Raw genomic sequence first — 288,358 nt, forward strand, 5'->3', positions numbered from 1 at the left:
TTTTCTGGTTCTATCAAATATCCTCTAAGTATCCCTGAAAATGTAGGGCTAAGATGTAAGTGAAGATTCTTAGAAGCCCCAGACCAATCAGGAAAAATGTTTTCTTAGATTAGCTTAGACATTTTATCAATTGATCTCCATGTTCTGCCCATAGAAAAGTATATAGTCAAATGGCCTTAAAATGGCTCAGCTATGGTTGGTTAGATATGTAACAGGAACTCTGTGGACCATTAGCACTGACTCGACCTTTAAGAGTTTCAGATCTAGGCCTGTTGCTCTCAAACTTGAGGGATGACAGCTCAAACCCGAGCACACTATTTTCAACCTCTTGTTGGCTCAGAAATTTAATCCAACAGAATTATAATAGAGTGGAAGTTCTTGACATAATGTCACTTGGCCAACTCACTGGATTATCCTCCGTTCTCTGTCCTCCAACTGATGCTGGGAGTACAGGATGTAGCAGCCTGTACTCTTCCCACTTCAGGGTCTCCCTGGTGATTCAAGGGTTGAAATAACTTCACTGGTTCAGGACTAGCATTTATTTTCAAACATTGTAACAGCTGTTCCTTTGCTTATTTTATTAAAGGTTATATGTTGGGGTTTGGGGCCATAGCTGGCAGTGCTGCGGGCTTACTCCTTACTCTGTGTTCAGGTGCCACACTGGGCAGGGCTCTGAGGGCCATATATGGTGCCAGGGATTGAACTCATTGAACTTGCTACATGCAAGTCTTACACCCTCTATACTAGCTCTCCCATGACTAGAGTTTTTAAGATGAAATAGTACAGAACATACTGATTACATGCAAAACATCAGTTGTTTTTTTCTAAATAATATTTGTGCTTATAACATTAAACAATAAGATGACTGCAAAATGTGGTATGAAAATGACATGAAAGTGAAGTTGAGGGGCTGGAGTGATAGCACAGCGGGTAGGGCATTTGCCTTGCACGCAGCCGACCCGGGTTCGAATCCCAGCTTCCCATATGGTCCCCTGAGCACCGCCAGAAGTAATTCCTGAGTGCAGAGCCAGGAGTAACCCCTGTGCATTGCTGGGTGTGACCCAAAAAGCAAAAAAAAAAAAAAAAAAAAAAAGTGAAGTTGAGGGCCAGAGTTTGCCTTGCACGTGACCGACCCACATTTGATTTCCAGCATCCCATATGACACCCCTCCCTCCCCAGCACCATCACGAATAATTCCTGAGTGCAGAGTCAGGTGTGACCTCCCGAAAATAAAAAGAAAATAAAAGAAGTTGAGGGGCCAGGGGATATCACTAACATGCCTCAAATACATTCTTGGATTCCATCAAGGGCACATACACTAAGTAGAACTCTTTGAACATTCTAATGAAGGCAGGTCACTAAAAAATCAATAATAAAAAACTAATGTCAGATGAGTTGTGTGTGTGTCAAAAAGGTTGAGGGAAAAAAAAATGACATTAAACTCGGTTGGGCTGGAGAGCATGCTGGGCCTGAGGGCAACCACAGGTTCACTCCCTGAGCAACACCATGACTGACCCCTCGAGCAATGAGCCAGGAGCAATTCCAAGTACTACCAAGTGTGGCAAAAAAGAAAAGGAAAGAAAGAAAAGAAAAGAAAATGCAAGAACTGAAAATTCCCCACCAATACAAGTGTTTTTATTTATTTATTTATTTTTGGCTTTTTGGGTCACACCTGGCAATGATCAGGGGTTAGTTACTCCTGGCTCTATACTCAGGAATCTGAGTATACTCTATACTCCTGGCAGTTCTGGGGGACCATATGGGATGCCAGGGATCGAACTCAGGTTGGCCAAATGCCCTACCTGCTGCACTATCCCTCTAGCCCTTTACAAGTTCTCTTCCCACAATAAAAACACAAAGAGTAGGGGCCCCAGGACGTGGCCAGAGGGTCGTGCATGTGCTTTGCAAGTGTGAGGCCCTGTTAGACCCCTGGCACCTCAGGGCCCTTACTCCTCAAGCATCATTTGGTATCCCCCCATCAAATAAAAACCAAAAATTAGAATAAAACCCAAGGCTTCAAATCCTAAATGCAGAATCTATAGAGGAGATCTATTATCATAAGAACAATGTTCCCATCAGAAGACCTACAATATAAACTTAAAAATTGGGGAACAATCATAGAATATGTTTAAAGCATGTATATTTTCTAAGTCTCAAAGCCGCTAAAAGGACTAATATATTTTTAAATTTTTCCCAGTCTTTGGAATAATAATATTTGAATGTCATAAACTCATAATTCATAAACTTGTAAAAACATTATTACCTTTAGCAATCTACAAAGAAATCATAAAGCATACATTTAATACATCAGATAATTTAATCAGATGGTTAGTATATGAGACAAGATTGGAAAGATAGTACAGTGGGTAAGATGCCTTGCAGGCAGCCCACCCAGATCTGATCCCCAGTACTGCATATGGTCCCTGGCTGTGGCCAGGAGCAATCTGGGAGCATAAAGTCAGAATTAGGCCCTCACACTCCAGGGGATGGCCCCAAAATATAAACCATCAACTGAAAACATTATTAGGGAAAAGAACAGGAAAACTGGCTGGAGTGATAGCACAGCGGTAGGGCATTTGCCTTGCATGCGGCCGACCTGGGTTCGATTCTTCCACCTCTCTCGGAGAGCCCAGCAAGTTACCAAGAGTATCGCGTCCTCACAGCAGAGCCTGGCAAGCTACCTGTGGCATATTGGATATGCCAAAAACAGTAACAACAAGTCTCACAATGGAGATGTTACTGGTGTCTGCTTGAGCAAATCGATGAGCAATGGGATGACAGTGACAGTGACAATAACAAGAAAACTATCTCAGGTCAGAAAAAAATTCCTGCTTCTAAATTAAAGATTAGTAATGGGCAGAGTTAGTTTTCAGTTAACTTACAGATAATTAATTTTCTATGAAGGTTTTTCTGCTGCCTTCACTCTGTCCTCCTGCTGCCCCCCCTACCCCCATGAACTCCTTCATGTTCCATCAGCTGTTGTAAATCTGTCTATTCAGGGACAAAGGCCCTTGGAAATTTTCTACATATCACTGTTTATCTATGAGACCCCATCAACTAGACCCTAAGTTTAATTGGGTCTTGCTTAGTACCCCCAACAGCACAGGATTGGGCAAGTGGTAGGTGCTTGGTAAAATTTTATTGCATGAATGATTCTATGTACAGATAAATTAGAGTACTGTCCTGATTTTCAATTAAAATGGAAGGCAACTCAGGAGTAAATTATACATTTTGAATCTTTTAAAGAGAGTTATAATAACACAGTCAGAAGGGAACTCATGTACTTAACAAGCTGAAAACAAGCTCAAGTAACTCTTCCTTAGTGATTCCTTATCCCCACTGAAGAGCAGGGCTGCTGTCATTTGTTTCTTTGTAGGCTCCCAGGTCTTATTCCATGGTTTGAAATCAGAAGATCCAATCCAAGTGTGTTGAAGGGAAAAATATACAGCAAAAAAGTAAGGGCATGTTGGGCTGGGGAGGCAGCACAAAAAGCGAGCGGGCTTCACATGTGGGAGGACCCACTTCAAACTCTGGCTGGCACTGTGCCAGCTGTGGAAAACCCCAAAGAAAAACCAAAAGAAAATAATTGTAGAAGTCAACATTCAATAGACTGTCACAGCGGGGTTGAAATAGCCATAAATTCCTGTCAGTATACTCAAATGGATAGTTTGTGAGCCCTTCCAGACCTGGGTTCCCTGCCTCGATTGCTGATATGTCAGAGAGGCTCCTAAGCAAGAAGGAACAGGAAAGGCATAAATCCTGGGCCTGAAAAGGAAAGCCCTTCACACTCCACACCAGTTAGTTGACTTCATCACAAATCAGAAAAGATCAGCTTGTCTGGGGGAAAAAAAAAAGAAAAAGAAGGAAAGAAAGGGGCCGGAGCGATAGCACAGCGGGTAGGGCGTTTGCCTTGCACGCGGCCGACCCGGGTTCGATCCCCGGCATCCCATATGGTCCCCTGAGCACCGCCAGGAGTAATTCCTGAGTGTAAAGCCAGGAGTAACCCCTGAGCTGGGTTGTGACCCAAAAAGCAAAATAAATAAATAAATAAATAAATAAATAAATCACAGACAACTGGTTTGTTTAAAAAAAAAAAAGAAGGAAAGAAAAACCAACAGGAAAATTTTTTTTCCTGGATTTTCCTTTATTCTCTGGATTATTTTTCTCTATCTCTAAGTATCCAAAATAGAATCACTCAAATATAATTATTAAATGGTTCCTTGGTACTACCAGGAGTGAGCCCTTGAGCACAGAACCAGTAATAAACCATAGGCACAACCAGTTAATGATAACCAGCACAACCAGAGCTGTAGCTGGACCACAGTTGGGCCCTGAATGGCCAAGTAAGACCCTGGACTCAGGGCCAATTTCTGACCTGGGGCTCGGAGAAAGGGAACCTCATTTTCCGGACAGAAGACCCTGGGAGCGAGGGAGGGTAGCATATAAAGTGGCCGTAACTGCTGGTGGTCAGGGCTATTCCTGGATCTAGTGCTCAGGAATGAACCCTGTTGGTACTCAAAGGATCATTTGTGGTGCCACAGATTTGAACCAGGATTGGCAGGAGGCAAGGAAAGCACCTTAGCCACTTAACCACTTAACACTCCATCAAATTCACATTTTGAAATGTTGTTTTGGACAAAGTTTGTGATTTTAATTGTTTTTATTTAGTTTTAGTAAAATTACAAATAATTTTACTAAAATTATTTATTTTAGTGAGATACAGTTATAAAGCTTTCATGATTGAGTTTCAATCATACAATGACCAAACACCCATGCCTTCACTAGTGTCCATTTCTCACCACCAATGTCCCCAGTTTTCCTCCCGCCACTCCTCCCTTTCCCCGAGCGCCTCTGTGGCAGGCACCTTCCTTCTTGCTCTCTCTCTCTACTTTGGGCATCATAGTTTGCAGTACAGATACTGAGAGGCCTTGTCTACTTTCAGCACACATCTCCCATCCCCAGCGATCTCTCCAACCATCATTGACTTAGTGGTCCCTTCTCCATCCCAACTGCCTTCTCCCCCAGCCCTTGGGGAAGCTTCCAACTGTGGGGCAATCCCCCGGCCCCTGTCTCTACTGTCCTTGGGTGTTAGTCTCACAAGTGGCAGAGTCACTGACACCTCACTGCGGCCCCTGCCCCTAGACTCGCACCTCTTACCAGAGTTGCCCTCTTAACTCTCAGGCTAAGAAGCTGGAGACTCTTGGCACCGAGGGGACTTAAGGGGGAATGGGGGTGGTGTAGGGGGTGTCCTCCAGCGACCACCCTGGCCATGGTTCCCACGCCCTCTCCCCGCGCCAGGAGGAAGCACCCAGAGCTCGGAAGAAGCAAGTTGCCATTGACGTTTGAAACCACTGTCAGCTTCCCACCTCCCTAGGCGAGGCCAGAGGCTGGGGTGCGAGGGGGGGGGGGCGGGAAGCGGCTTTCGGCTCCCCACCACCCCAGGGACACTCGCGCCAACCCCGGGGACACTCGAGCGCGCGCGCGCGCGCGCGCACACACACACACACACACACACACAGGCGCGCGCAGAGTCCCGTACCAGGGGGACTGGGAGTGGTGAACCGCACTGCAGCCCGCCCCCATTCCCCTCAACCCCAGCTCTGGCCAGAAACACTCGCAAACACAGCGGGTGTGCAGGGTCGCTCCCTCGGGATGGAGCGAGCGAGGAGTGTCGGTGCTTGAGGCCGCGTTGCAACTCCTTGGAGAAATGATCTGGACCTCGATCAGAGCTCTCGGCGTCCCCAGGGTGGAGGTTCGGGAAGGTTTTAGGTGAAGGAGCAAAAGGCCCGGGTCTGGCAGTCTGGCCGGGGGGTCCTGGGCCTCTTCAAGCGGGGCGGAGCTCCCAGCTAGTGCCCGCCAGCCTCCAAAGGCTAGACTCCTCTTTAGCCGCACCCCCAACGGCCCTTCAAGCTTCCCTGGAGAGGAGCTGAGCCAGTATTGTCCTGGAGGAGGGGACGGGGCGTGCTGGGGGCGGGCAGGGAAGGGGGGCCGTGGGGGAGGGAGGGGCAAATACAAAGCCAAGTCATAGGAATTTTGATAAATTCATTGGATGTACAGGGAAATGACTGGATCCAGAGGTCAAGACTGACCCTCATCTTGGCATTGCCTCTGTCTACTTTGGGTCCTTGAAGGAGTCACCCAGACTGTGAGATCATTCCTTGATGTGTCAGGAAGGAGAGCAGGGCCAAAAGGTTAATGCAGGGCTTCAGGCGCGTGCCTGCATTCAAGGGCCCTGGTTGGAGGAGTCCCCCACCACTCCATCACCCCTCCAGGCACCAGACCTGGCAAAGGTCCCCAAGAGCACCATGAGCACTGCCACTAATGACACCAAACCCCCTCACAAAAGATTCAAACAGAATAGCTATTTTTTTACTTTTGGGGTGTTTGTGAGAGAGAAACAGATAATGCATACGGATGTCTAAACCATAAATGCCTTACAATGGAATGCTCTGTCATCTGAGATTTATGGCCCTGTCCAATGAGGAAAAACAGGCTAGCTAGCTTAATCCTGACTGCCGCAGGACCACTGAAGGCCGTATTTCCCAACATTGCTGTATGTTTTAGCAATACTCTGGGGAGACCCCAGGGACCTGGGGGACTGTCGTAAAATTCTTGCACAATTATTTAATCAGGATACATGCATTTCACCATCATTAAAAATGTACTAAACTAGCTTGCTGTTTAGTACATGTGAATAGAGGAAATGTTAGGAATCAATGCAGAGTGTCAAAGTAGTGAAGAAGTAAGTGATTAGGAAACTTGAGTTCAGTCAAATCAGATGGTTTTTCCCCCGATGTTCCTACAGAATCTCACCTGCCTCATTATGCATATTAAGTCTCTATAGAGGTTTCTATGAATTGGGACCTAGGGACTCTCAGTTTTGAGCAGCTGTCACCAGATCTACAACAAAGGTCTGTTCTCAAACTCCAATGTCTTCAGGGAACAGGTAAGAGGCTAAGGACACAGAGCCTGAGATACAAGGAGGGGTCTGAAAAGGGAGCCCCATTATTGAGTGGGGGGCCAGGTTACTACAGCTCCCAGGTTGGTTTTTTTTTTTTCTTTTTGGGTCACATCTGGCCATGCACAGGAGTCACTCCTGGCTCTGCACTCAGGAGTTACTCCTGACGGTGCTCAGGGAACCATATGGGATGCTGAGATTCGAACCCGGGTCAGCTGCATGCAAGGCAAACGCTCTACCCACTGTGCTATCGCTTCAGCCCCAGCTCCCAGTTTTTCAGAATTCACAAATCTGAATTTGTATGTAAAAGTCACCTTTTGTAAATTTCAGTTAATTCAGACTTTTAGAAAAACATTTGCAAGACCATCAAAATTTTGGCCTAGAGATAGTTACAGGGGCTTAGGCACTTACTTTGCACTTGGCTGACCCCGGTTTGATCCCTAGCACCACATCAAGTCTCCCAGTTCCACCAGGAGTGATCTGTGAGCACAGAGCCTGGAGTAAGCCCTGAGCATCAATGGGTGTGACCCAAAAACTAAAACAACAACAACAACAACAACAACAAAAACAAACAGACAAAAATAATCTAAACTCACACAACGTTTGTAACTTCTGATTTCAAAGACCGTATCATCAAAAACTATTCAGAATCATGACAAGGACAAAAGGAAGCCGAGAAACACTGCTTTATAAGCGGCATCATCACTATAGGAAACTGTAGTACAAACTAAATCATGTTTATTCTTCATAACTCCCAAACGATTTACTGCAGACCTCTAAGTCTTATTGTTTTGATTATAATAACCTTTGTGAATTAGTCATCAGTAATAGCAATCTCAGAGAACACGCACTAATAATGTACCTCAGTTCATCCATCAGGAAACAAAGCAGCATGACTCCACCTGGGTAGCAAAGATAAAATAAAATTCCAGGGCCTCGTAGAGAGCTCACATACTATTGCCAGAATGACCCTGGTGACTCCAGCACAACTGGCCCCAGCAACATCAAATTGTCAGGCCCCTAAAATGACCCATTAGGCCCAACTAACTGAATGGCCCCTGTACACTGACCATTATAAGGTCTCTCCAGAAAAAGTTTTCAGTGCCAGCTAACGAATAGAATTGGTGAGGGGAGGGCCAGGGAGCACAGCAGGCTGAGCACAGGCTTTGCGTACTGGGGCCCAGCTTGAATCCCCGGTACCACATGGTCCTCTGGGTACTATCAAGAGTGAGCATTGGGGCTGGAGCGATAGCACAGCGGGTAGGGCGTTTGCCTTGCATGCGGCCGACCCGGGTTCTAATCCCAGCATCCCATATGGTCCCCTGAGCACCGCCAGGGGTAATTCCTGAGTGAAGAGCCAGGAGTAACCCCTGTGCATTGCCGGGTGTGACCCAAAAACCAAAAAAAAAAGAAAAAAGAGTGAGCATGGGGCCAGGGGTAACACCTGAGCACTATAAGGTGTGCCCCCTCCAATTTTTAAAATTAAAATTGAAAAGCAATGGTGAGAGGAGTCTCCATGTTTACTGAATCTGTTCATAGTCTCAGGTTCTTTGTGTCTGGAGAGGATTCTGGTGTATAAATACATACCATATTTATATAATTACCAATTCTGGTTACTGAAAAGGGACTTGAGGACAGTCCAGCCAGTTTGGCTAAGATTTTATGTAAAAAATATGGTGCATAATTCCCAAAAGGAGAGAGAGAGAGAGAGAGAGAGAGAGAGAGAGAGAGAGAGAGAAGGATAATGCCTGCTGCCATAAAGCACAGAGGCTGGCAGAGAGAAACTGGGGACACTGGTGGTAGGAAGCATACACTGGTGGAAAGATGTATGTTGAAACATTGTATGACTGAAACCCAATCATAAACTACTTTGTAACTGTGTATCTCACTGTGATTCAATTAAAAAAATTTTAATAGAAAAGTTAAAAAAATATGGTGCATTCTTGCTGCCCACGTCAATCACAACCTGCAACACATGTTCTATGTCTCTCCCTCCCTCTCTCTTTCTTTCTCTCCCCCACCCCCATCCCCCACAATTTTCTAAAAATCAGGAAAAGGGAACCAGAGTACAGTGGGTCGGGCACATCTCTTTCATGAAGCTGACCTGCATTCAATAGTCCTCCGAGTCTGTCAGGCATGATCTCTGAACACAGAGCCAGGAGCAAGCCCTGACAACCTAGAATGCTACCCTTCCCCACCAAGAAAAGGAAAAAAGACCAAAAGAAGGTAACTGTATTATTTGATCAATAATTAAATACTTTTTATTTTCAGATAAAGGGGGAAGGCCAGTGGAAAGACAAAGAAGAACGACTTGGAGAGATAGAGAACTAACAGCCCTACTTAATGTATGTGTCTGTGAGACAGCCATGGTACCACATTCCTGGAATAGAGTACAGAGAGGCGAGAGATGGGGCTGGAGTGGTAGCACAGCGGGTAGGGCATTTGTTTTGCACTCGGCCAACCCAGGTTCAATTTCCAGCATCCCACATGGTCTCCTGAGCACCGCCAGGAGTAATTCCTGAGTGCAGATCCAGGAATAACCCCTGTGCATTGTGGGGTATGACCCAAAAAGCAAAAAAAAAAAAAAGCCCAACAACAAAGGCGGGAGATTTACCCCCTCCCTGTCTCTCACTGACAGCCCTGCTCTCAGCCTCAAAACAAAATGAGTGTCAGGCCTCTCTTTTGCCTTCTCCCTCCTGCATCACAAAGCAGAACCTTCATTGTCCCACTTCCTTGCTTCCAAGTCACACTAAACATCCTTAGCCCAGCCACACCTCCCTAGGGCTCTACATTCCATGTCTCTTTTTCAGCATTTTCCCGAAATACCCAGACAGTGCTCCAGCCCCCTTTTCCAGTGGTGTCTCTGCTCCTTCTCAGTCTCCTGGAGGGGCTCCTCCCTCTCTCTTACCAGAGTCATGCAAAGTCCAGCCCTGCCTGCCTTTGTTTTTTTCCCAGGTGAGGTTATTCAGACCTACAATCTCTATCAACCCACGCTCTAATACTCAGATTTGTTCCTTAAGCCCATCCTGGTAGCCAAGACAAAACGATGTGGTTTTGCAAACTACATTCTCTGGGATCTGCACCTGATCCCCAGACTTACTTTATGGGCTTCTCTCCTGGCTTTCTCACAAATCTTGGTGACATCCAAGTGTTCAGGACCGAGCATCTTTATCACCATCACATTTTACCCAGATAGAACCCTAGCTTCTTACAGTGCAGACCAAACTCATTTGAACACACTCTAAGGGCCACCTCCACTTCTTCACAGTGAGCTTGGGGTGGTTTGCAGAGCACCCCCCACCCCGGCCCTCCATCTACCGCCAGTCACAGACTTGACTCTTTAACCCCACTTTCCCTGCCCTCAGCCTAACTTTCGTAGCCTTCTTGCCTTTTGTCCTCTCACACAACTGTACATAAATATCTGTATCTGTCAATAGTGAAAAGATGCTTCCCTCAATGTTAGGAAAGTTCCAGTCTCATTGTCTTGCTTTGGAGAAAACGTCCTCCATGTGGAGAACCCCATTTCTCCTCTAAGTCTTGATCCCCTCTGCTGCCATTTGCAGGCCATGATTGGTTTTGCTCACAGAGGGGGGCCCCCCACCCAGCCAGGGGCTGAGTCAATAGCTACGTCTCATGAGCATCAGAGCCTGGCACCATGGAGAGCTTTGGGTAGGTGAAGGGTCAGTGGGAAGCGCATATCATTTAAAAGTGAATTTATTCGAACAATAATCCAAGGAGCCAGAGCAGAGGTACAGTAGGAAGGGTGCTTGCCTTGCATGTGACTGACCCCATTTGATCCCCAGCACCCTGTATGGTCCCTCAAGCGCACAGGGAGTGAACCCTGAGCAAAGAGTCAGGAAAAAACCCTGAACACCACTAGGGTGGCCCAAAAACCAAAACGAAATTTTAAAAAATATATTAAAACAATACTACAAATTACCTGAGAGATAGTATGGGGGTAAAAGCATTTCCCCTGCCAATGGCTGACTCTGATTTGATCCTTGGAACCACAAATGGTCATCCGGCACTGCCAGAAGTGATCCCTGAGCACAGAGCCAGGAGTAAACCCTGAGCACTGTTGGATGTGGCCCCCAAGAAAAAAAAAAGAAGAACAAATCAAAACCCCCGCCCAAAACCCCCCCCAAAACAAAAACATGAATCCTTAAAAAAAAATCCACATGGTTTGTGGACAGAACATTCATGTAGAGAGTGCCTCATACCTGAGTGTGCCACAGGCATGGGAGAAAGGAGAGGACCAGAGAAGAGTGAGACAGGGGAAGGAGGCTCTGAACACACTGACCTGAGTGGGGGGAGGGACAGTGGTTCCCTTGAGTCCTCGCACCTCCACACTCCCCTACTGTACTTGCTTAACTGTAAGAAAATCCCTCAGCATTCTTTTTTCCCTAAAAGCATATGTAGGCACAGTGACTCCCAATACTGTGACTGGTAGAATTTCAGGCACACCGTTTTCCCATACCACGACTCTCACCAGAATGTCAGTGTCCCTGCACCCCACCTCTCGTGCCCTGTCACCCCGTGCCCCAGTCCTGAGTGGACTCGGCTCGAGAGGCAGACTCTCAGGCGTTGCAATCATTGGCCGCCCTCTCTTTCTTTGCTTACGAGAGGGAAGTCCTGTAACAGTCTTGACAAGAATACTCCTCGGGCTTTCCAGCGGGAGGGGACTGCTCTTGACATGCTATCCTACAATTAAGACTGAGCAGGAATTGCCTCTGGATGTCTGACTCTGTGTTTACGAAGGAGCGGGACACAACTGTCACTCCACTGCAATAAATTGCCAATTTAATTATCTATTAATGTCCTGAACGCTGTAAGTCATTTGATATTTTTCTCTAAGAAAACATCTCCAAATTGTCAGCCATCTCCCCTGCGTCCTAATTATTGTGTCACTAACTGTGTTGGTTCCATTTCTTTTTTCCACAAAATGGGTCCCTCAGCATTGGCTGATCATAGTTATCATTTTTTAATGGCCAAATTTGATGGATTTACAAAGAGTTGCCCCCAAAGCCGCTGGCCATTTGGGCCTCGTGCATCAGTGTGAGACAAATGTGAGCTGAATGATTCCTTCTTGGCCGTTTGTCAGCACCGCAGAGGAGAAAAATGTCAGCAGCGTGTGATGGAATCAAACTGGCTACAATTGGAATTCGGCTATTCTAAGCATTGAAACTGCATGATGTTAATGCCAATTACCTTTCAACTGCATCTCTTTCTTAGAGTTATATTTTAATTCTTCTACCATAGCTCTTGGCCTACCAACCTTGAGTAGAATAACAACATCAAAGCATCCAAATACTTGGTCGACAATAATAATTCTCCAAACAATGAAGCTAATAGTTACTGTGCTAGAGAGATCACACAAAGGGCTAAGTATGCATGCACTGCATGTGGGAGGCCTGCCTTTACTCCCCAGCACCCCCTGGTCCCCCAAGCACTACCAGGAGAGACCCCTGTACAAGGCACAGGGGATAGTCCCTGAGCACCGCAAGGGATGACCCAGAAACCGAAAACCAAAACAAAACTAACATTAGCAAAGTGCTTATTAAATGCAGGACCCTGTTCTGAGTATTTAACGGGTGCTGATTCATTCGATTCAACAAAAACTATGAGATAGTTACTCTCTCCATTCTACAAACGAGAACCTGAGCCATAGTTTTATCATGGCCACACAACTAGCTGTCCTGCCTCAAGTCTATAGCTCTTCCAGCCAGTCACTCCCACTGGAAGCAGCAGTGAGTGCTTCGCATAAATTTGCCCACTTCGTTCTCATATGCAGCAGCTCAACAAGGAAGTGCCATTATTGTCTCCCATTTTACAACAGAGAACGCTGAGGCTTACAGACATCGGTATATGTTGAATCCCAAATGCTAATACGGGCAAGAGCAATGGCCCCATCAGACTCTTTTTTTTTTTTCCCTTTTTGGGCCACCATACCGGGCAATGTTTAGGGGGTTACTCCTTCCTGTCTCTGTATTCAGGAATTATTCCTGGTGGTGCTCGGGGGGCCAGATCAGCCGCATGCAAAGCAAACACCCTACATGTTGTATTATTGCTCCAGCCTCTCCATCAGACCCTTGACCACTGTGGAGCTGCCTGTAATCCACAGCCTCAGGGATGTGGCTCAGGGGGAGGGCATCTGCCCTGCAGGCATGAGGTCATGAGCTCCATCTCCCATGTTAAATTCAATCCCACGCCACTGCCATTCATGATTCCAGGCACCACAACCAAGTGTGTGTGACTCAGTGCTGGAGAGATAGCACTAGAGTGAGACACGCCTTGTCTGCAGGAGGCCCATAGTTGATTCTCTGAGCGCTGCCAGGAATGACCTCCAAGCACAGAGCCAGAGCTGGGAGTAGCTTCTGAATACCACTGGGTGTGGCTGCAAACTGCAATCCCCAACACACGACAGTCAAGTGAAGGTCTGAGCACCATGGTGAGTGTGAGGCTGTAGCCCTGGCAAAGGCCACTAGCACTAGCAACTGAAAGATATCAATCAATAAAACAAATACCTGTGGGGAGTCTGGAGAAACAGATTCTTGGGCTGGGGCAGCTAAGCCTGAACATACAAGGTGAATATTTTATTCTGACAGAAAGTAAAATAGGGGCTGAGGAGATGGCTCAATGGATGGAGCACATCCATTGCCTGCAGGAGCCCTAGGTTTGATTCCAGGCATCAAATGCTTCCCTTAGCATCACATGAGCAGCCCCCAAGAAAGAAAGAAAGAAAAAGAAAGAAAGAGAGAAAGGAAGAAAGAAAGAAAGAAAGAAAGAAAGAAAGAAAGAAAGAAAGAAAGAAAGAAAGAAAGAGAGAGAGAGAGAGAGAGAGAGAGAGAGAGAAAGAAAGAAAGAAAGAAAGAAAGAAAGAAAGAAAGAAAGAAAGAAAGAAAGGAAGGAAGGAAGGAAGGAAGGAAGGAAGAGAGAGAGAGAAAGAAAGAAAGAAAGAAAGAAAGAAAGAAAGAAAGAAAGAAAGAAAGAAAGAAAGAAAGAAAGAAAGAAAGAAAGAAGAAAGGAGAAAAAGAGAGAGAAAGGATGAGAAAGGGGGAAGGGAGAGAGGGAAAGAGAGGTAGGAAGGAAAGAAGGAAGGAAGAAAGGAAGGAAGAAAGGATAAAAGGAAGGAGGGAAGGCAGGAAGGCAGGAAGGAAGGCAGGAAGGAAGGCAGGAAGGAAGGAAGGAAGGAAGGAAGGAAGGAAGGAAGGAAGGAAGGAAGGAAGGAAGGAAGGAAGGAAGGAAGGAAGGAAGGAAGGAGGGAGACAGAGAGGGGAGGGAGCAAAGTTGGAAGGAAGAGAAAGAAAAATAGTTCCCAGACAGCTAAACGCAAAAATAATGTGGGCCTGTCTAAAGGACACGGTGATATATGTGGCTCAAGTGGTAATATATGCCTTGCCCGGACAATGTCCTAGATTTAAACCCTGGCACCAGGGAAGGGGCCCTAACCAACCCCCAGCACAAAAGGGTTGCCCTCACAATTTATTTTTTGCGTAGTGGTCACCGCTATGTAGTGCCAGAGTTCAAACCCAAGTCCAAATGCATAAAAGGCAGGAACTTCACTGCCTAGTCACATTGCCAAACCATTCCCCAAATCATTTAAAAAGAAAAACACCAAGGAATTAATGTGATGCCAGTGTCTAGAACAATCTGAGCAACTATTAACAGTGATATTCTATCATTGAAGGGAAAAGAAAATATTGGTGAGTCTGTTCTGATACAATCAATTCATGATTTGATGGATGAGAAGAGACCGACTGTGTTTCCAGGAGGATTACAGATCACTAGTGTAGACTGAATGAGAGAAGCTGGACTGGCTGGCAGTGCCAGTGACCACTGCTGTAGGCAGAGACTCAGAGGGATGAGGAAAGCATTGGGAGCCTCTGCAAGGGGAAACAGCGTCCTGAGATAATCTCAAAGTCCCCCCAAATAGTAATTAGTTACTCGGATGGTTTTAACGTACATTCAGATTATTGAATCCCCCCCTCCCCTGAGAGGCTCATTCCCTCTTCCCTGGCAGGTGGGCTGGACTTAGTGACTTTGTGACAGATTGAGTACGGGCAAGGCAAATTAACTATATCAAGCATCAGCACTTTCACCAAGCATCCAAGGTCAACACCATCTGACTCAGATTCTTCTCACTCCATGTACCCCTGACATGAGGTCCTGAGAAAGGTACTGATACTTTGGGGTTCTCCTCCCCCGAATTTATAAACCTGGTCTAATCATAAGGAAAAGCCTCAAATGTACTTATGTGGAGGGCTGTTCTATAGGACACCTGACTGATACTCTTCAGCAGAGTCTAAGCATGAAGCACAGGGAAAGCCTGAGAAACTGTCACCAAGTGAAGGAGACAAAGGAGGCAAGGCACAGCCCAGTTTCCTGCACTGGGGACAGAAAAAAAAAGATGTCGTCACTTCCTGTGAAGGAAATGCAAATGCAACCACGGTGAGCTCTCTCCCACTGGTGAGGCTGGTCTAGGTAAAAAAAGTGGGGATTCAAGGACAGTAGAGACAAGGGCCAGGAAGACTGCTCCATGGTTGGAAGTCTGCCTCATGAGTTGGGGGAGAGGGCAGCTGGGATAGAGAAGGGATCACTAAGTCAGTGATGGTTGGAGGGATTGCTCAGGATGGGAGATGTGTGCTGAAAGTTGACAAAGGACCAAACATGATGGCCTCTCAGTATCTGTATTGCAAACCATAATGTCCATAAGTAGAGAAAGAATATATGGGAAATTGACTTCCGTAGAAGCAGAGGAGGGGTGGGATGGGGGAAGAGATACTGGGGACACTGGTGGTGGAGAATGTGCACTGGTGGAGCGATGGGTGTTGGATCACTGTATGACTGAAACTCAAACATAAAAGTTTGTAACTGTAGCTAACGGTGATTCAATTTTAAAAAAGGTGGGGATTAAGTGTATGGAGAGGATGTAAACGAAAAGTAAGTCTGGGGTACCATTGTTGGGAATGCACTTAGTAGTAATAATAGTAGTAACAATGTAGTAGTAGTAGTAGTAATAGTAGTAGTAGTTATAGTAGTAGTAGCAATAATAATAATAGTAGTAGTAATCATAGTATGGTGTTATACCTGGTGGTATTGAGGAGTGACTGGCAGTATTCAGAGGGCCATGCAATGCCAGGGATCGAACCCAGGCCTCACACAAAAAGGAAATATACACTAATTGAGCCATAATCCTGGGCCCTCTTTGGTGAGGATAAAAATTGATGTAGTTTCATTGGAAAATATTATTCCTTCATTAAAAAAAATTAAAATCCTATATTATCCCAGCAATACTGCTCCCATGCATTTATTAACAGATATTAAAGCATGTTTTTGAAAAAATATTTGCACCTCTATGTTCATAGGAGCAGTTATTCAAAATAAGCAACACACAGAATCAGTCTCATGCCCAGCTGCAGCTGACCGGATAAAGAAGTTGTGGTATCTGGGATCAGGGAATACTACCTAACTGTTGGGATTAATGGATGGAGTCTGAAGGGATTATTCTCACTGAAATAAATAAGGAAGTAACACACGATGACTGAATGGCTTCACTCATATGTGCAATAGGGATAACTGGAGCAGAGGGACAGAACAACAGCAACTAACTTCTAGGGCACACGCTCAGCATCAAAACTAGTTTTGATCCTCTAGACTCGGTGAAACTATGATGGTTGCAGGAGGGAAAGGAAAAGATGTGGGAGAACGGGCAGAGGAATAACACTGGCACTTTGGTGGGGGAGCCGTGTGTATTGAACAGAGACACAGAGGAGAAGCGAAACTGCGGACATTCCATAGTATCATAGCCAATGACAAATCAATGTTTTTATAGAAGGGAAACGGAAACAAGGGATTGGGAGGTAACTTTTTTGGCAGCAAATAAGCCCATCATATGTGATTACCTGGGTACAGGCCCCTAGATCTCATGATGCACCACCATGCACCACCAAGACCAAACACCAACCTATCAGGCTCACAAAGAGCCTACAAAAGACCAGGAGTGGCCCCAGTCTGCCCCCAAACACCACCAAGTGTGGCCCCTATTAAAAAGAAGACAGAGGACTGGAGAGAGAGAATAGTGGGTATAACATTTGCCTTGCACATGACAGACTTGGGTTGATCCCTGAGCACCCACAGGAGTAATTCCTGAGTGCAGAGCCAGGAGTAAGCCCTGAGCTCAAAAAACAGAGAGAGAGAGAGAGAGAGAGAGAGAGAGAGAGAGAGAGAGAGAGAGAGAGAGAGAGAGAGAGAGAGAGGAAGGAAGGAAGGAAGGAAGGAAGGAAGGAAGGAAGGAAGGAAGGAAGGAAGGAAGGAAGGAAGGAAGGAAGGAAGGAAGGAAGGAAGGAAGGAAGGAGATGTTAGTGGGGGGAAAATAGAAAGCAACGGAAGGGATCTGAATAAAGCCTGTGGTTTAGTAATAGTTTCAAGCCAATGACAATTTTTCAGTTTTTTGTTTGTTTGGGAGCCACATTTAATGGTGCTCAGGGCTTACTCCTGGCTCTGCACTCAGAGATCATTTCTTATGGGATTTAGGAGACTATATGGGGTGCTGGGGGTCAAATCCAGGCAGCTCATGTGCAAGGCAGTTAGCCTGGCCATTGTACTATCACTCTGGTCCCCAATTTTCCATTTTGGTTGCTGTACCACGGAACATCAGATGTTAACCTTTGATGCAGCCAGATAAAGATATCAGAACATTGGCCCTGGCTTTGAAAGGAGCACCCAGAGGTGAAGCCTTGTTGGTGATTCTTGGTAACACTCTGCATTTGTAGATTAGAAAGGTGGGGTGGACCACACTCATCTGTGCTCAGGACTAATTCCTGACTCTGTGCTCAGGAAGCATCCTGGCAGTACTTAAGGGACTACATGTCTTGTTGGGGATCAAACCGGGATCAGCTGCATACAAGGCAAGCCTGACCCCCCTGTACTTAGTCTAGGACCCAAATCTTCCCTTCCAGAGGGCAAATTCCATGAGAACAGAAATTTCAGATGCCCTCTCCCATGCTGGGATGCTCAGTACACATGTTGAATGAGTGAATGTCCCCTTGGTCACATAGGAAGGTCACAGGCCTCAGGTGGCCATAGAGCACTTGAAATGTAGCTGATGCTCAGAAAGACAATTTGTCATTTTATTTGTTTTAGTAAACAGAGCCTCCGCAGCTGAAGACCTCCGAGCCCAGCCACAGCCATGCTCAAAGCCCCTCTCTACACGTTCGGATGAGCCTCACACATGAAGGAACCAGCAGAAGAACCCAAGTGTGTGGGACCCGGGGCTGAGATCTCCAAACTTGCTCTGATCAGGACTGGGCCTCTTCTGCCCAGATCCCCCCTTTTCCAGTAGCTAGGTGGTCACACCCAGGGACTGCCTCTGGTGCCATGTAATCCCACCAATGGCCAACATCCAGGGACTATAAGACCAAGCCCCTGGAAGCTTTGTGGCTGAGCGACATCTTATAGCCTAGTTCTCCCTCTCAGAGAACCTGGAAAGCTACCAAGAGTTTCCTGCCCGCATGGGAGAGCCTCGAAAACTCCCCATGGCATATTCATATGCCAAAACCAGTAACAAGCTGGGTCTCATTCCCCTGACCCTGAAAGAGCCTCCAATGTGGCACCATTGAAAAGGACAAGTAAAGAGAGGCTTCTAAAATCTCAGGGCTAAGACGAATGGAGATGTAATTGAGACCACTCGAGAAATTTGACAATCAACGGGATGATGGTGGTGATGGTGATGATTTGTTTCAGTTGTTTCTGGTTTGAGGGCCACATCCAACAGTGTTTGGGGTTACTCCCAGCTTTGTGCTCAGGGATCACCCCAAGTAGTGCTTGGGGAATGGACAGTGGGGTGCCAAGAATGAAGCCCAGACTTGTTTATGCTGCAAAGCACAAACTCGGTCCTTTGAACAGTCTCTCTTCCCTACTTTTAATTTTAGTAACCATGTGTGGCTGTGGGCTACAGGGCCCACCTAGAGCTTTCCTGAGCACAGGACAGGTTTCTAGCTCCCGGGCTACCCTCCTGGGAAGAGGGTGCCACCATAGCCTTACCTGTCTCCCTTGTCCTAAGTTAAAGCTAAGTTGGGTTTTCCTTGCTTTGTCTAAAGCTGGCAAACTGGGGGGTGGGTGCCTCGCTTTTACAGGCTCCCCTTTTCCTATGATGCAAACTTTCTGCTTCTCAGAATGCTCACCATGCGGTTTACAAAAGTGCTCTGGCGGGCAGCCAGGACTTCTCCAGCTGCTGACCCACCCTGCCTGGAAAGTCAGCTTGGGAGGGACGTTCCTGTCCTAATCCTCTTCCAAACCGCGCTAAGTAGGTTTCATCCACTGACCTGTAAAACAAAATTAGTAAAGGCGCACTTTAATTCCAGCTCGTTAGAGAGCTTCTAAAATCTTTGAAAAAGCCAACGAAGCACATGTGTGTGGAGGGGTTGCTGCTGAGAAACGTACCCCACTTTCAGAGGCAAACTGGTAGTTGAGATGATAACGAGGATTTTTCACTAGCCCTTTCTGAGACTTTCCAAGGCTCATGCCCAGGGAAAGTGGGAAGCAATTCTTTAAAAAGAACATAAACATGGTGGCCTGCTATTTGTTTTTTTGTTTTGTTTTGTTGCTCTTTGGGTCATACTTAGTGATGTTTAGGGTTTATTCCTGGCTCTGCAGGTAGGAATTACTGCTAGAGAGGCTCAGGGGACCATATGGGACGCTGGGGATCAAACCCCAGACGGTCACGTGCAAAGCAAACACCCTCCCCGCTGTACTATGGTTCCAGCTTCAGAGTGGCCTGGTGAAGTCAAGCAGTTCCCCTCACTGACGGGCCAAGCTGGGTTCCCTGACTCAAGCACCGTGAATGGTGGGGCTGCTGGGCTGCTTATTGCAAAATATCAGGAAACAGGCCCCACGAAATCCTGGCCCAGGATTACAAGTTCTGTTTTGATTTTCTGCAGCCCTTAAAAAAAAAAAAGTATGTAATAAAAAGTTGGCTCTTTTTTTTCAAATTAAAAAAGTGTGTTTTCCTTTCCCATCATGTCATCTGGAAGCAATTCCTCCTAACAGCTGGATTTGCTTTCCCAGTTGGTAAACACGTACAATGGAAGGCCGGGAAGATGGCCCGTGTCCCCACTGGGCCACCCCCACCCCTTTGGCTCACGTTCTGAGGTTTATCTTGAGGCCCTTCGTGAGCCTCATCAAAACAGACCCAGGCTTCAAGCCGGCTACCCAGCCCGCGCGCGCCCCTGCTTCAGAGGGCCGGCATGTTGGGGCGAGGGGGGAACATTCTCGAAATATCTTTGCAGATAACACTGATCAGATGCAGAGCACATTGTCAGCTCCCAAGATCCCCGCGTGGCCCCTTCCCTCTGCTCTGAAGTGCAGGTGGGGAGGCACTTACAGGACCTTCCCGACAGCGGCCACTCTGGCCAGGCACAGCTGTCCTGGCCTTGTTGGTCCACAGCCTCCCCCACAGGCTCCCTGGAGCTCCCCTTCAGCTGCTGTGGTGACTTCTGGTCCAGAGTCCAGGGCCTGGTTCAAGCTGGGATGCAGAACAAGCCCACCGAGTCAGGCTCAGGGTTGGTCGGTTTGCTTGTGTTTATTTTGGAGGGAGGCTTCCTTAGCGGTGTTGTGGGTGGGGAGGGGTGGGGGGGCAGGGACCCTCAGCCACCATGAACGCAGAATGCAAAGAGGTTTAGGCCTCAACTGGGATGCTCCCTTGTTCAGGTCTGGAGATACTAGGGGTCACCAGGGCTCTGCCAGCAGAGCTTGTATGCTGGGGGGACCATGAGGTGCCAGGGATCAAACCCGGGGCCTGCCACGTGCAAGGCCTGTGTATCCAGCCACTTGAGTTGTCTCCCCAACTCCAGAAATGTTTTTCTTTCTTTCCTTTGTTCTTTCTTTTGTTTTTTTCTTTCTTCCCTCCCTCCTCCCCTCCTCCCCACCTTTCTTCCTTCCTTCCCTCCTCTCCCCTTCCCTCCCTCCCCTTCCCTTCCTTCCTTCCTTCCTTCCTTCCTTCCTTCCTTCCTTCCTTCCTTCCTTCCTTCCTTCCTTCCTTCCTTCCTTCCTTCCTTCCTTCCTTCCTTCCTTCCTTCCTTCCTTCCTTCCTTCCTTCCTTCCTTCCTCAGCCCAGGGGAGCCATATGCAATGTCAGGGATTGAACCTAGGCTGGCTGTGTGCAAAGCAAGTACCTTCTTGGCTCTGCTCTCTCTCTCCAGCCCCAAAATGCTATCATTTCCATCAGACTGTAAAACAGGGGAGTCAGTCCCCCTTGAGGGAGCAGGGGAGTGGAGAATAACAGTTGCCCTACAAACCAACAGGTGGCTCTCCTCTGGTCCAGCTGGTTCGGGAACCTTCCCAGGGGCTGCAGGGGGCAGCAGGGAGTGAGAGGGGTTTTCCCTCTTTCTCCTCCTTCTCCTTCTTCTCTTTCTCTTCCTTCTCCTCCTTCTCCATCTTTAAATCCAATCACTGTACATTACAGAGCCACAAAGTTTCTGTCGCTATGCCCCAGGCTAGACACAAATTCCTGCAGGAGGAGAGAGTGCAGGGGGCAGCCAGGAGTGGGCAGAATGAGAGGGACTAGGCAAGGGGGCTGGGAGGATGGCATGTGGGAAGTGAAGCACTGTCCTTAGGCTCCTACAGTGAGCGCGGGCCCAGGACTCACTGTCTGTCGGGAGGGGCCATCTCTGCTGGGCTCTGCTGTCAGAGACCCTAAGCAATGATATCGCTTTGTGGGGAGGGCGTGGGTGCTTGGTTTTGGGTGCTTGGAAAGAAGCCCTTCTGCACTCATTTGGTGAGGACACTGGGGAAAAGGGCCCCTCATTCACTCCTGGTGGGAACGTCAACTGGTGCATCCAGCCGTTTTGCAAGACTATATGAGCATTCCTCAAAAACTAGGAACTGAGCTTCTATAACATCTACCCAACAGTATAGTACTCTGCGGGAAGAAAAGATGGAATCAAGCACTTTGCTGCTAAGTGGATGGATCTGGAGAGTATTGTGTGGAGTGAAATGGGTCAGAGGGCGAGGGTCAGACAAAGAATGATCTCACTCATATGCAGGATACAAAGAAATGTAGTAAGGAACCGGTTAACTAAAGCGCTGAGGCAATAGAAAAGAAGAGTAGGGAGCTTGCCACCTGGAGTCTGGGGAGAGAGTTGGGATGGGTCAGGGAAGGGACCACTATGACAATGATAGAGGGAAGCGGTCACTCTGGACTCAGACTAGGAGCTGAAAGGAGGTCAAGTGACATGCATGATACTCTCTCAATAGCAGTATAATAAACCACAGTACATAAAGGGGGTGGCTGGAGGGATAGCATAGCGGGTAGGTGTTCGCCTTACATGCAGCTGACCAGAGAGCCGGCAAGCTACCAAGAGTATCTCGCCAGCACGGCAGAGCCTGGCAAGCTACCCGTGACATATTCAATATGCCAAAAACAGTAACAAGTCTCACAATGGAGACATTACCGGTGCCCGCTGGAGCACATAGATGAGCAACGGGATGACAGTGATACAGTGATACCTAAAGGGGGAGACAAAGAAAGGAAAAAAGGAAAAGTGGGAGTGCGAGGGAAGCTGGAGACACTATGGAGGGAAGTGGACACTTCAAAATGTCCTGCTAACTAAAGGAAGGGAAGAAACAATCAGGTGCAGTGTGCATCCCGTTTAACTCCTGCGTGGGACAAACCCTCTCGTAAGATGTTTGTTTGGTGATAACAAGGAACACCTGAATATGTATTGGAGCACAGAACTTCTATGCTCCATCCCTATGAGAGGTCCCATCCCTCCAACATAAGTTACCCCAATACCTCTGGATGTGGTCCCCAGTTCAAAAAAAAGAAAAGAAGGAAGAAATTCCAGGACACTGATACTGAACAGAAAGGCTGGAGAGTTTTTTATGGTCACTTCCACCATATGGTCACTTTTATAGTCAGAAAAGGAATAGGGTCATACTTAGTATTTCATTGCTATGTGCAAAGGTTATTTTTTTTAATTAGAAAAGTTATTCATGTATGCTCCTTTCACACATCTTGTTGGTTAGGAAACAGTCTCACACGCATATCTGAAATAATGTGCTCTTACAACCCCGTTCAAGGCCAGCTGCCAAAGGCAAAACTGGCCAGAGTGCTTAGCTTATAAGATCCACATTCTGATTTTTTTAAAAATTTTTTTATTGAGTCACCATGTGGAAAGTTACAAAGTTTTCAGGTTTAAGTCTCAGTTATACAATGCTCAAACACCCATCCCTTCACCAGTGCACATATTCTACCACCAAGAATCACAGTATAGCTCCACCCCGCCCCCCCACCCCTAGCCCCCCCACACCCTTAATTCCCCCGCCTGTGTAACTGATACATTTCACTTTACTTTCACTTTACTTTGATTACATTCAATATTTCACAAAACTCACTATTATTGTTTGGAGTTTCTCCCCCCTAAAGTCGGACTTGCTGAAAAGGAAGCATTTGATAATTTGTTTTCCATTGCTGAGAATGAAGATATAATGAGGTCAAGTGACTGCACTAGCGGCCTCACGGTTTTGGGTTTCTGTATTTTAGTATTTTAGTAACTAAGTCCTGAGACATACCTGCCAGAACTTGCATAACTGCAAACTTGTACTTCTCAGTTATATCATATTCCACATATGAATGCAATCTTTCTATGTCTGTCTCTTTCTTTCTGACTCATTTCACTCAACATGATACTTTCCATGTTGATCCAGTTATATGCAAATTTCATGACTTCATGTTTTCTGACAGCTACATAGTATTCCATTGTGTATATGTACCAGAGTTTCTTTAACCAGTCATCTGTTTTGGGGCACTCTGGTTTTTTCCAGATTCTGGCTATTGTAAACAGTGCTGCAATGAACATGGAAATGCAGATGTCATCTCTACTATACCTTTTTGCCTCTCTGGGATAAATTCCCAGGAGTGGTATTGCTGAGTCAAATGGAAGCTCAATTTCTAATTTTTTGAGAATCATCCATATTGTTTTCCAAAAGGGCTGAACCAGTCAGCATTCCCACCAGGAGTGAAGAAGAGTCCCTTTCTCCCCCCACATTCTGATTTTGCATTCCTTTCAGAAAATCAAAAATATCATCTATGAAAAAAGAGGAGTTTCAAAAAAATATCACCAATTTGAAACTATGGGGCCAGGGTGATAGTACAGTAGGTAGGGCACCCCAGATGGTCCCCCGAGTCTGCCAGGAGTGACCTCTTAACACAGAACCAAAAAAGTAAGTCCTGGTCCCAAATTCCAAAACAAACTAACAAACTACACATAGACACATATGTATGTGTGTATGTAGTTATGTATGTATATGTAGATATATATGTGTGTATATATATATGTAGTTTGTTAGTTTGTGAAAATGGTTTATTTTCTCTAAGAAATTAAAAACCAAGAAGAAAACATTCTTACTGTTACTTGTTATGTCAATATAAGTAAAGCGGGAGGGAAAAACTATGATAAGTTTGTGGTTTTTTTGAAATACAGAAAACATTAGGGGCCGGAGAGATAGCACAGTGCATAGGGCATTTGCCTTGCACTTGGTTGACCTGGATTCAATCCCCGGCATCCCATATGGTCCCCCAAGCACCACCAGGAGTAATTCCTGAGTCCAGAGCCAGGAGTAACCCCTAAGCAATGCTGGGTGTGACCCAAAAAGCAAAAAAGAATAAAGAAAACATTATAAAGCAAAAAAGAAAAAAGAAAACATTATAGTCCAAGTTTTACTCTATGCCTGTCTTTGTATACATGCTTCCTTTCCTGATGCTTTTCATTTCTTGCCACCCCCACAATATCAGAGGCTTGAGACAGCCTTCAGTAACAGAAGCAAACCCATCTCCCTGGATTCCCTCCCAGAAGGTAATCTACCTCAAAAGAGATCCAGGCTGTTTCTTTTGTCACACACACATACACACACACACACACACACACACACACACACACATACACAATGGAACACAAAATTAATGAATAGAAGAAAAATAATCTAACAGTTGTTGGCTCTTTGGTACACTAGATTGGTCCAGGATTGAGAACCCTAAACTTCCCATTGCTATCAGTGGACCAGGAACGATCCCTTCTGTAGTACAGTGTCCAGTCTATCTGTAGGTCACCAAAGTAGCAGGGCTTGGGAGGAAGCTCACATGGTAGGCACATAGCCAGCAGCCGTGAGACTTGAGTTCCAGCACCACAGGAGACTCTGAGTACTGCTGTGGCCCTGGCACTCCCCAACCCCCAAGCACCTTTAAAGGCCAGAGCACCACCCTGTCAGGCCCCACAACACAGGGCAACTGTCACTGGGAGCAATCACTGAATGGAAAGAAGGAAGGTGGGTGGGAGGAAGCTCCTGGCCTCAGATGGCACCTCAGGGACCAGGGAGAGAGCTCAAGTGATGGAACATGTGCCTCACCTGTGCAAGGTCCTGAGTTTGATCCTCAACACTGTCTGGTCTCCTGCACACCTCGGAGGTAGACCTGATGTCCTCCAAGTTTTTTCAGGTTTGGCCCTAGTGTCCCCTGGGCAGATCAATGGGAGCAGCAAACACACCAAGCCTGGCATCACCGGGAGGTGCCCAGTTCCCCTGTCATCCCAACACCACTGCTTGCGCTCCCTGCTGGGACCATAATTTCAGAAGTGAAATTATTGAGTGAAATAGGAACATTTCTGTTTTTCAGTTCATATTGCTGAACCACTCCCCAGTGAGGCCTATATACACCATCACAAGTAACATGTGGGAATTCCAACTTCACAATGGTTTTAACCACACTGGCTACTATCAGTAAAAAATTATTTTTTAAATTGGAAGGGCAGTGGAGAAAAGGAGCTTAAGCATCCATCCCTATTTTTGAATGTTTACTTGTGGGGCAGGGAGCACAGCCGGTGATGTTCAGGGGTTATGCCTAGCTCTGCACTCAGGATTCACACCTGGAAATGCTCGGGAGACCATGAGGGATGCTGGGGACTAAACCTTGGTGCAGTCAAAGCAAACATCCCATCCTTCGTTTGATCCTCAGCACTGCAGACCTCACTTCCTGCCTATTAAGTAAGTATCACTGTCATTCTGTTGTTCGTCGATTTACTCCAGCGGGCACCAGTAATGTCTCTATTACATTCAGCCCTGAGATTTTAGCCACCTCTCTTTACCCGTCTTTCCCAATGATTGGAGGCTCTTACAGGGTCAGGGGAATGAGACCTATTGTTACTGTTTTTGGCATATCGAATACGCCACAGGTAGCTTGCCAGACGCTGCCGTGTGGGTGGGATACTCTCTGTAGCTTGCTGGGCTCTCCGAGAGGTATGTATATATCTGTTACTGTATTTTGTATATAATTCACCACAGGGAGCTTGGCAGGCTCTTCCAAGTGGGCAATAGATTCTCGGTAGCTTGTCAAGTTCTCTAAGAGGGAGAACTAGGGTATTAGATGCTTCCAGGAGCTTGGCTTTATAGTCTCTGGATGTTGGCTGTTGATGGAATCACCCGGCACCAGGGGCAGTCTCTGGGTGTGACTGCCTAGATACTGGAAAATGGGGAATCTGTGTGGAAAAGGCTCAGTCCTGATCCAAGAAACCTTGGAGATCTTGGTCCCGGATCTTGCACACCTGGGTTCCTCTGTTGACTCTCCCATGCGTGAGGCTTGTCCAAATGTGTGAAGAGTGGCATGAGCATGGCTGTGGCTGGCCTATTAAGTTATTTTAAAATATCACTGGTATAACTATCATCCCATTGTTCGTCGATTTATTCGAGCGGGCACTAATAACGTCTCTGTTCCTCCTAGTCCTGAGATTTTAGCAGCCTCTTCTTATTCGTATTTCTCAAAGATTGAAGGCTCTTTCAGGGTCAGGGGAATGAGACCTATCATTACTGTTTTTGTTTTTGGCATACCGAATATGCCACAGGTAGCTTGCCAGGCTTTGCTCATGTGGGCAGGATACTCTCGGTAGCTTGCTGGGGCTCTCTGAGAGGCATAAACTCCTCATGGCATATTCATATGCCAAAACCAGTAACAATGCTGGGTCTCATTCTCCTGACCCTGAAAGAGCGTCCAATGCGGCACCATTGGAAAGGACGAGTAAAGGGGAATTTCTAAAATCTCAGGGCTAGGACGAATGGAGACGTTATTGAGACCGCTCGAGAAATTTGATGATCAGCAGGATGATATATTACTCTCTATGACTTGTTGCCTCCTGTCTGAACTCCATCAAATATGGTGTGGTAATTATGGGAAAAGGGTAGGAAGTGTCTTATAATGTGTCCGGAAAGCGTTTTGGAGCATATCGGTGGTTGGGTAGTGGAGGTCAGCTGCTGGGGCTGGGTCCCTTGGGGCAGGGAGGGTTCTCACCTGCCCCCCTCTGGGGCGTCCCGAGTGAAAACAGCCTGGTGTGGAGTCCAGTGGCTTGGCTATGGGGTCCTCATTTTATACTCCCGTCTGAGAGTATAAGTTAAATTTTAATTTATTTTAAAATAATAAATTTTAAATATTAATTTTAACGATTATCGATAATTATTATGAGATAACTAATACTTATTGTATAATAATCATAAAATAATTGATAATAATAATAATTAATAATGATCTTAAGGTAATGATTTTTAAAATTGGGGAAAGGTGGTACATTTAAAATAAAGGAAGGGGGCTGGAGTGATAGCACAGCGGGTAGGGCGTTTGCCTTGCACGCGGCCGACCCGGGTTCGAATCCCAGCATCCCATATGGTCCCCTGAGCACCGCCAGGGGTGATTCCTGAGTGCATGAGCCAGGAGTGACCCCTGTGCATCGCCAGGTGTGACCCAAAAAGCAAAAAAAAAAAAAAACAAAAAAAATAAAATAAAATAAAGGAAAAGTGGTACTGCAACCATTGGCTCTAACTTCCCTGGATTCCTGGAGAAGTTAACCATTTGTCCCTGTGTTTGTCAATAGACTGTAGCTCTTTTGCAAACCGTTCTCTCAAGTTCTCCGACCAGGAAATGGTTGCTTTTTTTGAGCAACATCCTAACGCTGAGTTAGCTAACGTCAACTGCGCGGCTGACGTCCCCAGGGCGGCAGCAGCCCGTCCGTGCGCGCGGCCAGGCCCCGCCTCCTTCCGGCCTCGCTTCCTGCGAGCCAAGATGGCGCCCTCAGCCACACCTGGAGGGGAGCGTTTGGGCAGGGCAGCCGAGCCCAGTAAACCGCTGTGCTCTCGGTGTCTGCGAGAGTTACAGAAATAGGTCACGGAACCTTTCTAGAAATAGAACTGACACATTTAGGGAAAGCATTGCTTCTGCTGAAGTAACACAGGGCGCAGGATGAAAAGCGCTCTCGTGGGGAGAGGAGCGGAGACGAACGTATTCCTCACAGTAACGACTCGCAGGGAATCCAGCCTCTCGCGAGAGCGGCCCTAGCAGGCCTGACCTGGACAGTCCGCGGAGAGTGCTCCCACTCCGGTGAGGGGCGTGCTGAGGCACGAGCAGTGGCTTCCCGATCTCTGTCCCCACCCTGACTGGGCTGCTGATGGAGAGAGAAGGGCCACACCGCCAAGGGGGTCCGTATTGGTTCCCTCACCAAAGCTGAGACCTCCGGTCTCCTGGGGTTTGGTGTCCCCCACTCCGATGTTGTTACACAACCCCCCCTGTCACAGATGGAGACAGTGTCGCCCGAGTGCCGAGGTCATGCCTTCCAAGGTCGGTGGCAGCCGGGCAGACTGGCGGTAGCTGACTCACAGACTCCCCAGGCCCCAGGACGGCTCACAGACAGGTCTGTCTTCAGAGTTCTCTCTAGCCGCTGCCCTAGACTGTCCCCCGCACCTCACACACACCTGCCCTGCTGCCCTCAGAAGCCCAGCGCACCTCAGGAGCACACACTTGGGTCTTCGGAAGGGATTCTCAAGGCTACCTCCAAGGCGGGCTCCACTGAGGCGGTGAGTGGGTCTGTTGGCTGAACTCTGGGCTCCGGAGTATGGACAATTCTCAAAAAACTTGAGGTTGAGCTCCCATTTGACCCAGCAATACCGCTGCTGGGAATATATCCCAGAAAAGCCAAAAAGTATAGTCGAAGTGACATCTGCACTTATATGTTCATCGCAGCACTGTTTACAATAGCCAGAATCTGGAAAAAACCCGAGTGCCCTAGAACAGATGATTGGTTGAAGAAACTCTGGTACATATATACAATGGAATACTATGCAGCTGTTAGAAAAAATGAGGTCATGACGTTTGCATATAAGTGGTTCTACATGGAAAGTATCATGCTAAGTGAAATGAGTCAGAAAGAGAGAGACAGACATAGAAAGATTGCACTCATCTGTGGAATATAGAATAATAGACTATAAGACGAACACCCAAGAATAGTAGAAATAAGTACCAGGAGGTTGTCACCATGGCTTGGAGGCTGTTCTCTCATCCTGGGCAACTCAGAGAAGGGAACAGCAAGTAAAATGTGGTTGTTGGTCATGTGGGGGAAAGATGATGCGGGCCAAATATAGACTAGAGACTGAACGCAATGGCCACTCAACAAAAAAAAAAAAAAAAAAAAAAAAAAAAAAAAAAAAAAGAATAGCAAGGAGGGCGCCTATGCTGCCTGAGCCCATGTGCTGCTTGTGCCACGTGGCTGAGCACATGTGTCGCCTGCATCTCCCCTCTTGAGATGTGTACTTTCATGCTTTCATACTTTTGTGTCTAAAGCTCGGTTATGTGTAGGGGCTTCCTCCACCCTTGGAGAAGCCCGCGTTCTCTCTTGAGCGCGTTATTCTTACTATTCTCTTTCCCACTTATCCCTTCCTCTTTCCCTCAGAAACCTCTGAATAAAATCTATTTACTTCAAAAAAAAAATAGCAAGGAGGGGCTGGAGCAATAGCACAGTGAGTAGGGCGTTTGCCTTGCATGCAGCAGACCTGGGTTTGATTCCCAGCATCCCATATGGTCCCCTGAGCACTGCCAGGAGTAATTCCTGAGTGCAGAGCCAGGAGTAACCCCTAAGCATCGCCAGGTGTGACCCCCCCCCCAAAAAAAAAAAAGAATAACAAGGAGGACACTTGAGAGGTTTGACTGTTGCAGGGATGAATGGAACAGGGCGTGGTGGATTGTGAGCACAGGGAGGAGGCAGAGCTGGAGCAGGGATGAAGGAGAGCCAGGGGACAGTGTGAGATGTTTCTTGGAGGGAGAATATAAGATTGATGACCTTTGGACAGGAGAGGACAAGGAAAAGTTGGGGGTGCCAGGAGAGGACAAGGAAAAGTTGGGGGTGCCAGTGTAGAACTTTCTGACAAGAACTCAGCATGTTACCACTGGTGAGCCTGTGTGCAGTGCTGGATCATGTCAGAGGCTACAAACACGCTCTGTAGCTGCTCCCTAAACGGGTGGGGTGGTTGACTTGCTATTTGCTGTGTGTGGGGCCTGGGCTATACACAAATAAGCTAATACACTTATATCCTTCTATCATTGTTTACTGGTGTAGTGATGCCAGGAATGAATCCAGAGTCACACACACAAGTCAAGTGCTACTGACCCCCCAGCTCCTTCTCCCCCTTTTATTGATTGATAATTAATTTATAGTAATGATACTGATTTTTCTGGGCTTTGTTTGTTTCTTTGGATTATTTTTTCTTTGGGGGCCATACCCAGCTGTTCTCAGGGCTTACTCCTGCCTCTGTATCTTAGGATCTCTCCTGACAGTGCTCAGGGAACCATATGGGATGCCAGCAATTGAAGCCACATCAGCCACTTTCAAGGCAAGTGGCCCAACTGCTGTCTGATATCTCCATCTCCTGATTTGGCTTTGTTTCTACTCCTGACGGTACTCAAGGGTTACTCCTGCCTCTGGAAGTAGGGAGGTGGCCCCATCAGTGTCCAGGGGAGCTGGACATGTGGTATGAGGGATCAAAGCCAGGCTCTGGCATGCAAAGCATTTGTTCAGTCCATTGAATTATTTATCCAACCTCAACATTACTCCCTTTTTGTGTTTGTCTCTTGGTTGTTGTCTGAGAGGTGTGCACAAGCTGTGATGGGGTGGGGGTCACTCCCAAATCAGTGCTCGGAGGTCACCCAGAGGTGCTGGAGAACCATGTGGTGCTGGGGACTGAATTCCAGTCTCCTGCATACGAAGTATGTGCTCAGCCCTTTGAACTCATTCCCTGTCCCCAAAGCGATGCTTCCTCATGTGAGACGTGCTCTTTGGAGATCATCCTGCTGGGGCTTTATGTGGTCAGAAAGGACTGCTCTGCAGCAGCACATGTGAGCTGAAATGGGAATGATAAGAAAAGTCTATCTTAGATATCTTGTACTTCCCTAATATAACTAATATAATAATTTCCGAAGATAACCTAAAGCACTTCATTAAAAGGCTTCAAGCTGACCCTGGCTCAATCTCTGGCATCCCATATGGCCCCCGAGCACAGGGCCAGGAGTAAGCCCTAAACAACTCTAGGTGTGGCACCCAAAAATGAACAACAACAGAAGGCCCCAAAGGAATGAACTTTTTTGACCTTTGAGAAACAGAAGTGAGGCCACTGCGTGTGACAAAAGAGTTCTGCAAGATGAACTTGCTTTCTTCTGCCCCTCTGCCCTCCTCCCATCAGGCATCGGAGCCTGATTGCTGGAGTTTCTTCCTTTCGAGGGGAAAAGGGAGTGAGATGGTTCAATCATACCTGGCTGTGCTCTGGACCTACTCTGGCTGTGCACTCAGGGAGCGCTCCCGGAGGGCTCAGGAACCAAAGGGAGTACCGAGAATCAAACCCAGGTCAGCCATTCAAGGCAATCACCTGACCCATTGTCCTCTCTCCGGTCTTTGCCTGAGAGTTTTGTTGCAGGCAGATGGGCGGGGGCTGGCGGGGGGAGCTCAAAATATACTCTTAGGAAATAATAAAATTTAGAAGAGATTGCCTAACCCTGAAGTACCCCAAAGGCATAAAGATCAATGCAAATCCTGAGCTTTTTGGAGAGGAGAAACTGAGGCATCACCCAGATGCGGAAATCCTAGGCCCCATCCAGAGAAGCCTGGACTATCAGGAAAGAGGAAGCTACAGAAGATTCTTTGAGATGAAGAGACCATTAACCGTGCAAGGCTTTCCTGTGACAGTACCCAGATTAACTTCAATGTAGAGAACTCCAAGAAAAAAAAAAAACAACATTTGGAGGAATTGTATAAAAGGTCCTCCATGGGGCCCCTTGGAGGATTCTGAGTGATAGTGCAGCAGATAAGGCTCTTGCCTTGCATATGGCACAGATCCAGGTTTGATCCCCGGCAGGAGTGATTCCTGAGTACAAAGTCAGGAGTTACTGCCCCCCCAAAAATATGAAACAAAAAATCCCTCTTTAAAGAGCAAGTGGGGGCCTGCCCTTTAAGCCCATGTTCTCCCTTGAACACACATTTACTTGCTTGTTCCAGTCTCTGCTTTTTCCCCTCTGGAGAAGCCTGTGTCCAAGTGTTCTCTCTTAAATGGTGTAATCCCTCTCTTCCTCTCCTCTCACACCTAAGTATGTTTCCCTGAAAATACAAGCAAACCGCCTTGTTTTACTATATCCCCTCTTCCTGAAAGAAATGCTCTGTGAGGCAAGGTGAGCACCTTGCCTGAGGTGAGGACAGACTTTCCTTTCCTACAATTCCTCGCTCCAGCCTGAGTCCACAGCTCCCAGAGAAACCGGATGGAAGAATCATCCCTCACACTATGGACTCCAAGCTCAGCTTGATGGCTACCTGGAGGGAATGGTGGAGCGTGAGCACTCATGCCATGTTGGAGCTCTGACAGACTGAACCAGCCCTGATCCAAACTAGTCACTTCCCCAAGCATGGGTGCAGTTTCCAAGGGGCTCTAGCACTACTCTCTGTTTCTTGTTTGTTTTTCTTTTGGGGGCCCACACCTGTCAATGCTCAGGGGTTACTCCTGGCTCTGCACTCAGGAATTACTCCCGGTGGTGCTCAGGGAGACTCATTGTGGTCCTGGGAATTGAACCTGGTGGTCTACGGTGTGCAAGGCAAGTGCCCTACTCACTGTACTATCTCTCCAGCCCCTCTCCCTGCTCTGCTGGCCCCAGGGCCTGGAAACCCACTGCAAAGACAACTGGGCATGGTCCTGGCCAGCAATAGCCTCCTGGCAGAAACGAGAAAGTGAGATTTCCTTTTGCTTTTGCTCTACAGGGACAGAACCCAGGGCCTCGCAAGCATTCTAGCATTGGGCTACATCTTTGGCCCAGTGAAAGGGAAGCATTGAAGTTGAAAATAGAAGTTGAGATTGTGTGGATGGAAGGGAACTTTCCACTAGGGCTTCCTCTTGGCCAATTAAACCTAATGATTCATTTCCTTTTTCTTCTTACAACACTTCCTCCCTACAGACCCGCAAAAAAGGGAAAAAAAAAAAAGGATCTGGAGGAGCGCCATCTAGTGGTCTGGGCCGTGGTCCTGCGGCTCACTAACCCAGGGGCCAGCCCTCTGCCTCCACGCCTCTCTGGACCTGGACCTCTTACCCTTCTCCAGGATAAAGGTCCAAAGGATGAGAAATCTCACAGCAGAAGTGGAACTACACCGGCTTTAGAAAAAAAAAAAAACAGTGGCTAGAATGACAGGTGTGTGGGTGGGCAGGAGGTTTCCCTTCACTCAAGCCGCTGCCAGTCAAGCAGCTCTGCCCACCCCCCCCCCCCCCGCCCCCTCCAGCCCGGGGGGAACGTGTGGGTTGACTTAAACTAATTATGATTCAGCCTGATGTTTCCTCTTGTTTGTTCATGGTTTATTCACACGGTTTCTTTCTTTAAAAAAATTAAATACTTATTTAAACACTGTGGTTTACAAAGTTGGTCATAAATCCCAACACCAGTGTGACCCTCCCTCCACCACTGTCCCCAGTTTTCCCAACCACCCCCAAGTCTGCACCATTATCAGGCACAAAAGTATTTAACACTGCCAATATTCTACCTACTTACAACTAAATGGCAAATGGAATTGTCAAAAATACTTCAGTAAAAGAAAATTTGTGAAAACTTATATCTCACCATGGCATTGTTAAGTCCTTGTCAGAGGATTTACTAAGATGTTTGCTGCTAATTGAGCCTTCTATGTTATTGTTTTGTTTGTTGAGTTTCGTTGGCTCCTATGTTACTAATACCACGTGCTCCGACTGGGATGTCAATATTATGGGATTTGGAGGTGCAAGAGGTCTAGACACTTAAGAATCTCTAGAACTGGGCCCATGAGAGGACACGGTGACAGAGTATCTGGAATTTTCACAGCTTGGTATCTGCAGAGATAATTAGAATTCACAATTTCTTTAACTGTTAATTAAATTTTATTTTTGGCTGAACAAAGGATATATTTCCATACAGTTACTTATTCATCACAAGTAGATTATATTATCTTTGTGTTATCTTTTCTTAAGAATATTAAGGAAATTCCAAAGTCATGCTGACCTCAAAATATTGGGACATGTTACTGTCACTGTCATCCCGTTGCACATCATTTTGCTCGAGCAGGCACCAATAACATCTCCATTGTGAGACCTGATGTTACTGTTTTTGGCATATTGAATATGCCACGGGTAGCTTGCCAGGCTCTGCCGTGCAGGTGAGATACTCTCAGTAGCTTGCTGGGCTCTCCAAGAGGAATGGAGGAATCGAACCCGGGTCGGCTGCATGGAAGGCAAACACCCTACCCATTGTGCTAGCGCTCCAGCCTATTGGGACATATATATATATACACATATATATGTATGTATATATATGTGTATATATATGTGTATATATATGTATGTATATATACATATATATGTGTATATATACATACATACATATATGCGCACACACATGTATATCTTTTTTTTTTTTTTTTTTTTTTTGCTTTTTGGGTCACACCTGGCGATGCACAGGGGTTACTCCTGGCTCTGCACTCAGGAATTACCCCTGGCCATGCTCAGGGGACCATATGGGATGCTGGCATTTGAACCCGGGTCGGCCGCGTGCAAGGCAAACGCCCTACCCGCTGTGCTATCTCTCCAGCCCCACACATGCATATCTTAATTTTTTAAATGTGATTTTATGGTCATCTGCTTATCTTAACACCTAATCATTCCCTACCCTTGTTCCCCATGTTTTTGGTTTTTATTTTGGGATTTGGGGAGGGGATTACACCTGACAGTGCTCAGGGCTTATTTCTGGCTCTGTGCTCAGCCTGGTGGGTTTGGGGAATCACATGGGTTGCCAAAGAGTGAACCTGAGTTGTCCTCATGCAAGGCAAGTGCCCTACTCACTGTACTATCTTTCTGACCCATGAATCATGTTAATATTTTATATGGTGAAAAATTCAGGGATGAGGAGTGGCTCAACGCACAGAGAGCATAGTTTCTTGAGCACCACTAGGAAAAATTGGGGGCAAGAAAACTAAAAATTCCATATCAATATAAACAAACCTAATCAATAGAGCCACACACACAGTTAATTCTAGTGACTTGTTAGTATCGCATCCTAGCCATGCACCCTTGTGGAATACAGTCTAAGAGCCAACAGAACTGTAAAGATATATGAATTTTTCTTAGAAAGCTTCTATTTGGAAATTGCATTAGAGTAGCAAGTATGAAACTTTGCAAGGGAGTGTTGCAGGACAGGGCAAATGACTAGTAGATGTGGGGGGAGTGTGGGGAAAGAAGGTGCTGGGTGAAGTGTAAGAGTTCTGGGGGACTGGATTTAAGAAGTAGGAAATTTCTTTTCTAAATTGTTCTTTACAAAATGCATTTCCCAAATCTGCTCATGAAAAGAGCCCCAAAGCAACACTATCCCAACTGGAATGAGGGACTCTAGTGGCCCTATCCCAGGTTAAGCACCATCTCTGCGAATGGACAGAGGGTTGGTTTCTGCAGTAGGTGGGAAAGGAAATACAAAGTGAGCTAGGAAGCAGGAAAGTGCTCAGGGGGTCAGAAAGAGAGTACAGGGGGGTAGGGCACTGGCCTTGCACACAACTACTGCCTGGGTTTTATCAAAAGAAAAGAGAAAGAAAGAAGAGAAAGAAAAAAGAAAGAAAAGAAAGAAAGAAAGAAAGAAAGAAAGAAAGAAAGAAAGAAAGAAAGAAAGAAAGAAAGAAAGAAAGAAAGAAAGAAAGAAAGAAAGAAAAAAGGGAGGGGAAGGAAAGGAAGGAAGGAAGGAAGGAAGGAAGGAAGGAAGGAAGGAAGGAAGGAAGGAAGGAAGGAAGGAAGGAAGGAAGGAAGGAAGGAAGGAAGGAAGAGTGAGTGCCCAAAATGGGGCGGGAAATATTGCACAGCTTGGACACATTTGCTTTCTATGGGTTCTCTCCTCTACACTCTTTATGGTTCCCTGAGCCCTGGCAGGAGGGATCTCAGAGCACAGAGTCAGCCCTGGGCAAAAAAAAAAAAAAGAAGAAGAAGAAGAAGAAGAAAAGAAAAAAGAAAGTACCCAAAGCAAAGATGCATGGGAACATACCAGAAGGATATAGACTTCCCCTCCTGGTAACTTCTACTAGCCAAATTCAGGCCAACTTGCCAATCAAAACCAAATGGCAAGATTTGGGGAAGGGGGGGAGGGAGTGGGGAACTGGGGACATTGGTTCAGGGAAATTACACTGGTGGAGAGATGGGTATTGGAGCATTGTTTGAATGAAACCCAACCGTGAGCAGCTTTGTAATACTTTGTCTTTGCTTCAAAAAAAAAAAAAACCCAAATGATTGGGACTAGAGAGATAATACAACAGATAGGGTGCTTGCCTTGCATGTGGCCATCAAGGTTCAGTCCCCAGCACCACATAAGGTCCTCTGAGCTTTCCCAGGAGCCATCCCTGAGCACACCAGGAATAAGCCCTGAGCATGGCTGGGTGGAGTCCCCAGACAACAACAGACAAAAACAAAACCGGAATGACTGTGGCCCCTTACAGTTTCCTCAGGAGGCTGCAGGCCCTACAGCGTCACAGCCAGCTGTGCTGAGCCCTCTCTCAAAGGTCACCTACCACAGTGCAGCTGGCTTCCCCAGGGCACCAGGCAAACAGATGGAGGGCTCTGGGGCACCAACAGCCTTTTTATAACCCCATATCAAAAGTGAGACTCTCGGGGGCCGGAGTGATGGTGCAGTTGGTAAGGTGTTTGCCTTGCACATGGCCAACCTGGGTTTGATTACTGGCATCCCACAGGGTCCCCCGTGCCAGGAGTAATTCCTGAGGGCAGAGCCAGGAATAACCCAGAGCACCGCAAGGTGTGGCTGCTACCTGCCCCCGCAAACCCTTAAAAAATATTTAATTAAAAAAAAAGAAGTGATACTCTACATCTTCTGTCATAGTCTGTTCTTTAGAAATGAGTCATTAAGCCCAGCTTGAATTTACAAGGAGGCAAAACACCAAAGACTCTCAGGAGGCTGACACACACCGCACCAGCAACCACACATACCAGCATCACGGAAAAGGGACCAAAGCGGCATGATATGCCACCCGAGATGACAAAGGAGAACAACGCAATATCACCTACCTATGTGGGATCCCTAGAGAAAAACATGAGGGATTAGACAAATCCAGAAAACGAGGCATTCTACTGGAAACCTAGACTGGACTCTTGAAAATGTTAGGGGGGGTGCAGGGGAGGAGGCAGGGGTGAGCTTGATGGTAGATACTGGCAGTAGGTACAAGGTCTTGAGTTGGGTCCCTGGCCCCAGCCCACATGCTGCGCAGAATGCTGGAGGCATTGCCCTTGTGGGTCCCAGCACCACAACCAAGAGTTCCACCCAGAGCACATTCTCTGTGCTGAAACAACAGAGGAAGGAGTGGGCATATCATTGGGAAGATTACAAAAATGCAAACAACTATTCCAGGTTCAGAGGAATAGAGAGAGCAGATAACTCAATGAAACTTCTGATCCTTAACTGGAATGATCCTGGATCAAAATATAAAAACTACAAAAACAGAGTATCATGCTGATACTATCATCCATTTCTAAACAACAGAGAGGATTTAAATATAGGCCAGGGGCTGGAGCGATAGCACAGTGGGTAGGGCATTTGCCTTGCCCTACCCACTGTGGCCAACCTGGGTTCGATTCCCAGCATCCCATATGGTCCCCCGAGCACCGCCAGGAGTAATTCCTGAGTGCAGAGTCAGGAGTAACTCCTGAGCATCACTGAGTGTGACCCAAAAAGCAATGAATAAATAAATAAATAAATGAAAATGTAAAAATAAATAAATAAATATAGGCCACTAGTTATTAGGTGTATATTAATTTGTTGGGGGAGCAGAGTGAAACAGTGCTTCAGGAAGAGTGCCCTCATTGGAAGCATCACAAATACACAGGCCACTGCTGTGCGGGCTACAATAATTTCCCAGTAGTTTCTTTTCTTTCCTTTTTCCTTTCCTTTCCTTTCCTTTCCTTTCCTTTCCTTTCCTTTCCTTTCCTTTCCTTTCCTTTCCTTTCCTTTCCTTTCCTTTCCTTTCCTTTCCTTTCCTTTCCTTTCCTTTCCTTTCCTTTCCTTTCCTTTCCTTTCCTTTCCTTTCCTTTCCTTTCCTTTCCTTTCCTTTCCTTTCCTTTCCTTTCCTTTCCTTTCCTTTCCTTTCCTTTCTTCTTTTCTTTTTTCTTTTCTTTTCTTTTCTTTTCTTTTCTTTTCTTTTCTTTTCTTTTTTCTTTTCTTTCTTTTCCTTTTCTTTTTTCTTTTCTTTTCCTTTCCTTTTCTTTTCTTTTTTCTTTTCTTTTCTTCTCTTTTCTTTTAAGATTTTCTTTAATTGAATCATTGTGAGATAGATTCTTACAAAGTTGTTCATGATTGGATTTACAGTCATACACTATTCCAACACCCATCCCTTCACCAGTGTACATTGCCCAGCACCAGTATCCCCATATTCCTTCCCATCACCCCCATCCCCCAACCTAGCCTGCCTCTATGGCAGGCGCTTTTCTTCTATCTCTCTCTCTCTTTCTCTCTCTTTCACTCTCTCTCTCCCTCTCTCTCCCCTTTGGGCACTGTGGTTTGCAATATGGATACTGAAAGGTTATTAAGAATATTCCTTCACCTACTTTAAACACGCAGTTCTTGTCCAGCGTGATCATTCCTAGCTATTATTGTCATACTGGTTTCTTCTCTATCTTACCTACCCTCTGCCCCACACAAACTTGTGGTTGATTCCAACTACTGATCAATCCTCCTAGCCTCTGTTTTCCCTGGCCATGGATATTAGTCTTTTACTCTATATTTTTTATATACCACAAATGAATGCAGTCATTCTATATCTGTCCCTCTCCTTCCGACGCAATTCACTCAGCATGATGCTCTTCACGTCCATCCATTTATAGGCAAATTTCATGGCTTCATTTTTCCTAACAGCTGCATAGTATTCCATTGTATAGATGTGCTGTAGTTTCTTTATTCAGTCATCTGTTCCCAGGCACATGGGTTGTTTCTAGATTCTGGCTATTGTGACTAGAGCTGAAGTGAACACAAGAGTGCAGATGGTGTTTCTGCTGTGTGTTTTTGGGCCTCCTTTTTTTCTTTCCTTTTCCTTTTTTCCTTTTCTTCTTTTCTCTTCTCTTCTTTTCTTTCTTTCTTTTTTCTTTTCTTTCTTTTTTACTTTTGATGCTCAGGGGTGACTCCTGGCTCTGTGTATAGGAATTACTTGGTGGTGCTCAGGGGACCATATGAGATGCCGGATATTGAATTCAGGTTAGTCACATGGTGCAAGGCAAACCCCCCTACCCGCTGTACTAAGCCCACTGATAGTTTATTTTCCAAAAAATTCAAGTCCATAGATACACCTAAATTCCTAAATAGCAATATACATGTGCAAGTATTTCAGTTTGCCAACATGAAGGGTATCTTTGTGTTCATTGGCCACTAATTAGTCTTTCAACTTTCTTCTTTAGGTTTAAAGTTTTGCAAATAAAAGGTTATTGAGGTGGGGGAGGTCTGCCGGGATCTTGGGGCCAATCCCTGCAACATTCCGCAAAGAAGGTACTTGCTGTGCTGAGACTCACAAGTGCCATAGCTGATTTCTTGGGGTGCCCAGTGTAGGAGTTGGGGATTTTCTGGGTTGGTTCTCACCCAACTCAGAAGGGTAAAATGATGGCATGGAGGGGGCTGGACAAACAGCTCAAAGGGCTGAGCACATGCTCTGCGTGCAGGAGGACCAGGTTCAACTCAGGCAACTCACGGTCCCACGAGTACCTCTGGGAGCAACCTGCAGACACAGTGTTGAGAGTGAGCCCTGAGAACTGCCATGTGCGGCTCAGCAAACAGACAATAAGAACAACAAAAAGACAGGGGCTTGGAGAGATAGGTAGAGATTAAGGCTCTTACCTAGTATGCAGCCAACCCTGGTTCTATTGCTGGAACCGCATATGGTTTTCTGAGCACCCTCATGAGTCACTTCCCCTGAGCACTGAGCCAGGAGTAAAGCTCTAAAACAGCCTGGTGTGGTTCAGTCTCCCTCTCCAGCTCCATAAAAAGAAAGCAGGTGAGGGCCCAGAGAGATAGTTCAATGAGTGGGACACATACACTGTATGTAGGAGGCCCAAGCTTGATGCCTGGCACAGAACTAGGAATAACCTCAAGAGGGAGGGAGGGAGGGAGGAGAGAGGGAGGGAGGGAGGAAGGGAGGAAGGGAGGAAGGGAGGAAGGAATCCACTTACCACTGTCTCCCCACACAGCCTCTGCTCCTTCACCCTCAAGACTTTGGGGATTTCTCCTTTCTAAAACTTCCCACGTTTCCATCATGCATTAATTCCCACCCTGGCTGGGGGAGGCCGGAAGCCCCCACCGTGTGCAGTGGCCCCGGGCTAAGGACTGTGCTCCACGGCCCCGGGCATGACACCACGTTCCCGCCCCGGGGCGCACCAGCAGGAGGGAGTGCTCGCCTCATTCCAAATCATTTTTCTAAGAACAAAAACTATGTACAAATGAATATTTCCATCTTTATTTCAAATTCTAGGTTTCAACTGCAATATTAATGCTACTCCACAGTGTAATTTACTTGTAATAATATATCATTATTTCCATTTTACAGTTCTCTTCTTAAAGTAGTAAAGCAAATGTTTAAAGCAGCCCCAATCCGCAGCCCCACAATTCCCCATTCAGGCTCGGAATTTGTGCTCTCCTTTCAGAATTGCACATAATTGAAAACAATGAAAGCCCCCGATGTGCTAAATGCACTCATCATTAAAGCATTTTTAATTTTTTTTTTAACGTTGAGATAAAAGAGCCGTTCTTGCGGTGGTGGGGCTTTATTTATTTATTTATTTATTTATTTTTAGAAGTCCCAAACAAGCTGCTTCTGTTCCCAGACTGACACCTGCTGGGAGGTCAGGTTGACCAGCTTGGGGCAGGCTGAGGCCTGCTGCCTCTCGAACCCGGGCCCCACAGTGGCCTGTGCCATGACAGGCCTTGGGACCTGCCTGGGACATGTCTGTGTTTTGCCCTGTTGCTTCCTTGGCAATTTGGATGTGCTCTGGGGTTCAGGTGGCCCGGCCCTATCCTATAGGGAGGGTCTCTTGCCAGGAACACCCCAGAACACCAGGCCTGGGCTTCCTTTCCACCCAGAAGATAGGAAGTCATGGTCTCCCGGCCTCCTTGGCATCTCCCTAAGGGCACAGACTTGGGATCTGGGGGGTCTGAAGGTGTCTCAGGGAGTCAAGTATCAGCTGTGCTTCTCTCCTTCTCCACTGGCGGCGGCAGGAGAGGGGCCTCCAAACCCAGGCTAGTTTGAGCTCTGGTTCCCCTGGGGCCGTTTTTAGTAAGATGTCCCTGAACCCCTCAAAACCAGCGTCCTCCCCTGCCAGCTCCCCAGAGGGACCTTCCCACAGATCCAGGCCGGGATTTGGGGGATCCAACCCTCCCCTCCGGCTACGTCAGTTAGAAAGCCACCGAGCTGCCCTCCCGACCCAGCCACTTGGGCTCATCACACTTGCCTTTAGATAAAATTCTCAAAGCTACCCCCCAAACCACTCAAACACCCTTTTTTTGGGGGGAGGGGGAGGCTGTGTGATTGTGTTGCATTTGGCAGTGGTTAGGGGTGCTCCTGGTTCTGTGTTCAAGGGACCACAGAGCAGTGGGCAAATCAAACCCAGGTTGGCCACATGCAAGGCAAGTACCTCACCCCCTGCGCTATCTCTGGGGTCCATTATGCATCTCTCTCGAAGCCTCTGTAGACCCAAGAGAGCCTGACCCACAGGGGCTCAGGGCTTCCAAAGCCCAGGAGTTTGCTCTGGGGCGGGTGGGGGTCCTCTGCGTATTTCAGCTCCTAACACCCTCCTGCTGGTGTTGTCTGAGTGAGCTGCTGACAGGGGTTCTGCTGCCTGCCCCAGGGCTGGGGCCCAGGGCTCACACTGCAGGACCACGTGCACCTCCTGGAGCCACAGCAACTAGCTCTGCGGGGTGGTTTTAGGCGGGAGAAGGAAGAGACATTATAAAATGAAAATTACTGAATATGAAAGTCATTCTTTTTTAATTTAATATTATTTTATAAGTTGTTCACAATAATTTATTACATTCCATAGTCCAACGCCAATCCCACCACCATTACATCTTACCCACCACCATTATTTCGAATTTTCCCAACCACCGCCCAAGTCTGCCCCAATAGCAGGCCCTAAATAACTTATTTTGTATTGCATGAATGATTCTCTATGATAGTCACTCTATAAAAGTTTTTTATACTCTCCGTTTTCAAGGTCTATGAGGAACTGGGGCAACTTGCTATTATTGCTATTTGTTTTGTTTGGGGGCCACACCCAGCAGTGCTCAGGGCTCTGTCGTGGGTCTGCAGTCAGGGGTCAGTCCTGGCAGGCTCAGGGGACCATCTGGGGTACCTGCTACATTATCACTTCAGCCTCTATTATTATTCTTTTAAGACGAGTTTTAAGTTTTAGAATATGTTTAGATTTATAGAAAAACTGTAAGAATATCCTAGCATTTCTTTACACTTTCCAGCCTGCTTTCCACCGCTGCTGCTACTATGGCCAGGAAGCCATGGTCACTCTGTCTGGGAATTTCCCAGTAACCAGAGCCCTTCGTGGACACAGTAGGGAGGCTGAGCTCGATCCCTTTGCTTCCTTTGCTATTAATATATTTTCTGTTATTTTATCTTTCCGGTTTCTACTATTTCTACTATTCTACCATTCCTTTTTTTTTTGGTTTTTGGGTCACACCCGGCGATGCACAGGGGTCACTCCTAGCTCTGCACTCAGGAATCACCCCTGGCGGGTCGGCCGTGTGCAAGGCAAACGCCCTACCCGCTGTGCTATTCCTCCAGCCCCTATTCTACTATTCTACTTCGTGCAAATTCATTTTATCTTTCCGGTAAGTGACACTACTCATTCAAAGAGCCAAAAGTCTCTGGAAAAAAATGGAAGAAATTGTTGTTACTTTGGAGCCAAAGCTGATTTGAGACTAGATTGATAGATATTGGTATATTACTCAAAGTCAATATTCATACATTTTTCTGCAGAAATAATCCCCGATTCTTTCATTCTCCGGGGGTGTTAACCACTGTTGGATATATGTACCATATCAGCTTTTTCAGTCACAAAAAAAAAAAAAAAAAAACCTTCAAAACTAAAAAAAAAAAAATCTGAGTCTGAGCTTCCCATGTCTGATTGTGAGATCAGTTTTCTTTAAAAAAAAAAAAAAATTTTTTTTTTTCAAATAAAAAGAGCAAGTCATTCCAAACATGATGACCTCTCAGTGTCTGTTTTGCTAGCCATAATGCCCAAAAGTAGAGAGAGAGTATGGGGAATATTGTCTGCCATGGAGGCAGGGGGAGGGTGGGAAAGGGCGGGTATATCGGGGATATTGGTGGTGGGGAATGTGCATTGGTGGAAGGATGGGTGTTTGATCATTGTGAGATTGTAACCCAAACATGAAAGCTTGTAACTATCTCATGTGATTCAATAAAATTAAAAAAAAAAAAGAGCAAGTCATTGAAGGGAAAACATTAAGTAAATGATAAGAACAGCTATTTTAAAGTTTCTTTCTGTGTCCCCTTCCCCCCCCCACTATTCACAGACACGCATAACTAACATCAAAAACAAAACAAAGACTCTGCAAGGCCTTCATAGATCAATCCAGACTCCTCTGCTTATGTTCATCTGTGCCCCTGGCCCTAGTCACATTCTCACTCTCCAGAACTACCTCCCTCTGCCACCCCAGGCTTGCTCGTACCTGTGGGCCATCACACAATCTGCTTCATCTCTTTGAGGTGCCTTACCCACCCTCTTTAACTGGTTAACCACTGGCCTCCTTCCAAACTCAGATCAAAGGCCACCTTCTATGGGAAGCCTTCCTGGGTTTCCACCCTTCCCCCATCCTGACTTATTAGCCGTTTTGTGTTGCCCCATAGTACAGAACACGCAGCATTGGGGGTAAAGAGTTTGGCTCCCTAACTCCCCTCTTGCACTCTGGTGTTGTTCTGCAGGACACACCAGGGCCACCACCCAGTGGAGCTACCCTTTTTAGTCAAATGATTCAATCACTTAATTATATTTACTAAACCTTTTCTTTTGGGGGGCCATGTGGAGGGGACAGGGTGTCATTTGGGCCATTCCCAGCAGTACTCAGAGGCTCTTCCTGACTCAGTACTCAGGAGTGAATCCTGCTGGTGCTGAGTCAGCGGTACTCGAGGCAAGCACCTTACTTCCTGACTCTTTCTGACCCTGTATTCAAGCTTAACCAGTGGCCACTAAGGAAAGCGACTCACGCGCTTTCCAAGAGCGCTTTTCACACTTTTTTCTCACATTCCTTAGAGGGAGACATTTGCTCTCCCTCTAACACAGGAAGAAACCAAGGCCCGGAGGCCAGTGGGCAGTGCCACCCGACTTCTTCCTCCATCCGTCTGTGCATGGCCTCCTCCAGCTTCCTCAGAGCAGCTGAGGGGGTGCAAGGGAATAAAGGGAGCCCAGTCACTCATGCACTTAGCTCCAGCCACTCCTCCAACATCTTCCCCCATTCTCCTCTTTCCCTCTACCATCCCTCCTCCTCTTCCCTCTCCTCCTCCTCCTTCCTCTCCCCTTTTCCTCCCCTTCCTTCTCCTCCTCCCTCCTCCTCTGCTCCCCTTCTTCCTCCTTTTCCTCCCCACCCTCCTCCAGCCATCGCCCTTTACCGCATGCAACATCTGTCACACCCATCCTCCTCTGTCTCAGCAGGCATAGAATTCAGCAGAGGCGCCTGCAACCCCCTGCACCCTCCTTACTTTCTCCTCTCCTCACTGGCATCCCCCTGCCTCACTCACAGCTTCCTACCCTATCTGTGGCCTCTCCCTCAGAGCTCCGCAGGAAGAAATATGCCCATTTTGCCTACCCCACGTTTGTCTTTCATCAGGACTGATCTGAAAGCGTTGATAAACATGAGAAGAATGAACCAAGCGCATAGATGGATCGATGAAAGGAATAACCAGGAATGGATTATTTTTGTCTTAGAATTTCTTTTTCTTTCTTTTTTTTCTTTGGCTTTTTGGGTCACACCTGGCGATGCTCAGGGGTTACTCCAGGCTTTGCACTCAGAAATTATTCTGGCGTTCCTCAGGGGACCATATGGGATGCCAGGGATTGAACCTGGTCCGGCCGTGTGCAAGGCAAACGCCTTACCCACTGTACTACTGCTTTGGTGACCCAAGTTCTTAGCATTTCTAATGCATTTAGCATACCATGACAAAAACAGAGCAAAATTAAAATAAAATAGCATGATCCTGCCCCCGTGCCAGGCTGTCTTCACCAGGACATCTTGGAGGGGGGCTGACTGAGTCTCCCTCTCCGCCCCAAGCAGAACCCCAGCAGCCGAAAACCTCCAGAACCCAACCACCGCCATGCCCAAGGCCACTCTCCACACATTTGGACAAGCCTCATGCATGAAGGAACCTGCAGAGGAACCCAGGTATGTGGGAGAGATCTCCGAGCCTGCTCGGATCGGAACTGGGCCTCCTCCACCCAGATCCCCCGTTTTCCAGTAGCTTGGCAGTCACACCCACAAACTGCCCCTAGCACCATGTAATCTCATCAATGGCCAAGATCCAGAGACTAAAAAACAAAGCTCCCAGAAAAGAGCAATGCAGAATCAAACACAGGAGAGCCTGGCAAGCTACCCGTGGAGTGTTCGATATGCCAGAAACAGTAACAATAATGGGCTTCATTCCCCTGACTCTGGACGTGACAGGGATGAATGGAGACATTACTGGTGCCCACTCCAGCAATTCGATGAGCAATGGGACGATAGTAACAGTGACAGCGTGATCCAGGTAATAAACACTGGAGGAAAAAGGATGGAAACAACATTACACTCTGCACAGCACCTGAGCCGGCATTTCCCACCAAGTGAGGAGGACTTGCTCTACCTGTTCTGCCCTCCCAGTGCTCCATGTACTGGGATGCTGAGCAGGGAATAACTGGCCTAGATGGATGTGGATATGTCCCACTGAATCAGTGTGAAGGTTTAATGACTCCCAGGAATTGAGTTCAGTTCCCAGATGTCAGCACACAACAGCAGTTTGTAAGCAGGGTAAAAGGTGTCCAGGTCATATGGCCCCCAGAGGGTGACCGGGAAGGGACCCTAGGCCCTGGGGAGGTGATTCCTTCAGAAAAAATAGCACCAACAACCTACTGTGATCCAAGATAAACAGCCTACATTTCAGTGATGGCAAAGGATAAAATGTCATTGAAATTCAGTTTATTATCTGCTGTCCCCCTTATCTTCTTTCTTCTCCCTTCTCACTTGGCAGTGGGAGGATCACATAGTCATTAACCAGCCCAGATTTTACAGGTAAAAGTGTCTAATTAGGGGATAAGAGGAAATTATTTTGCTGGAGAATGAGAGCGGCCGGCACCCTCAGGCACCGCTGTTTAATTTATAAGCTATTTATCTCCTCACTTACACCTGGCAGAAACAATTAGCACTTGGTAATTTGTTGATGGTATCGAGGCCCAAGGATTTGCTACTGTAGTTGCCACCAATATAAATGCAGCCACTTGAAATAAATACTCTAGAAGCGGCTGCTGTTAAATCCTGCCAGGTGACTGGAGTGGGATTCATTGGAGTCTGGTGGAGACTTTGCATTCGGGGGTCACTTCTACATTGATATAGTAAAAGTTCCAAGGGACTGTGGGCTCATGGTGAATGACCCAAACCCTTTCCAGAAGTGTCTGTAGCAGGTCAGAAAGCCTCTTTGGGGAAGGCCAGGGAAGAGGAAGACGTGACTGTCATAAGAAAATTCACCAACGCCCACAGGCTTCCAGGTCAGCTGGTGCTCCCGTGACTCCTTCCCCTTTGCACCCACTTTGTATGTGTTTAGAGCCTCACACAGCAATGCTCTGGGGTTACTCCTCTCTCTGCACTCAGGAATTACTCCTGGCGGTGCTCAGGGGATGATATGGGATGCTGGGGACCAACCTGGGTCACCATGTGGAAGGCAAATGTCCTACCCACTCCACTAGCACTCTGGCCCCGCACCCACTTCTTTTCTCTTTCCTTTCCTTTCCTTTCCTTTCCTTTCCTTTCCTTTCCTTTCCTTTCCTTTCCTTTCCTTTCCTTTCCTTTCCTTTCCTTTCCTTTCCTTTCCTTTCCTTTCCTTCCCTTCCCTTCCCTTCCCTTTCCTTTCCTTTCCTTTCCTTTCCTTTCCTTTCCTTTCCTTTCCTTTTTTTCCTTTTCTTTTTTTTCCTTTTTTCTTTTCTTCTCTTTTATTTTCCCCCCTTCCCTTCCCTTCCCTTCCCTCCCCTCCCCTCCCCTCCCCTCCCCTCCCCTCCCCTCCCTTCCCTTCCCTTCCCTTCCCTTCCCTTCCCTTCCCTTCCCTTCCCTTCCCTTCCCTTCCCTTCCCTTCCCTTCTCTTCTTTTTTCTTTTTTCTTTTCTTTTCTTTTCTTTTTTTTTCTGTTTTGGGCCACACCTGGCGGTGCTCAGGGCTTTTTCCTGGCGCTGTACTCAGGGCTCACATGTGGTGCCAGGGATCAAACCCAGGTTAGCCGCTGCAAGGCCAGGACTCTCCCCTGTCCATTCGCGTGGACCCTGCTCCCACCTTACAGCCTCAATGCTGCAGTGGAAGCGCTTCCTTGTCAGCAAAGTGCACCAGACTGAGCTCTGAGGCCACGGAGTATGTGGGAGGTGGTCTTCCCTGGTGCCTGCAGGGGCTGGGGGTGGAGTCACATTTCCCTGAATGATGTGGGGAGCCCCCTACCTACCAATATCCTGTGTGATGTTTGATGCAAAGAGATGTTTCTCAGGAGGAGAGTCCCCATTGCTCCCACCATCCCCATATAGGGACGAGGGGATACAATGCTCCACACCTCCACCCTCCAGTTGGGGTCAAAAACAGAGGCACCCTGCCTAAGCAGAGCCCCGGCAGCCACTTGCTCCCACAACCCAAAATCTCTGCCATACCCTTGGCCTGACTCCACTGTCTCAGGACAGACCTCATTGAGACACAATCTGCTGAAAATTCGGGTATGCGGGTTTTGTGACTGAAATCTCCCGGCTTTCTAGGGGTCAGGATGGGCTACCACTGCCCCGCACCCCAACACACCCCTGTACTTCTGGAAGCCTCGGAAGTCACATCCATATCCTAAAGCTGCCACCAAGTTAAAAAGCTACTCCAGCTTTTCTGTCCTGATAAAAATACTGAATGCCCTGAACAAACACCAAGACCTCTTAGCAGCTGTATTGAAAGCTATAATGTATAAAAGGAAAAGGAGAGAGTGCAAGAAAGAAAGTGTCTCCCATAGAGGAAGGCTGCGGGGTGGGGGGTGTGGATGTTGGGGGATGGTGGGAGGGACATTGGTGGTGGGAAATGTACACTGGTGGAGGGATGGGTGCTCGATCATTGTATGGCTGAAACCCAATTATGAACAGCTGTGTATCTCATGGATATTTTTTTTGCTTTTTGGGTCACACTCGGTGATGCACAGGGGTTACTCCTGGTTCTGCACTCAGGAATTATCCCTGGAGGTGCTCAGGAGACCATAGGGGATGGTGGGATTCGAACCCGGGTTGGCCGCGTGCAAAGCAAACACCCTACCCGCTGTGCTATTGTTCCAGCCCCTCAATTAAAAAATTTTTTTAAAGTAATGTGGAGTTCATGACCACTTCAATTAGCTTAATCAATGGTTGAATAGATAGTCGAAGACCACCAGAACCTAGCTACAGCCATGCTCGAGGCCCCTCTCCACATGTTTGGACAAGCCTCACACATGAAGTTACCGGCAGAGGAACCCAGGTGTATGTAATCCCATCAACAGCCAACATCCAGATACTTAAAAGCAAGCTCCCAGAAGCACGCAGCCGCTTTGCGGCCATGCGACATCTTGTAGCCTACTTCTCCCTCAGAGAAATTGGCGAGCTTCTGAGAGTTTTCTGCCCACACGGGACAGCCTTGCAAGTTTCCCATGGTGTATTCATATGCTAAATCCAGTAACAAGCTGGATCTCATTCCCCTGACCCTGAAAGAGCCTCCAGTGAGACATCATTGTTGGGAGGGCCGAGTCGAGAGAGACTTCTAAGATCTCAGGAAAAGGACGAATGGAGAGGTTACTGAGCCCACTCGAGAAATCGATGATTAATGGGATTTCGTGATCGTGATTGTGACTCCTACTTAAAAAAACAAAACAAAACAGAGGCACCCACCTCTTGATTGTGGTTATTTAAAACTGAAGTTCTTGGGGGAATCCGGTAGATTTGAGGCAAAGATGGAATGAATGGGAGGAATATAGCCCAATTCCAAAGTCAGGAGTTGGGGATCAGGGGAGTGAGGGTCAGCAGACTCTGAAGGTTCCAAAGGGAGCTACCAGGTCACCTGGTCCCAGGATCGCAGCTCGGAGGGTGCGGCAGAGGGGCCAACAGAAATAGGGTGGACAGGAGACGTCCTCTTGCAGGACAGGGTTTCTGCACCCCAGAGTCTCACAGAGCCGGCAGGGGCTCCTGGACTGATGAACAGGACACAGTCCACACCACAGAGCACCAAGAGTGGGGCAGGGCAGCTGAGAGTGCCAGAAAGAGGAGCCTGTGTCCCCATGGGTCTGCGGGGAAGGGATTCCGAACCAGAAATTCAGTAGCTCCTTATTTGGCAGTGTTCAGGGATCGGCCTCAGCTCTCCTGCTTGCAAAACCCGTGCTCAGCTCACTGAGCTCTCTCCGGCTGCTTACGTGGCTCCTTGCATACGTGAGTCTGTTCATCAGAGACCTGGGAAATGCTCAGTTCACAAAGTTAAACCTGTTTTCTTATTGTAGGAGTTTGTGGAACATTGAATATACAACAACAACAACAACAAAATGCATTCTGGATCTCGAAGAAAGGATTCAACAGACCATTTGTGTGTTGATAAACGATCATGCTCAAGGGCTGGAGAGATAAGGGGCACTTGCCTTCCATGTGACTAACTCATGTTCAAGCCCTTACACCACATCCCCTGAGCCTTGCCAGGAATGATCCCTGAGCACAGTGCCAGGAATAAGTCTTGAGCACAGCCAGGTATGGGCCCCCCAAGTCCAAAACAAAACTAAAAAGTGGTCATGCACAGACTCAGGGATCCATTCAGGATCTGACACCCACCACCTGCTGCTGTACCTGCTGTTGCTGTTCCCGTGGTGTGAACCCTGCGGAAGCTGGTCCTCCCAGCTCTGCATCTGCACCAGGGCTACCCCAGAGACCAGCCTATCTCCTCCTCCACCTCTGGCTGATGAACTGACGTTGGACTGAGAACCCGCCACAGGGGAGATGGAGACAGCTGGGCAGCCTGGACTAAGGCTTGTCCATCTGCACATGCCAGCGAAGTGGGGTGGACAGGACAGGGACTTGGGATAATGGGAGCGGGATCCTGGCACTCTATGGTGGGCATGGCATGTCAACCCTGAACAATGAAACAATCATACCATATATTTGTATTTAAAAAGTCTATTTATTTATTTATTTATTTAAAAGAAAGCAACCAGTTGTGGGACCAGGTAGCCCAGAGGGTAGGGTGCTTGCCTGGCACACAGCCCACCTGGGTTCAATCCCCAGCACCCATATGGTCCTCTGAGCACTGCCAGAACTGTGTGCAGAGCCAGGAGTAATCCCTGAGCACCGCCAAGTATTACAAAAAAAAAAACAAAAGAAAGGAAGCAGTTTCTCCATTCATTACAGGATTTCTGCATTACATTCTAGGTAATCCATTCCAAGATCCAGGTTTTGAAAATCATTCATATAGTGATATTTTTCAATTTATCTGTCTCCAATTTCCTTCTGAGCTTCCATGTAAGTAGCTAGTGGTTAACTTGCTATCTACTCAAGATTGGTTCTAATTTTCTGGATCACACAGGGCAGTGCTCAGGACTCACTCCTGGAAGTGCCTGGAGAGCCATATGTGGTGCTAGGGAATAGGAATCGGCCCAATGCAAGGCACCGTGACCCCAGATATAGGACAACTACACCTGCCCACAGCCCACTTGGTCCTCTCAAGTTTTAAACTGCATCTGGAACCTACACTTGAGACATCTGATATTTGTTTTTTTTGCCACACCTGGTAGTGCTTGGCAGTTGCTCCCAGCTGCTTTTGGGGACCAGGCTGTGCTAGAGACCAAGTTAGGGTCAGTGCCTGCAAGATGACTTAACTTCTGTAATGTCTCTATGACCTCTCAACACATTTTTTTAACTGAGTAATTTGAGTAATCATCGTTCTGTGTTAAGTATCCCCTCTCGCATGCTTAAGGCCTTGAGTTCAATACCTGGCACCACAAAAGCATGACAACAGAAGGAAAGGAGAAATAGTTTTCTTAGTGAGTTTTACAATCCCTTTGTATTTTGTAGTAGTTCTTTGTGTCAGATGTCTTTTGCAGATCTTTCTTCAGTCTGCAATTAGTCTTAATCTCTTAAGTGTTTTGCAGTTTTACACTTTAAACTTAATTAAAACAGTGGTTTACAAAGTTGTTCATGATACAGTTGCTTCAGGCATTCAGTGTTCCAACACCCAATCCCACCACCAGTGTGACCTTCCCTCCAGCGTTCCCAGTTTTCCACCCACCTCAGCCTGACCCCTTGGCAGGTGCAAAATAATTTATCTTGTTACAACAAAATGGTAAGTGGAATTATTAAAAAATAGTTCAGTAAAAGAAAAATTGTGAAAATTATTAGATCTCACAATGGTGTTATTAAAATAATTGAGAATTTACTGAGCTGTTTGGTGCTAGCTGATCCTCCTGTGTTAGTTTTTGCTCCTGGAGCTCTGTGGGCTTCTGTGCTACTCTCCCGTCTAACCGGCTGTACTCCTACTGGGCTGTTAGTACTGTGGAATTTGGAAGTGTCACGCAGCTGCATCTGTGGTCATTGTGCTCCAGGTGCTCTAAGATCTGTGGAACTTCTGGCAGAAGCTGGGGAGGCTGCCTTCCCTCACACCGAGAAAGCCCCAATGTTTTCAGCCCGGAGACTGATGTACCTGGGAATTTCATTGTCTTGGCGTCTCTGCAGAGCTTAGTTGTAAAACAGTGACTGGGTGTACGGCAGCAACTGTGGGGCGTGGGTGCGTCTGTTGGGGCTTTAGCCAAGCCGGGATTTGGCTTGACCCCCTCCCACGGGAGCCCCAGAGTTTTCAGCTAAAACCGGGATACCTGTGAGTTTCATCTGCATGGTTTGGCATCTCTTCTGAGATCACTCATGAGGCTATGAAGATGGACTGTTTACAGGGCGAAGGCTGTGGGAAGTGGGTGTGACTGCTGGGGCTTCCAGCAGTACAGAGCAAGTGGGACCTTTCCCTTTTTACCTGCAATGAGCACCTTGTGGTGCTCAAGGTTTACTCCTGACTCTGTGCTCAGAGATCTCTCCTGGCAGGCTTGGGGGACCAAATGGGGTTCAGGGTATTCAACCTGGGTCAGCTGCATGCAAGGTAAGCATCCTACTTGCTGTGCTATGTATGGCTCAGGCCTGAATTTTTAACTTTAATTAAGACGTATTCTTTTAAGGATTTTACCTTTTTTTGCAGGGCAGGGAGATACACCTGGCGGTACTCACGGGTTACTTCTGGCTTGGCTCTGCATTCAGGAACTACCCCTGGTGGACTCAAGAGGACCATATGAGAGGCTGTGTGAAAGGCAAGCACCTTACTCACTGTACTGTCACTCCAGCCCCAATGGATTGCATCTTTGGTGTTGTATTTAGTCTGTCTAAAGGCCACCTGAAGTTTTACCTATATGATCTAGTAATTTGACAGTTTTTTTTTCACATTAAGGCCTGTGATCCATCTTGAGTTATTATTATTATTATTATTATTATTATTATTATTTTGGCTTTTTGGATCACACCCGGCAATGCTCAATGGTTACAGCTGGTTCTACACTTGAACTAACTTCTGGTGGTGCTCTGGGAACCATATGGGATGCTGGAGATCAAACCCAGGTCGGCCACGTACAAGACAAACGCCCTATCCACAGTACTATCACTCTGGCCCCATTTTGAGTTATTTTATGAAGAATGTAAGATTCATTTCTTTTTGGCTTTGACTGCCACACCTGGCATGCATGGGACCACTCCCTTCTCTGCTTGAGGGTCACTCCCGGTGGTGCTAGGGGGTGGAACTCAGGTCTCTTCTGTGCAAATCATATGCTTTGCTTATTGAGCTCTCTCTCCAATGAGATTTATTTTCTTTTTTGCACATGGATGTGCTGTTATTCCAGTACCACTTGTTGAAAGACCTGTTTTGATGGCTAGACCTATCTCACTCTAATCTTGGTTTAAAGGAAAACGTGGAAGTTCCCATGTATGATGTCATTCCAGATGCACTTTTGCATTGGCTTCAAATCTGATTCCATTATTCATGTGAAAAATTGCCTAAGTGTACTATCACATTCATGTAAAAATATACAGAGATGCACACATAGATGTGAACGCAACACTGCCCATTTGGAAGAATATGCACCTAACCACTCACTGGTGTTACCTCTGGGGTAATACTTAAACATACTGTTCTGCAACTTGCTTGCTTTTCACAAAGCAGAGTTAAGTAAGCTGTTTTTTTTTTTGTTTTTTTTTTTTTTTTTTTTGCTTTTTGGGTCACACCCGGCAATGCACAGGGCCTATTCCTGGCTCTGCACTCAGGAATTACTCCTGGCGGTGCTCGAGGAACCATATGGGCTGCTGGGAATCGAACCCGGGTTGGTCACGTGCAAGGCAAATGGCCTACTCGCTGTACTATCGCTTCAGCTCCGAGTTAAGTAAACTTTCAGGGTAGATGTTCTTTATTTCTTTTAATGGCTGAAAGTATTCTTTTGTATGGATGTATTAAAATTCCTCTCACCATTTTCCTATATTGATGGATATTTAAATTGTTTCCAATTGTTTTTGCTATTACAATTGAATCTCATTACAGCTGATGGGGGTTTCAATTCTTTGGATCATAGAAAATAATTTACCATCTCATCTAAGAGAACCAGTATTTTATCATAGTTTCTGAAATAATATATCCTCTTCAGTTGTGAAATGCAGCTATCTAAAACATTAATTTTTGTATGCAGTTCATGTAAGTTTTGATATAAACTCACCATCTTAAACATTTTAAGTATGTAAACACTTTATGAAGATTCAATACTGCTAGCAATGCTCTGTACATAAGGACTGCACCAACTAACCATTAATGGAGACATACATCTCTTGTAAGTGGAGGTACAACATACAAAGCACATATATTTTAGTGTTTAAGCTTGATGAAAGTTATTTATGTACAAACAGAGCAACTGTTTCCTAGATAAAATTATAGAGCATCCCCACCATGTTAGCAGGGCAAAACAGTCCATTTTTAGAGATTTATTTTGGGAGTGGGGCTGGCCACATCTAGCAGTGCTCAGTAGTGACTCCTGGAGGTGTTTGGGGAACCGTATGTGGTGTGGGGAATTGAACCAGGGTCAGCCACATGCAAGGCAAACACCTTACCTCTACTATTTCTCTGTTAGATATCTTGGGCTCCAAAGATACTTTTTGCTCTCCTAGAGCTGCTGGGTCCGGGTCCTCCATCTGTCAGGCAAATGGCCCACTGCTTTGATGCCATCCCAACCCTGAGTAGGATACTTTTGAAGCTATTTTGTCCTTCAGATGCTCACATTTCTCATTTCTTAAGCAGAATCCTTTGTTATTCTTATGGTAATGATTTGGAGAAGAGGGCAAGGTTAAGGAACAAGGGAATAGGAGGGTCTGTTGAACATTTTCTCATTTCTAGTCATCCATAAACTTTATTTTTAGAAACTGCTCTTGTTTGGATAGCCTCTGCTGGATTAATGGAAAAATCCTGATTGCTGAACCCTTTCAAGTTTATATGATCCAGGCTGATAGGACTTTCTAACTCCCCCAAACTAGCTTCTTTTCTGTAAAGCAAGAGGGGTGATTCAGTCAGTGCAAATAATTCGGTGATGTACTGGGTTTGAAATGATGAACAATCACTTATTTAGCTTGTTCAGGGGATTGAACCTATGACTTGACACATGCTCATTAATTTTTTTTTTGACAAAGGAAATAAGGATCTGTTAAACTTTAAAACTTTAATCACTTAATTTGTATCTTTACAAGAAAAGGAATGAGGTAAAACTGGAAATATAATAGCAGAGATAAATAATGGGAGAAGTGGAAGTAGGCTGTAGCCAGATGTTAAGCTGACAAGCCTCCCTTTTCTCCTGTTCAAGACTCTTACAACATTTCAACTCTATGAGTTTTTTGTGTTCGGGGGCCACACCCAACAATGCTCAAGGATCACTCCTGGTGGGATTCAGGGGACCATACGTAGTGCCAGGGATTGAATGCAGGTTTGGCCACATGCAAGGTAAGCACCCTCCCTACCCATTGTACTATCTCTCAGTTTTACTAATATTAACTAGGATTTTCTGGAACTGTAGTAACAATTTTCAGGAGAAAAGTTAATTCCAACTTAAAGCTGATTTATGCACTAATAGATGTTTGTGACATTCTGGTTAGCATTAATCTTTCTGTTCATTCCTAACTTGATTTTGAGAATAGAGGAGCTAAGCAACAGACTGAAATAAGCTTCACTTCAAAAACTCAATTCTAGGGCAGGTCAGAACAGTTAAGGCATGGCTGACCCTGGTACCATCCTTGGTACTGCATATGGTCTTCGGGCCACCAAGAATGATCCCTGAGCACAGAGCCTCAAGGAATCCTGGCAACAGCTGCGGATGGCCCCCCACACCAAAAAAACACCTCCCCAACCCCCACCTTGTTATATACATGACGTCCTGGCATGTTATTAGCAAAAAGTCAGAACTTACTAGTCAATTTTTTTTCAGGACTTGTGTGTGTGCTCAGGCCTCTGTGTCCCCACTGAGGATGGGCGGGGGGTGGGGGGGGCTATGTGACTGAACTAGCAGTGCCAGGAGCAAAGTAAGGTGTGTGCCTTACCCCTATATTACTGCTCCAGATCCCAGAAATTCTTTAGCAATATTAAATATTAGTATTTTTTCAGTCCCATTAATAAGTATGCCACAGGTCCCTCTTACTTGTGCCTACTACATAAGGAAAGTGTCTGTGGACACAGCCCTTCCTTTTAGTGAAGTTAAAGGACCATGCAGAGACTTGATGTGCTCAGTAGGCAGCTTGCGTCTAGAACTCTTGTTCATGCATACCAGGCCTTCTAATTTCTGAGTGATCTTCATCACACAAAGCGAGCATCAACAGGGACCAGAGAAATAGCACAGCAGGAAGGGTGCTTGCCTTGCATTCTGCTGACCTGGGTTTGATCACTGGCATCCCATGTGGTCCCCTGAGCACCGTCAGGAGTGATTTCTGAGCGTAGAGGCAGGAGTAACTCATAAATACTGCCAGGTATGGCCCAAAAATAAACAAGCAAAAAAGAAAGCATCTTGTACAAGGTGCCATTTGAGTGCTGCTTTTGTTTTTTGCTTCGGGGCCACACCTGGCAATGCTCAGGGGTCACTCCTGGCTCTGTGCTTGGCGATCATTCCTGGCACTGCTCAGGAAACCATATGGGATGCTGGAGATCAAACCTGGGTGGGCTGCATGCAAGGCAAGAGGCCCACCAGCTGTATTATCTCTGAGGCCCCAAATGTTGTTTGTTTCTTGGGGGAGGGGCCACACCCAGCTGTGCTCAGGGATCATTCCTGGTGGTGCTTGAGAACCATATGTGGTGGCGGGGATCAAAGTGGGGTCAGCCGCGGGGCTGGAGAGATAGCACAGCGGGTAGGGCGTTTGCCTTGCACGCGGCCGACCCGGGTTCAAATCCCAGCATCCCATATGGTCCCCTGAGCACGGCCAGGGGTAATTCCTGAGTGCAGAGCCAGGAGTAACCCCTGTGCATCGCCAGGTGTGACCCAAAAAGCAAAAAAAAAAAAACAAAAAAAAAAAAAAAAAAAAGTGGGGTCAGCCGCACACAAAGCTAATGCTTTAACCCCTGTACTATCTCTCAGTACCTGTATGTGGCCTCGAACCCAGCATTTTCCACCTTAAGCAGTTGTGTTCAAAATACAAAACAGGTGAGTGCTCCAAATCGGGTATGATGGAAGACATATAGAAAACATCCCTTTAGTATAGTAGAAATGACAATTGCATTTGTATGTTCATTGCAGTACTGTTTACAATAGCCAAAATCTGGAAAAAAACGGAGTGCCCAAAAACAGATGACTGGTTAAAGAAACTTTGGTACATCTACACATGGAATACTATGCAGCTGTTAGAAAAGATGAAGTCATGAAATTTGTATATAAGTGGATCAACATGGAAAATATCATGTTAAGTGAAAGGAGTCTGAAAGAGACATAGAAAGATTGCACTCATCTGTGGAATATAAAATAACAGAGTGGGAGACTAACACCTAAGAGTAGTAGAGATAAGGACCAGGAGGTCTGCCCCACAGCCTGGAAACTGGCCTCACATGCTGAGGGGAAAGGCAGCTCAGATAGATAAGTACTTGAACACCAAGTAGAGGATGTTGGGAGGACCCATTTGGTCTACTGAAAGTAGACTATAAACTGAACATGAAGGCCACTCAATACCTCTATTGCAAACTATAGCACCCAAAAGGAGAGAGAGCAAGAGGGAATGCCCTGCCACGGAGGCAGGGTGGGGTGGTGGGGTATGGGGTGGGGGTGGTGGGAGGGATACTGGGATACATGGAGGTGAATGGGCACTGGTGGAGGGATGGATAAACGATCACTGTATGAGTGAAATGCAAACACAAAAGTTCTTAATTTTGTAACTGTACATCACAGTGATTCTCTAATAAAAAATTAAAAAACAAAAAAACAACAAAAAAGAAAACATCCCTTTAGTGGGAGAGCCCGGTTGCTGTAACAGGGCAGCTCCAAACTCTGGAGCTCTTTCCTGCGCCAGTCCATGGGGTCCTGCATGCTTACTGCTCCCCAGTCCTGCCGCATGGGGCTCCTGCCCTCTTGAGGCTCAGCTGTTCCTGAGGCTGCAGTCCAGTGCTCCACGGATGACAGCTCCCCAAAGGGAGCCGAGCCCACAAGCACAGGCCTGGGTGTGGACTCAGTGTCTGTCCCCACCCCCATGGGCCAGAGCTTCGGTTCCTGGAGCTGCACCTGCCTCAGTGGGAGGCCGGCCGACAGCAGGCTGTCCTCACTGAGAGTCTGAGAATGCTTGTGAGGACCGAGGATATAGCTTGGCTGCAGAGTACTTATTTTGCACGTGTGGGACCCCGGGTACCATGTTCGTAGGGACTGGTGAGAAAGTACAGCAAGAGGCGTGCTTGCCTTGCACACGGCTGAACTGGGTTCAATCCCAGCATTCTATATGGTGCCCGGAGTCCCTCCATGAGTGATCCCTGAGTGCAGAGCCAGGAAGGAGCTCTGAGCTCTGCCAAGAGTGGCTCCAAATCAAACAGAAAGTTTTTAGATAGGGCACCCAAAGAGAAATAAACCTAAAATGGATCACTGGCAAATAACCCCTAGGATCCTGGAAGCAGTGTTTTAGGAAGCTGTACCAGGAAGGCTGTACTGTAGCACTGTCGTCCCGTTGTTCATCGATTTGCTCGAGCGGGTACCAGTAACGTCTCCATTGTGAGACTTGTTACTGTTTTTGGCATATTGAATACACCACGGATAGCTTGCTAGGCTCTGCTGTGTGGGGATACTCCCAGTAGCTTGCCGGGCTCTCCGAGAGGGACGGAGGAATCAAACCTGGGTTGGTCATGTGCAGGGCAAACGCCCTACCCTCTGTGCTCTCGCTCCAACCCAGGAAGACTAGGAAAATAGAAATGTAGTGAAAGGAAGATGTAACCCATGACAAAAAGGCAGCCAAAAGTGCTTATTTTGCCAGAATAAAATGCGAGGTCTGAATAGTATTGACTTCATCAGCTGGGCTCAGAGCAGAGACAGAAAGGATCCTCTTACAGGGCATGAGCAATCCTGGGTTCTCAGGAACACAGACTGAGCGAAGAGAGACCCTGGGACTTGAGAATCCCGATTCATACACCTGAGCTGCTTCCCTGCTTTGTCCTAAGGGATGGAGGTACAGCATCCCACGTGGGGAGGGCGGTCGGCCCATGGGCACACCCCTCATTTCTCTCCCTTCTTAGGTATCACGAGAGGGAACAGCGATGGTGCATGCCCGCATCTCCACGGAGGCCTCCTACAGGCAGGACTAATAGATCAAGTTGGCAAAAGTATCCACAGCTGGGGACATCCATTCCAACCAAGTCCTGGGAGTGACCTTCTGAAGGGCACTTGTATTTCTCTCTAAAGAAACCTAGAGTGTGGTCAGAGAACCATGCGGCACTGCCCACAGGCTCCCCCATCTTCCCATTTCTGAACCCAACAGGCGGTCTGTGGAGACCTGGCTGACAAGGCACGCCCTTGTCAGAACGCCCGTTTTTATATGGGTTCTAGCTGGGAGACCACGTCACTCAAAAGTCAAACTAGGGCTGTAGAGATAGCATGTATATATTTTACAAGTATGAAATATCTTTCTTTTTTGCGGTGTCAGGGATCAAGCAGGATCTCACACATGACAACCAACGTATCTTGAAGTCTCTGGCAAACGAAACACATTAAGCATCTTTGAGAATATAGGGAGCCAGTCAGACTGGACAGCAGGTAAGGGGGCTTGCCTTGCATGCTGCTAAGCCTGGTTCAATCCCTGTCACTGCAATTGGTTGGAATCCTGAGCACTGTCAGGAATGATTCCCGAGCATAGAGCCAGAATGGCTGCTGAGCACTGCTCGATGCAACCACACTCCCAACAAAAATCCAACAAATCTTTTGAATATAAAATACTGAGAAACTGTGTCTGTGTTGCAAGCCATAATGCCCAAAAATAGAGAGAATGGGGAATATTGTCTGCCATAGAGGTAGGGGGAGGGTGGGAAAGGGGGGAGGTATACCTGGGATATTGGTGGTGGGGAATGTGCACTGGTGGAGGGATGGGTGTTTGATCATTGTGAGAATGTAACCCAAACATGAAAGCTTGTAACTATCTCACGCTGATTCAATAAAATTTAAATAAATAAATAAATAAATAAATGGTAAATAAAAAATACTGAGAAACTACTGGAGATCGATGTGGATTTTAACAAAGGAAAGCTGATTAACCATGAATGAACCCTCCCACAAAGAACTGGAAAAATCTAAGTGAATAGATTTAGTTGCAATTACATTAATGATAAAATAGATTTGTTTTGTTTAGGGGGCCTCCCCAGTGCTGCTGGTAGTGAGCAGGGCTGTCTGTGGTGGTGGTGGTGGGGGGGGGGCTCTAGGGAGGCCATGCAGTGCCAGAGCTGGATCCTGGGCCCTGTGTGTGCAAGACACGCACTCTAGCCTTGCAGCATGTGCCTACGTAGCAGAAGCAACCTTGGTTCAAATTCTGGACACCACATATGGTCCCCTAAGCATTGCCAGGGGTCACTCCTGAACACAGAACCAGTAATTGGTCCCTATGCACTGCTGGATGTGACTCACACATGCCCGCAACAAAAAAAATTTGTTATATTCTTTTATTGAATATATGTGTGAGATCAGTGGATTGTTAGGGATATGAACAGGATACGTCAAATCTCTTGCCCTGCACCTCTTTTTTTCTGATGGAAGCCATGTCAAAAGCACAAATTACAAAGGTTAATGCGATAAAAACCAATCTAAAGGCTATTACAGCTTCTTTTATATCTCGGGTACAAATATACTTTGTTCTGGTTTGTTCTAGAATTACACCTGCTCAAGTGTTACTTCTGGCTCTGCTCTCGGGATCACTCCTGACAGTGCTCAGGACTCCCACGGGACCATGTGGGATTCTGGGATTGAGTTTGAGTCAGCTGTATGCAAAGCAAGTGCCCTACCCACTGTACAGTTTCTCCAACCCCTACAAATAAAATCTTTTTTTTTTTTGCTTTTTGGGTCACACCTGGCAATGCACAGGGGTTACTCCTGGCTCTGCACTCAGGAATTACCCCTGGCCGTGCTCAGGGGACCATATGGGATGCTGGGATTTGAACCCGGGTCGGCTGCGTGCAAGGCAAACGCCCTACCCGCTGTGCTATCTCTCCAGCCCCATAAAATCTCTTTTAACTGAAAATCTTATTAAGATGGATCTACAGAGGTGAAAAGAAAATCACTTGCAATCTTAACACATTAAAGGAGGGGAAAAAAAGGTCAAAATATCGGAATATATGTAATTACATGCAAAAGTTCTTAGAATTCTCAACTTCTGTAGAAAATAAATTTTATATGTGTACATAAATGTAGAACACCAAACGTTTTTAGCATCTGATATCAGTACCTAACGAATGCAGTTACCTCAAAAATAAAAAAAACCTTCTCTTATTACAGGTTCTGCTTTGCAGTGTGCAATTATCAAACAGAGGTCACAAAAATTATTCAATCTCATTTTCTTTAGTGAAGCAGAACAATAAATTTTTAGTGAAGCAGAGTAAGTTTTTTTTACTGAACAAAATTTAGAGAAATGTGTGTGCGTGTAAGAGACAGGGAGGGAGGGAGGGAGGGAGGGAGGGAGGGAGGGAGGGAGAGAGAGAGAGAGAGAGAGAGAGAGAGAGAGAGAGAGAGAGAGAGAGAGAGAGAGAGAACACCAAGGTTGCAACCACCACAGGCAAAAAGAAACCCAGAATGTCACTATATTTTATTCTTATTACAGCTGCAGTTCAGTGATTTTTGTCAGTAAAAGAATTCCGCATGTGATTCTCCAAAAGAATACACTCACTAAAGGAATTAATAAATCATATTCATTACTCAACAGAATCCTCCCAAAAAGGAAGCAGGAATCCTTCTTCCAACTGGTCTTCATAACTGCAGATCCCACACCATGTAATGCAGTGGCTGAGTGGGGACAGACACACTCCAAGGATTTTGGTATCAGGAGTGCGTCCTGGAACCAAACCCCATGACACCAAGGGACACTGTGTACACACACACACACACACACACACACACACACACACACACACACACACACACACACACACACACACACACACACACACACACACACACACACACACACACACACACACACACACACACACACACACACACACACACAGAGATAGCTTTTTGAAAGTACTTCTTGAAGAGAGTACAGCAGGTAGAGTGCTTACTTTGCAGACAGCCAACCCAGATTTGATCCTTGGCATCCGGAGTCTGCCAGCAGTGATCCCTGAGTGCAGAGGCAGGTGTAAGCCCTGAGCACCATTGGATGTAGGCCAAAAAAAAAACCAAAAAGTACCTCTTGCAAAGATGACAAAGATAGCTGGAAATGACCACTCTGCATAGGAACTGTGTGCTAAAAATAGGTAAAGGAACAAACATGATTACCTCTCAGTACCTGTATTACAACCCCCAAAAGGGGAAAGATTGAGAAAGAGAGGGAGGGAGGGAGAGATTCTATGGCTGAAACCCAACCATGAATGGCTTTGAAACTGTATATCTCACGGTGATTCAAGTAAATAAATAAAATTTTTTAAAAAAGCATCTCTTGCATATGAGAGTACAGGGTCAAGGCACTTGTCTCGCATGTGGCTGGCCCCATGGGGTTCTCCCAAGCATTACTGGAAAAAACAGAGGGATAGGAATACACTCCAGCACAGCTGAGCATGGTCCCAAATCCCCAAATACATGATTTATGAAGTACCTCTTTTCTTGCCTTTCACACTGTGCTACATAACTTTTGGTATTACGTTCATGTGTGTTTTAATACTAGGCAAAGGCTAGGCTGGCCACCCTGAGAAAGTACATTCTGCTGGGACGGTCTGTGGTACCAGAGAGGACAGGAGGGCAGTCAGGGAGGTGGGGGTGACGAGGCACTTAGTCAGGAGGGTCACTGGGAGAGACAGGAGGCTCGGGATGAGAGTACTTTAAGACTGTCATCACAGAGGAGATGGCGAAGTGGCAAATAGTTTTCAAATAACTAATTTGTCACCACTTCATTTCTGAATTTCTGTTAGTGCATAAGTTGTACATATAAAAATTTCGGCTAGTAAAAAATATTTTAATAGCATAGATAAAAAGCTCAAAAAGAAGCCAGAGATAAAACAGTGGATAGTGGATAGGGTGTTTGTGCCCGACCTGAGTTTGACTCCCCCACACCCTAGTGGTCCCCTGAGCTCCATCAGGGGTGGCCCCTGTGTGCAGAGCCAGGAGTAACGCCCAAGCACTGCTGGGTATGGCCCAAATCCCCTCCCCACAAAAATAAAAACTTCAAAAATGTTAAAGATAAAATACTTTTAGTAATCAGTATATGAATTTGGTTTGGGGGCATACCCTGACAGTGCTCAGGGGCTATTTCTGGCGCTAGACTCACGAGGGATTCCCCATGGTGCTCAGGGGACCATCTATAGCTGGGGTGGCAGCATGCAAAACATGCACTTTACCCATGGCACTATCTCCAGCCCAATGTATGAAGCTTTTATACTTACTACTGAATTCCAACAAAAACAAAGGTGGTTCGGGAGGAAGTGTAACTGTAGAGGACTTGCCTACATGTGCGAGGTACTGGGTTTGATCCCTGGCAATATGAAGAAATTACACATACACATAAATCTAGGTTAAAAAAATATATATATAACCCACTGGTCAGAATAATTTCCATAAAAATTTCATAATTTCAAACACTGCTTTCAACAGGGTCAGAAACACACACACACACACCCCTTATTTTTTGAAGCAATTTTTTTTTTTCTAGCACTATTTTCCTTTTTGCTCACAGTCACCTATGCTCTATCCTTTGAAACCACAGGGCCATCATCCCTCACTAAATGTCTGTCTACAAATTAATTTTCTTGAGACAAACCCCTGGCATACCATTCTCCTGATTCCCACGAAAGACTCACTTTTAAGATACAATTGCAGCTGCCCCCCACTGCCAGTTACTGTGTCATCCACGCGCCTTAAAATTCTGTAATCAGCAGCCGCCAGGTGCCGTATCGCATTCAGCACACCCCAGCCAGTCAATACAGACATCCCCAAACACACCCAGGCTGGTTTTGTCGAATGTTTTATTGAGTGTCGACATCTGGAGTACTGTAAAACATGCATTATCTGTAGATTCAAAAAGGAGCAAGCCACATTGTCCTCACTGTCAAATGTGTCAGGCTTGGCATACATGATGGAGATTAATGAAGTATCATGAGAGTAATATGGTTCCTGAAAAGCGCCTACAATTTGGAGTAGGGTTTTAATCATGTGAAAAGCAAAGCTGTTCACATTTAGCAAACTTGCATTTCATCGGAGGTACACAGTATCTTAATTTTAAAACAAAAATAATCTGTTTGTAGAAGATCCACCTTCCCCACAACTTTATTTGTCCCTTCACTTTTCAGAAATTTTAATTAAAAAAAATCATATGCCTTTTGAAGGTTACACTTTTTATCTGAACAATAAGTACAATTTATTTCTTCTTCGGTTGCTGAGGTGTATTAAATTTGAAGAAGATGATATCTCCATCTTCAACAATATAATTTCTGCCTTGTTGTCTGTACTTTCCAGCAGCCTGCAAATAGAAAATGAGTTATTATTAAAAAAAATAAATAAATAAACATAAGGTCAACAGTAAGAGCAGATACAAAAAGTATTGTTTCCTGGGTCACATTTAAAAAAAAAAAAACACCCCAAAGTATAGGAAAGTATACAAGTTCAAAACTAGTCTCAGAGAGAAGAAAAGTATTTCTGATTTGGGCAGAACTAGATTTTCCATATATACATAATCATAATGTATTCTCCACTAAATTGTTGGTATATAAATGTAATTATACCAATATCATTAAGTTTCATTACATGCTGTTTATGGTACATTCTGATGTGTCTGCAAACATCTAGCAAGTCACTGTAACAAAACAGATCAAACCATGCAGGGGGGAAAAAAAAAGACTACAGAACTAGTCTAAAGCTGTTTTATTTGCTTACTGGTAACACTGGTTATGTACCCCCACCACCATAAAAAAAGAGTCTACTGCAAAGAAAACTATTATTAACTGTAATGTACATGTTTAAAATTATTTCCTTTTCATTTAAAAATAAATTCTGAAGAATAATTAAAGATAGAGGCGTCAAGAATCCATCATATAGTTTATAGACTAATGGCCCTAGTAATGAGCAGACTCCAACAGGTTGGGGCTGCAAAGACATTTTTTTCACTTGTAAATTAAGTCAGCAAAGCAACTGATTCCACCTGCTGGTATGTAGCTAGAGATGTGCAATGCACCAGTAATCCCAAAGCAAACACACAGGGATTCCAGGGATGCAGGCTCAGCCTGGTGCATCGTAAACACACCTCCCCCAGGACACAATGGGCTCTGTGTACACATCTATGCATACTCCACATGCAAGTGCCATGCTGCCTCAGGCCCAACAATCCCACAGTGAGAACTTAATCTTTTTGCATTTCCAAAACTGCACTTCCAAAAGACCTGTTAGAAATGTTTCTAGAACACAAAACCTTGCCTAACAAAGTGAGTCCTTCCTTTTGAATACATTAATAAGAATAATCAAAAATGAAATCCTACTAATCAGAAACCAACAGTAATGAAGATCATATATCTGAGGTTAAAGTGAACAAACCAGATCACAGAGCCCAAATGAACATATTTTCAATAATACATACAAAAACTTTTACCTATAAGCAATATGTGCTATTAAAATAAAGTCAATTTTTAAAAAGCCAAAATAGAAGCTGGAGCAGTAGTACAAGGTTCTTCTGGTCTTGCATGTGGCCAACCCAGCATGCCTTATGGTCCCCTGACCCCACCAGAAATGATCCCTGAGCCAGGAGTAAGCCCTAAGGACCATTAGGTGCAGCCCCCAAAAATAAAAACAAAAGCCACAATACGCTACCCTAACATTTTAAAAGGCACATGCACACTTAGATGATTTTTGTAAAGATGTGTGATGTACTGAAGGGTATTTGCTACTTTTTCCCCCAAGAATCTAAAGCCCAAGGTTATAAAACTATACAGACAACACATATCTGATGCACACTGAGGTGACATATTAATGTAAGTTTATATACTTGGTTACCACTCAAGTTTACTATTAATTAAAGATGACAGTGTTCCTTTAAATTCTCCAGAGACCATTTAATCCATTTTCACTGCTATCAGAGACACTGGTTGGAGAAAAAAATCAATACCCATTTGTGAATCTTGAGTATGTATTAAACAAGACACGTCTAACCAGTTCATTTGCACTTGAAAGCAGCCATCTGTAGAAGCCAGCTTTGCCTAAGCAGATATGATTGCTAATAATGTGATATCCCTGTAGACTACAAAGCCCACACAGAGCTATTCAGTATAGTTCACAGCACTGGCATTAAATTAGTTATGCTGCAATGGCGTCGAAACACACACACATACACATATACACAATCTTGCTCTAAACCTAAACCTACTTGAAAATATGCAAGTAAATATTTGGTGAATAAGACAGCATAAAGCAACTGATAAATGCCTTATTTTTACTTGGGAGTTCAAAATTGGAAATACTAGTCTTGGAGATTAAAAACCACATAAAATACTAAATGGGGTTCTAGGCTGAAAACTCAGAAGTTGATCTTTTCCAGCTCACAGTATTAAAGCTCCCAATTAGTGGTGAGCATTTCAATAGCAGGAAATACTATCTTACTCCATACTGTAAAGTACCACTATTGTGCTTAAGAAAGCTACAATTTGTATATCTTTTAAGTTTATTATAACATAGACACCTATTATGGATTGGTAAAATGATCTTATATGAGAATATAAAAAAAAGCATTTGCTGAATGCTAATGGAAAAATATTTATATATTTTTGTTGGCTTTTTGGGCCTGCACCTGGCTGAACTCAGGGCTTACTCCTGGCTTTGCACTCAGAGGTCACTCCTGGCAGGCTTTGGGGAACTATATGGGGTGTCAAGGATCAAACCCGGATAAGCTATGTGCAAATAAGAGCTCTACCTGATGTACTACTGCTTGGCCCTGGAAAAATGTTCTTATTTTTAATCACTTTTATGAAAAAATATACACAATATGATGTTGAAAATAATCAGATTTTAAGTCTAATTAGTACTTAATTATTAATATTTGCATACCTATCAATATAGATGATGCCACTGAAATTACTTTGTTTAGTTGTAAACTTTTCCACTATTTAAAAAGAATAAGGTTCTCTCTCACTCCATTGGACTAACTATATACGGAGGTTCCCCCCTCCTTGGATTCCAAGAGTTCTATTAAAATCTTACTGTTCAGAACGATCATTTCAAAGATAACAATATGAATAAACTAAATATAAAACACACTTTTTGGCCTTTATTTCAAATTATGATAAAGTAGACATGAGAGACCTCTTTAAATTCTCCAGTATATTCTGTGATAGTCTTCAAATATTAAAAGACAATGAAGTATTCCCATAGTATGTCTGCTTAAACACTTGACCCAGTGATTAGAGAAGATATTCTGCCTAGATTTCATTAAAATCCAACAGCCAAGTGAAATTAAAAATCATTTATCACTCATGTATAACACTGCTTCACTATTAGTGCCTGCAAATCAAATCACACTTATTAGCTAAAATAAAGCACAACTTTGGACCTGCCCTCTAGTGTTGAGAAAGCAAATCAAATTCCCAAAGAACTTAAAAAATATAATCAGAAAGTTTCAGAACAAGTTTTTATTTAACTAAAATTCCTGTGTCCATCCTTGAATTAATCATAAGGTTATAGATGCTACTTTATGTATACTTTCCAATATTCAGTTGCAAGAAGGATAATTTTCACTGACCATCAGTGAACAGATTCAAATAAATTATGTAATTTATAAATAGTTAAAAACTAGTTTGTTTTTATTTAGGTTTAGTAAGACACAAAATTACACAAACACATTTTAAAACAATTTAAAATCATATAGACATTCACAGCAAAGACCCCAAGCCCTAATGACATCATTATTTTATTTTGGACCACATGATTTAAATGATAGCTGTTGTTCATCTGATCATGAGTCTCTCCTCATCAGTAAAAATGGTAAGAGATGAAAACTAGAAAATACAATTACCTTGACCGCATTTTCAGAACCTTCTTCTTTAAAATCTTCGTATTTCATTACTTCAGCCATAATGAATCCTTTTTCAAAATCCGTGTGAATCTTTCCTGCAGCTTGAGGAGCCTTCGTCCCTTTCTTTGAGAAGAAAGACCAGAGAAAACTAATTGCATTTAAAATGACTGATTGTAAGCGTGGAGTTTCCTTTCTCTGATCTGCAGTTGGGCTCGACCTAAACTCAGTTCGACATCAGTTACGATGTCAGGTGTACAATTAGCACATTTTCAGTCCTGGGCACTACCTGGGCAGCAGATTCAGCACAGACAGATCAGGAGATATTAAAGAAGCACAGCTTTGTTTTTCCTAACAGTCATCCAGCTTTATTGATTTAGACATAGTGCTCAGGTTTGGGTGTAGATTTCATTTCGATTTTCTATTCTTTAGAGCGGAAGAAAAAAAAGGATTTTAAAGTAACTTTCAAGTTAAATTATCAAAGGTTTTTGAAAAAAGATAAAAAGGCCTTTTAAAAATCCAGCTTATCAAAAGAACATAAAAATCAATACATAAAATGACATTTTAAGGCATTTCCAACAAATCATTTAATGCATGCTCAACAAATAATTTTTAAATTCTGATAAAATTTTAATACTTTTTTTTGAAAGGTGGTAGTACATTGACACATTTAGGATGACTAGTATATCCTGCCTTAAGTGCCATGAAGGAAAATTCAAACTGATATCGGATGAGAAATGTCTTATAATTACCCTGGATGTTAAATTACCAGGACATACATCCAGACACATATAAGCATGGAAAGAAATCTGAGAAATAATGGTAACCTAACGGCTGCTTAATAAAGCATGTTAAAGTGATAAGGAGTCTGACACTACACAGCACAGTTTTTACAATAAAAGATGTATTGGGTTAATATGGCTACTCACTGATGCTTACCTGACTAAATATCGTAGCACATTAAATCATGGATACTTACAATCAGTCTTAAGATAAACCAGCTTTCACATTTTCAAGCCCAGAATATGTTTACTTTTCTGCTGCACATACTTAAGTTTAAGAGTTTTGCCTTATAAAATTAGGCAAAATAAATTGTGGCAATTTGTTTACCAACTCAAATTTGCTTTGACATTATGTTGTAAGTCTATATAAAAGGACCTTGGCTAGAAGTCAATCAAACATATTTTTACAAAGGAGAGAGGCGATAAAAGAAAAGTGAATCTCACATTCACACAAAGCATTTAACATTATGTTGAACTGCCTCCAGGTTCCTACCCATATTAAATAAAAATAAATGTAAAAATAAATTATAGTAGTCAGTGAAAATAGAAATCATAGCAACACTAACATTTATCATATAGCAGATATAAAAAAATAGTAAGAGACCAAATAAGAGAATAAAAGCATTTCTAAAAGTTCTGACATGATTTTTATTACTCAGTAACACTATTTGGAACCACATTTATTTCAAAAATTTTCAATGGTACTTTATTACAATATATTTACATTTAAAAGCAAGCCATTACAGTTCACTTTCTATTGTCCTCTGGGAATAAATTAATCATTCTTTCTGGTCATAATCAGTATCCATTAATATTTAAAATACATATCACATTTTAAAAGTAAGATTGAATATTTTTCATTGCATAAAAATAAACACTACATCTATGAATTCAAATAAAAAAAGGACATGAATTATTACATACTGAGTTTAGCTCTTTGAACCCAACTGTGTATCTATGAAGAGCATAATGATGTCATATTGCTTTTATTGCTGAAAATGTAATCTGAGAAAAGCAAAGGAGTAAAGAACCACCCGCAACCCAAACAAACTTAGCGAATACAAAATGAAAAGCAACATCAATTTCACTGCAGACAAACCCAGTCACACAGATTAAGCAAGCACAATACTGGTGCGTCTTATCTCTGACCACAGGAGGAGGGTAGACAGATTCTACAGGATGAAGAAATTCAGACTATGTAATAGGCAGAATCAATTGTTACCTGCCTCAATCAATGCCGCTCCACTTTCACTGTTCAGCAGCTCACAAATAATTAAAGTTATCCTGGACAAAAACCTCATCTGTAATGACTAGCTAACCGCCACCATGACAAACTTCAAAGTCAGTGATATCAATCTGAATTCAATAGTGTGGAACTGGATATAGCTGATGAATAAGTATGAATCTTACCCTGATGGTCCATGCACGCACTTCATCTGGGCCTGCAGTGAAAAAGTATTCTAGTTGGAGTGCTGCAAACCCAGCCTTAATGATCTTTGGCAAAGCGCTGAAATAAAATGAAACACATTCACTCAGCATATAAGTTGACTGTGCTAGAGATCAGTATAGAGCTAAAATTATTCATTTCAAGCAGAAACTGTTCAAGAACGATAGTAGTAAATGACCTTTCATCTCTCATAATACCTTGAAGTCAGAGAGCAAATAGCGATTGCTCAAAAGTCCTCTCTAAAACTGGCTTTAATTGTGTTCATTTGAACAGATAGATCACTTTAAATTGTTAATATTAAAAAGGAGAAGAAAAACTAGATCTACTCATTCTGTTTTGTCCAAGATTGTTTCCAGGAACACAGGTCATGGAAGCAAAATCATTTGAATGAAATCCACAGCTTAAACAATATATTACTGTTACTCTGAAAAAAATTAAGGCAACTGATTCATCCCTTCCCCACCCCCACTGAACATGACGAAAGAGTTTTGGCGATCATTCCTTCTCAAAAATATACATAACTAATACCTATGTTATAATTAAAACACTGTACGGAGATGACAGATGACAGTTAAAAACTTAATTTAAAATAAATCTTTTCACTCTGTCTCATGGTAAAGAAAGGAGAAGATTCCCTCTTTATAATGGTAATTACTCTGTCATTTATTATTCTATCAGCGCAAGCAATTAAATTACTGCAAGGAAATAGTTGATAATAAAGTGTAGGGAAAATGAATGCTAATTAACCTTTGTGTCATGTTCGCTTCCAGATACTTCTGTCTCTCCTCAGCACTCAATTCTTGCAACTTGAGTTCCAAGGCCCCACTAAAAGGAATGACCAAGGCACCTGGGTCATACTTGTCCACCCACTCTTTAATTTTTATCAACCTGTAGACAAAAAAGGGCACAACATTATCTTGTAGTGCATGCATGACTGTACCACATTCATTATTATCAAGTAGCACATACATATTCATAAGAATTGCACGGTTTTATGATGCCATCTTTTTGTGTATAGCTTTCCAAGGTCAAGGCATTAACAGGCAGCAATTGCTTCAGGTATACGCCATAATATTTTACTGTAATCTAGTTTTACTTTAACATATCAGGTATAGGAACTATAAGACAAATATTTTAGAAGTTTTTAAAGTTATATCAAATTGTTCAGTATTAACACCTGTGCCCTTGAATAAATCTCAATCCAGTGATTATTTTGATTTACAAAGTAAAATTTTAAAGAGCAAAAATATAAAGTTCTATTTGTACTGTACAGTAGTAGTTATACTTAACAGTGCCAGCCAATTTTGAAAGCTCTGTGGCAAATAGATAACTGCCTCATCTAGAACTTATAATTCTTGCTAGTTTTAATGGGGGATTTAGCAAATCAAAATAAACATTCCTAGAAACACAGATATATAAACCTGATGGTCAATGTAGAATCATGATTAATAGAACCACAGAGGAAATAAATTAATTGCAAAAGCGATTAGAAAGCTAAGTTGGTTAGGAAACTGACACCAAAGTGACTTTTCCCCTCTCTCAAAGCAATGGAGTATTTTGGCAAAGCACAGGTTAGAACATATATGAAATAAACGAATGAACACACTAATCAACTTTGATCGTAACAGTCTGCTAATTTTTCAGTCCTTGGAAGCTTTACTGAAACACAATCTCAGTTTCTACATCTGTAAAAATGAAAGTAATATGGAGTCGGAGTGACAGTACAGTGGATAAGGCATTAACCTTACGCACCTTGCATGTGGCTGACCTGGGTTCTATCCTCCGCACCCCATATGGTCCCCTAAGCCCATCAGAAGTGATCTCTGAGTGTAGTCAGGAACAAGCCCTGAACACAGCTGGGTGTGATTTCCCCTCCCCAGTCCTACTCCCTAAAGATAAAGGCACATATAGAATCTTAAAACAGTAGTGCCTGGCTAAACAAATAATTACTAGCAGCTACTCCCATCAATTTTTGCTCTCAGATAATCAGCACATATGTTTCTGGCTCAGAATCAGGTTTAGAGCAGGCTCAGAACAGAGTTCACAAACATATTAAAAACTCTACGTATACCTTATTCTTACAATACAGTTCTACTGGCAAAATAAAAATAAAAACAAAAGCACTTCCTCCCTCCAAAAAACCCGACAGAAATCCTTTAAATATCAACATAGATGTCTCTTTTGGGAAAAATAAACCTAACAAAACCGAAAATTCATCAACACCTATCTAAATAAATGATGAAGGGGGATCAGAGTTATTAGAAAATCAAGAATATGGCCTACTGAGTAGAATTTAGGACGGGATAAAGGAATGAAAAAGCCACACAATAGTTTGCACATGTTTATTACGCATGGTTAATCTATAATTTTCTTATTTAATACTTTGGCAGTGGTTTTTGATCTTCAATTTTTTTTTCTCCTTTTGATCACATCCTAAAAACTCCTAATATTTTGTTTAGAATAAAGTATGTGTTCTTTAAAGTATAAAATCCAAAGGGGACAATTCAGTTTTACCCAATTGTTTTTTTCTGTGTGTCCTCGTGCCCTGAGGTTAGGAGCCATGTAACAATGCAAGATGTCATACACCTCACTCGTTTGGGCTGTTTCCCCAGTTCCCAATACAGGTATTTTCTTATCAGGTTATGAAGGACGGTTGAGGGAAAAAAGGAAAATTTTAACTTGACAACTTGTGTCTAGAAATAACAGTACAAGATTTAGTGTTCTTCATAGACTTACAGTATTCAAATAAAACAGAGTTTTAAAAATGTAATCATTAATGATTTAGTTGTACATTATACAACTCAGAACCACATTTGTGATTTTAAAAAAAATCACAAATACAGATTCAAACAGGCTCATGTGAAAAGATAATATGAGAATACATATACATTTTATTTCATAAATAGGGTCAATAGTAATAAAACTAGTACTGTAATCAAACAACAAGATAAGAAATAATTACCTTGGCTAAAACATCAATTCTGAACAATAGTTCTACCCTGGCATTTGAACAGCCTTTCCTGCAGGGTCTTCAGAGGGATTATTTGCATTCCTCAGGTGTTCTATTGTACAATTCAGATGAATAAAGACTTACAAATCATTCCTCTACCGCCAATGTGAGACTTTGATCTGGTGAATACACTATTGTACCTTAACTATAATTGGCAAAAAACCTGACAGTGTAGAGCATCACAAGCTTAATAACAAAGGAGAATATCTCAAAGTGTTGACAGATGATCTTCATAATGCAGAAGCGGAGCTGGTACATTTTGCAATAAATGAGCACTAAGGTCTAAAGGTCTCTAAAGTGACTGACATCAGACCTGCTACAGCCTCACGAAAAGAAAAAGGTACGAGAGCCCTCTCCGTCAAGTGAGTTAGGCTCTCTGCCTGCAAGCTTCACTTCTGTGACTTTCACTGTCACAGAAAACACAGGAAGATGAAAAGTGAGGTAGGTTCTTTGGTTGTCTGCTTCACTTTTGTGACTTTTACTATCAAACAAAAGTGAGAGATGTCCCAAGCGATTTTTAATTACATAGCTGAAACAAGACCCAGGGTAATTGGGGAGGGTGGGGGGATAGGGGGGAGGGGAAAGACATTCAAAATTATAAACTGGAAAGCATACAGTAGGTCTGAGAGTTACAAAAGTGAGATAATGAGGCCAACATCACAAGTTTGAGTCCCACTGGAGCCAGTTACCTTTTGCGAAAAAGTCCATCTATTCTACTGCTACAAACTCTACATACCCCAAACTATAGCTGGTCATGGGTACTACTCTAGAAGACATTGGAGGTGGGTGGCTGACACACTGGTGGTGGGTGTGGTGCAGAGACACTGAATTCCTGAAACACTGCTATTAATAGTATTCTAAAACATAGTGCCTAATTTTTAAAAAATGTGCTATTAATATATAAGGGATATAGAAAATTTAAGTTGAGCGTGGCACTAATATGAGGAAAACAATTTCAAGTACAGGGGTTCCCTAGATCGATAGGGACTCCTAAGATGTTAAGAGGGGGAGTGCGAAAGGCAGGAGTGGAGAAGAACAGGAAGTGGGTGGCCCTCCAACACTCTTACTTTGTATTCAGAGCTACACCATTCGTTTAGGAGGGGCCACACCTGGCAGGAAAGGCTCTTACAGTGGGTAAGGTTGATTGCCTTGCAAGTGGCCCACCCAGGTTTGAGTCCTGGCACCACATATAACCCTTAGCCCCGCCAGGAGTGGTCTCTGAACACAGACCTATGAGTAAGCCCTGAGCACTGCTAACTGTGCTATGCATCCCCTCACAACAAAAAACAGATCCCCCCCCCCAAAAAAAAGTATTTCCAAGAATGCTGTCAAATAGTAATCCCCAATATGTTAACAAATGTCTGAAGAAAACTACCCAGGTATTAATGATTAAGATAACAATGTTACAGAATATCAAATTATATGATGAAATAATAACAGATTCCCCAAAAAGTCAAAATACAAAGATTTTCTTAGTATTCATCTTAAAATTTTAGATGAACAGATTTTATCTTGATAAGGGGCTAGGGCCATAATTCGATGAGTGAGAATGAAGAGTAACTGCCACTGATTGTATTTTTTCCTCCTAATAATGATTCCTAGCAAGAAGGGAAAGCAGACAGTTTTAAAACTTAAAAAGATGAGGCCTTGAGAGAGACTGGGAGGCTGTGATCAGTCACATTCTTTAAAATTCCATTTAAAAGATCTATCTGTTCTTTTTGGGTAACATAATTTTTTGGGGGGAGGGGGAACGGGGAGCCATATCTGGTGGCACTCAGAACTTACTCCTGGCTCTCTGCTCAGGGATCACTTCTGGTGGTGCTAGAATAGAACCTCCGTTGGCCACATGCAACGGCTCACATGCTGTACTATCTCTCCAACATTTGTAACACTTTCACTATCTATCACTATCACTGTCATCCCATTGCTCATCGATTTGCTCAATCGGGCACCAGTAACCTCTCCACTGTGAGACTTGTTACTGTTTTTGGCATATCGAATACACCAGGGGTAGCTTGCCAGGCTCTGCTGTGTGGGCGAGATATTTTTGATAGCTTGCTGGACTGAATTCGTAGTCCCTTTTAAGTACTTTAAAGCAATTAATTAGAAGCCCTTTCATCTTGCTTGAGTTAGTTCTAGTTTCTTGGTTCTAGCTCTTCCCTGTTCATCTGTTATCTGCCAACAGTCACACAATGGCTGACACCTATGCATGTACTGTGCAGTTATGTCTGTGATCATTTGGCTGCAAGAGTTATACTCCAAAGGAGCCATGATCCTCAATGAGCTGTATCTAAGGAGTTGATCAGTGGCCATTTCTTTTATGGAGAGATCCACGGCATGCCTTGGGCTTTGTATCATTTTAAATTTTAAGTCTTGATTCCCCTGACACCCCCACCCCACCCAACCCTGCCACCACCCCAGTAGATTTCTGATGAAACAATATACAGTTTCCTCTCCTCACCAGTAAACGTAAGGAAAATGTGTTCTTAAGTTCCTGCAGTGTTAAAAATATTTCAGATTCACAGTGAAAATAATCAACTAGTTAAGACGGTATCATAACAGTTTCTTACTCTGTAAGATATAATTATGCCTTTTAATTTTTTTAATTTAAAATTTAAATTTAAATTAAAAAAATTAAATTAAAAAATGCCTTTTAAATTTTACTAAGCCTCAAATATGTAAGGACCTCCCACCTAGTGATGCTCAGGGCTTACTCCTGGCTCTGCATTCAAGAATCACTCCTGGCAGAGTGCACAGGGGACCATATGGGATGCCGGGGATCAAACCTGGGTTGGCAACATAAAAGGCAAATGCTCTATGTGCTGTACTATCTTTCCAGCCTCACTACTCCAAATGTTTCCTAAACGAACAACAAGTGAGTAAATTCTTAGTGCATAAGCTGTGATTACAGGTGCTGCTGATTAAGGTCTCCTTAGCTTTATTGTGCTCATCTGCAAACTAGTCTAGGTCAGTAGTTTTCAACCTATTCTGGGTTCCCTAGATCAATAGGGACTCCTAAGATGTTAGGAGGGAGAGTGTGAAAGGCAGAAGTGGAGAAGAACAGGAAGTGAGTGGGCCTCCAACACTCATTTTATTTAGAGCTACACCATTCTTTTAGGAGGGACCACACCTGGCAGAACTCAGGGCTTACTCCTGGCTCTGCACTCAGTGATCACTTCTGGTAGGGCCTGAGGAATCATATGGAGTGTTGGGAGGTTGAACCCAAGTCAGCCATGTGCAAAGCAAATACCCTACCCACTGTAGTAAGGCTCCAGCCCAGTGAAAAGGAACTTAGAAGTTATGGACACTGATGTATTTTCAGCACCACTTACATAGTTCTGTATAAGCAGATGCTCAGAAAATGCTAGCTGGATCAAGGAATAGAAATGAATTAAATTGAAATTTAATCTACAAAACACTAGGTGAACATTCAAATGTGATTCTTACAGAGGTCAGTTACCACTCTCTATCAGAATCCATCTTTATACAGGAGTGAGCCAGAGATGACTTGAATGTGGATATTAGCTAGTATGACGATGAAGAATCATACCAACAGAACCTGGGGGAACCATACTGAAATTAGGTAAAACTGTGCAACAAAAGTCCTTACTACAGTGGGGTTTTCATTCCCAAGTTAAATCTGTGGCTTGGACTAAAGAATTTCATGTCTGTAATTAACACCACGCTACTACTAACCACCTCAAAATGGCGACACAGATGGTACATTGTGAATGCACCAAGAAAAGCACCTCAAAGCTTTCCCCAAACCTTCAAAGTTACTATTATAATCTGTGTTCACACTGAGTGGGCCCGAGTAGAGTAAGTGGATAGTTTTTTTTTTTCCTAATACACTAGAGCAGTGTTTCTCAAAATAAGTTTCTATGAATCCAAGACTACAAGAAAACTTAAATCTGCTACGCTAACAGTAGGATTTACAATAAATTTACACATTTTATACTTTAAGAGCCACTGTTTTTCTTTTGTTTTGGGGCCACACACCCAGCTGTGCTCAGGGGACCCTACAGAATGCCAGGAATAGAACTGGACCATTTGCATGCAAGGCAAGCGCCCCACCTGCTATACTCTCTCTTTAGTCCCTATTTTCCAAATTTAATTTTATTTAATTCTTTAAAATAAGGGCTACTCGGGCTGCAGTGATAGTACAATGGGGAGGGTGTTTGCCTTGCATGTGGCTGACCCGGGTTTGATTCCCGGTATCCCATATGGTCCCCCGAGCACCGCCAGGAATAATACCTGAGTGCAGAGCTAGGAGTAACTGCTAACCTAATCGCCAGGTATGACCCAAAAAGCCAAACAAAAACAAAAACAACCCCCCCCCCAAAAAAAAAATTAAAATAAGGGCTAATCCTGGTGGTGCTTGGTTCAGCAAGGTAGACCTGATGGTTTAGAATTGAACAGGGGGCAGAGTTGCGTGCAATTCTGGCAGGAACTGAACTCAAGGATTTGGCACATACTAGGCACATATGTCTGTCATCACTGGAGCCATCTCTCTGGTACTGAGCCACTGCTTTTGAATCTCTTCCCTTTCTTTGCAACTCCTTATGCTAGATTTAGAAATACTTTGTAATTAGAATTGTTATGAGGTATGAAACCAATACTTGCAGCTTGAAACTACCAAAACATAAATTCAGAGCTAGAGCCACAAGCCTTGATTTAACTATTAAGGTTGAAAAATGTTGAATGTGGGGCCAGAGAAATAGTACAGATGTTATGGGCATGTCCTGAATGTGGCCAATCCTAGTGTGATTCCTGGTACCCCATGGTCCATCAAACACCACCGAGGAACACTAAAAGGGGCCTCCAGGCCTCTTGAGTACTACATGGAAGTTGCCCAACCCAATAAAAAATAACAAATAAGATAAAATGTGTTGATAAAATGTGAACAGTAATTAGACAAGAGACTTACATTCAGACTGCTTAAGAGGAGGCAGAAAGTTAGAAGTCTACCTTTGAGGGATAGAGGGTAACAGAGAGATTGCCTTGCACACAGCCAACATAGGATCAATCTCCACCATCACAGAGGGTCCCAGAACCCTGTCAGGAGTGATCCCTGAGCCCAGAGCCAGGAATAAGCCTTGAGCACTGCTGGATGTGCATCCCTCACCCCCGCACCAACAATCAACATAAAATAAAGATTATCTTTGATACTTTGGGAGAATTGAAGATGCTTGTGAATGAGTATGCATGGGGTTGGCACTGAAATTCATGTTACATGCGTAAGTGCCACAGAAACATAGCACCATAAAGATGACAAACACTGCAGCACCAACTTTTCCTTTTCATCTTTTTCTTGAGATTGGTCTAGTTTGAGAAAGGCCTATAAACAATAAAAACTAACCTGATAGAAGGAATACATTCAACAAAATAAGTGCACTATGCAAAATCTAGAAAGAAAGATGAATTGACCTCCAAATTCACTGCAATCCTTATCAACACTTCAGCTTTTTATTTCTTCTGTGCAGAAATGAAAAGCCCATCCTAAAGTACATGGGGAAAACTGTTGACAGGTAGGACAATTAGAAAAAAGAACAAAACCAGAAGATGCCCCCTATTTCAAAACATATCATAAAACTACAAAACAGTAACCAAGCCTATGTGGCAGTGGCATTAAGGTTAGACACATAGACCAACGGAATACAACTGAGAGTTCACATTATCTATGACAACTGCTTAAACATTTTAGAGTAAAACCACACAACATAAAATTGATCATTCTAGGGGCTGAAGAGAAAGTACAGTGGCTAGGATGCTTGCCTTGCACACAGCCAACTCAGGTTTGATTCCCAGCACCCCAAGGGGTTCCCTGAGCTCCGCCAGGAGTGATCCCTGAGTGCAGTCGAGAGTAAGCCCTGAGCACCACCGTGCATGGACCCCCAAAAACCAAGAAAAAGACAATTTTACTTCATAATGTACAGTTTGACAATGTTAACTATATTCAAACTCTTGTAAAATTCTTGTAGAATTTCCACAATTTCATCTTGTAAGACTGAAATGTTCTACCCATTGAATATCACCTTCCTGTCTCTGTCCCAAACTCAGGCAACTATCACTCTGTTTCCTTTTTCTATAAACCTAACTACTTAAAACAAAACAAATTTTTTCTTAAAGGGCTGGAGTAATAGTATATGTAAGTGGGGTGCTTGCCTTGCACGCAGCCAGTCCAGGTTCGATTTATATATAAGTGGGGTGCTTGCTGTAGGATAACACTGGGTTTGTCCTTTCAGCCTTGCTGCAGGGAACTTAGGTTTATTGGGTTACACCCATCACAGTGCTCCCAGTCACTCCCATTCCTTTGTTTATCTGTAAACTCTTCTCTGCACCCTCCTTCCCAATCAATTAATCACCTTTTCCCCTAATTAGATTCTGTTAACTTGTAAGATCAGATCCTTCTAAAGACTCTGAACTTGTATTGTAAATCAATGTCTTTTGCATAGTTTACCTTAAAGCAATGTCCTTTCTGTATGGACACGGGAAGACAGTTAATGTTATGCTCTTGTAACTTGGTAGTAGTTGGTTGACTCCGAATAATATTTACTCCTGGGCATCTGCTTTCTCGACTCATTTGCCCTTAGTTCCTAGCACCCCAAAAGCAGGGTCCCGATGAGGGACGGAATGGAACCAGGGCAAGCTGTGAGCTACCTTGCATCGAAGTGCGCCAGGCCAAAGCACCACAATACTCAACTATAAGTTGAGAGCATGGTCATAGACAAATGCTGTCATGATCCAAAAGTAACAATGAGACTAGGACCCTGCTGGTGTTAGGAAAACTAACCTGGCCTGAGGACTGTGGTCTGGAATATATAGTGAATGTCCTCAGGAAGAACCAAACGTTAAGTCTGATACATCTCTTACTGTGCTCATACAGAACGACATTGCTAGAAATATCTGAAGTAGATTTACTACAACAATTTAAGTGGATTACTAGCTGAGGAAAGAAGAAAGCAACACACTCTTGTTTGGATCCCACCCTTGAGTGGATCCCCTCCTACTAATCTGGAGTAATCTCCTTAGATGAGATTTTGTTAATCTCCTGGAGGAGTGGTCTTACCCCTCTTTGTTGATTTGTTAATGTTCAACCCACCTTTGTGTCACCACCTTATGTGATTGCTATATAAACTAAGATTGTAGGAGAAGTAGGGGAGAAGGCACAGAAGCAGAGCACAAGGCGAAAGAGAATCAGGGAGTCATCGGAGTCAGAAGCAGGGGAAAGAAAGAGCATAAAGCGAGTGAGAGTGAGTGAGAGTGAGAGTAAGAAGTAAGAGTCAGAGTCAGAAGTGAGAGCGAGAAGGGCTGGAGAAAGAGAAGAAGAAAGGGAATGAAGATTGGAATAAACTGCAATTGATACCAACCAGCTTGGCCCTCGTTCCTTCCTTTGACTACCTATCGCCATTGACCTCCCCGGGGTGGGGGAAGTGGTGTGAGACTACCAAACTCGGGCAGTGGGAGAGACAGAGCGCTGCTGCCCTTCTGTGAATACACAGCTTGCCTTGCACACAGCCAGCCCAGGTTCGATTCCTGGCACTCCATATGGTTCCCTGAGCCTGCCAGGGTGATTCCTGAGTGTTAGAATCATGAGTAATCCCCGAGTACCACCAGGTATGCCCCTAAAGCAAAACCAAATAAAATTTAATTATAGTTTCGATAATGTAGTCACAACACTACAATACCATAAACATGTTTAAGTTTATGGTAGTGATATGTAAAGTCACTGCACCTCACCTGAACTTAACTACTGTACTATAATCTTTTAACTAGAACTTGAGTTTTGTCTTCTTATAATTATTTCACTTGGTATGAGGTTCTGGAGAGTTTTTTCCTGTTTAGGATTACAGATAGTAACTGTCCTTCTTTTTATTTATCCCCCCACCTCCAGGAGGTAGGGTGGTGCTGGTGGTGGTGGTGGTGGTGGTGGTAAGGGGCTTTGGTGATACTCAGGGATCACTCCTGATGGTGCTTAGAGGAACCATACCTGGTGATGACAGGGATCAAGTTAGGAATGGCAGCATAGAAGGAAAGTGTCCTGGCCCCTCACCTTTATTTTCCAATTTATTATATTATTTTTATTATTGGTCTTGAGAGCATACCTGGCAGTGCTTAGAGGACAATGCAGTGCTAGAGATCAAACCTGGGCCTCTGCATGCAAAGCCTGTACTCAGTCCCTTGAGCTATCTTGTTGACCCAGATTTTTCCTCCTTTTAAAGCTGAATAACAGGTCTAGAGGAACTGCACAGTTTAGAGCATCTGCCTCAAAGGCATATGGTCACGAGTTCAAATCCAGGTGTCCCACATGCACCATATTCCTCCAGGTAGCTTTCTTGTCTGTGACCTCCCTACAACTGCGAGTGATTTATGGCCACTTCACAGCCAGGTGTGTACAAGCACCATTAAAAATAAAGGGGTGGAGGGGGGGACCACCTGAGTGGGCACTGGAATTGGAAAAAAAATTGTGGAGTGCCTTATCCACAAAGTGTAACTTCTGATGAGCATGTGCACAAGAACTACAGCAACACAGGATGTCTGGGTTTCAATTATAAGTGCTCCAGCCAGGGAGTGCATGTTCAAGTGAACAAAAGCACGTGTACAAAAGAAAAGGAGTGCAAGACTCAGGGGGTGCCACTGCTCATGGACGGTCCCAGGGTGCACTACCTGCAATTAAGCCCCACTCATACAGCAGCAACATGGAAGGGAAGTGCGAGAGAGGATCTAAAACGAAATCCACAAAAACCGAGTGAGTAATATGTTACTGTCTGCCTGCCACACACTACTTTACACCTTTAATTACGAATAAGCATGTGGCTGCTTCCCACGTGACAGCTGTGAGCAGTGTAGCACAGACCTGGGGTCGGAGTGTCTCTCTCCCTTTTTATTTTATTTTTTGGCCTTTTTGGGTCACACCTGGCGATGCTCAGGGGTTACTCCTTGCTCTGCACTCAGGAATTACTCCTGGCGGTGCTAGGGGGACCATAAGGAATGTGGGGGTTAGAACCATGGTTGGGCACATGCAAGGGAAATGTCCTTCCAGATGTACTATCACTCCAGCCCACAGTCTGAGTGTCTCTTGCTGGCAATTTTTTTCCATGTGCACCCTGAAGTGGGATTTCTGGACTCAAAGCTAATCCTGCCGAGATTTCTGAGAATCTGCATAACGCTTTCCATGGTGGCTCTATTAGATACATCTCCTCCAGCAAGGCACTGAGGGCACATTTCTTCATATTCTCACTAGCATTTTTGGCTGTTGTTGTCTGAGTGATTTTTTTTTTATAGGGGTCATCCAATCAGGTATGAGATGGCTGACACTCTACTACCATTTTGATCTGCATTTGATTTTCAGTATTTGCATAAGCCTGTTGGCTACTTTGGAGAAAGGTTTGTTCAAGCCCTCTGCCAATTTTTCAACTGGGTTATTTGCTGAAACTGTGCTTGTATCATGGTTAACTGATTGTTTTTTAAAAAGTTGGGGGTAGGGTCGGAGAGACAGGATAGCAGGTAGGGTGTTTGCTTCACAACACCAACCCAGCTTCGATCCCTGGCATCCCATATGGTTCCCCTGCTAGGAGTAATTCCTGAGTGCAGAGCCAGGAGTAATCCCTGAGTATCACCAGGTGTGACCCAAATGGAAAAAAAAATTGAGGAGGGTGGATTTGGGCCATACCTGGCAGTGATCAGGGGCCCATATGTGGTGCCAGGGATCAAACCAGTATCAGTTGCATACAAGGCAAGAGCCTTAATCCTGTACTATCTTTCTAGCCCGGTCAATTAATTTTTGTCAAGGGTAATAAAACACTTAAATGGGAAAAAAGGTAAGATAAAAATGAATATTATTAAGTTGGCTAGTCACAAAGAAAATTGAAAGGCACCAAAGATTTTACTGAAGAGTCAAAACTATAAAATTCTTACAAGGTAACATGAGGAAAGCATCACGATCTTGGGAAAAAACAAAACAAAAAACTAGTTTCTTTGATGTGACAGCTAGAGCACAAACAACCAAATAAAAAGTAGTTTGGACTTGGTCAAAATAAAAACCGGGACACCGAAAAGGCAAAATCAAGAAAACAAAATGATAATCTGCAGAATGGGGGAAAATTGGAAATCTTATTTCTAATAGGACCTACTAGCTAGAATATATATGTACATAAGCTTATATAAACACAAAATGATATGCAAATATATTTTTTAAAAAAACCTCCTCTAACCTCATTAATAAAAGAAAACCAATTTTTTTTAAAAGGTAGGAGTATTGCTATTTATTCAGCCATTGATTAAGCTGACTGAATTGAAGAAACCCAATTATAAGACAAGCAAAGGATGTGTACAGACACATCTCTTGGGAAGTCATCCAAACAGCCAACAAACATATAAAGATATGCCATAAAAAAGAAGCAAATCCTCTCCCCGCCCCGAAGAAAACCTAAGTTGCCGCTCCTGAATGGCCATGATCCCAGAGGCACACAAACCAATCTCAGAATCCAGTGGCTTTTGGCAGAAATACATCTAGACTGAGCATTAAACTATGGCGCTGTGCCACCCCAGGTGGGGAAAGGTGTTTGTCCCTTCCGCCATTTCTCCCCTGTGGCTTGGTGGCTGCCACCTTTTCAGAGCCTATTGGACAGCCAGGTATGAGACTGCAGCCACGTGACACGTGGGGCTTCACGGGATAGGGAGTGGAACCGGCCCCTCTCCCCGCCCCAACTAGGCCCTGAGTCACCATCCACAAAGGGCTCCTGGCTCCTGAATGGCCATGATCCCAGGGGCACACAAAACAATCTCGGAATCCAGAGGCTTTTGGCAGAAATCCCTCCAGACTTATTACTAAAATATCAGAAATCCAAAATGCTCTTCATATCAGCAGTAGAAAGCAAATTATCTAATGATGCCTTTTTTGGCAGGTCTGAATGTTGGGGAAAATTCCAAATAACGATGGTGGATCTTTTGTTGAAACACTGAATGTGATCAAAGTGGAGAGAGAGTAAGGTGGAAATCATCTGCCACATAGGCAGGGTGAGGGTTGGATGGGGGGTATACCGGGGTTCTTGGTGGTGGAGGGTGTGCACTGGTAAGGGGATGGGTGTTTGATCATTGTATGACCGAGACTGAGACTGGAAAGCTTTGTAACTGCTCTCACAGAAGCAAATGATTGATAAAATCACAATATGGACGAACCCTGAAAATATTATGCTAAGTAAAATAAGCCATTTACAAAGGGCCCCGGTATTCATATAATAATTCAATTTACATGAAATATGCTCATCAATCAATTCAGAGGCAGAGCTGAATGGTTGTAAAAGGTGAGGTAGAAGACGCAGTTTGAGGATGACTATAAGAAGGCAAAGGGTTTCTTTTAGGAGTGATGGAAATGTTCTAGAATTCATGGGTGAAAATACTAAAAGTCACTTAAGAATTTAAAATCAAAATTTTAAATGCCCATTAATTAATTTTATTATCTGGTAGGAGGCAGGGGTTGGCCACATCTGATGGTGCTCAAGGGGACTATATGCAGTGTCAGAGACCAAACTGGGATCAGCTGCATGTAAGGCAAGGGTCTAACCTGTATGATCTCTCTGGCCCCACCAATTTAACTATCAGTGAGTGAGGTGAGACTGACATATTTATAGAGTGAGATTATATTCCTGAGACTTTATAATATGGTAAATCAATAAAGATTTTCACATTTTGATCTAGTAACGTCTGACCTTCTCTCAGAGACAGTAAGAAGAATTCATCCCCAAAAAGCAGAGATTTGGAGGCAAGGGAGGTAGTTCAATGGACTGATCACATGAGCTATATGCAGAAGGCACAGGTGTGATGCCTAGCTTTGGTCCCGAAGCACTGCCAGGAGCGAACCCTGAACATGAAGCCAAGAGGAGTCCCTGAACACTGCCAGTGTGGTCCAAAAACAAAACCAGAAAAACTAACAAAACGAGAAAGAGAGAGGTAGAAGTAAGGCAATATCAGTTTAAATTTCAGTTTAGTCACATACTAGCTATAAGATCCTGAGAACATCATTAAAAAACAAAAACAAAAACTGAGTCACTGTGAGATACACAGCTACAAAGCTGTTCCTGATTGTTTTTTTTCCCCCAGTCATATAATGTTCCAACACCCATCCTTCCACCAGTGTACATTTCCCACTACCAATGTCCCCATTTCCCTCCCGCCACCCCCAACCCAGCCAGCCTCTATGGCAGGTATCTCTCTCTCTCCCCTCACCCCTTCTGACATTATGGTTTGCACTACAAGTATTGAAAGGTTAATCATGTTTGTCTCTTTACCTACTTTCAGCACTCAGTTCTTGTCCAGAATGATCGTTTCCACCTATCATTGTCATCATGGTCCCGACTCTATCCTAACTGCCATTCCTGAGAACATCATTTTAAGTTTCCTGTACGTCAATTACCTGTTATACAAGCATTAGTACTCATTCTCATGTGTCAACCAGCTGACATCAGGATCACTGTGTTCAGAACATAGAAGTCCTTCAAACAGTAGTACCAGATCTTAGCTCTCTTGTACAAGCAAGTGGAGTCATTCATTCTCAATTAAAAAAAAAAAAAATCAAGTGTTGGGTGAGGGAGATAGTTCTAAGGGCTAGAGCACATGTTCTGCATGCAGGAAGTTTGAGTTTGATCCCTGGGACAATATGGTCCCATAGCAAAACCAAAATCAACAATAAATTAGATCTGTATTTCTGAGAAAGAAGTTTTGCTTACCCAGATCTTTCAGTTACGGAGGAAACTCAAAAGGGATAGAGTCAAACAACTGAACACAGTGGTCAAAGGTTTGTGCCTAGCGAGCACTTAAGCTGGGTTTGATTCTAGCATTACGGGGGGGGGGGGGGGGAGGGAGTGATTTATTTATTTTAATGAATGACACATTACAATTAAATGCATACATTTCAGTGTTATCTCTTAAGAATTCTGCTCTTTGTACAGTTATGAGTTCAAATCCTGAGTGTTCTCTCTGTTCTCTGCCAACCCCGGTACCTAAAAAGATTTTTGGTGAATCCACAACCAGATATGTATTTAAACAGTGGAGTTGGGGGGGGGGAGGTGTGTGACCCCAGCAAGCTCCATAACCGAAGAGATGTGCAAACGCCAAGGCCAGGAAGTTCAGCTCTAGTGGGCACGTGTGTAACCATCACAGAGGCGGCGCAGCTGGATGTATGATCCCAGCAAGCAACACAGCCAGGCGTCTGTGAATCCCTTGCCATTTCAACCTCTGTCTCATCATCATGGCTATCAACATCAACAAGAGGGGGAAGAGGGAGGGAGAGAAATAAGTTAAGGGACAAAAGAAGATACCTGCTCTGAGGGCCAGAGGAGTGGCTAGGCAGCTGAGTATATGCCTTGCATGTGTGAAGTGATTACCTATTTTTCAGCACAGGGCAATTTATTTTCTTTATGGTCTGTTTTGATGAACACCACAGAAAACAACTTTGTTTTAGGAGGAAGATATTCATTCTAATAAAGTCCATTTTGTTTCTTTCATGGTTACCATGGCTGGTGTGTGACATCGAAGAGAGCTATGCTGCCTGCTGCAAGCTGTGAAGACACTCTCCTATGCTACTCTGAGGCAGCATGCACCGAGGATGCGGCAGAGTGAACACGTGTATAGCAGGTCAGAATTCCCCACAGACAAAGAGAGTGACCATGTCAAGGTATTAATAATAGGCTATGAGGCTGTTACCTATCTCAAACATGGAGTGAGGAGGTTTAGTCTTGGTTGATAAGCAGTGTAACTGAAGAGGAAGGGATAAATAATGGGCCACATTTAGAAGGGAAAAAGATAGAACTTGGTGAGTAATCGAATGTGGTTCAGAAGAAGATAGGGTACAATGATTTGAAGAACTTCCTATGATTCAAGTGTGCTAGTTATATGCCATGAGTGCATTAAAGAGCAAAAACAAGAGGATTAGTATCACATACATATATATGGATATTTTAGAAAAGATATCTTTTTTTTATTATTATTTTTGTCTTTGGGGCCATACAGGGCAATACTCAGGAGTTACTCCTGCCTCTGCACTCAGAAATTACTCCTGGCAGTGCTTGGGGGGCCATATGGGATGCCGGGGATTAAACCCTGGTCAGTCACATGCAAGGCAAGTGCCCTACCCACTGTGCTATCACTTTAATTCCAACTCTTTTCTTTGTTATTTTATTACTTTAAATTTAATTAATTTATTCCAACACCCATCCCTCCACCAGGTATCACATATATATACATATATATATTAATAAACAGCATGGGGACAGAATAGCTAATGGAACATTTTTTATTGGTAGTCAGGAATCGATGATTTGAAAAGGGCTAAGAAAACTAAAGCCATAAAATTATGACTCATTTACAGAGAAAAGTGCTTTCAAAGTAACATCCATGTAACCAGTATCACTTGGAAATTTACTGAACATCGATTTTTAGGCCTCACTCCTTGCCTGCTGGAGCAGACTCTGGAGATATGCCAGCAAATGGTGTTATGATGGTGTTAAAACTCCTACAGGTGAGTCTGATGCAAGCTCGAGTTTGAGTACCCCTAGCATAATGGCTAGTTGAGGTCATGGACACAGAAGTGGGTAAAGTGAAGTCATTCAACTACTGACGCCTTAAAAAGAGGAAAATCTGGGATATCCATGTTCCCAACACCACCTTCATCCCCACTCCCCAGCCTTTCTGCTCTGCAAAAGGGAAAGAACTGCTGTTAAGCAGGCAAATGGAGCCATAAAAACACACACACAAGGAGAGGCTGTCTCTGGCTAAATGCATAAGGAGAAGTAAGCAAGTTACTGTATGCTTTTATCTGGCCCCCAAGCAGGGAATGGTCTTTACATTTCAAAGTGAGTTAAAACATTACTGTATGACTGAAATGATCTTAAATCCAATCTTAGTGCCCATAAGTTAGAAAGTTACTGGCACATGCCTCCCTGGCTGCTGCGCCTGACTGCAATACTGCTGACTTCAAGACTGCTCTCATCGAGGAGCAGCAGCAAAGGTGAGCAGCTGTCCCCCAAGCTGAAAACGCCGAATGTCTGTACCATCATGGAGGACATTTGTGGACATCTGTCCACCGATGCACTACACCTTAGGCATATCCACCCAGAAAAGGCAGATATCAGATGATACACACCAGTGTTTTTCTCAGCCTGGGTGGCACACCCCCGGAGGATGCAAGGATAATTCAGGATGTGGTAGCAATGGTTGCTACTGAGGATGCATTTTTTTTTTTTTTTTTTTTTTTGAGGATGCATTTTTTTCATTAGGCTTAAAGGAAGATTTCCAGTGAGGCACTGAGTGTCTCCTCCCCACCCCCACCCTCACCCCCCCCCCCAAACCACTGAAAAGGGCACAGTACGCCAACTCACTTTGGGAAGCTCTGACCTAGCTATTTTTTATTTAGACTAAAAGTCAGTTGGAGACATAGGGAAAAACTAAATAGATTTTATTCAGCTTGCCACTCAATCAACAATACTGAGTACAGTGCCTATAGTGAAGATATACAGTGAACAAAACAACAGTGGTCTTCATTCTCATGAGACTTAAAATTCTTCTTTTTTCTTTTTTGGGTCACACCCAGTGATACACAGGGGTTACTCCTGGCTTTGCAGTCAGGAATTACCCCTGGTGGTGCTTGGGGATCATACGGGATGCTGGGAATTGAACCTGGGTCAGCTGTGTGCAAGGCAAATGCCCTACCCGCTGTGCTATCGCTCCAGCCCCAGAGACTTAAAATTCTTTTTTAAAATTCTTTTTCTATTTTTGTTCACTTGCGAGTCACACCTGGCAGTATTGGGGTGATCAAGTCATCAGGGGACCCAGTTGAAGTCAAGGATTGCTTCCAGGGCTCCTGCATGCAAAGCATGTGCTTCAGCCCTCAAGGTCATCTCCTGGTTCAAGACTGAAGTTGAGAGACCAAAAGACAGACAACTATGCAGGATTATAGTGTGTGGTAAGTGTTCCAAAGCCAATACACCTGATGCTATGAGGAGAAAATGGTCTGGGACATTACTCTAGGCAGGTTAGTCCAGGAAGCTGTGTCTGAAAGGACAACCACAATGGGCAAAAAGGGCCTGGTGACCCCTGAGATAGGGTGGTGGGCATAGACTATAAAATGCTTTTAGATTTCCACAGACACAGAACCTCAAGGGAAAGAAATGAATGTGCTGTGAGTAGCACATGCTTGGAACACTTTCCCTAATAAATTTTCCAATGGTATTCTTGACTATAAAGTATACACAGTATAATTATATAATGGGTTTCAAATGGTTTGGGAACAAAATACAAATTAAAAAAAAAATCCCAACACTGTATAATTACTTAATTACCCGAGAGATAGGAATGGCTCAGGAACGCCATTTCTGCTTATCAGGTATATACAGTAACAGTCTTTTTCTTTAATGGGGGAGAAGCATTCTACACAATGTAAGTTTTACAGGATACTGGCAAATGCAAACATGCCAAAGAAAGTATAAATGGTAGACAATTTTTAGTTGATCAAAACAAAATCAAAGCTTTCCCTAGTTTAGTTTATGAACAAAGTGCAGCAAATATAAAAATGACCATGAAATAATAAACAATACCAGAAACCAGAGAACGGTCTTCGGCTGTAATTTATACACTGCTAATGCATCATAACAGACCATAGAGATAAATAATAAGCTATGAACTTCGGAGAAGAGTTAATGCCAGATTAGGTTCTTAATTCTATATGTGGTACATGGGATACAGCAACACAGCTATTTTGTGGGTTGGCTGTGCAGTTTAATCCATGTTAAACTAATTCATTTATGATCTTGTTTTCTGAGACCAACTTTCTTAAAAATTAAACAAGTTTAAGGAATACAAAGTAAAATGTTCAGTAATCTTTTAGACATTTTGTCTAGTTGATTTCTTATGAAAATGATAAAACATGATCTCAACCATGTGAATAGGCAGACACAGGTCTATCTAAACGTAAGGTACATTTAATGTAATGATTCATACTGTCTCTAATAGAAAGATTCAGCAGTTCTCAATCGAGACCTTTATTTCTTCTCTGAATAAATGATGCCTGAAATTTTTATTCTTGTTCTAATGGAATTTCAATGGCCTTCACTGCAAATCTACTGGAAATTTTTGCATATTAAGTGGAAAAAATTAAATGATGTTAACCACATTTTAATGTGATTAAGGCTGACAGGGTCATTATTTCTGCTAATCACTCAGTTTAAAAAGCTCAAACAAAACTTTGAAACAGACAAGGTTTTTAATTTTCTGTATATCGTGTTGAAAAATTTTTTTAAACTCTAGAAGAAAAAGGAAGAAAAAAATCATACAAGAATCCTAGACAAAAATCAATGAGTTGTTCTTACAATTTGCAGATGGGTTTCATTATACTTAATCTGGTGATGTGAAAAAAAAATGCAAAACAATCTTACAGTGCACATGCTCCTTTGGTTTCTTTCCTTTTAAACACGAAGAGGGTAAGAAAATGTGCTTTGAGAATTTTGAGTTCTGTGTTTCCTATTTGCTGCTAAATGGAAACAAATATAGTTTTTTCTTTAGATCTTATAGCAAACTAAAAACAGAATTAATGTATAATACTGTCTCAAACAATTCTTCAGTGTCCTATTTTCCAGATTAATTTATGTCACAAAGCTATGAATATTTCAACTACATCAGCATAAATAAAAAATATTCGATAATAAAATTTTCCAAAAAGAGTGTCACTAATTGCTATCGGAAAAATAATAGAAACTCTAATAGCTAGCAGTACCAATAATTTTTTTCCCTTTCCAATTTTTGCTGGGAAATTTGCTTTGTTCATTGATCATTCTATACTAGAAACAGTATTTTAAGTTAATTACTTAAAATTGCAGATGGACTTCATGTAATTTTTGTTTCACTTGGAAAGAAATTTTTAAAAGATTGTAATAATCTTCTTCCTGTTTTTTTTTGTCTTTGGGCCACACTTGGCAGTGCTCAGGGAGGCTACTTCTGACTTGGTACTTGGTAGGGGTCAGTCCAGCAGTTCTGGAGAGATCAAAGATCAATCAAATGCAGTGCTGGGGCTCAAACCTGGGCCTCCCACATGCAAAGCACGCACACAGTCTGTGAAGGAATCTCTCAAGCCCAACATAGTATTTTGAAAGCAAAAATGAGTGGAAACCTAGTCAAAAAGTCTTAGACTGAGCATTTTGAAAGCAAAAATGAGTGGAAACCTAGTCAAAAAGTCTTAGACTGAGCATTTTTCCATAAAGACTAACTATTGAGCTAGGCACAAAATCCATGCAACTACTTAAGGATGAACCAAATTCTTCACTCCACTTTTTGTTGGCTAACACTGCTTAACCAATGTTTGTTACTGAAAAACATCTTTATTATTCAGCAACAAAAATGGTAATTTCTAAAAATGACTTGAGGACTATAATTCATTTTGACATATGAAGATAATATGACTATTTCTAATTCAGTAGTTATAGTTTTTACAGAAACAAAATTAATTAGCTTTTGGAAAGATATGACAAGCAAATCATTTTTGAAAAGAAACACACACCTGAAGTTCAGGCAGTCTAATTCATATCGATTCACCCCAATCTAGTAAACTTAAAACCAAATTCAATGACTAAAAACATTTATACATAGAAAAGATTAAGTAAATATATTTTGCATTGTAGTTTTCTAAAGCTGTATGAAACTATGATCAGTGTAAATAATAGTCAAACTAACAATTATAAAACTTAAGCTACAGGTGCAGTACCTTTATCCAAACAAAACGTTCATCTTTTTCATGGTAAATTACTCAATTGCATGCAAATAGATAAATGAGTTTACCTCACTGATCACAATCTAAGCAGCTAACAAAAGCAGAGCACCTGGCCATAAACAAGTCCTTTGAAATACGATTTAGTACAAAAGTTTGAGAAATTGCTGTTCTGCCTGCATATTAAAAATCACAACTAAATTCTTTTCAGCAAGAAATACAGCCTTTCCTGAAGAGATAAAGATGTATAGCAGCTTGTTATAAACATCGAGAAGTGAAAATATTAATGCTGCACTGTAGCCTCAATCTTTGATGTTCACAGAAAGAATTAATATTGTTGAACTTAAAAAAAATTTTTTAGTGTGATGCTATGCACTGTTGCATCAACTAATAACTCTCCAGGATTTCTGTGCTCATCTAAAAAGAGTCCCTGCTGAATGTTCTAATGCATCTTATTGTGAATCTTCAGCAAATAAAACTTCATGTATGAGCTCATGATGTGCTTTGCTGCTGGAAAGTCACAGACTCTGTGGGAAGCTCTTTATCTTCGCAGCAGTCAGTTCTCTGAGAACATCAGTGCAGCTACTGTAGTTACCTGTAGATTACTTGTATTTTCTCACATCTGTGTCCAGCAATCTAAACCATGATGATAAAGGGTCATTAGGTTTTGAGTGAGGAAGGGGATGGACTAGACAATTTGCTCTGATAAGCTCCTTGTTGGGAGTGCTAGTTTAGAATGTGAAATGTTGGATATGTACAGTCTTACACTAAGAGGAAAAAAAAAACCAACAACTTCACTTATCTGCACTAACAATTAAAAATTATGCTGCTTAATGTCTCACTAACAGCCTATTGACTCAAATTTTATTGGAGGATTTATAATTAAAAGTATTTAAGAGAAATAATTTTCTGTTTGTAAAATGGACGTCTATGCTCTATTAGCCACAAAGAATTCAGGTACAATTACTAAGATAACTGCTGTTTGGAGCACAGTAAAGCAATTTCCCGCAGTGGGACTTACAGTTCAATTTACCAGTTGGGCAAATATTTTGTGCTCTGTAGTGGCCTAGAGAGTTAAAAGCTATAGGTAACATTTGAGCAGTGTTATACCTGGAGAAAAGTTTCTTTAATCCAAATGGATGATTTAGATTTCAAAGAGTAGCCTAAGAACATTCCCCACAATTAAAATTATACAATTTAAAAAATCAACACAGGATACAGCTGCCACAGGAATACTGACAGACCTCCTGCCCCCTCAAAAAAGGGTTAATACTTTAGAACTCAACATTGCATTCTATTTCCATATTTGTGCTACTAAATCATTGCTACCTAACTATATTTTCCTAGCAAGCATAATGTCCTATCTTACTAAATAAAAGATGAAAATACTAGTGACTTAATTTCAAATGGATTAAAAATATTTGTGTCTGGAAATACTAAACTAAAATTGTGGGTCAGCCTCCAGATATTAAGTGGCATATCATATGCACAGGACTGAAAAAAAGTGCCTTTATTTAGTGAAAGACTTAACAATGCTTGGTAAATCTGTATACATGACCGACCTCTTTATTTTAGATATGCTTATTTTAGTATAATATTATATCTTTCCAAAACACCTAGCCATCTTTCTCCACAAGGAAATTTTAAGATAAAAATGACAGGCAATATCCTGCCTCAAAGAACTATATTAATGGTACAAAAAGCATATAAATAAGAGCATACAATACTTTAAAACATAACATCAAGTCACGACTTGATCTTTTTTGAAAAGTTTTAAAATGGTATTCATTGGAATCTTGTGAAGGCTTTCCAATGCTGTATAAAAAGAAAATCGTTTATTCTTAAAAGTGCTTTACACAAGCGAGCAATATTTTCCAACAGATTAAAGACAGACTAAGCGTTAACTCCTATTCTTCCTTTCAAATATGTGCATCCTTTTATGAAAGACCTTAAGATCGAATATGTGTCACTAATCCAGAGATATTTCTTAAAATAAAAATCATAATAAAATACATTTTGGTAGCAAATATTAATATCCTAAGGCAATACGAGAATATAAATCCATAATAATTATTCACACGCCAAACCACTGTAAACCTAAATCATTTCTGAAGACCTGAATGTGTCAGGAACTTTGACAATTATGACTGGAGCCAGGAAACTGTAGCAGTGCAGAATTTCTTATGAATTTCTCCAGTTACTTTTTATAAACGCTGTCTTGGATGACAGCTTAATGTGTACCACATGCAATATTTATTCTTCTTCAGTGTCAGACTGTCTAGCCATCCAAGGGAATACAAAGAATGTCACTTATTAGGATAAAAGCACAAGGAAGGTAATCAAGGACATATGTAACATCAGCCAATCATGCCCTATTTCAACATCCTATTCCATTCATAACAGTTCAACAATTATTTGCTTACTGATAACTTGCTTTCAGGCTGTTTGTGTTCACCATAATGGTGGTTTGCATTTATTTTGCTCTTTAGAATTGGACACTTGCTGTGTTGCATGTGTTTGTCAAAACTTTATATCTTCTGTCAGAAATGGCTTAGCATATCAAATAATTTCTATTTGTCGGGAACCACTAATACAACAATCAGTAACCTTGATGTCAATAGGGCACTGGAATAACTAAAAAATAGCAAATGTGTATCTATTAAATATGTCACAGGGAAAAATTTCTTTAAGTGATACACAGTAAGAGTTGTTCTTAGCTAAGCCATACTCACATATCTTCCCTGTATATGGTTAAGAATGAGTAATAGTCACTGCTTGCTCTTTTGTTTGTTTTCCAAGGCTGTGAAGCTGATAGAAATTCCCAATCTAAGCTGCAGGTTTTAAAATTATACATCACAAGTACTAGAACATGCACTTGGTCACCCATCCTAATTTTACCTAAATAAATTAAAACGATGTCCCATCACACATTGTAATCATGAAATATAAAAGTGCAGAAGCATAATTAATCATCCCCCATCAGAAAACTTTAATAAGATATTGCTTTAACCATGTAGTCCAGTAACATGTAAAAGCTTTAAATATTACTAATTTCAAGAATGCTAGTTATTTATTTAGGGATAGGGAAAGAAACCAAAGGTTAATCTAGTTTTCACATCTCCTTGGCCTGGTTGATTCCCCCTCTTCTGTCTCTTATCAGTTTTGTCTTGAATTAACGTTCTATGGTAAATAAAGAATATTCCATACAAACTATTCTATACATTATCAGAAAAGATTAAAAATACCCCAACTTTTAATAATGGTAAAAACATTATTAGATTGCTCTTTTCCAGTCTATATCTAAAAACTCTTATTTTCAGAAAATCAATAAAAAACCACCAATGTTCTTAATTTACAGAAGGCATTATAAAATAGCTGTTTTTTTTTAAATAAATTTTAAAATTTGGGGTCACACCGGCAATGGTCAGGGGGGTCACTCTTGGCTCTACACTCAGGGGACAGTATAGGGTGTTGGGGATTGAATCCTCGTCAAGTGCATGCAAGAAAAGTACCTTACCTGCCGTACTATTACTCCAGCCCCATAGCTGCTAACTTTAAAAGTAAGCATAGCTGGCTAGAATATAGCTATTGAGTGCTGGAAAGGCGTATGGGTTATACTCAATTTGACTGTTTTGGGGATGCACCCAACAGTACTTGAGGGTCAGTCTTGGCTCAGTACTTAAGTAGCGGGGGTTGTTCCATATGGAGCTCAGGGGACAATACAGTGCTAAGGAATCAAACCCAGACTCATGTTAGGGATCAAAAGTGGGTGGGACTACATGCAAGACAAGGGCCAGATCTGCTTGGTCCCAAGAGTATGTATTTTTTTAAATATAAAAACACATAAGCATACGTGTGTATATATACATGGCACACACACACGGGACGGAACCCGGGGCCTCCACAGATGAGCCAGGCATTCTACCTCCAAGCTACAGCTCTGGTCTCCTTATACTATTTTACTTGTTGTCCCTACAAAGGGTAATTAAATTGGTGTTTGGAAAAGTAACTTTCAGAACTAAGTCCATGAAATTAAGTGGGTTTAGATATCACTTTTTTATGTCTCCTCTGATAAGGTCATAGTGAATTTTCGCTCTGAAACCTCATAGTCTATGAACGATGCAATGACCACTCTTTACATGAAATCTGAAGGCTGGAGCGATAGTACAGTGGGTCAGGCATTTGCCTTGTACACGGCTATCTTGGGTTCGAATCCTGGCCATCCCATATAGTCCAAGCACCTCCAGGAGTGATTACTGAGTGCAGAGCAGGAAGTAACCCTTGAGCATCACCAGAAAACAAACCCAAGAAGTGTGTAGTGAAAGTTGCATGTCCTTCTCTCCCGGAAAGGAGCATAACATGACACTTGCCATAACCATGCTGCCGGACCCCGCAACAGGCTGTTTCATTTGGTGTGCCTCGGGGGGGGGGGGGGCAAGTGAGACCCCTCCCGCCCCAAGGGACCCAGCTCCAGCAGCTGAAAACCTCCCGAACTCAACTTCTGCCACACTCACGGCCACTCTCCACACACTCGGGCTGAGCCTCACCCATGAGTGAACCTATTCCTGGACCGCGCAGCCATGACACTCCATACCACACACCTTACTCATACTCCAAGAGTACCGCAGCACAGTTGATGGGGTTCAAAGTAGGAGGTAACCAATCTTAGAGAGAAATATTTTTTTACAGATATATATGTGTATGTGTATATGTATATGGGCTGGAGTGATAGCACAGTGGTAGGGCATTCACCTTTCATGCAGCCGACCCGTGTTCGATCCTCCGCCCCTCTCGGAGAGCCTGGCAAGTTACCGAGAGTATCGGGCCTGCACAGCAGAGCCTGGCAAGCTACCTGTGCGTATTGGATATGCCAAAAACAGTAACAGTAAGTCTCATAATGAAAGAAGTTACTGCTGCCCGCTCGAACAAATCGATGAGCAATGGGATGACAGTGACCAGTATATGTATATATACACATATGTATATATTTATATAAAAGCACACAAGGCTCAACCTTTAACAACATGTTAGTGATCTCTTATAGAAGGGCTTAATGGCCCCGTGGTGAAATACAACAATCTTCACACTCCTCTAAGGAAACTTTTTTGGAGCATTTTCAGTGTTTTTTCATAACAAGCAACACAAAATATATTATTTCGGTTTTGCTTTGGGGCAGGGGTTGTGGTTCGGGATGGAAACATCCAAAGTGGTGGTGGGAAGGTATAACGGGTGGTTGGGTTGGTATTTGACTATTAAATGCAATCAAATATTGTAAGCTACTACACAAAACTTTAAAATTAAATAAAAATGAAAGTCTGTAGTGATAGGAAATCTGGCAAACACAGCAATGACCTGTTTCTCAGGCCTTGTCTTCCTCCCTTGCTTGTACCAATACCCCAATGCTCACTATGGCACAGCAGTAAAGAACATGATTCTGAAGACAAATGCTTAAGTCTGAATCTTGGCACCAGCGACTGTCTATGTAACTTTGACTACTTCCTTCAAATCCTTTTTATTTGTTTTGGGGTCACAACAGTGGTGCTCAGGGCTTGTTCCTGGCTCTGTGCTCAGGAATCACACCTGGTGGTGCTTGAAATTGAACTGGGCCAGTTGATGCAAGGCATGTATGTGCCTTACCCCTCTACTATCTCTCCAGCCCAAACTTTCTCAAATCTTTATTTTAAGTAAGGCAAACTGGTTTGCCTTATTTAAAATAATAATGGTACCTGCTTCATAATAACAATAAGTCTCTCAATGAGAGACGTTACTGGTGCCTGCTCGAACAAATCAAGCTTCATAAAGGATGCGGGCAGTCTTAAACATCTAGATAAGTATTTAGTTACTGTTCACTATATGTTGACTGATAATGTCCACTAACACAATTTAAGAATATCAATAACCTGCTGTTTGTTTAATTGGAGAGGTTCAAGTCAGACCCAGTACAGGGACTAATCCCAGTTCAATGCCTAGGGTCTGCTCCTGCTGAGTTTGCAAGATCAAACTCAGGTATCCGGCTCATGCAAAACAAACCATGAACTCAGGTCTTCAGGTTACTTCTCTGACCTATCTGCCACTGCTCTATTTCATATTCCCTTATCATTTATATATAAACCCCTTTCCCCACAGCAGTGAAGAATTATTCATTTGTTTGCTTTGGGGGCACATTTGGTGGTACTTCAGGGGCTATTCCTGGGACAGTGTTAAGGAGTTGCAGTTCTGAGGTATAATATGTGGTATTATAGGTCAACCATGGGTTTCTTCAGTCAAATCACGTGCTCAGCAAATCGATGAACAACAGGATGACAGTGACAGTGATATAGTGATATTTAATTTATTTTAATATATTCACACACATATACATACATTACATATAATATGTAAAAATCTATCTGTGGCCATAGTTGTTTTCCAGGTCCTAGTCTAAATAGTATTTTCGACTGGAAAATCATGCAATTTTAAATTTTGGTTTAGTAAGACTCAATGTATTTTTCTACCCGCTTCTAAAATGGCATACACTTAAAAATGGTTCCTAAAATATTGCTGTTGCCCCACAAGCCAAGGCAAAGACACCAGCAGTTGTTTTTACCCTAAGTTACATCTTGAGAACTATTTTCCTAATTAAAGCAAATTTTAAAAAACATTTCTAGGGGCCGGAGCAATAGCATAGCGGGTAGGGCGTTTGCCTTGCACGCGGCCGACCCGGGTTCGATCCCCGGCATCCCATATGGTTCCCCAAGCACTGCCAGGAGTAATTCCTGAGTGCAAAGCCAGGAGTAACCCCTGAGCATCGCTGGGTGTGACCCAAAAAGCAAAAAAAAAAAAAAAAATTTCTAAAGATTTATACCTTGTACAGGAACAAATATTCAAGTTATATGGATCTATTTCTACCACTTGATATAAGAATTTGGGCACATTCTATAATCTCTCTTATTGCCTTATGGGTACAATATTGATGCTTAATAAACATTCATAAAATTATTATATCTGTCATTCTTCAATAATATCTCATCATTTCCTTTTCTTTCCACTTTTTTCAGTTAAAGCACTGTGATTTACAAAATTATCCAGCTGATTTTTAGACATACAATACCATAGCACCATTCCCACAGCTGGTGTCAACTTCCCTCACCCATGCCCTCAGGTTCCCTTCCATATCCTATCTGTTCCCCCAGCACCTCCTAAGCTCAAAGCCACACTACCAGGAACTCAATAGTAAATGGTAATTTGTTATATGTCTTTTGAATTTCCCATAGGAAAAGCTAAGTCAGTGCAATTTAAAAGAAGGGTGGGAACAGGACAGACAAAAGAAAAATGGCACAATTTAAAAGGTGATGGGCTAGACAGATAATATAGCTGGTAGGGTGTTTGCCTTGCATGCAACTGATGTGGGTTTGGGTTTGATCCCCTATGACCCATAAAATTCCCCAGGGCACTGCCAAAAGTTAATGTCTGAGTGCAAATCCAGGAGTTAACCTCTGAACGTCACTGGGTGTAGGCCCCAAACAAACAAAAATCAGTGCAGGTGGAGAGAGAGCCAAAGGGCTGGAACTCATGCCTTCTCAATAGTTTAATCTTCATAAGGAATATCATTTTACAATTTCTACACTTTACAATTTTAAATTAAGTTATAAATATAATTTATCTTCTTAAACATTAAAGTCCATTCATGTAAAGCCCTAAAATTTTTAAATATTTGTGTTAGAAGTAACCAGTTCTTTAGTAATCGTTACTGTCTTGCTTCTAACACAAATACTTAAAAAATAGGAAAAGTTAGGTAAAGGACAATACAACGGAGATGCTTGATAAAGTTTTATAAAGAATAAACCTGTGGGGTCTGTGGATGTTTCAGCAGCAAAGGTATGCCTTGCAACTAAGCATGAGGCTGGGAGTTAGGTTTCCACATGTGCTCTAGAGACTGCGATGTTTGGAACAATCCCACTCTCCAACAGTGTGTGACTTCTGCCATAGAGCTAGCAGCAATGTGTAAGCAGCACAAGTGAGCTGACAAGCACCAAAGCCAAGCATGCAAGGACCAAAACCAAGTGTGTGTGTGTGATATCCGATCCTAACAGCAACTATAGCAGAAAAGAGAGAAGGAGGAATGGGGAATTTTAAAAAATAAAGGAGGGCCAAGGAGATGGCTCAAAGGATTGGAGTCCATTAAAGCATGCAGAAGTCCAGATTTGATTCCTGGCACCACATGGTCCCTTGAGCACTGCCAGGCATGGGCTAAAAACATTTGGAAAAAATGGGAAAAAATTAATATTTTAAAAATTATGTTACTGTAAGTAATACTTAAAGATGTTCTCTAATGGAGTTGAAAGAATGACAATAAAATCCTTCTAAACTCTAAAAGGTGAAGCCACAGGGCTTCGTCTGTGAAAGGGGATAAGGTAAAAGGAAGGGGCATGCCACTCCAACTACCCCAAAATAGAGGGCGCAAGTTGCCTGCCTTCGTTTTGGAGAAAAACTGTTTCAGTTACACGCACACACACACACACACACACACACACACACACACACACAAGCACACACACAAAATATATTACACTACATATAATTTATATACTAGTACAGTGTGCTTATTATATAATATACAAGGGAAATATGCAGAAGGTGAACTTAGAAAAGTACATAAATCACACTTTTATTATTATATTTATTTGAGTATGATAATTAAGCTTGGGAAATATGCTTTATATAATAAATTCTATTTTATTTTGGTTTAGTGTGATACCCAGCTGAGCTCAGAGCTTACTTCTGGCTCTGTACTCCGGGATTACTCCTGGCGGTACTCGGGGACCATATGGTACGACCACCATAGGTTAGGGCAAACACTTTAAGCTCTGCACTATCTCTTGAGCCTCTAGAAGGCTCATTTAAAATGAGTTTTAGAAACCAATACACATTAATTTGCATGTAGCCAGCCCACCCCCTCACCTCCCAAATAAAGATTCTGATGAACTGTCTTCTGCTACACAAACAGCTAAGTATTTTCTACCTGAGGTAGTTAGCAAATAAAGATATTAACACTAGCATTTTGAATTCTACAGTACTAAAATTCTTTTTTAAAATTCTGATAATATGTACTCTCTAAAAGAATAAATAGATGGCACCCACAGTTTCTTAGAATTCATTTTCTTAGTAGGACCAATGTAATTTCAAGTGTCCCTTGGCATTTTGGTCCAAACTTCAAAAGCTGTTATGATATAGGCTGAACTACCACATTCACTCTACAGGTAAATCCTATGAATGGGGAACATGAGAAAGCAAGGGAGAGCAGAGTGAAGAATAATATTCGCCAGGTCTATCGTGCATAAGCAGGAAGCATTAGGCAAAATCCTGAAATTGCTCCCAAACGGGTCTTCTTATTCCCTCTCCTTCTCAATAGCCTTCTCCCAGGGGGGAAAAATATTACTCAGACCCTGCATATTGCATTAAGGTTCCACTTTAAACACATCATAAGAGACGCTGATGAGAAAGTACAGCAAGTGAACTGCACATATCTCTCCCGGATTCAATGCCCAGTACTCCACATGGTGCCCTAAGCTCCACCTAAGTGATCACTGAGTGCAGAGCCAGGGTTAAGCTCTGAGCACAGTCAGTATGCCCCCTAGTCAATCCCCCCAATAATCAAAATAAACCCTTCACAAGAGAAATTCTTGTACTGTCTAACTCCAATGATCCTAAAATTTATGGGCTTCAAAATTTACTCCATCTCTACAATACTAGTCATAATTTCCATTATATGAGTATTGTAGCACTGTCATCTGTTATTCATTGATTTGCTGGAGTGGGCAGCAGTAATGTCTCCATTGTGAGACTTGTTGTTACTGTTTTTGGCATAGTGGATACACCACGAGTAGCTTGCCAGGCTCTGCCATGTGGGCGGGATACTCTTGGTAGCTTGCCGGGCTCTCTGAGAGGGATGAAAGAATTGAACCTGAGGTGGCTGTGTGCAAGGCAAATGCCCTACCTGAAGTGCTATATCGCTCCAGCTGCTAACATTGGGACTTATATGTATATAACTCATCTCAGTTCAGTTTTAGAAATAAAACTTGACTCAAAGATCACTAAATCTCTTGAGCACAGATTTTTTAAAAAAATCTAACAGCTCTTCAATGATTTACCAGAGTGACTGGGGTAGAAAGGCAGGGACATTTCTCTGTGTAGATGGAATACTTTAGCTAAAAGTCAAATGGTGCTGTTTAAGTCCTAGCTTGCTTATGTATATACATATATGGAGAATATGTTTAATTTCTCAATAAAACCCAGGAGAACAACTGCTTTTTAAAGAAAAGCTTTACTATCTTGAATTTATTTTTGTGAAATTTTTATTATTTAAAAAATTATTATTATTATTATTATTATTTTACTTTTTGGGTCACACCCGGCACTGCACAGGGGTTACTCCTGGTTTTGCACTCAGGAATTACTCCTGGCGGTGCTCCGGGGATCATATGGGATGCTGGGAATCGAACCTGGGTCAGCCATGTGCAAGGCAAATGCCCTACCCGCTGTGCTATTATACAGAGCAAAATTCTTTAACTATCTTTACAAAGATAGTCTTGAAATACTTGGTAAATTATATCATCAAAAACAAGACAGGGGCCGGAGCGATAGCACAGCGGGTAGGGTGTTTGCCTTGCACTCGGCCGACCTGGGTTCAATTCCCGGCATCCCATATGGTCCCCCAAGCACTGCCAGGAGAAACTCCTGAGTGCAAAGCCAGGAGTAACTCCTGAGCATCGCTGGGTGTGACCCAAAAACCAAAAAAAAAAACCAAGTAAGACAACAGATGGTACAAATGGAGATAACAATGGATCATTCTCAAAGCACTGCTCTGTCAAATTCAGTGAAACTTCCTGCAAATGGAAATTCCAAATATAAACAATGTGGTAGTTCATAACATTCTGTTCATATAAAAATGTGATTAATTCTATAATAATAATTATTATTTTTCAAAATAGAGCCACAAATATGATTTAGTTTGAAGATGAGTAAGTCATTAAGACACTCATACTTCTAGATAAGAATATTAATTGTGGGGGCTGTTGCAACAGCACAGTGCGTTTGCTTTGCACGCAGCCAACCCGGGTTCAATTCCCAGCATTCCATGTGGTCCCCGAGCACCGCCAGGAGTGATTTCTGAGTGCACAACCAGGAGTAAACCCTATGCATCGCCAGGTGTAACCCAAAAAGCAATATAATATATATATATAAAATATATATATATCACACATACACACACACGTATATAAATTGTGGGGCCAGATCAATAGTACAGTGAATAGGTCACTTGCCTTCTACAGGGCTGACTCAGATTTTATCCCAGCATCTCAAATGATTCCCTGAGCACCAACAGGAGTAATTCCTGAGTGCAGAGCCAGGGAGCTAACTCCTGAGCACTGCAGAGAGGGTGGCCTCTAAACAAACAAAACAAAACTTTAAAAATAAAGGATATAGGGTCTGGAGCAATAGCACATTGGGTAGGGCATTTGCCTTGCATATGGCTGACCCAGGTTCAAATTCCAGCATCCCATATGGTCCCCCGAGCACCGCCAGGAGTAATTCCTGAGTGCAGAGCCAGGAGTATGACCTCTGTGCATCACCGGGTGTGACCCCCCCAAAAGAAAATAAAGAATACAAATGGCTAAAAGAATATCCAAGCCATTTAATGAAAACTATAAATTCACAAATATTATAATATGTACATACATACACAGTGACACTCGAAAGTATATTCCAAATGAAAAGATGCCTGACTGAGGGTAGATCTTTTCCCATCCAACTTCTTTCACCTCTCCATCTCCTGTGATTGTCTTTTTAATCTCTTTAAGTAAATTCTTTAACTCTCAAGATCCTGATCAGAGGATAGAAATAAGAAACTGTATCCACAAAACATACTAACCAGAAATTACATGGTTTAACAGTTCATAGTGCTGTCTATATCTATTTCAAATATTTCTTTTGTTTTGGGCCACACTTGAAGGGACTCAGGGGTTAATCCTGGCCTCCTGGCTCTGTGCTCAAGGATGAACCCTGTTGGTGTCTGGAACTGAACCTGGGTTGGTTGGCTGTGTGAAAGGTAAGCACCCTACCTGTTCTATATTATCTCTCTTGCCCTATTCCCAAGTTTTACTGCACAAATTAAAATTCAAGTAATTGAGCATCATCCAGTAACAGAAACAAAGCAACAGTAAGAGACGGAATATTAAGGAAACAGTTTCTTTTTTTTTTTTTTTTTTTGCTTTTTGGGTCACACCCAGCGATGCTCAGGAATTACTCCTGGCGTGCTTGGGGGACCATACGGGATGCCGGGGATCGAATCTGGGTCGGCCGCGTGCAAGGCAAACGCCCTACCCGCTGTGCTATCGCTCTGGCCCCAACAGTTTCTTTTTAGATTCATGTTTATTCCTTCAGTTTCTGTATATGAACTAACAAAAAAAAAATCTTACCTATTAAAGAAACCAACCATATCATTTAGAGTTTCAAAATACTCTGGATACTCTTTATCTGGCAAAGCATCAAATAAACACTAGTCCTCACAAAGTTATCAACAGTAAAAAAATATTTTATTTATGAAAAGGACCACAAATTTCAGTCTGTAAAATTTAATTCAGCTAAAAAACTCCTCACATATTAAAATAACCAACTAATAGTATCTTGTCGTTTTTCTTTTTAAAAATTTTTTAAAATTTTATTGAATCACCGTGAGATAGTTAATATCTTGTCATTTCAAGATGGTAGGAATTAACTGAGAAAAAAATGTGTTCTCATGGCCATCTTGTTAGGTACTTCAAATGAAGCTGACACAACACAATGCTCCCCAAGACTGCATGCGCCACATGTAACAAAAATAAACTTCAATCCCAAAGAAACACAGCAAAGGTATTTCAGGGTGTGACTCTACCAGACTAACAAAATAAGATGTAGTTTTTAAAAAAAGTATTCATGTGAATTTTGCTTTCTCTAAAAAAGGTATGTTCTCGAAAACTACATAGATTGAATCTAATTTTAAATCTACTTGAGAAATCCTCTTCCACACGGAATCGAATAATTAAAAAATACTCATTCCGGGGCTGGAGAGATAGCACAGCGGGTAGGGCGTTTGCCTTGCACGCGGCCGACCCGGGTTCAAATCCCAGCATCCCATATGGTCCCCTGAGCACGGCCAGGGGTAACGGGTAATTCCTGAGTGCAGAGCCAGGAGTATCCCCTGTGCATCGCCAGGTGTGACCCAAAAAGCAAAAAAAAAAAAAAAAAAAAAAAAAAAACTCATTCCTACCTTGTTTCAAGTAAATCCAATGTTCTATGCTGGATTTTTCCCAAAGTGGCATATGTGTTAAAATTTTAGCTTCAATGAATCTTGTTAGGTATCAATGACTTCCAGCTGTATGTTTCAGAAAGTTTTATATTTGGAACTCTATGTAGACATAGGTAATTTTGCCAAAAATGAACACATTTAAGACAGGAGAGATGGCTCCATGGGCTAAAGCACAGGATTTGTGCACATGGGGGACCTAGGTTCGCTCCCTGGCACTGCCAGGTCTCTGGAGGACCAAGCTGGGGTAGCTCTTAAGTACTGCCAGGAATGCTCCTCCTACTCCCAAAAATCTACACTTCCACCTTCATATATACTTGCTCAAATATAGCACATGTAATTCTATACACGGTTCAAGAGACAAAAACATACTGGATTTATTCCCCCTGTCTTCTTCTAATCAAGCAAGCAATACAGAGTATCCCCAAACTATTTTTAGTTGTTGCATACAAATTATGGATAAAAAAGAGAAAGATGGGGAAAAGGTGATAAATTAAGTTGCAAGTTTAAAAATATTTGTCTATTTAAAAATTCATTTAGTGAACTTGACCCATTGCCCTTGATTATACAGTAATTTGAAGACACTGTAAATATGTCTGTCTTGAATCAATTCCACCACTTAGATTAACTGACTCATGGTAACCAAAGGGTAATGTTTAATGACCACAAGCCCACTAGGGCATATGCATTATGTGCTATATACCATACACATTTATGCACAATCTGGATGTGATACATTTTAGTCCTTTAGACAACATCCACCATCATTTTCTAGTTGATTATGAATATACAGTATAATGAATACAACATAATTACCCTCTAACAATAGTTTTGAGACAGACGATGGCAAGAAAACACAAAAATGAAACATAATTGGGAGTTATGTAGGTATAGAAAATATCTAAACTAGATTTCCTGAGTTCATAACTGGATAGCATGCATTACTAACAGAGCAAAGGTGCAGAAAATGAAATGTAAATCTCTAATTTACCAATGGTTGGACAGTTGCAATGTCCTGTACCTGCTTGTCATCTTAAAATAGCAGGTGATCTCAAATGAAAATTAATATCACATACAGGATAATCTTATAATCAAGTAATTATAGATCACTGTCACTATCACTGTTATCCCGTTGCTCATCGATTTGTTCGAGCGGGCACCAGTAACGTCTCTCATTGAGAGACTTATTGTTACTGTTTTTGGAATAGCCAATACGCACGGGTAGCTTGCCAGGCTCTGCCGTGCGGGCTCCATACTCTCGGTAGCTTGCCAGGCTCTCCGAGAGGGGTGGAGGAATCGAACACGGGTTGGCCGCATGAAAAGCGAAAGCCCAACCGCTGTGCTCCAGCCCATAATAGATCAATTTTTTAAAAATGTTCAAAAATCATGGGACCCACCCCAAACTACAAAGGCACAATTATTGCACAGTTTATACTTTTGCTCACTTGGAGAATAGCAATTCGTAAAAGGATGAAAGATTTCTGTGGGTTCCGCTTACTGCATCTTGAATACTGTCACATGATATACTAAAACTGTAACCAAGCTGCCATGTCAGTTTCTCTTCAGGAGTTCCTTTTTTTTTTTTTCTAGTTTCACTTATGGGATAAAACCAGCATTACTCAGGGGCTATTCCTGGATCTGTGCTTGGGAGTGATCTCTGGAGGTGCTCAGGAGACCATAATGTGGTACAAGGGACTCAAACCCAGGTCAGTCACATGCAAGGCAAACACCCTACCTCCTACGTGATTTCTCTAGCCTCAGGCATTTTTATCTTAATCATATATCAATGAAATAAGATTATTTCAACATTGTTAAATACAGTGAGCATATTTGGGGGAACCTTCCAGTTTTTACATCTTTCCAAAGGCCAATACACCTACTCAGTAACACACAGACTTATCTTTCAAAAAGCTTCTTTCTTTTCTAGAACTGAAAAATAAAATGTAACCATTTAAATTTAAAAGTGAACTTTAAAAAGCAATTAAATTACCGATTACTTCTAAAAAGGTGACCCACAAAAATAGTTTCTTTAGTCTTCTTGTAGCCCCAATTACAAAACCCTCCTCTTCTCAACTTTCCTACTTAAAATAATTTTTATAGACCTAAAAGGCCCATGAAAGCATTTATTACTTCATCTTTAAGTCAGTCCTAATTGCTACAGTAACCCTACATATCAACTTAAAAATATATACACCTTTTTCTTTCGCTAAACTGGCAGTTAATGCAAATGAAACATTACTCAAGATGCTAAGACAAATTAAGAGGATTTAGTAGTTAAAATCTATTATTTTAACTATTGACATCTGCTGGTTGTATTACATGATGAAAACCTAATTTTTATATCCTTAATGATAAAAATTCATCCTGTACTTTTTAATACAAAGGCTATGTTGTATAAACAGAGGATTTAAAGCTGTACAGAATGAATGACTGAAAGGAAAATGGCAATCTTTCTGACTCCAGTAGATGCTGTTCCCTGTCACACAATGTTTCCCACTCATAAATACATGACAAATACTTCCTCAATCATTTTTTACGAGCAGGGATGCACAGGGGGTAGTCAATGGCTAGCTTGAGGGAAAATAGGAACAGCAGGCGGCAGAAACTGTACAGAAAATGGCTATGTGGTAAATTCTCTTCTGGAACATCACTCAGTTACCTAGTCTTTGATCTTTCGGCTACAATTACACTAACTTCCACAAGATCTGATCGCTCCTCCGCCTCCCAACACATTCACACACATACACACATACACATACACACACATACACGTTACATATAAAAATCTAAAATTTGGTTTTAAAATGGTATCAACCATACCTCCACACTTTCATAAATTAAAACTTCCAATTTAAGCAAGAGTACTTTCCATCGGCTATAACCATATCATCATCAACTAGTCTCACAAAAAACATGGGGTGTCTGGCGACAGCTAAATCACAGACTGGCGTCTCCCAAGCAGTCTGTCTACCATTAGGGTCTGGGAAATGGTATTTACTATACAATTAGAGTCAGGGAGTTCTACCTGTAATCATCCAAATACAGGTGTGAGAAGCCCCTTTGGGCAAGGAAACTGACTCATCCCTTTTCATGTAAACTTTGATGTCTGTATTGTTTCATGGAGCCTCGGGAAACCTTACCATTCATACAACAATGAGAAGATTTATTAACGAAGGTCACGTAATAAATTTAAGAATTCCTTCCCAAAGGTAACCATTTTTAACACATTAATCATAAAATTTACAAGAATTTGAAACAAGACAGAACTGGTTATTTTAAAGTTCATTATCTACTGGAAGAACTTAGCAGTCAGAAGTGAATTTTCATGTTAAGTTTATGCTTTCTAGAACATTACCATTCAAGAGGCTAAATTCAGTTTCCTATCAGGAACACAGAATGTCTTATAGTAATATCAACAGGGCATTTTTAGTTGCAGTAATTTCACAGAATTTATTCTAATGATTTATTGGAGTTAACCATCTGACATTAATTATTGTTTTGGCTTCCAGTCTATGAATGTTTATTTTTCAGTTTAAAGCTTCTCACTCTTTGATATCATATGGAAATGAGAAATTTTAATGGAAAATTGAAACCATGTGCATCTAAGTACTTAATGAAGTACAGGGAGAAACCAGCAATATATTTTTAGAGAATTCAGATATTTTGCTTTGGATAGTTACAATTTGTTTGTATGACTTAATAGTATAAAATACTGAGTGTCTAGTGAAGCAAATCAAAGTGAATACGGTGCCAAATGTGTACAGGCCAACATGTTACATGAATGTATGATTTTTTTAAAGTTATTAGTGAGGAAAAAAAATAAACCTTATACATCTTTTATTACACAGTCAAAAATGACAATATATATAAATGTATTCTTTACTTTGCATACTTCAAAAGTATTTAAAAGAGATAACTGGGTCTTCTCCCCAGTTTTTCCCCACAGCTCTATTAATTAAAAACAACTTTAAAGCATTCAATCTTGATTTAAAATACCTAACTATAATCCCAAATAAAGATTTTAAAGCTATGATATCAACATATTTTTTTTTTTACTTTTTGGGTCACACCTAGCGATGCACAGGGGTTACTCCTGGCTCTGCACTCAGGAATTACTTCTGGCAATGCTCAGGGGACCATATGGGATGCTAGGAATCAAACCTGGGTCAGCTGCATGCAAGGCAAACACCTTACCCTCTGTGTTATCACTCCAGCCCCCAACATATCAAATTTCTAAAGCTATCATATCTACATAGCTAACAGATCCTAATACATTTATTCTCATTTTTGCAAAAGAAACAAATAATACCTAATAAATTCAAGTCTGGTAAGTAACAAATATGATTCACTATTACCTTATTTAGAGACTCATCTTGAGATATAAACACTGGGGTATGCTCTTATCAATGTTAAACTTAATTATGAGGAAGGAAATATTAAAATCAAAATGCAGTAAGGAAGTTGAACCCCTTTAATTTCAAAATATTTCAAACCAATGATAAATCAATGAAATAGTTAACATTAACATAGTAATAAGTATATAGGGGAGTAGATGTATATGAAATGTATACTTTTATGTACATAAAATGCATATATACTGATATGTATATATTTACATATCTGAAAGTTTGAGTGTGTACAGATAGGTTTGGAAATGTTTGGAGAGAGATAACTTACCATTTATTTTTCTTTCTAATGTAGTCTTTTTCAGAAAGATTAACCAAATAGACCATTGGTTTTGAAGTCAGAAATAAGTATTTATTCAACACTTCAATCTAAAATGGGAGATAAAGAATGAAAGTTGAGAAAATAGTCACTGACTAATTGTAAATCATTTTTTTGGTAAATCATTTTAATAAGCAGTTATTTTTACTTGCAGAACTGTTTCCAAAAGACTGAGATGAAATATCAGTAGTCAGGAAAAATGAGAAAGGCAACTTGGGAACAAGCTTAATTCTTGAAAGGAAGCTGCACGTCAGAGAGAGACCTCAAGGGGCTAGAGCACCTGCTCCTGCATCCCGGGCTCCATCTCTAGCACCATATGGCTCCCCAAACACATCAGGAGCAAACAGAGCAGTGCCAGGTGTGGCTCCAAAGCAAAACAAACAGAAGAAATAAAAAGAAAGGAACCTGAACTAGAGAATATCGATGTAATGTAAAGAAAACTCTAGAAGCTGGAAAGTGGCGCAATGGCCCGAGCGTCTGCTTTGTATCCGGGAAGCTTGGTGTCAATCCTTGGTACCACATGGTTCCCTGTGCACCGCCCAGAGCAACACCTAAGTATGGCAGAGGGGAGCTCTAAAAGTAAAGAAAATAAAAACTAAAGACAACTCTAATTTGTTCTCTAAAAATCAAAGCAAAGGCAGTAACAGGGTGTGCTATTTATAACTCACCTCTTTGTCATTCCAATCATGATAGAATCGAACAGGTTTCTTCTGATCTATAACCCAGGATTTAACTTTGCACATTATGTCCTATACACAAGTGAAAAAAAGTAAACACAACATGAACATTCAGCTTTCAGACACTAAAACTAAAACGCTCAGATCCTAAGATAAAGTCAATATTTTAAATGAAAAGAGTAAGTCACACAATCATTATTTACAATACCCCTTAAAAAACCAAATTCCAATAAAACACTGATGAGCTATTAAACTTTTATCATAATGAAAGTGAAATATTAGAGTAAAATTATTAACAACCTGTCATTAAAAGGTCAGACATTTCAAATACACCAAGGACTATAGTAATTAATGATATTTTAACGTTACCTAGGGATGCAACTTGTGAGACAAAAATGTTATTCAGGAAATGAGGGAGGAAGTTATTGTAGAGATTGAATTATAATATTTTCCTCAAAAGAGGAAAACAAAATCGTTTGAAATTGAACCTATTATTGATGATTTACCCTCCAATACAAGAAATCAACTGACCAAAACCCTTTTTATTTTGAATTAATTTTGCCAACACCTTTTCCCTGCCCACTTCTCCCATTCCGCTCCAACAACGCCTCCGCCCCCCAAACCTGCCAAAGCCTCCATTACACAATGGCAAGAGCCCTGCACTGGTGACCTCCAACCAGCTGCATTCACTTTCAGAACATCTCTCTCAGCTGGAAATCTAAAGGCCTTTTAGTTAGCAAGCTAGTGTGCATTCAGAAGGAGTAACTGCAGGAAGAGCCCAATGTGCTTTGTTTCTCTGGCCTTTCTTCACAGAAAGATTAATCATCTGTGAAATGGAAACGGCAAACAGCAAGTGACACAAACTGAACCCTTCAAGCCTTTCCTCATCAGTTTTGTGGTTCTGAATCTAAAAGCTGCGTGTGGCAAGGTTCTCCTTACAGGCAGGTGTTAATAAAAGGCTCTTGGGTCTGAAAGGTCAAACTTGGCTCTTCCAGAAGAAGTGCATTTGAGAGTCATCTGGGCTTTTCTTTTTTTCCTGGTTTTTGTTTTTGTTTTTTTTCTGTTTAAGAAAATTTGAGTATTTTTAAAATATTATTTCTCAAATTTTATTGTTAATACACAATCAGTATAGATTTATTGGATTTTCATTGATGTATTTTCTTTAGTATATATCAATTAGCCTATAAATAGCCACTTGTATAAATTACCTCAATATTTAGTATACCTTCTTTCCTAATTTTGCATTACCAATAGGAAAAAATAAAGGAAAATCCTATGTCCTTAGATCCTGATTTGAAACCCTCCAGGAAAAGGACTTCCCACCGATTTTAACAAGGAAGGGGCAAGCTAAAAACTTTTAATGAAATCTAACATGTTCTGCTTAAGAATAATCACTTTTACTCTTCTATAACTGAATTTCACTCATAAATGTTTAAAAGTGGCTAATGTAACACCATTTCCTACAAGGAGAAGATCAAAGTGCTATATTACAAATGCATTATGATTAAAAAAGCCCTGTGCAGCCTTGCTATTAACTGTTCTTTAAACCCTAAAAGGCTTCCCATAGATCTCACTTGGCACTGCATATACAACCTTTGACAAGTAATGTAGACCATTTTTATTCATTGCCTAAAATTGTAGGCAATTATGTGCGTCACACTGGCCACCTGCAAATTCTGAATGCCTGCTCCAGTTGTCAGTGCAAAAAACTAATGTCGGAGGGGATTAATCTAGGGGGAGAGCGTCCTCTTTAATGGCTCCAGCAGGTGAAATGGCCCAGCTGGTTACTATGATGAGTGGCCAGAACAGCTTATGTAGAGACATGCAACAAGATTATACAAAAGAAGAAGAAAACAGTGGCACCATCTTATATTTGGTTCCATTAGTTTTTTCAATTAAATAAAGAAAAGGGATGAAAATGGACAAAAGCCAAACTAAAAATAAGGAAATAAAATTCTAATTATATGAAAAAATGTAAAACCAAAGGACCTCAATAAATGCTGATCTCTAGTGAAGGAATTTCAGTATTTCTCTTTCATTTTAAATTAACTACAGCATCAATTTAGACATAGAAATCTCATCACAAAAGCTTTGTGGCATTATCTGTATCTGAAACCAATATACTGCATTACAAATTAGGAATAAATTCTAATCAGAGAACTAAATCCTAAGTTTTCAAACTTCTTGACTTCTAACATTCAAGCATTTTTTAAAAAATCATAAACTATAACCAAGTTTTTGAACATTTAAAAGTAAAAGCACCATGAAATTTTAAGTAATTTATGTCATACTCAGTACTTTCTCAATTATCTCCAGAAAAGAATACTAAAGAAAAGATACCATTGATTACTAAAAGATGTCAGTTTTACTTAAGACATGAAAAAAACCAGATTTTCAGTAATATTATCCTTTTGGTTTTGGGGCCACATCTAGCAGATACTTGGTTTCACTCCTGGATGTGCTCAGGGGACCATGTGCTGCCAGGGAGAGAACCATGGTTGGTTATATGCAAAGCAAGTGCCTTTGTACTATCTCTCAGACCTAGATAAGGATGATAACAATCATTAAAAGGCATAGTTGCAATGTGTAATTTTTGTTAGCATGCTGTGCTGCTGTCATCACTTTGCTCATCGATTGGTTCAAGCGGGCACCAGTAACATCTCTCATTGTGAGACTTATTGTTACTGTTTTTGGCATATCCAATACGCCACGAGTAGCTTGCCAGGCTCTGCCATGCGGGCACGATACTCTCGGTAGCTTGACGGGCCCTCTGAGAGGGGCAGAGGAATCGAATGCGGGTCAGCCGCATGAAAGGCGAACACCCTACTGCTCTGCTATCGCTCCAGCCCTTTGTTAGCATAAAATTTAATTTTAATTTTAGCAAAATATTAAAAGACATTGGGGCCTGAGAGATAGTACAGGAGGTAAAGCACTCCTATGCAGCTGTGGAAGGTGATTTGAGTACCCAGCACCCATATGGTTGCCCAAATACCACCAGGGGTCACTGCTGAGTCAGAGCCAGAAATAGCCCAAGCCAGGTGTGATCCAACCCCACCCTCTCCTCCCCAACCCTTTCAATAAGATGATATACTACTTACTGAATGAAAAAAAAATTTTTAAACTGGTATTATTTGTATATAACACTTAATAAACTACATTTCCCCATATGATTGTATATATACAGTCATAATTACAGTTGTAACAGTAAAAAGCACACCAACTGAATTTAACTGAAAAATATCTAATCCTTATTTTAGCTACTTTAATTTTGGGGTAATTTTGATACTTTTTTCACTTAAAAAATCAGAGTACAATAAAAAAATACTAATGCTTTATGCATAATGAGTTACTTTATGTTTTATTAGTGCCATCATATAGAAATATACAGGATTATTTTTGACAGAAGCTTGTCAGTCACAGACACAAACTGCCCCCCGGTGCCATGTAATCCCATCAACGGCCAAGATCCAGAGACTATATAAAACAAAACTCCTGGAAGCGCGTGGCCCCAAAGCTGCAGAGTGGCCTCTGATAGTCTAGCCTACTGATATACCTAAAGCAGCACACACGTGTTTGGTTTTAACATACTTGCTTGTATTCTGATATATTTTCCGTCCCTCATGGAGAGCCCAGCAAGCTACTGAAAGTATCCCACCTGCACAGAAGAGCCCAGCAAGCTCCCAGTGGAGTATTCGATATGCCAAATACAGTAACAATAACAGGTCTCATTCCCTTGGCCCTGAAAGAGCCTCCAATTGTTGGGAAAGACGAGTAAGGAGAGGCTGCTAAAATCTCAGGGCTGGACGAATGGAGATGTTACTGGTGCCTGCTCGAGCAAATCAATGAACAATGGGATGACAGTGATAGTGATTTTTGACAACTTTAATAAATTCCTCATTATGAAAATTAATTCTTTACATGACTGACATAAATAAACTAATACAAGAAGTAACAGCTTAATGCTTAAGTGTGGGAATAAATACTAAATTTACCAACCTGGTCAGTGAACTACTACCTCCCTGATAAAAAGCAGGTGATATTAATTACCTCCTGAAGTTGTTGTGAAGATCAAAAAAGATAATGTCCAGGTATAGAAAATAGTTTTTGTTAACTTATTCCCTTTATTTATTTTTTTAGTAGTCCACACCAACTGTGCTCAGAGCTTACTCCTGGCTCTGCACTCAGGCTTGGGGATTTCTCAGGGGACCACTGCACTCTATCTGGGTATTCTTCAGTTGCCATAGCAGAAAAGATTACTAAGTGACGTAGAAAAGAATTGCAAGCATTCCCTAACATGAAACTGTACGTCAAGTTCTATTTTATGTTCCTTAAATGGATGCTTTCTGTTTTGGGGTCACAACCCAATGGAGCTCTGTGACTGAGGAGCTCCTGGTCTGTGATTGAAGGTTGCTACTGGTGGTGCTCTGAGACCACAAAGTGTGGGAATCGAACCTGGGTATTGTACATAGAAAGGAAGCTAGGCCATCTCAAAGCCAGCAGAGCTCTCTCTCCGTCCCTACAAATGCTTTAACTTTATTAATTTTTTGGATTTTGATTCACATCCAGCAGCACTCAGTACTTTCCCATGGCAGTGTTCATAGGACCATAAGTGAAAAAAGGGATCAAATGTGGGCCGGCCCCGTGTAAGACAAATGCTTTAACCCCTTACAACCTCTCTAGCACCAGCAAATATTTCTTAAAGGGACTCATGACTCAGAGATCTAAGAACTATGACTTTAAGTGATGTTGTTACAATCCAATTAGTGCTGAAAAGCCAAAGCCAATTAAATAAATGTCCTAGGTCCATGGACTTCCAGATCAGAGTTCCAGACATTAATCTAAACACTGCTAAAAGTCTGCACCTTAAATGTGCTCATACTGATCAATTCTGTGCCAATAAAAATTCTATCCAAATTCTATCAAACACAATTCCAGTTTTATCAGAATAGGAATGTTGAAGAACATTATAAAGTGGAAAACACTATTCTACAAGACTCTGTACAACACACAACAGATTTTATCCGAAAGAGAGATGGATAGCTACTTGCACAGGAAAATCTCCAAAGTATACTGTTAAGTGGAAAGAGCAGGCTAGTTCTTTGGAGTAACTTTGAAACTGTGGATTTGCAGAATATACCTGGGCTTAAGTCCTGACTTGACACTTTCTGGTTGTGTAACTCTGGGCAGTTATTTAACCTACCCATGCTCATTTTTAGCACAGCCGTTGGGCTTTCAACTTTCACTTGGCCAACCCGTGTTCGATTCCTCCGTCCCTCTCGGAGAGCCCGGCAAGCTACTGAGAGTATGGAGCCCGCATACAGAGCCTGGCATATTGGATATGCCAAAAACAGTAACAATAAGTCTCTCAATGAAAGATGTTACTGGTGCCCGCTTGAACAAATCAATGAGCAACAGGATGACGCTCATTTTTAAGAAACTGTTTAACAAATCCAATTCAATGTAAGGTGACCATCATGAGAATTAAATGAGAAAAATAAATCTGCAAACAGCTATAGTTCCAGGCACACAGTAAGTACTCAATAGATATTATGCATGATTATTTATGGCACAATGCATAAAATAATCCATTTGCAGTTCTGAAACTGTATATAAACAGTCTCAAACGGAGATGGACAAATGTCATGTCAAACTGTTACTAACAGAAATTTCTGTAAGTTTGGATTTCAGGGAGATTCCTTTTCTACCTTCTCTTCTAACAATATAAATCTCTTACAATTTATTTTTAACCAATAAACATCATCTTTACTGGGAAGATCTGGTACCAACAAATATTAAAAGGGAAAAAAGTAAAGGTATATTCACAAGGTGAGGGAAGGGAGGGCTTCATCTCTTCTCTGCCCATCATCTGTAATCCTAAAATGTGATGGCTAAGAGGACAGATTTGGCAGTTTATCAAGGTGACTCACTCATTCTATAATAATTATAGTTCCCAAGCCTGATACTTCCCTCTACCCAATCCTACCCTAATACCTGATGCTGACACCCAGAAAAGCTGACCTATGCTTGTTGGGTCGCTTTAACACATGCCAAAAACGCTCTTAGACCAAAAGAATGAGGGCAAGGATTTCAGCTCAAATAGTTTACTAATACAGCTTCTTTCATTCTCAACCCAGAGTATCCCTTTTAAATATCCCAGACAAGGAAGATCAACCTGGATTTTTCTCTCACCAAAGAGAGATCGTTCAAATTTGAGATCTGCTTAGATCTGCATCCAAACCTGATACTTTAGATTTGCCTTTAGTCCGAACAGCAAATATTCATTGCTCCGCTTAAATGGCTGTTTCTCTTTGTGAGAGGCTGAAATACTGGAACCTATCTGCTTTCTAGATAGTTCTGGGGCTGAAACTAAAAAAAAAAAAAGGGGGGGAGGGAGCAGGGAATTAAGGAGAGAACCAAGACCACTGGTAATAACATCCTGCATGGTACATGTGTATGCATAGCAGGTGTTCCCTGAAAACTGGTCAGTTCTAAAAATGACCTGGGTAGAACATGTGCTGGCAGCGGTAGGTTTTAAAAAGTTATGTGATTTTTCTAAAGTGGCTGGTGAGGACTGAACATGTAGCTTTTCCTTGCTCCGTATGGTCTAAAAACTGCCTAGAATGGACAATTCATTTTTGAGAGAATTCAGTCACTTCCAAGAAGGAAAACTGCCCCTATGATTCTATTAAAAGAACTTTCATGTTCAAGGGAGGACAAAAGGAGAAAAAGCCCATAAAGTCAATTTTAATAAAAAGGATACCAAAGAAAAAGAGACATAAAGGGAAAAGGAAAACGACAAGAAAAATTCTTAATTACTTGGAAAAATAAAAAATTTTTTAAAAAGAGGGGTGTGCATGATCCCTATTTCCAAATGGTCCCCCAAACCATGCCAAGCATAAGCCCTCAGAAACAATAGGTATAGCCCCAAAATGGTAAGTAAACAAATAAAACATTATGTATGTGCAAGACCCAGGGTTAAATCCCCAGCACTGATGGCCCCCAAGCACACCCCAGTCCACATCAATGTGCGCGCGCACACACACACGCAGGAAAAAAAATAACCACTGCTCCTTACCACACCCCATGTTCTAGTGTCTTCATTTTGTCAAACTCACCCACCTACCCATTGTTCTTACTCTCTTGCCCCTCTCACAACCATTCTTCAGAATCTGAGAGTTATTTTTCTGTGTTTGTTTTACTTATTAATATACACATAAGAAATAATTGAGTAATTGAAGATTTAGTATTAGGGCTAGTCTGACCTCACTACAACCTAAGTTTTCCTCTTTTTCTACTCAGAGGAGAAAGGACTAGGGCAGCCCTGCATATATGTGAGGCCCAAGTTCCATGATCCCAGGTACTGCATGTGCCTCGGCACTATCTGGTGCAGTTCTAGTGGCCTCCACTGCTGCTTGGCACACAGAACTAGCCTGAGCACCAGACTCGCAGAGTCTGACTGAGAATACTTTGGACTGTGAGCAATCCCCTGGGCATTTCTTGGAGTTCCAGAAGGAAAAAACAAAATAATAAAATTAATGTTTACATGAAGTCATCAGGGTAATTTGTCTTCATAATAAGGTCTTATTATGAAAAGGATAAAATATTATAATTAACTTTTATATAATTTATTATTAAATATCATATAAATATTAAAATGTAATATTATCCTATATAAGAGGATATATACACACCTCTCGGAGAGCCCAGCAAGGTACTGAGAATATCCCCCCCGCACGGCAGGGCCTGACAAGCTACCTGTAGCATATTCGATATGCCAAAAACAGTAACGATAGGTCTCATTCCCCTGACCTTGAAAGAGCCTCCAACCATTGGGAAAGATGAGTAAGGAGAGGCTGCTAAAATCTCAGGGCTGAGTGTAATAGAGACGTTATTGGTGCCTGCTCGAGTAAATCGACAAACAACGGGATGACAGTGATACAGTGATATCGTGAATAAGGTCTTAAATTCAATTCCTTGAGTAGATACAGACTTTTACTATTGTTTACGCTGGTTTTACTGCCATTGTTTTAAGAAATTTGTCTAGGTTTCAAATCACTGTCACTAGTTTTCAACATTTCTTACAACTGCAGACCAGCAGCAGTCAACATACTGGAGACTAAAAAACCAGTGCTTTATGATATCCTCTTACTATTAATGTCTACAGGAGCTGCAGTAATACTACTTTTTCATTTCTGATTATGGCTTTGCGGTTTCTTTGCTCTTCCTCTTTCACCAGTCTAGCAAATCATTTATCAATTTTATTAGTGCTTTTCAAAGAACGAACTTTGGTCCTTTCTACTAGACATTTCTTTATTTTTTTCCACAATTGTCTGCTCTTATTGTTTCCACCTACTTTCTCTGGGCTCTTTTAACAATCCTGGTTATTTTGAAATCATTGATTTCACCCTTTCTTGTTTCAGATGTATATACTTAAGGTTATGAATTTATAGAATTTAAGTGCATGTGAAAGGTTGTTTTCTGAACTTTGCATATGAAGGTCAGAAAGCAAAGATGTCTCTGAAAGAAATCGTTTTTTCTGGGTGTGTGTGGGGGGGAGGGGTTTCCTAGTGATACCCAGGAAGCCCAGAGATCCTACTTGGAATTCTCGGCCTCCTGGACTAGTGGTTCAACATCCAGGTCCAAGGATGTGGTGCTAGAGATTACCTGGGTCACCCCAGACGTAGTGGGGTGGGGCTGGGGCTGCACCTGGGGATGCTTGGGGAAACATGTGGTATTGCAGACTGAACCTAGGTGAATGCTACATATGCGCTTTAACTGCTATAGTATCTTCTGGCCTCTAACACAAGAATAAACACTAAGGAATAGACAGGTAAATCCAGTGAACACAATGACATACCCAGCATCCTCATAACTTTCCGGTAGATCTTTTATAACCTTGAATCTATAGTCAATTAAAGTTCCAGATTCTAGTAATCAAGATTACAAACATAAACCCAAGTAAAAAAATTAATCATATTATCTTTATAACTTTAGGCCATTTGTTCAAGAATATAAACTTAATAAAAAAACTCCCCTTCAAGACCTTGATGAGAACAAATCACCCAAGGATTATGGGCGTGTGATGGAGCAAGATAAAAATACAAAACACCATCGTAATATTTTGATCCTAAAGAAAACAACAAAAGCATAAATAACAGCCTGATTGGGACAAAACAAGTAAATACAGACTAGGAGAAGAACATCTAGGGAGACTGCTGATGCCCTGCCATCTGCCCTCAAAGGCACACTACAGCTCCCATCGGTGAGCAGTGGTAATTGCCTAAATGCTGTGCTCAGACATCAGTACCTTGGGGGTGAACACTCAAAGAAGGACCTGTAACCTATAACCAGTGACAGATGGAAAGAGGTGACAGTTATTCCGGTCTCTATAACCTTTCAGTAACCCCCCCCCCCCCACCACCACCACCAAAAAACCAAAACAATTCCTCAAAAATAACACAAAACCCTACAACATACTTACTACACAGGCCAGGACTGAGCCCAACTGCTCAAGGTTACCACCTACTTGTTTAGATACTTAGGGCTGGTTTCCTTCCCTTCCTCATCTGAACTCTCCACTCCCTGCTAGGAACCTCCAGAGAGAGCTCCCAAGGAATCCAATCTCAGACAAGTATAACTAAAACTAAAAAGCAGAGAGCCTCATGTAAGAGATTCAAAATGGCAGCCTGAGTGCACTCGTCAAGCGGCTTCTTAAATCTTGACTCACAAAAACAACACCACGTATAGTGTTTCGGGCTAGTAATGCTGGACTTAAGTCTCAAGAGTATGGCTTCTCATGCACTCACCTCTCCCAACTTCACATCTATCATATTTTTGTCCAAGTTCACACAAACTTCAAAATCCTTTTGTCAGCACAAGTTAGTTAGATGAATGCAGGTCAGAAATGACCAAAGACAATGGGTATACACCTGAGTCTTTGGGTGGTCCCCTAAAGGAGATTCCCTTGGACCCTTTTTAGAAAACATAATAATAATATTAATAATAATAATAATAATAGTAATATAGTGCCATAAAAAAGTCAAATAACAAATGTCAAGAGTAAATAGCCAAAATGCTCCAAAGAACTGCTTCCATTCACTTCCCCTTTCAAAGACCTTACTGTTAAATGTTTGCAGTCTAAATGTCTATTAGTACAGAGTCTTACTTCTTTCAATACATTAAGGAAAACATAGCTATCTTTTTTTTTTTGTATCTATACTGGTGTGAGCTACCTGTCTTGGCACACTTCTCTTAAAGTAATAAATAGTTGGGGCTGGAGCAATAGCATAGCAGGTAGGGTATTTGCCTTGCACTCGGCTGACCTGGGTTCGAATCCCAGCATCCCATATGGTACCCTGAGCACCGCCAGGAGTAATTCCTGAGTGCAGAGCCATGAGTAACCCCTGTGCATCACCGGGTGTGACCCAAAAAGAAAAAAAAAGTAATAAATAGCTATAAGGCTAAAAATATTCACAAAACAATTACTCATCTAATTCACCCTCAAACACCTTTCCCTGGTTAATGCTTGTCTCTAATTTTGTCATCACTGTTACATTATGGTAGCCAGATGACTGTTGATAAAATTATATCCAGGAGACCCCGTTTTCAATAATAAAGAAGAGAGTGACCCATTATCACATTCAGCAAGAGGCTGGGAGTGAGAAGGGCTAAACCACGTCCATTCTGAAGGGGGCTCAGGAACTGGCTGTTTCAGGGGTATTGCACCATAGCTGGAAGACTGCTTCATGAATGGAGGGGGGAAGGCAGATGGAATAGAGAAGAGATCACTAAGAAAATGATGGCTAAAGGAACCAGCTGGGATAGGAGATGCATGCCGAAAGTAAATAATGGACCCAACATGATGACCTCTCAGTGTCTGTGTTGCAAGCTATAATGCCAAAAAGTAGAGAGAGAGTATGGGGAATATTGTCAGCCTTAGAGGCAGGGGGACGGTGGAAAGGGGGGGGGGGGGGGGTAATACCCGGGATATTGGTGGTGGGGGATTGCACTGGTGGAGGGATGGGTGTTTGATCATTGTGAGATTGTAACCCAAACATGAAAGCTTGTAACTATCTCACGGTGATTCAATAAAATTTTAAAAATTAAAAAAAAAAAAAGAGTCTAAAAAAAAAAAAAAGGAACTGGCTGTTCAACAGCCCTCTTATTTTATTTATTTGTTGGTTTTGGGGCCACACCTGGCTGTACTCAGGGCTTACCCCTGACCCTGGGCTTAGGAATCCCTCCCGGAGGGACTTGTGAAGGCAAACATCCTCTCAGCTGTTATTTCTTTGGTCTTTCAAAAATTTTTTTGTGGATTCTTTCCAGGGGCAAACCTGGAGGTGCTAAGGGGTGGGGTGGGCGAGGCTATTCCCAGTTCTGAGCTTGGTGGTGGCTCCAGTATTAATAGGGGGACCAAGCAGTGGATATTGTACACAGGCCTCCTGCATGCAAAGCTTGGCCTACTGCACCATCTTTCCCACTTGTGACCCTCAAATTCTGACTTGGATTTGCTGGAGGATAATCTACAGCAGGTATTCTTAAGAGGAATGGCAAAAAACAAGGTTCTTGGGGGTGAAAAAAGCAAATGATGTTAAAATGGCTCATGACCCTCCTAAACTGAACCCTATCCTAATGCTTACTCCTTAGCATTTTTCTGCTTTGAGAGGAGTTTAATTAATTAATATTAAATTTTAATTATTTTTCCCCTTTAGGGATGGTGATAATGAAGGGGAAAAAAAGGTTTATTCAACCTGATCTATAATTTATTCTGAAGCAGTTGAATCTAATATGAGGAACAAAAATGATGAAATAATGAGTCTTTAGAAATGAGGAGATTAGTCTATAAAGCTTTTAATTTACACAGAAGAGCTGGATGGGCAACAGAAAAATGAATGGGAAGGTGTTTCCATTTTTTCTGTAAACATAAAATTCTAAGCTGTGCTCTCAAATCTTATACAAAAGTTTTTTTTTTTTTTTAATGTTTAGAAATGAGAAGAAAACATTACAAGGAGTAACAGTATTCAACATTTGGGATTTTTTTTTTTTTTTTTGCAGAATAGCCAGGAAACAGCAGCCAAGGAATGTCAGAAGAACCTAATGCCCCTTTCTTCTACTGAAGCCAAAGCAAGAGTATTAAAATGTTTCTGAAAGACATATGGATATCAGTACATTTTAATGAGCTGAGGGATGACTGGGTAAGAATTTATTCTCATCAGAAATCATGCTGTTTGGAGCAAATGGACAGCTTCTAGTCACACATCATTCCCCCCTTTTTTAGAGTATTTTCCACACCCATACTTGATAATCCCCCCATTCTGCATAAGTCTTAGATCTAAGCTGTAAAAGTTGTGCAGCTAATCGCTTTCCTTTCTCCATTCTATCTGAATAGGAAATAACCAAAATAACTATGATGTTAGAAATAAAATGAGTCAGGCTTGTTTCAGACTATCAAGCAAATCAGCTGCATGCCAGGGCTCCCTGTTCAAGGAAATGTTTAAAAAAAAAAAGTTATGGTTTAAAGATGCTTGAGGGTGCTTTCAACCATACCCAGTGACAGCGTGCAAGCCCCAAGCCAACCTGGGTTTTCCAAACATATTAAAAATATTAAGGATGGTATGAAGGTGAAATAATAACTTTCCTAACATGAGATACATTAAGAAAACTTGAAAACAAACAAATCCTTCTCTGTAAGCTTGGGAGACAGCTCAAAGAGCTTTGCATCCTGGAGCCTTTGATCCCCAGCACTTATAAGGAGGTCTGAGAAACCAGCAAAACAAATAAAGCCCTATGGTGACAAAGCTGCGTGCGTGCGTGCACACACACACACACACACACACACACACACACACACACACACACACGAAGAATTTATGAAAATATTAACAAATGAGAAAATGCACTTTTAAGGCACTGCTTTTTTACTCTAAAAGAAACTCATTCACATTTAACCTAGACAGTTTAAAACTAATTGTGAAACATTACAAAATTACAATGTGCTGGAAAACATTTGAATGTAAAGACATGCTTTCATTTCATGAAAGATTAAAGTCAGGCCAGAGCCATAGTACATATCAAGAAGGGCATTTGCCTTAACCACGACCAACCTGGGCTCTATCCCAAGCATGTGATATGGTCCTTGGAGAACCACCAAGAGTGATTCTGAGCACAAAGCCAGGAGTAAGCCCTGAGGTCTGCCAGGTGTGGAAAATAACTAACTAACTAAATAAATAAATAAATAAAATTTTGATTATCTGTTGAATTTAAAGGTGCATTTATCCGGTAAACCTCTGTGGAAGACCAATTCCTTGAATAAATCAGTTCTTCAAATCAACAACATTCCTATATTTAGTCATTATATTGAGTACGAAATCTCATCCCATGACCATACTTCTGCAGCAGGAAAACTGGAGGACATGCATAGCATCCAACGAACATATATTATTACTGATAACCACGGCCCGAGACAACACTCTCAACAGTCCATCACCATGATGCTTCATCGCTGAAAGGAAATGCAGCCTCGCAGTAACATTTGTAATGTTATTGATTTGGGGATTTTAAAATTCCATGACAATGCTGGAATGCTAATGCATCATATTTAAAATCTTTTACTGAAAAATAAACAAACCCAACTCAAAAAACTGCAAAATTTTTACTTACATACTCAGGCTTTAGCTTCTTATCTCCTCCTCTCACAGCCACCTTCTCTAGTTTATCTATAATAGGCCCAATCATTTCCTCATCTTTAAGCTGGAGTTCTTCGTGTATTATTTCTATGTCTCGAACAGGATCTACACTTCCTTCAACATGCGTGATATCATCATCTTCAAAAGCACCTAAAACGAATTAAAAGCAAACAATTAAGCAAGCAATACAGAGGTTCCTTATTACAGTAAAAATTTCTAGAAGGCTAAAAAGAAATTCTAGTTAAATCACTCTGAATTCTTCCCAGTAAGATATCTTTTTCTTTTCCTATTTAGTAACATTTAGGGCACTAGAACACAACAGTAAAGGGCCACAACATTTCAAAAACCTAATAGTAATAAATAAAATAGTAGACTCCCCAGGAGAAGAAATTTTCGAACAGAACTACTGACATTTTCAGGTTTGGCACATTAAATTAAAATGAATTATAGGCATGAAAGCTGAAAGTTCTGAACTACATTATTAAGGGTTTCCAAGAGAAACCATATTTGGGCAGTGTGTGTGTGTGTGTGTGTGTGTGTGTGTGTGTGTGTGTGTTGTGTTTGGGGGCACATTGTGTGTGTGTGTGAGAGAGAGAGAGAGAGGGAAGAGAGAGAAAGAGTGAGAGAGAGGGAGGGAGAGAGAGAAAGAGAGAGAGAGAGAGAAAGAGAGAAATCATCTGGCAGACCTCTTCTCTGCTTCAATCTACTTTATCACTGTGGTTCTGACGGTGATTAGATAATGAACCACTCAGACACACAATTTACACAGCAGCTAATTTCATCGGCCTGATTTGAGGGTATGGTTTTTAGGGGGCTATCAAAGAAGCAGATGAAGGTACATTTGTCATATATGAGTGACAACCATTCACAGTATCTGAACAAAATGGTGCTGGCCCTTATTAGAAACACATGCTATTATCACATATTTAAAGTGCAGTTGAAGCCATAATTTCAAATTGCCAACTGGAAACATAAGAGTAAAACAACCAGATATTACTGAAGCATGTGTACTGACTTTATGCCCTTTTGAAGACATAATGTGGCAACATAATTCAACTGGAATTTACTCAAATTACCAGATAAAGAACACTATCACATACAAAAATGAACAAATACCAGGAAATATTATAAACAGAAATGATATACCCAACAAAACAATAAACACATCCTTAAAAATGAGTTAATTTAATCAAAATTACAAACTGAATTATGCTCCCCAAATGAGATGTTTTCAAACACAAAGTATCAATTATTTTAGAAAGAGGTATCACAGTAATCACGAAAGATAGCTTGACTAAATCTGGTAAGAATATACTATACAGCTCATTTTCTTCTGGGTGTGTGTTGGGTGTGTGTGGGGGATGCTCCTAAGTAGCATTCAGGAGGCCTCCGTGCAATTCACAGCCAATCCCGCCAGCTGTTCAATACACAGTTCTGAGGATAAGACACTGCATGCTGGGGATTACTTGGGACCTCCTGACAGTGTTTGGGAGTTTCCAGGGCTACAGCAGGTAATGCAGGAATGCTCAGAAGACCAGATGGTGTCAGGACTGAACCATGGTGGGCCGCATGTAAGGCAGGCACCTTAATCCCTGCATGCTTTTTCTGACCCCTCATTCTTATATGCCAAAGGTAAAAAATTCTTATTTATGAAAAGTTGTAAAATACAATTTACCAGAATTAAAAAAGTCAAGCTATCTATATTTCCATGTGAATAATAATTATAATAAAGATACAAATATATTACTGCAATTATAGTATAAGTATTTAGCAAAGCACAGGGGCAACCCTATGTAGAGAACATTCCCAAGGCTGACTACCCCCCCACCCCAGGTGACCTGGGCAGCACTCTGGTGTGTGATCCCCAAAGCCACAATCAAAGAGTTTGTGATGGCCAGCACACTGAAGCCAAATGTGCACCCACACAACTGAAGCATGTGACCCTCAGGGAGCCTCATCTCAAACAAGCACAGAACCAAGTGACAATGCAGAGTCATCAAAACAACAATGGAGAAAAAGTACAGGAAAATACATTCTTAAAATAGTAAGTACTCTAAGTATATAACTGATATTGTAATATTTAATGCTGAATACATATGAACAAGATGAGCAAGACATGCCTCAGATCTGACTACAGACCGGACCAGACAGTGGTTTTTGCAGAGGTTACACTTGGCGGTGCTGGAGGTGGGGGAAGCAGAGAGTAGCAGGAACAGACTCTGGGCCTATGCATGCTGGGCATGTAGTCTACCACTGAGAAAAGTCCCTGGCGCCTAAATAATTGTTTTTAATACTCAAGAGATCTAAAAGCAGTCTCCCTGAAAGCACAGTATTATTTACCTGTTACGATTATTTGAGTCATCTTACACAAATGGTATATATAATAAAGTAGAAAAATACTAACAAAAGTTAATTAACTATGTGGCTGTTAAAGCAACATGGAAATCTGGTCAGTTAGAAAAATAACTAAACTTTTCATGGCATTTAAAATAAAGGTATATTTTTAAAAGTTATTTGGGGTTTTACTTTGGCCAATGAGCAATAACGTCCACAAGATCAATCTCTAGTAAATGGAGGGACAAGTTTTAAATGGCAATTTCTTAACTATAACCTCTGGTTTTAACAATCAGCAGGTAACAGAAATTTAGTAAACTCTGTTCTTCCAGAAGCAAAGAAAATGAAGCTCTGTAATGATCTGAACTAATCCAGTGAGAAAGGTGGAAAGCCACTGACTGCCTTATAACTTTCACTTCACTTCAGCTTTTACCTTGCCTGGAGCTTGCCAAGAGGCAGGCGAGGAGTCAGAATTGGATATCACCAACCTGCTGCCCCTACAACAGGAATAAAACCAGACCTCAGGCTATAGATTTCATTTTTGTTCCAAAACATCAAAGTCAGTAGCACTTCTGCATTAATCTGAAAAAAGGTGACAACAAACTATGGAACTTATATTTACTTTTTATAACAAATATTGCCAAAATTGAAGATAAAAATTGAAGAAAGGGAGCAACAGCTTCATGATAAAATGAAGCCAAATTCAACTGCAAATTCTAGCTTTCAGAAAACTTACAGCCATTGGGGGATTACCTTCCCGCCCTTTTTTTGCACAAAGAAGGGGACCTCCCAAGAATTGCTAAAGAAAGCAGAGGGCCACTCCTCAGAGGACCAATACACAATAATACCCAAGGGCCTGGAGACTTGAGGATACAGTGCTGCTGGAGATGCTCAAGGGACTTGGTAGTGCTGGGAGAGAACCAGAATTGGGTGCATGTTAGACACATGTCGTCATTCCTATCTTATCTCCCAGCCAGTGCTCAGGACTAACACAGGACTCTGCACTCAGGGATCACTCCTGGTGGGGCTCGGGAACCAGGTGTGGTGCTGGGGATCAAATGTGGGTCAGCCACAAGTAAGGCAAGCATCCTGCCTGTTCCTCTTGCTCCAGCCCCCGGCCCCATTTTTCATACAAGTAAAAAACTAGATGCTACTTTCCAAACACTTGCTCCTTTGTCAACAGATACCACCACATTATATCATTCTTTCCAGCACAAGACCTCACCTTGTTAGCACAAGGTTAAGCTGTTAAAAACTAGGTATTGGAAGTCAAACATGTTTTCTGGTCATAAAATTAGCCTAGGTCAGGGTCAGACAATAGTACAGTAAGTAGGGCACTTGGGTTCAATCCCTGTATCTCATATGATCCTCTGAGCACGGTCAGGAGTAATTCCCGTGTGCAGAGCCAAGGTAGCCTCTGAGCAGCACTGGGTGTGGCACAATAATAAAAACAAAAATCTTAGGCTGCAGGTTCTCTATGGATCTCCATTTTGCAGCTTTAATATAAAGCTGTTTTTACATCTCAGAGGTATGGTTAGGATTAAAACAGGTAACAAATGCAAAATGCTTACACAGACTCCAACACGCATGACTCTTCCAATAACTGAGACAGACAGTATATTTTTATTACAGATATATTCACACTTCACAATAAATTCTATAGTTATACACTCAAAACACTAACTTTGAATATAGTTTCCTGTTCCTGAGTATGAATTGGAAAAGCTCATAATAACCTTTGGAATTTATAGGGTATTTCCCCAACACCAACACTTACTAGCTGACCAGCAGCACGTTTTTACCCTACTCTACAGCCCCAGTTTCCATTTTAACTTTGAATTAACTAAAAAATAAAAATCATGACAATTTCCATTGTTTTATTTTGGGGCCACATCTGGGGGTCCATATGGGATGCTGGGAACCAAACCTGGGGTGCCACATACAAGGCAAGTACCTTATCTATCCACTGTACTATCACTCCGAACTCCATGACAATAATTTTTTAGGATTATATCCACGTTGTGGGGAATCTTTGGACTAGTAAAGGAGATGGCTTTAGGGACAGGATAAGTATTCGGGCACATGTCTTTTTAGAAGCAAGGCCCTAAGTTACATCCCCGACCACACACCCCCTCCAATCATCTCTGTATATAGTCCTAGCAACAAAACAGATGACAAGGACTAGGGAGAGGGCTCACAGAGCTATGGCACATGCTTTGCTTGTGGGAGCCCCAGGTTTGACCCCTGGCACTGAGTGGTTTCCTCAAACACCCACAGGAGAGCCTCAAAGCAAGGCTGCAATTCTCCACCCCCTTTCTATGGTAAAGAGAAAATCTTAGCTGGATACTGATAGTCTTCAATGACTAATACTCATAAATGTGCAATTATTTGCTGAACTTGTTGTAGTATCTTCAGTCTTGGCAAGTGATATTACTAATTTTACTCATATGTTAGTAAAGTCATTTTGTTTTTTTAAAAATTAGGCAGGCACCAGTAACGTCTCCATTAGTCCCTGTCGTGTGCTAGTATACCCTGATGGCATATTGGGGACTCTTTCAGGGTCAGGGGAATGAGGGCTGTAATTGTTACTGTTTTTGGCATATTGAGTACGTCACGGGGAGTTTGCCAGGCTCTGCCGTGCAAGTGGGATACTCTCAGTAGCTTGCTAGACTCTCCTAGAGGGACGGAGGCTTTTGGGGTGGCCTCTAATCGCCTATTACAGGTGTTCCTAGTCAGGCATATATGTATATTTCCCTCTATGATTTGTTGCCTACTGTCTGAACCCCATCAAATATGGCGTGATAATTAAGGAAAATGAGTAGGGAGTGTCTTATGATGTGTCCAGGACTCTGTTCACTCATATGGGAGGCTCGGCCTGAGCATGTGGAAAGTGAGCTGGAGTGTAGTGGCAGTTGGGTTGTGGAGGTCGGCTGCTGCGGCTGGGTCCCTTGGGGTGCCCATAAGCCTCTAAGCCACCTCTTGCCGGCACCAGATAATCTCATCAGCCACCGTCTAGAACTCACGGCTGTTTCTCCCAGAAGGGAGCATAAAATGAGGTCCCCATGTGTCACCGGACTCCTCATCAGGCTGTTTTCACTCGGGCGCTCCCCCCAAATAAATAGAAAATTCAAAACAAACCAAAAGTGGAATAAGGGTAAAAAAGCCATGGTTTCATCAGCCCCTCAGAGCAGCGGCTAAGAATAATGTGATCGTACATATTCAAAATTCTAAATGAAAAAGAGATCTCCAATGAAGAATACCCTCTTGAAGTTGAAGAATGGTAAGGAAGGTGTATAGACAAAAAACAACTTAAAAGAATTTATCTCAAACTGACAAGGAATACTAAACTGACTTCCACAGAATGAAAAGAAACACCACCTTATAAGATGAAGGGGAGGAAAAAAGTAATAATCAGAACTCTCAGAATGAGACTGAGAGGAAAATTGCTTTCAATTTCAAATAGTCTCTAAGCTTAGAACCTTATGTGTAAGTCTCCAGGTGTAATCTCGGAAGAAAAATATCTGGAAGAAATAAATAAGAAAAGGAAAACAGAACCCAAAATGCGCTCAAAGAAACCACATAGCAAAATAGTTATAATTTTATTTCAACAATCCCCTGTCAATGGCCTCAACCAACCAAAAGGCACAGTATGATATGAAAGTGTCCAACCTTCTGCCATCTACAGGGAACACACTTGAGATCACAAGGAGGCTTAGAATGAAGGGGAAAAAAAAAATCTATAAACAAAAGTAACCTTTGAAAGGCAGGTTTGTGCCTTAGTGGGGGGGGGGGGGAACTTTAAGCAAAAAAACGAGGTTATTTTATAACGACCTATAATGATCAGTTCACAAATTAGACTTATTAGTACTCACTAACGTTTGTGCATGAAATGAAGGAGCATCTATCCATATATAAAACAAGCAAAGTGCATCCTGAAGAATGGCACCAGAAGAGTAAGAGGGGACTTCAAAACCCCACTCTCATCAATGGGCAGCTCAACAGACAGAAAATCAGTAACAGTCCTAAATAAGCAATTGGGGACCAGGTGGGCTTGAGAGATACATAAAGGCCACTCACCTACCCCCAAAACTGGGTACAGATTTTCAAGGACACATGGAATATCAGCATCCAAGCTACAAGACTGCAACCGCTGGCAAATGAATGTACAAGCACCACAAACTGAGGGACAGCCCCAGTGAGCACCACAAACTAGCACATGTGCGACCTCCAGTCAAGGCTAAAAGAGGAAAGGAGAAAATAGAAACACTAACCAGACATAATGATGACTACAGCTAAAATATTTATAAATCCAAAAGACCAACACAAAACATCGATAAAACCAAGAATTAGGTTATCAAGTTTTTTAAATCAAAAAAGTTGTAGTGATGCTATTTAAAAAAAAGAGAATTCTTAATTAGAAATTCTTAATAGAAATCAAAAACAAAGAATTGGCAACAATGATACAAAAGAAACACATGGGATCAGGACAAACTGTTAGGAACAAATATTTCAATAGCTATAAAGTCCAAATTCTTATAACCATACATCTTCTCAAGACTGAATACTGAGAAATGAAACCTGAATAGACTAGTTACAAGTAAGGAAACCAAAACAGTAATAAAAGTCTCCCCTAAAACAAAAGTTCACGACCAGGTAGTCCCACTAATAAGTCTATAAAATCACAAAAAATGATGGAATATCTATTCTTCTCAAACTTCAAAAAAATTGGAGGGCATGCTTACCTTGATACCAAAAGCGGACAAGAACATCACACACAAAAACTATAAACTATAGATCAATATCCCTGATAAAAAAAAAATTCTCAACAAAATTGTAAACCAAATTCAACAACTTGCTTTTTTAAAAAATAATAATGGTGAGCTGGCTGGATTTAATGCAGAAATATAAAGGTGCAACCCACAAATCAATAAATATAATTAATACAGCACATAAACCAAAGGTAGAAACCATATGATCATCTCAATAAACATCTCAATAAAAATAATCAGAGAAAGCATCTATCTGGCAAGATTCAACATCTACCTGTGAAAAAACAATGAATAATATCAGGAGAGAAGGAATATTCCTAAACATAATAAAGGTCATCCATAACAAAGTCTCAACTAACATCATACTCAACCGACAAAAAAGACTGTGGGTTAAAGAGATAGTAGAACAGGTAGGGCCTTGCCCAGGTTCAATCCCTGGCACCCTATGTGGTTCCCTGAGCCCTACCTGGAGTGAACCCTGAGCACAGAACCAGGAGTAAGCCCTGAGCACCGCCAGGTATGCTTCCCCACCTAGCTCCCCAAAACATACAAATCAAAAGCAGGAATGACTGAAAGCCTTTAGGTATAAGACCAAGATGTCCATCCTCACCACTATTACTTAACATAGTACTGGAAATCCTAGTTAGAGAAATCAGGCAAGAAAAAGAAATATGAGGAAATCTAAAGTGGGAAAAAATGCAAAATTGTCACTATTTGCAGATGGTATACTATACATAGAAAACCCTCCAAGACTGCAATAAAAAACTTCTATAAACAAGAAACAGTGCAGTAAAGTGAGAGGCTACAAAACCAGCATGCAAACACCTCTTGTGGTTCCATAAGCAAACAATGAAACAGAAAAATAAAATTTAAAAACTATCCTATCCCACTTACAATTACTTCAAAGAGAATTTAGTTCCAAGGAATAAACTCAACAAATGAGATGACATACAACAAAAACTGTAAGATGAAATAAATAAGAGAAGAAAAGTTAAATAAAGAAAATGTTAAATAAAAGAAGAAAAAAAAGCAAGATACTACATATATATTGACTAGAAGAATCAAGAAAACTAAAATAATCATCCTACCAGAGTAATTTATAAATTCTGTATAGACCCTATCAAAATTCCAACAGCATTATTCAAAGAAGTAGAACAGTACTGAAATTTATATGAAACCACAAAAGATCTCAAATAGCCAGAGCAATACTGAGACCCAAGATTATGGCATCATGTTTCCTTGTCTCACGCTAGGGTGACAGCAATCAAAATAGTATGCTACTGGAACAAAGTAGACACACCGATGAACTGAACAGAACTGAGAGTCCAGGAATAAACCCATGAATGTAAGGGCAGTTCATTTATGAATGGCATAACCAAGTTCACAATTTTTAATTACTATAAACTAATCCGTTTACTCACTCATTCATGTAGTCCAAGCTTATGATTTCATAAATGTGGAAGGAAAATACTTCTTAGGATGCTAAATCTAAATGTGAAGGATTTCAGAAATAAAAATGTGCTTTGGAGATTTCAGGACTTGAATAAACTGTTTTGCTATATTTCTACCGAAAATGGAGCTGTACTCAGTTTTCAGATGCAAAAAATCCATACTTGGATGTAGAAACAGATTTTAAAACACAGGCTATATTTAAGTGTACAGACTTTACAGCAATAGTTTATAAATTCGCTGTCATGGAAACTTTGATGTTGCAAACAGGATACATGCAGTTTTCTTGGGAATAAGAGGGCATATAGATAAGATGGGCACATTTGATTTAAGTCTTCCCAAATTTGACCACTATACTCGGCAGATAACTAATTCCCTGGTATATAATAAACCGATGTTAAACTGCTATTCCCATATGCCAGCCACTAACCACTATATACCTCGTTAATCATAAGTTCTCCATTTTCAGGGAGCAACAATTAGCATTTGGAGGTCAGGAAACAATGTGGTGCTGGGAACTGAACCAGGAGAGAGGGAAGACCTCCCCCACACAAAGCAACAAGTTCTCCATTTGAAGAAAGTTGCTTTTATATCTAATAAAATGCTATGTCTTAAATGAAAAAAACAAAAATAACAGGACCCTGATTTCAATAACTGGGCAATCTGGTTGGGAAACACATCAAATTTTAAAAGGGAGTAATACTAGCAAAGATTATAGACATAAATGATCATCAAGACATATACAGAAAAATTAAAGTAAAAACATTCAAAACAAAGCCATGTAAAAAGGTTTAGAGAGGGAAAATAATTTTAAAATCTGATGTAAATATATCTTATTGGAGATCTGACCATAGTGAAAACGCATAGTAGAGGATAAAACTTATCTCTGTTAGTAGGGTCAGGGGAAAAACAGGCGAACTCAAGTATCACATAAGCCTGAATCGAATCTGCTAGTCAGGAGCAAACACTGGTTTTTGTGTTAGGAACAAATAGAAAGCAGCATTTTAGAATTACTAGTGAGGGCCAAAAAAATAGTATAATGAGTAACGCAGCTGACTCAAGTTTGATCCCCAGCACCCCATATGGATCCCCAAGTTCCACCAGGTGTGATCCCTAAGCACAGAACCAGGGGTAAGCCCTGAGCACTGCTGGGTGTGATCTGATACCAAACAAATAAAATAGGAAGACTAATCAGAAGCAGGTAAAAAGAACTACTGTACTTCCAATAGAAAGCATACACTAGGATATAGAATGGAGAGACTAGAAAGGATGAAGAGTAAAACTTACTGAAGAAAACACTGGCAGGGCCAAAAAAAAGTACAATGGGTAAGGTCCTGGCCTTGTATGTGACAAACCTGGGTGCAACACCCAACAGTGCATCTGATTCTCTGAGTCCCACTAGGAATGATCCCTGAACATAGAGCCAGGATTAAACCTGAAGCACAGTTGGGGCTGGAGTGATAGTACAATGGGTAGGGTGCCTGCCCCGCATGCAGCCTACCCAGTTCAATCCCCAACACCTCAGATGGTCCTCAAGCCCTGCTGGGAATGATCCCTGAGCACAGAGCCAGGAAAGTCCTAAGTACTGCTGGTGTGACTGCAAAACCTAAAACAAACAAAAACAAAAGCAAAACTGACCACAGCTAGGTTTGGTTCCCCAAACCAAAAAGTTGGAAGGAAAGAAAGAGAGGTGGGGGAGGGGGAAGGAAAAGAGAAATAGGGAAAGAGATAAAGAGGAAAGAAAGACAGACAGAAAGAAAGAAAGAGAGAAAGAAAGAAAGAAAGAAAGAAAGAAAGAAAGAAAGAAAGAAAGAAAGAAAGAGAGAAAGAAAGAAAGAAAGAAAGAAAGAAAGAAAGAAAGAGAGAGAAAGAGAGAGAGAGAGAAAGAGAGAGAGAAAGAGAGAGAGAAAGAGAGAAGGAAGGAAAGGAGAGAGGAAGGAAGAGAAAGAGAAAGAGGGAGGGAGAGAGGGAGAGGAGGGCGGAAGGAAAGGAAGTGTAGGGAAGAAACCAGAAGAAAAGAGGAAGGTGGGAGGAGGAGAGGGAGGAAGGGAGGAAGATACTATTAACTAGACACAAGCAGAGAGATTGTAACAAAGATTTCAAGACAAAGTGTCTTGATATGAATCTCAAGTAGTAGCAATATGTATACAAGTCAGAGTCCAAATCACACATGAAACCAAAGATAAATAACCATAGAACAATCTGTAGGGAATAAAAAGAGAAATAAAGGTCAGAGAGATAGTTTAGGAAATAAGGTGCATGCCTTCCACACAGCAAACCCTGGTAATTCCCAGAATCTAGTGGTCCCTTAAGTTCCTATCGGCGGTACCCCTGAAGTACAGAGCTGGAAGAAACCCCTGAGCACTGCAGAGTGTGGGTTCCAAACACAGGAACAAACAGAAGGAGGAAAGGAAGAAAAGGACACTGCTACCATCTTTCTTACTTCAAAAAACAACATCTTTTTTTTTTCTTTTTGGGTCACACCCAACGATGCCCAGGATGCTCAGGCTCTGCACTCAGGAATTATTCCTGACAGTGCTTAAGGGACCATATGGGATGCCGGGGATTGAACCCAGGTCAGCTGCTTGCAAGATAAACATCTTACCTGCTGTACTATCACTCCAACCCTGCAATGTCTTCTTAAGGATATCAGAGAACACGGTGAAATGCAATGTACTGAAAGAATAAATCTCTCAGATAACACACTTTGGCTAAAATATTCCCTCCCCTCCCTTCGTTTCTGGGTCTCAGCAGTGCTCAGCAGCCCGTATGTAATGATGAGGACTAACCTGGTTGGCTGTTGCAAGGCTACTGCCCTACCCCTTTTATTATACCCACAGCCCAAAACTAGTACTCTGCTGCATTTTAGTTTTGGTGGTTGTGGGCTTGGAATCCAGAATGACATACATGAAAAACATCATCCACCACTGAGCTGCATCCCCAGGCCCTAAAAGAGACCAAGTTTAAATCTTCATGTCTTCACAATCTGAGGCCAATGAAAGGGGCTCTCTCTCTCTTCCTCCCTCCTTCCCTCCCTCCCCCTCTCTCTCCCCACCTCTCAGCCGTGCACGCGTGCACATGTGCACATGTGCACGTGTGTACGTGTGTGTGTGTGTGTGTGTGTGTGTCTGGGGAAGTCGATGTGCAGTGCCAGGAGTCAAACTCTGGGCCTCACACATGCAAGGCAGGTCCTTGCGTGTAAGGCTGAACCACAAAAAAGGGTTGTATCAATCATACTTTAATTACTTTAAATTAATATTTAGACCCCTGGAAAAATATTTTATAAACATATAAATGGAAATAATTAGTAACATAAACTGATAATTATTTGGTACAATATCATAAATAAAATAGCTTAACTACATTTGGTGAATTGCACATATCTATAACAATCAAGCAATCACAAATAGCCTCTTAAAGCCTTTAATCTTCATTTTCCAGGGAAAAACTTATTATATGGCAAGGCCCTGAAATAATCCAGTCTATGCTACAGGCAAGCTAATTTTCTAAGGCTGGAATAAGAAGAACTTGGGGTAGTCAAAATAACTTGCTTTTTCTTTGCTTTCCTATCTTCTTCACTACCCTCATCCTCTCATAGGAAATAATTCAAACCTAAATTGTGGCCAAGAGGGAAAAAACTACCATTCAAGGGCCAGGTAGCTGGCCCAGAAGGCTGGAACACAGACTCTGCATATGGAGGGGGGGGGGGTCCTGGTTCCACCCCAACACAATAGGGTTCCTCAAGCACCACCATATATAGCCCTCACACCAAAAGTCAATATTTTTTTTAAAATGACCATCCCTTTGACATATTGAAAACTGACCATGGTTTTCAAGTTTAATAAAACAAAATGTGTATGTGGCTGATTTTGAGGGATCAAATTAAAAGAAAGTATGAGTGAAGGACTTTTCTCTTTTTTTACTTCCTGGGTCACACCTGGCGGATGCTCAGGGATTACACCTGGCTCTGCACTCAGGAATTACTCCTGAAGGTGCCCAGGGGACCATTTGGGATACTGGGATTGAACCCAGGTCCACCACATGCAAGATAAATGCTCTACCTACTGTACTATTGTTCTGGCCCCCCATAAAGAACTTTTACACAAAGTAGCTACAGAGATTTGCTCAGGCGGGCACCAGTCACGTCTCCATTGTGAGGCTTGTTGTTACTGTTTTTGGCATGTTGAGTATGCCACGGGAAGCTTGCCAGGCTCTCAGAGTGGGGCAGCAGAATCGAACCCGGGTCGGCCGAGTGCAAGGCAAACGCCCTACCCTCTGTGCTATCGTTCCAGTCCATAGAGACATAAGGAATGCTAGAAATAAAACATCAGTTGCACTCTTAATATCAACAGAAAAACAGAAGAGGATATTAAAAATACATTAAAAATAACCAGGTTCTGAGAAACTAACCTTAAAATTTATTATTTTTCAATGCAAGAGCTTATGCAAATTAAAAGTAATATAGTTGAAGCAATGACTCAAAAACAAAATCTTAAGTAGGAAGAATGAGAACAACAAAGAGAATGACAAATATAAAACCATGAAAAAAAAATCTTTAAACTGGTGTTTGTATTAGTAACTACTACTAATACAAACAGTAAAGTCCTTTTGGTCATTACTGAAACCAATGAACTTACTAGAAACAACACATGACAATATTATACATTATAATTCTTTCTTCTTTTTTGTTTTAAATTCCCTGTCCCTTCCATTGTTAAGAGAACTGGGTCACTCACATTCAGAAAGGCTCACTGGGGTCAACTCTTCAGCCGTATTCTGGCTCTGTGATTTCCAGGGTGTAAATATCACACCCAACTGCTGGGCTCCCCAAAAGTAGTTTGTGCTGTGGTGCTAGCAGACCCAGTATTCAGTGGTCCAGGGGTGGGGGTGGGGGGGGTCCTTCACCACCAAGCCAGCTCTGGGTTCCAGCATTCTTTGTACTGTAAGTAACACTAAAAAAGTCTGTCTAGTAATTCCTGGTATTGTACTTACGTTGTGGCTAATTAGACATCTTCACCATTAAGGAATTCTTAAAGTCACTTAAAAGTTATGACATATCACCCAGAGTCAACACCTGTACTTAATTATATCCAATTGCTCAAGGGTTTTACATTTTTAGTTGCTGCAACATATCAACTCTTTCCAAAGAAGTAGGCAGAAAAGAAGTGCCTTAATGAGAATATTTAACTCTCAACAAGATTTTCACTTCCTATTCTATATAAGACACTTTAAATGTATAAAAAGCAAATTTAATCAATGATATTTTGAATTAATAGTTATTGAGATTTTTCTCTATTTCCAACGTTGAGCCAGCTGTTTTTTTTGCTGTGTATATATGAGCCTTCCCAGGAATCATCTCCCTAGCATGCTCATTTTGAACATATTCTTTCTTCAGTCTTCTATCAAAGCAGGGTTGGGGGTGAGCCCTTGATAAACTGGCCATGACCCCATCGTTCTTTTACTCCCCACAATCAGCTCAAGCCAAATGCACGAAGGACTCATAAGACAAGACTTCATGCTCAGATGGTTTCTGGCTCCCTCTCTTCCTGAGGGTGATCAGGGGGCCCGGGGGTGACACCCTGCGATTCACAGCTGAATGTGGGGGAAGTGCCAGAGCTATGCCTGCCTGCGGGGGCTAGAGGACAGATGGAGGGGAGCAGTGCCTGCCAAGATCCCTCCCAGACAAGTGCTTCTGTTCTCTGTGCTCTCTCGGAGGCCTGAGTCTTCCTGTTCCTTGTAAGTCTGGCTGTCCCTAAATGCAGAGCTTTCTTCCCTGTCTGTTACAAGGCAAGCCTAAAGATCTTCACCAGCGCTAAGTACCTAACAGGAGATGTAGAGACTTGCTGAAGCATGGTAAAAGTTGAAGGTTTTAATATCACCCTAAGAAATTCCTCTTCATGCCTTTTTAAGGAGCAATGTTGTAAAAAGGTGGTGGGGGGGGCGGGGGAGGGAGCAAGGACTGGATGGAAATGCAAAGAGGACAGAAGTGCAAAGAGAAATGAACGAAAGTCAAAATTTACTACTAGCACTGTAAGTAGGAATAAAGAAATCATGTGAACTCTGCCATTCAAGAAATAAACTAAATGGCAAATCAGAGCTTTAATTTTTCTAATGTTGGTATTGATTAAATCTCACCTTATAATCAACTCAATCACTTTCTGTGCTCTTCTTTATTTTATTTTTATTTTTCGCAGGGCAGCCCTACCTGGGAGAACAAGAAGCACTGGGACCAAACCCCGCATGTGCTCAGTCCTTTGAGCATTGATCAGGTGCTGATTTCATTTTTTAAATATTGTTACTCACTCACACTCCTACACTCTGCTATTTGAAAAAAAGTTACAAATTTTTCATGGCCCTTACCAAACTCCACTTTAGTGATTTCTATACAATGATACTTTCTCTAGCCTTTATCTGAACTGCTATCAATAATCTTCCCAGTTTATTTATATGAGCTATGGCCTCTTTCCAGTATTATACCTGGCACTAGCACATTATCAGCATATATCTTACCTCCTTAGTTAAACTTGGAATTCTATCTAGCAGGCATTTCTAGTTTCCTCTAGCACTTTGTTTAGTGCTGATATGTAGTAAGACAAAAGGTGAATAATTAAAAAGAATAAATAAATAAGCTTTCAAAGGCCAGAGAAACAGTATAGCAGGCAGGAGGCTTGCCCTGCCATGGCCAACCTTCGCCCAAACCCTGGCACCCCATGTGCTCCCCAGGAGTAATCCCTGAGCATCACTGGGCATGGCACTCAAACAAAACAAAACAAACAAACAAACAATTTCACAGTACATTTGCTACAATAACCAGCAAATAATTTAAATAAATCAGGGCTGGAAAGATAGTACAGCAGTTAAGGCACTTGCCTTGCAATCCTGGTGTCACCCCCCAGTACGGTATATGGCCCCCCCAAACACCACCATGAATGATCCCTAAGCACATAGCTAGGAGTAAGTCCTAAACACTTCTAGGTGTGATCCAAACACCCCCTGTACCTCCAGCAAAAGGAAAGGCTTGAATGGAGATGACTTTCAAGGACAAATAATAGCAAAGGGAAGATGTCAAGAGTATGACAGGCATGATGGAAGTACAAATATAGCAGAAGTGAGGGATAGTACAGCAGGTAGGGTGCTTGTTTGCACACAGCCAACCTAGGTTCAATCCTGGACATCTGATATAGCCCTCCAAGGCTGCCAGAGATGATTCCTGAATGCAGAGCCAGGAGTTATTCCTGACTAATTGCCAGGTATGGCCCAAAAACAAAAACCAAAAAAAAGTAAATAAATACAGCAGAAGTAATAATGGGCACAGACTCTAGTAACAGACTGGATTCAAGCCTGGGTTTCAGACTACTTGGTTATTTAGTTAGTTAGTCATATGATTCTCTTTATCTTCATTTCCTTGTCTGTAAAATATAGATAATCCCCAAGATTATCCTGAAGATTAAAGGTGATAGTACAGAAAAAGACCTTAGGATGGTGCCTGACACATATAAGAACTCAAATGTTAGCTACATCTATCAATGAAAAGCCACACACAAAGTTTAAACCAGCAGTTGTCAACTTTGGCAGCACTGACATTTGAACTGATAATCCTGAGTTGGGTATGATGTGCTTTGCAGAATGTCAGGAGATGCCAGTGACACACTGTATCACAGACATACACACACAGGTGCACATATAACAACCAAAAACTGTCTCAGGTACTGCAAAACCAAAGTTGAGAACCACCATCTTCAGAATCGAGAAAGACAAAGGCTATATACTATGGAGCAATCCGATTTGCAAACAGATTCAAATGTGGGGGTCTGAGTTGTTGATGGAAAGGTCCTTTAGAGGTGTTCTTGTGATCCTGCTCCTGCTTACACTTTCTTTAAGTGCTTCTCTAAGGTTCTACACAGTCTGATGGTCATAAAGTAGTTGACTAGTTACGAAATTAGCAAAGTATTGGACCAAATCTAAAAAAATAATTCTAAAAACTGTTACAAAGATTTGCTCAGGGAGTCGAAAAAAACTGAAAAGAAATATGGCAAATCATAATACTGGAGGCGAGAATTAATTTAAGTCACACATTTTTTGCTGTGGTGTTTTAGGGCCACTCTTGGCTCACTGTTCCAGGACCATGTGGAGCTTCGGGCCAATGGTGGGCCTAATAAATGCAAAGTATGAGCTCAGCCTATTGAGCTCTCTCTCTGGCCTAAAGAAATATACTTTTTTTTTTGCTTTTTGCTTTTTGGGTCACTCCTGGCGATGCTCAGGGGTTACTCCTGGCTCTGCACTCAGGAATTTCTCCTGGCGTTGCTCAGGAGACTATATGGGATGTTGGGAATCGAACCCGGTTCGGCTGCGTGCAAGGCAAATGCCCTACCCACTGTGCTATCGCTCTAGCCCCCCCAAAGAAATACACTTTAAGAGACCTTTAAATAAATATCTGCTGCACGTTAATCACAAAAAAGAATGGTACCAGGATCCAGAAGGCAATTTCAGAGACAAGAGAAAGTAGAATAAGATTAGTTTCTGCCTTGAAAGATGTTTACAATCTGGAGCCAGGGATGTAGCTCAATGCTAAAGAGCAAGGTTGGACTGGATGAGGCCTTTTATTTGCTGGAGGGAACCCCTGCAAAAGGAAAAGGAAAAAAAGAAGAGAGGGCGGAGCAATAGTACAGAGGGTAGGGGGCTGGCTTGCACGTGGTTCAATCATCCCACCACCTCTACCACCAGGAGTGATCCCTGAGCACAGAACCAGGAGTAAACTCTGAGCATTGTGGGGTGTGGCCCAAAAACAAAGACAACACCACCACTACCAACAACAAAAACAAACCCCCAAAACACAAATCAAACAAAAACCCATGATAAAAAGTTATTTATACTCTCTAGGAAACCAATCAGCACATAAATGCAAGGGAGTAAACCTGAGGTGAAATGGTAGAGTGAAGGGGGGAGGTCACTGGCATTTGGCACACTCAAAAAGACAACCTCAAGATTTCAAGCTGGAACACTGGTGTTACATAGAGTCCATTTAAAATTTAAATTAAGATTCATGGTGCTGGTTGAAATATGTTATTTTTTAACCCAATACTTAAGTATACTGATGCTGTGATAATACTGTCACTGCCAGAGCATGAAACTGATGTCTAAATGCTTAAAAAATCTAAATGTGACAGGTATTAATCAAGCAAATGGCTGGCTACTCATTTATAAAATAGCTATTTTATCATTTCATCCATAATATCAATGAATTATGATTTTTATCTGGTTTTTCTAAGATACGGGGGATAAAAGGAATGGGAAAGGGGAAGTCACCAAGTTAGAAAAATGGTGGTTTGGCTAAATTCCCATTACAAACTAGGGACTATACTCTCAGATCTGAATTAGATGCTTTTTTGAAGGTAGATGTCTTAAAACCAGATAACATAGTACCTCACAAAATAATTACACTTTTAATCAATACAGTAATCTATACCTGTAAAATGAGGACAGAAACATGAAAGGAAAGTCAGTTTAGAGAATTTAAGGACCAGCAAGCAACCACCTTAGGAGCAGAATGTGAAGGGTCGGTCACTGCATCTCTGGTTTCCCAACTTTATCCACCTTTAAATGGCTCAACAAAATGGTACCAGTACCTGAGAGATACTAGAATTCTACTGCTAATGCCCTAAGGATCTTGACATCACCATCACCAGTTAAGACAGAGCAAATGATCACCACCAGGTGGTGCCAAATCAAAGCCAGTACCAGAGTGGACTTGGCTGGGCCTGCACCCTGCCACTCCCTCCCTCACCCCCTACAGCCAGCTTGTGCGGGTTCACCCCAATCATTTCATCCACCTAGTCATGACTTGACCTCATGCTCCATGCAATGGAAACTCTGGTGCCTACATAAGCACATTAGAGCAGAGATGGGCTGCTAACTACTACATTCTTTCATGGTGGGGGATGGGAAGGGATGACAACTTGGACTAATGGAGGACAAGGAAAAAAATATGAAGAAAAGTGTTTCTGCTTTATGTCACACTTCACTAATATAAATGATACAGTTTCAAAATTAATCAGGAAATCATAAATAAGAATGTAGTGTACAAAAAAGTTATGACTAATCAAGGTCTGAAGGCTTTTACACAAGACTCTACTAATGAACCAGGATCTCCAACAAGTGAAAGGCTATAATATTGCTAATCCCCCTTAAAAAAGTTAAATGATTGCACACAGCTCTTTTGTCTTCAGATCAGAAAACATGGGAACTATAAAGCAACAAAGACAAATCTCCCCAACCCCTCCTCTTTGTGGAAAAAAATAAAAAGGAATAAGTTTCTTCTAAATATTTTTTAAGAATTTCCTTGAATTTTTCAGAAAATACTTCAAGGCAAACTTATTCCCTTCCATTTCCATCCCATCTCCAACACCACCAGATTTGAGCACTGCTTCTATGTTATACCTGTCAAGATCTGATGACTGTATGTTATGTATTCATCTGAACAGAACCACTACACTTAGTTACAGGCTATCATCAACCAATTCATTCTCTTGCTAAAATCAAGTCATCCAATTACTCCTTGACTAATCAAGGCTGTTTTGGCTTTTTCTTTTTTCAAAAGGTACTCAACAGCATAAACAGTTCACTTACAAGAAATGGAAAGGGGCTAATCAGCAGAATTATTGTTTTGCTGCTACAATTTGCAGTATTTAAATTTAGTTGCTGATTGGACTGAAAGTTTTATGATATAGCATATGAAACTAGTTTAATACAACTGTAAAGCTGTGTATAGTTGTATTGTCTTGCCTTGACTATAATGGTTATCTACTTTGTAGAACAATTGATTAATTTCTTTAAAATAAAGGGTTTTTTTTTATAACTGCACTATACTACTTTCCCATACAAGTTGGTTTTATATGAAATGAAAACAAGTTACTAATTTCTGAGCACTCTTTTTAAGTTAGCAATTGTGAAAACACAAGTTCATTTGTTACATGTATATGAAAACCACAGTTGCTTGGGTTTTAAATACATGCATTTTCGTTTCTAAGGTAACAATTTTAACCAAAGAGACATTATTTAGCTTTTCTTTAAAAAAAAAAAAAAACTGAAGGTAGGGGTGTTTTTAAGATACATCCTATCATGCTCAGAGCTTACTCATGGCTCTGTGCTCAGGAGACTATATATGGTACTGGAAATTGAACCAGGGTCTGCCAAGTGCAAGGTAAGTGCCTTAACCCTCATAATATTTCTTCAGTTCTATTTAGTTATTAGTAAATAAAGGATTATCTAAAATAAGTTTTAAATACATACCCGTTACCTCTCATATGATCCAACAATAGATACTACATTTCTAAAATGGGGATTATTTCAATTACAAAAATAATGCTGGATACATAGAAACTCATTAGTATTATGAACTTACCTACGAGGAAATTTCAAGAGTATTTAAGAGAACAACTGAAAGCTAAATTCTAAAAGCTAAACCATACTGTTTTTTAAATAAAAGATTAATGTCAAAGCTTTTACTGAAAATTTGAAAAGATCATTTTAAACTCATATTTACTTAAATATGGAAGATACATTAACAAAACTGATAAACATTTTCTAATACATGTTTTTGTATTAAAGTTTGACCTTTATAAAACTGTGAGGTAACCAAATTCTTTAATACATTAAAATAATATTGCATATAACATAGAAAGAACTTATAAAAAGAAAAATACACTTAAATAGGATAAAACAATTGCTGAATATTTTATGTATGTACATACACACTGCATAAGTATTCTCTACAGATATAATTTGTATGCTAAGACCCATCAGAAATGAAATTCTATAAAAAATTGTAAAGTTATACTTCCATCAAAATATCTGGCAGCCTATTTAACATGTACATAAAAATTTCAAAAGTCTTATATTCACAAGATGTATGAATGCTAGTATATTTCAAACCAACTCTGCTTAATTTCCCGCAAAATGCTATCATTTTGACAATTTTAAAATTCAGTTTGTTTATGATTAAATTCAAGGAAGCAAATAAATTAAAGACTGGAGTACATTAACAACAGAACTAAAAATATTTAAAAATGAATATTTTCCAGTCAGCACACCTGCCAATATATTAAAAATAAGTAAAATTAACTATAAAAGTGATAAACCAAATGCCATGGTAGACTTGACTTCTGGAGACAGCATTTTCAGCCGTCTTTTGTGGCTTTGTTTGGCGCCATAGTCCTTTAAGTTTTGTCTTCATAAAGCCCTAACTAGTTGTAATCATTTGCAGCCTAATTGTGGACATTTATCTGCTTTTCTTATGCATAGAACATAGCTATTAAAGCTGAATGGTGATGGTGTGAAGTATAGGTTAAATTGGGTGAAATTAAAGCAAATTACTCCGGGATGTGGAAATCTGAAAATAGAAACCACCAATGATTTGCAACCCTCTTGATGATCAGCTTCACAGAACCCTAAACGACAAGAAAACTTACATATTTTAAAGTTAACTAGGTTTTTTAAAATAATATGTATAAATGTATTTTTAACTACATGCTCTTCTTAGAAATGGTGCAAAGATTATTTGTTTAACTCAGCTGCTGTGTTAAAAAGATCTCAGGTTTCTATTTTAAATAGTACAGTTCATTTCTTAAATAAGATTTCTTTCTGTCATATAAATTTTTACTCACAAGAATTGACCCAACTATATCAAACACAAAACACAATAGCCTATATATTGTCATGTGTTATTTTACCATTTTTAACCCTGAATGAAAGTATCAGTAATACTAGGATTGTGTTCTATTTCTGTATAGTAGTAAAAGCAAATTATAAACATGATATATATCTATATGCTTAATTACACATACACCACATGTAAATGTGCATGTAACTTGTGTATATAAAAAAGGCTTAGCAATAAATGTGAAAGAATATGAAAATTAAATTTTTATTTACCTGAAGAGTCGATTTGACCCATAGATTTGGATAAATAAGATTAAAATACACACAGGGTGCATAACCATTTGCACCCTGTAAATTCTCTTAGGCAGCAAGGGAAATAATATAACTAGACCATAATTTAGATCAACCTACAGTAAACCTGGATTATTTCCAGCAGAAAAAATGACATCTTTTACTGACCATGTAAGAAGGCACACATAGGGGTATGAAAGAAGAACCTGTATGACATAGCCCATACCTCCAAGAAGCAAGAGTCCAGCTAGAGACACAGGACTAGCACATGTAACTAAGTCATGAAAAATGGCAACTACATTAAAAAATTTCTGGTTGCAGAGAAAGGTAAAAGCATAAGCAAGGGTATGAGAGCAAGGACACAGGAAAGATTAGAGGTGCTGAACTTCTTTGCCCTACTACCCCTATTTTTTGTTTGGTTGGTTGCTTTGGAGGCTATATCTGGAGATGCTCAGGGCTTACTCCTGGTGGTGTTCAGGGTGACCACAAGGGATGCTGGGGATCAAATTTGGGTTGGCTGCCTGCAAGACAAATGCCCTCCTCTCTGTACTATAGCTAGCGCCCTTACCTTATTAAGAAACTAAATTACTGAGCGCCACCCCTCCTAAGGAAATCTACCTAACTACACTGAACACACAAGAAACAGCCCACTCTCAACTGAATATGAAGCACCTACCACCACCACTGTTCCAGTCCCCTCAACAGAGAGGCAGAATTGTCCACTTTTGAAAACACTGATAGAGAGCTTAAGAGAAGGAAACTGAGGCTAAAGGTACAGCAAACACAAAGACGAACTACGAAGTGTATTCAAAGCACATTCTTCCAAGAAAAATTGAGAACAGAAGTTGCGGGGCATCTGTCAAGCACTCTAGAGGCCCCAATTTGGATCCCTGGCACCACATGACTGCCCTCAGCACCAGTGGATGTGGTTCCTGGGGGAGAGGGGAGGCAGAAGGAAGAACAGTAAAAAATCATAATAATTTTAAAAATTAAAAATAAAAAAATCCTAATGCTTGAGTAGTAGGCAGAAAATAGGATTCCCAGAAAGGCATGAATGTTTCTCAAATGGCAGAACAATTAGCAAACGCAATGACGTGGTACATATAATTTTTCTTTCTTCCATTGTCTCTCTCTCTCTATATATATATATATATCACATATATGCATATATATCAAGTATGCAAATGTTTGCATTTAGAGGTATCACAAATACTTCTATCGTCAAAATACCTCTACCACAGTTCATCCCCTATCCTCCCTAGCTAACCTCAATTCTAACATCAGAGTTAAAGGGTTTGTTTTTGATAGGTATTATCTAGTTTATGTCTTTGTTTTTAAGGCTATTAATAATGTACTTAGATGTGCCATGCCAAAGAGATGGTCCTCTGAGAAATATCAGCAATACCATTAAACCCCAAGCATTTTCCTTTTCCAAACTCATACCTGGCTAAGAAGATGCTTATTACTGAGTAACTGCATCGTCTTGCATGTATTACCTTTGTGTCTTAAAGTTAGCACAATAGAAAACAATTATTCACTGTAATATTCAGCTTCTGACAGACTTTTGGTGTATATTTTAAAGCTATAACAGTAATAAATACTTCTAAATGTTACTGCAATGTTAATAAAACTTAAGTCATAAATTTAACAAAATATAAACGATTATTTTCTGCTTTATGAGAAAAATAGGAATTCTTGTTCCCTCCATAGTATGGGACCCAAAAATAGTTAAGAGTAAAGCCAGGAGGCAGTACAGTGGTTGGGTGCATACCGAGCACACACCTCACTTGGGTTCAATACTCTCAGCCATAGGAACCCCCAGGCATGGCTGAGTAAAGCCCTATAGGTCCCAGTACCACCAGGGTAATCTGGGTCTCCCCAGCAATGTAGGACCCAAGCAGCATCACATCCAAAGAAAGGCTCTGTCACTGAACTGTAAACAGGTGGGCTGAAAATTGCCAGTGGAGCCTGAAGACCTCCTGAACATCAGGCCAGCCCCTCACCCAACCAAGCCAAATCATCGCCCCCCCCCCCCCCCATTAAAGAAAAAGAATTTTAAAAATGATTGAGTCACTAGTCCTAAAGGAAAAAATGGGAGGAAGGAAGGACTAGAATAGTAATTTGGGCAGGGAGGTGGAGAGAGAGGTTGTTTTTTTTTGCTACACCCAGTGGTGCCAAGGGCTTAATCCTGGCTCTGGGCTCAGGGATCACTCCTGGCAAAATCAGGGGACATATGGGGGTACTGTGAATCAAACTCAATTTGTTATGCAAGGCAAGTGTGTTACCAGCTACACTGTCACTCTAGCCCCTAGAATAGTTATTTGTTTTAAAAGTCTTCTCGGGTAACAGGCTAGTCCTCTTCTTGATTCTGGATCATCAGAATATGTACTAGTTAGGATTCTGCATTTTAAACAAAGCAAACACTGGTGGTTCCTGGGTTACAGGATCACTGAGTTCAACCATAATGAATAACAGCTAGATCTGGTATAGTAATGAAAATAGAGAAGCACTTCCAGGAAAGTAGATAAAATATAATTATGGTAATAATATCAAGTGAATCCTTATTATCTCTCCATATAGAGATATACTCAGTAAGAGTGCTAAATAGAAAGTTGATCAAAAATTTAATCCTGGAAGTTGGAAATGTAGCTCATATATGAGGCCCTGGGTTAGATCCCAGCACTGCACTCATAAAATAAGGTATACCTAGATATACAAGACAGCAGTAGAACTGTATAATAAAAAAGCCTCCAACCCCATCAAAAAATGGGGAGAAGAAATGAACAGAAGTTTCCTTAAAAAAGAAACACAAATGGCCAAAAGGCACATGAAAAAATGCTCCACATCGCTAGTTATCAGGGAGATGCAAATCAAAACAACAATGAGATATCATCTCACACCACAGAGACTGGCACACATTCAAAAGAGCAAAAGCAACCAGTGCTGGCATGGATGTGGAGAAAAAGGGGCACTCCTTCACTGTTGGTGGGAATGCCGACTGGTCCAGTCTTTCTGGAAAACAATATGGACAGTCCTTCAAAAACTAGAAATTGAGCTTCCAATTGAGTGGTATGACCCCGCAATACCACTTCTGGGAACATATTCCAAGGATGCAAAAAAGCACAGTACAAATAACATCCGTACCTATATGTTCATTGCAGCACTGTTCACAATAGCTGAAATATGGGAACAATCCAAGTGCCCTAAGACAGATGACTGGTTAAAGACACTTTGGTACATCTACACAATGGAATACTATGCAGGTGTTGAGGAGAGATGAAGTCATGAAATTTGCTTATAAATGGATAGACATGGAGAGTATCATGTTAAGTGAAATGAGTCAGAAAGCGAGGAACAGGCATAGAAGGACTGCACTCATTTGTGGAGTATAGAATAACATCACATGAGGATGACACCCAAGGACAGTAGATACAAAGGCCAGGAGGATTGCCCCATAGCTGAAAGACTGCTTCATGAGCGGAGGGGAGAAGGCAGATGGAATAGAGAAGGAATCACTAAGATAACAATGGCTGGAGGAATCAGTTGGGATGGGAGATGCGTGCCAAAAGTAGATAATGGACCAAACATGATGACCTCTCAGTGTGTTGCAAGCTATAATGCCCAAAAGTAGAGAGAGAGTATGGGGAATATTGTCTGCCATGGAGGCAGGGGGAGGGCGGGAAAGTGGGGCTATACCGGGGATATTGGTGGTGGGGAATGTGCACTGGTGGAGGGATGGGTGTTTGATCATTCTGTGATTGTAACCCAACCATGAAAGCTTGTAACTACCTCACAGTGATTCAATAAAAATTTTAAAATGATTTAAAAAATTAAAAATTAAAAAAAAATTTTAAATAAGGTATATCTAGAAACCAGAAGACTTTGGAAAAGATGAGAAAGAAAGGTTTACACATGAAGAACAGAACTCCTTTGTTTAACCAAAACAAAGACTCTGAAAATAAAAAGAAATTAAACATTTACAGCATGAGATTTAACAAAACTCTCAATTTATACCCAGCCTTTCACATAGACAAGATTAAAAATTACATCAGCCAATACAGAGCCCTCATTTCACTCTGCTTTGTTTGGTAACCCCACAAAGTAAAACATAAGTTTCATTTCCATGAACAATAAACTTCTCCACATATTTAATGAAGAGGAAACATTTTTATTACAACTGTAGTAATGAAATTTCATCTGAATTATAATGCTTTAACTCATAATAATAGGATACTTTAAACCAGTATTACGAGGTATTGCCATAAAAAGGGAGACAATATTGTCAGTGAAGAATTTTTAAAAGGCCAGGGAGGGAGCCCAGTAACATGTCTGAGACCCTGGGTTACTCTTTGGGGTGTACAAATGTGCACACACACACACACACACAAACACACAAGCACACGCACACACACACAGAGTTTTTATTTTTTGTTTTGTACCAAACCTGCCAAAGCTCAGGGGATACTCCTGGCTCTGCACTCTGTAATCACTCCTGGCAGTGCACAAGGAACCATATGGGGACAGAACCCAGGTTGGCCGTATGTAAAATAAGAACTTTACTTCCTAGATCTCTGGCCCCAATTGTTTCTGCTATTTTATTTTCGGTTTTTTTGGATCACACCAGGCAGTGCTCAGGGGGTTATTCCTGGTGCTACTCAGTTGGACCATATATAGGATGCTGAGAGTGAACTCAGGTTGGCTCAGGTTGGCCATGTGCAAGGCAAACACCAATATCTCAGCCACTGAGCACAGAGCCATCGTGTCTGCACAGCTGAGCTGAGAGAGAGGAAGAGAGAGAGAGAGAGAGAGAGAGAGAGAGAGAGAGAGAGAGAGAGAGAATATTCCCACCAGAAAAAAGGGAAAGAGGAGAAATAGAGGGAGGATGGATTTGTCTGTTTGTTTTGGGGCTATGCCCAGTGGTGCTCAGGGATCACTCCTGGCAGGGTTCAGGGATAATATGGGATGCCAGAGATCAAACCAGGGGCAACTGCGTGCGAGGCAAGTACCCTCCCCACTATACTATTGTTCCAGCCCCAGGAAGGAAAGAATTCGAGCAGATACACAGTAGCTTAGAGAGAAGTGGTGATGCTGGGGACATGCATAGAAGAGAGCAGTACACGCCTGGTATGTGTGAGGCCCTAAATGGGAACACCAGTACTACTTAACCCCTGAGCACTACCAGGTTCATCTCTGGTGGTCCCCGCACCACTGGGCACCAAGTACCTGCTGGACCAGACCTGCGTCACCCAACTGTGCAGTACTTGGGAGTAGCCCCAAGCACCAGTGGAGGTAACCTCTGGTAGAAAAGCAAAGCAAAAACAAACTTGTATGAATATGACAGTCAAACTGAGATTATGAAGTTCATTTTTCGACAAGTTAATATAAACTCGCCTCAAGAACTGAGAAAACGAAGACTGAGCAAACATGAACAAGGTCTTAAGGACCTACTGTAGCACTGTTGACCCATTGCTCATCGATTTGCTCGAGCAGGCACCAGTAACGTCTCCATTGTGGGACTTGTTACTGTTTTTGGCATATCGAATACAACACAGGTAGCTTGCCAGGCTCTACCGTGCGGGCGAGATACTCTCAGTAGCTTGCTGGGCTCTCCAAGAGGGACGGAAGAATCGAACTCACTTTGGCCGCATGCAAGATAAACGTCCTACCCGCTGTGCTATTGCTCCAATCCAAGAAACTGCTAGGTGATATTAAATAGGACTGAAAATATAGTACAGCAGATAAGGTGCCTGTCTTGCACACAGCCAACCCTGATTCACATCCCCAGCACTGCATATGATACCCGAGCACCTCCAAGAGCAGAGGAGAGTTGGGCCACATCTGGAGCTTTCTTGAAGCAACATTTGCAGTGGCAAGAATTGAACCAAGCTCAACTACATGTAAGAACCTTAACCCTTATACTAATTCTATGGTTCAGGACCCTGGTTCTAATCACAGCAATATATTACACTCCCCCTACCACCTCCCCCACCCCAGCACCAACTTGGTGATCCCTGAGCACCACCAGGTGTAGATACATCTAAAAAATAAAATAGGATACAACTACAAGTTGTGAAAAAGAGATCCATTTTAAATATAAAAATATTAAGAGGTTGAGAGTAAATGCTTGGAAGACAAGCCTGAAAAGCTATAGTGACTATACTATGTAAAATTAATTTCAAAAGAAAAAATATTATCAGGAAAAGAGTAAACTGCTTTAAATGAGACATAAATGAATTCCCCCGTAAGTCAAGATACTCATACATATGTGCATGTGCTTTAAAACAGAGCTTCAAGGAAAACTAAGACTGATGGAATTAACAAGAGTGTTCCAGAGAGCAAAGGACGAAATTTTGACACCTTTTTTATAGTATTCTTGATCAAACTGGACAAAAAAAAAAAACCAGCAGACATGGAGGATAGGAAAATATTATCAATCATCTCAATTTAAAGATTTTTAGAGAATATTATATACATGTACGAACACATACACTATTTTCAAAAGCAATAGTTCATTTGGCTCAAAATATAAACTTAACATCAAAAACCAAGGCTTGATACATTTAAAAAGTCTGAACGCATAGAGAACATGTTCCTAAAGTGAAAAGCATTAAAGTAGAAACCAGTAACAGTAAACTAGGAGCTGGCTCAGGGATGTGGCTTGGAAGCAGAGTTCCAGAATTACAAACATGAGACTGTGTTTAATGCCTGGCAGCCACCCCACATGCTGAGTGCAATTCCAACAGCACTATCTAGTGATATGCCACAGGACACGCAGAGCATGTGATCCCACTACACTACAACCAATGAGTGTGACCCCCAGGAAAAACTGAGACAACACTGAGATAAGTGTGCAAGCAACAACAAACTGGCAGTAGCTTTGAGTTCAAGGATTATGACTAACTAGCAGTGCTCCAGGGGACCACATATGGTGTCAGATTTCAAACCAGAGTCAGATATGTGTAAGGCAAGCACCTGACCCCTTGTACTAACTCTCCAGCCCCACACAAACTTCTTAAGACTCAGTCAATGGTCATAGACTGAGTAATCTCCCTGAAGAATTCAACTCTCGACACAAGTCCCCCCACCCCCAAACACCACTAGCACCACAAAGCTGAAGCAGCTCTATATTCTCAGGCCCTACCTAGCATTGAACTGGCAGGCTTGATTGGTCACCAGAAATGGCTCCAAGTCTCCTGAGTACTGCTTAGGTTAGAAGCAATAGATCAAAAAAATCAGAAAAGAAGAAAATGTTTTTCAGTGATGATAAAAACACATCATATCAAAACAGATGAGCTGAAGCTAAAGCAGTTTCTGGAAGGACATTTGATTGATTAAAGAGATAACTCCAGACCCAGCACCAGGCTGAGTCTCATATCCAGGGCACCCAAAGAGGGTGGGAGGTAGTGGGTGAGCCCTTCACCCACCCAAACGGAGATCCAGCAGCTGAAAACCTCCAGAATCCAATCATTGCCATGCTCATGGACAGACTCCACAGGCCCAGACAAGCCTCATCCAGGAATGAGTCTTCTAAATAACTCAGGTGTGCAGGTTTTGTAAAAGAAATTTCCAGACTCTCACAGAGTCGGAGATATGTGACCTACCCCCATCTCCCTGTTTTCCAGAAGCCTGGCACACCCATGAACTGCCACTGGCACCTTGTGAGCTTATTAACTGGCCATGATCCAGACACTCATAAATGAATCTTGAAAGAGATCAGTAAGCTGTAGAGATGTTTCTGGTCCCCAAAGTCACAATCCAGTTAAAAATTTAACTCCAGCTTTATCACCCCATCAAAATTTTAGAAGTTCTGAAGTAACAACCATACTCAACACCACTCATATACCAGGGGTAGCATAGCACATTGGATGGGATTTAAAGTAGAAGACAACCAATCTTGATTAAGAAAATATTAAAAAGGCTTAACCTGCAATAACATATTAGTAAACTCTTACCCAAGCGCTTAATGGCTCCAGGTTGAGATACAACAATTTTCATACACTTTCTTCTAAGGAAATCCTTTTGGCCATTTTTAGCCAATTACTCCTAATGAGCAATATAAAATAAATCATTTAGGGCTGCTACTGGGGTAGGCTTGGGTTGTGGTTGGGAAAACTGAAAATAATGGTGGTGAGAAGCTGTTATGGTGGTGGGATTGGTGTTGGAATATTGACTTTTTTTTTTTTTTTTTTGCTTTTTTGGGTCACACCCGGCGATGCACAGGGGTTATTCCTGGCTCTGCACTCAGGAATTAACCCCTGGAGCTGCTCAGGGGACCATATGGGATGCTGGGAATCGAACCTGGGTCGGCCGCGTGCAAGGCAAACGCCCTACCCGCTGTGCTATTGCTCCAGCCCCTGGAATATTGACTTTAATAAATCATTACGAACAACTTTATAAAAAATTTTAAAAAGAAATATACTCTAAAATTAAAATCAATTACCTGAGTTTGTACCTTAAAAAATGGGGGGTTGAAGGGAGGTATAGTAGAGAGCAAATTAAAAAGAACAGACAGAAAAAAGAAAATATATGACTACACATCAATAAATCTCATGGGTTTTTTTTTGCCTTTTTTTTTTATTTTTTATTTATTTTTTTTTTTATTGAGTCACCATGTGGAAAGTTACAATGTTTTCAGGTTTAAATCTCAGTTATACAATGCTCGAATACCCATCCCTTCACCAGTGCTCACATTCCACCACCAAGAATCCCAGTATAGCTCCACCCCACCCCCTCACACCCCAAACCCCCCCACGCCCCTAGCCCCCCCACCCTAAGCCCCCCCCCGCCTGTGTAACTAATAAATTTCACTTTACTTTCATTTTAATTGCATACAATATTTCAACAAAACTCACTATTATTGTTTGGAGAGTCTCTCCCCTAAAGTCAGACCTGCTGAAAAGGAAGCATTAGATAATTTGTTTTCCATTGCTGAGGATGAAGAGGTATGAGGTCGAGTGACCACACTTAGCGGCCTCTCTGTTCCAAATGAAATACTCAACATGCTAAGAAGATATAAATTACCAAACTAAACCAAGGAGAAATAAAAAATATGAAGAGCCACATAACAACTGAAGAAATTAAAACTGGAAATTAAACAACTTTCTTCCCACAAAGAAAACTCTACAGTCAGATAACTTTTCTGGCAAAAAAATTTTGAGATCAAATTCAATATGTTTTTTTAAAAAGTCTGTTCATTATGACAAAGTGTGTTTGTCCTGGAAATAGTAGTGACTTTGTCTTCAAAATAAGTCCATCTAATTCACTGTATTAATAAATAACAACATGACCATTTGAATTAATAAAGAATTACAGTTGAAAAATTTCAGGGGCCGGAGCAATAGTGGGTTTGATCCCTGGCATCCCTTATGATTCTCTGAGCACCTCCAGGAGTAATTCCTGAGTACAGAGCCAGGGGTACCCCTGAGCAGTGCCGAGTGTGACCCAAAAAGCCAAGAAAAATTAATTAATAGAAGAGGAAAATTTCAATTACCCAATCTAAATAATAGCAAACTAAGAACAGAACTTATTCTACCTGAGTGAAGGCATGTATGAAAATAACATACAAGATAATTTACAAGAACAAAAAATAAAGAAGAAAAAACCAATTTAGGATAAATTAGCAACATAGGTACAAGATCAGAACAAGATCACCTCAAAATAATGTTGATATTAAGACTTACATACATGGAAAGATTTACTGTGTTGAGGGGCTAGCAGTTTTCATGAGAAGTTTCAATACAAAGTCAAAAGTCAGTAAAATACAAGGACTAGGAAGATAATCCACAGAACCAGAGGATGAGTAATGAATAAAGGAACCCTGCATTTAACCACAGCATCAAGCCAGGAGTAGCCCCAGAACACTATAAAGAGATGTACCCACCCCCAAAACAAACAAACAAAATCAATAAAACTCTAGGTCTTTTCCAATTCATAAAAATTCACAAATTAATTCTAAAACCTATCCAGAAAACCTAAAGAAGTCTTGGAAAAGAAAAGTAATCAAGACAAGATGGTACTGGTAGAAGAGCAGACAATTAAATCAATGGAACAGAACAGAAATCTAGAAATGGGGTGACCATATATTTGACCATATATTTTAGCATTTCCACATGGAGGTGTTTTCCCAAAAGAAATAGAAACATAAGTCCACACCTTGTATACAAATACTTGTAACAGTAATATTGGAAACTTGAAATGGAAAAGTCCATAAACTAATAAATGGAAATGCAAATTGTGATATTAAAGACCACAGCAGTAAGAAAGTACAAATTATTAATGACCACAATAAGGATGAATCAAAGACATTGTTAGGTTACACACATGCCACGCACGCACACACACACACCAACACCCACAAACACACATACAACTACAATACTGTATACTATATACATAAAACTTGAGAGAGAAAACTATAACAGAGTGAAGGTTAGGTGATGCTAGACAGTAAGGGTTGGTTTGAAGAGTTATATGCAAATAAATAGAAAAAAAACACTCTTGAAAATACTGTGATAGTAGGTACGAAAGTATAATAAAATTTAAACTGTACACTTAAAATGGGTGATACGAGACCTGTTCATCACAGGTAGGAGAAATGGATCTGTTCTCATGACATAATTGTCACCAATGGGTTGAGTACATGTTTCTGTTTGGTTTTGCGGCTATGAAACAAAAAGAAACTTTGCATCTTAGTCTCTTTCCAGTACCTTACCTTGGCGAAATGTTTAACTTTTGCTATCAAAAGCTCACTCTGTGCTCAGGGATCATTTCTGACAGGGGACTATATAGGATACGAAGAAGTGAACCTGGGAAAGCTGCAGGCAAAGCAAGCTTCTTACCCACTGTCTTCAGCCCAAGTACACATTTCGATTACCAGAGGCTTTGATTTGATCCCTGGCATATGGTCCTCCAAGCACCCCCAAGAATAAGTTCTGAGTACAAAACCAGGAGAGCTCCCAAGCACTACCAGATGTAACCCAAAAACAAAAAATAAATATCAAAAAAGAATCTCAAAAAGTGATTTTAGTGTATGTAAATTATACCTCAACAATACTGGAGTAAAAATTCCATATCTAGAAAAGTTATATAAACTATTTTTGTCATTGATTACTGTAATTGATTATTATAATTGATTATTTGACTACTGAAATCCAGAGCTTGGCAAGCTACCCATGACGATATGCCAAAAACAGTAGTAACAAGTCTCACAATGGAGACATTACTGGTGCTTGCTTGAGCAAATCTATGAACAACGGGAAGACAGTGCTACAATGCTACTTGAAATCCAACATTATTAAAAAAATCTTAACATGGAAGAATAACAGTTTATAGTGGTTTGTCATCACATGAAGCTCAGAAAAACTCCAGATTTCTAGAAAAGAGAGTAAAAGTGATTTTAAAAATCAACATAAAAAGTTAGTAAAAACAGAAGAAAAATGGGGAAAACATCCATTTAAAATACATCACAAAAGTAAATAATGAGAAACAATTAGAATGACAATCAGCTATAGGGGGATTCATTATATTCTCATTTGTAAAGATTTATGGACTTTCCTAGGCTCATACTCATTCACTGAGGGGCTTCTAAACTCATTCTCATGTGAGCCTAAGGCTATGCAAGGAAGCTTTGGAAATGGAACTTAGGATAGCAAAAGCTAAACATTTCACCAAGGTAAGGCCCTGGAAAGAGACTAAGATAAAGAGATTCTTATCACAAATTGGGGAGAAGGGAGGATTAAAACAGAAATCAAAGCACATTTAAAAAAAATTATTTTAAAACTGGGGGGAGTCAAACTCAACAATGCAAGAATTTTGTTTTCACAAGGTTTCCTCAATGTAGCAGTTCATTTTTGTGCTGTTTAGCTGACTGCATTTTTACAAGCACCAGGCTGAGCAAACTATGCTTGAGAGAAGCCATCTTATGCACATTGCTGTTGTCCCACATCATACAGAACAAACCTTTTTAGATCGTTAACTACCACTGGAGTGCTGATTACACAGGCACCAGCAATTTCCTAACCAATGACCACCTGAACAATGATGTGTTCAGCTTCTCAGACCCTGCAGCCTTTCAAAGGTGAATCATTTCACAGTTTGGAACTAGATCTCCATAGCAACTTCCCTTTGAGGGTTTTAGAATCACCATCCAGTAATTCTATGATCATCAAGCTCAACCATTCCCAATGGTTCTTTTCACAGCAGATGGAAAAGGAAGCCTTGAAATTTTACAGTCTATTTCAAGCAATTCATCTGGCAGCCTATTAGAATTCAAAATATTTCGACCTTCAATCACAAAGCATGTTATCTGAAGCTGTGGTGATCTCAAGTCAAGACAAGCAGACGTTTTAGTCTAATCATCCATGATGAGAAGAGACTGACAAAAACTCTTAATTCAACCCCCATCAAAATGCTTATTTTAACTGCATGAAAGTCTTTCAACAGGCAATGAAAACACACCATGTACCATTTTATCACAACCTTCTGTTCAAGGAAAATATGAATTCTGAATATTGACATGGATCTCTGCACTTCTTAGACTGCTTGGAACAAATATGTTTCTTAAAAGTCAGCATAAATCCAATTTAAGAGCACCATTATTCTCTGTAAAAGCCTGAAACTGTAAGCAAATGGCAGCTGACGTTTTATTTTTTATAAAGTCAGTACGTTTAAATAAAATCAAGTAATATCTAGATAACTTAAAATTTTTTCAGGAAAGCCCCTAACACAATCAGAAAATATCAATTCCTCAGAAAATTATTACCAATTAAGAGAGAAAGGCAAATCTTACAGGAAAACACATTAAATTATAAAAAGCTATACACATTTCCCCAAATTCAGTAACCTCTTTATTGATTTCATAATATATAATTTCATAATACCCTATCCTTAAGATATTAATTTTAATCACCTGGAAGAAAAGTATTTTTAAACTGCTGATAAATTTATCTATCAAGTTTTCATCCAACACTAATAAATATGTGAAAATTCAACTATAAAATAATTCCAATTTCAGAATTTCTACATATGTAAGCCAAATATATGTTTATATGTTTATATATTACAAAGTTTACATGAAACTTTAGGGAATATTAGAAATTTATACAAAAGTTTTAAACGCATATTTTCTAGTTACCAATTAAATTAAAACATACTTCCCTATGAAATATTACTTTTAAGAATAAATCATTTACTAAGCAAGGTAACTATAATCACAATGATTCAATCAATTTAAACATATAACTTTAATATATTAGAACATAAATAATTATTTTGTATAATATTAAATGTGAAATAGAACACAGAAAAGTCAAGTTTTCAAAATGGCCATCTAGAATCTTCATGTAATTAATGACTATGAACTAAGTCAATTTTATGAACCCACCTTCTTTCATAATGTTTCAAAGATTAGTGCTAAATTATTTCAAGAGCAAGAAAAATTTAAATGCTTATTCTACTCTATTTTATTTTTGTATTATAGGTGCCATAGTTAGAATGGTGCTAGCATTTATGGTGCTGATGTACAAGGGGGTACCTCAATGCCACCAAGTCCCTCCACCACTGTCCCTATGTCACCTCAAACCTCATCATCATCCCACTCCCTCCAGTCCCTATCCCCATCCCCCCACTTATAAATCAATTTTGTAATCTAAGGTCAAGGGTTTGTTATTGCTGATACTTTCTACTACCTTGTCTTAACATTTATTCTTTCTTCGAACAAGCACAGTGACACACATTTCATAAAATCAAACTGTTACAAGTTTCTACACAAATTGTACCAAAGTACTTAAATTAGCCTCATCTAAACTAAGTATATTTGGTGCTGGAGCGATAGCACAGCGGGCAGGACGTTTGCCTTGCCCTCAGCCGACCCGGGTTCAATTCCCAGCATCCCATATATGTGGTCCCCCGAAGCACCGTCAGGAATAATTCCTGAGTGCAGAGTCACTGGGTGTGACCCAAAAAGCAAAATAAATAAACAAAATATATTTCAAATAAAAATTATACATTGTTTCATTATTATTTTATGCTTAATATCCCTTTCATTGAGGGGAGGGAGTGTTCAGCTACACCTGGCTGTGCTCAGGGCTTACTCCTAGCTCTGTGCTCAGGATCACTGGATCACTCCTAGTCAGGTTTGGAGGACAATATGGGATGAAGGGATCAAAGCCAGGTTGGCCACGTGCAAGGGAATCAATCTAGTTCTCCCTCCAACCCCCCACCTTGTGCTTAGTATCTTTAGCCTAAGCTCTAGACCCTATTCAAATGTCTAGTCACAGAAAAAGAACAGCAAAATTTATCTTACGGTGTAGATTTATTCGCCCAAACTCCTACAAACTAGACAAACACCTGACTTCTGAAATCTGTCCAGTTTTCTGAGGTCCCCTCCCTCCCCTCTTCTTTGCTGCTACTGCAGGAGAGGAGGTGAAAACACCAGGCTGTGAGACCGCTACCAGCCCATCAACGGTACTCGCTGCCAGCCATAGTGCAGGCAGTGGTGCACCACACCCAGTGCCAAGCTTGCCCAGGCTCATCCTCCTCAGTTTGGTGCTGGCACATCCCTTCATGCTAGACTTGCCAAGAGTTCACACAAGCCTGACAGCAACACTAAACTCCTCTTGTAAAGAGTATTCCTTCCCATACTCACATTCTCCACTGCACCCCAGAAATACAGAAGACAGTAAAGCCTGGAATATTCTGTCTTATTTGTCTTGGCTGGGATGGATTCTGTTTGCTATCTGAGCTATATAGATTAAACTTAAACCAAGCATGGTGCTTGTATTTAAAAGATAATAAGCAGAAAATTACAAACACGTGTTCACGCATTTTTTTTAAGCTGTACTCATATGGGGGAGGGGAAACACAATGAAGGGAATCACAATAAAGACCTCAGTATGGAATTTTCAGAATACAACTGAATGGTTACACACCTCTGACAGCAATGCTGGCTATCCATATGACATCAAATAAACAAATTTCTCAAAGGAGTTATTTATGAACTTTTAAAATAATATCTGAATTACTGTATCACTGTCATCCCGTTGCTCATCGATTTGCTCAAGTGGGCACCAGTAATGTCTCCATTGTAAGACTTGTTACTATTTTTGACATATCGAATATGCCATGGATAGCTTGCCAGGCTCTGCCATGAGGGTGAGATACTCTTGGTAGTTTGCCAGGCTCTCCGAGAGGGGCAGAGGAGTCGAACCCGGGTTGGCAGCATGCAAGGCAAACACCTTACCCACTGTGCTATTGCTCCAGCCCAATATCTGAATAAAATTTATTAATAGTATTAAAATACTTTAAACTTTAGGGGATACTGGGGCTGTCCCAGCCGGGGCCGGTGCTCGGCTCCGGCCGAGTTTCGGCCCGGGTGCCCATGCCTCTGCACAGCCGGTGGATGTGGAACAAGCGGGAACCAGAGACAGCTTTAGGATTTGGGGTTCCAGCAAGTGCTTGCAACCAGGTATGGAGACTGTGAACTAAGCTTTTTGCTACATGCTGTTCCAGGAAGGGAAATGATTCATTTTCCAACTTAAATCTCCGCGGACTTAATTATTATAATACAGAAATTGTACAAACCGCGCGGCCGCTACTGCGGCTGCGCGACATTTTATCTCTTCATTCTCATCAGTGGAAAACTTATTATCAAATATTTCCTTGTCAACAGAGCTGTATTCTTGGGGGATAAATTCCAACAAAAATAGTGAGTCTGTTTTGAAACTCTAACAACAATAGTGAGTTGTGTGTTGAAATCTGGAATGTAATCAAGGTAAAGAGAAAAGGAAGTGAAATTATCACTCGCGCACGGGGGAGGGGTGGGGGGTGAGGGGTGGGATGTATACTTTTTTTTTGTTTTTGTTTTGTTTTTGTTTTTATTGATGGTGGAATATGGGCACTGGTGAAGGGATGGGTGTTTGAGCACTGTATAACTGAGATATAAGCCTGAGAACTTTGTAACTTTCCACTTGGTGATTCAATAAAATAAATTTAAAAAATAAAATAAAATACTTTAAACTTTATGTCTACATACTTGGTACACAAACACAGAATTTAAACACCTGGAACTACATATATGAATATTTGTTATGTAAAGGGCTCTTCTATGTGTACCCTTTCTTAGGCACAGTTTAAAAATTCTTTACTGTCAGTAATTTCAGAACCCATTCAAATCCAAGGCTTGTCCTGCATGATCCCTGTCATAGTACAGGGTCTCAGCACCACCAGGAGTGATCCCGAAGCACAGAATCAGGCTAAACTCTGAGCAATGCCCAATGTGGTGCACCACACAACCCCCACACCAAAAATAATAAAAGGAAAAGAAATGCTTCACTATCAGTAATTTCAAAACCAATAAATATTTTTATACAATTACCAGTAACAGAGCTTTATGCAAGATGGTCAGAATGACAAAGTTACTCAGACAATTCTACCAGTAGTGGTGACATTATGATGAACTTTAAAAAATGGCACACCTCTTAGGATATAAAGCAGATTCATTTATTTACTGATTCTGAGTTACTATAAATTCCATTATGAGTCTTAATTCTCCCATGGCTACGAGCTTTTAAAACAGATATATCAGGCATTTTAGTAATCTGGCCTTAGGGCTTTAGATTTGACACTCTAAGTACTTAACATTGGCTATCAATTATTAGATATTAGTGGTGGTAATAATTCAGAGATCTCATGCTCCTAAAACATTCTGAATTAGTAACTAAATTTTTTACTTGCCAGTTAAGCAATGACTTCCAGAAACAAACAAAAAACCATTAACATACTCAGAATGTGTGGGAGAAAATAAAGATTTTTTTAAAAAACTTTCATCTTTTCCTTCACCCCCCCAATTTATAAAAAAACTCACTGACAATAAGCTAACATACAAAAACTGACTTTAGCAGCCGAGGGTAACCTTAAGTTTATTTTATAACATATAATCAAGCAACATACTATAATTGAAGCATCGAAAATAGCAGTTACTACCTAATTAACAATAGCAGAAACATTTCTCTCAACAAAGATGTAAAGATTCCATATCAAAAAGTTTATCATAAGCATAATATTATCTATGTGAAAAATTATTTTTCATGCACTGTAATATAAAAACAATTACAAAACAAATGTATGTTTTTATTCTGATAGGCAATAATGACTACTTTTTATAAAGAGAAATTACTGTGATAATGTAATACCAAAATACTCAAACTACTTGGCTTTAACTCCAGCATCAGAAATCCAGCCCCATAATCAGACATATTTGGTATGGGTGGGTCTGTACGAGCAAGTGTGCATGTGCAAGCACGCACACATGCGCATGCACACACACAGTATATATTAAAGCTATGTGTTTTATTAATATAGCAGAAGTATGGTTACCATCATACCTGACTTCTGACTGGAGCTGCAATCTAAAGGAAAATACCTCTAGCAAACGTTTTATTCCTCACATAGGAGAGCAGAATTCAATATAATAGCTAAAACATCTTTCCTGAAAATAGTCACACTACTTCAATGACATGCTAACTCCCAACACTCTGTGGACACAAAACTTCAGGGGAACCCTTATCTGTTAGGCTAGTCCTGGCAGAATTTTTAAAGTATGAAATTGTAAGTTACACTGGAATTCTGTGATACATAATTTGGTCCTGGTAATTTGGGAAAAGATACCAGTCTAATAAAAGAGAAATACTTAAAAGGTGTTTATAATAAGTGCCAAAAGAAATACTTAAAAGGTGTTTATAATAAGTGACAAAACCTTAAAATTAAGCAAATAAGTGGCCTGAGAGAAAATACGATAGGGCATCTCACCTTGCAGGCAGCTGACCTAGGTTCAGTCCCTGGCACCACATAGGGACCCCTGAGCACCACCAGGAATGATCCCTGAGCACAGAGTCAGAAGTAAGCCCTAAGAACTGAAACCCCAAACTCCTCAATCTTTTTTTTTTTTTTTTGCTTTTGCTTTTTGGGTCAAACCCAGTGATGCTCAGGGGTTACTTCTGGCTCTGCACTCAGGAATTACCCCTGGTGGTGCTCAGGGGACCATATGGGATGCTGAAAATTGAACCTGAGTCAGCTGCGTGCAACGGAAACTCCCCACCAGCTGTGCTACCGCTCCATCCCCCCCAAAAATTTTTTTAAGAAACAAATACTAGGGGCTGGAGCGGGTAGGGCGTTTGCCTTGCATGCGGCCTGACCCAGGTTCGATCCCCAGCATCCCATATGGTCCCCCTGAGCACCGCCAGGAGTAATTCCTGATGTGCAACGCCGGGTCTGACCCAAAAAGCAAAAAAAAAGGAACAAATACAAACCGTATATTTTGGTTAAGGAAAAATATAAACAGTAAAAAGCCCTTTAAAGTGCATACATCTCAGTAAATTCCACTTTTAGGAATTACACAAAGGGGGGAAAAAACTCAGAAAACTAGGCCATAGTTTTATATAAAGTATATGTAAGAAGATTGACAGTATCATTCAGCAAATACTGAAGAGCACCAGCATAGTGACTGTGGAACTTACATCACAGCAGGAATAAATCTAATACACAAGTAACAGATGACTGGCTAATATTTAAACAGAAAGAATGATAGAAAAAGACTCTTATCAATAGGGAGATAATTGAACACAAGGGTCATTTTTGTTGGTCTGTTTGTGATGCACCAGTGAGGATCACACTCAAAGAGCTAGGGGTCACAGTTAGTGGTGATGTGGAACAATGCCAGGAGTGATGCTCCAGGCCTTACCCATGAAGGTGCTTTACTACTGAGCCACATGGGGGCAGACCAGACAATGCGCTTTGAGGGAGCATATTAACCTAATTGGTGGAGGGTAATATGAAGAAACATGAAGAAACAGGAACTTTGTGAAACAAGCTTTTTCCAGTTTCATTGTAAAGGAGGTTATGGAAGTGAGCAGTGGCTGGGAGGGCTCATTATACTTTATTTGGTGCTCATGAGCATAGAGAGGAAGAGAAACATAATACACAAAGTAGGACATCCAGGTTCTCAATGAGACCGTGGGAAACAATTTGATGTCCAAGTGATCTCGGCAGAAAGACAATTCACCTATTATACCAAGAGAAAAGGTACAATATACAGGGGTATGTGGTTAGACAATTCAAAAACACCAGGTTCCAGTTTTTAGGGGGTGGGATGGGAAGAACAATGGAAAAACAACTCCCACAAATTGGGCAAGTAGCAAGAACAGGCAATTGATAAAAAAAAAAAAAATAAAAACTACTATCAAACATCTAAGATGCTCAAAATTATGAAAACGAGAAAATCAAAACACAAAAATCTAAGTCATACTCTGCTGGTAGAGTTGTTTTTTCATTTGTTTTTGTCTGGAGACCCACCATATGGGGTGCTGGGAATCAAACCTGGACTGGTCCCATGCAAGGCAAGTGCCCTATCCACTTGCATCACTCCAGTCCTCACTGGTAGAGTTTTTGAGAAGTACTCTCAGCACAATTCCTAGAAAGGAAATCTTGCAGTAGCTCCTTTAATAACCAATGCTTTTTTCCTTTAATGCAACAATCCCATTCCAGGAAATTTATGTCCCATAAATTTACACAGGTATGAGATGACACACAAATTAGATTAGTGATAATGATATGGAGATGACACGCAAATTAGATTAGTGATAATGATATGTTACAATGAAAGCAAAGAAAGTACAAACAACCCAAGTGTCCAACTGATTTCAACAAATGAGTCACACCACACAATGTAACACAATGTATCTGTGAAGAAAAATGAAAATAATCTCTTTCTACAGATATGGTGAGTTCTTCAGGATTACTTTCTGTAGCACTGTCGTCCTGTTGTTCATCGATTTGCTCAAGCGGGTACCAGTAACATCTCCATTGTGAGACTTATTGTTACCATTTTTGGCATCTCAAATATGCCATGGGTAGCTTGCCAGGCTCTGCCATGCAGGCGGAATACTCTCAGTAGCTTGCCGGGCTCTCTGAGAGGGGCGGAGGAATTGAACCCTGGTTGGCTGCTTGCAAGGCACATGCCCTACCTGCTGTGCTATCGCTCCAGTTTACCAAGGACCAACACAGAGCCTACACAGGTAGATACTTCGGTTAAAAAAAAAAGGAAGAAAACTTGATAGATTTGTATTTCAAAAGCATAAAAAAGAAAAAACAAGTAAAAGCAAATGCTAGGGATGGGAGAGAGGGCATGCAAAGACAAGGAGAAACAGAGAGACTTCCTAGTGTGTAACTTCAGATAATACTCTTACTTTTGAGCCAAACAAAGAATTACATATTCAGGACAATTACTCTGGGTCTTGGATTTCTATATTTTTCAGTATCTAGTGACTCATATACATGGTCTCATTTCAACTTTGCTATGATGAGCCTATAAACCAGATATGAAAATAATTTCCATCTCACTGGAGGAGTTTGTTACTGCCTGCACAAAACTCATTAGCAAGTAACAAAGCTGGAACAGAAAACCACAAATCTCTTTCCAAATACTGGGTCACTTCTCTAGTGAATATGTGAAATTCTATCTTCAAAGGCATTAAGTACTGCTTCAAATTATTTACATGAAACTTACCAACACAATATTAAGCCCAGATTTTGATGTATTACATATTAGTATTTATCAAAGAGCAATGTGGAAGCATTTCTACTGTAGTATGCTCAGCAGTATTTCAAAGGGAATATAATTAGCCTTTAAAAAGGATGTGTATTAATGTGTACTAATGTGTATAATCTATTAATAGATTGTACTTTCCAAATGAATTCTGAAAACTTCCTATATTGAAAAAATAACTTCTGTAGCCATAGTATAGCAGGTAGGGCATTTGCCTTGCATGCAGCCAACTCAGGTTCAATTTCAACAAGACCATATGATCCCCTTGGCCCACCAGGAGTGATCCTGAGTGTAGAGCCAGGAGTAAGACCTGAGGACCGCTGGGTGCAACCCAAAACCAAAACCAAAACAAACAAAACATTAAAATTACTTCTGGGGCGAGTAATGTGGCCAGATCCAAAGTTACCTATAGAATTCTATCAAAGAGCTAAATTCTCTGTCCAGTTACCAGGGGAAAGTCGTACAAATGGCCCATTCCCTTTCTGAGTTTTAGTCCATACACAACAATGCCAAAAGACTACTTCTGGTTCTGTGCTTGAGGGCCCATGTGGTGCAGGGATGAAACCTGGGTCACTACATGCAGAACATGAGGTCCTGCCTGCTCCACCCTCTCTACCCCATAATCTGCCCTTTAATTTCTACTCTTATCTACTTCCCCGCTAACATGAATATCATTCATTGTGAATTACCATTAAACTGATGAGTATATGTAGCTGCAAAATATCAGAGTTCCTTCTCATAAATGTCATCTAAATTCCACATGCCCTGAGGACCAGAAACCCTCTTGATCACAACATACACATGCAAACAAGCTAAACCATAGTTCATAGTTTGTAGTTCATAGTTCGGAGAACCTTGCCAGTCCCTAACGTCTATCATTTACATGGAATGTAACTACTGTTCTTACTGAATAGACAAAATAAAAACAGCTGCCATCACGCACTGTTTGTTTTTTTTTTTATTCCATCTCTTTAGTTTCTTTCTTCCTCTTTCTCTCGTACTGAGTATTTTTATTATCTTATTTTATTGCTTCTGTAATTTACTGTTCACTCCCCTATTACAAAAATTTTAGTGACTGTCCAAAGGTCTGAAAAACACTTTGAGGAGTCTTGGGGGCTACACCCTGCAGTGCCTGGGAGGTCATGCTTGTGGGGATCAAACCTGGGGCTCTGTGCACAGCAGGAATGCACTTTAGGACCCTCGGCCCTCTCCAGAGCCCTGAAATATGCATCCTTTAATCTGAGACCACCTTCAAATAACATTATACCAATTTATGTCTAGTGTTACAATTCTGTAACTATTATGGTGCCCGCTTGAGTAAATTGATGAACAATGGGATGACAGTGATACAGTGACAGTGATTTTTAAAGTTATATATTCATAATTCCCTCCATTATTTATTCTTATTGTCCTAATCTTTTCTAACTGCTATAAACATATAATACAGCGGTACTGTTTTACTTCAGACTATCTTTTAGAGAAAGGTGGGCCAAATTCAATCCATCACTTGTTCCAAGAAAAAAAAATTTACTGGAACAGAAACATTGGTTGTTCACTTTAAGTAAGTAAATGCAAAAGACTATATGTATGGTTCTCAAAGTCTAAATTATTATGTATTCTTTCATATAAAAGGTTGTTGGCCTTTGTTTCAGCACTGTAGCACTGTCGCACTATTGTCCCATTGTTCATTGACTTGCTTGAGTGGTCACCAGTAAGGTCACTGTGAGACTTGTTTTTACTATTTTTGGCATATCAAATACACCTCGGGTAGCTGCCAGGCCATGCAGGTGGGATACTCTCGGGAGCTTGCCTGGCTCTCCAAGAAAGATGGAGGAATTGAATCCGGGTCGGCCACATGCAAGGCAAACACCCGATCTGCTGTGATATTGCTCCAGTCCTTTGTTTCAGATAAGTAAAAAATATTTCCAGCTGTGTTTTATTCTTAATTTCCAATGGTGCTTGTGTTAAGTTTTTGTCAACCATATTCTTTCTGCTAAAGAACAGACTTTTTAATTTCTCTTAGAGATTAAGTCTGCTGACAGTCAAATCTAGTTTTTGTCTAAGAAAAGCTATTTCTCCATTTTTGAAAGACATTTCACTTAGTGCGTATTTCTAGACTAAAAGGCTTTATTCCCCCTCCCCCACTTTTTATTCAGTACTTTTAAAATGCCACTTTACCATCTTATGACTCCCACAGTCAAAAGATAGAGTCTATGCAAAGACCAATTTTTTTCTTTAGCCTTTGAGCTTTTCTTTGACTTTTTCTTTTAAGTAATCTGAATATGATTTATGTGTTTATGTTTGTTATATATCTAAACTGTTATTCTCTGAGCTTCTTTCTGGGTTCTGTGGTTTTGTTTTTTCATTTAATTTAGGGAAATTCTTGATGATCATTTCTTTAAAATACATCTTTTACCCCATCCTCTATTTACCTTCTAGTATTTCAATTATATCCAAACGAGACTTTACCTTGCTTTCCAGCAGCCCAAGGACAGTCCCTTCCAGCTCCTAAATATTCATCTCTTCTCTCCAACCCTCTTTGCATTTCAATGTTATTATTTTTTATTAACCTACCTTAAACTTCATTCCTCAGTCAGGTGAGATCTACTAGAGACTATCCAACTGCTTCCTTTGATCAGAAACTTCTTGGATTGGTGATAGGAATGTCTGTGGAAAGGACAGCCCTGCTGTTGAGTAAGCCTCAGCCTCAGTTCTGGGTTTCAGGAACTTGAGGGTGAAGCATTCTCTGCCATCCAGATCTAACTTCACAGTTGTGGGCTCAGCACATTCCTGAGAAATGTGCCTTCCCCAGCTGCAAAGAATTTCATCACTGCCCTACGGCAGAGGTGCTAGCTGTCTCTCTCTCCACCCCACCCACTGTCCAGAGGAGGGTTTTTGCTATATAGTGGGAAGAGGGCTGGAAAGATTTATCTAAAGACTCTTTCCTTCCCTCCAAAGTCCTGGGGCTAATACCCCACCTACAGCAGTCAGAAGAAAATGAAACACAAAAAGACATCAACTTCTCCATCCCAACGTTCTTGGGGTGTGTCTGTTCCTGCCAGCCTGTACTTGCCTGTCACTAATCTGTCCTCAATTCTATCTGGAAAGCCTTCTCTCTGGTATACAGCAATCTGCCTTTCCTTCTCTGCAGACACTGTCAGTCCTTAGGTTCTGAAGTTCCACCTTTTCTCAGGAGGACTCTTGGCTCTTATACCAAATCAGAATTCAAAGGTCCTGACAATATTTTTCCTTTTTTTAAACCCCTATTGATGGGGCATTCCTGGCAGTGCTGGAGAGTTGCCTCTGGTGGTGCTCAGAAGACCAGCAGTGTTGGGATGGAACCCTGGCCTGTACACGCGTAGTCTGCACTCCAGTCCTTTTAGCTACCTCCTTGAGCCCTGATAAATTCTTTTAAGCCCTCTTTAGAATATAAATATTTTCTGATTACTGTTTCCGTTCCCTGGATTTTACAATTCCAATGGGCGGGCTAGGGATATAGTTCTGTTGCACAGTGTCTGCCTTGCAAATATGAGGTGCTGGATTCAGACTCTAGTAACTCCCTCCAACCAAAAGTAAATAAATAAATAAAATCTAAGGTACAATAATTTCATTATTTTAATACAGAATCCATTTTTTTCTTCCTGTTTCAGTGGTTTTTTTCTATTTGTTTAGCTTATTAGTGAATCACCATGAAGTACAATTACAGGCTTACAAACTTTTGTGCTTGCGTTTCAGTCATACAATGATCGAGTACCCATCCCTCCACCAGTGCCCATTTTCCACCACCAATGGTCCCAGCATCCCTCCCACCACCCCCACCCCACCCCCTCCACCCCACCCTGCCTCTGTGGCAGGGCATTCCCTTTTGCTTGATCTCTCTCTTTTTTGGGTGTTGTGGTTTGCAATAGAGATATTAAGTGGCCCTAATGTTTGGTCTATGGTCTACTTTCAGCCCGCATCTCCCAACCCGAGCGGGTCCTCCTAGCACCCTTTATTTGGTGGGCCCTTTTCTTGGTGGTCCTTTCTGAGCTGCCTTTTCCCCCAGGATGTGAGGCCGCCTTCTAAGATGTGGAGTGATTCTTCTGGTACTTATCTCTACTATTCCTGGGTGTTAAGTTTCCCATTCTGTTACTTTATATTCCACAAATGAGTTAATACATAATCTGTTTTAAATATAATGTATTTAAATTCTTAAATATATTTAAATAACTATATAATTTCACTATATTAACATATACCTAACTCTTTCATCAAAAACCCTTAAACCCTTGCTCTGGTTACACTCATGTTTGGGTTTTTTTTTTTCTGTTTAAAAAATAATAATAATTAATTGAGAGCCAGAGAAATAGTTCAAAGGGCTTAGCACAAGCATTACATGACAGAGGTCAAATCTGGTCCCTGGTGCCACATGGTCCCCTAAAAACATGAACCACCACTTTCCCAATACAAAAGCACACAAAAAAACAACCCCCCAAAAGGTTAGGTGATGGGGCCAGATATGACCCAAAAAGGAAAGAAAGAAAAAGATTAGGGGAGTGGCTAAGTACATTTTCTAAGGAGAAAGAGGCAAATTTCTTTCCCCTGGGATGGGATGCCAGGGATTGAATGTGGTTTAACCATGTACAAGGTAAAGGCCCTACCCACTGTACCCAGCCTCCAAGTGGCAAATTTCTTATACTTTACATTGCAAATGTTTTGTTAATGGAAACTAAAACGGGTTGTAAGACCATGTCTTCTGTAGTTTGCTAGTTATTAAGAATAAAACACATATTTGTACCACAGTTTTCTGTTTCATTATCATCATCATATTCTGCAACGTACTTACAACTTTAGAATTTTTACCTTCTGTAAACATAAATATGTGTATACTACTCCTTCCTTTTCCTTTTCCTCCCTCCCTTCCTTTCTTCTCCCTCTAACACACACACACACACACACACACACACACCTCTCTATGGTGGCAATTTTAAAACTATAGAAATGTTCCAGCTCACAAGGATCCAAAATACAGGCTTCTGTTTTAGTTAAATATCCTACCTGAATCCTGCTGTGCTTCAGACTCCATCTGGATTTCTCTCCTGTTGTAACATCAGTATTTGCAAGAAAATTTCCTCTAATAAGCATCTATGGGGTCAGCAATGCAAAATCCTACCATAAATAACCATTTTAAGGCATATGAAAGCTTATTTATGACTATCCCTTAACTATTACTACCCTCCAAAAGAATTGCTATTTCTTTATTCATATATCACAGGCACAAATTTTTTAGTTGCATACGTAAAAAATTAATATGCTGTCTTCATATAGTCACTAATCCAAAATAGAAAACTATCCTTGCACCAAGTAAAGTCTCAGGGACAGATGCACTGATTACAGCCTTCAACAACATGGTTTAGACTGTCTGACAGACCCTCAGAGACAGATGTTCCAGCTTATGACTCATGTCATCATTTACTTATAGACCAATGTCCACTACACTGCTCATAGCAGAACAGCCAAGCAATGAAAAAGAAACTCCAAATTTTGTTCCTTCAAATACAAAGTTCCTAAATAAATTCAGATTATTTCCAAGAAGAACAAAAACAAGAGAGTCTTAACTCTAAGTACTTTTCTGATTTTTAATCAATGAATTAATGTACTGCTTCTATATGCAAATGAGTGACAAAGTGTAGTAAGTCAATTGTATTATAGAGCTATACCACTGCCTACCTGGGAAAATGTTCTTTACCTTTTATTAAAATTAAATAATAATAATACCTATTATTAAAATTAAAATAGAACAGCAGCATTCCTAAGGCTTTTTTTCATAAAATACAAAATAAGTATGATTTAAGTAATTTTATTCCATTAGTTCCAAAATTTGCTCACTGAAAAAAAATTATCTAAAAAAAAATCATGTCGATATAATAATTTAAATAAATATAATGAGAACTATTTAATAAGACTTCAAAAAGAAAAAATTTCAAATCACTTAGATCCAGTGGTAAAGTTCTCTAGCACCCAGATTGCTGTGTGGAGTTAATGTTACTGTAAGTATGAAAGAAGTTATCTAACAGTCTAAATATTTATTCTAGTATCAATCTCCAGTCTTAATGAAACAGTTATACTTTGTTCCTTTTTAACAGAAGAAAATGAATAAAAATGACTACAAAATGCTTGCAAATAAGAATTTTAAAATTAGAACAATAACTCTGAAGGTGGTCACAAATGTATCATATTAGGGGTATTAAACTTTAAATATAATTGCATAACTGAAGAATTTTCCACACACGTGAGATTTTCTGTATTTTTCTCTCAATCTAATACTGAACAGCAACAAAGGCAATCTTAAAATTGAGACAAACCTTTAATAATATAATCACCTTCATATTTACTACCAAAACAAGTGGGCAATTCTTAGGAAATTGTCATGTTAAATAGTATTCAATAGCTGCATACAATCAGTAAACAAATTCAGTTTCAGACAAGAACTACATCACCATTTAGTGATTACAATTTAGATTATTCTAGCGTGTAATACTTTAATTGTGTAAAACAAAGCTGATGTCACAAATACAAAAGAACTTCTTGTAAAGCAAGTACCACAAGTAATTTCCATGCTGTGAGATGGCTGACAAGTGATGAGTACTTTGTTCGAATGAGTATGTGCTACTTAAGACAACAGGTGGTTTATAAAAAGAAAATACAGAAGAGATGCTCTTCAGTTTTTCATAACCAACTCTTTTATATGTCCTGCCAGAGTATCTACTTTGATCTTGGAATAAGTAAAAATTTTCTTTATAAGGGAATATAGTATTGTCAACAGAAAAAGAAAAGGAGGCGCTAGCTGAACCAAACCTGGATTAATACTAGTTTAAAATATTTATGAAATGATCTACCTGCCAATGTGCTGTTATATCATTAATGTATTCCACAGTTTACTATTTTACGTTAGGATATTTAAATATACATCCTAAAATATATTTTTTAAAGTCTATTCTTATTAATTTACATCTGGATATTGTTACTTGATATTGGAGAAAATCATCCCACAAAAGCAAACACACACCCAATCTCTTGATTCTAGTTAGCGAGTGGTGTTGAGGTATTTTCTCAATGATGAGGAAAAGCTGAAAGGATGGCATTGCCCTCAATTCCTGCTCTTCAGCCTCCGGTTCTGATCTGCAGAAATTTCTTCGCGGCCCATGAGAAAATTTTCCCCAGTCATGCATCAGCTAAGCAGTTGCAGATGTCACATGAAAACTTCTAATTTATAACACTGAAATTAAAAAATAAAAATCACTATCTAGGGAACCAGGGAGATAATATAGCGGATAGGGCTCTTGCCTTGCACATGAACAAACTAGATTCAATTTTAGCACCCCACAGGTCCCCTGAGCCCACCAGATATGATCCCTTACTGTAGAGCCAGGAGTAAGTACTGAGCACCATTGGGTGGGTCCCCAAAATTAAAAAAAAAAAACAAAAAAAAACACTACCTACCTCAGATTTTGTTTCTTGGCCATCAGCTGGTATATGTAGTATTTCTTCTATTTTCCCTGGTACAAAGGTATAAAAAGGTAGAAGAACACTGCCTTGAAAGACCAGTGTTCTCCATCCCATGCCTCACCCAAGGTTCAAAACACTGAATAATAAAATACTGAAATCTGTTGTTTCTTATACTGCTTTTGTGAAAAGACAAGTGAGAGGCTGGGAAGACAAGCTCAGCTGGCTAGAACACATGTGTGCTTTGCATGCAGGAGACCCAAGACTCGTCTTGAGGACCAGTTTTGCATTGTATCCTGAGAAACAACAGGATTGACCCTCACTACTGAAGTAGGAGTACCCCCTGGGCAATTCTGAGTGAGTGTTGCTCAGAAACAAACCAAAATTTTTTAATTTAAAAAAGAGGGAGATGGGGCTGGAGCGATAGCACAGCAGGTAGAGCGTTTGCCTTGCACACAGCCGACCCGGGTTCCAATCCCAGCATCCCATATGGTCCCTGAGCACTGCCAGGGGTAATTCCTGAGTGCAGAGCCAGGAGTAACCCCTGTGCAACGCCATGTATGACCCAAAAAGAAAAAAAAATGAATAAAAACATAATTTATTAAAAATAAAATAAATAAATAAGAGAGAGACACAAAGAGGGGTCAGAGAGTACAAGGGTTAAGGCCTTGCACCAGCAGTCCCTAGCACAATATGCAGTCCCCTGAACACTACTAGGAGTGACCTGAGAGTAAGACCTAAGCACTGCCCCGTCAGGTCCAAACCACCACTCACCCCAAAGACAGCAATGAAAAGTCAGAATGAAACATACAAAAATGAGACAGGTCTCACTACTTATCCCCAACCCCAAAACCAAATCAAAAGGAAAAAATTTTAGAAACAGATTATAATTAAAGGATTCTAAACCATTCCCTCAACTCAAAAATACTCCTAAGCACGAAGGACACCTATTTGTCTTAACTGATTTTAGCTGTTCTAGTTTAAATGCCAACTGGGGATAAAGATGGGCAGACAGAAGTCACTGAAAAAATAAAAGGGGGAGTGGGGAATGGCAAATGAATATGACCTACAATTTCTCTCACAGGGGAAAAATAGGAAAGAACTGAACACAGACTATGGCCTGGGACCCTGCTGAGAAGGCACACTAGAGAGACCAGTGGCCAACTCCAGTAGATTCTATACCAACTGAACAAAGTCTTACAAATCATCAACAGTCTAAAATGTTTATGGCTGCCAAACCAGCTTTGTAAGCAGTACTAAGTGGTCTTCTATAAAAGGCAAAATGACCCTCTGAGGAAAGAAGTCAGATACTTAAGACACAAAATGCAGGAAAAGAGGAGAGTAATAAAGGAGTCCTGTATAATGAATTATACAGGCTCACTTGCTTTAAACTTGAGAGAGACTTCAGAGGTAAACAAACAGATAAACAGACTTAGGAGACACAAACCAGAGGAGACCACTGGAACCTGACCACTACATAAAAGACACATGAAAATATGGGGAGAAAATAAAAGGCCATAGAGACAAAAGACCTATTGCACAAACATCAAAATCCACATAAAAATATGGCAATAAGTCCCTTTATTTTTATTATTTCATTTAATATCAAGGCCCTGAACTAAATGAATCAAAGGGCACAGAGTGGCTAGATGGATGAGAAACCAGACCCTAAACATCTGCTGCTTACTAGGGACATGCCTGAACTGTCGTGATACCATTCAAAGTGAAAGATTGAAAAACAATCATATAGGGACCTTAAGAAAGGCGATTTCAAGTTTGTTTGTTTGTTTGTTTGTTTGTTTGTGGGATTTATCTCAGAGATGCAAGGAGAGATCAATATATACAAGTCAATTAACATGATATACCACATCAATAAAAGATAAAAACCATATCATCAGTAGATGCAAAAAAATTATTGGGTAATTTCAAATATTCATTTATAATAAAAACTCAACAAAATGAGGATACAAGGAATTTAACTCAGTAAAGGTCTTTTACCACAAATCCACAGATAACAGACATCATACTCAATGTCAAGAGGATGTCTGCTCTCACCACTATTATTTAACATAGAATTAGAAGTACTATTCACAGCAATTAGGCAGAAAAGAGAAATTAAAGAAATTCAAATTGCGAAAGAAGTCAAACTATCACTTTTCACAAATGACATGGAAGTTGTCTATACACAGAAAAATTTAAGTATCTGAAGCCCCCCAAAATAAAAAGTCCACAAACAATAAGCCTATATAATGAAGCAGCAAGCTACAAAAAATCCACATGTAGAGATTTGTAGCTTTTTTGTTTGCTTGCTTTTGGGGCACACCAGGTGATGCTCAGGGGCTACTCCTGTCTCTGCACTCAGGAATGACTCCTGGCCGTGCTCAGGGAACCATACGGAATACGGGGATTAAACCTGGGCGACCTGTGTATAAGGCAAAACGCCTTAACCCGCTGTACTATCCGGGACCTAATTCGTGATATCATTTTATGTAAACCATGATGTGCACAACTCCCAACAGATATGCTATATCCCTGGTCCCTCCAATCAGCATTTACGGAACTTTTATTCTGCCAAGCTCAAAGAATAGCCACAATTATTTTAAAAGGTTAATAAAATACTTTTTCTTTTTCAACCACATTTCTGTCTGAGAACAGATTTTCAAAGAAACATTATCACAGAAGATTAAATACAGAAGCAAATATGATCCATTATACCAGAAAGTAATAGGTTTGCAAAATATAAACAAATTCTCCCCACTTCCCATTAATAGCACCAAAGAAATAGTACAAGGAGTGTACTATTTGCATGTGGCTTGGAACCATATCAATGATGGCAGAAAAACCAGATTTCAGGAACTTGGGGCCATCTCCCAGCTTTCTCCCAAAATGACAATCAATCTCCTTCAACTCAGCAAACTTACAAGCAGTGTGAGCTGTATGACAGTCCAGCACAGGTGCAGAACCAACACTGATTTGGCCTGGATGGTTCAAATTAATCACCGAGCTATGACACCAGCTGCATCCACAGGGAGATCATTCTTGCTGTCAACAGCCACATGGCCATAACACACGGAAGTTCACACTGTCCCCAAGAAGTACTTCGCTGTACATTTCATCAGACTTCACTTCAGTTGTAACAATGACTGGAGGGAATGCGGCCACCACACCAGGTCTGAGAGCACCAGCCTTAACTCGGCTCCCATGGATGGCACCAATACTGCCAAAGTTAGAACGTGTTCTGGAGGGGCAGGTGGCAGGATTCATTAGCTGCTCGAGCTCCTGACAGGATGCAGTCCAAAGCGTCAGGTAGCATGGCTGGTTGTACTGGCTTAACTATCTTCTGGTTTTGAGGGTTTTTGCTCGGGGTTTACACCAAGCTCTGCATTCAAGATATTGCCTAGAGGATATGGGGGTGACTGAAGTCAGGTCAGTCTCACACATGTGACAAATGCTTAAGCCCATGAATTTCTAATCAAAAAAGTACAATTATTTACATTTAGAGGATGACAATGCACACCAAATTAGATGGGAAAGTAACATAGAAGTCAACTAAACTCAACAAACAAAAACAGTAACACAGAAAGCTCTGCAAGCAACAACAGTTTAGTAAATCCTTAGACAAGGACTTAATGACCCCATGATGAGATATAAAACAATTTTCACAAATTTTCTTTTACTGAAGTACTTTTTGATAATTCGCCATTTAAGACAAATTATATTGTAACTGCTAAGGGGACAGGCTTGGGAGGTGGTTGAAAATAAGTGGGGACAACAGTGGAGGAAAACTCACACTTCCTCCAGTGATGGGATTGGTGTTAAAATACTGAATGCCTGTAACAAATGCAACATAAACAACTTTATAAACTTAAATAAAGGAGGAAAAGATTACAATGTGAAAAAAAAAAAGAAATTTTCACCCATAACAAAGCATTTCAATGGAATCCAAACTTGGTTAAACAAGCTCCTATAACCTTCTGTAATTGCAATTTCTTAAGTCATATATTTTATATGTCATATTTTTAGATAAATTGCAGTAAAAATTGCTTTCTTTTATTGTGGAGAAAGGGGTTAGGGTTTTTGGGCCATACCTGGTGATGGTCAGGGACTACGCCTGGTTTTGTGCTCAGAAGATCACATGTGGTGATGCTGGGGACTGAAAGGAGGTAAAGCACCCTAATACCCTTCTCTCTCTGGTTGAAGATCTACTTTCTTAAGTAAACTCTATTTCCTACATAAATAGCCTTCAAAGAAACTTCCAGAAACCAACTGTCTTTAAGAACCAAATAAAATCACTTTTCTGACTAAACATGATAATTACTTTCCTTCTGAACTCCATCCCTAGAAGGCACTGAGAGCATCTAAATAATTACCATGAGGACTTCAGGTTCAAAAAAGAATGAGCTCTAACAGAAAGGAGACTTAAAAACACTGGACCATGAAAGTTCCAATCAATTAACTGAAAGTTACACAACATATATGACAGACAGTGACTAAAAGAAAGGGCTTTAGATCAAAGAAACAGCCCAAAATCAGGGCTCAAGTCTGCCAGGAGTTACTTGAGTGAATTAAAATGAGAGTGGTCGTGCCTATTTCATGTGACTCTTAGGCAAGATTACTGAGGTTAATAGACATAAGCCTTTAGTATGCCTATAACATGTTAGTCCTCAATAAATAAAGCTTAAGTGCTCATGATTATTCATTCGTGTTTTGTAAAGCAAAAGGAAGAGGAAGATGGGAAATGTTGAGGTAAAACAGTTCCCTTCACCACCTTCAGTCCTGTGAAGTTGTGTTACCACTCTCCCTGTAGCTGGGAGAAGCAGGTATCAAAGTATTATAGAAATACAACACATGCACATATTTTCACAGTCATATCTGAAACAATATTAACTTCATTTCCCTTACCAGATCTCACTACAAAATATCACCTAATACATCCATGAATAAAAAAAAACAGCAATGTTTATCTGCAGCATAATAATCCTTCCATGTAGCACTACACTGTAGCACTATCTTCCTGTTCATCGATTTGCTCTAGGGGTCACCAGTAACATCTCCATTGTGAGACTTGTTACTGTTTTTGGCATATCAAATATGCCACGAGGAGCTTGCCAGGCTCTGCTGTGCGGGCGGGATACTCTCGGCAGCTTGCCATGCTCTCTGAGGGACGGAGGAGTCAAACCCGGGTCGGCCTCGTGCAAGGCAAACGCCCTACCCGCTATGTTATTGCTCCACTCCTACTATGTATCCAATATAAACCTTTCATATTTGCAAGCAAAATAAACCAGTATCCTAATGCCTATATATCCTATATATCCTAATAAACCAGAATCCTCAATTCAAATGAAGCAAAGTTTCAAATTCTCATTTATGAGTTATAATATTAATGAAGACTGAAAAAATTAAAGAGAAAGAAATTTTAAAAGGATTAAAACTCAAATGATAGCCTGGTCTTATTTACATCAGATTTAATTCAGAGATTAACTATAAAAGTACAGCGAATCAGATACAAACCATCACCCTAATAAATTCCAGGGCATTTATTAGGGCATTCAGGACACTCCATTCTTTCCCAACAACTATCTAGTTATTGGCTTTAGGGACAGACCCAGCTTGGAGCTTTATTCAGCTGTCTCCTTAGGAAAGGAAAGCTAGTTCTATCCCTCTACTCTTCCCTAGGTTAAATAGTTCCTATGTAATTTTGTCCACTGGTTTATGTTCCCTATGTAGAAGGTACAATTTACATCACAATAGTTTAAGTGGGGCATACTGATTTTCTTCTTGAAAATCAACAAGGCAATGTCCAGCAAGAGCCACTAAGAAGTATATCTGTATCCTGTAATTCATTTATTTCTCCCCAATTCTTTTCTTTCCTTTTTTTAAAAAAACAAATTTAATGCTGCACTCAAACCCAGAACATCATACAAGCAAAGCATATACTCTACCACTCCACCCCCAACCCCACCAACAAATAAATATTTTAGGAAATTGGAATAAAGTCACTCACAAAGGAGTTAGTTATTAGAACTGGAGAGACAGTTTTACTGGCTAAAGCACATGCACTGTATGTGAGAGGTCCAGGTTCAAACCCTAGCATCACATTATCCCCCCTTCCCCAGTGAGCTAGTGGTGGCCCCTGAGCACTGCTGGGATTGACACCCTCCCCCCAAAAAATTAAAACTCATCTACCATAGCAAAATAACTGAAATCCAATTAGGGGCTAATAAGTTGTCAGTCACTGGCATAATGAAATCGCCTTTAACTAAAATTATATTATTATGTGTGTATTCAAAAATATGCATCGGCTCTCTCACTGTGTGTGCATTTGGTGGTCAGGCTGCTTCTACGGTCAATGGCGATGGACGAAAGAAGGAGGAAACGGGGTGGGCCCCCCACCACCCCACAAGCTGGTTGGTGATCAATTACCACTTTACCACTTATTCTAATCTAGTCTTCCTCTGTCTCCTTCTAGTCTCACTCACTGCCCCAGCCCATACTCACAGCCAGAGAACAATCAGAGAACAGTAGAGAACAATCAACAAGGGATGGGGGTAGCAATTACACATAGGTGAGGTAGCAGAATTTCATCTAAGGGTGTAACTCTCTTTTCCTTAGTCTGTAAACATTTAAACAGTCACCTTAAATTTACTTCTTAATAATCTTCTAGTCATTTTGTATGGATACAGTAAGAGATATATTAAGCTTAAAGTGTGACATCTCACTATAGATCTCAGACTACAATCCTCAGGCCAGATTAGTCCTTCCTAACGCTAGCAGGGTCCTTGTCCAGTCACTTCTCTTTGGATCATGACAGAATTTGTCCACAACCGTGCTCTTAACTTACAAGTTTTATGGCACTTGGCCGGTCCCATTTCAATGCCAGAGTCCATCCAGTCCCTTTGTCGGGACCCTGCTTTTGGGATGCTAGGAACTAAGGGCAACTGAGGCTTAAGTCAAGTAAATATGACAGATGCTTAAGAGTAAATATTATTTGGAGTCAATTAACTACCTAAGTTATGAAAGCATAGCAATAACTGTATTCCTGTGTCTATACAAAAAATAACATTACTCTAAAGTAAACTGCAAAGGACATAAAGGGAAGAGAAAAGCAATAGTTCACTTATAAATACAAATCCAGAGATCTCTGAAAAACTTGACTTTATAAGTCACAGGTTCTAGTTAGGGGAAATGAGTAATTAACAGATAGGGGAAGCAGAGAACAAAGGGGAAGTTAAAGATGGGAGTGGGAGTACTTTGGGAGCACTGTAATGTGTACTACTCAGTATGGCGGAGGAGAAAGGACAAACTAGTATTAAACCAAAAATGTTTAGAATTATGTAGTCTATTCTAAGGTAAGAAAAACTTTACAATAGTAATGGGAGTAAAATATTAGCAATAATAAAAGTATGAGTTTTGTTTAAATCATAACTAACCCACTCAGTAGCTCAGTGATTTTTGACGTTATTTAAGTGCTCTAAACTCAATTTCCTCCTATCTAAAGTTGGGCAGTAAGATTTGACTTAGAGATTCCTAAAATAACCAACTGAGACTACTATACAATGCCTGGCCCCCTAACTCGATTTTCCTTCCCTATCACACAATATAAACATCAGATTATATCTAAAAAGGCGCTTAATACAAGACTGTGATTCTATAATAATAATAATTATTGTAAGAAATTTCCTTAACATTTCTTCTATTTTTCTTAGTTCCTTAAAGGTAAGACATTGATCCTGGGTCTGACTATAAACCCTAATACAACACTATTTCAATTGTTTTTAAAACTCATATTTAAAATCATCTTAATCACAGTTTTTCTCCAAACACTGCACAAATCATTGTCAATCTGCACATGCAAGTATTAGGGGAAAAAAAAAGTTAGGAAAATGGATATGAGTCTATGCAATCTCCTACATTTTTCTCACGAATGTTTAAAATTAGAACAGTAAACTTAATTTGGCGTGAGGAAAACATTACTCCGCTAAAGCTCTAATAGTTTCAGTGACAGGCTGGCATGTGAGAGAAGTTTCAAAAAAACTTCATCCAAAAGAGATATGAACAGAAGACAGACAGCATAATCCCTTCCATCACAGGTACCAGGGAAGAAAAACAGAAATGCCTTCCTCTGACCTAACATGTTACCTATACAAAGTGCAAAATAATGGACTGGCAGTGCAGCTTTCCAGTCTTGTCAGTCTAGTCCAGGACAGTCAAGCAATGCTCCTTCTTCCTCCCACAGAGGGTACCTGAACAGAGTGGGGATTGGGAGGAACAGAGGGACCAGAGAGGAAACAAGTTTTACATCACTGCTGCAGAAAAAAGTCACATACAATAGGTGGTTTAAAAGTACTGATGTAAATTTTGCAAAAGGACAAGATGCAAGGACTGAAAACATTTTAATAAAATCAAATGCTCATCCTATTTCAACATTAACAATGAATGCGTTGACTTTCAAAAACAAACCAGAGGGGCAAGAGAGTTACGACAGAGGTTTGGGACTTGCCTTGCATGGACCCGATCTGGTTCCATCCCTGGTAAGACATATGGCCTGCTCAGGACTAAGTCCCAAGCACTGTGCCCGGAGTAGGACCTGAGCACCTCTGGGTGTGGCTCAAAAACAACAACAAAAAGTACATTTAAAATACCAAATCAGTCTCACTGTACTGAAAAAAAGAAAAAAAAACTTACATCTCGATGCGTAAACATCAGGAGTTTAATTCTCCAGGTCTTTAAAAGTTGCCCTCACATCCCTGAATAATTTCAACTCATTAATGATATGAGAGGTTTTAAAATAACCCAAATAGCTGTCTATTTTAAAAAGAGAGGACAAGAAATAAGACCCTAAAACAGGTCAAAAGAGAAGTCCAGGGAAAAATTGAGACTGCCTCGAGCACCTAAAGTAGATATAAGACCACCATGAACATGAGGCTAAGCTAAAGCAATTAAACTGTAAATAGTAGATTAAATAGCTTACAATGCAAAGTAGAAGGAAATGTCTCCTTCTGCTGCAATATTTTCCACAGTAAGCAGAAGTTGGTTATTAGGATGCATTGTATATGTAGATGAGAACCACTGCATAATTACTTAACCCATTGAATTTGTACAGAAGAACAAGGAAAACATATGTTTTTTGGTCAGATTGTTTACTGCAATCCAATACTAGATTAATTTAATAAATACTGCTGAAAAAGAAAATTACAGGACCCAAAGAAAAAGAACTCCATTATTTTAGGAAAGACAGCTTTATATTGGCAATTTGTGTCTAGGCAAAAATGTGTGACTCATTTTAAACTTTTAAATAACGTGCTTATGGGGAATCTGAGGGGAGGGGGCCTTGAAAACAGTAATTTATGTTCATAGTAATTAAAGGTGATTTGCAAAACATATAAACACCTAACTGAACCTAAAAGGGGGGGCAAATGAAGGCATTTTTACCTTCTCATTTAGCAGTTCAATAAAGTTGTAGTGCCTTGGGGGGTTACAATTCCAATAAACCAAAAGACAACTTAAAATGTATTTCTTCCATCAGAGCTACCTTTGTGTTCGCTTTAGCAAATGCACGTAGCAAAAATAAAGGAGCACTCTGGAACTTTACTGTTAAAGCTCTAACTAATTTAGACATAAGAAATTCAAAGATACAGAGGGACAGTAATATAAAACAGAATAAAGACACATCTGTCATTAATAACAAAGGAGAAAGGATAAGGGCAGTTATTTTAGGGGCCAAAAATTCTAACCATCTGCACAGAAATCATCTACATAGATTAATCTAAGTTCCAAGTTCTATCTTTGCAAGAACTTGTCTTACTAGTTTAAAAGAAGTGACGGTTAAGAGAAATCAGCCAGGGGTCTAAAATTATATAGGGGAGAGATAAAGAAGTATATTCCAGAAGGCCAAAGGGAAAGCATAGTGGGTAAGGCACTTGCCTTACACACAGCTGACACACGGTCAATCCCCAGAACTCTATACAGAGTCTCCCAAGCCAGAGCACAGCCAGGTGTAACCCCCAAAACAAAATCAAAAGTATATTCTGAGATTTACTAAACTACATAGAGGTTCAAAAATGACATCAGATAATGCAAGTAGCAGTTATTCCAAATTCTGAAATGTTCTACTTACTAAATTCCATTTTAAGGAAAATAAATATTGAAAAGTAAAGCAAATTAAGATAGAAAGTAAACTGACCAAAAAGATTTAAGCGTAATGTTATATATAAATATCACAGAAAGAAAGTTATGCATTCTACATTCTAAAATTATCACGCTTTAGATTTGCAAAGAACATGAAGAATCATAAACACAGTTAATACCTGCCATTTACTCTCTGTCTCTCTCTCCCCCCCTACTCTCCCGCCCCCACTCTGTCCCCCTCTCTCTCCCCACCTGTCTCTCATATACAACAAAATCAGGTATTATTGAATGATATCAGGTATTACTGAATGGGGGATAAAGACAATAAAATGATCGACTCTGATCACAACTTATCAGGTTCTCACCCCTACTAAACCCTACTGTTTTTTTTTCAAATCAATGGGATGACAAAATCACAAATAAACAGCATGCCCTATATACTCGAGGATTATCTGGAAGTAGTTCAAACCATTAGTATTAAATTAATTCCACAAGATTAAAGGCTTCTATGATATTTATAAAGAGTAGAAAGAGAAACATATCTTCCTGGTTTCCAAAGCTCTGAAAAAGGTACTTCTCTAAGGGCAGGACAATAGCATAGCACTCTGTTACTTAGGATTCTTCCTCCCACCTCAAAAGCAAACAGGCTGGTTGTAAGGAAGTTTCAAAACTGACTACAGGGCTGCATTGTATTTGAACTTCATGCCTTGAATTTGTGAGGCCGCAGATTCAATCCATGGCACTCCATGCCACCTCTCCCACGCCACTAAAGTCCCAGTCCCCACCCAACCAGGGAGCCCTAAAAAAAGGAAGGGGGGAAGACTATTGCTGACATCATCATGGGTAATTTTGTGAAAGCCATACCAGGAATGAAACAAAAAAAGAAACAGACAAGTCAATTTGAAAGGCAAAGAGCAAGTTACAAATTTATTTCACTCTTTTTGTGCAAAGCTCTCCGAGCAAACCTTTGGACTGCCAAGTTTCACTATCAGTGTAACACCTGCTCTATTTAATTCTGCTGCAACACTAATCCTCTACCATCCCTACACACACACCTTACCTCTGCTTAGCTAGGTTCTTTGTGGAGACTTTGGCATAGTAAATAACCTCACTGTCTCATGACCACATAAATGAGCAAAACACAAAAACTGGTAAAACAGGTAAAATTTCTACCATCAACTCTATGATCAAGTCAAAATCATGGAAACCTGGGGTGGAGACAGTACATTAGGTAAAGGCATTTGCCTTGCACATGTTCAACCCAGATTCAATCCCCCGCATTACAGTCCCCTGAGCCCTGCCAGGTATGATCCCTGAGCAAGAAGCAAGAAGTATGCCCTGAGCACTACCGAGTGAGAACCCTGCCTCCGGAAAAAAAAAAAATCATTTAAGCCTTTCCCTTCCTTTCCAATCTGGGTCCTCTAACCTGGACTGTTAAAACATTTTAAATGATCACCTAGTTTAGTGTGTTAGCTTCCCCCGCACATTTACGTTACCTGAAAAGCTTTAAATATATCCCACTACTTATAAAAATAAGAATTGGAGGTGGGAAGCCATCCAAAGCACTGTGCAGGAGGCCTAGGGACCACACCTGGTGATATCAAATGCTGGACCAACTCGGCTAGAATGTTTCATGCTCCAGCCTGGCACTGTGACTCCAGGGGTGCCCAGGCACCATGCAGTCTTTTACTTGCATTTGTACAGAAAACAGCCTAAATTTTAAGCTACTCATCAAGATTTTTAAATTCTGCAGGGGCATGATGCCATCAGCAGATCAACCTGTACCTGCTGGGTGAGTAAATCAGCAGCCTAATGGTAGTTTCAGAATTCCTGATACCCCAAATTTGCTGCTGTGCCTTTGGCCGGATGCCAACAACTTGGGACCAACTTTACCAAGAAATTAAATGGCCAAAAGTTAGGTATGTGGGAGTCACGTCCACAAACCACCTCCAGTTCAGCTATACAAGGTCATTTATTGACCTTATTTCAGAAACCCAGAAGTTAATCTCAAAAGAGATAAAAAAAAAAAAACGCAATTAATCTCGAACCTGTGCATAGCTGAATAGATCAGGGTAAATCGAAAGGGAGCAGGTCAGCCTGGCGCCCATCCAAGCAGAGCCCCCAGCAACCACTTGCTTTCACAATCCAAAATTGTCACCAGACCCCTGGCTCCACCATCTGTGGACGGACCTCACCAAGACATAGTCTGCGGAAAATTTGGGTATGCGGGTTTGTGATTGAAATCTCCAGGCTTTCCTGGAGTTGGGATGGGCTATCTCCCCCACTTCCCAATACCCTGAAGCACTGGCATTCACCCCCACGAATCACTCCAGTGCCACCACATAAGCTCTACTACCGGCCTTGCTTCAGACACCCATAAATGCATCTTGAAAGAGATCAAAAGCCACAGTTAATCTCGGAACCACGCATGGCTGAACAGACCAGGGTAAATCAGAGGGAGACAGGTCAGCCTAGTGCCTGCCCAAGCAGAGCCCCCGCAGTCGCTTGCTTTCACAATCCAAAATCATCGCCATACCCTTGGCCTGACTCCACCATCTCAGGAAGGACCTCACCAAGATATAATCTGCTGAAAATTCGGGTATGAGGGGGTTTGTGACTGAGATCTCCAGGCTTTCTTGGGGTCAGTATAGGCTACCTCCCCCCACCTTCCTGTACTTCCAGAAGCCTCAGCAGTCACATCCACACCCCAAAGCTGCCACCCAGTTAAAAAACTGTTCCAGCCTTACTATCCCGATAAAAATACTGGATGTTAGAAAATGAAGTGAAATTCATCAATTATACAGTTGGGGTGGGGGGCGGGGGGATACCGGGGATTTTGGTGGTGGAATATGGGCACTGGTGAAGGGATGGTGTTTGAATACGGTATAACTGAGACATAAACCTGAGAACTTTGTAACTTTCCACATGGTGATAAAATTAAAAAAAAAAAAAAATACTGGATGTCCTGAACAAACACCATGACCTCTTAATACCTGTATTACAAACCATAATGCACAAAAGGAAAAGGAGAGAGAGCAAGAAGGAAAGTGCCTCCCATAGAGGGAGGTGGGGGGGTGGGGGGGCTTGGGAATGGAGTAAGGGAAATAGGGGACATTGGTCATGGGAAATGTACACTGGTGGAGGGATGGGTGCTGGATCATTATATGACTGAAACCTAATTATGAACAGCTTTGTAATGGACTATCTTACAGAAATTCAATTAAAAAAGAAAAAACTAATAATGTGGAATTATGCCCAATTCAATCAGCTTAATCAATGGCTGAATAAATAGCAGCATTCCTACATTTAAAAAATTATTTTTTAAATTCTGTTGTCCATTCAACTTATTTTTGTAATTTCTGTCCATCCTTTGATGTCTCTATCACAAATTTTAGATACCTTTCCTTCAATACTTAGCATCTGTTTTTCATTTCCTGGGTCTACGTAATTTCAAATTTCCTTTCCAAGGAGATGAAAGGGCCCAAGGATCCAAACAGGCCAGGATTCCTAGAAACACACTGTGTATGGGCCGGCGAGCTGCCAAATTCAAGGACAACAAGAAACATCTAAAGGAACAAGAGATTTAACACTCAATCTAAAGTAGAAGTGGACAACATAGAATAAGAAAAACAGTTTTTCTACCAAAACTGCATATCACAACAACCAAAAAGGGGGTGGGGGCAGGGTAGTACACCTGATGATGCTCAGGGGCCACATCTAGCAATAGTGGGAATCAAACCTGGAGTCCCTGCAGGAAAAGCATGTTCTCTAACACACTGAGTTATCGATCTTTCCAACCCTGTAGTGTAAAGAGTAAAACAAATAGCATGAAAACTTAAAATTGCTGAAAATCTACTTAAAAGACTATGTTGCTTTCCCTATCATCACTCTGACTCTAGGGTGGGAAGGAGGTTGTGGAGAGCAGGGGGAAACCAGATGAAAGGGAATACTAAATTCTCAATGATATTCCCTCTATCTTTTCATCTTTCAAAGCCCAAGTTAAGTTAGGTGGCCAACTCCTGGTTTTACCTAGCAAGATCAAAGACAGACTTCCTGGGAAATACAGGGGAAGCAGGATAATACCCCTCCAAGAATACATAGGATGGGGAAGCAATAATTATACACAAAGAAATGTGTCTGATATTGGGCCACAGAGATTTATGGGGAAGTTCTGTTGTCTTCTCCATAGTCATACACTCGTCCCCAAGAAACACACATACTACAGAACACTTAAAACACACATCTCAGAGACAAAGAACATGAGAACAGGTATTCAGTAGGAAACATGCCACTTGGGGATGGGAGATAGGACAGGGAGGGGGCAATGCCTAAGATAGAGGGAAGCATTCAACTGAGAGGAGGAGGTGATCCTAAAATATATTTTTTTTAAAAAAAGAAATGCAAGCATCACTTTAAAGCAGAACAGAGTAAACAAACACAATGCTATGGAAGCAATCAAAGTAACTTCTTTAGAAAAATAAACCACTACCTTTTTATTACTACTATTTTTTTTTTTTTGGTTTTGGGGCTATACCCTGTGATACTCAGACATAAACTATCTTCTAAGTAATCCACCTAACTATACTATATTACAGTTGTGTAACCTCAGAGAAACTGCCCAACCTCTGAGAATTAAATGAAAATCATCACATAAGGTAACAACAGCATCTAATACACAGTAAGTGCTCAAGGGCCAGAGGCAGCTAGGTGTGGTCCAAAAATCAAAACAAAATTAATTGCCTTTAAACAAACTAAAAGAAAATACCATAAGCAGGACAATTCCTCTTGAGAATCATCTCTGTTTAGAACTAGGCAACAACACTGCTGCTAATGTACACCAGACAGATACACTTGAAATCAGATAATCCCCAATTTTTTCTTTCCCTTGGCTGCCACAATACTCAAGTGTTAAGATTTATTCGCTCCTTCAGTATTCACTTAGTTTCCTGACTACCCACCAACCCAAACATGCCAAATAAATCTGCTTGATTTCTCCCTTTTTGTTAATGGGCTTTTGCTGCTTTCACTGTTTTATTGTCCCCTGCTGTTTTCCACTATAAAACAGTGAAAAGCTCCTTTTAGAACACAGAAGACCTAAACAGTACATGTAACTGAAGTCCAACCCCCCAAAAAAAATTTAAAAAAATTTCAAATAAAGGCAGGAAATTTTCACTTAACAGGCACCTATAAAGAACAGGGCACTTTCTCCTCCTCCACCCAGTACAGAAGCATTCACAAGCAGGCACATCGGCAAGCAGTTCAACTGAAAACAAACTGTAGGACATTTTGTTTCCTAGAACTATAAGTGGTTGGTTATGCACGGTGCAATGGACAGCTCTGTAAATTTTAACTAGCCATATTTTTCTAAGTTGAGAGAAAAGTGTCTCATAGCTCAGAAAGCAAAACTCTTCTTTCTAGCCTCCAAGGTCTTACACCTCCAAGTCCTTCTTGAGAAACTTGAACAAGCTTCATCTATAAATAGCTTGACAGGAGGAAATAGCTTGACAGAAGTAGGGAGGCTGCGAAAGGTGCTGCTGGTCAGATAACATACAGAGGCCCCACTTCCTGCTGAAAGAGCACTTCAAAACTTGTAATGCGGCTTCAAAAAGTGAGGCTTCAGTGAAATCAATAGTTTTGTTAGGTTCAGAGCTTTAAAATTTTAACAATAGGAAGTTATATTGCTTCTAAAAATTGATTTTTGTAAAAAAAAAAAAGAAGAGTCACAGTGGTTCACTAATGCCTAGGGAAATTTTGTTTTTCTAAATAAATGCCTGTTTATTATGAGAGGTATGACAGGCTTGAATTTTAAAAGAATCTGCTGCTCATAACATGGTTGCTATTTCCCTATTATACTGTATTAATTCTCTGGCAAACGGTTTCATTTGAAGACAATTCTGGTTTTTTGGAGATGTGAGAAAAGCCTGTCTGTCATTAGGTCCTAACCCTTCTCTGCAAAGTCTCTCAAATTTGCTTCTCCCCTCAATAGCCAAGGACAGTTTTCCGAGATACAGTCCTCATTACTCTCTCCATGAAATACTACAAAAAAAAAAAATTCTTGGCTGCTCTTTTGGCCCCAAACTTCCTTTGACTCCAATCCATTCAATGTGTTGATATGCAGCTGCTAAAGTTAACAACTTTGTTAGCTAAGTGACATAACCCACCACATCAACCTCAACATGGATAAAATCCAAATTTGTAACTTACAACTACAAATTCTCAAGAATGATACGCACAATAGGGATGGAGTTCACAGACATTACATTAAAAGGAAGCAGGCACTAAAGAATATGGAAAACATGGGCTGGAGGGACAGTACAATGGGTAGAGTGCCTGCCTTGCACAAGGCCAAACTGGGTTCAATCCCTGACATCCCATATATATATGGTTCCTGTGCACTGCAGGAGTGATTCCTGAGCACAGAGCCAGGAGTAAGCCCTATGTGAAGTTCAAGAAAAAACTAGTCAATGATGCTTTGTCAGAATGGTAATTACTCCTGAGTAGGAGACTTAACTTCTCAAAGGGAAAATGGGAAGGAAAGAAGGGACAGGGACCAAGCTAAGCTAACTGTATGGGTGTGTGTGTGGAGGGGGGAGGGTCAGGGAGAAAGCTGTATCTGCACTTTCCTGGTGGTTGAGCATGATACAGTACATGTTTATGGAGCTGTAATCCAACATTCCTTCAATTACATATGTATATAAATAATTAATCTGTTAAATGTGGACATAGGCTGGGAGACGCTCTAAGGGCAAATGCTTGGCATCCTGGGCTCAATCCCTGGGACTTCAAGAAAACCACTGGGAGTGGACCCTGAGCACTAGAACAGGTTCAACTAAACAGATTCCCAATACACAAAAAAAAGACATTAGTTTTAAAAAAAATTCTAAGGAAACCAACTTGGTATTCAACTTTTGAAAACATATTTATAACAATAAAGTCTCTCAGGGACCAAAGCGATAGCACAGTGGGGGAGGGCATTTGACCTACATGTGGCTGACCCAGGTTTGATCCCTTATGCAACCGCAAGCACCGCCAGGAGTAATTCCTGAGTGCAGAGCCAGGAGTAACCCCTGAGTATCACCAGGTGTGGACCAAAAACGAAAGAAGTTTTTTATAAATGATATATATTTAGTTTCAAAAGCAATTAATCTAACAAACAGTTGATAATATTATTTTCTAGTTTTAATTTTTATTTTATAGTATTTATAATATTTTCTAGTTTAGTTAGGGGTTTTGTTTTGGGGTGTTTTTTTCTGGGGGTTGTGTTGTTTGATTTGGGGGCCACACCTGGCAATGCTCAGGGGTTACTCCTGATCTGTGTTCAGGGGTTACTCCTGGTAGTGCTCAGGAGACCATATGGGGTGACAGGGATCAAGTCCAGTTGATCAGAAAAGCTTAACTGGCCAAATTTCTAGTTTTCTAAATTTCTTTGGCCACAATTTCTAGTTTTTAATACACACCAGAAAGTTGTTTTTCTTTTATAGTAGCATGATCCAGGAAGAAAAGCCATGGAAAATAAAAAAAATCTGCACAGATTAACGATTTTTGTTCTATAATCAAATTAAGATAATTATCAACTTATTCCTATAAGGAATTATAATTATAGGAATAATTATGACTGACCAGAATTATCAATGTGGACAATATTTATGTCAAAATATAAAATACAATATTTTATCAATTTGTTCTTATGCATACAGTATATTATATATAATAGTATTATGGTTCCATACAAATTTTAGAAGTGTTTGTTTCTATGACCTTGAAGTTCAAGAAAAAACTATGGATGGAATTTTGATAGGGACTGACTGCACTGAATGTGCATACTGCTTTGGGTACGATAATCATTTAATTGGTGTTAATTCTTCCAAGCCATGATCATGGAATTTTTTTCCATTTCCTGTGTCCTCTTCTATTTCTCTCAATAGTGGCAATGTTTTCAATGTATAAATTTTCTACCACCCTTATTAAGTTGATCCCTAAGTACTTTCTCTTTCTGGACACAATTGCAAATGGGTTGATTTACCCAGATTTCTTCTAGTTTGGTGTTTGCCGACAGAAATGCATTTTTATGTTGATTTTCATGTTGATTCAGTAGCCTATTATTTGCTGTATTGGTTTATTGTATCTAAGCTTTTTGGCAGAAGCTACTATGTACCTGTATTTCAACCAATCATCACACCCAATTTTTTCAGTCCAAAATTGGTTTATAAACCTTTTATTGTGTAACTATAGCACTTTAGTAATAAATGATTTGTAAGTAATACTGGGATACAAGTTTTGCATAATGGCACTTCTTTTAAAAATTTTTGCATAAAATCTGTGATAAGTATTGGTAAATATGGGTATATTATCTCATCTGCAAATTGATGGTTGGACTTCTTTCCAATTTAAATTTTTGGGAACTTCTTTTTTCTTGCCTAACTGATATAACTAGGTCAATACAATGTTGAATAGTAATGTAAAAGTGGATACCCTTGTGCCTACTTTAGAGAAAAGGCTTTCAGTTTTTTGCCACCAAGAATGAAGTTAGTTAGCTATGGGTTTGCTATATATGGCCTTTACTACAATGAAGTTGAAATTTACTTCTAACCCTACCCAACCCACCTCCATCCAGTGGCTAAGTTTTTATCATGAATAGATGCTGACAATTGTCAAAAGCTTTCTCTGAACTTATTGATATGATCATTATCTGTCCTTTTGTTCATGTGGTATATTCACATTAAGTGATCCACATATATTTAACCATATACGCACCCCCAAACGAATCATGGTGAGTCTTTTGATGCATTGTTAAAATCAGTTCAGTGAGACTTTCTTTACTATATCTGCATCTTTGTTCATCATGGGTACTGGTCTGTAATTTTCATCTTTACTACTCTCCTTATTTATTAGGAATCAAGTCCAGGGCCTCATACATGCAGGGCAATTGCTCTACCAGAGAGTAACAATCTCCAGACCTCTGTTTTTGGTATTAGACTAATGCTGGCCTCACAAAAAGTTAATAGGAACATCTCCTTAGGTGGTGTGATGTTTACGTTTTTGGGGTGTTTTTCCCCCCCTGTTTTCTGGAAGAATTTCAGGAGGATAGCTAATAAGCATCAGTAAAGATTCAACAGAACTCACTAGGAAATTCCTGTGGAACTGATCTTTTGTTCTGTGAGAGATTTTGAAATTACTGTTTCACATTCCTTACTAGTAATTGTTAGGTTCAGGTCTGCTATTTCATACCTGATTCAGTCTTGGGAGAGTGTAGGATTTAAAATAATTCGTCTGCTTCTTTAAGGTTCTCCAATTTAGTGGCAGAAGTTAATCACACTAATCTCTTAGAATCTTGTACATCTATGAAATCTGTTATAACTTCTGTTTTGTTTTGGATTTGATTTATTGTAACTTTCTTTTTTTTTAATTTGTTGGGTCTAGGTGTCAGTCTTGTTTATTCTTTCAAAATACCACTATTATCAGGAGCTTACTATCACACTAAATTGCTCTAAACTTACTAAAAATCTGGAGTATCCCGTTCTAACCTCACATCTGCCTTTCCCCAGCACCTGGTGTTGAATCTCATGGGGAACCACCATATCCATGTACATTCCACTTTCAATCCTCTCCTGTCACTATACTACTCTCTTTGAGCACCACCCTTCAATTCCACCACCCTCACACCCAAGCCTTCAGTTCTCTCACCCTCATCCACCCATCAGTCAATTTGCCCCATCAGTCCTACCTACTCATATAGACTCCCTTCCATCTGTTTGAATCAGGTACACAGTTTTAAAACTGTCCCAAAATAAATTCATCAACTCTTTCCCAAAACCTACTGCTTTCTATATTATCAGCCCTTAGTAAATGGCATAAAGGTTCATTCAACTAGCCTAGCTTAAAAGCCCAGGAATCATTATTTAATTCTCTCTACCTCTTGAAACCTCTATATGAGCCTCCCCAGAATATGTGCATGTAGGTGATGTGGGGGACAACCCACAGGACAGTCAGTAACAAAGCAGCAATCACCTAACCAACATTTTCCCATAACTGTATTTTCACTTGATAACCACAATCCTTTCCAGCATCGCAAACTCTTAAATACCTTTTATAAAATACCTCAAAAAAAATTACTAGGTAAACAGATTTTGACAGATTTTGAACCATATATATATATACATATATATATTTTTTTCAAACTAGTACCATTTTTTTGGATTAGATTTAAGTATTCAAGTAACAAAAAAATTTGCTGGATTAAATTAGGTAACATTTTCTAAATTCTCATTCTCAGTAACTATAGCTATTTAGTCAAAGACCAGTAACAAAAAAAAAAAAAAAAAAACACTTGGACCACAGCAGGGTTCCACTCCTAGCTCAGGTTCCTTACTTTTGCATTAATCTGATTATAGTACTATTATCACAAAGTATGGATTTAATCTGAGTCTTACCCTATACCTTTCCATTCAGTCAAACATTTACTCTATTCAGGGCTCACTTTTGTACTCAAAGGAACAAAAACCAATACACAATTACACCTGTTTTCTCACTATCCTTTATATCCCTTTTTCAACCAAGAGCTAGCTGATCTAGAGTCTGCTTAAATCTTTACCTCTCTAATAAATAACCACGTTGCCATTCTTTCTGAAATAATGGAATCCTCTCTTCTATGAATTCTGCCTTCTCAGCTCAGTACACAGAAAAGCAAGAAAGCAGTAAAGTTCCACAAGTAAAATTTCAAAATGCCTTTACAAAATCTACATTGCTACCGTATAGAAAACTTCTCAAAGAACCTAATCCAGAACCAGGGATAAACTCAATTAGAATAATATCAGCACAACATGTACTTGCTATGAAATATCCTCAACATATGGAGATGATACTAAATAACATTCAAGTCACAATTAACAGATGCAATTCAAATTCATCTTGTGAAGCAAAACAAGCCTTCTATTAATCAGTCATTTGCAACTTTATTGGGCATAATAGAAAGAAAACACTGATCATAATAAAAACCAATCATTCAAGCTGTACTTACGGGTTAGATGAAAGATTCCATCACAGGCACTAATATGAGATAAAAAGGCATTTCCCAGGCCTTGTCCACTGTGAGCGCCTTTCACAAGCCCAGCAATATCCACCACATTTAGAAAGGCAGGAATTTTGCTAAAAAACAAAGCATGATTTTATTATAAAATAGCACTAAGAGCCTGCTTATTGGCCAAATAAATTTCCATAACCATACAAGTCTCACAATGGGGACGTTACTGGTGCCCACTCAAGCTAATTGATGAACAACGGGACAACAGTGAAACAGTTGCTACAGTGCAACCATCTACATGCATGATTTTCTTTCCAGAATGGTATTTAGCAGATTATCATTACAGATTTGATCAACAAATATCAAAAAGCTAAATAAGAAATCACCTGGCTAGGCAAGTAGTTCAGTAGTGCAATGCATGTATAAGTCCTGCACTTGATCCCCAGTTATTCCACACATATACACACACAAAAAAAGTTTTAACACATCAAGACTTTTTTTCAGTTTGGGGACCACACCCAGCAGTGCTCAGGAACTACTCCTGGCTCTGCACTCAGGATTAGTCCTGGAGGTGCTTGGGGAACCTTATGGGGTGCCTGGTGTCAAACCTGGGGTGGCCACCTGTGAGGCAAACACCCCACCCACTGTGCTGTGATTCCAGACCTGCATAGGACTTTCTTACCTAAGGAAATGAAGGGATAAAATGTTAAACCAAATAGATGTTTTTATTGTGTCTCAAGATTAAAATTCATATTATGAAAACCCAATTTTCTATACTATCTTGTTAGTACACACACAAACACACACACACACATTAAAGGAGTATCACTGTTACTGTCATCCCATTGCTCATCAATTTGTTCGAGAGGGCACCAGTAACGTCTCTCATTGTGAGACTTATTTGTTACTTTTTTTGGCATATCCAATACGCAACGGGTAGCTTGCCAGGCTCTGCCGTGCGGGCACGATACTCTCAGTAGCTTGCCGGGCTCTCCCAGTTGGCCGCGTGAAAGGTGAATGCCCTACCAACCAAATAAAGCAAGGGAAATATCAGGGAATGAGTCAACTTTTTTTTTCAACTTATTTTTTGTACACTCCCTAAGTGTTTTACACATTGTACTATTTCAAAGTTCAAATCAAAAGTGAGTGTTATTAAACCCACTTTACAGGTGAAGAAACTGAGTGTTAGAAAAGTTAAGAAATCTACTGGCCTGAGCACTGCCTTTAAAGTCACCTGAAGTGGTGCCCAAGGTCCTGAGCAGAACTGGGGAGTTGCACCACCGTCACCAAGTAATAAATCTACAGGGTAACTCAACTAACAGTGATTAAACTGGAATCAAAACATTATATATGTGGATTTGTGTTTAATGACCATGCATGTTATGTAGTCACAAAATGCATGTGATGATGAGAAACAGTAATCAGTAACATAATTAAATGTATATACAAACCAGTCTTCACTTAGCTTAAAGGCACAGTCACAGAAGTTAGAAACCCCATTACAAAGACCAGTAGGTCATATAGAAATGGACACTTAAATGCATGCATAAATAAAGCTACTTTGAATAGCATATGACAGAAATATATAAAGATATGTGTGTACATATATATACACACGTATATGTGTATAAATGAAAACACTAACTGGAAAAGACACATGAAGGTAGCTCATAGCTACAGAAATTAAGACTGGTGGCTGAGACTGGGGCACTACTACAGCTATAGTGTTTGTTTGCCTTGCATGTGGCCAACCTGGATTGAATGAATCCCTGATGTTCTATAAGGTGCCAAGCACACCCAGGAGTAATTCCTGAATGCAGAGCCAGAAATAACCACTGAGCATTGCCAGGTGTAGACCATCCTCCCACCACAAAAAATTAAAAAAAAAAAAATGGCAGTTGGCAATGGTAGAGGAGATAAAGGAATCTGGCCATGTTTGAGACAGGGAGAAGATTCAGTAGTTGTATCTATCTTCAGTCATAAAATAAGGCAGTCCAGATGTACTGCTCAGCAACTACAGTCATTAATATTGTTACATATTTGAAAGTTAGAGAGCAAACCTTCAAAATTCTCATCTCAAGAATTCTTTAACTGTATGGTAATGGATGTTACTATACTTATGATGGTAATCATCTCACAATGAACACAAATACCAAATCATTATGATGTACACCTGAAGCCAATTATCATGTGTATTTCAATTATATTACACTAAAAAAGAAATACAAGCTGATATGATTTTTTCCCTTTAATTTCAACTTGAATGACTTTCCTACTGTCTGTATGGAAAGTGACTACTGTATAAAAATACTGAAACAGATAAAAGTACTTGATAACTATTACCAAATCTACAGAAAGCATACACAAAATCTGAATATTGTTTTGGCATAAATTGGCATTCTTTGCCCCTTGCTTTTTTGGTGGCTATATAGACATTCATTTAAGCAGCAATACCTCCCCAGTGTTGCCTGGGGCTCTGGGGAAGATAGTTCTACTCACTCTATAAAAGGGTACAAAGTCTGGGCCTATTCCATCCCCTTTAATCTCACCCCCTAAGCAAAATTCATCACTCGAGGACCTTCACACTTCACCTGTCTGCCTAGACTGTCTTAAGGGGAAGATTGTTGAAAGGAGCTTAGAGGGATTCCTGATCAGAAGGGCAAGTCATAGAAGCAAGCCCCTCTTCCTTTACTCTGAACATGGATGAGCAAGTACAGTTCTTAGCACTGAGAGATTGTCCATGACCATAAAGGGAAGGCAAGCTTCTGACTGGGCTCAGAAAGAGGAAGAAGCAGGCCACAGAGGTGACCACTAAGCTGCTGAGACAATACTAAACACCTAACTCTTGGTTCCAAACTCAAATCAGTGTTTTAAGTTAACACATCCAAGGCAGCCAAACTCAGCCTCAATGGTATCATTTCTAAAAACTGGAAGCATCCACCAGATAAAACATGAACTGTAGAACCAAGGCGAGGAGTGAAAAGGCACAGAACTTTGAAGTGAGAGCCTTAGGTTCTGTTCTTGGTTGACATCATACACCTGGTTACCTTCAGCCAATCATTCCACCTTTATCAGTTATAGTTCCCTTTTATTAGGAAATCAGACCGGACCATCTATAGTTGTAACATTTTTTAATTAAATTTATGTTTTTAGTGTGTGTTGGGGGGAGCAATCATAGTTGGCAGTGCTCAGGGAACCAAACGTGGTGCCAGTGACTAAACCTGGGTCTGCTACATGCAAGACAGGTTACATTAGGACTGTCCTTATCTATCCAGCCCCCAATATAATACTCTTTCACGTGTGTTGGAGGAGAGGGAACATGGTAAACCATGCCCCAGCAATGCTCAGGGCTTATTCCTAGCTCTACACTCAAGGGATCACTCCCGGTGGGAATAGGAGACCAAGTATATGGGGTGCCAGGCACTGAGGCCAGACCAGTCACTTTTAAGACAAATACCATATCCACTGTACTACCTCTCGAATCCAAAAATAATATTCTTCCTTTCTAATATTTCAATTGAATCACAGTGAGATGCAGTCACAAAGTTGTTCATGACTGGGCTTCAGTCATAAAATTATATTCTTACTCCTGATTCTTAAATTAAGGCCAAGATAAAAGAACAATTTTGAAAGCCATTTTGAAAAAATAAAAACCTGAACGTTAAGTCTATGATTTTCTGTCACTATATCAATCATTTTAAGATATTATGAGTAAAATAATGTATTGAGATCATAGGAAACTTTTTTCAGACCAAAATAAGTTTAAAAGGTTTTCTTACACGACTATAGTATTGTGTTAAAAAGAAAAAAATGGCTCTCTGCCCAGATGTGACCCAAGCAGTCGCACCCGAGCGCCCCTCTGTTGCTGAACACCCATGATCCTGGAGGTCAACTAACTACTTTCGGCACCAGCAGCTTCTTGCAGAAATGTCTCTAGACTGTGAACTAAGCTATGGCCCCATGCCGCCCCAGGATGGAAAAGGTTTTTCTCTCTCGACTTTTTCTTTCCCTGGTGGCGGCGTGGCGACCGCCATCTTATAAGGCCCATTAAACAGAGGTACAAGCTTGCAATGATGCGATTTCTGGCAGAAATTTCTCTGGACTTAGTTACTAAAATACCAGAAATCTAAAACCGTGTGGACACGACCTCATATGCTCTTCATTCTCAGCAATGGAAAACAAAATATCAAATGCTGCCTTTTCAGCAGGTCTGATTGTTGGGGGAAAATTCCGAATAATAGTGAGTTTCCTGTTGAAATATTGAATGTAATCAAAGTGAAGAGGGGGTAAAGTGAAAATCATCAGCCCCACGGGCAGGGGGTGGGGGTGGGATGGGTATGCTGGGGTTCTTGGTGGTGGAGCATGTTCTTGGTGGTGGAGCACTGGTGAAGGGATGGGTGTTCGATCATGGTATGACTGAGACTTAAGCCTGAAAGCTTTGTGGCTTTTCACATGGTGATTCAATAAAGAAAAAAAAAAAAGAAGAAAACATATATTTTTCTTCACTAGAAACAGACTAAGATGATAAGCAAGATTTTTTTATTATTAAAGTAAAAATGAGGAGCTGGAGAGGATAACTGCATGTACCCAGCATGCATCTGAGTTTCCACTGTCCCACACCACATGGACCCCTGGCACTGCTGGTGTAGCCCCAGTGGCCCCCAATTCCCTATGCCTGAGTAGCACCACACCTCCAGACCCAGCTCAAACCATCTAGCTGTGCAGATGGACTGCGTATCACAGCAAGTGGTCCCCAGGGACCAGAGCATATATGGGATCCTCACTCCCCAAAAATAAATTGAGGTTCATATATATATATATATATATACATATATATATATATACACTTCAGTAATAAAGCTTTGCATGATGAGACCCACAGTTCAATCCATAGCACAATACATGTTTTAAAGTAAGCAATTTAGAACTTACATGATAACAAAGTCTGCAGGGAAGGAGGGAGAAAAATGTAAGTTGTCTTTTTTATTATTATTTACTAAGCCACGGAGACAAAAATTACAAAAAAATTAAGAGTCCTATTCATCTTTTTATTGTCATAAAGGCATTTATTTATTCAATGATCTGTAGTAACTAAAAGCAAAGATGTTTTGAGAATTTAATTCCTTACTGCTTAATATGTCAACAGAGCTGAAGCCCAAGTTCTTTATTGTTGGCTAGGGATGGGGTTCAATGGCAGGACCCATACCTTGCACACGTGAGGCCCGGTCATCAATCCCCTACACCACCAAAAAGAAAGTTCTTTGTTAGCTACTGAACAAAGCAAAACTTTGCTGAACGCCCATGATCCCGGAGGCCAAATAACTACTTTCAGCACCAGCAACTTCTTGCAGAAATGTCTCTAGACCGTGAACTAAGCTATGGCCCCTGCCGCCCCAGGAGGGAAAAGGTTTTTCTCTTGGCTTTTCCTTTCCCTGGAGGCGGCGTGGCAATTGCCATCTTATACGGCCCACTAAACAGAGGTACGAGCTTGCAATGATGCGATTTCTGGCAGAAATTTCTCTGAACTTAGTTACTAAAATACCAGAAATCCAAAACCTATTGCTGATGTTCTCTTCAAATGTCTAAGACTAAACGTTCAACAGTGTGACCTGTCTGTGCAGTGCGGTGACCAGAGTCAGGAGAGCAGACACACAGCAGCGATTGGGACTGGAATGTCAGGGGTGCTGCTAGGTAGGAGAGCAGCCCAAGCCAACAAGGGAGTCAAAAGAATCATAAGCCTACCTACAAAAGGACAAAGCAAACCAGTTATGCTGAGGGTAAGAGAAGCTAGCCTTATAAAAGTTAGAGAAGAAATGAACAAACAGAAAAAGTGAGGTAGGAAAGATATCCTATAATGGACTGAAATTTGAAGTGAATTCGTGGTATTTATGTAGATACAGAAATTTTAAAAGTGCATGTATACAGGTGTGTGTATATACATACAGTGCACCTATATGCATTTGTGTTCTAAGAACAGCACTATACTGAGAAGGCATAGGCCAAGCAACATACCAGCAGACAGTAGCATTATTATACTCAGATATTTTATTCCTACAGATTACTTATTCTCCTTTAAAAGGAAGAGAACTCAGGGAATTAAATAATTCCAAGGCTAACAGGAGAAATATAAAAAGAACCTGAAGAACGCTGTTATACCATAAAGCAAGGAAGTGCTCTATGAAAAAAGCAGAAACCAGTCTGACAATAAATAATACTATTAATACCTTGCAACTCTAGGGTCAGGGAGATGGCTCATGGGGCTGCAGGAACCCCAGCTTCAATTTCTGGTACCATATGGACACCCAAGCACCACTAGATGTGACCCCAAAACAAGCAAAAAAAGTAACTGTAAGTAAAAGTAAAATCATTTATCTATACTAACAAAAAAAAAAGTATAAATGTCAAATATTAGAATGGTAATTAATAAAGCCATAAATAATGATGGAATAAGTAAATCATTATCTTTATTCAGAAAAGAATGACAATGTAATGATAATCTACAAGGAAAAGGATACATAACATTAATTAGCAAACAAACAAAATTAATCTTATAGCAGAGAAATCCAGCAAGATATCACTAACAAATAATATTATTTTATCCAATAACACTGCAAAAAATTCAGCATCACATCCATGAGATGGCAAAGGTGCATAAATCAGAAGAAAGTATTAGACAAAACTAAACTGTGGGACAATCAACAGTTTACTAGTTTACAGTCTTAAAAAATGAAAACTACGAAAGATAGACTAAGAAGATAATTTCAGATTAAAGATGACTAATGGGATTAAACAACTGAATAAACATATTATCTCACTTTGAATCTCAGGCCTTTTAAAAAGCATATTACTATGACAATTAGGGAAATCTAAACGGAATCTATGATAAAGATGGCAATACCGGGTAGATGCTAGTGCCCTAATTTTGATTATTTATTGTGTTATTATGCAAGTATATGTCTATATTTAGTCAATATAAACTGGAGAATTAAGGTCTGGTGCAACAAAATGTCTTCAACTTAAACTCAAAGATACAGAGAAATCAGGGTAAAGGGTACACAAGTATTCTATGTGTCATTTTGCAGCTTTTACATAAACTTGAAGTAATCATATAATTAACTTATTTTTGGTTTTGTTTTTTTGCTGGTTTTTCTGTTGGTTTTGTTTGGGAGCCACACCTGGCAATGCTTAGGGCTAGGCTAACACCTGACTCTGTGTGTAGCGATCACTACTGGTGGGTTCAGGGATTATATGGGGTGCCAGAGATTGAACCCGAATGAGCCACCTGCAAGGCAAATGCCTTACCCTCATTACTATTGCCCTGGCACTAATTATTTTTAAAGACCATGAAATTCAGCTGTAGGAAATCATTAAATCAATTTGAGGGATATCACTTGAGCTACATCAAATGACTATACCAGGTTATAACCAACTGAATAACACTAATATGAATAAATATATAAATAGATAAATGAAGATGAAAAATCACTTTCTTATAATAGAACATCAATAAATGAAGATGGAATCACACAATCATTATGTGATAATATTTAGAGTAATAATTAATCCACTAGATACTCAATGGATGCTAAAACCAAGGGATAAAGTTGAAGAAATGAATGAACATGTATGTTACAAGACTGATAGAATTGCTAGATTTGGGGATGCAGGGATAAGGAGAGAGAGAAATCAAAGCTAATGTTGGTCTTTATAAAACAGTGTTTACAAGCAACTTGTAAGACAGTGTTTGTTACTATGAAGTCTTGAGAAAAAACCAATTTGGCATAAGATAGGGTGAGGTGAAAATCCAATCTAGGTATCCAGTCAATGTCAACAGGGATTTGGATATGTCTGGGGTCGGCAGAACTCAGACAGAAAATAAAAACTTGAGACTTATCATCATATTCAAAATAGTGAATCAAAAAAGATACATAATATTAATCAACTATCAATTATGGATATTTGTAAACTATCCCATTTAAAATTAAATTAGTTAAATTTTTATCTATAGAGCATTAATAATACCTCAAGTTTAAAAACCTGCAACTCTAAGTAAATGTGCAGAAAGAAGTATGGAAGATCTACCCCAAAGTATTTATATATAAGTTGTTTCAAAGTAAAGGAAGTATAGGTGACCTTAATCCTTAATACATTTTCGTACTGTCGGAACTTTCTATAATAACTACCTTCTCTTTCTTCCTACTTAAAAAGCTTTACTTATTTTTTTTTTCTTTTTGGGTCACACCTGGCGGTGCACAGGGGTTTCTCCTGGCTCTGCACTCAGAAATTACCCCTGGCAGTGCTCAGGGGACCATATGGGATGCTGGGAATCGAACCCGGGTCAGCCGCGTGCAAGGCAAACGCCCTACCCACTGTGCTATCGCTCCAGCCCCTTTACTTATCTTTTTTTTTTTTTTTTTGCTTTTTGGGTCACACCCAGCGATGCTCAGGGGTTACTCCTGGCTCTGCACTCAGGAATTACTCCTGGCGGTGCTCGGGGGACCATATGGGATGCCGGGGATCGAACCTGGGTCGGCCGCGTGCAAGGCAAACGCCCTACCCGCTGTGCTATCGCTCCGGCCCCATAGCCCCTTTACTTATTTTTTCTAAAGATAAAATTTATACATGGTTGACATAAAAAGTTCAAGCATTGAAAAGAAAAAGGAATAAAATCACCTGAAACCGGAAAATCACATTATTCAGATAACCAGTTTGTGATTTTTCATTTCATGCATTTTATGAATGTACTCACATATAGTCTCTGGATCTTGGCTATTGATGAGATTACATGGCACCAAGGGCAGTTTGTGGGTGTGACTGCCAAGCTACTGGAAAACGGGGGATCTGGGTGGAGGAGGCCCAGTCCCAATCCGAGCAGGCATGGAGATTTCAGTCACGGGTCCCACATACCTGAGTTCCTCTGTCAGTTCCTTCATGTGTGAGGCTTGTCGGAGCATGTGGTGAGTGTCCTTGAGCTTGGCTGTGGCTGGGTTCTGGAGGTTTCGGCTGCCTGGGCTCTGCTTGGGGCGGGGAGAGAAACTCAACCTGCCCCCCTCCAAGGGGGCCACCGGTGAAAACAGCCTGACGTGGGGGCAGGAGAAACAAAGCTCCCAGAAGAGAGTGAGGCAGAATCTCCTGCCCCCGCACCAGGCTGTCTTCATCAGGGCCCACTTGGAGGGGCACAGGTTGAGTTTTCTCCCCGCCCCAAGTAGAGCCCTGGCAGCCGAAAACCTCCAGAATCCAGCCACAGCCATGCTCAAGGACACTCTCCACACGCTCAGACGAGCCTCACCCTGAAGGAACCGACTGAGGAATCCAGGTATGTGGGACCCGTGGCTGAGATCTCCAAGCCTGCTCAGATAGGGACTGGGCCTCCTCCACCCAGATACCCCATTTTCCAGTAGCTTGGCAGTCACACCCACAAACTGCCCCCGGCGCCATGTAATCTCATCAATGGCCAAGATCCAGAGACTATAAAACAAAGCTCCCAGAAGAGAGCAATGCAGAATCTCCAACGGCAGAGCCTGGCAAGCTACCCATGGCATATTCAATATGCCAAAAACAGTAACAATAATGTTTGGTTTTTTTTAACATTCTTTTTTAAAAAAAAAAATCTTTCATTTTTAGGGGCTGGAGTGATAGCACAGCGGGGAGAGCATTTGCCTTGCATGCGGCCCACCCGGGTTCGATTCCCAGCATCCCAAATGGTCCCCTGAGCACCACCAGGAGTAATTCCTGAGTGCATGAACCAGGTAACCCCTGTGCATCGCCAGGTGTGACCCAAAAAAGCAAAAAGCAAAAAAAAATTAATTAAAAAAAAACTTTCGTTTTTAACATTCCCCTGACCCTCAGTAACAGGGTGAATAGAGATGTTACTGGTGCCTGCTAGAGCAAATCGATGAGCAACAAGACAACAGTGATACAGTGATACAAAGATACATATAATTTACATGAATGGGCAAGACTCATGCAAAGTATTTCTTCTACTTCATTGCCCAGGTAGAAATATTAAATACAATAAAATTATTGGCTATATTCTTCCTCATTCATTTTTCTCCCTCCCACTGGGCAGGCAGTATCAGGGTTTGAACCACTGGCCTCCACAAGTATTTTAAGTCCACTAAACCATTTTATATTACTTTTATAATCAGCCCAAACAAAATCATACATTAACCAGGGTGGGAGGGATGAACTCTACATGATTTAATATATATCATTTACATAAATTTACTCCATCTACATAGGAGAACAAAAAATGACATACAGATTTTCTTACCTTGCTGGTTTGTGGTACTGGCAAAGAAAGTCAAACCTCTCGTCTGGCACAGGTACTCTGCTCTCATTGGGATCAATAGTGCAGAATGGGAAGTTTTCTGCTGCAGCCTGACTATTGGTTAATACATTGAAGAAAGTAGATTTTCTAAAATGAATAAAAACAACTTCAATCAATTTTTAGGTTAACACTGAGATGGAATTATCTTATTGTAGTTTCAATGCTCAAATAAGATCCATAAAGATTTTTTAAAAAAACATCTACAGGGGCTGGAGCAAGAGCACAGCAGGTACGGCATTTGCCTTGCACACAACCGACACGGGTTCGATTCCCAGCATTCCATATGGTCCCCTGAGCACTGCCAAGGGTAATTCCTGAGTACAGAGCCAGGTGTGACCCAAAAAGGAAAAAAAAAAATCTAGAATGGAGAATGCTTTCTTTTTTAACATAAATGTATAAAGTTTATAATAATGCAGCTCACTACTTGTAATCAGATTACGTTTCTATCTCTATGTGGAACCTGAAAGGCATTTTCCCAGGAATCTTTGTTACAAGTGATAACTAAAGTTTTCACATCATAACAACCCATATTTCATTCCTGGTAGTGCCTGTATGACTTCACCTAAATCTAGTAATAAGCAATCTGGCTTTAATGCAGAGAAGTGTATTACTTAATGTCAGTCACCTTGCAAGCATTCTGCACTGGCAAACGGACACTAATTCTCTAATAGGTAACTGAGGCTGGAACTCACACAACCTTCTAATTTTTAATATATATGTATTATTGGTAAAGTCAAGAACTGTCAAACTGAAAAAAGTATTTCTTAATGCATAAATTCCATTTTTAAAAATCACTAATGATGAATAAAATAGTTGCTGATTTTCCAATTATCTTAATTTTATCAGGGAATACATGCACAGAAAATTCCAATTCATTAATAGCAGTTTTTAAAATAATTAGAGTGCCAAAACTCAGATCTAAAAAAATGCATATTTTTTTCAAGAATAAATTAATGAAGTAGCTATGGAGTATGCATAAACTGAGCGGCTGGTACTTCCTACCTGTGGAAAATGTTTACAATGAGGGAAATTTTTTTTGGTGGGGGCAAAAAGGATAGAGTGGATGGCACTAGGAGCTACTCCCAGTGGTGCTGCTGGGAGCAAGCAGTGCCAGGAATCTGGCCCGCAAAGCATGTGCTAGTTCTCTGCGCTATTTCCCTGGCTCATCAGGAGCAAATCTGATAACCGAAGACACTCAATAAGTTCAAAGTCTATGTTAGGATGGCAGGATTTATAAATGAATACTAGTCTCTCTTTTCTAAACTTTTTGTTTTTTAGAATAAAAATGTCTACAAAGATGAGACCCAAGGCTAGAGAGAAAGCTCAGAGAGCTGAACACACACACCCAGGCAGCCTGGGTTTGATTCCCCCACACCAGGAATGCTCCCTTCAGCACCCAAGGACAGAGCCAGGTATATCCCTGGCTGGAGATGACCCAAAATCTACAATAACAAGAAAGAATAGATCTAAGAGCTGGGGGCTGTAAGCACTCCATGGTAAAGCCAAGCTTTGAGGGCATGTAAAGTCCTTGGGTGGATCCCCAGCACCAAAGAAACAACAACGTAGAACAAACCAAATTTTAAACTCATCAGAAGAATTAATACTTACTCCAGTTAGCTTATCTGACTGAACATTTAAGCAAATGAAACAAAATAAACATTCTGTTTGTTTGGGGGCCACATCCAGATGTGTAGGTAAAGGGTACTCCTGACTCCATCCTCTTGGATCACTCCTGGCAGTGCCTGGGGGACCGTATACAGTGCTTTGGGATCAAACCCATGCCTCTGACATGCAAAGCCCTTTGCTCTATATGTCAAGCCGCTGCCCCCACTCCCCTTACAAACACCAAGGGCATTACAATAGAATAATGAGCAAATCAAGTTGATCTATATAATTACTGGTGAGCAATGAAGACACTTTATTCTATTTGGCTAGAGGGCTTTAAACATCGCTCAGGCTGGGATAAGGCTCCGTGGACTATTAACAAGCAAGCAGATTCCATTCGGGGCAGGGATAGAGTACAGGGTTAAGGCATTTGTCCTGCACGCAATCAAACCTGGTCCCTGGAGCACTGCCAGGGACCACTCCTGAGCACAGAGCCAGTAATAGCCCCTGAGCACTGCTGGCTATGGCCCAAAATTCAAACAGAAAATAAAGAATCTATGTTGCTTCACCTCTCATTCCCCACTGGCACTCAACATGTCTCTTGAGAGAGAGAGAGAGAGAGAGAGAGAGAGAGAGAGAGAGAGAGAGTGCTTTTGTGTTTCACACCCAGAAACGTGTAGGGATTACACCTGGCTCTGCACTCAGGAATTACTCCTGGCCGGGTACATGATACCATATTGGATGCTGGAAATCAAACCCAGGTCGGCTGCATGCAAGGCAAAGGCCCTACCCACCATACTATTGTTCTAGTCCTTTGTCTCTTGAGTTTTAAGAGATGTTCTGATGCATTGATTGTTTAATGTTAAACCAGGCCCAGTTATGGATAAAGGGGGAAGGGGCAAACAATAGGCCTTGGGAAGATTCTTGAAGATTATACAGGCCCTGGAAACAGACGATACTTAAACAATTTATCTCAAAGTTTTATAAGAACAGACCATTGTCTCCAAGGGCTCATTAACAGCTGACACTTGTCCAGACTGCCTTAAGACAGGACTCTCTCCCCTCCATGCCCAACCATAAATGTATTCTAATTTATTTTCCCAACCAGCCCTATACAAACCCCTATCCCTAACTTGAGGGAAAGATGGGGCTGGGGGACAAGAAGTCAACCATGTTCTCAGACTGTTCGCACCCAAATAAAACCTTTTCTGTGACAACTCTTGTCTCTTGAGTAACTGAGCTCTGAGCTTGGGTTTGGCAATAATAGAGCACATGCTTTGAGATGTTTGAGGCAGGGAGGGAAGAGGAAGGCAGGAGACAGAAAAGACAGGGGAAAGGGAGGAGGGGGAAGAGAGAAGAGGTCTTAGGAGATACAACTATGTTTTGGAATCAGCTAACTAGATTCAGGCACAGCGTTAAAAAAAAGAAAGAACAAAAGAAAAAACACTGTTAAATTCATACTGGTTAATTATAAAAGTCTGGTAACAATCCCAGAATTTTAAGAATGACAATCAAGAAATCACTGTTTATTATAGTTAATTTTTAATCTCAGTCCTATTGAAATACCTATAAAGTTGTAGTCTACTTGCAACAAAACCCAAACTTTAAACTAATTTTTAAGTAACACATATTATAGTATCATTTTTTAAAAATGTAACACACATTTGGACTATGAGTTTTGATTGTAGTGTCCATTAAAAATAGCCAAAGGAACCAAGGAGTCCCATATGGTCCCAGCATGACCAGGGAGTCTCTGGAGGTCTTTAGAACCACCAGGTCCAATGCTGCATTAAACACAGTAAGTGAGGGCCCCTGAAAAAAAAAAAAAAAAACCAAGACTTCTTTTTTTTTCCCCCAAATTTTATTGAATCACTGTGAGATAGTTACAAGCTTTCATGTTTGGGTTACAATCTCACAATGACCAAACACCCATCCCTTCACCAGTGTACATTCCCCACCACCAATATCCCAGGTATACCCCCCCTTTCCCACCCTTCCCCTGCCTCTATGGCAGACAATATTTCCCATGCTCTCTCTCTACTTTGAGGCATTATAGCTTGCAACACAGACACTGAGAGGTCATCATGTTTGGTCCATTATCTACTTTCAGCATGCATCTCCCATTCCCAACTGGTTCCTCCAGCCATCATTTTCTTAGTGATCCTGACTCTATTCCATCTGCCTTCTCCCCTCCGCTCATGAAGCAAGCTTCCAGCTATGGGAAAATCCCCCTGGCCCTTGTATCTACTGTCCTTGGGTGTCAGCCTAATGTGATGTTATTTTATACTACACAAATGAATGCAGTCCCTCTATGTCTGTCCCTCTTCTGACTCATTTCACTTAGCATGATACTCTCCATGTCTATCCATTTATAAGCAAATTTCATGACTTCATCTCTCCTAACAGCTGCATAGTATTCCACTGTGTAGATGTACCAAAGTTTCTTTAACCAGTCATCTGTTTTAGGGCACTCAGGTTGTTTCTATATTTTGGCTATTGTGAACAGTGCTGCAATGAATTTTCTACTGTGCTTTTTTGCATCCTCAGAATATGTTCCCAGAAGTGGTATTGCGGGGTCATATGGAAGCTCAATTTCTAGTTTTTGGAGGACTATCCATATTAAAAAAACAAGACTTCTTGACAAACGGTTAGTTCCAGGTCTGGAATGAGAAATATGCAAAACAAGTCCCAAATACTTTTCCCACGAGAAAACAAGAAAGCTTTTATAAAAAAACATAGACTCTTATCAAAATCATTCTGAAGTCTTAAAGTTAAGCCCAGTGTCCAAAGATACGTCAATCTGAATATCAACAAGAACAGTTACGAGGGTTGTAACAAATCAATCAACTTCATATCCATGAACTGTCAGTAATGCTCAGCAGAAAACATCTCTGGCCACCATTTACATGGACCAAGTGATTCTTTGAAGATTCTTACTGTGTCCCTGTTATTTGTACTACAATTTTACAGAGGAAATTTTAAAAATTGATGGATTATTTTGTAGACATAATACAGTCAAAGAAGAGAAAGAATGAAAAACTTAGAATAGCATCATTATTTTTAAAAAATTGAATCTCAAGACACACAAACGAATCTCAGACCTGAGCAACTTGCTGCAGAGATGGCCTTGGACTTTGCAATAAGCCATTTCCACTGGGCTACTCCAGACGGGGGTAGGTGCCGTCCCTCTGCCTGCCCTCTAAGAGTCCTGGTGGCTGCCATTTTCTAGAAGTCAGCGACAAGCTCCAGGTGCGAGTGGCGGTGGCAACAAACACCAGGCCTCACAGTACAGGGGAGAAGTGGGCCCTTCTCCTTCCCCCTCTCGCCATGGGACTCTGAGATGACGCCACATCCAGCCACCATCTACTTAAGCTCCCACATGGCCATGATCCAGAGACTCACAAACAAATCTCAGACCCGAGGGGGCCGGAGTGATAGCACAGCGGGTAGGGCGTTTGCCTTGCACGCGGCAGACCCGGGTTCGATCCCGGGCATCCCATATGGTCCCCCAAGCACCGCCTAGAGTAATTCCTGAGTGCAAAGCCAGGAGTAACCCCTGAGCATCGCTGGGTGTGACCCAAAAAAGCAAAAAAAAAAAAAAAAACAAATCTCAGACCCGAGAAACTTACTACAACGATCTCTTCAGATCCTATTAAAATTTTAGAATTCCTAGAGCGCAAGAGCAGCTGCACGACATTATATTGTATCCATAACAAGCAATACAAAACACACTGTCTAGCATTGCCTTTTTGGCAGGTATAAACAGTGATGGGACTGGTCTCAAAATATCGAAGGTAACTAAAGTAGAGAAAAAGAGTATTGTACAATTTGTCACACAGGCAGGGAGAGGTGTGGAATGGGGTGGAGGGGGATACTGGGGATTTTGGTGGTGGAAAACCTGCACTGGTGAAGGGATGGGTGTCTGATGACTGTATGATCAAAGCTCAAACTTGAAAGTTTTGTTACTGTACCTCATGGTGAATCAATTAAAAAAAAATTGAATCTCTGTGAAATACATTGTTACTCATGATTGGATTTCAGTCAATGTCCGAACATCCAACCCCTTCACCAGTGTACATTCCCCACCACCAATATCCCTAGTTTCCCTCTCACATCTCCACCCACCCAGCCTACCTCACCTCTATAGCAGACACTTTCTCCTCACCCCCACCCTCCCACCCCACCCCCTGTCTTCTCTTAGACACTGTTGCATTTAAGGCACTGTGGTTTGCAATACAGGTACTAAAAGGTTATCATGTGTATCACTTTACTCCTTTCAGCACTAGGTTCTTGACCAGAGTCATCATTTCCAACTATCACTGTCAGAGTGGTCCCTTCTCTGTCCTAACTGCACTCCCCCACAACTTGTGGCAAGCTTCCTACCACTGATCAGTCCTCCTGGCCCTTGTTTCTGTCTTTGGATAGATATTATCTCCTAGTATTACTATTTTATATCCTATAAATGTGAGAATAGCACCATTTTTTAACCTCTGATGGACCCATGATCACCTCTGTTGACTTGGGAGTTGTACTCTGGGGTGCTCAGGAGGCATTCCCAGCAGTGCTAGGGGACCACGAGATGATAAGGATAGAACACAGGCTTCCAACACACAAAGTATGCACTCCAGCTCTTTAAGCTATCTCCCCGGCTCTTTTCCGAGTTTTCTTTTTTGGAGGAGGAGATGCTTGGGTCACACCTGGCAGTGCTCAGGGAATGCTACTAAACCCAGACTTCCTGCATAAAAGCATGTACTCAGCCCTTTCAGCAATCTCACCCACCCCTCTTCTAAGTATTCTTGATATCAAAATGATCCAGTCATTTGCCTGTATGAGGCTCTGGGTTCAATATGCCATACAAAGACAAAAACTATCTGGTCAAACATTATTCAATATTAATGTGATCAAATCCTAACATATGACTGTTACTTTAACCATAAAGAACAGAGGAAAATACTAAATGGAACCACATGTATGCAATCAACAGAGTTCAGATTTTAGAAAATTTTGTAAAGCAAACAGATTTCTCCAAGTCAATTTGGGAAGGAAAAACATTCTACTTCTGGGCAAGATGCAAAAGTTAACACAGAGGCGGGGAGGGGAGGGCAAAGGGGTGGTGGGAACATTGGTGATGGAGAATGGGCACTGGTGAAGGGATGGATACTCAATCATCATATGACTGAAATGTAATCAAGAAAGTCTGTAAGTATCTCACAGTGATTCATTAAAAAAAAAAAAAAAAAGAGCTAACAGCCAACTAGAGCTCTTGCCCAGAGCATGAAAAGCCACATCAATGCAGATAAGTAGGAGCTAGGAATCTGTAAAAGCAGGAGTGAGGGTAAACCTCCAAGAAGTGATCAAGCATCTATAACTACATGCCCATCCTGGACAAAGGAGGTCAGGCATCGAGGCTTCATGCACATGAAAAGCTGATGTTGGAAGGAAATATCCAAGGGGCTGGAAGATATACATAACAGTGGGGGGGAGGGGCGGGACTTGAAATCCAATCATTAATAACTCTGTAATGGAGAGAGAGGGGAAGAGGAAGAATAAAGAAAAAAAGGAGGGGGAAGAGAAGAAGGGAGGAGAAGAGAGGGGGAGGAGGAAGGAGAAGGAAGAGAAGGAGAGAGGAAGAGAAGGAGGGGGGAGCAAATGGAGGGCATTTTTCTCCAAAGGGAAAAAAAATGCACATCTTGTCCACAATAAACTGTCCCACTGTCCAGACTTAAATCCTTCACCACAAAAATACAACTTAAAAGGTTGGAGCAGGACTTCTGGGCAGAGTGCCTGACTACCTAGAGTGCACAGACCCTAGCTTGATCCAGGACACCAACCACAGCACAGTGCTGCACCAAAACCCATAAGAAAGAAAGCACCACAGGGGCAAGGGCAAGAGTACCTCAGGAGTGCAGAGCCAGGAATAATCTACCCATTCCTTGGTATTCCTTCTGCCAACTGAGCTAATTCTCTTCCCAATGAATGTAGGCCTACTTCATGAGTTGCTTCTAAAGAAATTAGAAAGGAAAAAGGGACAGTTTCTAAATGGGAAAATCTGGCAGAGAACATCTTAACTGAATGACTAAGGTTAACATCACAACTAATATATCACACTAGTATCACATTCCCTTAGCATGAAGGGGGTATTCAAAAAGCCCATAGCGTAATTCCTGACAACCAAAACATATTACAAAGATACAGTAATCAAAACGGTGTGGAACTGGCATAAAGACAAGAATGAATAGAACTGAGAGCCCAGAAATAAACCTTCTTGGTGCTGGAATGATAGTACAGTGGGTAGGACACTTGCCTCGCACATAGCTGACCCAGGTTCCATCCCTGGCATCACATATGGTCCCCTAAGCCCCACCAGGAGTGATCACTGAGCAGAGAGCCAGAGTATGCGCTGAGTACTGCCAAGTGTGGCTCTGAAAGAGTAAATAAAATAAACCTTCTTCTATACAATGGTCAAATATCTTCCACAATAGTGCCAAAACCACACAATGAGGAACAGTTTCATCAACAAATGATGTTGGGGTAAGTGGAGAGCCACAAGCAAAGAAGAGATGCTGAGACTCCTACCTTACACTACACACAAAAATCAACTCAAGCCCAGAAATATCACCAAGAAGGTGGTAGCAGTTTCTTGCTTCAATCTTAAAATGAACAACTACAATTACTCATGAAGATAATATACTGAGAAATCCACAGTTCGGGGTGAGACTGACCCCAGCAATACAAGACTGACTGAAGAAGCTGGAAGGGGAGCCCCCCTGTTTTGGAGAGCAGGTCTGCCATGTCAGTCAGGGGCTCTGGGAAGAGAGCAGGTACCAGAAATCACACCCTGATCTAGGCAAACTCGACTGTGATGTAATCTTGCTGGTCAAAGCTCCAGCAAGAACAGAAAGGCTGCACTGGACGAGAGTGCCTCAACCACAGGAGAAAATTCACATGAACGTGGGCCACAGCATAGGGCTCAGGGCTAACCAGCAGGATGGGGGGAGGGGGTCACAGAAAGGAAAGAAGATGAGAAAAAGGTCAAGTTAATACACATCTGGGACCAAGCTTCTTAAACTGTGGTTGCAAGCCCAAATGAGTAACTAGATAGGGGGGTAGGGGGATGTCACTGAAGAAATTGGCAACAGTAAAGGTCTGAACATGCCAACAATCAAAAGTGAATTCATGGGCCAGGAAACTACAGGAGGTAAGGGCTGTACCCTAACCCAGCTTCATTCCTGGCACCACCTGGGCTCACTGGGAAAGCCCTGGGAGCCCTCATGATTTGCCAGGTGTGGTCCTGAAGGATCCAGGACACAGCCTGGGTAACCCAGACAACCCTGGCACTGCCAGGTCAGAGTAGCACCACATTCTTGGGCCCCAGAATCGAACTTCTGGATGGTTAGCCAAGTATCACTGGTAATGGCTGGCATCCCCCAAGCACCACTTAGGAAACACTCTTCCCCCCCAAAAAAGAAGGAATTCAAAATCAACCACTTAATGAATGCATGATATTTCTGCCATGCTCACCTACTTTACATTTCTTGAGCAAAAATGGGTCACAAGTGGGAAAAGTTCAAAAAGCCCTCCTCTAAAACAGTGTTTCTCTACCTTTTTCCAACTGTGGCCCCCTGCCGACCTTGTTACCTTCATGTGGCCCTTCTGTCTTCATGTGGCCCTTCTGTCCTACTGATTAGTCCCAGGCATTACGTCATGGCCTCAATTTATAAGATTTTTGCCTGTGGGCTTCTTAGAATGTCTTAGAGGCCCATGAAGGACCACAGGGTCCCCTGAGGAACATTTGTTCTCTCTAGACTGCTTCTCCCAAGCCCACCCTATGGAACTGGCACTTACCTCTTGAAGCACCAGAACAGTAAAGAGATTGGTAAGCCTCAAATCTGGGCCACCAAGAAAGGAGGGATATCAGCGATGTCACGAACATGTGTGAATCAGCCCCAGACCCCAGCCCCACCACAGCTCCTGCACAGGCAGCCTCGATACCTGGGAATGCCAAGCCGGCAGAAACCCAAAATCAAGCCAGACCAAATCAAGCCACAGCCCCACCTGCTGGAAAAAATTCAAACCTCTAATCCAGACCTTAAAGGGGGGAAGGGAAGTGCTTAATTGGCTATGAAGTGGTAAGCAGACAAAACATAGAACACATGGCAAATTCAGACCTCAAGAGAATATGACGTCATAAGAGAAGAACTCTCCAGAATCAAACTTCAAAGACATTTTCCCCGACAAACGGAGTTCAAGATGACTGTGGCAGGGTTGGGGAAGTGGCCCAAGGGGTACAGCACACAAAACCCTGGGTCCAGTCCTGGCTGCTGAGTACTGCTGCTGCTGAGTACTGCTGGGTCTGGTCTTCTCCAAGCACTTCCTGGTGGAACCCTAATCACTGCTGGATGTGGTCCCACAATTAAGTAAAATAAATCATTGCTATAATAATCTCAACAGAGACAGGATACTCTGAAAGGCAAGTCAAAGTGACAAAAGAAAAATCAGAAGAGCTAACTATAGGGGCTGGAGCAGTAGTACAGCAGGTAGGGCGTTTGCCTTGCATGCGGCTGACCCGGGTTCAAATCCCAGCATCCCATACGGTCCCCTGTGCACTGCCAGGGGTGATTCCTGAGTGCATGAGCCAGGAGTGACCCCTGTGTATTGCTGGGTGTGACCAAAAAAGCAAAAATAATAATAATAATAATCAATGATAAAAACTGCCAGCAAAGGGGGCTGGAGTGATAGCACTGCGGGTAGGGAACTTGCCTTGCATGTGGCCAACCCGGGTTCGAGTCTCAGCATCCCATATGATTCCCTAAGCACCGCCAGGAGTGATTCTGAGTTCAGAGCCAGGAGTAACCCCTGAGCATTGCCAGGTGTGACCCAAAAAGGAAAAAAAAAACCTGCCAGCAAGATGATCCTACCTAGCACTGGAGCAACAGTACAGCAGGTAAGGCCTTGCACACAGCTGACACGGATTCCATCCCCATTACCCTATATGGTCCTCCCTCCTCCCTCAGTCTCACTAGGAATGACCCAAGCACTGTTAGGAATAAGCCCTGAGCACCACTGGGTATAGTTTCCCCCCCCCCAAAAAAATATGCTGTCTACAAGACTTTTAGATTATGAAGATGAAGGCCTTCACAGACATATGCTGAACAAATCTGCCAACTGTAGACCACCCCTACAAGAAACATACCTAATAATTTTTAAAAATCCACCAAAAAATTGGTGAACCAGAAAATTAAACACAAAAACATCAGGAAGCCTCCTATATGAATAATTACCCTGAATGTAAATCAGAGGTTCCCAATCCCCTTTTCAGAACAACAATCTGACTCAGTGCTTCTGTGAAAATCTACCTGCTTTAAGCAAACAGAAAGGGTTTCCCAACTGCACCTCCTGAGCTACATATTGCTACCCAGTATGGCTCTAGGGTCCCCTAGGGGTGGCATCACCCACTTTGGAAAACCAGTATAGAAACCCCAGATTTGCGAGGTGTCAAGATTCCAGACACGTGCTAAATGACAATGCTATAGTTACCACTGCTGCATTAAATCCCAAGAAAGACTCAAGAAGGGCTGCTGATAACTGCTTAGTAATGGAACACAGGTCTTGTAGCAGAAGACAAAGAATTCACTCCATGTCGCCAACCCTCACTGCTACATGCTAGGGCTGGAATCCAGGGTGCAAGCACTGCAACCAAGGGGGCAACCCCCACCCTCATCCCAGACACACTTCAATGATGAAAACAGCAATGGAAAGGCAAAATGGAACAAAATGGCCACAACATGAGAAATCAAATTTGATTTGAGAGTTGAATCTGATCAGTACTCATCCAAAGTAAATAAAATTTAAGGAGTTGGAGAGACCTCAATAAGCAGAGCACATGCTTTGCACGGGGGAGGCTCCAGTTTTACCCCAGCACTACAGTCCCTTGTGCACCACTAGGAATGACTCCATTGGAGCCAAAGTTCCCAAGCATTGCTGGGCATGCAACAAACAGTTTTTAAATAATTCTTAACCTTCAAAGATCTACGAGTAATAAAAAAAAAAAAATTAATGGAGCTGTGAGAGTACAGCAGGTAAGGAACTTGCCTCACATATAGCCAACATAAGTTCAATCCCCTATGGTCATCCCATATCTGCCAGGAGTGATCCCTGAGCGTAAAGCCAGGAGTTAAGGCCTGAGCACGGCTGGTGTGCACCCTGCCTCTCCAAAAAGAAAAAAAATAGTTTCAGGGACTTAAAAGACAAAAGAAAAACTATGGGGGCTGTAGCAATAGCACAACAGGTAGGACATTTGCCTTACATGCAGTCAACCAGGGTGTGATTCCCAGCATCCCATATGGCCCCGGAAGCACTGCCAGGAATAATTCCTGAGTACATGAGCCAGGAGTAATGAGCCAGGAGTAACCCCTGTGCAAAGCCGAGTGTGACCCAAAAAGAAGAAAACAAAATAAAAAAGAAGAAAAACTAAGAAAATTGTTCCATATAAACAGACTATGGAGACAAAACACTTCTACGGAAACAAAACAATTAAATGTAACATATAACCCTGGATTAGAACCTGATCTAGAAAAAAGGAATTAATAGGACTAATAAATCAATGTTAACTTCTTGGGCTATAGAAGATGCTAACATTTGGGAAGTAAAGCTGAGTTCTTTTTGTTGTTTTTTTTTTCTTGTTTTTTTTTGTTTGTTTGTTTTTGGGTCATACCTGGCAATGCACAGGGGTTATTCCTGGCTCTTCACTCAGGAACTACCCCTGGCGGTGCTCAGGGGACCATATGGGATGCTGGGAATCGAACCCGGGTCGGGCGAGTGCAAAGCAAATGCCTTACCTGCTGTGCTATTGCTCCAGCCCCTTGGTTTTTGTTTTAAGGTGACACTCAGTAGTGCTTGGGGGACCATACGGTGCCATGGATCAAACCCAGGGCTCTGTATATGCAAAGCCTGCGCTCCAGACCTCTAAGTTCTCTCCTCAGACCCAGGAAGTCAGGGATAAAACTTGGGCTGGCCACATGCAATGAAAATAACTTATCCACTTTACTATCAGTCAGGCCCTATGTAGGAATTTCTACGAACTTTTTTTTTTTTGCTTTTTGGGTCACACTCAGCGATGCACAGGGGTTACTCCTGGCTCTGCACTCAGGAATTACCCCTGCAGTTGCTCAGGGGACCATACGGGATGCTGGGAATCGAACCCAGGTCAGCCACGTGCAAGGCAAACGCCCTACCCGCTGTGCTATCACTCCAGCCCCCTGCCAGCTAATTTCACAAGTGTGAAATACTTTTAAGTATAAAATCACTTCAAAAACAAATTAATGTAATGCTAAGGAAAAGTCCAGCAGCATGGGAAGAGGTTTTTGTTTTTAAAAACAAACAACACTATTAGTAAGAATAACCACCTTGAAACATCATGTGGTAGAATTTACTAAAGCTATTTAACTTGCCACCCCTCCCAGCAAGCTAAATTCACTCTACTCCATCTCTAGGCTGGTGCCTTCATTTGCTTTAGCTAAAAGAATTAAGTGGAAGTGTGATATTGACTGTCACGGTTTCACTCACTTGGAATCTAACCACACCACGCTATAGAGAAGCATGAGATTAAGACCACTTAGAGGAAAAGGACAGGGGGGAAAAGCACAAGCTGCCTCTGATTTTCAGCCAACCCTGACTAAGCCCCAGACCTGACTGACCCAGATCGACTGACTATAGCCACAGAAGAAGCCCAAGAGAGACCAGCAGACTCACCCAGTGAACCTAAAGAAATCAAGAGACTTACTAAATTGCTAATGTTTTGAACCAGGAAATTTTAGAGTACTTTGCTACACAAAAAAAGAACCAAAACACTGAACAGAATTATCCTGCTTTGGTTTTTGGTTTTTGTTTGATTTTAAGCATTTCCTATGCTTCCACTAAGCAACAATAAATACTTTTTAAAGAATGCAGTCGGTCTCTGCCAAATTGCGAAAAGGCAAATTGCCTTGTAAAAGCCACCAAGGACCATTCCCAGAAGCATTCACCAAGTAAGACAAATGCAACCCTGGGGCAGCGTAAGAGCAGACACAGTTATCTGCCAATATCCATTCCCTCCTTTCAGGATAACAAAAACTGAATATACTGGCCATCAAAAATACAGACAATATGCCTTTACTGCAAATAAACTAAATAAAGTCTTGCAACTACATCTGGAGAGTGATATATGAGCAGAAAAATATGGTGTGGCAGCTTGCAAGGAAAAGTCCCTGAGAGACCACAGACCAAAGTAGTCTGGTCCTTTGAGCCTTTGGAGAACCAGCTGCCAGGAATTACAACACACAGAACCCTAAGGGTAAAGGCTACACCAGTGGGATTGCCAAGCAGTGAGAAGCCTGAAGACTTCATAAAACCATCAACAGGCTAGTCTAGAACAGCAAAATTCACACTTATATCAGGGGAGGGGAAAAAAAAAAAGAAAGGCACCTTCTGGAGGACAGGAGATAGGGCAAAGGGCTGGAGCATTCACTCCTGTATTTGAGCATGGCAGCTCACTGGGCAGGGTCCTGATAGTCCCCAGGCACTGTAAGATGTAGGACTGGTGCCCAGTACCACAGGACCCAAACAGCACCACATCCTCAGCCTATGCATTGTCTTATCTGTGCAACTGAACCAAGTATTGCCAACAGTGGTGGCCATACTCTGGAGCACTGCTGAAGTACAAAAATAAAGGCTAAGAGGCAGAGCCAACTAAGCTGACCGTGCTCTCTGCCCCACGAGGTCGATGTGCAACAGCTATAAATAGCAAGCAGCCTCTTCATTAGTGGACGCATTCTGTGGTTTATATAGACTGTTCTAAAAGATCCTGGAGACAGTCCTTTTGCAGTGGACGCTCAAATATACTCTCACGCTGGTTCCAATTTCAGGCTCCAAATAGGTATGCAGAATGCCTTTGGAAAGCCCCAGCGCATATTGGTCAGCATTCACGATGGTCAAGTCAAGTCATCATGTCCATCCTCATCCACACCAAACTGCAGAATAAGGCGCATGTGATTAAGGCTCTGCTCCAGACCAAGTTCAAGTTTCCTGGCTGCCAGAAGACCAACATCTTCAAGAAGTGAGACTTGATCTGAGTTTAATGCACAGGAGTCTGAAAATATGGTGGCTGAAAAGCAGCTCATCCCAGTTGGCTATGGGGACAAATATATCCCTAATGCTGGGTCTCAGGAGAAACGGTGGGCATTGCACTCCTGACTGTCTCAGAGCTGCCCCCTGCCAAGTCCCTGCTCCCCACCCTATCCCTCATCACCCCAATACACTCCATCACAATAAACCGCACTAAACCAAAAACAAAACCCAAAAGCTCTGTCTGGGGCCAGAGCAACAGGACAGCACATAGGGCACTTGCCTTGCATACAGTCAACCCAGGTTCAATTCTCAACATCCCACATAGTCAGCTGAGTACTGCCATGAGTGACCCTGGAGTGCAGAACCAGAAGTAAGCCCTAAACACCACTGGGTGTGGCCCAAAAACAAAACAAAACAACAACCCTCTGTTAAGCAAAGCTATCTGAGGTTCTCTGGCTCTTTCAATTTAACATAATCCCATCTCTCACAATGGCAGTCCCATGACAGGTTAAGAAATACAGGATATGAATGGAGAGATGAAACAGAGATTAAGGCACTATCTCCAATGCATGCAGCAGACCCTGTTTTAATCCCCAGAACTGCAAGGTCCAGTCTTGGTGCTTGAGTTTAAGCTGGGATTGGCCATGTTCAAGCATTAGCCCTTGTACTGTCTCTCCTGCTCCTAAGCATTGCCGGGAGTGACCACTGAGAACCACCACATGTGGCCCAAATACCTCCCCCTCATCCCCCCCAAAAAAAGTTAGGGATATCAAAATATCATTTCCTAAAGACAACAAAGCAAAGATGGTGCTTTCAATAAATGCTGCTGCAACAACTAAACACCCTACACACCAAAAAATAAAATACAATCTAGATACAGAATGTACACCCTTAGAAAAATTACATCAAAGTGAATCACAGGGTCAGGAATAAAACATAGTTTGGCAGTGGCATACTTGCCTTGCATGTGTGGATGTGCAAGGCCCTGCATACATCTAGATAACTTAGATGACCTTAGGTATGATGATGACAGGAGTAAAAATGAACAGAAAAGGGGAAGAAATTAAAAAATGAAATTTTGAATGTAATAATAATAAATTTGGGGTTTAAAAGTTAGTACAATGGGTTACCTTGCACACAGCCGATCCCGGTTCGATCCCTGGCACCACATATGTCTCCTGAGATCACCAGGAAAGATTCCTGGGCACAGAGCCAGGAATAAGCCCTGAGCACAACTGGGTATGACCCAAAAAACAAAATAATAAAAATAATAATAAATCTGCGCATGAATGTTCATGGCAGTTTTATTCACAACTGCCAAAATCTGGTGAGCAACAGATTTATCATTCACTCAATGAAGAAACAAAGGTACATCCAAAGCACTGAAATATTGCCACTGAAGAGAAATCCACTCTTGAAGCCATAAACAAAATTAAGTGCATGTCACTAAGTGCAACAGGCCAATCCCGTGCGGTTCTAATTATACAACATTCTTAAATAAACAGAACTATTGAGACACTGAAAAAAAAGAGATGATTTGAAGGTGAGGGTTTAGGTACAGCATAGAGAATTTTTAGGGTAGTGAAAATATTCCCAATGATATTATGACATATAAATGATGTTACATATTTGCCCAAAACTATGAAACACAAAACACGAAGAGTGAATGATTCCTGATGCAAGTCACAGACTCTGGGTGATAATGAATGATGCTCAAATGTTTGCTCATGAGTGACAGGTATACCACACTGGCAGGGAGTGATGATGTGTCAATACAGAGGGTATCGCTGTGTGAGGACAGGGAGTATATGGGAAATTTCCACCCTTTGCCTTTAATTCTGCTCTTAAATAAAGTAGAGGCAACGTATGTGTCTCAAGTCCTGGGTTCACTGTGCTCAGTCCTGGGTTCAATCCCTATGGATTGGTCTCCACTTATGCTCCCTTTGGACCTTTGTTGCTACCCTGCCGTGTATCTTTAAGTCCCATATATTAAAAGACTGAAAGTGTGGGGCAATGGGGTCCTTATGGAAGGGAGGGAGGTACAATGGTGATGGGTGTGGAGTTGGAAGAATTATGTGTGTGGGAAACAGTATTATAATCATAAAAATCCCCATTGTTTTAAGTTTTGATAAATTAGATTATTTTGGGGGGTTGTAACTGGGGAGTGAGGACTCCCAAGGGGTGCACAGAAGGCCTGGGGCCAAATGCTACTAACACTCTGCAGTACCTGGGGGATTGCAAAGGCCACCCTAGCAGTGCACAGTTCCCTAGGACTGCCTGGCGATGCTCAGGGAACCATATAAGTGCTGGGTTCGATGCAGGCTCAGTCACATGCAAGGCAAGCACCTTAACCTCTGTACTGTCTCTCTGGTCCCTCAAAAGGTTCTTCAGATGCTGTCTGTACTAAACGTTCTATCTACTCTTTGAAGAACTACCCTCTGTCCCCAATCTATTGTGGATGCTTCCAGAGGTAAGCAAGTCCAGTTGGATTTGCTTTTGTGCAGAAATCTGAATCACTGCAGAGACAGCAGCAGAAGACTAATACCCAGAAGTTCAGCACACATGGCTGAGCTCCAGATCGACCTACCCACTCCTGCCAACTCCGTCCTAGCTCCACTCCTCCCTGAGGCCCAGCCGTAGAGCTTGTTCCTGTCACCTCCCAGACAGAATTTGTACTGCTTATGAAGAACCCTACTTGGCACAGTGAGGTAACACAAGATCATTCTGCAAAAACAGTATTTGCAAACACAACTGCCAAAATTCACCAGAGGGTACATCACAAGATACGAATCTGTTTGTAAAGTAGACCTCAAAAAACTGGGATAGAGAGACAGGATTATCGAATATGAAAGCATAAACCACACCTTTAGATTGCACAATAAAATGATTTAGAGATTATTTTCCTATACATTAATTTACTAGGCTTCATGACTAAAAACATATATAGGAAAATAGTCCAGAGAGATCAGACAGCTGGGTTTGAGATCTGATACCAACACAGGGCCCCCGAGCCCCTATCAGGAGTGATCCCTGAACAGAGACCCAGGAATAAGCCCTCAACACCACCTGGCATGGCCCCAAAAACCAAAAGAATAAAAATCAAAGTATAAGGCCATAGAAATAGTACATAGGTTAAGGCACTGACTTGCATTGAGAATGAACAAAGTTTAATCCCTGACACCATATGGTCCCCCAAGCGCCACAAGGAGCTACTCCCAAGCAAAGTCAGGTATGGCCAAGTGTGGTGCAAAAACTTTTCTTGCCACCCCCCACTCCCCAAAAAATAATAATAAGCCATACTGTCCAAAGGAACAGAGGAGAAGGGAGCAAGGCACCGGTCCTGAAAGCATGAGGTCGCAAAGTCAATTCCCTAGTGTCCCACAGGGTGATCTGGTATCAGCCTGCCAGTACCACAAGCAATTCCTGACCTTACTGAGGCCAGATATGTAGGAACAACTCAAACTAAACAGTGCAACCCTCAGAGAGCATGGGTCAGAACTAAAGAAACGTGACTCCCAATAACTAGAACTAAAGAAACGTGACCTAAATAAGTATAGCAACCATACATGCAAGATCTTAACCAGGTATGTGAGCTCCACTGAACACCACAACCAGGTGTGTACACTTCAATCAAACGTACACACACCTCCATCACTGCACGTCAAAACCAGAGGGAAATGGAGGAGAGGAAATTTTGTTACTTTTAAAAAATAAACTCAAATTACAAGTACTACAGAGATTTCTAGAATAAGAGCAGTTAATATCCAAAAGAGATGCCTTGCATATGAGTTCACAAAGCTGACAACATACATAATGATCATATCTTGCTTTCAAGTTTACTGACAGCACCCTACAGTACTTTGCTTAATTATTTGTTTTGCTTATATTTTCCACTCTCTATTTAGTCTTACTTTGCAGGCAGCCTATATCACAGCAGGAAACCCCTTCAAAATGCAAACCTCTCCAGCTCCAGGAAAGATTGAAATTAGGACAGCCATACTTGTTCATGTTTTACATTACAAGAATTTGAGAACTGCCTACTTGGTCATACCAGGCTACATTCAATAAGCAATCTCTAAGACGGGAAGCTCCAAGTAACACATAGGGTGCTAGAGTAATAGTACAGTGGGTAGTAAGCAGCCTTACTTGCAAGCAGCCAACTAAATTCCATCCCCAGAATCCCATATGGTTCCCTGAAGCCCACCAGCTGTGATCCCTGAGTGATGGGCCAGGATTAAGTCCTGAGCACCACTGGGTGTGAACCCTCCAAAAGTGTTAACATAAAGAATAGGGCTGTACTACTTAAACCATCTAAAAGTCTAAAGTTCATGCCCAACATACCTTCATAATCTTCACAAGTTCACATCGGATCTGTTTCCCATTAATAAACCCTAGTCACTTTTTAAATATTTCAAAATTTTACTACTTGTAAAAAGATATTGAAATAGGACAATAAGGAAAAAAGTGTACAGTGAACATATAACTTGCACGTGTATGGGTTTATGATAAAGCTCACATAATTTCTTAATCTTATTTGCAAATAGACTGTTTTTTTTGTTTGTTTTTTTGTGGGTTTTTTTTGCTTTTTTGGGTCACACCTGGCAATGCACAGGAATTGCTCCTGGCTCTGCACTCAGGAATTACTCCTGGCGGTCCTCAGGGGACCATATGGGATGCTGGGAATCGAACCCGGGTCGGCCGTGTGCAAGGCAAACGCCCTACCTGCTGTGCTATCACTCCAGCCCCTGGACTATAATTTTAAACATCCAAAACATTAAATTTTTGCTCACAAAAATTTTATATTTAGCCTTCATAACATAACTTTATACAGAACACTTCCAATATTAAATTTATAATCTTCCCTCCTTTGCTATCAGATCCCTTATCTCCCAAGATCTAATCTAATCTATATCTGGGCTTTAAAAACTATTTCTTTAAGTATCTACTATAGGACATCCAAAAGCCAGCATAAGAAAGCACCAGGAATGGTCAGTACCAGAGTCATTTTGGGTGGTTGAGGTGTTAAGCCATACTTGGAAGGTGGAGGACACCCCACCATCCCCATTGGTTCAAAGCCCAAGTATATTATGTTGCCTGAGTCTTGCAGTCCTGGGACACCAGAATAACCCCAACAGTGATGGGGACCTCCAGTCCTGTACCAGGTAATGTTCAAGGGACTGTGTGGTGCTGGGAATTAAATTAGATTGGGCATACACTAGGCATGCTGCCTAAGGAATACCCTATCTTCTGGTCCACCCAAAGAATTTCCTTTTAAATTTTTAAATTTTTTTTTTTAAGCATTACAAAGACATTCATGATTGAATTTCAGTCACACAGTATTCCAACATCCATCCCTACAACCAGTGTACATTTCCCTGCACCAGTATCCCCAGGATCCCTCCCACCACCCCCCACCCCGCACCCCTTGCCTGCCTCTAGGCAGTCAGTCTGTCTCTGTCTCTGTCTCTCTGTCTCTCTCTGTGTCTCTGTCTGTCTCTGTCTGTCTCTGTCTCTGTCTCTCTCTCTCTCTCTCTCTCTCTCTCTCTTTCTCTCTCCATCTCTCCCCAACCCACCATCCTCTTTCCCTCCCTCCTTTTGGGCATTGTGGTTTGCAATATTGATACTGGAAGTCAAACCAATTTTAAAGTGCTCCAATTCCTGGGCTGGGAGAGTTAGTACAGCAGGTACTGCACATTTCCCTTGTGTGCAGCTGACCAGGGTTCAACCCCAGACATCCATATGGCCCCCCAAGCACCACCAGGAGTAATTCCTGAGTGTAGAGCCGAGAGTAACCTCTGAGTACCACCAAAAATAATAAGTAAAATAAAATTTTAAAAATTAAGTACTCCAATTCCAGTTCAATTGTCTCCCAACAGGGTTTCAAGCAATCATCACTGATCGTGGCATATTTAATATGCCAAAAACAGTAACAAGTCTCACAATGGAGACGTTACTGATGCCCGCTTGAGCAAATAGATGAACAACAGGATGACAGTGCTACAGTGCTATCACTGATCTACATTCCATCTCTCATTGCTTCTTCCTGAATTTAGTAAAACAGATACAGTAACTCAAGTTTCAACACAGAATATGCTAAAAAATCAAAAAATGAAACAAAATCTAAAGTAAAACCCAATTCTGCAACATGTTAATATTCTAACTTCCTGAAGTCTTTCCTTCAATTTACCTTGAGTTATCATTTCTACAAAAAATATTTACAAGTACGAGAAAAATCTACCTACCCAACATTTGGTAATCCAACAATACCAATCTTCAATGAAGTCCCAAATCTTCCAATGATTGGGGGTGGTTTAATCCCATCACCTCCCTTTTTGGGGGGCATCTGAAATGCCAAAATAAAAAGTATATAAATACATATTTTTAAAAACCATATTACTATCACCATCGACCAAAAACACATTTTACACCTAAAACATATTACTGGCCATTAAGAATTAAAATACACCACAAAAGTCCAAAACTGACAAGCATCTAACTCCACTTTACTTCCCAGCTAAAATAAAAAACGAAAAAGTTCTGTAAACAGATCCGATTCTGTCCTCAGAAAGCCTGCAAAGATTGATCTAAAAATATGTGACACCAGAATTAAAAAAAAAAAAAATTTAAAAAAACTTAGCCGCCACTTGTCTATCTGGAGAGGTCACAAAACACCATTTCACTTGACATATGGCAATACAAATAAAACCAAGGAAAAGAGTCCCTCACCAAAAAATAAGGTACAATCCATTCCATAATCACGAGTTGTAGAAGTCACTTCGCACCAAATCCACTCGTCTTCTCGCTTTCCCACGGTCCCCACCCGCACCATCTCTTCCCAGGGGGATGGACTCAGACGGTGACGGTGACCGCCGGGTGTCAGGGTGATCCTGATCCGATCCCGCCTCCACTCCTCTGGAGCACTCACTCCTCAGCGCTGAGGAGCGCCTCAGGAACCGGCACTGGCTGACATCCTGTCGACCAGAGGGATCCCCCGATCCCCGACTCAAATACATCGAAACTTCGTCGGTCCCTGCTAATCGGGCTCCAAACAACTCCGTGCAAAAAAAAAAATTCCCATCTAACCGACTGCACGCTGAACTCCAGGAGGAATTTAATTTAAAAAAAAAAAAAAACTTCGCACGCGGGTTACCTGACTGCCTCCACGTCAGCCTCCTGAGGCCCTGCAGAGAGCCGGCTCAAGAAGTGAGGCAAGAGCCCGAGGAGCTCCCTTCTCGGGGTTCACCTGCTGCCGCACGCGCAAAGCCAGCCCAAGTTCGAGGGGCGGCCACAGCGGGGGTCAGCTGGCGGCGGGGGAAACACCTCAGGGACCCAAGGGAGCCCCGGGACCGGCCTCTCCGCCCTCTCCCTCGTGTAGACGGACAGTCCGGACCCAGGGAGGCAGAGCCCGGGCCGTGCCAGCGCGAGGCGTGGGCCGCTCCTGGGACCCGCGGCCTAGTCCAGGGCCACCTCATTCATCCATGCGCGCCCGCCCTCACCACGCCGCCGCCCGCTGCCCTCACCGCGTCCGGGCCGCCCTCGCCCCGGCCAGCCGCCGGCCACACAGCAGGAGCCCGGAGCCGCCCCAAATCCCGGCCGGGAGTGCGCCCGCGGGCCTCACCGTGCTCGGCTTGTGCGATGACAAGGTGTGTGTGGGGTGGGGGGGAACCAGTGGCTGCGGGAGTCGCGCTCCGCCGGCAGCGAGAGGTGGGGAGGAAGGAGGAGAGAGAGCGCGCGCAGGCCCGGCCCCTCCGCCAAGCAGCACGCACGACGGTGGCGGTGGCGGCGGAACGGGCGGGCCGGGCGCCGGGCGGCACCTGCGCGCAGGGTGCGCGCCTCGCCCCGCCCCGAAGGCCCGGACCGGCCCCGCCCATTGGCCCAGCCGGCCTTGGGAGGCGGGAGCAAGGGTGGGAGGAGCCCGACGGCGCCGCAGGCGGCGGGAGTCCGCGTTGCTGCGCCCGCCCCTCTCTCTCTCTCGCGCGCGCGCGCACACGCTATCCGGGAAGCTGGCAGCTGGCTCCGCCTCTGCACGTGGGCCTCCCGGGCCTCTGCTCTGTGCGGGCGCCGCTGGTTGAGCCCCCAATCCTGCGCACGTGCTCCCGGGGTCTGCAGTTCCCTGGAAGCGCCCGGCGCCTTGACCGACCCCAGTCGGGTTGCTGAGATCCAGCTCACGGCCGCACCCGCCCTTAAATACCGGGCAAAGACCGGCCTTTGGGGTCCTTGGAGATCTTGACCCCCGAACTGCTGCCGTCCTTTTCCTGTTAACTCTCAGAAATCGGTCCAGAAGGTGTAAAGCTGTAAAACACCCTTTTTATTTTTGTTTTTTAATTTATTTTATTTTTATTTTTATTTTTATTTATTTTATTTTATATTCGTTTATTTTATATTTTATATTTGTTTATTTGTTTTTTATTTTATATTTATTTGTTTTTTAATTTATTTTATTTTATTTATTTTATTTTATTTTTATAGATTAATTAACAATAATTAATAATGTGATAATTTATTACATTCACTGTTCCCAGCCCCAATCCCCCCACCATGACACCTTCCCCCCACCATTATTTCGAATTTTACCACCACCCCAGCCTACCCCAAAGACAGATGCTAAATAATTTATTTTGTCTTGCTTGTTATAAATAACCCCACTAAAATATAATCCCTAAAAGTTTCCCTGAGAGGAAACTGTGAAGACTCTATCTCACTAGAGACATTAAGCTCCAGACATTAAGTTAGAGATTACTAACAGGTTTACAGGTTGAGCCTTGTGCAAATACCTTTTATAAAGGACCCAAGAGTCCTTGAGCACCACCCGGTGTACCACAGAAAATAAAAGGAAAAAATAGATTAGAAGGTGCTTATGATAATTAAAATATATAACAGGGAAGCTTGTGATCTAACAATTTCTTTGTCTCCTTATCATGGAGACTTTTTGACCCTAGAAACTAACTGCTAATAAAGGCAAGACTGTGGGTTGCTATCCCCATTTTGCAGATGAGGGAACAATATCTGAAAGGTTATGAAATCTGAATGAAGCCACACAAATAGCAAGAAGCAGAAATAGATTTGAGGGGAATAATCTGTTTGCTCAGCCAAATCTCTTTCCAGTTGGGGGCCTCCTCATAAACAGCAACTGAGACATTAGTTATAAAACTGCATTAAGATTCTCTTGCCCTTTGAGAGGGATCTACCAAGATCATTTTTTTTTCTGTAAACTTAGTAATTTATCTAAAGGAGATAGGCATTCTGATTTGGGTTATAATTTATATTCTTTTAAACATCCCAAACTATGTACTATTCATGTTTGACTCCAGCAGCTTTGTTATCATCATATATTTATTTGCGGGTTGAAGAGGGAGGGAGAGGGCATTGGGCCACACCCAGCAGTGCCCAAGGCTCACTCCAGACTCTGCTGAGGGACTATATGCTGTGCCAATAGTCCAGGGAGTCCAGGGTGCACAAGGCAATGATCTTAACCCCTGTAGTATCTTCATGACCCCCAACTCCTGTTTATTTCAACAGGTGTTTACATGCTAGCAGCACTGTAGCACTGTTGTCCCGTTGTTCATCAATTTGCTCGAACGGGCACCAGTAACATCTCCATTTTGAGACTTGTTACTGTTTTTGGTATATCAAATCTACCACGGGTAGCTTGCCAGGCTCTGCCTGCAGGCAGGATACTTTTGAGAGCTTGCCGGGCTCTCCGAGAGGAACAGAGGAATCAAACCCGGGTCAGCCACGTGCAAGGCAAACGCCCTACCAGCTGTGCTATCGCTTCAGCCCTTGCATGCTAGTAAAATAGTAAATATCAACTAGAATTTTTTCTTTTTGGGGGGAGGAGGGTGCATGTGGTTGGCAACACTCAGCATTGCTCTAAACTTATGGAGTGCCAAGTATCCAACCTGTGTCAACTGCATGCTCTCTGCCCATTGTACTATCTCTCCAGCCCAAGAATTGTTTTTTGGTTTTGTTTTTTGGGTTTTTTTTTTTTAGTCCAAAGTAGTATTATTGCAATGATATATGTTTGAACCATGTTAAAGTATTTTAAAATAATATACGACATTAATACTTAAATAAAGTTATTTTTCACAGTTGATTCCTTGATCAAATTTAAATTCCAAAAAGCCAAAATAGAAATATAGATATGAAATTATGACTTAGCTCTCCTCTTTCTCAAAAAAAATTTTTTTTTCTTGGGGCTGGAGCGATAGCATAGCGGGTAGGGCATTTGCCTTGCACGCGGCCAACCCAGGTTCGAATCCCAGCATCCCATATGGTCCCCTGAGCATCGTCAGGAGTAATTCCTGAGTGTAGAACCAGGAGTAACCCCTGTGCATCGCCGGGTGTGACCCAAAAAGCAAAAAAAAAAAAAAAAAAAAAAAATTTTTTCTTTTAAGGTCACTCCCAGCAATGTTCAGTTGTTATTTCTGCACTCAGAAATTACTCCTAGTGGGTGGGAGGGATGCTGGGGGATCACCAGTGGAGAACGGGCATTTGTGGAGGGATGGGTACACAAGCAGTGCATGACTGAAACACAAACACGAAAATATGTAAATCTGTATCTGTACTCTCATAGTGATTCATTAATAAAAAAAAATAAACTAATTAAATAAAAGTTTATTTTCTTATTAACTCAATTCTCACTTGCAAAAAAAGTCTAAAAATCACATTATAATCTCATTAATATAACCCAGAAACAGTAGGTTGACAAAATTTTGTAACTTTTTTTAATTGTGCCATTTAAGATATTTTAAAATTCCTATCTATTTATGGTGTTTTGTTAAAATTAAAATGACTCATATATGTATGGAAGAGCCAAATTTTTTCTGCAAGAATAAAATTATAAGGTTATTTTACACCTCCCAAAAAAAAATTACTCCTGGCGGTGCTCAGGAATTTTATGGGATGTCAGGGATCAAACCTGGGTCGTCCATGTGCAAGGCAAATTGCCCTACCCACTGTACTATGGCTCCAGCCCTTTTTATTAATGGTTTTGGTTTGGGTTTGGGGGGAGCATTATTTGAATGGGGGTGGGGGTGGGGTTTTATTTTGGTTCGGGGCTTTGAGGTTTCCTTTGTTGTTGTTATTCTTGTTTTTAGGGCACACCCAGTGGTACTCAGGGCTTACTCCTGACTTTGTGCTCAGGGAGCATTCCTAGAAAAGCTCTGGGGACCATATGTGATACCAGGATCAAACCCAAGTCGGCTGCATACAAGACAAGTGCACCCTACCCAGTCTTTTATCTCTCTAGCCCTGACTGTTCTCTAGGGTTTCGAGACGAGCTTACTTCATTAGTACAGAAAGTCATTCATAGTGATATTTCTGCTCTGTGGCTTTCACTCCTCTGCAGAGTGAGCTAAATCTGTACCTACCATCTCTATAAACTCATGAATAGTCCTAACCAAATGATTCCTATGCCATTTACTGCTATTTAAGTAGTAGAGTTCTGTAGTTGGTGTTCACACTGCTGCTTGTAGAAGCAGAAAGAACCATTACTTAAAGAGCTCAAGAATATCAGAAAGGGGCTGGATCAACAGTATGGCAAGTAGGGTGTTTGCCTTGCACACATCCAACCCAGAGAGAGAGAAAGAGAGAGAGGGAGAGAGAGAGAGAGGGAGGGAGAGAGAGAGAGAGAGAGAGAGAGAGAGAGAGAGAGAGAGAGAGAGAGAGAGAGAGAGAATTCGATTGACTTGATTTAGGTTAGGTTCTATCAAGAGGACGATCTGCCTTTGTCAGGTGAATTGGGATAGCATATTAATGAGGTATGCAAATCTCAGAAGACCCTAGGTTCAGGGAGATAGCTCTAAGAGCTGGGGCACATGACTGGCATATAAAGGCTCTAAAACCAATCTTCAGCATCATTGCTTGGTCAGCATCATTGTTTGGTTCCCCAAGCAACTGTGGGTATACTGGTGGCATCTGATGCAAGCATTGAATCTTCTGCTACATAACTGGGCTAGAATCTCTGGAAGTGGCCCAAGACCTTACCACTACCACCCACCTCACCAAATCCCATTGTTCTACATGACTAATAAAAACTGGGTGAGACATATTATGAGCTAATACTCACATCATGCCTTATAATGATTTTGAATATAGGAGAATTTGTCCTTCAACCTTTTGCACAAAAGAAAGTCTAGTACCTGTTGGGTTCTTTGACTAAGTGAAGCCTAAAGAAAAGAATCCAATGTGGTCTAGAATGGAAATTGAGCAAAAGATTTCTTTCAAAGAGGAAATGAAAATAGACATAGGGTCAGCTCAACATATGGTTGCTACTGAGTAAAGATCAGCAGGATGGGGAAAAATGAGCCAGAGATCATTGTCTGCTATTATTATTAGCCTTTCAGAATGTTTTTCCCAGACCAGCCAATGACTAGGGATCAAGTGAGTTGATGACCAGAGTCACAGGTTTGGTGTCAGTAATTTATTCCCCAATACATTGTAGCTTAGCTGGAAATCCAGAGATTTACCATCAAGCACAGAGACCTAAGGACAAGAGACAGGAGGAGTATCCAGAGAGGATCAGAGGAAAGGAGAACAATGGGATTAGTGATAGGTCCACTTTGGGTTTGTGGGGCTTGACTCTTCCTGCTGGTCAGCTTCATTCACATTCTTTACGGGCAGAACAGGTCATAAAATAATTGTAATAACTACTACGCCAAAAGGGAAACAGAGTCCTGACAATTTACAGAAAAAGAGAATAGCGGTAAATTCCGGGGACCAATGCACAGTATGATTATTTTTTACTGTGAATGGATTAGCTAGGATGCATTTAGCAGCAAGTAACAGAAGTTCTGAGTCAATGGAAATGAACCCTGCAATAAAATGAATCTGGTAATAAAAATTGCACAAGAGAACTTCAGAATTGGTAGATTCAATAGCATAATACTACTCTCAAAGACTGTGATCTTTTCAGATAAAGCCCTGCCTTCTCAAGTCTTGCCCTGGTTTCCCCCCGGGCTAAGAGCGAGACTCCTGGAGCTGTTACAGGCAACACACACAAAGCAACAGCATCTGGCCCCGGAGAGATAAAACTGCAGGTAGGCCACTAGGTTCAATTCCCGACACCCAGTATGGTCTCTCAAGCACTGCCAGGAGTAACCCCTGAGTACTTCTGGGTGTGATTCAAAAACAAAACAAAAAACAACATTTGGGGCAGGAAGGGAGGTGAAAGCATCTCTTCTTATATCTCTCTCATAGAAAAAATTAAACAGATTAGAGCAGAGAGCTAGTACAGAGGGTAAAGTGCTTGCCTTGCACACAGCTGACCTAGGTTCAATCCCCCCAGCACCACATATGCACCACGAGGAGTGATCACTGAGCACAGAGCCAGGAATAATCCCTGAGCACTCTGGGCAAAATTTGACAGAGAAAATGGGTTCCTCTTAGATTACTTAGCTCATCCTTGGGGCTGAAGGAGACATCAGCTTCCTTTGAAGCATATGACTAGAAATATGAACAATATCAGGTTCTACAAGGACAGTCATCCCGCTATGTTCACTATACTTTCTAAACCAATTTTTCAAGACACAGTTTGAGAACACTGTTAATTCTAAAGGAAGTCCGTGGCATGGTGGTCATCAGATGTAATGTACAGAAGTGTAATACCTATTGACACATGTAGTTCCTTGAAAAAGCAAGAAACAGATCCGCCTCCAATTGTACTGAATAGTGAGACCAGAGTGATAGTACAGCAGTAGGGCCCTTGTTTTACTTGTTTTGCAAGTCTATCCCTGGCTTCCCAAATGGTCCCCTGAACCCTTCCAGGAGTGATCCCTGAGCAGAGTCAGGAGTAAGCATTGAACACAGCTGTGTGTGACAAAAAAATAAAATAAAATAAAAATTCTGAATGGTGTTATAAAATTGAAAACATAATAAAATATCCTTTTAACCTTATGCTATAATTAAAACCCCAGTCCTGTAAAGGGCAGATTACTTACTGAAACATCTCCCAAATGTCCTAAACACTTGAACTGGAAATTGGTGCAATATGCAAATAGGCCTACAGACCCACAACCCCTCAGATTACCATCAACTCATTCACAGTTCATTTTCCTTATAGTTCTGAGCCCATGTTGTTTGTTTCTTTTTCTTTCCTTTTGGGTTTTGGGGTAACACCCAACAGTGTTCAGGGGCTTTTGCTGCCTATGCTTTAGGGGTTACTCTCAGCTGTGCTGGGGGACCATCTGGTGCTGGGGAATTAACCCTGGCCTCCTGCCTGCAAGGCATGTGGTAGGTCCATTGAGCTCTCTCTCTGACCCTGTGCTCTTTATTTCAAAAAATAAGTGTACATGTCAGGACAAGCTAGATTATAATACAATAACAGACAAGTCCAAACTACCAGGGAATTAATGGAATTAAATCACTTCTCTTGGTGTCAGAGAGATAGTACAGCCAGTAAGGCCTTGCACATAGCTGACCTCGATTTGATTCCCAGCATCACATACAGTCCCCCTCAGTAGTCCCAGGAGTGATTCCTGAACACAGAGCCAGGAGTAAGCCCTGAAGCCCTGAGCACCATTGAATGTGACCCCTGAACAAACAAATACACACAAAAAATCTCCTGGACCAGAAAGGTAGCTCAGAAGACTGAGCACAAGCTTTGCATGTAGGACATCCAGCTCCAATCCCTGGCACTTCATAGTTTCCAAGTATCCTGGAAGCAATGTCCCAATAAAAGAGCAAGGAGCAGCTCCCAAATAATGCTAGATGTGGCCCCAGACACCAAAACAAAGTACTTCTCTTACATTGCATCCACTGAAGAGTCACCAAGCAGCTTCCTGAGAGTTGACTTTGCATGTTCAGGCTACTCCAGTCTCAAAATTTTCCCATATGATGTCAAGGAACCGATCACAAAGTTATAGTGTTTGACTCACTATCTTATACTATATGGCCACGTCAAATTTCAAAGATCAAGGAAACCTTTTACTCATAAAAGAGGATAATTAGATAAGGATAAATAGTATAGTATCTAATATGATATTCAAAAATGTGTTCTGTAAAGGATATTCTAAATAAATTTATTTATCAATATGTAAAATACTACAATTATCACTGTTCTTCTTCTTAAGATTTTTTTTTGTCATGCCTGGGATCAAACCCACATAAGCCAGCCATGTGGAGGCATGCACTCTACACTGAGTCACATCCCTAGCTTCTTAAGATGATGTTTTTAGAGAAGTTAAGATTTCACAGGGATGTGGCTCACATGGTAGAGCACATAACTTGCATGTGCAAGACCCTAAGTTTGATTCCTGGCATCAAATGGCCCCCTTACAACCACTGGAAGTGGTTCCTATTTTTAAATGTATTTAAATTCATGATTAATGTTATGTTACTGGTGCCTACCCAACTGTTGGCCCCTTCATTCCAAGAAAGATCCATTCCCCACACTCTGCTGAAAGTATATGATGCCTAAATCTGTTTAAGTTTTTGAAATGCTCACTCTGTCTGCACTCCCCTCTGCTAGTTAAAAAAATGCTGACTTTCATAAGCTCCCTGGAGCCTTGCCCATATGACGCCATGATGTAAGCATGCCTCAGCTCCCCTAGATGATATATGAACATGAATCAGAATGATGACTTTGCAGGACTGCCCTATAAAAGTAGGCTTTTGGATCCCTCTGAGCTTTGCCCAAAGTTTTAGATACTTTGCCCCACATAGACCAACCAGTCTGATCAACTGATGTAATAAAGACCTCCTTCTTGTCCTACCATGAGACTTTGTCTAGGTGTGCTTGATTAAAGGAACTCCTGTTACAACAATATAAAATAAACAGTTATTGAAGCTTACAGGAGATCATAGAATCAGGGATATACCAGACACTTTTTTTTAATACCAGACATTTTCTTAACAGAGAACTTTAAGAAAAAAAAATAAGAAAGAACAGGCAATTAGGAAAAGGGGGAGATAATTGACCACCTTGCCCTACAATCATGATGAGCTGCAACTTCCTGATTTCAGTCTAGTGCTCCTAAAGGTCGATCTAGTTTCTGATCATGGACTCTGTGAGATAACCTTGTGGCCAACCAAGAACTTCTATTTTCTCTTGAAGTTGGTTTGCAACAAATTTCTATCTGTACAGCCAAGCAATAGTTGCAGTAGCCAAAGCAAGGAAGTTTTTACACTGTCCTGAGAACCATTCATGCATGTTAGAGGAACATTGATCCCTTGTTTTTCTCACCTGTTTAAATTATAAACATTATTCCCTAGAGTGTGTCCTGTAAAACAGTGACACACACACTCCTTCCCTGATGCTCCTATAGAGAGGAGGAAAGGCTGATTAAAATCAGATGCATTGAGGAAGTGCTGTGCTGTAGCCCCCTGAGGGAGATTGACAAGCATATTCAGTGTATAGAAGGTCCAAGGAGCTGTGATAGACCTGTTAAGTCTCCCTATCCCAGCATCACAAAAGTAAAGAAACTTTTCACATAATACCCATAAAAATCTCTTGGAACATGTAGAACAACTCCTTGAAAATTGCTACTAGGAGTTAATTTTGTTGAAGTAAAAATCTACTGAAAAGTACTCTCTTTCCCTCCTTTTTTCTTAACAACTCTCAAATAGCAGCAGCAATGATCTAACAAGAAAGAAAAAGGAGTCCCAACACAAGGAACTCCCACCAGATGTCTCACTACCAAGATGAAACTTGGAGTTGGAATTTAGAGTCTCATACCTCATTTTTCTCTAGAAAAGAAAATGCTCCTTCAAAAAAGAAATGAAGGGGGGCTGGAGAAATAGCACAGCAGATAAGGTGTTTGCCTTGCACATAGCCGACCCGGGTTCGATTCTCAGCATCCCATATGGTTCCCTGAGCACCACCAGGGGGTAATTCCTGAGTGCAGAGCCATGAGTAACCCCTGTGCATCGCCAGGTGTGACCCAAAAAGAAAAAAAAAAAGAGAAAGAGAGAGAGAGACGAAGGAAGGGAGGGAAGGAGGGACCAAAGAAGGAAAGAAAGAAAGAGAGGGAAGGATAGAGAAAGAAAGAAAGAAAGAAAGAAAGAAAGAAAGAAAGAAAGAAAGAAAGAAAGAAAGAAAGAAAGAAAGAAAGAAAGAAAGAAAGAAAGAAAGAAAGAAAGGAAGGAAGGAAGGAAGGAAGGAAGGAAGGAAGAAAGGAAGGAAGAAAGAAGGGAGGGAGGGAGGGAGGGAGGGAGGGAGAAAGAGAAAGGAAGGAGGGAAGGAAGGAAGGAAGGAAGGAAGGAAGGAAGGAAGGAAGGAAGGAAGGAAGGAAGGAAGGAAGGAAGGAAGGAAGGAAGGAAGGAAGGAAGGAAGGAAGGAAGGAAGGAAGGAAGGAAGGAAGGAAGTGCTTGTTCAAGTGCATTGAAGAACACTTTCAAAGCATAGGCTGCAACTTGTAGCTGTTTTTGAGTGACCCCAGGGGAAAGCTATTGTGGAGTCTCTCTAGAAACAGACTTTGGGCTCTTCTGCCCGATCACTGATACAGACCATGATTAGGATAATTACTTTTTTACATTACCTCTGTGCCTCATAAATTAACAAGATGACAAAGGCTGCTAAGGCTTTGACTTTCTGGCCAATGGGAACAATAAGCATTCAAGTTGTCCTTTAAAACTATAATGAATTGTACTAAAAGACCCAAAAATCAAACAAGATTGATTCAGAGCATTGGACTGATTCAGAGTCATCTTCAAGACTAGGTGGGACAGGGGCCGGAGTGACAGTGGAGCATGTAAGTGCTTGCTTTGCACATGGCAGACCCTTTCCATCTTTGGCACCCCATATTGTCCCCTGAGCCCTGCCATTAGTGATCGCTGGGCACAGAGTCAGGAATAAGTCCTATGCACTTCTGAGTATACCCCTCCTGAAAAAAAAAAGGCTAAATGAGACCAAAGAGACAGTACAGGACTTAAGGTGCTTTCCTTGCACATGGCAAACCCCAGTTCAAATCCCTAGCACCACATATGGTCCCTGAGCACCGCCAGGAATTATCACTACCTCAAAGCCAGGAGCAAAACCTAAACTACACATAGGTGTGTTCCCCAAGCCAAAATAAAACAAAATAATGGGTTTGTGGGAGGTGGAGGGGGAAGGGGTGTTATTCTTCTTCTTTTTTGGTATACCTGGAAATTCTTAGGGGCTAATCCTGGCTCCGAGCTCAGGAATTACTCCTGGCAGTGCTTGGGGGACTATATGGGATGTCAGAGATCGAACCCGGGCCAGCCACATGCAAGGCAAACACCCTAACCACTGTACTACTCTGACCCCAAAACAAAATAATGTTTATAAAATAAGAAGTACTGCCTGCCATAGTGCTAAGACATCATGTCAGGACATGACCACACAAGGAGATTTTTAAAAAATTCTATTGTGGTAACTACTCCTGGCAGTGCTTGGGCCCAGAGATGGTGGGGGGGAGGGCACGTGGTACCAGGGATAGAACCCAGAACCTTGCATATGCCAGGCACATGCTTTACACATGAACCATATCCCTAGCCTTGAAGTTATTGTAAGTGCTTTTAGAACACCTCATTTTATTGCACTTTGCTTTGTTGCACTATGCAAATTGTGACTCTTACAAATTGAAGGTTTTTGGCTTCTCTGCATCAAGCAAGTCTAGCAGGCACCATTTTCCACAGCTCACTCACTTTGTTGTGTCTCCATCAATTGAGATATGGTGTGCTTTCTAAAAAGTGCATAATGCTGTTGCACACTTGATACTATAGTGTAAACATAACATATGTACTGAGAAACAAAAGCCCTCCCATAACTCCCCAAATTACAGTATTGCTTTATGGTGGTGGTCTATATGGAACCCATGATGTCCCCAAGGTATGCCTGTATAGACTCCTAGAAATATGTATTCTGAGGATACAGCAAAGAGTATTTTAAATTGCATTTAGTAGTTTAATTAAATTAATTAGTAAAAATAATATTATTAATAATATTATTGTTAATCATATTAATAATATTAAATTAAATAATAAAATAAAATTATCCTTTTGAAATTGTTGATATTATAGCACAAATTATTGTTATTGAGTTAGAATCTGAAACTATTTGTGGGAGATGAAACATACAAATGAAAAACAAGGGGATGGAAAGATGTAAAGGGGTTAGATGCTTGCTTTGTATGAACCAACCCTGGTTCTATTCCTCGCATTGCATATAGTTCCCCAAGTACTATCTCATGAGTGATCCCTGATCAGTGCCAGGGATGGTCCAAGGAAAAAGAAGGAAAGGGTTGGGGGTATAACTGAGTGGTAGTGCACTTGCTTTGAGTATGAAACCCTGGGTTTAATCCCTGGCACTGAAAAAATAAAAAGCAAAGAAAGAGAAGTTCTATAATTTATAATTCCTGAAAATACTTTGCTTGACATCTCAGCACAGAGCTAGGAGGAAGCCCTGAGCACTGTCAGATGTGTCCCCCACTCCACAGACCCCCAAATGGAAAGCTTATTCTTTAGTTTTCAAAAAAAAGAGAAAACTAAAATTCTTTAGTTTTCTTCAAAGGTGTCCTTTTAACACACCTTTGGGGACGGGGGTCACTCCAGGTGACACTTAGGGAACCACACAGTGCCAGGATTGAACCCAGGGCTCCTAGACATGAAGACATGAAGCATGCTATCTAGCTTTGAACTATCTCCTTGGTCCACTAAGACTTAATATTTTAAGAGACAGACAGACTTTCTGGTTATTCTCTTCTTTAACAGGCAGTTATGGAACCTAATGTGGGTGCTCTGCTCCACAACTGGAAGATTAAGCTGGATAAAATGGCATTCCTTAAAAAAAAAAAAACAGTGGAAGAGAAAGTATACTACTTAAAAAAGAAATCCCAGTTCCAGAGCACATAGGGGATAGAGATCAGGAATCACAATGTGAGAAATGAGAGCTCCTCTGAGGGTTACTGAACACATGGTAATGTCAAGACTGATCATAAATGGGGGTTTCCTAGAGGTGTGGGTGCGGGGGTGGTGGGAGAGGGGCACCAGGACTGACTTGCAAACACCAAGTAGAGATTAAATGAGATGGGAAGAAAGTCACAAAGAATTGTAAGAAGCATCTCAGTTAGTCATCCAGGGCAGGAGAGAGAGTACAAGGGATAAGGTGCTTGCTTTGCTTTCATTGCAGCTAACCCATGTTTAATCCCTGGCACCACATATGACCCTGACCAGGAGTCACTCATCAGGACAAAGTCAGGAATAGCCCATGAGCACTTTTTTGTGTTGCCCAGCACATTCTCTTAGGAGAGCCAGTCAAGAAATGGAGCAATAGTGCCTTGCATATGACAAACCCAGGTTCAATCCCCGGCATCCAATATGGTCCCCTAAGCACCACCAGGAGAATTCCTGAGTGCGGCTCCATGAGTAACCCCTGAACATTGCCAGGTGTGGAGCAAAAACAAAACAAAGAACCAATCAATCTGCTGGGATATAGGCTAAAACAGAGCAGGGTTTCACAGTGGCTGTGGGTAGAGACAAGAGCCCAAAGGAATCTGCTAGTATCTCCCCACAGTATTTGTCTCTATCACTATTTCAATTAATTAACACAACGTAAGTGTGAAGTCCATACTAAGTAAGAAAATCATCATAAAAAGAAATGGGTCATGAAATTGTGAAAGTCAAAAGCAAGCAAATAAAAGGAATGATTTGTCCTAAAACCATTGTTCACAATTATATACAGCTATACTGCTAAGGAGAACATTAAGAGACCCCTTGGTATAGAGTTGTTTAGCTAAATATAAGTACACAATCATTTGTAACTAAATTGAAATACCTTGGGAAGTATCAGAAATGTCACTATTCTTTCACTTCAGATTCCAACTTAGATATGAAGCTTTGAAATAAGTATTTCATGCTATGTTTAATGTTCCTGTTCTAATCCTCCTTGTTTTTAAGTCAGTCGCAGCAATGGCCTATTTATCAAAAGCGACTGTCTTCCTTACACTTTGTATCTGGGCTACAAACATTAACTTCAAGAAGTATATTGTAAAATAGATTTTGCCCATTTTTTTGTCAACAGAATAATTCCATCAGCAAAAGAACAAAAGATTTTTTTCATGAAAGTTTCTTATCAAAAAAAGCAACAGGCATATAAATTCCCATTATTCTATGATATGTCCTTCCTAAGAAAAAAAAATCAGTTCAGTTAAAGTCTACTAATCGAGACTATGATAAAAAGAGAAATTGACTATACATTAGTTTTGTATTAAAATATATTGTGAGGAACCGGAGTGATAGTACAGTGGGTAGAACACTTGCCCTGCATGCGACTGACGCAGGTTCAATCCCTGGCATCCCATGGTTCCCTGAGCACACCAGGAGTAACCCCTGAACTGTGCCAGGTCTGCCTCCAATACCAAAAATTAGGGAATAAGTAAATTATTCACTAATTATTTAATTAATTTATTTATTAAACACATATTTAATTAATTTATTCCACACCAAGCTGTTTTCACTTGTGGTGCCCCAGAGGGGGGTAGGTGAGAACCCTCCGCGACCCAAGGGACCCAGCCCCAGCAGCCGACCTCCACTACCCAACCACTGCCACCCTCCAGGGTGCTTTCCAGACACATTATAAGACACTTCCTACCCATTTTCCATAATTACCACACCATATTTAATGGAGTTCAGACAGTAGGCAACAAATCATAGAGTAATACACACACACACACACACACACACACACACACACACCTCTCCGAGAGTATCCCGCCGCACAGACAGAGCCTGGCAAGCTACCTGTGGCATATTCAATATGCCAAAAACAGTAATGATAGGTCTCATTCCCCTGACCCTGAAACAGCCTCCAATAGTTGGGAGAGAATAAGTAAGGAGAGACTGCTAAAATCTCAGGGCTGGGAGGAATAGAGACGTTACTGGTGCCTGCTCGAGTAAATCGACGAACAACGGGGTGACAGTGATACAGCGATTTATTTTATTATAGTTATTTATGATATATATCACTTGTATCACTTGTAGTCCTGTTGATCTTCGATTTGCTCGAGCAGGCGCCAGTAACGTCTCCATTTGTCCCTGTCACGTGCTAGTGCAGCCCAATGATATCTGCTTGCTCAGGAACAGGAAGAGCCTCAAGTCGTTCATTCAGGGATTTGATGAAGAAATCTGACCATCTAGTTGGTGGGCGGCCACGAGGTTTTCTGACGTCCCGTGGAATCCAGTCGGTAACAGCTCTAGTCCAGCGGTTGTCTCTGAATCACATTACGTGACCGGCCCATCTGATTTTTGATGCCTTGGCAAACAAGACAGCCTCCCTCAGTTTTGACCTTCGACGGAGGTCAGAACTCCAGATTCCTTCTCTCAGTTGATTGAGACATGATATTCCTAGCATAGCTCTTTCGATTCCTCTTTGGGATACCCTAATAGTATTCTCATCCTGTTTGCGTAGGGCCCAGGTCTCTGAGGCATATGTTAGTGGAGGAAGAATGGTGGAATCGAAATGATGTGCCCTGAGTCGAAGGTTCTTCGTTCTCTTAACCACCTCTTTGATGCTCTTGAATGCATTCCACGCTGCTCTCTTCCTCCTGCGCAGTTCTGGTACCAAGTCCTTCCTCATGTTGATTTCTGGACCCAGGTACACATAGCTGCTGCATTTAGAGATGTTCATTCCATTGAGAGCAAATGGAGCTTCGCTTCAGGGACCAGTTCGTTTTTCATGAACATCGTCTTGTTGAGATCCAGCTGCAATATGACCTTTCCACACTCGTGGTCGAAGTCGGCCAGCATTTGCGCCGCTTGACTAATGTTTGGTGTTATGAGAACGATGTCATCAGCGAAGCGGAGGTGGTGTAATTGCCGACCGTCTATCTTCACTCCCATTCCTTCCCATTCCATTCGTCGCATGATGTTCTCAAGGGCGGCACTGAAGAGTTTCGGTGAAATGGTATCACCCTGCCGCACCCCTCTCTTTATATCAATGATCACTTCCTTGTAGAATGGTGAGATCCTGGTGGCCCCACAATACAGCTCACGGAGGATTTTGATATACTGAGTTTGAACACCCTGTTTGGCCAGGGCTTCGATAACCGCCTCAGTCTCAACAGAATCGAAGGCCTTCTTTAAGTCGATGAACGTTAGACAGAGGCATCTTGAACTCTCTCGAAACTTCAGTGAGTTTGGTCACTGTGTGGATATGGTCGATCGTGCTGAATCCCCTTCAGAACCCGGCTTGCTCACTTGGTTGTCCTTCGTCTAGTGTTCTGCCTATTCTATTCAGGATGACACGAGTGAACAACTTGCAGATGACAGACAGCAGGTAGATTGGGCAATAGTTGCCGATGTCGTGGATGTCTCCCTTCTTGTACAACAGAACGGTTCTACTGGTTTTCCACTGGGACGGAACCTTGCATTCAGACAGGTAGCATGTGAAGAGTCGGGCCAGTGTATTGATGAGTACTGGCGGCAGATTCTTCAGGTGTTCGGGTCTGACTTTGTCCAGACCAGGTGCTGTATGAGTCTTTACCAGCAAAATGGCATGTAGGATTTCAGAAGGGAGAACATTGGGAACGACATATCCATCTTGTGGAATTTGGTATGTGGCAGGTGGACATGGCTGTCAAAGAGATCGAGTAGAAGTCATGAATAATTTTCTCCATTGCCTTTCTGGAGGATGTGATAGATCCATCGGGATGTCGGAGGGCAGTCATCTTGGTCTTGTAGTTGGCGAAGGACAGGCGGGCATTCCACAATGAAATTGACCACATCATATTCAATTGAAGGTTTTGCCTGACCGATGTCTCTGTTGTCCCAAATTCCAAACGGGATCAGACCACCGTCTCCTTCGTGCGAAATTCTACTTCACAGGGCGGGGAGAAAAGTCTGCAAAATTTAAGTCTAAGAAGGCAACTCCCAGAATGACCACCAACTGGGAGCTCTTTGGCACTATTGCAACAACGTGGGAAGATGCCGTCCTTGACAACATCGACAAGGAATACGATCGACTGGTTCAGCACCTCCATGTCTGTGTGAAGAATGCCAAGAGTGAGAAAGCCACAAACAGACGCCTGTCTTCGGAAACTCTCGAACTCATTCGTCAACGTGGTTTGGCACGAGCCTCAGGCAACCACAAGCTAACGTCCGAGCTCGCAACGCTGTGCAGAGATGCGATAAAGGAAGACTTCAAAGAGAGAAGAGCAGCAGTGTTGGCCAGTGCAGAAGAAGCCGGGAAAAAGTATGATATCTATAATAATATATAATAGCACCAATTATTTATTTAATTATGGAATCAAAATATGTCAGCATTTCATGTAAATAAGTCTTTTGTAGTAGTGCGATTTTGTTTTTGTCTTGGGGTCACACTCAGCGGTATTCAGGGGTAACTGTGTGTCTGGTTCTGTGCTTGGTGGTAGCTTCTGGAAGTGCTGAGAGGATCCTCTGGTACTAGGGATGGAATCTGGGCCTACTGCATGCAGAGCTATGCTCAGCCCATTGAGTGCTCTCTCTGACCTCAACAGTGCTCTTTAAAATGTAGGTCATGATACCAGAGACACACATCAGAGGACTGAAGTGCAGGCCTCATGTTGGGTGGCCAGCATTACAGGATTGGCCCCAGTGGCACTGAGTACTGAAATGTCAGCCCTCTCGGCTGGGCATGGTATCACTGAGAGTGGCCCTGAGCCCTGCATGGGAGTCCCTCCCCAAATAGAACCACAAATCATGTTTCATCTGTATTACATTTGCAGTTTTCTACTGATTATTAAATATTTGTGAGTGTCATCATATACTAAAAATAATTCGGAGGAGAGGGCCTGGAGTGATAGCACAGTGGGTAGGGCGTGGTCGACCTGGGTTCGATTCCCAGCATCCCATATTGTCTCCTGAGCACCACCAGGAGTAATTCCTGAATGCAGAGCCAGGAGTAACCCCTGTGCATCGCCAGGTGTGACCCAAAAAGAAAAAAAATATTTGGAGGAGAGAGAGAAGGAAAGAAGGAAAGTGTCTGCCATAGAGGTGATTGGGGGATACTGGCGGTGGGAAATACACACTGGTGAAGGGACAGCTGTTGGAATGTTATATGCCTGAAACCAAATCATAGGCAACTTTGTAACTGTGTATCTCGCTGGGACTCAGTTAAACAAATAAATAATAATGTGGGCAGAACCAAAGAGGTGGTGAAGATGCTAAGGCACTAAGAGGTGTCTAGGTCTTGGGGGAACATATGTGGAGTCTACTCCTGGATGCTCTCTGGCCACAGCTCACAACCAGCATTTCTCAGGGCCTTGAAGTCTCATGGCATCAAGTCAAAGTCCAGGAACCCATCAGCAAAATAAGATCCAAGAGCAGTTGATGACCAGCTGGAGAGACAGGACAGAGCTAACCACCTGGATTGCATGCCACCAACCCCGGTTCAATCCCTGGCACCATCTATGGTCTTTAGAGTGCCACCAGGAAGGAGCCCTGAGTGTAGCTGGGTGTGGCCCAAAGCACAATATAAATTACTAAAAGAGGTGATATTCTTTAAGTGTGGCCTCTCAGGTAAAGAGATTTGGTAGCAAAGACAGGTAAATAAATAAATAAGTAAATAAGTAAGTAAGTAAATAAATAAATAAATGTGATTTCTCTGACCCTCATGTATTCACAAATATGGTGGTAGAAGAGAGTTAGAACAAGGACCAGAGATTCTGCCTTCCAAAAGGGTAGCAGTGGAGGCATGCCTAAACCACCGCACTTCTGAAATTCGCAAGTGTTGTCATTTCCTACCACTCTGATTTCGAGTGTTCTTTGATGAGGATCCAGTGCTGTTTGCTGAGGGTAGTTTCCAAATTCTCCAGACACTGGGCTCTGCCCTGAATTTTTTCTTTCTCTTTCTTTTCTTTTCTTTCTTTCTTTCTTTCTTTCTTTCTTTCTTTTTTTTTTTTTTTTTTTTTTTTTTTTAGAAATATTTTATTGAACCACCGTGAAAACAAAAAAAATACAAAGCTTTCAGGTTTAAGTCACAGTCAAATACTGATTAAACCACCATCCCTTCACCAGTGCACCCGTTCCACCACCAAGAACCCCAATAAACCCCCCTCCCACCCCACCCCCCATCTAAGTAGCTGATGATATTCCCATTATTCTCTCTATATATTGAGTACATTTCATATTTCTATACAGAACTCACTACTGTTGATTGGAAATTTTCCCCAACATCAGGCCTGCTGAATAAGCATCATCTAATAAATTCTCTTCCTTGGTAAAGGTGAAGACTTTGAGTCCGCGCGGCCGCGATAGCGGCCGCGCGGTTTTGGGTTTCTAATATTTTACTCAGTTCGCAGTCAAAATGGATGGCTGCAAGAATCTGCTCTGGTGCCAAAATGGGTTAGGAGACCTCAGGATCACAGTCAGTAGGCGGGAGGCTCTGCTTCTCGTGCCGCGGCTCTTGGTTCATCTCAGGGCGGAAGGCGCGCCGGGAACACCTCCCCTCCCAGGATCACCAACAGGCTACGTCACTAAAGAAAGTCCTACCTCCTGGTGTAGGGGTCTTAGAGGGTGGCTCTCACCGCGTGGTTGCTGCCGCTGCCGCCATTTTCGCTCAGAAAAATGGGGTGGAGAGGGAAAAAAATCCCTCCCCGGGCTGCACGAGGTTGTAGTTCAGTTCGCAGTCAAAGTGCATGGCTGCAAGAATCTGCTCTGGTGCCAAAATGGGTTAGGAGACCTCAGGATCACAGTCAGTAGGCGGGAGGCTCTGCTTCTCGTGCCGCGGCTCTTGGTTCATCTCAGGGCGGAAGGCGCGCCGGGAACACCTCCCCTCCCAGGATCACCAACAGGCTACGTCACTAAAGAAAGTCCTACCTCCTGGTGTAGGGGTCTTAGAGGGTGGCTCTCACCGCGTGGTTGCTGCCGCTGCCGCCATTTTCGCTCAGAAAAATGGGGTGGAGAGGGAAAAAAATCCCTCCCCGGGCTGCACGAGGTTGTAGTTCAGTTCGCAGTCAAAGTGCATGGCTGCAAGAATCTGCTCTGGTGCCAAAATGGGTTAGGAGACCTCAGGATCACAGTCAGTAGGCGGGAGGCTCTGCTTCTCGTGCCGCGGCTCTTGGTTCATCTCAGGGCGGAAGGCGCGCCGGGAACACCTCCCCTCCCAGGATCACCAACAGGCTACGTCACTAAAGAAAGTCCTACCTCCTGGTGTAGGGGTCTTAGAGGGTGGCTCTCACCGCGTGGTTGCTGCCGCTGCCGCCATTTTCGCTCAGAAAAATGGGGTGGAGAGGGAAAAAAATCCCTCCCCGGGCTGCACGAGGTTGTAGTTCAGTTCGCAGTCAAAGTGCATGGCTGCAAGAATCTGCTCTGGTGCCAAAATGGGTTAGGAGACCTCAGGATCACAGTCAGTAGGCGGGAGGCTCTGCTTCTCGTGCCGCGGCTCTTGGTTCATCTCAGGGCGGAAGGCGCGCCGGGAACACCTCCCCTCCCAGGATCACCAACAGGCTACGTCACTAAAGAAAGTCCTACCTCCTGGTGTAGGGGTCTTAGAGGGTGGCTCTCACCGCGTGGTTGCTGCCGCTGCCGCCATTTTCGCTCAGAAAAATGGGGTGGAGAGGGAAAAAAATCCCTCCCCGGGCTGCACGAGGTTGTAGTTCAGTTCGCAGTCAAAGTGCATGGCTGCAAGAATCTGCTCTGGTGCCAAAATGGGTTAGGAGACCTCAGGATCACAGTCAGTAGGCGGGAGGCTCTGCTTCTCGTGCCGCGGCTCTTGGTTCATCTCAGGGCGGAAGGCGCGCCGGGAACACCTCCCCTCCCAGGATCACCAACAGGCTACGTCACTAAAGAAAGTCCTACCTCCTGGTGTAGGGGTCTTAGAGGGTGGCTCTCACCGCGTGGTTGCTGCCGCTGCCGCCATTTTCGCTCAGAAAAATGGGGTGGAGAGGGAAAAAAATCCCTCCCCGGGCTGCACGAGGTTGTAGTTCAGTTCGCAGTCAAAGTGCATGGCTGCAAGAATCTGCTCTGGTGCCAAAATGGGTTAGGAGACCTCAGGATCACAGTCAGTAGGCGGGAGGCTCTGCTTCTCGTGCCGCGGCTCTTGGTTCATCTCAGGGCGGAAGGCGCGCCGGGAACACCTCCCCTCCCAGGATCACCTACAGGCTACGTCACTAAAGAAAGTCCTACCTCCTGGTGTAGGGGTCTTAGAGGGTGGCTCTCACCGCGTGGTTGCTGCCGCTGCCGCCATTTTCGCTCAGAAAAATGGGGTGGAGAGGGAAAAAAATCCCTCCCCGGGCTGCACGAGGTTGTAGTTCAGTTCGCAGTCAAAGTGCATGGCTGCAAGAATCTGCTCTGGTGCCAAAATGGGTTAGGAGACCTCAGGATCACAGTCAGTAGGCGGGAGGCTCTGCTTCTCGTGCCGCGGCTCTTGGTTCATCTCAGGGCGGAAGGCGCGCCGGGAACACCTCCCCTCCCAGGATCACCTACAGGCTACGTCACTAAAGAAAGTCCTACCTCCTGGTGTAGGGGTCTTAGAGGGTGGCTCTCACCGCGTGGTTGCTGCCGCTGCCGCCATTTTCGCTCAGAAAAATGGGGTGGAGAGGGAAAAAAATCCCTCCCCGGGCTGCACGAGGTTGTAGTTCAGTTCGCAGTCAAAGTGCATGGCTGCAAGAATCTGCTCTGGTGCCAAAATGGGTTAGGAGACCTCAGGATCACAGTCAGTAGGCGGGAGGCTCTGCTTCTCGTGCCGCGGCTCTTGGTTCATCTCAGGGCGGAAGGCGCGCCGGGAACACCTCCCCTCCCAGGATCACCTACAGGCTACGTCACTAAAGAAAGTCCTACCTCCTGGTGTAGGGGTCTTAGAGGGTGGCTCTCACCGCGTGGTTGCTGCCGCTGCCGCCATTTTCGCTCAGAAAAATGGGGTGGAGAGGGAAAAAAATCCCTCCCCGGGCTGCACGAGGTTGTAGTTCAGTTCGCAGTCAAAGTGCATGGCTGCAAGAATCTGCTCTGGTGCCAAAATGGGTTAGGAGACCTCAGGATCACAGTCAGTAGGCGGGAGGCTCTGCTTCTCGTGCCGCGGCTCTTGGTTCATCTCAGGGCGGAAGGCGCGCCGGGAACACCTCCCCTCCCAGGATCACCTACAGGCTACGTCACTAAAGAAAGTCCTACCTCCTGGTGTAGGGGTCTTAGAGGGTGGCTCTCACCGCGTGGTTGCTGCCGCTGCCGCCATTTTCGCTCAGAAAAATGGGGTGGAGAGGGAAAAAAATCCCTCCCCGGGCTGCACGAGGTTGTAGTTCAGTTCGCAGTCAAAGTGCATGGCTGCAAGAATCTGCTCTGGTGCCAAAATGGGTTAGGAGACCTCAGGATCACAGTCAGTAGGCGGGAGGCTCTGCTTCTCGTGCCGCGGCTCTTGGTTCATCTCTGGGCGGAAGGCGCGCCGGGAACACCTCCCCTCCCAGGATCACCTACAGGCTACGTCACTAAAGAAAGTCCTACCTCCTGGTGTAGGGGTCTTAGAGGGTGGCTCTCACCGCGTGGTTGCTGCCGCTGCCGCCATTTAAGCTCAGAAAAATGGGGTGGAGAGGGAAAAAAATCCCTCCCCGGGCTGCACGAGGTTGTAGTTCAGTTCGCAGTCAAAGTGCATGGCTGCAAGAATCTGCTCTGGTGCCAAAATGGGTTAGGAGACCTCAGGATCACAGTCAGTAGGCGGGAGGCTCTGCTTCTCGTGCCGCGGCTCTTGGTTCATCTCTGGGCGGAAGGCGCGCCGGGAACACCTCCCCTCCCAGGATCACCTACAGGCTACGTCACTAAAGAAAGTCCTACCTCCTGGTGTAGGGGTCTTAGAGGGTGGCTCTCACCGCGTGGTTGCTGCCGCTGCCGCCATTTTCGCTCAGAAAAATGGGGTGGAGAGGGAAAAAAATCCCTCCCCGGGCTGCACGAGGTTGTAGTTCAGTTCGCAGTCAAAGTGCATGGCTGCAAGAATCTGCTCTGGTGCCAAAATGGGTTAGGAGACCTCAGGATCACAGTCAGTAGGCGGGAGGCTCTGCTTCTCGTGCCGCGGCTCTTGGTTCATCTCTGGGCGGAAGGCGCGCCGGGAACACCTCCCCTCCCAGGATCACCTACAGGCTACGTCACTAAAGAAAGTCCTACCTCCTGGTGTAGGGGTCTTAGAGGGTGGCTCTCACCGCGTAGTTGCTGCCGCTGCCGCCATTTAAGCTCAGAAAAATGGGGTGGAGAGGGAAAAAAATCCCTCCCCGGGCTGCACGAGGTTGTAGTTCAGTTCGCAGTCAAAGTGCATGGCTGCAAGAATCTGCTCTGGTGCCAAAATGGGTTAGGAGATCTCAGGATCACAGTCAGTAGGCGGGAGGCTCTGCTTCTCGTGCCGCGGCTCTTGGTTCATCTCTGGGCGGAAGGCGCGCCGGGAACACCTCCCCTCCCAGGATCACCTACAGGCTACGTCACTAAAGAAAGTCCTACCTCCTGGTGTAGGGGTCTTAGAGGGTGGCTCTCACCGCGTGGTTGCTGCCGCTGCCGCCATTTTCGCTCAGAAAAATGGGGTGGAGAGGGAAAAAAATCCCTCCCCGGGCTGCACGAGGTTGTAGTTCAGTTCGCAGTCAAAGTGCATGGCTGCAAGAATCTGCTCTGGTGCCAAAATGGGTTAGGAGACCTCAGGATCACAGTCAGTAGGCGGGAGGCTCTGCTTCTCGTGCCGCGGCTCTTGGTTCATCTCAGGGCGGAAGGCGCGCCGGGAACACCTCCCCTCCCAGGATCACCTACAGGCTACGTCACTAAAGAAAGTCCTACCTCCTGGTGTAGGGGTCTTAGAGGGTGGCTCTCACCGCGTGGTTGCTGCCGCTGCCGCCATTTTCGCTCAGAAAAATGGGGTGGAGAGGGAAAAAAATCCCTCCCCGGGCTGCACGAGGTTGTAGTTCAGTTCGCAGTCAAAGTGCATGGCTGCAAGAATCTGCTCTGGTGCCAAAATGGGTTAGGAGACCTCAGGATCACAGTCAGTAGGCGGGAGGCTCTGCTTCTCGTGCCGCGGCTCTTGGTTCATCTCTGGGCGGAAGGCGCGCCGGGAACACCTCCCCTCCCAGGATCACCTACAGGCTACGTCACTAAAGAAAGTCCTACCTCCTGGTGTAGGGGTCTTAGAGGGTGGCTCTCACCGCGTGGTTGCTGCCGCTGCCGCCATTTTCGCTCAGAAAAATGGGGTGGAGAGGGAAAAAAATCCCTCCCCGGGCTGCACGAGGTTGTAGTTCAGTTCGCAGTCAAAGTGCATGGCTGCAAGAATCTGCTCTGGTGCCAAAATGGGTTAGGAGATCTCAGGATCACAGTCAGTAGGCGGGAGGCTCTGCTTCTCGTGCCGCGGCTCTTGGTTCATCTCTGGGCGGAAGGCGCGCCGGGAACACCTCCCCTCCCAGGATCACCTACAGGCTACGTCACTAAAGAAAGTCCTACCTCCTGGTGTAGGGGTCTTAGAGGGTGGCTCTCACCGCGTGGTTGCTGCCGCTGCCGCCATTTTCGCTCAGAAAAATGGGGTGGAGAGGGAAAAAAATCCCTCCCCGGGCTGCACGAGGTTGTAGTTCAGTTCGCAGTCAAAGTGCATGGCTGCAAGAATCTGCTCTGGTGCCAAAATGGGTTAGGAGACCTCAGGATCACAGTCAGTAGGCGGGAGGCTCTGCTTCTCGTGCCGCGGCTCTTGGTTCATCTCTGGGCGGAAGGCGCGCCGGGAACACCTCCCCTCCCAGGATCACCTACAGGCTACGTCACTAAAGAAAGTCCTACCTCCTGGTGTAGGGGTCTTAGAGGGTGGCTCTCACCGCGTGGTTGCTGCCGCTGCCGCCATTTTCGCTCAGAAAAATGGGGTGGAGAGGGAAAAAAATCCCTCCCCGGGCTGCACGAGGTTGTAGTTCAGTTCGCAGTCAAAGTGCATGGCTGCAAGAATCTGCTCTGGTGCCAAAATGGGTTAGGAGACCTCAGGATCACAGTCAGTAGGCGGGAGGCTCTGCTTCTCGTGCCGCGGCTCTTGGTTCATCTCAGGGCGGAAGGCGCGCCGGGAACACCTCCCCTCCCAGGATCACCTACAGGCTACGTCACTAAAGAAAGTCCTACCTCCTGGTGTAGGGGTCTTAGAGGGTGGCTCTCACCGCGTGGTTGCTGCCGCTGCCGCCATTTTCGCTCAGAAAAATGGGGTGGAGAGGGAAAAAAATCCCTCCCCGGGCTGCACGAGGTTGTAGTTCAGTTCGCAGTCAAAGTGCATGGCTGCAAGAATCTGCTCTGGTGCCAAAATGGGTTAGGAGACCTCAGGATCACAGTCAGTAGGCGGGAGGCTCTGCTTCTCGTGCCGCGGCTCTTGGTTCATCTCAGGGCGGAAGGCGCGCCGGGAACACCTCCCCTCCCAGGATCACCTACAGGCTACGTCACTAAAGAAAGTCCTACCTCCTGGTGTAGGGGTCTTAGAGGGTGGCTCTCACCGCGTGGTTGCTGCCGCTGCCGCCATTTTCGCTCAGAAAAATGGGGTGGAGAGGGAAAAAAATCCCTCCCCGGGCTGCACGAGGTTGTAGTTCAGTTCGCAGTCAAAGTGCATGGCTGCAAGAATCTGCTCTGGTGCCAAAATGGGTTAGGAGACCTCAGGATCACAGTCAGTAGGCGGGAGGCTCTGCTTCTCGTGCCGCGGCTCTTGGTTCATCTCTGGGCGGAAGGCGCGCCGGGAACACCTCCCCTCCCAGGATCACCTACAGGCTACGTCACTAAAGAAAGTCCTACCTCCTGGTGTAGGGGTCTTAGAGGGTGGCTCTCACCGCGTGGTTGCTGCCGCTGCCGCCATTTAAGCTCAGAAAAATGGGGTGGAGAGGGAAAAAAATCCCTCCCCGGGCTGCACGAGGTTGTAGTTCAGTTCGCAGTCAAAGTGCATGGCTGCAAGAATCTGCTCTGGTGCCAAAATGGGTTAGGAGACCTCAGGATCACAGTCAGTAGGCGGGAGGCTCTGCTTCTCGTGCCGCGGCTCTTGGTTCATCTCTGGGCGGAAGGCGCGCCGGGAACACCTCCCCTCCCAGGATCACCTACAGGCTACGTCACTAAAGAAAGTCCTACCTCCTGGTGTAGGGGTCTTAGAGGGTGGCTCTCACCGCGTGGTTGCTGCCGCTGCCGCCATTTTCGCTCAGAAAAATGGGGTGGAGAGGGAAAAAAATCCCTCCCCGGGCTGCACGAGGTTGTAGTTCAGTTCGCAGTCAAAGTGCATGGCTGCAAGAATCTGCTCTGGTGCCAAAATGGGTTAGGAGACCTCAGGATCACAGTCAGTAGGCGGGAGGCTCTGCTTCTCGTGCCGCGGCTCTTGGTTCATCTCTGGGCGGAAGGCGCGCCGGGAACACCTCCCCTCCCAGGATCACCTACAGGCTACGTCACTAAAGAAAGTCCTACCTCCTGGTGTAGGGGTCTTAGAGGGTGGCTCTCACCGCGTGGTTGCTGCCGCTGCCGCCATTTTCGCTCAGAAAAATGGGGTGGAGAGGGAAAAAAATCCCTCCCCGGGCTGCACGAGGTTGTAGTTCAGTTCGCAGTCAAAGTGCATGGCTGCAAGAATCTGCTCTGGTGCCAAAATGGGTTAGGAGACCTCAGGATCACAGTCAGTAGGCGGGAGGCTCTGCTTCTCGTGCCGCGGCTCTTGGTTCATCTCTGGGCGGAAGGCGCGCCGGGAACACCTCCCCTCCCAGGATCACCTACAGGCTACGTCACTAAAGAAAGTCCTACCTCCTGGTGTAGGGGTCTTAGAGGGTGGCTCTCACCGCGTGGTTGCTGCCGCTGCCGCCATTTAAGCTCAGAAAAATGGGGTGGAGAGGGAAAAAAATCCCTCCCCGGGCTGCACGAGGTTGTAGTTCAGTTCGCAGTCAAAGTGCATGGCTGCAAGAATCTGCTCTGGTGCCAAAATGGGTTAGGAGATCTCAGGATCACAGTCAGTAGGCGGGAGGCTCTGCTTCTCGTGCCGCGGCTCTTGGTTCATCTCTGGGCGGAAGGCGCGCCGGGAACACCTCCCCTCCCAGGATCACCTACAGGCTACGTCACTAAAGAAAGTCCTACCTCCTGGTGTAGGGGTCTTAGAGGGTGGCTCTCACCGCGTGGTTGCTGCCGCTGCCGCCATTTTCGCTCAGAAAAATGGGGTGGAGAGGGAAAAAAATCCCTCCCCGGGCTGCACGAGGTTGTAGTTCAGTTCGCAGTCAAAGTGCATGGCTGCAAGAATCTGCTCTGGTGCCAAAATGGGTTAGGAGACCTCAGGATCACAGTCAGTAGGCGGGAGGCTCTGCTTCTCGTGCCGCGGCTCTTGGTTCATCTCAGGGCGGAAGGCGCGCCGGGAACACCTCCCCTCCCAGGATCACCTACAGGCTACGTCACTAAAGAAAGTCCTACCTCCTGGTGTAGGGGTCTTAGAGGGTGGCTCTCACCGCGTGGTTGCTGCCGCTGCCGCCATTTTCGCTCAGAAAAATGGGGTGGAGAGGGAAAAAAATCCCTCCCCGGGCTGCACGAGGTTGTAGTTCAGTTCGCAGTCAAAGTGCATGGCTGCAAGAATCTGCTCTGGTGCCAAAATGGGTTAGGAGACCTCAGGATCACAGTCAGTAGGCGGGAGGCTCTGCTTCTCGTGCCGCGGCTCTTGGTTCATCTCTGGGCGGAAGGCGCGCCGGGAACACCTCCCCTCCCAGGATCACCTACAGGCTACGTCACTAAAGAAAGTCCTACCTCCTGGTGTAGGGGTCTTAGAGGGTGGCTCTCACCGCGTGGTTGCTGCCGCTGCCGCCATTTTCGCTCAGAAAAATGGGGTGGAGAGGGAAAAAAATCCCTCCCCGGGCTGCACGAGGTTGTAGTTCAGTTCGCAGTCAAAGTGCATGGCTGCAAGAATCTGCTCTGGTGCCAAAATGGGTTAGGAGATCTCAGGATCACAGTCAGTAGGCGGGAGGCTCTGCTTCTCGTGCCGCGGCTCTTGGTTCATCTCTGGGCGGAAGGCGCGCCGGGAACACCTCCCCTCCCAGGATCACCTACAGGCTACGTCACTAAAGAAAGTCCTACCTCCTGGTGTAGGGGTCTTAGAGGGTGGCTCTCACCGCGTGGTTGCTGCCGCTGCCGCCATTTTCGCTCAGAAAAATGGGGTGGAGAGGGAAAAAAATCCCTCCCCGGGCTGCACGAGGTTGTAGTTCAGTTCGCAGTCAAAGTGCATGGCTGCAAGAATCTGCTCTGGTGCCAAAATGGGTTAGGAGACCTCAGGATCACAGTCAGTAGGCGGGAGGCTCTGCTTCTCGTGCCGCGGCTCTTGGTTCATCTCTGGGCGGAAGGCGCGCCGGGAACACCTCCCCTCCCAGGATCACCTACAGGCTACGTCACTAAAGAAAGTCCTACCTCCTGGTGTAGGGGTCTTAGAGGGTGGCTCTCACCGCGTGGTTGCTGCCGCTGCCGCCATTTTCGCTCAGAAAAATGGGGTGGAGAGGGAAAAAAATCCCTCCCCGGGCTGCACGAGGTTGTAGTTCAGTTCGCAGTCAAAGTGCATGGCTGCAAGAATCTGCTCTGGTGCCAAAATGGGTTAGGAGACCTCAGGATCACAGTCAGTAGGCGGGAGGCTCTGCTTCTCGTGCCGCGGCTCTTGGTTCATCTCTGGGCGGAAGGCGCGCCGGGAACACCTCCCCTCCCAGGATCACCTACAGGCTACGTCACTAAAGAAAGTCCTACCTCCTGGTGTAGGGGTCTTAGAGGGTGGCTCTCACCGCGTGGTTGCTGCCGCTGCCGCCATTTAAGCTCAGAAAAATGGGGTGGAGAGGGAAAAAAATCCCTCCCCGGGCTGCACGAGGTTGTAGTTCAGTTCGCAGTCAAAGTGCATGGCTGCAAGAATCTGCTCTGGTGCCAAAATGGGTTAGGAGATCTCAGGATCACAGTCAGTAGGCGGGAGGCTCTGCTTCTCGTGCCGCGGCTCTTGGTTCATCTCTGGGCGGAAGGCGCGCCGGGAACACCTCCCCTCCCAGGATCACCTACAGGCTACGTCACTAAAGAAAGTCCTACCTCCTGGTGTAGGGGTCTTAGAGGGTGGCTCTCACCGCGTGGTTGCTGCCGCTGCCGCCATTTAAGCTCAGAAAAATGGGGTGGAGAGGGAAAAAAATCCCTCCCCGGGCTGCACGAGGTTGTAGTTCAGTTCGCAGTCAAAGTGCATGGCTGCAAGAATCTGCTCTGGTGCCAAAATGGGTTAGGAGACCTCAGGATCACAGTCAGTAGGCGGGAGGCTCTGCTTCTCGTGCCGCGGCTCTTGGTTCATCTCTGGGCGGAAGGCGCGCCGGGAACACCTCCCCTCCCAGGATCACCTACAGGCTACGTCACTAAAGAAAGTCCTACCTCCTGGTGTAGGGGTCTTAGAGGGTGGCTCTCACCGCGTGGTTGCTGCCGCTGCCGCCATTTTCGCTCAGAAAAATGGGGTGGAGAGGGAAAAAAATCCCTCCCCGGGCTGCACGAGGTTGTAGTTCAGTTCGCAGTCAAAGTGCATGGCTGCAAGAATCTGCTCTGGTGCCAAAATGGGTTAGGAGACCTCAGGATCACAGTCAGTAGGCGGGAGGCTCTGCTTCTCGTGCCGCGGCTCTTGGTTCATCTCTGGGCGGAAGGCGCGCCGGGAACACCTCCCCTCCCAGGATCACCTACAGGCTACGTCACTAAAGAAAGTCCTACCTCCTGGTGTAGGGGTCTTAGAGGGTGGCTCTCACCGCGTGGTTGCTGCCGCTGCCGCCATTTTCGCTCAGAAAAATGGGGTGGAGAGGGAAAAAAATCCCTCCCCGGGCTGCACGAGGTTGTAGTTCAGTTCGCAGTCAAAGTGCATGGCTGCAAGAATCTGCTCTGGTGCCAAAATGGGTTAGGAGATCTCAGGATCACAGTCAGTAGGCGGGAGGCTCTGCTTCTCGTGCCGCGGCTCTTGGTTCATCTCTGGGCGGAAGGCGCGCCGGGAACACCTCCCCTCCCAGGATCACCTACAGGCTACGTCACTAAAGAAAGTCCTACCTCCTGGTGTAGGGGTCTTAGAGGGTGGCTCTCACCGCGTGGTTGCTGCCGCTGCCGCCATTTTCGCTCAGAAAAATGGGGTGGAGAGGGAAAAAAATCCCTCCCCGGGCTGCACGAGGTTGTAGTTCAGTTCGCAGTCAAAGTGCATGGCTGCAAGAATCTGCTCTGGTGCCAAAATGGGTTAGGAGACCTCAGGATCACAGTCAGTAGGCGGGAGGCTCTGCTTCTCGTGCCGCGGCTCTTGGTTCATCTCTGGGCGGAAGGCGCGCCGGGAACACCTCCCCTCCCAGGATCACCTACAGGCTACGTCACTAAAGAAAGTCCTACCTCCTGGTGTAGGGGTCTTAGAGGGTGGCTCTCACCGCGTGGTTGCTGCCGCTGCCGCCATTTTCGCTCAGAAAAATGGGGTGGAGAGGGAAAAAAATCCCTCCCCGGGCTGCACGAGGTTGTAGTTCAGTTCGCAGTCAAAGTGCATGGCTGCAAGAATCTGCTCTGGTGCCAAAATGGGTTAGGAGACCTCAGGATCACAGTCAGTAGGCGGGAGGCTCTGCTTCTCGTGCCGCGGCTCTTGGTTCATCTCTGGGCGGCTCTTTCTTTCTTTCTTTCTTTCTTTCTTTCTTTCTTTCTTTCTTTCTTTCTTTCTTTCTTTCTTTCTTTTTTTTATAATGTAAGGAGTACATTTTATAATGTAAGGAGTAATGTAATAAATGTACTGCTATTTATTCAGCCATTGATTAAGCTGATTGAATTGGGTATGAACTCCACATTACTTTTTCTTCTTTTATATTTTTTCTTTTTCTTAACAAATGTCCCAAAGGCCCAAGATAACTGATAGTGCTTGCCTTGTAGGTATGAGGCCAAAAGTTTGATTCCAGAACTGTCTCACAGGCCAAATACTACCAAATAACAGCACAAACAAATATGTGTTAACCCCTGTCATCAGTTATCACAACAGAAAAGAAAAACTAAGAAGGGGAAAAAAAAAGAAGGGCCAATATTTGTAGCTGAGTTGCTTGTCCAGGGGAATTTGGGTGTCCAGAACCTTTCTCTCTTCCTTTCTTCTTTCTTCTATCCATCATTCCTTTCTTCCTTCTCTTTTTTTCTTTCTGCCTCCCTTTCCTTCCTTGTCTCTTTCTTTTTCTTTCCTTCTCTCTTTCGCTCTCTCTTTCTTTCTTCTTCTTTTTGTTTCTTTCTTTTTCCTTCAGTTTTTGGGGTCACACCCAGCAGTGTTTGAGAATCACTCCTGGAGGTGCTGACACCGTGTGCTACAGGGATTGAACTCAGGTTTCCCACAGGCAAACTAAGTAATCCCACTATCACCTCTGCCCATCCATTTTAAACTGTCTCTGTCCCTTCAGTCCTTGCTCCCCTTAAAAAAAAATGGGGCTGGAGCAGTAGCACAGCAGGTAGGGCATTTGCCTTGCACGCGCACAACCCAGGTTTGAAGTTCAGCATCCCATATGGTCCCCTGAACACCGCCAGGAGTAATTTCTGAGTGTGTGAGCCAGGAGTAATCTCTGTGCATCATCGGGTATGACCCAATGATGAAAAAAATGAAAAAAATCATACTTTGGGGGCTGGTAAGATAGGTCAAAGGGCTAAAGCCCATGTTCTAGGTTCTGAGTTTGATCCCACATTTCATGCTGAGCCCCTGCACCCCATCCCAGCCGCCAGCCCTACTAGTATTATTGGACTTAGGCAGCACTGCATCACTGGCCCAGGCACAGAACCATCAGACCCACATATCACCAGCAGTGGCCGTTATAATGTGAGCATCAGTGGGGAGATCTTTCCACCCTCAAATAAAGAACTTTGTGGGCTTCTAGTATATCAAATTATACTCTATTAGAAAAAGCCACACCAAGGGCCAGAGTGATTGAACAGCAGATAGGGCATTTGCCTTGCATGTGGCCAACTTGAGTTTGATCCCTGGCACCCCATCTAGTCCCCTGAGTCCACCAAGAGTGATGTCTGAGTTCAGAGTCAGGAGTAAACCTGAGCACTGTCAGATGTGGCCAAAACAAAACACAACCCTCCAAAAGAAAAAAAAAGTCACACCATCTCTAAGATGGACCACTTTTACCTAGGATTTGAGAGTGAAGGATGGTAGGCCAAAGTCATTTAGATTGCTCTTCCTGAGTCTGCCAAAGATTTAGCTGGGTGATGTGTCTGGTGTTGAGGGGCCACGATCTCTGTCTGACTCAACTAAGCACCTCTGGTCTCAACCTCAACCCCTAATCCAGGTCATCAGGAATGTCAGCACTGACTAAACTGGATTTCAATATTTCTGCTTCGTTTTCCTCTTCCCTTCCTTTTCTCTTTTTCATTACTGATTGTTTGATTATTTTGTTTCTGTTTTGGGGCTACATACAGCAGTGCTCAAGGAGCTTACTTTAGGCTCTGAGCTCAGGGATCACTCTTGGTAGGCTCAGGGGACCATATGTGGTCCTGGAGATCGAACCCAGGTTGGCTGAGTACAACACTAGCAAGTGCCCTGCCCACTATACTATTGTTCCAGCCTTATGCAGCTGACCCAGGTTCAATCCCTGGTGCCACTTAATATGGTACAAAAACAAACAAAATTTCTATTTGTGTAGTTCTGTTTGGGAGCTATACCCAGTGGTGTTCAGGGCTTACTCCTCTGGCTGTGTGCACAGGGATCACTTTTGGGGGTGCTCAGGGGACAATACAGGGTGTCAGAGATTGAACCCAAATAGGCCATCTGCAAGGCAAATATCCTACCTGCTGTACTATATCACTCTGCCCCCCACCCCACAAAAAATTCCTATATACTATCCTCTATAAGTGTATAGTAGACAACATTTTAGAAAAGAAAGCTAAGAGGTGACAGAGATGGCTCGAAGGGCTGAGCACATGCCAGGTTCTGAGTTTCAATCCCCGCAGTGCCTGGCTGGCCCCCTGAGCACTGCCAAGTGTAGCCCTGGTGGCCCCCCGCACCACTGGCGAATCTCGTAAAAAACAAATGCACACAAGAACGTTGTCTAAAGAAAGCTGATTTTTGAAGGGAGAAATTGGAGCAATAATGAATCATTAGATAATGGGTTGAGTGTGAAGTTAGAAATGACAGGTCTGCTGTACTAATCAAACTCATAACCCGGGAGGACGAGAAAAACATAAAAGGGAATTCAAGCTGTTTTTCAGGGGTAGGGGGGATTTATATAACACAAACTTAAATAAGAATTCTCTTGTTTCAATATTTACAGGAAGCATAAGCCAAATAAAAGGGCCTATTATGAAGGCTGAGGCCAGGCATTCTTTCAAGCTCGTTATTTAACATCAGCAGAAGCGGGGTGCTCACCTCTCCCGTCCTGTTTCTTGTTTTGAGGGGGCTTTTTGTTTTTACATATAATTAATGGCCCCCAGATGTACTTGCTATTCAGCGCTCTATCTTTTCGCTTTCATCTTCCTGGGGGAACAGAGGTTTCCAATATTTCCCCCAGCCCAGATTTTCAAAAGGACCCAAAAACAGCCCTGCTGACAGCACTTTTTGGACAGTTTTTTTGGGGGAGACCTCATATCAAACTCTCCTGAGAAATCACAACACGTCTCTGCACTCTTTATTCCAGAGTTGCTGGCAGGCTCGTTGCTACCCACTAGTGTCTGTGCCTCTGAAATCTTTCATCAGAAATCTTGTCGTTCCACCCTGCTTCCTTTGCTCTGATTGTGCCCAGGTCTCCACATCCTCCAGGTAGAGAAATCTGTTCTCTACAGGCAGTGCCATACTGGTTTCTAGGCCTCTGCTAGGCCCCGGTCCTCACTCCTGGGTCCCCAAATGTCAGTCACTCTTACCAGCTCCCTCATTGCCCTCTGCCTCAGACTTGGGCTTCCACAACTTTATGTGTTAAGCATAACTGTGATCCCCCCAGTTCCCTGGATTGGCCCCAGCCTCTCTGCAGTGCAGACAGACTTAGGACATCATCACACTCACTGTATAACTCAGTTGCTTCTTAAATCCAGAAACAGCAAAACATCTCTATTCCCGCCAGATCAATTTCTCTCCAGACAGCAAGCCCTAGGAGTAGACATTTCTTGTTCTGGTACAGACAAGAATAGCTTTAGATACCATCAAACTTTCATCCATATGAAAATTTCCACAGTATGCCCACACCTTAATGTGTTCTAAATATTATATTGTGTCATACAATGTTCATTCAAGATCATTCTCTTGACCTTAGGGGGTCACATATCTCAGCGGTAGGGCACTTGTATTGCATGTGATCCTGGATTCCACTGCAAAACGTCTCTTGATTTTAAATTACTTTACCAAGTACAGTGAATGTTTTAATAATTCTTCACACAGAACTTCTCAGCTCTTATTTGTATTATTTGTACCTCCTCAGTATGTTTTTCTACATATCTGTAAGGGACAAGTGGGAAATCTATTCAAGGAACCAGGTAGTTCCACAATGTTGCTTTTTAAAGACACCCCAAAATAAAAAGGAGTCCTCTGAGATGTGAAATAGGTTACAACCTTTACCAGACCAGCTGGAGTTCTTACAAGCCCGCAAAATGCACCGTGCTTTAAAGTTAGCACTTCCCCCAGTAACAATGGAGACAGATCTGGCGCATGTTATCCGGAGAAAGGCAGTGTCCTGACCTATGTCTGGAGCCTCACTCATTAGATCAGGAAAGAGTATCTTAAGCAAGCGCTCTACAGAAGTGCCTCCAGGAAGATCACGGCTCTATGGTGGATGAAGGCTTTGGGGAAACCATGGACTGGCCATGCAGTTTGAGGCTGGTATCATCTCAGTATAGCTGTTTCGAGTTCTTTTTAGTTTCCAATTGTGTGCTTGTTCCACTTTCTTGGGACTACATTCCCAGTGAGATTGTGGTCCACACTTCAGCTGTGAAATTTAAGAGCAGAAATTGTAATCTGTAGATGGAAGATAACCCCATCCTGAAGTCTGGCCTGCAAAAATAAACCTAAAAGGAAAGCCCAGGGAATAACAGAGGAAGAGTTACTGTGGATAAAATGCACAGGAGACACCATTGCCTCCTTTTCCTTGCTGCAAAGTGCTTTGGAACTATAAAGTAAGGCCGACTTTGTCTTGGTTGGTACCTTCCTCACTTGTTGCTTTAACTCCCTGTGCTCAGCAAGATCTCCAATCAGCAGTGATCAAATCTGGACCGGGTTGCACTGACTCTTTGTGTCGTTCCTAAGTTTGCCGTATCCATCTTGTACTCGATGTAAAGTGCAAGAAATAGAGAATAGTGGCCAAAGAAGTAAGAAAAGTCAAAAAGGAGGACCTCCTTTATTGTTTCAGTATTGTGTTTTTGTTATTCTTTTTGTCAGCAATGGAAATAAGATTGTAGGACTGTACTCCTTCCTTTGGGTATCAAAGAGATCTTATTTCAGCTAATAACCAGATGCTAGTAAGATATGAGGGATAAAAACGAAAGAACTGGGATAAAAGAGCCAAACTGTGCTGTTGCTCCATAGCCCTACGTGAGGTTTTATGTGCTATACACTTTCCTGGGCTCTGAGTTTGCAATGTTGTGTCAATGGACCCACTAGATGCCAAAATTGTACTGAAAGTCTGTTTATTGTATTACACTCATCCCTTGGACTGACCACCCTCATTTCCACCCTGCTATAGTTCCCCAGAGGTCAGAAGGATCAGACTGGCATCTTCCCGCTCACTGTGTTTTGATACTCCAAAGAGGTGATTATTTCTGGTAAGTGCTAAATGACAGGGATTACTCCTGAACACCACCAAGAGTGGCCCCAAAACAAAAACAAAACAAAACAAAAGATATCATTTTTTTAAAAAGCTCCAATGCACTAGAAACATCTCCCCCTGAAATGTAACAGAAAATATTGGGGAGTGGGGAAGCTGGAGAGATATTCTAGTGGGTAAGGTGCTTGCCTTGTACGCCACTAACCGGGTTCAATCCCCAACACCACATATGGTTCCCTGAGCACTACCAGAAGAGATCCCTAACCACAACATCATAAATAAGCTTTGAGCACTGCCTAGTGTGGATCCCCAGAAATTGGGGTGGATATTGAGAGTTAAGACAGGACTTCAGGGGCTGGAGCAATAGCACAGCGCGTAGGGCATTTGCCTTGCACACGGCCGACCCGGGTTTGATTCCCAGCATCCCATATGGTCCCCTGAGCACCGCCAAGAGTAATTCCTGAGTGCATGAGCCAGGAGTAACCCCCGCTCATTGCCAGGTGTGACCCAAAAAACACACACACAAAAAAAAGACAGGACTTCGGTCTCTTTGGCCAACCCTGATTCAATCCCCAAACCACATATGAACTCCCAAGTACCGTTATGGGTCACTCCTGAGCCCAGAGCTAGAAATAGCCTTTGAGTCCCAATAGGTGTTACCCAACCCCTCACCCACCCTCACACACCAAAATATCAAAAAGAAATAAAAGGTCAGAGAGATAATACAAGGGATAAAGCACTTGCCTTACACACAGCCAACCCAGATTCAGTCTCCAGCATCCCATATTGTCCCTGAGCAAGCAAGGAGTAAGGCCTGAGCACAGCTAGGTGTGGCCCAAAAGGCAAAAGGAAAATGTAAAGAAAGGCGCCAGAGAAATGGTATAGTGGGCAGGGTATTCTCCTTTCACACAGTCGACCAGGATTCAATCCTCTGCATCCCATATGGTCCCCCAGGCTCCACCAGGAGTGATTCTTAAGTGCAGAGCCAGGAGTAAGCCCTGAGCACTGCTGGGCATGGTCTAAAAACAAACAAAAAGGTGATAATAAAGTTGCACATTAGTTTTTTAGAAACATATCCCAAAATAAATAAATAAATGTTTTTAATTTTTAAAAAACATTTTGGGAGAGGAGAATGGCAAACATGATGGTGCTTAGGGTTTACTCCTGGCTCTCTCCTCAGGACTCACTTCTGAGGCTTGGAGGAACTTCTGGGTGGTCAGGGAATAAACCCACATGGAGCACAAATCAAGGCAAGCACCCTATCAGCTGTATTATCTCTCCATCCCTAGATCAATGTTTGTTAAAGTTATGTTGAATTACAATATAAATCAATGCATATGTATGTAAAATTAGACAACTTGACAAGTTTCACCCTGAGTATCAACCCATTCATACTTGTCCATGTAGAAAGTCAAACATTCCAACATGATTTGTAATGTTAAAAAAGATCAGAAGTCCATATCTCTGTGCGTCTATTCCTAGATTCTATTTCATTAATCCACTTCTGTCTTTGTGCCAGTATATTGATAAATATTTGGTTTCACCCACTGTTCCTGGCCACAATTGCCCAAATCCTTAGAATTTATTTTTGTTTTTAAATTATAAATTGTGCTATACAAAGTAGTTCATAATACAGTTGTTTCAAACATTCAATGTTGCAATACCAATCCCACCACCAGTGTGACCTTCCCTCTACTAATGTCCCCAGTTTCCCACCCACCATCAAAGCCTTCCCCCCTGAGCAGGCACAAATTTACTTCATACAGCTTGTTAAAACAAATGGAATTATCAAAAGATAGATCAATAAAAGTCAGTCTGTGATAATTGTTCTATTTCACAATGGTGTTACTAAAGTCATTGTCTGAGGATTTACTGAGCTGGTCGATGCTGGTTGAGCCTTCAGTGTTATTGTTTTCGCTCATTGAGCCTGGTGGTTTTCTATACAATTTTCTCATCACATTTGCTATGCTCCTAATCCTTGGAATTTCTTAAGCAATGAGAACAGTAAGGGGTCTTTTGCTGTGCTCTCGTGTTTGGGAGGAATTTAGAGAGCCTAAGGAAGGAAGCTAGTGCCAAGGAAGTCAAGCTTGTGATCAGAGGGTTTGATTTTACAGTTCCCTGCCCAACCCCCTCAAGGGACAGAAGAAAAACTAAGGTTGAATTTAATATCTGATGACCAGGGATTTCATCAATCATACCTATGTAAGAAGGCTTCCGGGGTTCCATTTTTTTTAAAGTAGGAGATGGAGTGTAGAGCCAGTAGGGTGCTTGCCTTGCAAGGGGCTTCAATTTTTGGCATTCCAGGGGCTGGAGTGACAGCACAGTGAGTAGGGCATTTGCCTTGCATGTGGCTGATCCAGGTTCGATTCCCAGCCATCCCATATGGTCCCCTGAGCACTGCCAGGAGTAATTTCTGAATGCAGAGCCAGGAGTAACCCCTGTACATTGCTGGGTGTGACCCAAAAAGAAAAAACATTTTTTTGGAGATTTAGGGAGAGTAGCCAGCTGGGAGAGAGTATGGACACTCCTATCCCTTCCCCAAACCTTCCCTTATGCATCCTTCCCATCTGAATATTCCGGGCTTTGAACCTTTCATGATAAACCTGTGATCTAGTATGTGAAATATTTCTCTGACTTCTATGAACAACTATAGCAAATACTTCAAATCCAAGGGCAGGGAGTGGGAAGGGGAGGTGGGGGGGGGGTAGTTAATCATTGGAATTTTGATCCTTAGCCAATTGCTCAGAAGCATGTTTGTTTATGACTGGAACTTGTAGCTGAATTCTGATGTGGATGGGCTAAAAGGGCTGAGCCTTGAATCCTAGGAACCTGATACTATCTCTAGGTAGACAGTTGCAAAACTGAACTGCACCTCACAAGTTGGAGTCTAAGATTTTCCTGTTGGGGCAGGGAAAACCACACACACTGAAATCAGTTTTCAGAACCTTTGACCACTTCACTGAAGTGGTTATTGGCACATTATGAAGATTTGAAATCAGAAAAATGAAGTCCCCACCTTTGTTTTCCAATTGTTTTGGTTATTCTAAGTCTTTCGTATTCATGTGAACTTGAATACTGCTGTGAGGCCAGACTGATAGTGCAGTGGGTAAAGTGTTTGTCTTGCACTCAACCAACCAGGTTCCATCCCCAGCACCCTATATGATTCCCCAAACCCCATCAGGAGTGATCCCTGAGCACAGAGGCACTGGTAGACCTTTAGCACTGCTAGATGTGGCCCCCCCAAACAAAACCGAAAACTAGCCTGCTGGTTTTACAATTGGGATCTCACGAATCTACATACCATTTTGGTTACAGTTAATAGTTTTGAGTTTTCTACCTCATGAATGAACAAAGTAGAGTTCTTTTATTAAATCTTCTTTAACATCCCAGAGCAATATCATGGCATTTTAGGTCTGGGAGCCTTTGGTTAGAAAATTATTTCATGTTTTTGATGCTGTGTTTTTTCTTAAGAATTCAATCTTTACATTATAATCATTTATCTTTAACTCTAAAATATTTGAGTTTACTATAATGTGACTGTTTTGAATATAGAAAAGGGTTTAATGTCAGGAGTCTGTAAAAGTTGTCTCTCTTTTTTCAGTTCTGTTTCTTATTGACATGGAATAGAGTAAGTAGTTTGGGTGGAAAAGCTTCATCCAAATGGCTAAGTATTTCAAGTTCTTATTGATGGTTATTCCTTCCCAACTACAAAGAAAACATGCTCTGTTCTCTAACTTTCTAATTAGGAAACTCATGAAATATATATATATTCCAGTTGGAATTCTGAAGTCAACTTCTACTTTCCTGGTGTATAAAAACATTTCCAGCTTTCTGCTACAATCTGGGAAGGTGCTTGCTAATTATTTGTTTGGAAGGAATGAAGAGTTAGCATATGGGGCACAGAGACACCCGAGGAAGATGCTTTCCACGGCTGACAGAGTCAGGCTCTTTCATCTGGGCCCTGTCTGCATTCTGTAATGTTCCTCAATGTATTTGTACTCACTACTTTGTATTTATTTCAAAGGGTTTGACAGATGCTTAAATGTGGATGGGAAAGAGTCAGTAGAGATGGATCGGTGAAAGTTAAGAATGAGAAGACACAGTCATCGCTTCAGAGTGTTCCCTGAGTAAACAGGAGTGAACGAAATCCGGGGCTCAGATAGGGGAGTTATGCCTGCTCTTGAAGTTGGAAGAAGAGCTTATAGATGGAGCAGAGCTTATAGATCTGATACTAATGCTGAGGGTCTCTGTTGTTGAGGCTGGAGTAAGGAAGAACAGGAAAGCTTGAGGAGTGGAGGTAAATAAAGAGAATCTAGTTTTGGACAGAAGGTAGTCTGGATCAGTATTTCTCAACTGTGGGCCATATGATCCCCAGTGGGTTCCCTGGATATTCCAAGGGGACAATAAATCAAAATGTGTCAGTGTGGGGAGGGGAGGAGAGAACATGGGAAGGAGGCCAACCAGCATGTCAGGGAGATCACAGTTAATAAACAAGGTCTGATTGGAAAAAGGTTGTGAAACACTGGTCTAGATAGTCTTTTATTAATGAGGTGCTCAGGGTTTATTGGTTACAATTAATAGTTTTGAGTTTTCTACCTCATGAATGAACAAAGTAGAGTTCTTTTACTAAATCTTCTCTAACATCCCAGAGCAATATCATGGCATTTTAGATCTGTTCTCAGGCACCACTCCTGGTGGGGCTTGGGGTACCATATGTGGTGTGGGAGATCAAACCAAGGTTAACTCTATACAAGGCAAGCATCTAAACCTCTTGAACTATTTCTCCGACTTCCTGAGAGGTATATTTTTAGGCTAGAAAATTTTCCTTGTTTTCTTTCTCCACACATTACAGTCTTCCAACAACCCCCCACACAACTTTGCAAAATTCTTCCCAGTAGCACTGAGGGCCCAATGATTATGCATGAAACAAAAGTCTGTCATGTATGTGTGCATATGTGTGTGTATGTGTGTGTGGAGAGGGGTATTGAACCACACCCGGCAGCAGTCAGGGGTTATTCCTAATTCTATCCTCAAGGATCAATCCTGGCCGTGCTTGGAGGTACCCTGAGCAGTATGTGGTACCAGGGATCAAACCAGGGTTAGCAGGTAGGGAATGCAAGGGAAGCACCTTTATCCCTGTACTATGTTTCCAGCCAAAACTCTCACTTTTTAATTTATTTTAGTGAAGCAAGATCATTTTTATTGAACAAAAACTTAGTGATGAGGGGAGAGAAAAAGAAGTACATATATATTGAAGAAAAAACACAGGCTTTTTAAGAGTGAGCAAAGAGACATAGAAAACAAGTGTGAGACATGTATCAAGGAAGAACACAGGCTTTAAGAGCAAGCCCTAACCTCATATTTTAAGAAAGAAATCTCCATATGAATATAAGTATTGTGATCATTTTTATGATTTCCAGTTAAGTTGTAAAATAAGTATTAAAAAGTATTAGGGATATTTTGTTAATATTTTAAGCACAAACCCATACAATAATTCCATTAGGACTTTAATCTTTAGCACTTTGAAAATACAAAGATGAGAAATAGCTTTTTTATTTACTCTGTCCTTCCAAGGGCGAGTTGTTGGTAACCACTGTTGTTAAGCATAAATTTAATCTCTTCTGTGATGCAAGCCTTTTTCACATTTTCATATCTCTACATAAAAATTCATATAAAATTCATGGCACCTTATAAATTTAATTGAAAACATATTCTCTATTATAAAAATACATCATTAGGGGGCATAGAGACAGCAAAGGAGGTAAGGCACTCTTGGCACGCAGCCGAAGCTGGTTCAATCCCCAGCACTCCATGTGGTGCCTGAGCATCCCAGGAGTGACCCCTGAGCACAGAGGCAGAAATACCCTCTTCAGGAGGGAAACTTGGGACATTGCTGGTAAGAAATGTGCACTGGTGAAGGTGCAGGTGTTGTCACACTATATCATTTAAACCTAATCATGAACAACTTTGTAACGGAATATTTCACCATGATTCAATAAAAGAAAGAAAAAAAGAAGGAAGGAAGGAAGGAAGGAAGGAAGGAAGGAAGGAAGGAAGGAAGGAAGGAAGGAAGGAAGGAAGGAAGGAAGGAAGGAAGGAAGGAAGGAAGGAAGGGAGGGAGGGAGGAAGGGAAGGAGGGAGGGATGAGAAAGAAAGAAAGAAAGAAAGAAAGAAAGAAAGAAAGAAAGAAAGAAAGAAAGAAAGGAAGGAAGGAAGGAAGGAAGGAAGGAAGGAAGGAAGGAAGGAAGGAAGGAAGGAAGGAAGGAAGGAAGGAAGGAAGGAAGGAAGGGAGGGAGGGAGGAAGGGAAGGAGGGAGGGATGAGAAAGAAAGAAAGAAAGAAAGAAAGAAAGAAAGAAAGAAAGAAAGAAAGAAAGAAAGAAAGAAAGAAAGAAAGAAAGAAAGAAAGAAAGAAAGAAAGAAAGAAAGAAAGAAAGAAAGAGAGAGAGAGAGAAAGAAAGAAACTGCACCACCAAGTGTGGTCAGCTCCCCCACCGCAATCAAATAAAAACTGTCCGAAAGATTATGACTAATGGCATCATAGAATCAAACTAATTCTTAATTCTGTCCTCAGGGATCAATCCTGGCCGTGCTTGGAGGTGCCCTGAGCAATCCTTTGGTGTGTATGTGCTTTTTTCTTTCTTTTTAACTTTTCTTTTTCTTGGTGGTGTTTTGGGAGCCACACCCATCAATGTTGGGGGACCATGTAGTGCAAGGGTAAAATCTGGGGCTCTTTCATGCACTACCTCTTTGAGCCTTCTCCCCAGCCTACAATAAGCTATTTTTCTCTTAATCCCCCAACACTAAGACTGACAGAGAGGAGGAAAAAAGATTTGATTAATTTGCTCTCTTTGAGAGATCTTTGGTTAATAATGTCACCATATTCCAAGTGGGGAGGTGGCTCAAAAGACTGGAGCACATGATTTGCATTTGGGGTCCCAGGGAGGGACCCCTGACTTCCACCTCAGACCCCAAGCCCTACCTAGACTTCTAGGTCCAGAAGGCCACCAGTACCCCTCCCCTCTAAAAGAAGTCAACATATCCCCAAGTATTTACATTTTATTTTATTGGTTGTAGGTTTCCCAAGGAGTCCTCAGGAGTGTCCTCTATTCTCAGCCCCATCACTGCAGCCACCACCAAGGGAAGGGAAGGAAAAGGAGGAGAAAAGGAAACCCAAGATCATGGGCCTTGGTTTCAGGGATGAAACTATGTCGACTGTGTGCAAAGTAAGCTCCTCACGTGCTGTATCTCTCTGGCCTAATTTGTTTTCTTGATGGCAGTGGAGAGAACAATGTTTTGTAAAAATACCCATCACTTCCCATCCATTTGAGGAGAAGGGTAGACTGGTAAAGAACCCCACCCTACTTAGGAGACTGCTTTGAGCCAGACATGACTTGCTTTTCTAATTGTTTGGATGGGTCATGTGAAGCTCCCTACATGCTTCTTTCCCCTCCAAACAGGCTTTGAGTCAGCTAGTGGTAAAAATAGCTCAACAACCTGCAATCATAAATGTAGAGCAATGGGAAGAGGGGAAAATCTTGGAGTGGGTGTTATTTTTCTCCCTCTGTGGCACCACATCGCAATGAAAATGCCAAGTGGAATTGCTTTGCTTCTCACCCCTGGCCCGTCCACCTGGAGGTCAGCACTTTGTACAACCACCAAGGATTTGTGCTCACTTACCTTCTCATAACAAATCCTTCCTTTCACGCAGAAAGTTGAACTGTAACATTACCCCAAGTAGTTCATGCTATGAACGCGAGATTTATTTTAGGATTTGATTTACAAGAGATGCTTCTGCAAACCTTAGGAGTCTATCAAAGTTATATAGCTTGCAAAAGCATCTAGTTTACAACCAGCACGTGCTTTAAGCATTGGACCACTAAGCCGATCCCAGGGCTGCTTAACTGACAATCTGAAGGGAAATTGAGTGCAACACAAGATGGAATCAAATTCTGATCTTCTTTCCTATTGTCTGTATTTTCAGACATTCAATATTGACACAGTGCACACCATTGAGTCTCCATAAAATCTATTCTTCACTTTCTTTTACCTCATCTGCAGACTGTTGACATTTTCTTTTATTTCAACACTGATGTTTTTCTTTTACATTGGCGATTTTAGCACTGATGTTGTAATTGCTTATCACACAGCTGGCCCTGTTATGATGTTCTTGTGAATGTCCCTTCATTTTCCTGATGGTCCTGGAATCCAATCTACAATCCATTTAAAACAAAACATTCATGGGCCATTTTATGCTGTGGCTCTTTTGGAGTTCCATTTCAGCTTCATTAATATTGATGCTGTCTGTCTCCTTGCTTATTTCAGAAGATTCTTTGAACTTAATCTTCAGAATTGGCTGTGATTTATTGCTGTTTTGTGCATCAGCCCCAGTACAGCTTGCCTCTCATTAATTTTGTTTTTCTTTATTTTTACGCATGGGCTATGAATGTTCTCCTACATGTACTACTGGCGTGTGTCGGGTCTTTTATGGAATCCCAGTTTTGCTTCTGCCTTTCACTGTGATTTTCCATCATTAGGGACCTCTTGAATAAAAATGTAGCCCTTGTTTCTGACAGAGTCCATGCTCCTTTTCTTTTGTTCTGTGTGATTTTCCATCATTATGGTTCTTAGATTTCTTGAATAATGATATATACCATGAACAAATGAGCAGAAAAGTAATGGCTTCATCGGTGTTTCCTAAGATGTATCTGCCATCTTAGAAAACTTGGGAGCACAGAGGCAGAGCAGAATCTGTACTATGTAAGTAAAAGAAATTTTTGCATGGATTTTATGGATTGTTGGTGGCAATGCTGTGTTGCCTCAGTGATTCGAATTCTTGCTTACAGCATCTGCTCAGTTTAGGAGGTCACTAGTAAGGCAGTCAGATACATTGCTACATTTGACTATTTTTACTAGAGCATTTTTCACAGGTAGTCCACACTTCCTTGACCAGTAATGCTAAGTTGAAAATTCTACTCATTGCAAAATAGAGGTAGAAAATACAAACTTTACATACTTGAGATAGTTTGTCTGCTGGGATGAGCAATTTTATTAACCACTTCTGAATAAAATAACTGTATATTTCTACTTATAACAATAACAGGAAGAAATAAAAGAGGAAATGAAGAAATAAAAGCTGAAAATATTAGTTGTTCATCATTGCCATAAAATGTAAAGAGAAAGACTTATTAAAATAAGGTGTATCGACATTGTAGCCAACATTGTAGTCATCTTCAAAGATGACACGCCACTGGACAAGCAAGTGAAAACAGAAATAAATAAATGGGACTATCTTAAACTAAGAAGCTTCTGCACCTCAAAAGATACAGTGACCAAAGTACAAAGACAGTCTACAGAATGGGAAAGGATATTTACCCAATACCCATCCGATAAGGGGTTGATATCAAGGATATGCAAGGCACTGGTTGAACTCCACAAGAAGAAAACTGCTGACCCGATCAAAAAATGGGGTGGTGAAATGAACAGAAACTTCCCCAAAGAAGAAATCTGAATGGCTGAGAGGCACATGAGAAAATGCTCTACATCACTAATCATCAGGGAGATGCAGATCAAAACAACAATGAGATACCATTTCATACCACAGAGAGTGGCCCACATTAAAAAAAAAAAAAAAAGCAACCACTGTTAGCGCGGATGTGGGGAGAAAAGGACTCTTCTTCACTGCTGGTGGGAATGCCGAACTGGTTAAGCCCTTTTGGAAAACAATATGGACGATTCTCAAAAAATTAGAAATTGAGCTTCTGTTTGACCCAGCAATACCACTCCTGGGAATATATCCCAGAGAGGCAAAAAGGTACAGTAGAAATGACATCTGCATTTGTATGTTCATTGCAGCACTGTTTACAATAGCTAAAATCTGGAAAAAAAACTGGAGTGCCAAAAACAGATGACTGGTTAAAGAAACTTTGGTACATCTACACAATGGAATACTGTTAGAAAAGACAAATTCATGAAATTTGCATATAAGTGGATCAACATGGAAAGTATCATGTTGAGTGAAATGAGTCAGAAAGAAAGAGACAGACATAGAAAGATTGCACTCATATGTGAAGAATAAAGTAGCAGAATGCGACACTATCACCCAGGAGTAGTAGAGATAAGAACCAGGAGGTCTGCCCCACAGCTTGGAAACTGGCCTCACATGCTGGGTGAAAAGGCAGCAGAGACAGAGATGGGAACACCTAGTAGAGAATGTTGGGAGGACCCACTCGGGTTGAAAGCTGCATACCAAAAGTAGACTATAGACCGAACATGATGGCCACCCAATACCTCTGTTGCAAACTACAATGTCCAACAGGAGAGAGAACAAAAGGGAATGCCCTGCTGCAGAGGCAGGTCGGGGTGTTGGGGGTTGGGGTGGGGGTGGTGGGAGGGATACTGGAAACATTGGTAGGGGAGAATGGGCACTGGTGTAGGGATGTAAACTAAATGCAAACATGAAAGTTCATAAGTTTGTAACTGTACCTCACGGTGATTCATTAATAAATAAAATAAAAGAGAAAAAAATAAAGTAAGGTGTATCTCTACTATTCACTATTGGTTAAAAACTATGCTTGCTTCACTGAGATAATGTTTACTAACGACTGAATCAGAGAAATAATACAGCAGACTAGGTACTTGCCTTGGACACAGCCAATCCTGGATCAGTTCCTAGTACCGCATATTGTTCCCTGAGCACTGCAAGGGGTTATGCCTGAACACAACCAGGAAAAGCCTTTGAGTACTACTGAGTGTGACCCAACCCCCCCAGCTCCCCTTCAAATGAAACTAAATAAATACTTAAAAAATAATTTTCTGTAAGTATACAGTGAGACTGCAAACAATAATGACTAAAAAGAAACAGAGACAGACAGACAGACAGACAGACAGACAGACAGAGTGAGAAAGTGTCTGCCATAGAGGCAGACTGGGAGTTGAGGGGGTGGAAGAAGGGAAATTGGGGACATCAGTGGTGGGAAATGTACACTAGTGGTGAAGGGAACAGTGTTGCAACATTGAATGACTGAAACCCAATCATGGACAACTTTGTAACTGTTTATCTCATGGTGATTCAATTAAAAATAATAATAATAATTTTAAAATAATTTTTAAAAAATACAACAATATATTTTTAATAACTGTATTATATACTTTATAGGGGCCAGTTTTGTGATTTTCTTCCTTGATTTTATTTTTTTATTGGCTTGGGAGGCCACACTCCACTGTGCTTGGGGGTGACTCCCAGTGGCGCTCTGGGGACCATGCAGTGCTGGGGATTGAACTGGACCTCCCGAGTACAAAGAATACACTCCAGCCTGTTGAGCTCTCTCTCCAGTCCTCTTTGATTTCTTTTAAAATTCTGTATGACTTTTCTTTTTTTCAAAGAGGAAAAGATTTTTATCAAGCAGAGTTTTATGAGAACTGAAATATTCCATCTATGTTAATTATACATAGACTTTTAACTTGTGTTGAGTAGAGATGATTGTTTAAACGTGAAATTTTTAAACAGAATTGAAAGAATAGAAAAAAGTATTTGAAGGCTGTCTTTACACTGTCCCATAGTAATAATATTGAAAAAAATAAATTTGCAAATATCTGGAAGTTGGATCTTACATTTTTGACACTATACCAGGATATTTTTATATGTAGACATTCATCTTTAACCTACAGGATTCATTGATTTCGTTCATTTTTGAACCTACTTTTCAAGTACCATATTAAATGAATAGTTATGCTTAATAAGTATAAGTATTGTTATAGACAATGACCCATCTACAGAATACTGAACTCCAATATTGCACAAAGCAAGAAAATCTGGGAAAAGAAATCTTCACTTCTTAACCAAGAACATAGTACTGCAAAAGTGATGCATTAAATATTGATACATGTTTTAGTAAAACAAAATAAAAACAAAGCCCTCCACCTTCTGATCAGATATGAACAAAGATGCTACCCAAAGTAATCATGTTCATAACTCATTTTTTAAAGAATTAGTAGCTTTAAATTATGTTCTAAATCAAATCTAAGAAATAGGAAAGTGGCAAATGCTCTCAGTTCACGGTCATCCTTTGAAGTCTTGAGGAATGCCATCGATTCAATGCTACATTCCTCTGCATCTAACAGTCAGGGCCATCAAATTAACAGAGCAATTTCTGGTGAGCAGCTGAATTCTAGGGTTACCATCTGGGCTTGTGGCTGTTGGCACAGGTGACAGATTCCTGATGGACATGAGTCTGAGAATCCTCACTATTCACTTTCTCTCACAACCTTCTCCCTTTCCATACCCCATCACTGAGTTGAGAGCCTGAAAGTGAAAGCAATGGAGGACAATTCACCTTCCTGGCCTGGGTATGGGTCACCTCGAACCCACCTTATAACTTATGTATCACCTTCTGAACAATGCAGATTGGTTCCTTGAGGAAACGATGCATGAAGAGAGTCTGAACACTGTTGTGATTTATATGATGCTGGTTCTTTCATCTACCACCAAATAGACTGCAGAAGGCCAGCAACAAATTGCCATCCTGAGCAGTACTTCAAAGGGGAGAAGAGAGTTGGGTGCAACTTTCAGAAATTTGGTCAAATTAATTCGTAGTATTCACCCATCATCAAATGGATCTTCTGGAATTGCATGCCTCCTGGATACAATCTTTGTGACAGCAGAAATTGGGAATGTGCAGGGAGCAATATATTTTCATTATTCCTTGAAAGAAAAGGCCTGCTGAGATAGAAAGGGCTGTGGAACAGCTGTTTTCTCCCCACGTTTACACATAAAAGAAGTCTATATGTAAAACACCTGTAGGGCATGGCTTTGTGAAGATGTTTACTCTAAGTCCACTGCCCAGCCTATTGCTTATTCCATCAGGAACCCCCGCACACATCTATAAGAAGGGAAAACTACCATTTGTAGACCTGGAGTCTGAACACCACTGAACACATTGGATATCCCTGCAAACTCTGCCTCGTTTTCCTTTGATGTTACCTAGGGAAGAGTAAATTAATCGTCTCCAACCAAGAGAATGAAGTTGGGCTGGGCTGGAAATAGGTTCAGGTTGGCACATCCTGTTCTTTGTAAATATTTCCAGGGCACAGAAATTTTTGAAAAAATTATAACTGCTTATGATTTTTAAAATGAAGTATAGGTCACTTTACTGGGACCAAGTAAGGTTACACCCTCTTCACAGGAACTGAAGCATCTAACGCCAAAGGAGAATGAGAAGGATAAGTCAGCCCCCTCCTACCACCACCACCAACCCAAGGAGACAGGAGCAGCTTGTTTTGATTCCTCCTGCTGCAACAGTGAGAAACAAATAGGCAAATATTTGTACGTTTTGAGCAGAAAACCATGTACTCCTTGATGGGGAACAAAGAGAAAATATGCATGCCCAGGAACACAATGACCTGCCAACCAATGTGCCTTGAGGTCCTTTAGAGAGTTCCCCACAGGCAGAGCTATCTGCTTCGCATGGGAGAGGCCTACATTTGAGTGAGCATCACCTAGTCCCATGGGCGCTGCCAGGAGTGATACCCAAGCACGAAGCCATGAGTAGCCCCTGAGAACTACTGGGTGTGATTCCTTCCCCCCCCAAAAAAAAACCAGCCTAAACATTAAACAAATATTTAAAAGAGTGTATCACCTTTTTCTCTCTGGAGAAGGAGACCCATTTCCCTTCCCACTGGTAATGTGTGCAGAAAACAACTCTCAGATCTAGCTGGCTTTATCTAGAACAGCCCCCCTTAGAGTCCTGCTCCTGACCGGCCCAAGTTGCTTGGTGAAAGTGTCCAACTGTGCACCTGAGTAAGACCTGGGTAGACCCAAATCCTGCAAAGGAACCAGTTCTCTTTTTCTCCATCTCTTAGGAAATCACTGCTGGTTCTTACCACATGACTGAGGTCTACCAGTTCCCTCACTGTATCACTGTCATCACTGTCATCCCGTTGTTCTTCAGTTTACTCGAGCGGGCACCAGTAACGTCTCTATTCCTCTCAGCCCTAAGATTTTGGCAGCCTCTCCTTACTCATCATCCCCAACAATTGGAGGCTCTTTCAGGGTCCAGGGAATGAGACCTATTGTTACTGTTTTTGGCATATCAAATACACCATGGGTAGCTTTCCAGGCTCTGCCCATGCGGGCAGGATACTCTCGGTAGCTTGCTGGGCTCTCCAAGAGGTATGTGTTTGTGTGTGTGTGTGTGTGTGTGTGTGTGTGTGTATAGCACAGGGATAGGGCATTCGCCTTTCACGTGGCCGACCTGTGTTTGATTCCTCCACCTCTCTCGGAGAGCAAGCTACCAAGAGTATCGTGCCCGCACGGCAGAGCCTGGCAAGCTACCCATGGCGTATTGGATATGCCAAAAACAGTAACAATAAGTCTCACAATAAGAGACGTTACTGGTGCCCACTCAAACAAATCAATGAGCAACGGGATGACAGTGACAATGATATATAGATATATATATATATATATATATATATATATATATATTACTCTCTATGATTTGTTGCCTACTGTCTAAACTCCATCAAATATGGTGTGGTAATTATGGAAAATGGGTAAGGAAGTTTCTTATAATGTATGGCTTCATGGTCTGGAGAGCAGCCTGGAGCATGGCGGCGGTTAGGTAGTGGAGGTCAGCTGCCAGGGCTGGGACCCTTGGGGCTGAGAGGGTTCTCACCTGCCCCCTTTTGGGGTACCCTGAGTGAAAACAGCCTGGCATGGAGTCCCACCAGTTCCCCCAGAGTTTCCTTTTGAGTCTGCTTTTCCTATGTGCCATCTTTCCCATGAACCCCCTTGAGGAAGAAGGGATGAGGAACTCCCCCCTCTGCTTTTCAAATCCCTCAGAAGAATCCTTTTGTGGATTAACTGGTCATTTCTTTTATATTGGAAGCTAGAACTTTACCCTGGGCCCTTTTTCTCAATCCCTCTCGGGTTTGTGAAATCTTTTCACAGGGAACGGGAACAATAAAAGCTTTTCAGAAACATTTTCTTCAGCAATTCTGTTCATCTGAGTTTCCCTAGCATGTGCTCCATCTCATATCAGTCTCCTGCCAGGGACAAGCAGAAGAACTTCTGACTTTTCAAGTTCAAAGTTGGTACTTCTCTGTTGAATCATCCGACACAGTTGCTAGTTTTTATCTTTTGGAAACCTCAAACTCTCCACTAGTAGGCCTGGAAAGATGAGAGGCACATCCTCAGCTCAGTGAACAATCTTACCTTTACCCACTTTCTCAGGTCTTCTCAGCACCCACACAATTTTTGATGGCTACTGTCATCCAATCATGACAACAAAGGCTTTGTATAGGCATGGGAGTGGGATGAATGGTGTTTGGGGTTTTTTTTTGTTGGTGGTGGTGGTGGTGTTTTTTATTTGGGGGCCACACCCAACAAGGTTCAGGGCTTATTCATGGCTCTTCATTCAGGAGTTCCTCCTGACAGTGCTCAGGGAACTATATGGGAAGGCAGGTATCAAATTCTGGCAAGTGCCTTACCTACCATATTATCTCTCTTGGCCTAATATTTTGTTTAAATTTTTTAAATGTGATTCATAAATTTATTGATAGTTTAATCTTAGGCATATAATATTTCACGGCCATGCAGCATCTTATAGCCTAGTTCTCCCTTTGGGAGAAGCTGACAAACTACCGAGAGTTTCCTGCCCACATGGGAGATGGGAGAGCCTCCCAAACTCCCCATGTTGCATTCATATGTCAAAACCAATAACAATGATGGGTCTCATTCCCCTGACCCTGAAAGAGCCTCCAATGTGGCATTGTTGGGAAGGACGAGTAAAGAGAGGCTTCTAAAATCTCCAGGGCTAGGATAAATGGAGACGTTACTGAGACCGCTCGAGAAATTCAATGATCAATGGGATGATGATGACGATGATGAATATTTCATATGACTGGAGAGATAGCACAGCGGGTAGGGTATTTGCCTTGCACATGACCAACCCAGGTTCAATTCCTCTGTCCCTCTTGGAGAGCCCGGCAAGCTACCGAGAGTATCCCGCCCACACGGCAGAGCCTGGCAATCTACCCATGGCATACTTGATATGCCAAAAACACTAACAACAGCATATTATGGGACTTTTAAACAGGTAGGAACTTGGTGGCGCGGGAAGGAGGAAAAAAGAAAAAAAATGTGTTTTGAACTTGAAACAGCGGGACGCTTGGGCAGTCTCGGACCGGGGCTGATACCGGCTCACGCTCCACCAAGATTCGACCCAGGTGGCCATGCTTTTGCATGGCCGCTTTGCTGCTGAACGACCAAGATCCAGAGCCAGCTACATTACTTCTGGTCCCAGCAAGTGCTTGCAGCCATGTCTCTAGACTGTGAACTAAGCCTTTGCTCCATGCTGCCCCAGGAAGGGAAATGATGCAATTTCCAACATAAATCTCCCTGGACTTAATTACTAGAATATAGAAATCCTAAACTTTATATCTCTTCATTCTCATCAGTGGAAAACTAATTATCAAATGCTTCCTTGTCAGTAGGGCCATATTTTTGGGGGGTAAACTCCAACAAGAATAGTGAGTTCTGTGTTGAAACTCCAACAACAATAGTGAGTTTTGTGTTGAAATATGGAATATAATCAAGGTAAAGAGAAAATGAAGTGAAATTTATCAGTTATGCAGGCGGGGGTGGGGAGGTTGGGGGCTAGGGGGGTGGGAGGTATCCTGGGTTTTTTTTGGTGGTGGAATATGGGCACTGGTGAATGGATGGGTGTTTGAGCATTGTATAACAGAGACATAAGCCTGAGAACTTTGTAACTTTCCACATGGTGATTCAATAAAATAAATTAAAACAAAAAACAAACAAAAAAAACCACTAACAACAAGCCCCACAATGGAGACGTTACTGGTGCCCGCTCAAGCAAATCGATGAACAACGAGATGACAGCACTACTATGATACAGTGCAATATTTCAACACCAATTTTACCACCAGTGTCAACTTCCCTCAACCATACTCCCCACCCACCACCTTCCAGCTTGACAGACACATTACAAAGTTTGGTGGCTGAAGCTTAGTGTTCATGTTTTCAGTGTTCCTAGTCTGTGTTCTGGATATACAGCTACACAGAATGGTGATTCTTTTACAAGTTTTAGTAAAGAAATTAAGCAGAGTGCCAAACAACAAAAAAGTGTTGCTGTGCATTTCAACTATCCCACTGTTTGCTTTACCACAATTGTGAGGGTTCTGAGTAGATGTAACTTGGATCCTGAATTGCGCTCACATTGAACAGAACCCCAGCGGGCATGTTCCATGAGTGAGACACAAACCTCAGTCATTGGGATTTTTGCCTGTTTCTTATTGCAACATCAGGCAGCAAAGACCCACTAATAACATACATATTAGCAGAGCAACTCTCTGTTGACAGTGTTTTGTCAACTATGTGATATACATATTCTTAATGATGTGCCCCAGAACAGATTAGCTAAAGACACACCACACAGGGGCTGGGGCGATAGTACAGTGGGTAGAGTGTTTGCTTTGCATGCAGCGACCAGGGTTCTATTCCCAGCATCCCATATGGTCCCCTGAGCACAGCCAGGAGTAATTCCTGAGTGCAAAGCCAGGAGTAACCCCTGTGCATCACTGGGTGTGACCCAAAAAGCAAAAATAAATAAATAATAAGACACACTACACAGAGCCAGGGATGTGGCTCAGCACGTATCTCACATATGCAAGGCCTGGATTCAATCCCAAACTCTGAAAAACAAAGATACGCCTCACAAAGCCACATAACTTATGTGAATCTGACCTTCCGCCAAGGTCTTTTTCACTTATTAAATAGATTGATAACAGGCTGTAGAGCATGATATTTCCAACTTCTCTATATTCCTTAAGATTATTTCATTATATGGGGCTGGAGAGATAGCACAGCAGGGAGGGTGTTTGCCTTGCACGCGGCCAACCCGGGTTCGGTTCCCAGCATCCCATATGGTCCCCTGAGCACTTCCAGGAGTAATTCCTGAGTGCAAAGCCAGGAGTAACCCCTGAGAATTACCGGGTGTGACCCAAAAAGCAAAAAAAAAAGATTATTTCATTATAGTCAGCCAAACTTAAAACTATGTCAGTCCTGGGGACTTGAGCGATAACACATTTGCCTTGCAAGTGGCCAATTCGGGTTCGATCCCTAGGATCTCATATGGTCCCCCAAGCACTCCAGGTGTGGTTCCTGAGTGCAGAGTCAGGAGTAACCCCTGAACGTTGCTAGGTATAACCCTAAAAAGCAAAATAAATATCACTGTATCACTGTCGTTCCATTGCTCATTTGCTCAAGCCAGCACCAGTAATGTCTCCATTTGTCCCTGTCGCGTTCAGGGTCAGGGGAATGAGGCCCATTATTGTTACTGTTTTTCGCATATTGAATATGCCACGGGTAGCTTGCCAGCTCCATCATGTGAGATTCTGCATCTCTCTTTTCAGGGAGCTTTGTTTTATAGTCTCTGGATCTTGGCATGAGATTACATGGTGCCAGGAGCAGTTTGTGGGTGTGACTGCCAAGCTACTGGAAAATGGGGGATCTGGGTCAAGGAGGCCCAGTCCCAATCCGAGCAGGCTTGGAGATCTCAGCCACAGGTCATGCATACCTGGGTTCCTCTGTAAATTCTGTAAATGGGTGAGGCTCATCCAAGCATGTGGAGAGTGGCCTTGAGCATGGCTGTGACTGGGTTTTGGAGGTTTTCAGTTGTTGGGGAGAGGAGGGAAACTCAACCCGCATCCCCTCCAAGGGGGCCCCGGTGAAGACAGCCTGGCATGGGGGCAGGAGATTTTGATAATAAATAAATAAATAATAAATAAATAAATAAATAACCAAAATACAACCTATTGTCTGTCTAACATCTCTCCTTAAATAAAAACCATCTGTTAATTTGTAAGGACATCCTCACTTTGGGACAAAACAATACTAATTACTGGTGTAGGATGAGAAATTAATTTGCCTTTTTCAGTTTAAATGAACAATTCAGTTGCCCTCCAAGAGGTCCAATGTTATCTAAAGCAAAATCAGAGCACAAAAATTCAAGAAACCAGACAGCTCTCTGTGTTTTATAGGCAGACAACTCTCTGTGTTTTATGGCCGGGACACAATTAATCCTTCTCTCAGTTTTATCTTGTCCTAAGAACCCAATTTAAGGATTTTCTAGGTTTTTATTTAAAAAATTAATTTTTATAGCACTGTGATTTACCAAATTATTCATAATACCATTGTTTTTGTCATTAAACATTTCAACACCAATCCCATACCCAGCAAACCCTTCCCTCCACCAATGTCCCCAGTTTCCCACCAACTACCCCAGCCTGCCACCTTGCAGGCACAAATAAATCTACTTCATATTGTTCGTTACAACACAAAAATGGAATGATCAAAACTTATATCAATAAGAGTCCATTTGTGATAATTGTTATATCTCACAATGATGTTACTTAAGGCATTGACTGAGGAGTTACTGTGTTGGTTAGTGCTAGCTGAGTCTTAGGCTCATTAGTTTAGGCTCATTAGTTTGGTGGTTTTCTATGCAACTGTCTAATCAGATTTTCTGTGCCCTACTGGCTGACGGCATTATGAAATTTGGAGGTGCTGTGTGGTCACGAGGTCCAGGAGTTACAGATCTGGAATAATTTGGTAGCTTGGCAGCTTGATGACGTTCAGTTGTGGAGTTGGGCCATTTCTACATCAGAGGGTGCAAGTTAACTGTGGGCTGCTGTGCCCTCAGGCAGAAATGGGAATCTGCCAGCCTCCATTCTGAGAAGGTCCCAGAGTTCTCAATCCAGACTAGTCTATCTTGTAGACTAGTAGAAAGATTTTGGAAGTGTGAAGCTGGTTAGGTTCGACATATTAAAAAAAAATGTTTTGACAAGACCTACACATTTCTATATGTAGGCCTTGTCAAAATGTTTGGCCAAATCAATGTAAATATTTGGCAAATCAGTTGATTGATACAATGTTAGTACAAAGTGAGTCCCAAGGACTAGTAAATAAAGTCACATTCCTTGCAACAGGATTTGGCTTTATATTTGGGGATATCTTTATTTCCTTCGTTGTAAAGATATTTACTTTCCTTCCTGTCCCAGGTCTTAGGGACAATTAAAAAGATTTTGGAAAGAGAGACAGCTATCTGCCTGTTAGCTTCATATGGCATAACTGAGCCACTAAGAAGGGTGGGGCTTTGCTACTCACTAGCCTAGCAGCCATGTCCTTCTGGCTCAAGGAAGGCCAGGCTGCTGGCCAATAACCTGTTCCCCAATCTCAGTCTACTCAAGGGCAGACTTACCTGGAAATTACTACCTCTAGTAACTGCCTGGGAGTCCAGGGGAAGGGATGTTCAGAGCAACTATCTATTTGAGTTTTGGCTGCTTCAGGTACTAGATGGGTACTGTGTGTTTACCAGAAGCTATGCTGGGGTCCTGCTCCCAGCTCTGTGGGGTTGTTCCTGGCACTGCTTGAGGTGCCATAAGGTATTTGAATCAAACCTGGGACTCCCACAAGCAAAGCCTGTGCTCCAGCCCACCGAGCCATCTCTTCAAAGCACCAATAACTTACATCACCCTTGAGGAAATCCACGCTGAATCCTGTACAAATTAGCCTATAGCATCATTCTTTTTTCTTTTATTTTATTTTGATAAGAAAATATTGAACTTGGCTTGCAGAATGAATCCACAGTTTAGGAGGGAAATAAGCAAAACCAGTGCTAACCTTATAAGCATAAGACCATGTGTTTAGTCCCCAGTATCTGCCACATGCATGAGGATGCCTGCATATACCAAGCATGATCCTGGCAGCCTCTGCTCTCTGGGACTCCCAGAGCTGCCATAGAACCTGTGATCATCTTAAACACAGTAGTCAAGTGTGGACACACACCACAGCTAAAGTTGTGTGTGGGCTTGGGAAAGCACCACAACTAAAAGACACTGCACTCTGAGGCCAGGAGTGTGACCAGGGGTGCACAAGTGTGTGAGCTCTACAGCAATGCTTGGGAGCACTAAATGTGTGAGCATCACAGCAATGCCTAATGAGCGCTACCTACCTGCATGTGCAAATGCACCACAACAAGCAGTGAGTGGGTGGACAGCTGGAGCACATGCTTTGCATGCGGGGGCACCATATTTGATTCCCAGGATCACAGGTTGCCTGAGAACTGTTGAGATGAGCTTCTGTCCAAAGTATAAGTGGTAGTGGATGCTAACTAAATTCATTGATTTGGGTCCCGACCTCCTGTGTCTCTCCTTAATAGATTCAATCCCTCCTCTAAATCTCAGCACTGCTTACATTGCAGGCTGGATAGGTCTTTGCTATGAAAGACCTTTGTAGGGTTGACAGCAATCGAGGCTTCCACTGCTATATGCCAAGTGCACCTGCACCCCAAATTATGGGGAGCAAACTGCAGACATTGCCAAGTGCCCCCTACAGGCTGAGGGAGCAGGAGACTCCTCTCTTGGTTTTGGAACAGAGATGATACTTTTACTGTTTCCATTTCAATGCCTTATCTTCTAATTTTACTATGTGTGTCAATTTTTTTCCAGTTTCTTTCATTTGGGGAAGAATGCTGCCTGGTTGGGTCAGGGAGACAGTCCCAGGTCTCCCACATGCAAAGCAGGCACTCATGCACTCCAGCCCTTTGAGCCATCTCTCCAAGCCAGGTTGGCCAGTTTCTATTGACTAGTGTTTGTCCTTACAGTTTTCCTGCTTTTTCACGTGCCCTCTAGTTGTTGCTGTGGTTGTCTGTAGTTTTGTTTATGCTAGGCATTGTGAGTTTTATTATGCTAGTTGATAGATGTTATAACAAAAAATTTAATCATGTTGAATTTTGTTAATTAGGACCAAAATGGCCTAATTCAGCGGCAATATTTGCCTCATTACTAAGGCAACACCTTTCTGAGTACCCATTATGCCATGAATTATGAGGATTTCCAATCTAGCTGGTGGAAACTGGCATTATTCTTGGCCTTGTGTGAGCTCAGTGTGGTTGTTCTTTGTGTATAGTTTCTATGTGCACATGTGTTGATAAGGACTCAGCTGAATACTTGAGCAGGAAACTTGGGATAGAAACCTGACTATCTCTGCTATCTCTATACAAAGCCATTGGTTAGAGGTGCAGACAGCTCTTGCATTTGCTGAAACTAAATGGTATAGCATTCAGCCTCTCCCACTTGTCTTGATGTCAGAGGGGCTTGGTTTGAATCTTCTCTCTCACTATTCACTTTGACCCCTTGTTCATACTGTTTAACCTTTAACCTTCCTGAGCCTCGATTAACAGATAAGAATAATGATATTTCACGTGGTGGTTGGAAGGGATTAAATGAGACACTACATATGTCCCAAACATTGAAATGCACAATTATTATTGAACGTGGGCAAGCTTTGGAAAACACAGAAAAATAACATCTGTGCTGTTTCTGTAACCTTCCAAATAAAGTCCTTAGCTATACATATTGCCAGTATGCCTGACTTCCAGCTTCTCTTCAGCATTTTCTCCTCTCACACATATGCCTTTTGAAGGCTCTATATTTGCTTAGCTGGGGATCCTCCACAGGGAAACTTCATTAAAGGGCCCAAGCAGATGCTCATCTTTAATGCAGCAGTGGGATGGCCTAGTGACCCAAGTGCTTCTCTTCCCACTCTGAAGTCTTTATGATATGACTTAGCAACATCTCCCATCTAGAGACAAATCTATTTCTCCTAATTTTGAGTCCCTGTCAGTCTAGTTGCTTGCTTTAACAGGAGAATGCAGCAGAAGGGCATCTGTCAGTTCTGAGCTGAGATCTGCTCTTTTGGAACCCTACCTCTAAGTATGGGATAACTTGCTGGAGGATGAGAGCACACAAATGAGCTACCTCATCCACCCTGATCCAACCAGTCCTCAGCTGATCACAGACTCACACGAGCTTATCTGAAATCAACTGTGTGACTCAAGCCAGCAGAATTTGCTAACTAACCTATGAACTTAGCAGCAAAAATATATACTTAGGGGCCAGAAAGATAGTACAGAGGGCAAAGAAACTGCCTTGCTGGCAGCCCATGTGGGTTTGACCCCTTGCATCTCATATGGTCCCCTGAGCTCCACCAGGAGAGATCCCTAAGTGCAGAGCCAGGAATAAACCCTGAGCACAGCCAGGTATGACCCAAATACAATACACACAATGTATGTATATATGTGTGTTTTATACACATACATATATAATGCTCTCATTCACTTGGTTTACACTGAATGCTTCAAAGGAGAGTGTTTGTATGCTTCAAAGTAGCTTGATATCTTGGTGCTGACTTAGTTCATTTGTACCAGAGTTTCACTGAAATAACTGATTCAGAAACATACTGAAAGAGAGAATTTTCCAGGAAATAATTGGACCAAATTCTTAGCTCTTGACTAAAAACATTATGGGACAGTATTGTGAGAACTTTTAGAAATTGTAAGTAGCTGTTGTTCCATCTACAGACCAACTCTCATAATAGGAATAATTAGAACCAAAACGTATGCAGGACAAAAGAATTTTTGAGTCCCCACTGGCTAGCCTACTGTTAATAGAGCAAAATCTGAGGACTGCAAGAGAAAGCACTGTTCCTGGAATCAAGGCAAGAAGCAATGCTGATTAAATCGTGGCACATTTCCCCCAGGAGGCTGAAAAGGGTGTAACATTCTCTCTGGGTCTCCAGAACTTTTCTTAAAATTTTAAGAATAGCTGTACCTAGGCCAGAGTGATAGGACAGCAGGGAGGGTGTTTGCCTTGCACATGGCAGACTTGAGTTTGATCCTCGGCATCCCATATGGTCCTCCAAGCATTGCCAGGAATAATTCCTGAGTGCAGAGTCAGGAATAATCTTTGTGCATTACTGGATGTGACCCAAAAAGAAAAACATAAAAGACTATGCCTGGAATTGGAGAGAGAGTACAGGGGCTAAGAAGTTGATTTTGCACACTGCTGACCCCAGCTTATCCTTGATACAACCATATGGTCCCCTGAGCACTGCTAGGAGTGATTCCTGAGCATAATCAGGAATAAGCCCTGAGCATAGCTCAAGTGTGACCCAGAAAAAAAAATGATTATTCTTTTGCCACCTAAATTCTGTTACCCTGTATCATCTTATATTTACTTATTTCAGTTTGGGATCCAACCTGACTGTGCTTCAGGTTTACTCCTGTCTCTGTGCTCACAGATCATACCTAGTGGGACCACACCTAGAGAATTGAACCAGAGTTGGCTATGTGCAAGGCAGGGATCTTATTCACTGTTCTAGCTCTCCAGTATCCCCTGTGTCATTTGAAATTAGTCTTTTAGTTATTCTGGATCTCAGTTTTTAAGGTCTCTCCTAAGGTGGACATTCCGATCCCTGATGATCAAGGACCTACCACATATAATTCAAGGTCAAAGCGATAGCACAGTGGGTAGAGCGTTTGCCTTGCATGGGGCCGACCCGGATTCGATTCCTTTGTCCCTCTTGGAGAGCCAGGAAAGCTACCAAGAGTCTCCTGCCCACACGACAGAGCCTGGCTAGCTACCGGGGGCATATTCAATATGCCAAAAACAGTAACAACAAGTCTCACAATGGAGACATTACTGGTGCCCACTCAAGCAAATCGATGAACAATGGGACGACACTGCGACAGTGCTACAATGCTTTTTATTCTCAGTCATCAAACATGTATTTCATATTTATCATGTGCCAGACATCTTACTAGTTACTGAAGATGCAGCAGTGAATATGAGGCCTGTCCTGTTCTGTCTCATTAATAATGTTTACAAGGATCGGGAGATGGCTCAGTGGGCTGGATTTCATGTTTTGCAGGTGGGATGACTGGGTTTGATACTGGCACTGCATTATCCCTTGAGCACAACCTGGAGTGACTCCCAGGCAAGAAGCTGGGAGTAGCTCCTAAACAGCACCAGATATGATTCACAAACTAAAACCACACACACAAAAACCAACAAAACAATGTCAAACCCATCATCAACAATAATTGATACTATAGTAGAGGGTCCAGAACAAGTTCACGGATATCTTCACATAGACCTTTTAAAGGATCTATCAATCCTTCCATGGATTGTTCTTCACTGATTAAGACAAGTATTATCACCTACATTTTACATGTAAGAAACTGACACTCAGGGGCCAGAGAGGTTAGATGAACTAAGTGCTTGCCTTGCATGTGACTGACCTGGTTTGGTCCCCAGCACCCCATGTGGCCTCTTAAGAACTTCCAGGATTGACCCCTGAGCACAGAACTGGAATTACTGTCTGAATACTGCTAGGAGTGGCCTAACCCCATGCCACTTCACTTTAAAC

The 288,358-nt window shown here is 42.3% G+C and overlaps 1 protein-coding gene and 1 non-coding gene across 4 annotated transcripts; one reads left to right on the forward strand and one right to left on the reverse strand.

Annotated features, from left to right (window-relative positions):
• Positions 1-64,271: 64,271 nt before the first annotated feature.
• OLA1 (Obg like ATPase 1) lies at positions 64,272-228,318 on the reverse strand. Of its 3 annotated transcripts, none has more exons than XM_004601165.2 (11): positions 228,107-228,318; positions 226,731-226,831; positions 205,723-205,866; positions 195,447-195,574; positions 124,692-124,867; positions 111,024-111,104; positions 110,308-110,405; positions 71,290-71,430; positions 70,506-70,602; positions 68,317-68,439; positions 64,272-64,782 (listed from the first exon to the last, which is right to left on the reverse strand). In XM_004601165.2, exons 2-11 carry the CDS (start codon positions 226,829-226,831, stop codon positions 64,681-64,683), a joined length of 1,191 nt encoding a protein of 396 aa, XP_004601222.1. In that variant the 5' UTR covers positions 228,107-228,318; the 3' UTR covers positions 64,272-64,680. The 3 variants fall into 3 exon arrangements, with proteins under 3 accessions (XP_004601222.1, XP_054979003.1, XP_054979002.1); XM_055123028.1 differs by having other exon boundaries at positions 228,009-228,318; XM_055123027.1 differs by lacking the exon at positions 228,107-228,318 and adding an exon at positions 227,215-227,351.
• LOC129400625 (small nucleolar RNA SNORA70) lies at positions 220,099-220,237 on the forward strand. Its single transcript, XR_008627824.1, has one exon. It is a non-coding gene; the product is annotated as a small nucleolar RNA SNORA70 (small nucleolar RNA).
• Positions 228,319-288,358: the final 60,040 nt, after the last annotated feature.

This window comes from Sorex araneus, chromosome X (genome assembly GCF_027595985.1).
Source record: "Sorex araneus isolate mSorAra2 chromosome X, mSorAra2.pri, whole genome shotgun sequence".
In the NCBI taxonomy this organism is placed as follows: Eukaryota; Metazoa; Chordata; class Mammalia; order Eulipotyphla; family Soricidae; genus Sorex; species Sorex araneus.

Bases quoted from the DNA above. Each gene is read 5' to 3' on its own strand.
- OLA1 (XM_055123027.1), bottom strand. From the start codon at position 227,241: ATGGAATGGATTGTACCTTATTTTTTG. The intron at 226,832-227,214 runs GTGAGGGACTCT...TTGGCATTTCAG, and splicing joins GGATTGTACCTTATTTTTTG to ATGCCCCCCAAAAAGGGAGG. The intron at 111,105-124,691 runs GTAAGTAAAAAT...ACTTGTGTATAG, and splicing joins AGAAGCTAAAGCCTGAGTAT to GACATAATGTGCAAAGTTAA.